We start from the raw sequence: 288,358 nt of genomic DNA, 5'->3' as shown, positions 1-288,358 counted from the left end.
ACAGAAAGTTCAGCAAGGAGTTTGGAAGTAAGACTTACAATGGACTGATTAAGTGAGTGGAAGGAGAAATGGAGGCCACATTTTGTGAGTGGCTTTAAAAAAATTGATTGTGAAAGGAAACAAAGAGACAGAAAGAGACAGAGAGACAGAGAAGAGAGAAAGAGAGAGACAGAGAGAATGGTAAAATGTAAAGGGGTTGGACTTGGCAAGAGAACTACCTCTTAGTCAGATATCCTAGCAAAGAAAGAGAAAATGCAATTGATGTCAAGGGGGCTAAGGTGTAGTATAAGGAAGAAGAAACTCACAATAGATGTCCTCTCTTGGTAAAGTAGGAAGTAAGTTCCCTACTGCCTACTAAATATAGTCCAAATCCTTTATCCTGGCATTCAGTGACTCCATAGTCTGGCCCTAACCTGTTATCTGGTAGCCTCTTACTTGCAAGCAGGATTGTTCACCATCCTCCAAGCTCAACTTCCTCATCCTTTCCCACCCTCAAGTCTTTGCCGAAGAAATTCTCTTGGATATCTCCAGATACTACCATTACAAGACAAATTTGCTTGGTTTGACTCTATATTACAAGGGACAGCTTTAATTTGAGGTAGGATAGTTGAGAAGTGAGGCAAAATAAGTAGATAGAAATAGTGATGCAAGAAAGGGAAAAAAGGAAAGAAAAAAGTATCAACAAAATATTTTTAAAAATACACAGGGGAGATGAGAGGTTTTAGAGGGAAGTATACAGAAGTAGGATGATACTGGTACTACCATGTTAAATTTAATGTATGTTAAAAGGAACTAGCTATATGTCACAAATTTGTGGTTTTTTGTACAATCTCTAAATTCTGGTCTTTGTCTATTGAAATGTTTATGTTTGTTGATGATTTTCTAGTATATAATTTTTAATTTAAAAAATCCCTCTGCCTCTTTTCTTTCCTACTCTTGAACCTCTGACTATCAAAATTCTACCCATCTTCCTAGGCCCAATCAACTGGGTCAGCTCAGATGCCACTTCCACCATGAAGTCTTCCATATTTGTGTTGAAAGTAATTTCTCTCCTCTTCACTTCTACTGCACTTTATTTGCACCATTTGTTTGGTTCTAGCTTATGTTTTCTTGTATGTAATTATTTGTATACATGTCTGTTCTTCTCTAGGAGACTGCAAGCTCCTTCAGAACAGGAAATATATCTTGCATAGTAAATGTTATCATAGAAAAGAAGACACAGATAATAGAGAAAGGGAAGTATTAATGTGTTAGATGAAGTGTAATGACAGATCTGTTCTCTTATCCCTTTAAGAAGTGTGAAGAAGATTCCCTGATGGCATTGGAAGGCCCTATGGCCAAATATTTTCCACATCTCTACTAGACTTTTTTTGGGAAAGGGGTAGGCAAGGGAATTGGGAGTAAGTGACTTGCCCAAGGTTACACAGCTAGTAAGTGTCAAATGCCTGAGGCTGGATTTGAACTCAGGTCTTCCTGACTCCAAGGTGAGTGCTCTATTCACTGAGCCACCTAGCTGCCCCTTTAGTAGGCTTTAAAAAGATGCCTGTCATCCTTGGAAGGAGTACAAGCAGGAACCAGCTTTGTGAAGTGTGACTCCTATATGCCCATCAGTAACAGGGGAGAATATTTCTGGTTACAGCTCTCAGAGCATCACATAGCACCCATCAGCCACAGCATCTCTCAACGGAAGGCACTGCATCCCACAGGGAGTATAGAAATAGACACCATTGATATAGAATAGGTGTCAGGAGGCAGCTTCAAGGAGTGTGACCCCTGGAAGCAGAGAAGAGAGCTACGTATTCCATAGAGAACTAGCCCTGGCAGTTGAGAATCGAGCTACAGAAAGAATCAGATTCAAGGAGCCCAGCTGAGCAACCCACCCTGTAGAGAGACTGTTCTCAGAGGAGAGCAGCATGTGTGCACCAGAAAAAAGAGAAAAAACTGCTAGGTCCTATAGTACCCACAGGCGTAATTTGCCTTGACCACATGTGTTCCCTACACGTATACCTGACCAATATATTCTAAGTTTATGTCCATTCTTCCCAATGACATTGTGCATTTGTGGAAGTGGATAGAACACTGGGTCGAGAGCATCAGGAATACTCATCTTCCTGAGTTCAAGTCTGGCTTCAGACACTTACTGGCTGGGTGACCCTGGGCAAATCACTTAACCTTGTTGCCTCAGTTTCCTCATCTGTAAAATGAGCTGGAGAAGGAAATGGCAAACTACTCCAGTATCTTTGCCAAGAAAACTCCTAATTGGATCACAAAGAGTCTGAAACAACTGAAAAATGATGGAACAACAAATGCCATGTATTTATGGTGGGAATATTGTATAGCTACTGTTCTTAAGATGCCATTTTAGTAAATGCCTTTTTCTGCTTTGAGTTCTTTGTGTCTGATGACTGACTGTTAAAGGTATATATACCAGTAAGGACTTCTGAGCTATAATTACAGTATAACCCCATGAAGTACCATCAAGCTTGTGAGAATAGATGAACTCTTGGGAACCCAACCTACAACCTGTAAGTGCCACGTTGGAAAGGGACAAAGTAGCTAAGAGTACCCTAAGGGTTACCAATTTTTATAAATCTTTGCTTCTCCTGTAGCACAAAGCAGGTTGCCTTCCATATAGTAGAACCAAAATAAATCTTTTTTCAATGACTAATGCAGAAATATGTTTAATATAATTGTACATGTATAACCTATATCAGATTGCTTGCCATCTTGGGGAGGGAGAGGAGAGGAAGAAAAAAATTTGGAACTCAAAATCTTATAAAAAGGTATGTTGAAAACTATCTTTACATGTCATTGGAAAAAATAAAATACTATGAAGTGGGAAAAATATTTGTTCAAAGAATGAATATATATATGCATAAAAAAACAGGAATTCTATCACCAAAATATACTAAACACTCATTATACACAGAAAATTACACAGGAGGGAGGAAGTTAGGAGGAAAACAGAACATTCAATTCCTGCCAACTATTGAAATATTCTAGACCTTCCCCGATTATGGCATTTTGAAGTGAAAAACCTTACTCCCCCTATTCATTTTACAGATGAAGAAACTCACTTCCAAAGTGGTTACTGTGACTTAAGCAAGATCACAAGGATAGTAATCAGCAAGTCAACTCAAGAAGTTAAGAAGCATTTGTTAAGCATTATGTTCAAGGCACTATACTAAGTGCTAGGAATATAAATATAAGGAAAAAGAGAGAAAAATCAAACTCCCGGTCCTCAGGAGCTTACATCCTAATGGGGATATAGCCTAATGTAGAGCCTGGAGGAATGAAGAGATGGCTGGCCTAGAGGGTCTAGGAGGAAATGGTCAATCAGAGGAAGGGGCCGCAGAGTACTTCCAGTGTGAGAAATCTAGGGGGGATTGAACTTCCAGGGTTATGAGGCCTCCATGGCACGGTAAAGAGGTGTCCAGAGTGTCAGAAGCAGAACCCCAAGGGGAAAATTCCCAAAGTCTTCAGTGTAGAAACCTGAGAATGGGGACATGATCAAAGTGCTGGCTCCTCTACATGTCAGCTTCTTCTTAGAGTCTTTGTTTCCCTTCAGGGACCTCTCTCTCCCTGAAGAGAATCTGGAACTGTGTTCTTTCTCTCTCCAGATCCAGGATTCAGAAGCAAATCCTCCAAATACAAATCCAAGATTTTCCCATTCATCGCATTGAATCTTCCCAAGACATTGACACGTATGAGAATTGGCTAACTGTGAATAACTGATTGGTGAAATGGACTGAGGTGTTTGTTGGGTTATTTTCAAGTCATATCCAACTCTTTGTGACCCCATTTGAAGTTGTCTTGGCAAAGATAATGGATTGGTTTGCCATTTCCTTCTCCAGTTCATTTCACAGATGAGGAAATTGAGGCAAATAGGATTAAGTGACTTGCATCACACATCTAGGAAATGTCTGAGGTTAGATTTGAATTCAGGACTTCAGGCCCATCACTCTATCCATTGAGCCACTTAGCTCCATCTATGAGTGAGAGGGTAAGGAAATGGTCTCTTGTGATCTCTAAAGTCCTCAGAACCACCAAAATTTCTCTGAATGCAATTAATTACCACCAGAGATTCTCCTCACTTTCAGACTATAAGCTCCATACTTTTAATGCAATCCTCACCTTCTCCCTAATGTCTCAGTTCTGCACCCAGTGAGTGCTTAGCAAACACTTGTCAAAGTGTTTCCAATTACAATTACATGTCAAAAAATATTTATTGCAGTCCTACTATGTGGAAGGCAACCTGCTTTGTGCTACAGGAGAAGCAAAGATTTATAAAAATTGGTAACGCTTAGGGTACTCTTAGTTACTTTGTTGGTTGGGTCCTAGACTGGTGTCTCTACTATTTCCAGGATTTTGTTAGGAATCTTGGTATCCCTGGTAAAAGAGAGATATAAAATTTCTCAGCCAACACAAAGGGCAAGGCATTTAGGGAGATCAAAATTCCTACTATATTTACATGCAAAATTTCAGATGAAAGGAAAGCAGAGAAAGAGTGAAAGGTCCAAGAAACTCAGCTTCCCCAAAACCTAGCCAGCCTGGTTTTGTGGAGCAGCTAGGACATGATGGTATTCCCCAGTCTTAATAATACAGTAATGGATGTAGCTAAAGAATGAAATAATATGGGCTTCAAGATTTATTTTTTTAAAAAAGACACAAAATTACAAGTTTTAATAATGATGCTTATTTAACACGTTATACTTGGGCACACATATTTTAAAATTCTGAGCATGTAAAGTGGCCACAAGTTGCAACTGCTACTTCCACAATTATTTATCACAGTTAGTAGCACCTACGTTCATTTTGACATCAAAATCCGCTGGTCATCCTTCCCAGTAGATGGAAAACATTGTATAGATGACCTGTCAGTAAATCACATCCATCTACAAGCTCCACCAGGCTCCTACCCTGTTAGGGAATTAAAGTCATTAATCTTTTTCATTCTCTCTCATTTTAAAGCACAAGGGCATTGCTGGAGTGGTGATTAACACATTTTATCCTCAAAAAGAATTTTGGCAGCACTGCGGAAGAAACAGATCTAGGGGACAGCTGGGTAGACCTATTTAATTTCTACTTTCCATTTGGTTGGCAAAACAAAATTCCCTTTCTCCAAGAATCTTCCCCTTCCCTAGTGCTGTACTCAGAGGTATCTTTTCCCCTCCCTTTCCCTTACATTTTAGGATTACCTCATGCCCTTTTTCCCTTCTGCTTTTTCTTTCTCTTCAATATTTATTTTTTCTCCTTTCTTGAAAATAGTTCTCATCATTGCCACCACTATTGGCCAAAAGCGTTCCTAGCACTCCCTTATTATACATGGTTCTCTCCTATGTAGCTATTATCAAAGAAAACACCTCAGAAGCTTGGCTTGTTCTTTATCCTTCTTGGTTTTTTTTTCTTTTCCTACCATCTCCATCCTCTTGAAATAAGCATAAAACCATGGAAACATAAGGCATTGATTTATCTATTGTAGCCTTCTGCGTAACTTGTTCCAGAGACAGTCACTTGCTGTGTGACTCTGGGCAATACACTTCACCTCTCTTTTCTACAACATTCTCACCCATAAAAGCCATGATAATACTTGGCAATAAGTGCCTGCCTCCACAGATTTCTGTGAGGAAACAATTTTGTAAACCTTCAATTGCCATGGAGATGCAACATTACTGTTCTTGCTTAATATTCACTATCTGAAGGTCCATCTTTGTGTTTAATATAGACCTTTCCTGCTCTATTTCAGCCCTATTTCTTTTGATATACATGAAAAAGAAAATTACCTGGTCACTAGGTGCTGTCCACATGCTGTTACTGCTACCTTTTACTCTCTTGTTTCACAATCTGAACTCCCCTCTGTTCAGTCTGCTCTGTTCTTGATTCATGTCTGCCTTTTCTGTCCTAATATAGCTGTTTTCCTGCTCTTCTAATTATTTCTCTTCCTTCCCTGGCCATATTAATTAACCAAGCTACCTCCCAGCAGAGTAAGCAGCTGCCAAAGGTTGGTTCTCAAATTTATAAGCTCAGTCATCAACATGAGGAAGAGCTCAAACTGCAGAATCAGACTTTCCACACCTAGAGGAAGGATGGTGATAGTAACACTAACATTTGGATAGCACTTCATGGTTTGTAAACATATATACATATGCATGTATGTGTATATATGTATGTCTATACACACACACATATACAAACATGCATGTATATATAATCGTAAAGTACTTTGCAAAATGTAAAGTACTATGTAAATATTATTATTACTTAACCTCTTTCAGCCCAGGTTTCTCATCTGTAATAGACAGGTATTTATATTTACATATATGTATATGTATGTATATACACACACATACACACTTTATTTGATCCTCACGACAACCCTTTGAGGTAAATGTTATTACTATCCCTATTTTACAGAGGAGAAACCTGGGCTGAAAGAGGTTAGCTAATAATGAAAATATTGCTAGTACTTTTACAAAGTTTGCAAAGTACCTTCCAAATATTTCATTTTATCCTCACAACAACCCCGGAAGATATATACTATTGCTAGCTCCATTGTACAGATGAGAAAACTGAGACTGAGCACTATAAGTGATTGTCCAGCATCATACAGCCACTAACTTTCTAAAGTGGGTTTGAACTCAGGTCCTCTCAACTCCACAGCCCATTGATCTCTACACCACACCAACGAAAGATGAATTTGATAGGCAACTGTAATGGCTGTCAAAAAAACTATTTAAGCATTTTTGTAAGGTCCAGAGAACAATTCAGGCTTCAGAAAAATGAAAACGGCCTTAGGGGAAAATTGCAAAGTCAGAGGGGATAGGAAGGTATTACATACAATTAATGTTGTTTTTCAGTTGTGTCCAACTTTTCATGACCCCATTTGGGGTCTTCTTGGCAAAGATACTGGAGTGGTTCTCCATTTCCTTCTCCAGTTCATTTTACAGATGAGGAAACTGAGGCAAACAAGGTGAAGTTGTTTGCTCAGGGTCACACATCTAGTAAGTGCCTGAGGCTAGATTTGAACTCAGGAAGATGAGTAATCCTGACTTCATGCCCAGCACTCTAACCACTGCACCACCTAGCTAACATTTTTACTGATAATAATCTGCATGCAACAAGTAGCATAGAAGCCATCCTCAGGTAACTGAACAGAGAAGGTGAGGAGTCCATTATATTGTAAGAGCAAGGGATAACAAACAGACAGCTCAAGTGCTATAGTGGTACCAAGGATTCCAGTGTTCTAGGTTGTTTATCCTTCATTTTTGAGGAAGGCCAATGATATCACCGGGTGTATGTGAATTGGATTTAAGTGAGGCAGAATTGTGCAGTCGTCAGCTTCACGCTCTTCCAGACATCAAAGTCTGGACAGGCAGAACAAAAGTCAAGATGACTGGTGATGGCCCAGGAAGCAATGATGACCTTGGAGTCTTCTACGTCTGACCAAGCTCTAAGCAATCCACAGTACCTGCTTCAGCCACCTTCATGGCTATTGGAACAAATTGTTCTCATTTACTCATTTCACTAGGGGATGTCTTCCCATGCTTGGGGTAGACCAACGAGTTTGAGGCCTATGGGTTACCCTGAAGCTGGTTTAGCCTTCTGCTGAGATAGTTTTACTGGGGTATGGCTGCTGCCCATGCTGCAGCTACAGCTACCAAGGACAACAGGGCTCTGAATAGATCCTTTATAGACGATTTATGGGAGGATATGGATATGAATCACATAGCAAGCAGAAAGCATAGAGTGATTAAAATCTATAACTTTAGAGGCAATGCCCATATTGATAAGATTATAGATCTTTTGAAGTATTTAAGTCACATGAACAAAGTAAAATGCTCTACTCAATTTCATGAGATTTCCCCCAAAGATTCTCTGGTATTTCTTATGTCAGAGGAGGAATTGATTCCAACACCCCTTCCATAGTCAATACAATTAGTTGATCAACAAATCAACAAGAATTTATTAAGTGCTTACTACGTGCCAGGCCTTGAACTAAAAACTGGGGATACAACTACAAACTAAAAGAAAGATAGTCCCTGCCCTCAAAGAATTTGCTTTCTAATGGAGGAAGACAACATATAAAACATGCTGAAAATCCAAGAAAGGGGGCATAGTGGCTATGTAGAAAGAATGAGGGATTGCTGGTCTAGGTCCCTCCTCAAAATGGAGATGTCACAAAGAATTCACTAATGGGAGAAGGGGCCAGGAGGATTCAGCCACAAAAGCAAGGAGTATACTATAGAAGTAAGTAGGTATTAGCATGTTAACAAGGTGTTAACTCTTGGTGAACCTTTTACAAATTGCGAATATCTTTGAGTGAATCAGAAAGGTCAGTGTGATTGTCTGGCTAAAAAAACAAGCCACTCCTTTAGGGGTTTTACATAGCTAAGTCCTGAATAGCATTCTGATTTTGGGGTGAGAACAGGACATTTACTTTGGAGTGGATTCCTGAAAATATATATGGAGGACAGGATTTCCCTCTCTTCTACCCCAGCAGCCATGGTTCCTAGCATCTGAGTTATTTTCCCAGAAGGAGACACTCCACTCAGCAGGTGGAGAATCAGTTGGAGAAATTTTGAAGCCCAGTTGAAAGAGCAGAGACACATATACCAGACAGTGACACATACAAAGAAGCAGGCCTTCAAGGGAAGAAGCAATACTTCTGGCAACAGAAAAGGGAGCAGATTATGGAAATAAGGACTGGCTATCCAGAGTTGAACTGTGCTGAAGAGCCTACTGTAGAAGCCCAGCTGAACAATCCATCAGCAGAGACCCTTTCTAGAAAAGGGAACTTTGTGAAGCCTCTACTGAGAAAGAAAATTGAGCCCCTAAAGTAACAAAATAGTAAATAGCCTTGATTTCATACATTCCCTACATGTGTATCTCACTGTAATTCTATTCTAAGTTTATGCTCACTCTTCTCATGTACACTGCATATTACTAGAAGAGTACACCCCAGGTTTTTTTTGGCGGGGGAGAATATTTTGTAGCTACTACTCTGACTATGCCATCTTAGTAAATAACTTTGCCTGAACAAAGGGCTAATCATGTATAGTGGCTGATTATAAATGGAAAACACAATGGTAGGGGCTCATGAGCCATACTATTAGGAATAACCAACCATAGTATACTCCTAGATCCTGAAGTAGCAGCTGTAGCCTGAAGAATAAACCTGATAGTGCTAAAGAAGATTGGCGGAATATCCCATAGGATATGCTATATCATCTATTTTTCTAATGGAAATAGGCTCCAATTATAGCAGTGCCCTATTATCTGTCTCTGTACAACTGGCTTACTCCTTTTCACCCCAGTTCTCAATCTATTTATCCCAGATTTTCATTTGTCACCATTTCGAGTTCTTCAGTGTCTTTTCGAAAGAAAGCTGTGAATCATAAATAATTTAGAAGAGCAAGAAAGAAATTACCTTTCCTATCCATGCATAGGGGAAAAGTTCATGACTAAACAAGTGATGGTATCATCTAAGATAAAATGGATGATCTTGATTATATAAAATTAAGATGTTTTTGCAAAAACCTAATATAGTAAAAATTAGAAAAGAAACAAGTTGTGCACAGCCACAGATATATGGATTCCATGAGGACCAACCCTGACATACTTCGCTCTTCTCAGCAACCTAAGGTGCAAGGACAACTCCAGGGGACTCACGATGGAGAATGCTATCTTCATCCAGAGAAAGAACTGTGAAGTTTGAATACAGATTGAGGCGCACTACATGCTCGCCTTTTTTGCTTCTCTTTTGTTTTTGTTTTTGGGTTTGTTTTTTTTTTTGGTTCTGTTTCTTCTTTCTCATGATTCATTCCATTGGTCATAATTCTTCTCCACAACTTGACTAGTATATAAATTAATTCAATGTGAAGTTATACATGGTAGTTATATGAGATTCCGTGCTGTCTTGGGAAGGGAGGGGGGAGGGAGGGGAGAAAATCTGGAACTCAAAATTATGTAGAACCGTGTGTGGTAAACTAAAAATAAATAAATGAATTTAAAAAAAAAAGAAAAGAAACAAGTAACTGCGAAAACAAATTTGCAACAAGTTTCTCTAGTAAAGGTCTCATTTAAGGAACTGATTCAAATTTATAAGACTAAAGTCCATTCCCCAAAAGATAAATTGTCAAAGGATATGAAGAAGGAGTTTTCAAAGAAAGAAAACCAAGTCATCAACAATCATATAAAAATGTTCCAAATCACTAATCGAGAAATACACATTAAAGCAACTTTGAGGTTTCACTTCATACTTACTAGATTAGCGAAAAAGAGAAAAGAGGAAAATGGCAAATGTTGGAGAGGCTATAATGAAATAGGTATACTAGTGCACTGTTGGTGGAGCGGTGAACTGGCCCAGCCATTCTGGAAAGCATTTGGAACTGTGCATACCCTGTGCTATACTGCTATACGATTAGGCTTATACCCCAAGAAAATCAAAGAAAAAGGAAAAGAATCCATATGTAGAAAAATATTTATACCAGCTCTTTTCTTAGCTGCCAAAAAATTGAAAGCTGTGTCTGTCCTGTTGGGAAATGACTAAACAAATTGTAGTATATGAATATAATGGAATATGATTTTGCCTTAAGAAATAATGAAATAGACAATTTCAGATGAAACTGGGAAGACTTTATAAACTGATGCAGAACTAAGTGAGCAGGACTAGGAGAATTATTTATCCATATTAACATTCCCCAACTGATGGATGACATCTTAGTTTCCAGTGCTTTGTTGCAACAAAAGGTGCTGTTGTGAATATTTTTTGTTCCTATGGGACCTTTCCTTCTATCTTTGATCTCTTTAGTGTATAGACCTACTAATGATGCCCAATTTGGTGAATTTTGGGGTGGGGTTAGCTCCGAATTGCTTTCCAGAATGGCTAGACCAGTTCATAACTTCACAGTGTTTCAGTGAGCCTATCCTCCCACTGCCGCTCCAACAATTGTTAGAGTTATATGAGGCACCTCCTTCCCCAAACTTCTATTAAGAAAAAAATTATGTAACCTTTTATGTCTTGGTCATGTATATATTGGAGCTTATCTTTGTGTATGGTGTGTTTTGTTGGTCTAAACCTGATTTCTTCCATGTGGTTTTCTAGTTTTCAGAGCAGTTTTTGTCATATAATATAATCCTTTCTCTAGTAATTGGGATCATTGGGTTTATCAAACACTGAACTGCTATGTTTGTCTGCTATTGGACCTTGTTTATCTAATCTGTGACTCTACAGACTTTCTATTTTTGAACAAGTGCCATTTGGCACTTCCTGCTTTGAAGAATAATTTGAGATCTGTTTCTCCAAAGCCCCCTTCCTTCACTCTTTTTTTTGCCCCGTCATTTCCCTGGAGATTCTTGACTTTTTTTTCCTCCAGATGGATTTTATTACCATTTTTTAAAAAATCTACTAAGTAACCCTTTGGTAGTTTGATTGGTAAAGTATTGAATAAGTAAATAACTTTAGGTAGTTATATTGGGATAACCCAACAATAAGAAATTAATATTTTCCCAATTTTAGGTCTGTTTTTATTTCAATAAGAAAGGCTTTGTTATGATCTATTCTAGAATTTCCCCATGAATGACAGCCAAACTCACTGACCTATAGTTTGAAGACTCAGTTTTCTTCCCTTTTAAAAAAATCAGGACAACATTTGCCCTTGTCCAATATTCTGTGTTTCTCCTGTTTTCCAAGACCTTTCAAGAATGATTAACAGTGGCTGAGCAATCACATCTGCCAGTTCTCTGTCCCAAAAGATACAGTTCATCTGAGACCGGTGATTTGAGTTCATCAAGGGCAGTCGGGTGCTCCTCTACGATCTCCTTATTTATTTGGAGTATCATCTCCCGGTTGGCTATTTTTGTTCTGTCATTTCCAGTTCAAAGATCATTTTCCTTAGTAGAGAAAACAGCAGCAAAATAAGACTTAAATCTAATGTAATAAACAGATAATAAATAAGAATCTGAAGTAACAAGTAAGAAGATTGGACTTCTTTAACAGTTGGCTGGGGAGCAGAATGAGTTTGAAGACCTGGGTTCTAGTCTTAGCTGAGACCTTGACTCTCTTTGTGAACTTTAGCAAACTACTCAACAGCTCAAGATTTCCTCATTGTAAAGTGAGGGAATTGGAATATGTGGTCCTTACCCAGTTCTAATGAACTCTATGATAATAAAAGGAGGTCGATTCCTTTCTACTTTGTAACCTCTGAGTGTCCAACTGTCAAGGAAGAAGATCACTTAGCTAGTAATTATTTATTATTACTTAGCTAGTCAATGATAAGTCACAATATGGAGTTTCATGGGCTGACATAAGATGTCCAGTTACTGTTGACCTAGAGAAGTCTTTTATTTTCCAGAATTGGTTTGGAAATATTGTGAATGCCTTCTCAAATCCAGGTTGCCTCTTATGAATGGACCATCTTCTCTCTTCATCTCAGCCTGTTGAAATCCTTCAAGGCCCAACACAAGAAGCCTCCCCTGATACATACAGATTTAAATGAGTTGTCCCTCCTCAACATTTCCCATAGCACTTTGGTTCTTTTTTTTTTTTGGTGCGTGCCCGCCCCCTTATAGTTCTTTTGTTCATTTGTTCATTCATTGTTTGTCATTCATTCTTGAGGAGGACCTTGACATTGGGAAGGTGATGTTATGACTTGTAATGACTTGTAAGTGAATTGTATTTAAGTGAGACAGGGCTATGCAAAGTCACCTTGCTCTGTCCTCTGGAGCCATCTGGGTCTAGTGGCAAGATATAGATCAGAATGACTGGAGATGGCCCCAGAAAGGCCTTCCCCTTATATTCTGTCTTGGAATATATTTATTTCTGTGGAAGTTATATCTCCCAACAGACTATAAATTCCTCAAGGGAAGGAACTGTCATATTTAATCTTTGTATCCCCATCGTCTAACACTGTACTTTTTACATAGCTGGTTTGTTGAATTGAACTGAAGAACTGGGTCTTGGTCTTTAACAGTGGGCAGGCATGCTTTGCCAAATAAGCTGGTGCCTTACATTTTGCATAGGGCAATCTGGTGCCCTGATACTTAGCTGTGGCCAAGACAGAGCTTGGTTCTATTTTTTCCCTCAGTCACTGTATCCTGACCTTGGTCTAAATGTGTTTGCCCACTCCACCCACCTTTCCCAGGAAACGCATCTAGGCCTGCAAAATGTCTCTTACCATGCTCTTGAGACTCTCACCCCTTGTTTCTCCTCAGCTTTGTGCGTCAAGGGGAAATTAGACTGCAAATGAGACATGTGTTTTCAGAAAAGGTCAATGTGATGATTTATTCTGTTCAACTATGCATATCTTGATACAAGTCTTCCACTATTTTTTTCGTTCAATTTGGAGGAGATTTTAGGGGAAGAAGAGGAGTTAGTGATAGAGTTACCAATTTTTTTTAAAGTAAGAAAAGTTGGTCATTGAAACATTTCTTAAAATGCACAGAAGAGAACAGAAGGAAGGTCAATAGGAAACACAGACAGGTAGGACAGTTTTGAAAATTATGTACTGAATTTGTTATATACTTGAAGTAAGCTCAGCATGGTACAGATTCATGAGCATATGTGAAATCTTTTTCTATTCTAGTTTGTATGTGGAAATGCTCATCTGATTTGGTGTTTGTTAAATTCAGTGTAAAAAATGAAATCTAAAAAAGGAAAACAGAGATAAATGATCCAGCAGAATAGAGACAGAATTTCTGTAGTGTAATATGATATTCTTCAAGTAAAAAGTAAATTGATCTCACCACCACTACTCAAAACATCTACTAATGAGAAAATGTGTCAGACCAAATCTTGATCAGGAAATCCAAGGGGAAAAAATTTATAGTGAATATTTTTCCAGCTCAGATCAGCATAGGGAGAAAGACAGAAAGGTCCATAGAGGCTAGGGATGGGGTCTATCCAGGAAGAGCTGTGTATAGCATTCCAGAAAAGAGAGAGGCTGTGCACCTGGAGAAGAAAAGATTCTGGATCCAGCATAGAAAGTGCAGATACAGGTACAAATTGGCAGCTCTGTTCTTTACTACTCAGTGCTGAAATAGAGATCTAAGGTGGACCGAGGAGGGGGGAGGTATGCAACTCCATGGAGAAGAGTTGTTGTAAGTATGAGGCTCTGGACTGAGCTAGGACCAACTTCAGAAGCAAGCAGATTTAGACATTTTTTGGATTTGGCCAATGTGGGACTTTGTTTTGCCTATGCTCATAAGAGGGGTTTTGTTTTTCTTGCTCTCTCATTTTGGATGGGAGGAAAAGCAGAAGAGGAACGATGGCAGACTTTTACAGAATAAAAAAAAGTATTAAAAGCAAAAAAACAAACAAGAAAAAAGAAGAGTATTACAGTACTCGGTGGTATCTGAACTTGGGTGGTGTCTGTGTGACCGGAGAGAAGGAAACAAATGCAAGAGATGACTGGGAAGTATAAACTACAAGATAATTATTAACATCTTTCATCTTTTAAAATCTTCTCTTTATAATCTTTATAATAAGAGTATGACGTTAAATTTTACTTCCTTGAGCTACAAAATCCCATAGCTAAAATAGCTCTCCTGAAATAATAACCCACATTGACATAGTATTTTATTATGGTTTATAAAAATACTTTCCCCACAGCAGTCTATGATGAAAGTAATAAAAATATTCTTATTCTCTCTTTATAGATGATGAAAATGAGGTCAAGTGCCATGCCCAGGACTGCAGCTGGAATTTGAACCCTGGTTATGTATATAACAAGATACCTTATAAAAATACTTAGATTCAAATAGAAGTGTATTGTTAGCTGTGCTTGCTAAACCTCAATACTTTTTTTGAGTGACATTCACAAATTATACAAAGGTTTTTGTTGAAATTGAGGTAGCAAATTTCCATTTTCCATTATATCAATCTATTATTCTTGGAAACTAATCAGGAGATACTGCATTTTTAATAAATAAGTTCAAAATCCACTGAAATTCTTTGTAAAATATTTTTAAAAAATGTTTCCATGTTTTTTAAGTATGATGAAAGTTTTATGTATCATCTTTGGCAACAGAAGTTTACATTTCTTGCTAATTATGACGGTTTCATATTATCACTAGCTAATTTCTCAAGGCACAATACACACTTAGGACAAGCCCCATAATTAACACTAATGGCTGTAAATGCATATTTCAAATATTCTTCTTGATAATTTTGGACTTCTTGGGTGATCTTGTGACATTTGATCTGACCAGTATTGTTACCTTGTAATGTAGATGATGAAGAGGTCATAGTGTGATATGTGTTAACTCTGCCATTTGTTCATTATTTACTTATTTAAATTTATTTTTCAATTAACTTGCATTTATTCTCTCTCTCATCCACTCTCCATTGGAGGGAAAAAAGGAAAACAAAATAATTGTAACAAACATGCATAGTCAAGCATCTTCTTTTCTGGTTCTTCTCATTTATTCTGCATCAGTTCAAACAAGTCTTCCAAGGTTAAAGAGAGATGAAAATATCTCTTATTATTTCATGTAATAGTATCCTATTCCATTTGCATACCGTAATTTGTTAAGCCATTTTCCCATTAATGAACATCCCTCTTGTTTCCAGTTCTTTGCTATTACAAAAAGAGCCGCTATAAATATTTTTGTACATGCAGGCCCTTTTGCTCCTTTTTTTTTTTTTAATCTTCCTGTGGCATAAGATTAGTAATGGTATTACTGTCTCCAGAGATATGCATAGTTTAGAGACTGTTGGGGCATAGTTTCAAATTGCTTTCAAGAAGGGCTGTTTTTCTCATAGTCTCTCTAATATTTGTCATTTTCTTTTTTTGTCCTCTTTGCCAATATGATAGGCATGAGGAAGAAACCCAGAAGTTATTTTTAATTTGCCTTTCTTCAAACATTAGTGATTTGGAGCAATGTTTTTTTCATATGACTATGGATATCTTAAATGTCTTCCTTTTGACCACTGCCTGTTCATATCCTTTGACTGTTTTCAATGGTGGAATGGCTCTTGTTCCTATACATTGGAATAAATTCTTTATCACAAGGTATTCCAAAAGTCGCAGTACATTTTTAAGCAATTGAAGCTATGTGTATATGTGCATGTTATTCCTTCCCCTGCCTCTATCACCCAAATAATATAAGCTGTTAAAGCTTATAACTGTATCAAGATTATTGAAACACCATGTATATTTGGGAAATGAGACCTTCATTAGAGAAACTTGGTGAAAAGATTTTTCCCAATTAACTGTTTCTCTTCTAATTTTTAGTTGCAGTGGTTTTGTTTTTGCAAAACATCTTGAATTTTCTGTAATTAAAATAATCTATTTTCTTTTGTGATTCTCTCTAAAAAGTTTGGTCATGAACTCTTCCCCATCTGTAGAGCTGAAATGAAATTTCTTTTTCATTTCTCTGTCTATGATTTGACATTTTATATCTAAATCGTTTATTTATTTAAAGCTAATTCTGGTAAATGGAATGAGGTGTTATTCTAAACCAAATTTCTATGAGACTGCCTTCCAGTTTTCCCAGCAATTTCTGTTGAATAGTTGGTCTTTATTCTAGTAGCTAGAATTTCTAAAACATTAAGCTACTATGTCTGTTTGCTTCTTTATATTGTGTGTTTAATCTGATCAACTGCTCCGTACTTTAATCAGTATCAAATCGTTTAGATGATTACTGATAAGTAATATAGTTTGAGATCTGGTACTTCTGGGTCCCTATCTTCTCTCTCTTTTTTTTTCATTATTACCCTGGAAATTCTCAACCTTTTGTTCTTTCAGATGAATTTCATTGTTATTTTTTTCCAGTTCTATAAAGAAATTCTTTGATAGTTTACTTAGTATCATTATTCACTTGTACTTTTATTATAGTTATGGGGAGGGGAGAGGGAAAGAATCAGCACTGAGATAGTGACTTCCATGTGCCAGGCACTGTGCTAAGTGCTTTATAAATGCTATCTCGTTTGATCCTTACAACAGTCTTGAGAGGTAGGTGCTATTATTATTCTCTTTTCAAAGTTGAAGAAAGTGAGGCCAATGGAGGGTAAGTGACTTGTTCAAGGTCACACAGCTAGTATGTGTCTGAAGCCAGATTTGAATTTAAGTCTTCCTGACTCCAGACTCAGCGCTCTAACCATTGCATCACCTAGCAGCCTCCTTTTATTTTGTATTTTATTTTATTATTTATTATTAATATTATTTTCAATCCTTGGTTTCATTTCAGGCATCATTTTAAGCCATTTTTCCATTTTCTGATTGTTAGTTTAGTTAAAACTAGATAACATAATTTGAAAGTGCATTTAACCAGAAACACATAAGTTCTAATACATCATAATAGGCTGAACATGAATAAACACAAAGGCTCCACAGTCAACCCCTCCATATTTCCAATTTCCACTCTTCCTTCAGGATGCCTAATGTACTAAACATGACATATCACTCACTGTCTGCTATAACGATTGAGTAAGGGTACCTTTTCCATCTATGTATTAAATAGTAATAAAGTTTATTTTTTAGATAAAAAAGAGATATAAATAGAGGTTCTAATGTTTTTATATTGCTCTTTAATGTTATATTATGTCATGTTATGCATTCTCTGATATTTTTGTACCCTCTCCACTTTGTATTATGTTCCCTCTCACCTTTATAGACCGTTGTTCTGTATCATAGTGCTTGTCATCTTATCCTCGTCTCTGTGGAACTTCTGAGGAGCAGAGGTGGTTCTGTATCTATAATAGAGGAAATTCTAACAAGCATGCAGCAATACTTCAAGATTTTTCTTAATGTACCCCCCAATACTAGAGGATCAAGCCCTACAAAGCATGCAAAGACACAATAGATTAGCCTTCCTTCTAATTTTCAATGATGTTACCATTTCTGTGGATGTCATGAAGGACCTTGGAAGGACCTCGGAAAGACCTCATGTCTTCATACCATCTAAGTAAGACCTTTTTGTCACTGACTTTACCTGGGATACTTCCTTCTCACTGTCTAATGATGTTCTCATTTACAAAGAATAGAAAATAGGCCAGTATGTTCACTGGGCGTCTAGCAGGTAGAATTTGGTATCATAGAGCTCCAAACCAAACATAAGATTTAGACGACAGCGATTCTCTTCAATTACTCAGAAAGCTGTGCAAGAAGCTGCATCTAGAAAAAATTCAGATCTGAATTTCTGAGTAGTTTCTTCATAGTCCCCTGTAAACTCTACTCAAGATTGAGTCCTGCAGTAACTGGGAGGGCAGGGCTATGTCTTATCAGCTCTCACCTAAGATACTAGATTCAATTGTTAAACCAGTTCTTTTGGTAAACTTTGTATATCCACACTTAGCATAGTTCTCTGCATACAGTAGTTGCTTAATAAATACTTGCTTCGTGAAGCTGCTAAATGAACAATATTAAAGTTATACTCAGAGGAGAATAGAGACATCTTGTAAATGATATGATAAGCATAGCTTCACAAGGTGACATGGCTTGAAACTACTTAGGGGGAAAGGGGATGGAGATCATAAATGGAGACTAATCAAAAAGCCAGCTTGTGACTACAAGGAATAGCATGGCTCTTTCTGAGTAAAGACATCTAATCGCTAAGGATAACAAGTAAGGATGAGCTTTTCAAATGAAACCTGCAAAATTAAACAGAACAGCACCTTTCACACCTGTGTGTGGGAAAGGACAATTGGTATTGATTTGGTCTTTTCAATCACACCTAAATCATAATCATCTTTGAAAACAAAGGATGTGATAGAATCTACTGTGCCTTGACTGACTGTAAAAAAGCAAAGGTAGCAATTAAGATTTTAGACAAAGCAACAGTAAAAAACAGACATGACTAAATGAGCTAAACAATGAAATTACGTTATGCTTAGAAGCACTATAAATAGGGAAACAAATATCAATAGTAAATATGTGTGTATGCAACAAATGGCATTTAAAGGAAAAAATACTATAGGAAAAAAATAAATAGTAAAACAATAATTACTAGACATTTCAGTGTACCTCTTTCAGACTTAGATAAATATAACACAAAGATAAACAAGAAAGTAAAGACAGATGGAATTTTAGAAAAATTAGATATACTAGAGCTCCAATATGTATTGAGTCAGAATCATAAGAAGTAGACATATTTTGGGGGTAGTTAGGTGGAGCAGTGGATAGCAAAGTGGATAGTGAAGTCAGGAAGACATCTTCCTAAGTTCAACTCTGGCCTCAGTCATTTACTTGCAAATAACTTAAGAATTCAATGAAATTTGAGATCACAATGAACTAAAGCAGACTGAAGGGGACCAAAAGACCAATTTACACAATAAACACAGTAATGTAAACAACAACCAAAAAAATACTGAAAGACTTCTGAACTCTGAACAAAGGAGTGGGTAGTCAAGAGCTCTGAGTACTTGATAGAAAGTATTCCTCTTGCAAATTGGCATAGAGATGGTAGACAACAGGTACAGAATGAAGCATACATTTTTGAACAAGGCCTATATTTTGATTTTTTTTTTGCTTGATTGTACTTTTTCCATCATAAGGAAGGTTCTATGGAGGCAGAGAGTCATTTGGAAGTGAAAGCTATTTTTAAAATAGAAAAGAATATCTTTAAAACATTTTTAAAGAAAAATGAAGCAAAAGATGATTCTATCTTTTTAATATCAATAGCCTGAAAGTGGTAATCTACAAAAGTAGATTACAAGATGGTAATAGGTGATTCAATCAAGAATGAAGGATAAGCAATTCACATGATTAACCACATTAATAACAAAAACAACAATAATCACATTATGCCAAAAAATACAATAAAAGCATTCAACAAAATATGACACTCATTAATGTCAAAATACTAAAAGACACTGGGATAAGAGGCACTTTCTTTAATGTTATCAAAAGTACTTAGCCAAAAACCAAGAGCTAGCATTATTTCTAATGAACACTAAAAGCTTTCACAGTAAGATTAGGGCTGAATCTCAAAATGTCTCCTATCTATGCCATTATTTGACAGAACTAGAAATGTTACATACTCCAAAAAGGCGAGCAAAAGGAATAAGCACAGGAATAAAGAAGGAAAATTACTCTATTTGCAGATGATGTAATGCTTTATTAGGAAAACACTAAAGATTAAACAAAAAATTAGTAGTTGAACAATGAATAAAACTAATTCATGATCAAACATTTATTTTAGGGAACATTATTTTAGGGAACAATTTATGCCATGGCCACAGTAATTTAAAGGAAAAGATTACTAAAGACTTCAAATACTAATCCATAAAGTAACCAATAATCATTAATCACTTTATTTAGCTTTAGAGAAGTAGCAAGACAGAAAATTAAATCCCCCAAATACCCAGAATTTCTATACTAACTAAACCTAGAAGGGAGGGATAGATACAGAAATTCCATGTAAAATAGAAACAAATATATTAAACAGATATGTCAGAATTTCAATATACACACATAGGATTATACAAGTGCAACTACAAAAAAAAATTTATAGGAATAATTAGAGATATGTTCATTGTTCATAACTAGGCTGTGCCAATATTATAAAAGTAATAGTACTAGTTAAATTATACTACAGATTTATTTTTTATACTCATTAAATTACCAAGGGGATACTTTAGAGAATCAGACAAAATAAAAACAAAATTCAGATAAAGGAAGAGAGGGTGAGTACATTTTACAACCATCTCCTCTATTATGCCTTCTTCATGGAATTACCCTGGACTCTGGCAAACTTTTCACCTGATTTTGCCCAGATCCAAGCATCTACTTTAATGCTGGGACATCTCGAAGCCATGCATTCACATGCTCCCTTCCCTCCCCCTTCTAGCTCTCTTTTATATATAGTCTTCTCCCATTAGAACATGTGCTCCTTGAGGTCAGGAGCTATCTTGCTTTCTTGAATTTGTATCCTGAAAATTTAGCACAACGTCTGGCGCATAATCAGTGCTCATTAACATTGGCTCTGCCTATTTATCTACCTACCTACCTATAAAATAGAGATAAGAAGATCTGTAGTTTCCTGTCTTCCAGGATTGCTGTGAGGATCAAGTGATTTTATATATAAAGCATCTTGGTGTTATATAACTGTCAGCCATTATTATTCAACAAGTAATTGTTAAATGCCTACTGTGTGATAGTTGCTTGATAATGTTCAATAAACCCAAGAACATAAACTACAGGAAACAAGATTTTATTCAAGAAGAATCACTGAAGAAAATGGAAAGTAATTCAGGAAAAAATCATTTTAAACCAAGGTCGTCTACCACATACCACATTTAATTCACTGAATTGAAAATGGATAATCTAAATATAAAAAGTCATAGCATAAAAGATTAGAGAATGAAAGGTTCAACCTTTCACATGTTAAAAAGGAGAAATTCATGACCAGAGGAAGTATAGAGGATATTATAAAAGAAAACAAGATAGACAATTCTAATGGTTATGTACAATTTTAAAGATTTGCACAAAGTCAAGAAAAAAAGATATATGTTAAGAAAACTATTTATGTTAAGCATTTCTAATAAAAGCCTGGCATACAAAATCATCAGGCAATTTAACGTAAATCTTTATGATGAACTCTTCACCAATAGATGAGTGGTCAAAAAATACAAACTAACCATTTTCAAAATAAATTTAAACTCTCAACCATCAGAAAATAATATAAAATCACTAATAATAATGTTCAATAAAACAACCATGAAATTTTACTTTATACCAATCAAATTGGCAAAGTTTGTAAGAGGTGGAAAAAATACCTATTAAAGAGAAAAATTGCCTATTAGAGAGAAAGATTACTTATTAAAGTGGCTATGGAATATAGGCACTCTCTAATTTGCTACTGTTAGAACTTTTAAGTGTCACGATCACTAGGAAACAATTTGAAACTCTGCAAGAAAAGTTATGGAATTGTTCCTACTCTAATAAACAATGGTCCTTCTAATGATTTTATACCTCAAATTCAATGACAGCAAGAAAAGATGTATACATTAAAAATATTAATAACAACATTGCTTGTAATAACAAAAGCCTGGGAAAAAATTTATGTGCCCAAGGATTGAGGAACAAATGAACAAGCTTGTGATATTCATGAATATAATAAAATACTTCATAAGGATTCAGACAAACATTGAAAGACTTGTATGTGGGCTGCTAGGTGGCACAGTGAGTAGAGCGCTGGCCCTAGGGGCAGGAAGACCAGAGTTCAAATTCGACCTCACACGCTTGACACTCTTATTAGCTGTGTGACCTTGGGCAAGTCACCTAACCCCAATTGCCTTGCCTTCCCTGCTCCAAAGAAAAAGAAAGAAAGAAAGACTTGTATGAAGTGGTACAGAATGAAAGAAAAGACCTAAAAGGGTTTACTACTTGTGTGACCTTGGGTAAGTCAATATTTCCTGGTGTGTAAAACAACAGGGCTGGACTAGACGGCCTTTGAGATGCCTTCCAGCTCTAGAGCTATGATCCCAAGAACAAGATACAAAATTATTACAGCCTCTAAATGAAGGCTATGCTAAAAGGCAGTAAAACTCAAATCAAATAAAAGACCATGTTGGTGCCAAATTGAAAAGCTAAAGCTTTAATTAACACTGTCTTCCTTTCTGTTAACAACTATAAACTCCAAAAAGCAGAAAGTGACATAGCTCCATATTGTTGAATTTGTGGGAGAATGCTGTAGGGGGAGGAGGGAGGGTTTGTTTTGGTGTTTGTTGGAATGGTGTCTGTTGTGTCAACACAAAATGTATCAACAATAATTTTTTTAAAAATCAAAGATGTCTATACTCTGTTAATGCTATGTGGCCCTCTGTGGGGAGGAACCTAGAAAATGAAGGCACTCCTATAACTATCACTAGTTAATTCTACCCAAAGGACAAAGTGCTGCCTCTAAAAAGAAGAATTTTAGAAATTGATAATTTTACACTGATTATATACAGCATAGTTATGCTAATTAAAAGGGCCAGAGAAATGTACGACACGAATGCTTCTTCAACTTTGTCCTTTCTCTTTTGAAAATTGCAAAATACATCGTTGACCCTTCTCCTGTCGAGTAATTCTTGTACTCTCAGAAATTATTTGCCTTGAATACATGTGTGGGCTCTATTTGAGATTCTCAAATGTCTCAGTTTTCAACAACTGTCCAGAACAAAGCTTTGATCCATACAGTTTACTTGCCTTTCCCTTTATTTAGCCTCCCCAGGCAGTAAGTCCTTCTGTCTTAAAGATCTAAAGGATAGGCAAATGTGGTAGCAGGAACCCAAAAGGGCGCTCTTACAAACACTTTTTCACTTCTGACAGGCGCCTGTAAGCAACAGCTGAGGGAGGCTTGGAGGGGGATGAGGATACAAGAGAATCTGAATTTTGTTTCCCCCTTCTGGAATCTAATGGTTTCAGGTCTATGCTGACTTTAACTGACTCCAAAAGTTTAAAAAAAAAATCCCCTAAGTAAATAAAAAAAGGCTAATGTGGGCTGAGGAAGAAGAGGAAGAAGGAAAAAGGGAGACAAGAAAAAGAAGCTAGGGTGAGGACTGAAAATCAGAAAAGGGCAAAGATTCTGAAGGCAAGAAAGAGACTTGAAAGACATCTCTGACTTTATTAAGTGGCAGATTTGAAAAAAAGACCTTGAAAGCTAATTTTATTGTTGTTGAGTCATTTCATTCCAATTCGTCCTCACCCAGACAGGCAATAAATAGAATATATCTGTATAAATGTGTCATAGATAAATATAGATATTTGCCTTTTTTAGTCACATTTTGTTATTATCTATATCAGCAATCCTCACTTTTCAGGATTTCAGGAGGCTATATATAGATCTTCTGGCATTATTAAGAGCCATAGGTATCTATGAAAAACATTTATTTAAAAGCAAATTTCCCTGACTTTACATATTTGTACCCCCTCTCAAATACCCCTCCATCCATTTCCAGAGCTTCCTTTTCTCATCTTTTGCATTTCCAGTATACACACCTATGTAACTCATTCCCAGTGCATTTTTCATTCTTTCTTATTTTTCTCTAAAAATGCAAACCACTTTTAAAAACATCAGTTTGTCCTATGACAAAATGAAAGTGGAAACCAACAATTACTAAGTTCCTAGGACATACAAGGAATATAGAGCCCCCACTTTTGGGGGGGGAGCGGATGGTAGAATACAGAGCTATATCAAGTACAAGGACTTTACAAATTCTGTAGGTAAAAGATGGCACAGAAGTCTAAAAAGCCGAATAAAAATAATTCAATAAGGAGTTGTAACTGATTTAAAATTCCTACTTTATTAATACAAATGTAACTTCGTTATCCTGGGGCAGTGGTCATTCCTTAGGGATCAGCCTACCAAATATAGTCAGTAATTCCAAAAAGAGAGGAAAAGAACAGTAAATATAACGTCAGTTTCACTGATTAAACATTATTAGGTTAAAGCAAGCCTTTTCACATTCTAATTCTAAAATCTAATTTCAATTCTATATTGCCCAAATAATTAAATCCTTCACTTTCTTACTAACCTGGTTGGAATTTCCTTTTAGGTCTTTTTGGGCTTGGCTAATCTTGGCTACTCCCAACTAAACAATTGTGCTCTTTACAAATGTTAATTTACTCACGGCTTTTCAAGGGCCTTACCACTTCCATTGTCTGAGTAACCAATAAACTTTTCTTAGGCCTCCCAGACAAAGTAGCTATTTCCACTATGGGGTGTGTTTATCTTACCTTTCCTAGGGCCCCTCCTCCCTTATAAATGCCTTCTGGGCCTCTTGGGGAAATTACTTTCTCTTCCTAAGAGTAATATCCTTTATTTCTAGCTTCAAGAAGCCCTCATATCAAAGTGACATTCCACAAGGTGGTTTAAAAGTTTCATTCAGAAAATCACCTCTAAAAATAAAGATTATTCTGTAAGTCCCATGGGGTTCTGGATTCCTAAACAACCAAGGAAGAGGGGCAAAGGAAGTCCCTATTCTATTTATAGTTTTAATAAAAATTGAATGGGATTTAGTTATTCTTGCTACGATATTGTTTCAGTTTCGTGATGTGTTGTGATGGAACTGTCTCAAAGAATTCAGAGTCAATCCAAGTATAGGCATTTATTGAGATTGACTCTCTCATGAAGCGGGCTAAGTTCCAAGAGGAACCAGCAGCTTCAGAGAAAGCAAGATGGATTTTTATATGATAAAGATGCAATTACATAACAGAAATTATGAATATTAAAAAGGCAGGAGGGGTTTGTTAAGGGATTAGGTAATAGGGGACGGGTCCCAATCACAGTGGAATTGTACATGTGATTACCTGCAATGCATACAGAAAAACCTATTTGGGGGGGGTATGTAGGTATGATAATGATATTATAATAAGCCTCTTTACATCATAAATTCACTCTAGGTCAGTTCTTTACTATTACAATGCAAGTATCTACTTAGGGAAAGTCCCTTCTATTGTTTTGGGGGTCCTGCTTGGGCATCCTGGTGGTGCTACTTTCTCATTGACTGAGTATTGTGGTCCTGTCTGAGACTAGATGGATGTGGTTGTGGTTGAGTGCATGGACACACCTGCTGGGAAATATGAGGAATGGGTCTGGGGGCAGTGGCTGGGATCCCATCACATGGACACACCTACTGTTCTGTGAGAAATTTGAGTTCATGGACACACCTGTTGTTCTAGTGAGCAGTGAGGCATATATGAAGTTATGATATTGAGTGGGGGCAAGGGTGAGCGACTAGGTAAAGGCAGTGGGCCTGTAGTTCAGTGGGGCCTATAAGGAAGTTAGAATATTGGGGCTGGAGGCAGCTTTATTAGGATTCCATCGGTATCTCTCTGATCTCTTTGATCTTTCAACACCTTTGAGATGACCAACACAAGAGATCACACTTGCTAGAAAACTCTTTCACTGGTTCTCTTTTATGGCAATGATTTCATTGAAAAATTATTTGAGGTGGGGCAGGGGGGACATAGCTGGATAGGAATTACTTCATTTCTTAATCATACTTCTTTCTCATAATGCTCAAACATGACCTTGTGCTGAAACCAAAAGTTTTAACCACAGTATCCCTTCTGACTAAAATGTGAAAAACACCATTGGGGCTTCTATCTGGTAGAGTCTGATAGGATAGGATCTAATATCTTTTGAGGGAATCATCTCCCAAAAAGAAGATACTAGGAAAATGCTTTTGGCTTACTTGGTGAGAATAAAAAATCCTTAGGACATAATATTTATCCTTGCATATTCAAGAGTCATTCAATACTCCTTGAATAATAAAGTTTTCACAGCATCTCTGACATCTGTGCATGTAGTATTAATATTTTCAATTCGGTCTACAAAATTCATGCAGATAAAGGCAAAGTTGGTATTATTAGCTATAATTAATCAGTTTTCAGATGCAGCACACTAAATAATTCAATAACTTAGGTAGAGACTAAATACACCAGCCAACCAGCATTTATTAAGCACCTGCTATGTTCCAGGCACCATGCCATAATAGCAGGGGCACATAGAAAAAGGCAAAGAGAAAAAAAAATCCCTGCCCTCAATGAGCTCACAAGCTAATGAGGGAACACATGGTATAAGCAAGATACACACAACAGAAGGAAGGCAAGTATCAAGGGGAATTAGGAAAGGCATCTTGCAGAAAGTGGGCTTTTAGCTGGGACTTAAAAAAAAAAAAGCCAGGAAGGCCAGGAAAGGAAGGTGAGAAGGAAGAGAATTCCAGACATGGGAGACAGCCATTGAAAATGCCCAGTCAAGAGATGGAGTGTCATGTGTGAGGAACAGCAAATAAGCATTTTTTTGAAATGTTTTCTATTCCAAGCATCAAAAAAATTTTTATTCTAAATATCAAAGTATCTATTCTCTGGTGAATAAATGATATGTGTTTTCATACATTGTCCCCATGGAAATTTTTCAGAGACCTTGATTATGAAGGATGCTTTCCTTCGTTCTTTATAGAGATGTCTGACAATAGATGCTGATTGAGGCGTATTTTTCAGACATGGTCAATGTGATCATTTGGTTTGCTTGACTGTTTGTTATGAAAGATTATTCTACTGGGGGAAAGAGCAGGAAGAATAATTGGGAAGTAAAAGTGAAGAAAAAGAACCTCAATGAAACATTTCAGAAAGAAAAGAAAATATTCCCTAGAAGCACAACCTCACACACAGTGTACGTACTAGAAGAAAAATGTATCAGACAAAGACCAAGTTGGTAATTCCAACAACAAAACATTCAGTTTTCTTTAAGTGTCATTTTACAAACATCATAGTGGAAGTAAGTCCTCTGTCATTTCCTAGTTATCTTACATACTGGTTGAGTGAGTTGAGACCCTAACTTTTTTTTTACACTAACATTTCTATTAGGAAAATAGTCCCCAAATATGAGAGTCTGCCCGTTCCAAATTGATCTCATCTCTTACTCAGGATCCCACAACTAGCTTGTAAAGATGAACAAACATGGCAAGCTCCACGAAAAACTGTATCTCATTTACGCAAACAGTTACCAACATAAGACTCTGCACACATCATACACACAATATTCCCCACTAAGGTACTCTAAATTCCAGCCCAACTGACCTGCATGTGGTCTTCCTATGAGACCCTCCACCTTCTAGACTTCGCATCTGTATGCAGTCTTTCCTCCATTCCTAGAATCCACATCTCACTGCCTCCTCTTGAAATTCCTAGTTTTTTTCAAATCTCAGCTCAAGCTCTGTTTCTTTCAAGGGGCCTTTCTTAATTGTTCCTCCTTCCACTTTCTTTCCCCACCACCTTAGTGCTCCCCTCCCCCCAAATTATATTTATTACATACTCTGTTGTTGTGTTTAGTAATTTTTCACTGGCGCCCAACTCTTCATGACCCCTTTTGGAATTTTCTTGGCAAAGATACTGGAATGGTTTACCATTTCCTTCTCCAGCTCATTTGACAGAGGAGGAAACCGAGGCAAGTGACTTGCCCAGGGTTACATAGCTATTAAGTGTCTGAGGCCAGATTTTAACTCATAAAGATGAATCTTTTTGGCTCTAGGACTGGCAGTCTATGCATTGTGTCACCTAGCTGTTATTATTACATAAACACAGTAGAATATAATAGTACTGAATTATCTATGTATCTGTGACTGTGATGTCTCCCCAGTACACTGTAAACTCCTGAAAGGCAAGTACTATTAAGTTTTTGTCTTTGAATTTCCAATGTTTGGTAAACAGCAGGCACTGAATAAATGCTTGTTAAATTGAACTGAGAATAGGCGTCCATGGAAAACATCACTTTTGATCAATTGTCTTGTGAATCAGTCAATCAACTAACATTTATTAAGTACCAACTTTATTTAGTGTCGGATACTGTGTTAAGAGTTGGGAATATATCAGACTGGTTAAGTACCAGCTTCTGTACTGGTGAATGATGGTATTTAGCTGTGGGAAAATGTCATAGCCAATTTGACAATTTATTAATCACAAAAAACAATAAACCTATAGTTAAATAAAAAAGAGTTGGGAATACAAGGGAAAGCAAAACCAATCCCTGCTTTTAAGGAGCTCACAGTCTAATGTGTGAGATAACAGGCAAACAATTGAGTACAAACAATTTACATACAAGATACATTGGACTAACAATGGAGGAAAGGCACTAGCATTAAGGAGGATCAAAAAAGGCTTCCTGGAGAAGTGGGACTTTGGTTGAGATGTGGAGGGAGGTAGGAAGCCATGAGGCAAAGATGAATTCAGGAAGAGAATTCACAGCATGATAGACAGCCAATGAAAATTCTGGGAGTTGGGAGATGTAGTGTCTTGTTCAGGGAACAGCAAGGAAGCCAATGGCACTGGATCACAGGTTATGTGGAGGGGAGAAAGACATGAGAAGACTAGGAAAGTGGGTGAAGGCTAGATTACGAAGGGCTTTGAAAACCAGAAGAGTTTATATTTGATTCTGGAAGTAATAGTTATGCCCTCAAGTTTGTTGAATATGGGATGGGAGTAGCTAGGTGGTGTAATGCATGGATAGAGTGCAGGCCCTAGAGTCAAGAAAATCTAAATTCAAATCTGACTGAACTAGCTGTGTGACCCTGGGCAAGTCACTTCACCTGGATTGCCTCAAAAAAAAAATGGAAGGGTGACCTGGTCAGACTCATGTTTTAGTAAGATCAGTGTAACATCTGAGTAGACTAGAGAGAGACACAGGGCAGAGAGACCAACCAGAAGGCTATTGAAATAGTCCGGGTTGAAGGTGAAGAAGACCTGTACCAGGATGGTGTCAGTGTCATAGAAAAAAAAAAAAGGGACATATGGAAGGAATGTTATTAAGGTAGAAACACCAGGACTTACGCACTTATGATAGGGGGGGTGAGAGAGAACAAAGGGTGACACTTAGGTTGTAGACTTGGGTGCCTGGGAGGATATGGGTGCCTTCAACTGTTGTTGTGTTTGTCCTTTGTTTTCAAAGAGGACCATGACATCAGGACAATGATGACACGACTGCAACTGACAGTAAGTTAGGATGAAGGGAACACTTAGGTGGTGGTGGTGGGGGGTGAGTTTATTTGGGGACATGCTGAGTTTAAGATGTCTAAAAGGTAATTGGAGATGCAAAACTGGAAGTCAGGAGAGAAGGGAAGACTAGACAAGTTGATCTGAGAATCGTTAGCATGCAGATGATAATTGAATCTATGGGAGCTCACGGAATCAACAAATGAAAGCAGATAGAGGGGGAAGAGGAGAGGATCCAGGACAAAACCTTGGGGTATGATATAGATGATGATCCAACAAAGGAGCCAGAGGAGGGGTCAGATAGATAGAAGGAGAACCAGGAGAAAGCAAAAAGGAGGAGAAATAGAGGATGAAAGCTAGTCTGAATGGAAGGAACAGGGAAGGATGTTTTGTGGGTCGGGGAGACAGGAGCATGTTTGTAAACAGTAGGGAAGCAACCAGGAGACTGGGAGTGACAATGAATGCCATTGTTAAGTAATCTGCTTCAGTATTTTTTTATTTATTCCCATCCTGGGCAGGAATGTCAAGGGGAAATGATTTGATAAGTGCTCTATATGGTGACTGTTTTCCAAACCAAAAAAACATAGAACCTATCGTTGGAAGGGACCTCAGAGATCATCTAATTAAATGCCCTCATTTACTACTGAAGAAATAAAGATAGGTTAAGTGACTTGTTTAAGATTATAAGGAAGACAGAGATCAAACTTGTGATTTCAATTATTCAATTTTAGTGAACTCCCAGTTGAGAAAAGTCCTTTTAAAGCAGGTCAGTAACTTCTGTGCAATTTAGGATTGCATAGACCACTGAGAGGTTAAATGTTTTGCCAAAGTTCACATAGTATATGTTAGAGGTCTTCCTGGTTCTGAGGCTCCCTTCTCTATCCTTTTCCCCTAAAGAAGTAGCAAAGCCAGGATTGTAACGTGGGCCCTCAGACTTCCCATTCAATACTCTTCTCATACTATGCAACACAGGAGCTACAGAAAGACTAGGCAATTAGCAAGGTTTGATGTTGGATGATCACTTTTATTGATATTTTTTATTGATATTATTTTATTGTTGAGGCTTAGGGGTGCTCGGACCCCAAAATTCAAGGACAAGTAATGCAGGTCCTGCCTCGAATAAATTTGAAGCAAGCCTTCTTTTAGCCAAAGACAAGGTTTATTAGAACACTGGCTAGAGTAGGAGAGATTTTAAGAGTCTTCACTAGTGGCCAGATTTTAAGAATTTGAGCATTGGCCAGATTCTTAAGGAATCTGGGCATTTGTATTGCTAATGCAAGCGGGCCAGACTCTTAAGGAATTTGAGCAATTTAATGGGGGGCAAGATGGACCTTATATACGGAAAGACTGTGGGAAGGATCTAGAAGTGTCTGGGATGACTGGGAGGTAATAGAGAAGGACCCAGAAGGGCCAGGTGCCCCAGGTGAATGCCAGGGACCTGAGCCATATGGAAAATTCCAGGGGCTTTTCCTTTTGGGGGTCCAGATCCCAAAAACATGGTCTTTTCCTTTTGGGGGTTCCAATCCCATCTCCATAATAAGAACTCTTTTTAAGAAAATCATGAAGGTGTGCTCACTAGATGGCCCAAACCAAACTAGGTTGGTGCATTCTACCTTTCCACCACTCAGCCCTTCACCACCATTGTCCGTGAGAAGACTCCCAGGATGCTGCTCAAACAGGTCCTTGGTCTGCTGCTTTTTGAGAGTCTGGGACTTGCAGAGCAGTTGAGTCAGACAGAAGTAACCAAAAAAGGGAGGCTTTGATGAGTTTCCCCAAGATATGCTCTATTGCTCTAATTGCCTGAAGAAAGCACAAGAGGAATAAGGAAAACAGAAGAAAGTTATTAGAGCATATTAAAATAAGGCTTGCAGTTTTTTATAAGGAATGTAGAGGCAGGAGAAAGAAGCCAGTGGATGGAAACCAGATAAGACCAAAAAGTGGATGGAGAAGGGAAGTTTTAAAAGAAGGTTAAATTTTTCTAAATTACATCTCCCCACCCCCTAAATTTCCTGAATTCTAAGTCCCTGGGGCTTAGAAGGGGAGTGACTTTCACTTTATTATCCTCCAGTTTTGAATTCTTTGGTGACAATACACTGAAAGGAAGTTGCTCTTACATCATTTGTGTTGAGAAAAACAGTATTATGTGTAAGGAATGGTATTTAAATAATAAAAGCATTCATTCTAAAACTCAATTGCTATTTTATTCAGACAAATGGCGAATTGGTCCCTCTGATAGACTCCAGGGGCTATTTCTTTTAAGCAGCGAAGAAAGTTCAGAGAGTCTTGCTCCCCTAGGCTGGCAAATATAGTATGTACATTTTAGGATCATAGGCTCATAATGATGATGATGATGATGATGGCGGCTAACATTTATATAGTGCTTACTATGTGCCAGGCACTCTGCTAAGTGCTTTGCAGTTATCTGATTTGATCCTTACAACAACCCTGGGAGGTAGGTGTTAGTATTATCCCCATTCTACGGATGAGAAAACCGAGGTTAAGTGACTTGCCCAGGCTCAAACAGCTAATAAGTGTTTGAATTTGGATTTGAACTCAGGTTTTCCTGGTCCTAGGCCTCGTACTGTACCACCTACCTAGAAGGAGAGCAGAGATATGGCAGAGCCATAGAAAACCCATCACTATCAAGTATTAATTCCAAAGGGTTAGCTGCATATGTATAAGTATATGTATACCTGTAAGTATATGTATGTATACACACATGTAGCTAGGGAGCACAGGCCTCAGCTCTTTCCCTCTTTTCATTTATTTTTCCTCCTCTTGGTTGAAGGACAATTGTTAGGCCGGCATCTATGCTAAGGACACAGCCAGCCAATTTGTCCTTGATGCCCTAAGTGGACAATGTTCTTTAGGATCTAGGCTAGTGATAGTCTATGTCCTATATTTGAATTCAAGCTGAGTGGGACAAAGACTATATAGAAATACGTTAAGCCTAAACCCACTCTGATGGGAGATTTATGTAGGGTGAGCCCCCATAGGTGTTAGGGGGGAAAGTTGATACTTCTGTTCTTTCCATAGCTTCGAAATAAGGACATCTTTGTAAAAGCTAATTGATATTAACAATTAAGAGTGAGGAGGCACCTCATTTGGAATGAGGTCTTGAAGCAATATTATTAGAGAAGAAAGATTCCAACCCCTCACATGTTCCTCTAAAAGGGAGGGTTCGGGGAAAAGATGAGCTCATTATGGGACATGTTGAGTTTAAGTTGTCTAAAAGGCAGTTGGAGATTCAAGACTGGAAGTCAGGAGAGAGGAAAGTACTAGACAAGTTGATCTGAGAATCATTACCATACAGATAATCATTGAATCTGTGGGAGCTGATGAGAACAACAAGTGAGACAAGATTGAAAGAGAAGGGAAAAGGTTCTGGAACAGAACTTTAGGGAGTGATAGGGATGGAGATCCAGCAAAGGAGGCAGGAGAAGGAGGGGTCAGATAGGTAGGAGGAGAACCAGGAGAAAGTGATGTCATGAAAACCCAAAACAAAGAGAGTATCAAGGAGTAGAAATGGACATGTAGCTGTGGGGGACATGTCATCATAGGGGGAATGAAGTCATAGTACGGATTATAAAAATAGAACATTTGAATTTGTCTTATTGATGCTTTTTATCTTTTTATCTCTCACAGAATAATAGAATTTTAGAGATGAAAGGAACTTCAGAAGTTATCTAGTCTAATCCATTCCTGAAAAGAAAACCCCATTGTAATAGTGGTCATCCAGCCTTGGCTTGAAGACCTCCAATGAAGGGAAACCCTCTATGTCTTGAGATAACCCATTCCTCTTTTGGACAACTCTAATTGTTAGGAAATTGGCCTCTTTGTAAATACCACCCATCATTCTTGGTTTTACTCTGTGGTGCTAAACAGGGGCAATTAGGTGGTACCATAATGCACAGAGAAGCCTAGAATCATAGAGTACTATGATACACAGGGCATAGAGTCAGGAAGACCTGAGTTCAAATTTGACTTCAGACGCTTAAGTAGCTGTGTGACCCTGAGCAAGTCACTTAACCATTGTCTGCCTCAGTCTCCTCATCTGTAAAATAGGGATAATAATAACACCTGCCTCCCAGGGTATTGGGAGGATCAAGTGAGATAATGATTGTAAGGCTCCTGGCACATAGTAAGCATTATATACATATTAGTTATTATTATTAGCTATTAAGCAAAACTAGCGTTATTCCTCTTTTGTATGACAGTTCTACAAGTACTTGAAGATGTTCCTACCTCGCAACCCCCCAGTCTTCCCTTCTCTAGGCTTTCAATCCATATCCCCACCAGACTGATCATGTGACAAGGAAAATCAAGCCAAAATATCATTAAAAGTAACATCAGACAACGTTGACCGCATTTTGTCCTTTTGTTTATTTACGTATTTTAAAGTCCACCATCGTAACATCTTTTGGAATAGTTGTAACCTTCCTGTCCTGGCAACACTTTTAGCTTCTCAGATGAAGATGGCTTGGAATTCTTAGACTCTGAGAAATCTATTTGCTGATAATAATAAACAGCAATAATAGCTAGCATTTATATAGCACTTTAAGGTTTGCAAGGTGCTTTATGTGTGTTATCTCATTCCAAACATCATTATCCTGGTGCCTAGTACATAGTGAGTACTATAAAAATGTTTGTTGAGTTGTTGACTTGATTATGGTGGGAGGGTGTGTGTGTGTTAATTACTACAGTACTGCTTTTGTCTATTCATCTTGAAAGTTCTCTGTCATGCAGTATGAATATGGAAAGGTTATGTAGAGCTAAATTCTATTCTACATCAAATATATACCGTATGAATGTTTTGTATTTTTCCATTCAGAAAATAGGAATCATGCTTAATTCAATGAAATGTTAACAGACAGACTGATTCTGACGGCTAATTTTTCTTGTAATTAAAATGGCTAAAGACCAATAGAGAAGGAAAAAAATAAAATCAAATATACTGTAATTTCTTTATTTGTTCCACCGTATCTAAAAACCATTCCATGATATTTCAGAGTTTCAATGTGTTTGTTTTTTAAATTGAAACTGAGCTCAGTATCATAGGAGAAAGTGATTATTTAGGAAACAAAGCAAGTATTCCTGAAAGAAATCTTCAATTGTGACCTTTCCCCTAACAGATCTGATCATCTTTCCCTACCACGATTAGATTTCTGGTGTGATAAAGGTTTCATTGATTTCCTTCCCACCATTAAAAAAAAAGCAAGAAAATCGAGAGGTCATGTCAGTTCAGAAGAGTATTGGGATTCCTTGTGCACAGAGAGCTTATTTATAAAACAACGCATATCTGTTATATATTATTATATAATTTTATGGGTTTTATAGTGTCTAAGCATTTCATGGTTAGGAAAGAAAAAAGGGACACGAAGTGCTTCACAATTTTATGAGCTTGCATCAAAGAATAGTTTGAACTGGGTAGAACCTCAGGATCTCAAATTTGTTCTTAAAATAGAGGTTTCATGTTTCAAGAAGCGTTTAAAATTGAAGGCTAACTATAACCTTTTATATTACAATTTAAAGTCCCATATTTAGCACTTCATCAGAAGATATTCACTAATTTACTGAAAGAAATATATTAGGTGTTTATTGTGTATCTAATACTATAATGATCGAGTTGGAAGAATGCAAAAGAAATTGAAGATTAGGTCTCCTCCACTCATACTCTAGCTAAGAAGTTTACTAATTTTATGAACAAGATTCCACTGCCTTTGGCTTGGCAAAAGTGTTTTTATGATTTTACTTTATTTTAAAAAGTATTTTACTTTATTTAAAAGCATTTTACTTTATTTTAAAAAGTAATATTCAGTATGTCTTATCATTTAGACGTATTTGAACTACCTACCTAGAAATCTGATGGCTAGCACATAGCATTTACTAAGTACCTAATACATGCTAAGTGCTGTGGTTGGCCAGATTCTAGAGGTATAAGAACAAAAATGAAATGGTCTCTGTTCTTAAGGACCTTTATATTCTATCAGAAGAACTAATACTCACACATCTAACTATGTCTAAAATATGTACAAAGAAAATATAAGGTAAGAAGAGACACTAGCATCTGTGGGTATTAGGAAAGGCTTCATGATAAAGAGGTGCAGGAGCTGTACTTTGAAGGAATTTAGGGATTCTAGTAGGCAGAGGTGAGGACGAAGGGCACTCCAGGCATGTGGCATAGCCTGGGCAGGGCAGCTAGGTGGTTCAGTACATAGAGTGTCAGGCCTGGAGTCAGGAAGACTCATCTTCCTGAGTTCAAATCTGGCCTCAGATACTTCCTAGTTATGTGACCATGGACAAGTCACTTATTCCTGTTTTCCTCAGTTTCCTCATCTGTAAAATGAGCTGGAGAAAGAAATGGCAAATCACTCTGTATCTTTGCCAAGAAAACCCTAAATGGGGCCAGGAAGAGTCAGACATGACTGAAAAATGATTGAACAATAATAAAAATATATACCAAGGAAATATAAGGTAAAATGAGACACTAGCATCTGTGGAGATTGGAAAGACTTCATGCAAGAAGTTGTATGTGCAAAGAATTGGAAATTGAGGGGATGACCATTAATAGGCGAATGGCTGAACAAGCTGTGGTATGTGAATGTAAAGAGATACAAGTGTGACATCAGAAATAATGAGCAGGTGGATTTCAGAAAGACCTGGAATGACTTACATAAACTGATGCTAAGTGAAATGAGCAGAACCAGGAGAACATTGTACATAGTAACAGCAACATTGAGCAATGACTGACTTTGATAGATGGCTCTTCTGAGCAATGCAATGATCTAAGACAATTCCAAAAGACTCATGATGGAAAATGCTATGCATATCCAAAGAAAGAACTATGGAGTCTGAATGCCAAAGCATACTATTTTCTCTTTTTTTTCCTTTCTCATGGCTTTTCCCTTTTGCTCTGATTCTTCTTTTACAATATGACTAATTCAGAAATATGTTTAATATGATTGTACTTGTCATTATTAGCTGAAATAATGGGGAGTTTTCCTGCATTAATACTTATGTCAGAAAATCCCATGTTTCTTGTTTATTTCATTATTGTGTTAATGAGAATCATTGGAGCATAAGAGAACTTTAGGGACCAAAGAGACAGACAATATCAGTTTAATTTTATTCCGAAGTTTCTAAATGTTATAATATAGCCCTTTGCTTTGTACTGCCCAGTGTCATCATCATTTATCGTAGCCTACTAAAAATGCTTTGGGTCATTATGTTGTTGTTGTTGTTCAGTTTTTTTAGTTATGTCTGACTCTTCATGACCCCGTTTGGATTTTTCTTGCCAAAGATACTGGAGTGGTTTGCCATTTCCTTCTCCAGCTCATTTGACAGATGAGAAAACTGAGGCAAAGAGGGTTAAGTGTCTTGCCCAGGGGTCACACAGTTAATAAGTATCTGAGGCCAGATTTGAACTCATGAAGATGAGTCTCAACTCCAGGTCGTATACTTTATCTATCCACTGTGCTACCTAGCTGCCCCAGGTCATTCATTATTATGTGTAATAGTAATGAATAAATCTTTTGATTGTTATCCTTGTATAACTGATGTTCACATAGAAAAAGTGGTAGTAACAGTAATCTTAACTAGTTCTATGGTGTTTACTCTCTTCCCAAAGGGCTATGAGCTCCAGCCTTTTTGTTGACGTCTTTATTTACCTTAGCCTAGGTCCATATCACATCTGCTGAGTAGTTAATGTGCTTTTAAAAATATAGATTGTTATCTTTTATGTTTATATCATCTTCATTTCTGAATATGATTCCCACCCACCTCCATACTCAGCCAGTCATTCCCTTTTAACAAAGAATAAAAAGAGGGAGAAAAAAGAGTTCAGCAAAATTTGCCAATATATTGACCATGTCTGACAGCATATGTAATATTTTCACCCATATTTCCTTGCCTTTGAAAAGAAGGGATATATATATATATATATATATATATATATATTCTCAAATTTTTTCCCTAGGGCCAAACTTCCATTTTTTTATTCTCATTTATATTGAAATAATTATGTATATTATTTTCCTTTTTCTCCTTCACTCTCTGTCAATTCATGTACGTTTTCTTTTGCTTCCCTGAATTCTTCGTACTTATCATTTCTTACTGTACTTCTTAGCCTATTTGGGTATGTGAATGTATTCATATAACAAATTTGTTTCACCATTCCCCAGTCAACGGACACCTACTTTGTTTCCAGTTTGTGTGACTTCCTTGCTACCACCGAAAGTGTCACAATGAGTAATTGGGAGTATATGAGACCTTTCTTTCTATTTTTGACCTTTTTGTGGTATATGTCTGTCAGAAGAATCTCAGGGTCAAAGGGCATGAACATTTTATTCACTTATTTAGCATAACTCTAAATTGTTTTCCAGAATGGTTTGATCAATTCATAGTTTCAGCAACAGTGAGTTAGTGTGTCTTGTCTTTCCTTGCAGCCCCTTCAGCATTGGCTATTTCCATCATTTGTCATTTTTGCAAGGTGCCTTTTTTAAAAGGTGCTTTAGGTCACTATAAAAATTAATTTTTAGGAAGCTGTCAACACTACTAACCTTGAAATCAGAAGTAAATTGATACCAGTGTCTCCTATAACTGTAGAGATTGTGTTTTCCAACCTAAAAATGCAGACATTCATTAGTCATTCAAAGCCACAGTTATATGTATGATTTTAATAGTGTAACTATCCCTTCTGCTAGTGTTAATCCACACTTCTAAATCCTGGGAGTTTCCATATATATGTATATAAATATATACACACATATGTATATATGTATGTATGTATGTGTGTGTATATATGTGTGTATATGTATGTATGTATATGAATACACATATATTTGATCACCTTACGTAAATTTCTGTTTCATGTGATTTTAAGTCCTTTAGACATTGAAACAGGTCAGGAATATGAGCAAAGGCTCAGAATGAGATACACGCTTTTTTAGCTCTAGAATAGAAAGTGTTTCTTTGAAGACTCGTATTTAAAGTCTCTGTTCACTCTTAGAATTTTCTGTAGCTTGCCAGAATATTTCCCAAAGAAAAACAAGTTTGCTTCCTTTATGCAGATAATTATTCCAGAAATCTGGAATAAGACAAGTACACTGATGGATTTGAGTTGGAGAGAGGTAAGTAGGATAGTATTTAAGGCCACTTTTAGTTTTCTGTACATTTAGCACAATGCCTGGAACATAGTAGGTGCTTAATAAATGCTTGTTGATTTGACTTGATTTGTAGCTTTCTTCCTGGTTTACTCCTAGGTTCCTCCTTTAGAAAATGCACAAAGAAGAGAAATCTATAAACCTCCCCTCCTCCACCATCCTCTTTCTTCTATAGGGTTATTGGCAGAAAGGCTGGAAATCCTTGGGAATATAAAATTTCCCCAGGATATCAATGAATCTTGGGTAGTTGATCTATCTCTGATTCTTATCACTCCCAGCAGGATTCTCAGAATATCTTTTCAATCTGCCAGAACTAGTAGATAAGGTATATCTATGTCTCTTCTCCAAAATTTCCTTTGTCCCTTTACACAGGCTAGTCAAGTATAAAAACTTTTACCTGGGTTCTTATAATTGATCAAGTCAATTCAAGAAATATTTAGTTGGCTCAGTGGATAGATCGGTGGGCCTGGAGTCTTTGGGCAACTAGGTGGTACAATGGACAGGACCCTGGGCTTAGAATCAGGAAGGCTTATCTTCATGAGTTCAAATCTTGTCTCAGAGGGCGGAACTAAGAACAATAAGTAGAAGTTGAAAAGATGTGATCTAGGCTTGATGTCAGGAAAAACTTCAATCAGAGCTTTCAAATTTGGAGTGGGATGTCTTCGGAAGTTTTGGATTCCTCCTCATTGAAGATCTCCACACAGAGTTTGAGTGTGTTATAGTTCGTATTCTTTTTCAGGTGTATTTAGATTAGCTGGCAGAGAGGTCTCTCCCAACTCTGAAATTCTATGATTCTGAAACTTCTTAAAACTCCTGAAGTTTTCATGTTATCACATGAACTTCAGAGGACTGTAGATTTAGGGTTGGAAGTGACCTTAGAGTCATCTGGTCCAACCTCTTTCATTTTAAAGATGCAAAAACTGTGACACAGAGAGGTCAAGTGACTGAGCCAAAGGTACCAGAGGTAGGATCCAGAGCTAGGTGCCCTGATTCCAAATGCAGAGCTCCTTACACCGCTCCACATGTCCTACCTTTATATGTACTCATATAAGCTGGCAGTCCTTACAACTCTCAAGGAGCTGCTGGCTTTGGGCTTGAGGATGAAGCCAGCTAAAGCAGCCCATGGAAGACTGGCTTGGTGCTACTGGTCAGCACCTCACTAAATTGTATTCCAGGCAGAGTAAAGAAAGTAAGCTTTCCTTTTGTACTTTCCTAGGGAGGCTTGGAGCCAATGTTTACACAGACTAATTTGATACCTTTTCACACTTTGAGCTATCCTTTACCACTTCTTTGTTCTCAGATCAGTCACTAAATAGGAAGTAATTAAAAGACAGCCTGCAATAACTTTAGTACCTTTTGCCTCCAAACAGTAGTTTTTCACCCACGTATGATCTTGGACAGAAGCTATGGCATATGATGTGTCTCACATAATGAGGAGAGAATTTCCTAAGCTACTATACAGAAGGGTTTGGTAAATTATCTGGTCTTTCAAATATGGGTCAAGTTATGGCCAATGATACTCAGGAGGGACAGATTTAAATTCCACATGGCATCTTTGAGGAAGTCTTGTTGTTCAGGTAAGCCTGCTGTTGGGACCCTTAGTAGCATTCCACATCCTTGTAAGGGCTTCCTAAGGCTAGAAGCATTAATTGGGCAAGGTACCATTGTCTTCCCTCACAACTAAAGATATTCAAGTCATGGATGGTGAGAACTTGAGAACTTTTATATGTAAAGTAGAAACCCTTTGATCTTGGGTTTCTTATGCCCTGTTTTTCCTATCCAAAGAAAAAGTGGTTAATAATGATTATTCTTTCAGCAAAAGAACTCTTTTCTTACTTCTATACCTGAAAATTCTCCGCTTCATCTCTTGGATCTCTCCTCCTTTTCATTGTTAAACTCCTAGAAAGAGTCATCTATAATTATTGCTGCCTCCACTTCCTTCCCACTGGCTCACTTCTTAACCCCTTGCAATCTGACTTCCAACCTACTACTCTACTGAAACTGCTCTCAGAGGTTATAGATGATCCCTTAACTGCTTAACTTGATAGTCTGCAAGTTCTCAACCTCCCTGACCTTTCCTCAGCTTCAATCAGATGAGACAATATTTGTAAAAAACAAAAACAAAAACCAAAACCCAAAATGTTTAACACTGTGTCTGGCACATAGTAGGTACTATATAAATGCATATTGCCTTCCCTTTGTCTAGCCTTTTGATAGTACTATCTACTCTTTTCTTCCTGGATATCCTTCTCCCTTGACTAAGATACGTATCTCTGGCCTGATGGGTCTTTCTCAGTTTCCAATGGAGGATTAGTACTAATTTTGCACACTTTTAAACATGGGCAGCTAGGTAGCACAGTGGATGGAACTCAGGGCCCAGAGTCAGGAAGACTCATCTTCCTGTGTCAAAATTTCACCTCAGATATTTTCTAGCTGTGTGACCCTGGGTAAGTTACTTAACCCTGTCTGTCTCGGTTTCCTCATCTGTAAAATGAGCTGGAGAAGAAAACGGCAAACCATTCCATTATCTTTGCCAAGAAAACCCCAAATGGTGTCACAAAGAGTCAGACACAACTGGAAACAATAACAAACATGAGTGTCCCTCATGGCTCTCTCCAGGGCCCTCTTTTCTTATCTGTGTATTCTCCCTATTCCTGATGAGATTCCACTTCCATGGTTTCAATTATCTTTATGCAGATAATTCCATATTCTATATATCCAGACTTATAGCCTCCTGATCTCCAGTCCTGTATCACCAATTGGTTGGAGAACATCTCCACTTGTGTATCTCAATAGGACCTAAAAATCAGCCTATCCACAATTAATTTTCCCTTCTCCAACTATTCCTTCTTCAAGTTCCCCTATCCTTGCTGAGAACATAGAATGACAGAATTTCTCAGCTGAAAAGGCCCTCAGAGGATCTATGATCCAACATCTTTCTGATCAGTAGCCCTCAAAGATCTCTACTACAATACACCTAACCTTTGCATAAAGACCTCCAATGAGAGGTAGCCTACCACCTCTGGAGGCAACCCTTTTCACTTCTGGATAGCTCTAATTGTTGGAAAGTTTTTCTGACATTAAGCTTAAATCCATGGATTTGTAATTTCCACCCCCTGTTACTAGTTTGGTTCTCTGGGGTCAAACAGAAGAAATTTCATTCCCTTTTCAAAAGATAGCCTTTCAAATACTTGAAGACAGCCATCATGTCTCCCCCTGAGTCTTCTTTTTTTTTCAAGCTAAACATTCCAAGTTCTGATTATTTAAAAAAATTTAACCTCCATATCACATCACACTTATCAGATTGGCTAACATGACAAAGCAGGAAAATGATAAATATTGGAGAAGGTGTGGGAAAGTTGGAACACTGATTCACTGTTGGTGGAGCTGTGAGCTGATCCAACCATTCTGCAGAGCAATTTGGAACTATGCCCAAAGGGCTATAAAAATGTGCATACCCTTTGAACCAGCAATATCACTTCTAGGCCTGTGTCCCAAAGAGATCATAAAAATGGGAAAAGGACCCACATGTACAAAAACATTTATAGCAGCTCTTTTTTGTGGTGGCCAAGAACTGGAAATTGAGGGAATGTCCATCAATTGGGGAATGGCTGAACAAGTTGTGGTATATGAATGTAGTAGAGTACTATTGTGCTATAGGAAACAATGAGCAGGTGGACTTCAGAAAAACCTGGAAAGATTTATATGAACTGAAGCTGAGTGAAGGCAGCAGAACCAGGAGAACATTGTATACAGTAACAGCCAAGGGGTGCGATGACTGATTTTGATAGACTTAGCCCTTGTCAGCAATTCAAGGACTTAAAACTTTTCTAAAGGACTCGTGATGGAAAATGCCATCCACATCCAGAGAAAGAGCTATGGAGTCAGAAGGCAGAGCCAAGCAGACTATTTTCTCTTTTGTTTCATTTTGTTTTTTATTTCTCATGGTTTCTCCCATTCGTTATAATAACACAACTAATGTGAAAATGTTTTTAACAGGAATGTATGTGTATTGGATTGAATGCTGTCTTGGGGAGGGAGGGTGGAGAGAGGGGGAGAAAATTTAAAACTTATGGAAGTGAATGTTGAAAACTAAAAAAAAAATAAATTAATAAATTGAGGGAAAAAAAGAAAAGAAAAAAAAAAGAATTTTTTTCCTGTCCGCAGTTGTGAAAAATACAATCTTCGGTTTACTATTTAAAAACATATATATATATTTAACCTCCATTAAGAGAGTCAGTATGATTTAGTGGAAAGGTTTGGACTTGGAGTTAGGAAGACCTGGATTCAAATCCTGCTTCTGAAACGCACTAGTCATGTGACCTAGGGCTAAAAACTTAACCTCTCAATGCCCAGGCAATCCTCTAAGATTATACATTTCAGATGAGTTTTTGATCGGCATCAGTGATGAGTTTCTATGCTATGGCAATTCAGGACCAAGCCTCCACTAATGTCTTCCTCCTCCTATGCTTTATTGTGGCATAAAGGTGATCCTGACTTCTGGAAGATTATGCCAATGGAGACCTAATTCTGACATCATGTCAAGTTGAGAAAACTTTCAGGTCCAAGTCCAGTGAAATCCTATTTTCCAAGGGCTAGTCCAGTAGGCTTCAGAGAAGCTTAACAACAGATGGGTGGCCACCAAGTGATAAATTTTGGCCACATTAACTCCTGAAGACTGTCCACTAAGTCATGCTCTCTCTAGTCACTTAAACCTCTTAGAGTACTTTCATGACTCCCTTCCAGTGTCACCTTCTTGTTAGGAAGCCTTTCCTAGTTGCTAGAACTTTCCAAAGTTCCCTTGTGTCTATCTCCTTTCCAAGTGTCTTGTATATACATACATGCGTACATACACACATATATACACATACATACATGCACAACACACACATATATACACATGCATACACACACCCTAGAAGATGGTCATCTATCTGAGAGCCAGTGTGGCTTCAGAAAGGGCCAAGGAACAGTTGATGTGGTGTTTGCTGCCCGACAATCCCAGGAGAAACGTCAGGAGTAGAACAGAGGTCTATATACAACATTTGTAGATCTGATCAAGGCCTCTGATACTGTTAGTTGGGAGGGCTTATGGAAAATTATGTCAAAGCTGGGTTGCCTGGAGAAGTTCATCAACACTGAACGTTAATTTCATGACAGCATGCTTGCCTGCGTTCTAGATAATGGACAAAGCTCTTGTGCCTTCCCAGTCACCAATGGAGTGAAACAAAGCTGTGTGCTTGCTCCCACGCTTTTTAGCATGATGTTTTCACCATGTTGTCAAATGCTTTCAATGAGGATGAATATGGCATCAAGGTCAGCTACTGCACTGATGGTAAATTCTTCAACTTCTAAAGGCTATAAGCCAAGACCAAAGTGGAAGGAATGTTGGTGTGTGATTTTCTGTTTGCAGATGATGGTGCACTCAGTGCAGTCTCTGAAGCTGAGATGCAACAAAGTATGGATCAGTTCTCTGCTGCTTGTGCTAATTTTGGCCTAACAATTAACACCAAGAAAACACAGGTGCTCCATCAGCCACCACCACACCATCGATATGTAGAACCATTGGTTACAGCAAATGGAGATGTTTTGACTGCTGCGGATGAGTTCACTTACCTTGGCAGTGTACTTTCCAGGGATGTACACATTGATAATGAGGTTGACGCTAGCATTGCCAGAGCTAGCTCAGTGTTTGGGAGGGCTCCCAAAGAAAAGTATGGGAAAGAAGAGATATTAGACTGATTACTAAACTAAAGGTCTACTGAGGCGTTGTGCGGACCTCACTGTCGTGTGCCTGTGAAACCTGGACAGTCTACCAGCGCTATGCCAGGAAACTGAATTGCTTCCATTTGAATTGTCTTAGGAAGATTCCGAAGATCACCTGGCAGGATAAGGTACCAAACACTGAGGTCTTTACTCGAACTAAACTGCCAAGCATTCAAACTCTACTTCAGAGAGCTCAACTCTGATGGGCTGGCCACATTATTCCAATGCCAAACACATATTTGCCCAAAGGACTATTTTATGAAGAACTCACACAGGGCAAGCATTGACATGGTGGTCAGAAGAAGCAATACAAGGACACTCTCAAGAACTTTGGAATCAATTGGCACATGGGAGACATTGGCACAGGACTGCTCAGCATGGCTTGCACACATTACAAAAGGTGCTGTGCTATATGAGCAAAGCAAATCGAAACAGCTCAAAGGAAACACAGGATATGCAAGTTTGGAGTATCCAGCCCAAATGTTTGCATGGACTATTTGTGGCCAACCTGTGGTAGAGCATTCCAAGCTCACATTGGTCTGATCAGCCACAGGTGGACACCTTGAATCTTGACTCTAGCATAGTGATGTCATTTTGGTCCTCTTCGACAATGAAAGACAACAACCATACATACACACACACATATATACATACATACTGCTTTTCATATGTGTGTGTGTGTGTGTTTAAACTGCTTTTCAAATACAAAGACTGCTTTGTTTTTGTCTTTGTATCCACAATGCCTTGTAAGATGTCTTGGCAAATAGTAGGCGCCTACTAACTTCTTGTTGATTTATTGATCTGCATTGTTAGAGGAATTGCTTGAATGCATAAAATCACAGACTCTTGAAATCTTGAATTATTAATATTTTTATGTGGACATTGATTCTGTTATGACTAACACTACCAACCTGATGATTCCTTTGGATTTAATGGATGTTTTGGTATGTGCACATGAGGTCCAGCCAATGACAACGAACACTGGATTTTCTTAGCAAATAAGAGTGAAACCTGTATTTCCCGATATCCTCCTTCTCTTGAGATAACAAGTTTTGCAAGCTATACTAGGAGGGCTTTTATTTTTATGAATTCTCAAATGCTGTTTGTGGGAAAGGATGAACCTGAAGGAACCTGACTTTCTGTACCCACTGTAGGAGAGGAAGAACATCAATATTTATTTGTGCCTTATTTTTTTAGGAAGATATTGTGAAGAAGAGACTGTTGCTACTTCTACAGAGGAATAACTTAAAGCATTGCACCAGAAGTTTAAAATAGTTTTTAGTGCTTTTGCCCTCTTTAAATTATGGTTGGCTATTTGTTTACATGCAGTATTCCCCAGTAGAATGTAAGATTCTTGAGGCCAGGGACTGTTTTTCATTTTTGACTTTGTATTCCCAGCACCTAGCATTGTGCTTGGCACATGGTTAAGTGTTTATTAAGTGCTTGTTGAATTGAAATGAAATCCATACAGTTCCTTTTCCTCCAGCACCAAACAATTCTGGAAATGTCTTCATTCATGTGGATTTCAAGAACCCAGCTACTCTCCTGTTTTTTCAAAGAAATAAATTTTGGTGGACTTGAGGTTCAGCATTCATTGCCTTACCTGCTCGATGAGGAAGGAGATTAGATCTAAATGACCTTAAAGGTCCCTTCTTGCCAGCTCTTAGGTTCCACGATCCTCTGCTTGGTTGGGAAGAACTGTGACTTTATAGTGCTTCCAAAGCAAAGGCCAGGAGATCCAAGAGAATGGAAAATCTTTTAGCCAAGGTGGATATAAAATGATTTTTACAGCAATTCTTTAAGAATCTTCAAAGTATTCCACTCATTTTTTTCCTTAAATCTATACAAAAGAGAAAAGAATATTCCAGAATGTCAAAATATAAGAGCTTATAGAGAAAACCTCTCTCTCTACTGTAAAGTTAACCAGTATCACTCCTAGAGCTGTTCACTAGTGCCAGCAAATTATTTTGTATTCCAGATTACAAAATAACTGATCTCACCAGAGTGCTATTAAGAATAAAGACTACTTGAGTTCACGAGCTTATTTAAATTACAATTTATTTTGGTAAGTATTCTACTATTTCACCAATTTGCATCATCTGCATATCAGATGCTGATAGAAGGAAGTATGGCCCTGGATATTTAAAAAGATCTTCATATATGGGCTGGATTTGGTGAATTGTACTTTGTTGGCATGCTGTGACAACTTTTTCAAATATAAATATAACTACACATGAGGAACTTTTAAAAGAATCTACTAAAGACTGGATTTGGAAGCTAAGTGCTCAATGGTTACGGCAGCCAGCCTAGAGCCAAGACTTTGTTTTTCAAGTCATTTCAGTGGTGTCCGACTCTTTGTGACCCCATTTGGGGTTTTCTTGGCAAAGATAGTGGAGTGATTTGCCATTTCCTTCTCCAGCTCATTTGACAGGTGTGGAAACCAAGGCTAACAGGGTTAAGTGACTTGCCCAAGGTCACAAAGCTAGCAAGTATCTGAGGCCAGATTTGAACATCCTCCTGATTCCAGGACCAGTCATACATAACTGAACAACAACAACAAAAGACTGGATTTAAGTGGCCATTGAATATCATAGGAAAGTTGTGGCAGCGGTTTTGTTATATGCTAAGGTATCAGGAATGATAATATTTAAATGTTGGAATTTAAATATTAAGATGAAGCATCAGTTAGTCTTTTCAATCTTTCTTCTCCAATCCCAATAAAACACTAGGATATAAATGCAAGTTGAGAAGAGAATTGTTTTAGAATGCTTTTCAATGTAATGTCATTATGGATTTCCAATTAGGATATGTAGAAATGGAATGAATAATGAGTTTACTAATCAGATAGTAATGATTGAAAATCAAAAATCAAAATGAACTGAATACATGGAAATCTTAACACCAAAAAAAAAAAAATCTTTCTCAAGGAATACATCCCAAAGGACTTTGTGCTTGTCCACTCCCTCAAAATAAACAAATTCTGATTCTGAAAACATGTTGAAAGTGGAACACACTAGGCACTGATACAACGATCTGTGTCCTTAACCAAATTGTTAAAAGGAATGATCTTCAGCATTTCCCTAAGATGCCTGCCACTACAATTAGTTTTGCCTGTCAGAACCTGGTGCCCTTAAAATACCACTTTCTTAAATGTTGTGGTCTGAGTAGGTCTAAATCTGGGTAATGATTAAACTGAAAAAGAAAATAGAAAAGAGGGTGCCACTTAAAAAAAGGAAATTGCTTGCACCAGGTGCTTCAAGTAATTCATTGAAATACAGAGTTTAGTTGTTGGGAGAGGCTCTGGAAAGGTGCTGGTGAAGAAAGGATGAGTGTTTTTCCTGGTTTTATCTGTCACACCATCATTTTGTCTGTGTATCAAGCAATATATCAATTACTTCAAATACGATAGCATCATATCTAAGAGTACAATGTAATAGAACAAGGCCAACTTAAATTGGAATTAACTGTACCCTGGGCTTAATTGACCATCATTTTATAAACACGAGGCTAAAAAAATTGGCCACAGTTTTTTCATTTTATTTGGAAGAGAGAAGGGAGATATGTAATTTTCAACATCATGGCATTAAAATAAAGAGGATAGGACCATGTTGTCACAGCTACATTTTTCTAATGTGTTCCCCCAAGAAAGAAGCGAGGCCGATTTAATTTATGAGATTAGATGCCATCACATCCTTTTGAATAGAGGGTATGTGAAAGTGAAATGGCACCAGTTGCAAGGCCTAGCCATAGTCTAAATGTATTGCTACTCCATTCGCTACTTCTCCCCTATTAAGCAATTTGATCAGGGTTGATGCTTCGGGATGGGGGAGAGCAGCAGCAAACCTCTTCTTCACCCTCCGCCCTCCCCGCCTTATCAAAGGGAAGGGAAAAACAAACGTTTAGCATAGAAAACAATTGAGGAGAGAAGGGGAGGCCTTTTGTTTGCTTGTTCGCGAACTGAAGGTCAGGCACCACACGGAAGACCTTTCCTTGGGCTATCAATCATTTAATAAAACCCAGTTAATCCAATTTCGGGTGTGTGGGGAGATTTGCCTTCTCCTTCCTTTCTTTTCCAGCAAATCTGAGGTGGATGTCCATGAAAGCCCTGGACTCCCTGGATGTACTGGAGATGTTCTAGGAGGTAACGACCAGATTACTGTAAAAGCAGGGGTTAAAGCTTTAACTAGGGGGTATCTCTGCTGGCTGTTGTAGTTCCTAATTGCTTGGGGTGGGAGATGCTGCTGCTGCTCCTGCTGCTGCTGCAAGGCGTGTCTGGGGCTGAGCTCATGTGATGAAGAGAGGGAAAAACAAGGGTGGGGGAGGAGGCATAGAGGTGGTGGCTTTTTTTTTTTTTAAAGGAGTTTGCAGAGAGCTTGTCGCCTTCATTCGCAGTCCGGGCTCATCCCGAGGAGGAGGAGGCAGGTGAATCCAAGTGGCTTGGGACATCGGTCCCTAAGGAGCCTGTCTTCCCTCGCTCCCCAGCCGACTGCCGGGAGCCTCCTTGAGATTGGTGGAAAGCAGATCGGTGCGGTGTGTGAGTGCGTGCGTGCGGTGTGTTGCGGCTGACCCGAGAAGAACCGCAGTGGAGCCATGGGCGCGGGGAGCTCAACAGTGACGGCGCCGCCGGGGTCGCCGCAGGATGCGGCTGAGCCCGGAGAGGCAGGGGCCCCGGTGCTGGAGGAGCAGGAGAACGGCAGCCCCTCTACTGAGGCTGCAGATGCAGCAGCTGCGCCGGAATCTCCGGGGGACCGCGCCACGAGCGCAGCCCCAGCATCCCCCAAGGTAAAGCGTCTTTCTCCCACCCCCACCACACTCCCTCGTTCTGCCCCTCTATCCACGAGGGCGGTGGGCGCTACCAGCTCTGGGATAGCAAGTCAGCTGCAGGGAGCTAGGGGATGAGACCCGTATATATTCTCGCCGCCTGCCTGGGAAAACTTTGTGGCCCTTTCAGCGGTCTCCCAGCGAGCTAGAGGCGAAACCTGGCTGGGTCCATACTGCTTGCCCCCGGGGCTGGACACCCCTTGGAGTGGGGAGCTGGGCTAGGGCGGGTGTCCCACGCTTGTCCTGGATTCGCGGGGGCTCTCTGCTACTGGGCCGGTGGCCTCCCCGAGCTGCTGCTGCCACCGCCTCTGCCCCCAGCCCCCTCGGCACTCAGAGTACCCCCAGCTGGAAGCTTTATTTCTTTTAAAACCCCAGGGACTAAAGGACCACCGGACGTTTAACTCCGCTCCTCCCCCACCCCCGCAGGGGAAATGGGGTCATTAGGTGAGATCGACCCCAGACTAGAAGTTCTCTCTCTGGTTCTGATGGGCGGGGGTTTGAGAGGACTGGGTCCTCCTCAACCTCATTTCACCTAGTATTTTTCGAGGGAATGTCTACGCCCGGAGCTCTTGCCTGCAGCCCAAGCCCACACTGGTGTTGGTACCCTGTCCTGCGACAGCTGCTCTGTGCTCTGCAGAAACCTCGCCTTCTTTATGCAGAGGATGCTTGCGGTGTGGTTGCTCCTTGCCAAGGAAAACCTGTGCAGGCTCGGTTTTCGCAAAGGGGGAAGAGCGGTTCTGGTTGACAAGTTGCCCAAAGTGGGCGGCACCCCACCCATTTTCTCTCAGTTCATTGTCTTTGGACCTAGTTGGATAAATAAATAGAGGCTTGGAAGTTCTCACAGGATGTGTTTGTAGATTAATAAATACGCAGTGTGTATACTTTTGTCCTGGGAAGATAACTTCGCTTTTGAACTACAATATTTGGTTACACTGCTCTGCTTGAAAGACAACATAATTAGCTGATTCTGGCCACTAGGGTTTTGATTTTTTTTTTTAAGGAATTGAACCTGCAAAAATTTCCTATTAAGTGTGAATATTTTAGCAAGACTGTTAGCACCCAGTTTTGAAGAGTGTATAAACTCATTTCTGAATATTTAAACAATTAAAATTAATTTTAATTTCAAAGGGAAAAAGCAAAGTTTTACTGTCTTGAAATTTCTCTAGACTAATGTGTTAGAGATTGAGATGCCCCTCCCCCCCATTCTAGGTTTCATTTGGTCTTAAATATGAGAATTAAGATTTTATTGCCTTGATCTCAAAAAAATTGAGCTTTTCCTTTAAGCTAGTTATTTGTTTCCTGATTATTTTGCTATCAGGGTGTTGACGTAACTCATTTTACCCTAATGCCTTAAAGAAATCCTGTTTATCATACCAGCTACTAGTATTTGCCTTCTGAAGCTGATTTCAAGTAGCTGACAGGCAATGATAATAAATGGTATATTAAGGTATGAAAAGGTTGGTTTTTTTTTTAAATAGGTGATAAGAGTGTGCTTTCAGAAAATGGCAATACAGCTCAGGTTATGATAAATGATAAAATGTCTTTATGCTTGACATTTTTAAAGCCTATACCCATGACTTTAGTTATGAGTCCAGTTTTCACAGTAAAAAGTAACTTAGGATTTTAATAACTTAAAATTTTAATAAAAGTGTTCAAAACTTGACTATTAACTTTCTGAAACCACCAAGCAGAATTCTGAGCTTGGAGATGACTTATGAATATGATTATATTCTTTTAAAGTCCTCCTACTCAAGAATGGCCTACTCAAGAAAGAGTGTCTCTTCTCCCTGCCCTCAAATCTTGAAACAGCAGAACTCTACAGATGGTTATATAGTATGTCCCAAAAGTCTTAGTGCATTCCTAAGCTTTAACTGCACTAAGACTTTGGGACACCCTGTATATTTTTTAAGTGGTTTCTTAAAATGAAAAACGATTCATAATTCATGAACTTGTTGGCATATTATTTGGACAGCAGTTTGAAAACCAATATAAAATTATCTCTTTGCTTATCTATATTATGGGAAAATTTGCAGGGATTTTTTTTTCATTTAAACGAGTCCTCCCAACTTTCACAAAGTGAATCTGTTTGGAGGCCCAGCCTAAGTGGGGAGAAGCACAGTCCCAGATTCCTGTCAGCTGATGGATGTTTTTTGACTGCAGCAGCTTTGAAAGACCTTGTACAAAAGCATGGGCTGGAGGATATGGGGGCTTGTCAATAGGAGTGTCAGTGATATAGAAGCACCCTTATCAATGCCGTGGTGAATGGTTTTGAAGTATTGGAGAGGTGCTATGAAGTATTAAATCTATTTTTAAAAGGAATCCAAGTTGAATGGCTTCAGGGTTCTTAATCCTGAGAACTTTAACACTACAATTAACATCAATCGAATCAAAAATTTGCTTGCTCCCTTGAGGTATTCTTAAAGTCTGGTCCTTTAATTTTATCTGGGTGCTAGTTAACCCAGTTTGGGAATTCCCATGGTCCTTTGCTTCTGCTTTTGGCCATTTAATTGCTCATTAGCACTTCTCTCTTTTTGATAAAAGACAGAAGAGATAAAATTCCAATTAGTTTATGTTCCATGTTGGCACATTTGCCTAATTTTCTTTGTAGAAGACTAACATTGGTTTGGGGTATTTTTCTTGATTATTATTCTTGACATTCATGTGTCTCATTTGTGTAGACAATATCCAGTTAGCCATACATAGCTATCGAAATGGATTAGTTATATCCATTAGTTGGGTTTCAAATCTCTTCATTATCCAAATGATCCAAATGATAATGTTTATAGGTTCACCTTGGCTTGAATTATGTTTTGTCCTGTAATGGGTGGAGAGATTTAAGGGTGTGGTTTGAGCTGAGCTTTTTCCTTGGTGATTTTCAATTTTAAAATCTTTATCTCATTATAATCTTATCCTTTTTGTACTCCATTTGTTCATTCTTAACTTCATTGATAGAATTAGACACAACCTATTAGATTGTCAATCACATTTTCCCATTCCTTTGTTTATCAGTGTGGCGTAATGGAAAGAACATTGAAATTTGGTATCAGTTGTGGTTATCCATTTATTAGCTCCTTAACCTTGAGCTTCACCTCTGGGTCTCACTTTGGGGCTGTTTCCTAAAATGAACATATAATACTTGTAATACCTATTTCAACAAGGTTGTTTTGAGGAAAGCAGCATATAGTACAAGTTATTTCTTTATAGCTGACAGAAATCGCATCATTCTCTCCTTTGTGATTTCTGGCTATCAAGGCAGCTTTGAAATAAAGCCAATGTGATTGATTACTTTGGACTGCAGGTGCTATCTGTGGTAAGGGAGAATTTCTGGAATTTTGTATACATGGACTTTTCTAAAATTCTTGCTCAGAGTAAGTGTAAATTTAGTTGGATTTGTGTTGCAATTGTATTTTTTTTTCAATTAGTCACTCATTGAAAGATATGCAAATTACTGCGTAGGCTATCAAAAGATGATACAGTAATTACATTATCTAGTCCAGTAGGTCAAAGGGAGTAAGGCTTAAATGATCAAATGATTTTGGTTGCCCCACCTTGGCACTTTAGTGCATACAAAGATTCTCTTATTACCTATTAGAATATTTGAATTGAACTGGAGGGAAAGAGTATCTTCTACACATGACTTGTTGCAAATTTTTTTCTTAAGGAAACTTAAGAATTCTTCCAAGAACCCACTAGTCTGGGACTGGTTTCTGGGTTTAGTACTCATATGTCTTGTATTAGGAATAAATGAAGTTCAGTAGCATCTTAATTTTCATTCATGTGACCTATAACTTAATTTTGGGTAACATTCAGCCTAAGAGTATGTTGGATTCTTTCAGTTACATCTTTGAAAGTGTCCTTATTTTTATGTTTTATTTGACAGTCACTAGTGATGGAGGGTCAGATTAACTACTTAAAGTAACCTTTCCTGCCACATTTTGCTTTCATATCCTTAATTACTCAAAATTTTGTCACTAAAACCCTTGACCTATCTCTCTCTCTCCCAGCCTGAAGATGTTTAAGGTTTGGAGTAAACTTAAAATAGACTAGTCCTTTGCATCAATGTGAGACATTATCTCCCCCAGCTGGGGGCAGGGAAGTAAGGGAAGAGGTTTGAGCAGGGGGCCAGCCTAGGGAAGCTGGTTATGTTTCCATTCCATTTTAGTAAAATGGCACCATTATTAGTTAGAAGTGTTAGGAAATAACCATGAGACCAGGCCGTGTTCATCATAGTGTCAGGAACATGGAATGTGCTTAGTAGATCCTTGATGGGTTCAAATCAAGGCATTGTCTCGGGGTGGTCCTCCAAGTCTGGGTTGGTTTGTATAATTTTGTTTTGAATTTACACCATGTTTATCAGTGAATGTGTAAATAAGGTCCTTGAGATAGGAAGTCATTTCATTTTTTCTTTGTATCCCCAGGACTGACTAATTATATTACTTATGTAGCAGGTTCTTGGAAAGGGTACCTGATCCTTAGAAGGTGGTGAATACATGTTTTGTGGACTTTTAAAGTACAAGCATATGTGGATAAAAATATGAACTAATTAGGAGTGGAGGTCATCTCCATGGTACAGATAATTGGTGATTAGGCTATAGTAGTCATACTAATTTTCCCCTGGGTTAATATTGGTGTCTGGGAATTTTTTTTTAACCCTACTAATGCTTCAGGAAGTACTGAATGTTTAATTTTGGATGTGTTGTGGCCACCAAAAGCCTGTAATTCTTCTCATTAGTCATGAACAGTTTTAAATAACATTTATTGATACCTAGATGGGCATGATTATGTGGCCAAGGCTTATACCAAATTCAGTTACGGAAAAGATCTGAATTCTATTACTCCTAATTAGTATTCTTAGAAAAGTAAATAGGATCAGCATCTCTCAGAGAACAAAACAAAATGAAAAATGAAGTACAATCCAGTTATTGGTGTGGTGGAAAGAGCACCTAATTTCGGGTTAAATCTAGTCCCTGTTACTCACTATGAATTTGTATATATTACTTAAACCTCTATTTCCTTTTCTCTAAAATGAGGGGTTTGATCTAAATGATTCTCTAAAGTTCCTTCCAGATCTTAATCTTTTGATCCTCTTTATCTAGAGATCAGACCTTTAGGGGGTTGTTAATCACTTCAGTTTTGGAAGCTCTGTCTTAGTGCTTGGGTATCCTGATTGATGAGTAACCACAAACTCCCATGGCCAGCCCCAGAAAAGATCATGTTTCATAACACAGCCAGTTGGCTACCCTAGCCATCTTCTTGCCATAAACTTCTTAGGAATACAAACTCCTCCTACTCCCTTGGTCTGGGAACTGTAATCAAATCAATACTACCATTTGTTTGTTTGTTTTCCCCCTGGAAAGGGTCAATCACTATTCTTGTGCCTTTCCAGATCAAAACAGCCTTCCCCTGGGCCATCCCTGCCCTAGCTTGTGTCATTCTTGTTTTTATATTTGTATCCCTAGCATTTAGAACACGTGATACATAGTGCTTAAGAATTGTTTCATTCATTCCTATGACAGGTCACCATTTTTAATAGCTAATTCATTTTAAAATATTAGGCAACCAAAAACTAACAGAAAAAAAACACTTCAAAAGATTTGTGATTTCAGTGGTGTGGGTACTCTCAGAACACAACCCCATCATGCTTTAATAGATGATCTTCATGGGTTGCTATGGACAAGAAGTATGATTGCCTGGTGGCCAACCTTCCGTTAATGAGCATTGCTAAATTTAGCCAGGCTGTTCCTCTGACCATCTGTCCACCAGGTCTTTACAGCTTGCTGGGATGTGCCATAACTTCCCCTCCACTGGCATAGTCAACAGAAACCAAGGATGAGGCATGAGAGGGATGAAACACAAACATTAGAGTAAAATTCATATTAGGGGGTGGAGTGGGGAATGGAGTCGTTTTGAGTCACATTAAAAAAATCATGTATCCATAAAATAAATTTACAAAGTATTATGAATTTTTAAATTGTTTTAAGGATGAAATAGTCATAGGCTTTTTCTTTCCAACTGAATACCTTTTGGCTGTTTAAGAACTGAAAGAGACAAGAAATAAAATTTTCTACTTTGTAGCAGATTTGTTGAAAGGTTTAAATAAGAGATAATATCATGGGTTTTTGTGGATTTCAGTTGATATTCCCCCTGTTTCCCTATGATCTTGAATGTTGAATGATATCCATAAGCTGTTGCAAATTTGTGTGTGTTCCATTGTGGGCTTGTGAGCCTGCCTCCTGGCTTCACTGATGTGTGTGTACGTGCCTCCGGGATTGACTATAGATATATGCATATAAGTATAGTTACAAAACAAATGATAATTTCATTTTGGATCTTTACCACTGTGGTATAGAATTTAAATACATTTTGATGAGGAAATTGAGGCTCAGAGAGTAAGTGCTTGCCCAAAGTCATGCAGCTAGTACATGGCAGACCTGGGCTTCTTCTGATTTCAAGTTCATGCTACCCTGTCAATGATACAACATATCGAGCTTGAGATAAGGACTTAAGAAAGATCTGACAAAGTATAATGTAAATAGTTCTTGTGTCTCCTTCAATAAAAGTGCCCTTCCTTCAAAATCATTGCTCCTTTTATATAGTGGATAGAATCCTGGAATTGGTATTGGGAAGACCTAATTTCAAATCCTGCCTTTAGACACTCACTAGATTGGTGGTCTTAGGCTAGTCCCTTAACTGCTGTTTGCCTCAGTTTCTTCGACTGTAAAATGGCAATAATAGCACCTATATCCTAGGGTCACTCTGAAGATAAAAGCGAGATAATACACTATACCTGCACACCTTAAAGTGCTGCATAAGGACTAGCTATTATCATTACCATCATTCTTATTTTTCTGTGTCATTATGTTTACTTTCTTAAAGTATAGTTTAAGCTTGTAAATTTTAAAAAAGGAGATGGTATTCTGGAATTATTACAGATTGGCAGATCCTTAAATCATTAAGGGGGAAAAGGATGGATTTTTCCCTTTTACAATTAAGGGATATTTTAAGTAGAGACCTATTTTTTTCTTTTTTGACTTTTCAAATAAAGATATTCTTAAATAGTATTCTACTGTAGTTCGATTCTTTAGTTATCTGAGCTGATTCTTGGAAGTGATTTCTTCCTAACCCTTGCCCTTTATGAGGAAGCAGATAGCCACAACCACCACTCCTTGAGAAAACAATATTCTGAAACTCCCTTGGAATCTTTCCTACTTACCAAGGATGGACTACACCTTTGAGCTCCCCCCAGCGCTGTCTCATTTTTACTTTAAAAAAGTGAGATGTGTTCTGTATTCTGACTATTGAAATGCTTCAGTTATTACCAATACATTACAGTTGAATGGTTATCATCCTGTTTCTATTTCCAAATTATGACAAATGTTTACTTTTTAAAGCAAAACAAAAACCTGAAGTTCTAATTCTAGCTAAGCCTAATTCACTTCTGCTATCATTTTCAGTCTTGTCTGATATGTAAATATGACTTCTTAATTCTGTTGTGCAGTTTAGTGGATAGCCTTCCCTTATTCTGTGCAGAAATGTGAAATTGCACTAATTCTGTGTAGGAAGATCTTTGGTAATCCATTTGTACAATCAAGTGCCTACTGAGTGCTAGACAATAGACTACAAATAGACATTAAAATGATTCTCTTGCTGTCTCCCTCATCCACTCCCCCCCCCCCCCCCCCCGCAATTTACAATTTCATTTTTAAACGTTGATGTCTACCAGCTAGGGAAAGATGATAGAAAGGGATACCCTCTTAGTTCTTTCTGTTCTAAGTAACGGGGTGATTGTGGCTGAGGAAAAAAACCCTAAACAAATGGATTTTTTCCTCCTGTTCCCCTCGTGAGAGGAACTGTGACCTCTTTAGGGACCTAGAAATGGAACCTGCCACTTAATAAGTATATCAGTTACCAATAACCTGGATGGTTTCTTTTCTATTGAGTCTATAAATCAAATCATAAAATCTAGTGAGATTGCTTATATATAAAGTACTGTGTTGGATGCTAAAGGAGATTAACAAACATTAATCCAGGCATCATACAGAGTGCTAGGGATACAAAAAGAAAGACCAAAAAAAAAACCTGCCATCCCCTGTTGCTCAAGGAACTCACATTCTAGCAGGGGCAACAACATACAAATAACTTTGTTCATACAAGATATATACAGCCTAAATAAATATAAGATAAACTGAGAAAGATGGGAGTTTAGGAGAGAAGAGAAAACCAGGAAAAATTTCCTATGGAAGATACGATTTGAGCCAAGTCTTAAATGAATCTGGGAAGTCAGGATGTGAGGGACAGAAGAGAGAACATTCCAGGCATGGGTTACAGCCAATGCAAAGGCATGTAGTTAGGAAATGAAGAATTGTGGGTAAGGATGTACAAGTAGGTCAGGGAAGTTGGATTATGGAGTATTTGGAATGGAGTAAAATGGAAGACTGGAAATATATGAGGAACACAGGCTGTAACTGTAATTGCCACAGGATTTTATTTCCTATCCTGCAGGGCAAAGAGCTACTTGAGTTAACTGAGTAGTAGGGTGGCATAGTTAGATTTGGGCTTTAGGAAAACCAATTTGTCAGCTGGGTGGAGGGGGATGGGTTGGAGGGAGAGATATGTGAGCATGCGTCGAAGAAGACTTTACAAAGTTGGATCTGAGTTAGATATTACAAGAAGAGAATTGAGATAAACATTCCATTTCAGGTGAGTAGGAGAGTATGAACAAAATGAAGTCCAGGCATATTTTCAGGGTAGTTTGGACAGTTCTGGTGGTGGTATGATTGAAAGTAGTTTGGTGTCAGATTGTAGAAGGCTTGGAAGCATTATCCTGGAATCAATGGTAAGTCATTGACTTTCTTTTCTTTTGTTATCTAGAGTAACTGGAATTCTTTAGGAAGATTAAAGTTGGAATTAGGAACAAATAGAGCAGGGATCTTAAGCTAGATTTCAAGGGATCCATGAACTTGGATGGAAAAAAAAATTGCTTCTTTATTTTCACTAACCTCTAATTGGAATTCAACATTTCTTTCAGTTATGAATGAGCGCAGTAAAAATTATTCTGAGAAGTGTTCTATAGGCTTCACCAGACTGCAAAAGGGGTCCATGACAAAAATAGGGTAGGAGCCTCTAGACTAGAAGAAGCAGGAAGGCTGTCATTATGAGTCAGGTGTGAGGTGTGCAGTTAGTTGCAGGTGCAAAATCCTTTTCTTATTCAATTCAGCTTGACTCCACTTTTCTATTTTTCAATTTTGTTTTTCTGAATTTAGAAAAAATATTTCAATATACAAAGCAGAACAGAGAAAGAGGTTGATATGTGAAACTACAAACCTATTATATACAACTTGCTCTTTCGAAAAGCATGTTTAACATATTACTTTGAAAAGTATCCTCATCTGTTTAATTCTGAACTTTTGTTTCTAATTTGCGTTTTTCTTTAAAAACCTCAATAACTTCCCTTTCTTTTTCTTCTTTTTCTTTTTGGCCACACTATCACTTCTTTCTCTTTCCCCACCCCTAATTACTACCCCTCCAAAACAAATTCATAAACAATCATTGTAACAAAGTCAAATGTCCAAACATATTTCATTATGCATCTTGTGTCCATCACCCTTCCTGCAGGCAGGAAATGGTTACAACTGCTCATTATTGGCCATGTGACCAATGCAAAGAACAACCAGGACTTCAGAGTTCTTAGACTTTCAAAGTTGTTTTTCTTTACAATGTTGTTATTATCAAATAGGCTGTTCTGGTTCTGTTCACTTCACCCTGGGTCAGTTTATACAAGTCTTTCAGGGTTTCTCTGAAACCATTCCTTTGGTTATTTCTTATGGCAAATAATCCATTATACTCATATGCTACAATGTATTCAGCCATTCCAGAAGACCTTCCTTCAATGGTCAGAACAATTTCCCTCAACTCCTTTGGTTCTTGGGAAGCAGACGCTTTTGTGTCTGATCTCCCTCTTTCTCATCAGCTTCTCCATTTAACCACTTGAACCCAAAGTCATAAGTGTTCCTGAACTCTGTCAGCAGATTTTCTGTTTGCTGGCTGAATAACATCTTATTTAGCTTTTAAATCATAAAAGTTATAGAAAATGTAGACTCTAGCCTCCTTTATCTCTAAGCCTTGTGGAAGAGAATGAGAAATAGTGGGAAAAGCTGGATTTGGAATCAAAAGACTTGATTTTACATCGTTCCTTTCTTTGTTGCCTCTTTGTGCCTCAGTTTCTGCAGGGCAGTTGGGGTTAAGTGACTTGCCCAAGGTCACACAGCTAGTAAATGTGTCAAGTGTCTGAGACCAAATTTGAACTCAGGTCCTCCTGACTCTTGGTGCTCTACTCACTGCGTCACCTAGCTGCCCCGTGCCTCAGTTTCTTTATCTGTAAAGTGAAGAGTTTGCCCTAGATGATCTCTCAGGTTTCTTCCAGCTTTAACATCCTGAAATCAGAATCGGTTTCTGTCCCACAGATCCTCACTAGGCTCCATGCTCTTTCAAAACTCTTTCTAGGTAACTAAATCCTTAAGTCAGCTAGCCAGTCAGCCAAGTTTCTTCTGGCCATTGTTACTTCTTTAGCAAGTATCGCCATAATCCTGAGTATTTTTTTTCTCCACCCATAGGATTGCTTTGATGCTACTGGTATTGATCCATACTTCTCTCACACAGCACTCCTCTCACACAGCCCTCCTCTCACCTCCCCACCCCTCTAATCTGAGTTACTTCAAAAATGTAGGGCAGAGAAGCTGGACCAAATGTGAGGCCAGGTCTGTTTGGAGGAAGATTCTCCTCCTGAAGTTCCATACTGAGGGCATTCTTCTTCCTTCTATAGTTTTTTGACAGCTTTTCTTTCCACCTGGGGCAAAGAGTAGGGTGATTCTTTGCTTTCAAAGGTGTTTCCTTCTGATAAGCAGTGTTTAAATGCAAGATTTAAATGTCACTCCTCTTTGATTTTTCCTGCCTGATTTTCTTTTGCAGTTATCACTTTAAGTTGTTTGTAGCTACTCCGGCCTCCTTGAAAATGCTCCTTTTATTGACTTGAGCTAGCTTAGTTTCTGATATCTGCCAACATGGTCAATATTTCCCTAATATTGGTGACCATGTTACATTTCTTTAGTGTGCCCTAAAATGAACTTCTTTCCATAGCTTGTGTGTAGAAGAGAATAGATGAAAATAGTTTATTCTACCTGGTAGCCATTGCCTTCTAGATTACCAGCAATTTTGATTCTTTAGAAATCTATGGTTTGTAATGATTGATATAATGGTTTAAAAGATGGTTTTTCTTTTCAGGAAGCAAATTGTAATTGTTGAAAATGCCGTAGTTTTCCAGATGTAGTCTAACCTCTCTCTGATTTAATTCTGGGCTCAGTTCATTGTATATCTGTAAGCCCTGTCCAAAATAGGTGTACTGATTGACTAATTCAGTGGGCTAGCCACACTGGCCCACACTGGCCTTCCACCCATGTGCCATGGTCTAGATAATCAGCGTTCTTTATTTGATTTCTACTCCCCACGCCCCAAAGATTGTTAACTCTAATTCCTTAAAATAATCTCAAGTGTAGCAGAATCAGCACAATGTCTTCCATAAACAAGAGACACTAAAGGATCCACTCTTCCATTTGGGTTATGCACAGGATATCTTCTTCCATTTGTTTCCTTATTTTATACCTCTGTTTATATTGATAATTAGAGTATTTTTGTATACTAGGTTGAAAGATGAAGAAGACGATGCTGGATGAGACACAATGTTGAAGATATAGAGGGAGCACTTTTTAAAAGAAATCTTAAGGGGGAAAGCAGTTAGTTATTAAGCAGTTAGAAAAAAATTATGGGCATTTTCATTCCTCCCGCCCCTAAAATTATCATAGAGACAAAACTATTACTGATCAAATCCGCCTTATCTCTCTCCCCTTTAGCCTCCCACCTCCATTGAGAAAGCAAGAAAAATAAAACTTCTGTTACAAATATGTATAGTTGTGCAAAATAAATTCTATATCCGATGTATATATGTATATACATACATATATATGTGTATGTGTGTGTATGTATACACGTGCCCAATCTGTATTGAGTTCATTTCTCTTTCAAGAGGTGAGTAGAATGTTTTGTCATGAATCCTCAGATATTTTGGTTGGTCATTGTTAATCAGTTTTTAAGTCTTTTAAAGTTGTTCATTAACTTTTTTTGGAGGCAATAAGAGTTAAGTGACTTGCACAGCTAGTGCCTGAAGTTGCGTTTGAACTCAGTTCCTCTTGGCTCCAGGGCTAGCCCTCTATCCACTGTGCCACCTAGCTGCCCCTAACATTGTTTTTTTGTTTGTGTTCTTTTAATAAATTGTGCTCCTGGTTCTACTCAATTCACAAGTCTTCCCAGGTTGAAACTATCCCCTTCACCATTTCTTGTTTTTGTTCAGTTAGTTTCAGTTATGTCTAACTCTTTGTGACCCAGTTTAGGGTTTTCTTGGCAACAGTGCTGGAGTGGTTTGCCATTTCCTTCTCCAGCTCATTTTACATAAGAGAAACTGAGGCAGACAGGGTTAAATGACTTGCCCAGAGTCACACAGATAGTAAGTATCTGAGGCCAGATTTGAACCCAGGAAGATTCCTCTTGGCTCCAGACCCAGTACACTATCTATTGTACCACCTAGCTGCCCATACTGTCTCATTACCTTCACCTAATAGAGTTGCCACTTATTGCATAATAATAGCATTCCTTCATTTATTTATTCATATTCTATAGCTTGTTTAGTCATTCCCCAATTAATAGGCATCCCTTCCTAATTTCCAATTCTTTGCCCACCACTAAATGAGCTGCTACAAGTATTTTTTGTACACATAGGCTATCTTTGATCTCTTAGTTACAGATCTGGTAGTAAACTGATTCAAAGGGTATGCACAGTTTTTTATCAGTTTTGTCAGTCTACTGGGTTTGAAGTGATGCCTTAGAGTTTTAATTTGCATTTCTCTTTTTAGCGATTTAAAGCATTTTTCATATGGTCAATTATAGCTTAGATTTCTTCTGAAAACTGCCTCCTTTGACCATTTATCATTTGGGGAATCAATCTTACTCTTATACTTTTGAATCAGTTCCCCATATATATTAGAAATGACATCTTTATCAAAGAACCTTGCTGCAAAGATTATAAAAATTCTAATTTTGGCTGCACTGATTTTGTTTCTTCACCAACATTCTAATTTTATGTAATTGAAATTGTCTGTTTTACCTTTTGTGATGCTCTGTCTCTTGTTTAGGTGTGAACTCTTTCCCTATCCGTAAGTCTGAAAGGCAATTTCTTCCCTGCTCCCCTAATTTGTTTTTAATGTCATCCTTTTGTCTGAGTCTTATACCCATCTTCTTTTATCTCTAGTTTCTGCCAGACAGCTTTCACAAATTACTAATAGCTATGGTAAACCATTGGATTTTATTAAATCAATTCATAGCTTTGGATTTACTTTTTTTTTTTTGGAAAGAGTTAAAGTTTACCTTTATGTAGCTTTTTAAAAAATTATTTTAATTTAATGGGTAAAGTTCCTTTTTGGTATGTTTGATTGGTATATTTTGGAGTTATTTTAAATGTTAATATTTTCCATAATTTACTTTCAATCCTACTAATGTAAGAGTATTGTATTTTGTCCTTGTTTTATTGTGCTTAGAATGATCACACTATGAACTTTGGGTGAAAATGTAGAGGTTTTATGTTTGGTACTAATTTATGAAGCACTTAATTTGTGACTCTACAAAGAATTTTCTGTCCTGGATACAGAAGTAAATAATATCCCTGCGATAGACAAAGGAGACCAACAATTTTATCTGAATTTGCAATAAAGTGTGGCCTGAGATTTCAGGCCATTTGTGGAGCTGTGCCTGATAAACAATCTCCCCATGATGGAGAGGAATGCAAAGAATGCTTAAGTGTTCATGGAAGTAGGTCATAGTTTAAAGTATTGCTTTTGTGGAAGAAAGTTTCTCAAGATATTCCTATGATCCCTGAGGCTGCTTATTATCCCTCACCTAGGATGCTGGATTATTAAGTTAATTAGGGTTGTTGAATTAACTTTTCTTGAGGTTCTGGGTATGTTTGACTAATAATTTTTAAACGAATCCTCCAACCTTCCCAGGAGAATAGTAGATTCTGTCCTTCTCCCCGCCACCCACCCTCCCCCTGCATTTTAGTAAACAGAATGCATCCTTCTTATTTTGAATTGTTTTAAAATGAGCATATATTATTTTCCAATGGATTGGACATGTTTATGTTCAGGAAAGTGATTCCTGTAAAGTTAAAAAAAATCTAACAAATCACTCTTTTATTCATGTAATTAATTCACTATTTACAATGTTTTGACATTTATTTTTTTATATCAAATTGGAAAAATAGCTTGAGCTTGCAATAACTGTTTTAAAAGATCTGAGAATTTCCCGTGATACAATGTTGTTATTAAAGTAATGTAAAATACTTATTTTAGTGTGCATTTTTAAAGCATACTTCATTCTGAATTGTATATATTTATTAGTTTTAATTTTTATCAAATCGGTAGAAATAAAATTGTCATGTCTTGTGTATAGTAAATGTGAAATAGAGAAGTGAGGAAATTATCTGAATAATTGAGAGGGGAAAAATCCTCTTTTGGAATAAAATTTCTAGGTAGTTGAAGGAAAAAGTATTTTCTTTGCTTAAATAATTCAGACAATCTCCTCACATCTATACTTGTTTGTGTCTGGAGACCCAGCCAAAGAGCTCTTTCTAGCACTTCATTATTTCATCTTGGAGCTAAACATACCAGCACAAACCATGTTGTGCCTTGAAAATCTTCATTTCACCATATTTTCTGGAGCAGAGGACAATTGGTCCGTTGTGGAGTTAAATGCTGTCAGTGAGCCGGTTCCTTCAATACTTTCCAGATCTCTCAACGAATACTGGTAGTATTGTCACTATATGTGAACTCTCCGGAAGATCAGGGGAAGGGCAGAAAGGGCTTTCTTGAATGGAGTTGTACATTCTTCCTTAGACCAATAGCAGTCAAAAGGAAATGTCACCCATTCGTGGCTTTTTATGGTCACAAAATAGGAAAAATCCCCACAGCTCATGATTTCTTTTCAGTGACCTGACCGGCTGGCTTCTCTCATTACTGGATAAAGACATGAAGAGGAGGAGTGATTTCTCTCCTAAAGTCAGATCTCTGAATCTGATTACTAGACAAGCTAAGACTGTTCTGTGTTGGGGAGTAAAAGGAGCTTTCATAGTGGGTTGCTTTACTTTGTGAACACACAAATCTAATAGAATTGGGGAGGGCTAGTAATCTGTAAAAGATCCAGAGGCACCAAGTTCTGTCAAGGGAAATGTACTTTGGAAATGTATCAAGGTATTTTGTATTTGGCAATAGACACTTAACTTGAGACATATATGGCTAATTTCTGATTCATAGCAAATATTCGTGGCTGATGGTTTTTAGCTTGTGAACAATTTCTATGGTATAATAATTCCAAAAGTTGCGTTCTTAGTTACAAAATCTTGAAAATAGTGATAGGCCAATGATTTAGGTCATTAGAGGCGACTAGGTGGCTCAGTGAAGAGAGTGCTGGGCCTAGAGGCAGTTCTTCCTGAGTTAAAATCTAGACTCAAAAAAAATTTAATTTAGACAGTTAGGTGGTGCAGTGCATAGAGCACTGGCCCTGGAGTCAGGAGAACCGGAGTTCAAATCCTGACTCAGACACTTGACACTTACTAGCTGTGTGACCTTGGGCAAGTCACTTAACCCCAATTGCCTTGCCTTCTCCGCCCCCCCCCCCCCCAAATCTAGACTCAAATGCTTACTAGCCATATGATTCTAGGCAAGTTACTTGACCTTTGCCTCAGTTTCCTCATCTGTAAAATGGGAGGGGGTAATGTCACATTTGCAAACTTGAAAACATTAAATAAATGCTAGTTTTTATTATTAAGTGGGAAGGTATACTGTGTTTTGCAAAAGTGAAAATTAGAATTCGTGTGTATTTATGTATGTATGTTTTCAAGACTATTACTACTGTATGTTGACACTCCAAATCCTGAGGTGTAAAAATGTTTTAGAAACCTCTAGTCCTCAATCACTCAGAAAAACTTCTTGGTGGTAGCCCTAGAACAATATCTAAGTTTCCTTTGTGCAAGACAGTACAGTAGGAATACAAAGATTTTGTAAAAAAATTTTAAAAACAAGCCTGAAAGATGACTATTTATTCAACAAATATTAAAGTGTCTTCTACATGCTAGTATTGTGCTAGGTCAGGGAGCCCAAATTTAGAGAGTGGCCAAGAACACTATGGTTTTCTTTCTCAGGGTAAACCAGCTAATATGCGTTGAGTCAGGACTGGAACTCAGGTTTTCCTGGCTTCAAGACCAGCTCTCTGTCCACTCCACTCCATGGTGACCTCTTTATAATCATGTATATATATACATATAAAGGCTGCCTGTGAGGCGGGGGTACAGTGGAAAAGTGGTCTTGGTTCTGGCATAGTACATAGCACTGCTGAGTTCTGAGTTCAGTCTTCCACTTGTACTTCCTTTATGTCCTATGCCTTAATTAGTACCCTGAGTGCTGAGTAAATAATCAGTAAGAATCAATGGTGTTTTTTTAAATACATATTTTTATTTTGTTAAATATTTCCCAATTACATTAAAATTTTTTTTAACATTTTAACGTTCATTGAAAAAATTTTAAGTTCCAAATTCTCTCCCTTCTTCCTACCACTCACCATGCTTTGAGAAGGCAAGTATTACAATAGCAATAGTATTTTAAAAAAATGTTCAATAAAGATAGGTGGAAGGTAAAGAAAAATGGTAGGGAAAACTGGCAGTTAGTTATGCTTTAATGGATATCATGGTTCTTTGTCTTTTCGAAGTAATTGACAAAAAGAATTCATTTTTTATTCAGAAAAGTTTGTAGCTTAAAGAAAATGCACTACTGTGCAAATGTTAACATAAAGTTATATATGTCCCCCACCAAAAAGTAAAAGCTCTTCCTTATAATAGGTACAGTCAAGCAAAACAGCTTCACATACTGAAAATGTATGTTTCTTTCTATACTTGAGTTCAAATGCAGTCTCAGGTACTTGACACTTACTAGCTTTGTGACCTTGGGCAAGTCACTTAACCCCAATTGCCTTGCCTTCCCCCCCTCCAAAAAAAAAAGTGGAAAGCATGTTAAACCTATACTTAATCTCTCTCTCTCTCCTCCCCCTCTCCCCCTCACTCTGTCTCCTTCTACCTCTTTTTCCCCTCCTCCCATCTCTTTCCTCTCTCTTCTCCTGACTCTTTCTGTCTCTGTTTCACACCATCTCTGTCTCTTTGTCTCTCCCTCTTTCAAGACAGCTAAATAGATGGTGAAATGGATAGAGTACTGGGCCTGGAGTCAGGAAGACTTATCTTCCTAAGTTCAAATCTGGCCTCAGACACTTCCCAGCTGTGTGACCCTGGGCAAATCACTTAACTTTGTTTGCCTCAATTTCCTCATCTGTACAAACCATTCCACTATCTTTGCCCAAAAAAACCCAAATGGGGTCACGAAGAGTCAGACATAACTCAACAACAACTCATTGGAAGGACACTATTCTCTCTTGCTCTCTGTGTTTTTCTTTATCTTTCCTTCTGTTTTTGTCTCTTTCTCTCTCATGAGTATGTGTGTTTGCACTCAAAGATTAGGTAAAGGCTTGCAAGAACCTTTATCCCATTACATAGAAATTTGCTCTTGATCTCAACCTTCAAGAGAATCCCCATGCCTTATACACAGAACCTACATTTACTTAATGCGTATGTCGAATTTAATTGTAAGGAACGTGTTTTTTTTTCTCTAAGAAAAAAATATGAATTAAAAAACCTCACTAGATTTCCAAAAGTACCAAGATTCAGGAGCGTTTCTGTGCAACTGGGACACTTGGTTTCAGAGCTCTGATCTAAGAGCAGCAGAAAAGCTGAGTAGGTTTCCCAAAGTAAAAGGAAATGTTTGCCCTGAGGGTTTGGGTAAAATTATCAATCTAAAATCGTTTGTAGATGTTTTTCTTTCTAGTCTTCCTACATGATTCTTTTTTCTCATTCAGCATGTATGACAGTTCAAAACAGTGATACCCCTCGTTTTTTGCTCTTAAAAGAAGAGAAATAGCCTTGCCTGCTTCAAAACCTAAATGTCCACATTTCTTAGTAGATTTCACATAGCTTGGGTATTATACTTTAGAGAATGTACATTTATGGCTTGAAATCTTTTCTTGATCTCAATTTATGTAAATACACAGTTTACATAATTTATAAATGCAATTTATAGAAATGCATCAATTTATATAAAATGCACAACTGCTAATTCTGGAAATCACATTTTATTTTTATTTACATCTTTTTGTTTTTAATTTCCCCAAATATTCCTTGCCCACACAGAGAGCCATTACTTAAAACAACAAATGGTGGTGAGGGAGGGGTAGTAGTTTAGAAAAACTACCCAACAAATTAAGAGTTCAACAATACACATTCAGTATTTTACACCTATAGTCCCACACTTCTGCAAAGGAGGGAGAGAGGTATATTCTTATGTCTTCTTCCAGGCCAAGCTTGCTTTCAGTTTTTTCCCCTTCTATCTACATTGTAGTAGTCATTGTGCGTATATTGTTTCCTTGGTTCTACTTACTTTACTTTTGCATCATTTCATATATTTTCCCATGACCCTCTGCAGTCTTCACATTCATTGTTGTATATATAGTTTGTTTAGCCATTTCCCTATCTATGATATTTCCTGTCCTTTTCAGCTACAAAATATTTTCGGTTCTTTCTCTGCTATAAATATTTTTATTGGGCAGCTTGGCTCAAGGTTGGGCTTTTTTTTCTCAAGGTTTTTCATTTTCCACAAAATAATGTAATAATAGCAAAAGCTATGATGAATAAGCACAAAAAGACCCTTGGAAAATCTCTATTAGAGTTATAGTCTGGTTTTTTTTTTTCTAGAATAATGGACATAGGCTTGAGAGAGATCTTTGAGTATCTCTAGTTTTTATTTTTTGAAAAGATTGAGATTGATTTCCTCACTTCTTTGTAATTCTTTAACAATGTACAAGGGCACAACTTCCCCTCTGTCGCCAAGGTTGGTCTATTTTCTTGTCTTAGTGAATGCAGAAAACCACTATCCACCTTTCTTTTATACTAGGCCCTGTTTTATTCTAAAAGAATCAAGTTGTGAGCTTATGCCTACTTGGTACCTATCTGGAACAATTTTTTTCTTTCTGTTTGAGTTTTACCAATTGACTTTATTCAAGGGAATCTTCATGTGAATCAAGACACAGTTTTGAAACTACATGGCTGTGATATCAGATATTAAATGAAGTCATCAACATTTTAGAAGCTTTTTCTGAAAGTTTCTAGGATTCTTACCCATTTAAAAATCCTTTGGGTTAGTGTACAAATTTTAATTTATAGAAAATTATAAAGAAACGCTTGCTTATTTGTTGTTTGGGGTTAATGACATTTGTCACCAACGAGCAGGTCGGGTTGAGATTCCAAGATGATGACTTGGAAAAACAACCCGAGAATACCATGAGGCAGAGTAGTACCTTGGAAAGAATGATGGATTTAGGGAAATGACCTGATTCTTCCACTTATTACCTGTGTCACTGCTATCAGTTTCTGTATCTCTAAAATGAAGCGGTTGAAGGAAATGATCATTTTTAGCTCCAAACCTGTGATCCCATGGGTAAAGTGAATGGTAGAGCTAAGGGGAAATGAGGGGCAAGTGAGACACAAAAGAGGTTGGACAGGACCTTTTGACAGCTAGCTAGGTAGAGGAGCTTCAGTTTGTCCTTTAAAAAGTTATTCTGAATTTAATGAACACCCCTCATCCCCAAAATAAAAAAAAAACATTTCCATATGTAAAGTTGAACAGAAAGAGATGGTGCCACAAGAGGAGGAAATTTATCTATCATGAAGAAAATGGTGATTTATGATAATTAATCTGCCTCAAGGAAGGTCCAGTATATTCTAAAAGTTTTCTGGATTCTGAAGATTTTGATAAGTCTGAAATGTCCCACTCCATATCTCCAAGGTGGTCTGGATTTCCACTTAGGTGTATTGGTAGTGGGAGGTCCAACATGGCTTCTCCTATCTTCAAGAACGTGGTATTAATCTAGAATAAGGTAATTGAAGTAAAGAGGTATGATTCTTTTTGGTAGGATTTAGGATTAACAGTTACTCTCAGTTTAATTCCAATTTTGCTTAGCCTTTCACCAAACCCTAAAGACAATTACAGACTCTGGCAACCATTTATCAACACAAGCAAGTTAAAAAAGCAACAATAGTAAAATGCCCTGAAGTCCAGTTCTATTTTGCCCCTCTGTCCCCCCGACTCTTAGAATCTCTAGGGCTCCTTCAAGGATAAACTAAATGGTCCCCTTACTAAATACTAAAGTCCCTCAGTGCTTTCCTGTTAGCATTCTCTGTCTCTCCTGAATTTTGTTGTTCTTGTTCGGTTCATTTCGGTCATGTCTGAGTCTTCATGACCCCCTTTTTTTCCCTTGTTTTTTTCTTACTTTTTGTTTTATTGGCAAAGGTACTGGAGTATGCCATTTCCTTCTCCAGCTCATTTTACAAATGAGGAACTGAGGCAAGGAAAGTTAAATGACTTGTCCAGGATCACACAGCTAGTACGCATCTGAGGCCTGATTTGAGCTGAATGAAGATGAGTCTTCCTGATTCCAAGCCTAGTGCTCTATCAACTATGCCTCCTAGCTGTACCTCCCCAGATTACTTTGCATTTTTTTATCTATATCCTGCTGTCCTACTCCTGCCCCGGGTAGACATTGAGTCACTTCAGACCATGACTATTCATCATCTTTGTCTCTTTCCTCAGTGAATAAATGCTCATTAATTGAATAAGCTACTGAAAATAAGTTTGTTTATATAGCACTGCAAACATTAATGGGCCTACTATGTGAAATGTGCTTTACATAAATTATCATTTGATCCTCAAGCAACTCTGTGGAATAATAGGAGTGAAAGCATTTGCAGTTGGGAAAACTAAGACCAAGAAATTGACTTCTCTGAGATCACACGAGTAGCAAGTGCCAGTCAGTATTCAAATCCAGGTTCTCACTATCAGTGCTCTTCCCACTAAATTAGAGGGCAACTATTAATTGATCTTCAACATATCGCAATAGCAAAGGACTACACACTGCAGTTAAAATCATTGGAGAAATTGGAAAAATTCAGCTAAATTATTTTGGTTTGGGGATTTTTTTTTCCTTGGGGTAGAGGAGAGAGCTGCTTAAAATATATGCATGCTGGCTAAATTGCTTTTTAATGTTATCTTACCCTTGATCAGTTAGAAAGAGATGTGTGTGTATGTTATGTTTTATACTTATTATTGAACTGGCTTGTTATGATTTTATTTGCTTCCCTTGGGTTATCATTGGAAGCTGGCTGTTCCTTTAAGATGTGTATTCTAAAACATAAAATGGAAGAAGCCAGCAGTTCCTTTAAGATGTATATTCTAAAACATAAAATGCAAGAAGCTCCTTCAAATTCAAATATCCAGAAGAGATGGTCACAGTTCCAATTTAGTGACCTAATAAAAAAGTGAATTAAACCAACTTCAATCTGATGGATTTAGAATATGGGTTCAAGGAAAACAAAATAAATGAGCCTGTTATTGTATAGTAAAATTGGAAAATTTGTTAACCTGAATATAAATCAGAAGAATTAGCTGACTTTTCCATGAAAGTAGATTTCAGTTTTGGTCATTGTGATAAGTAGATCCACAAGAGAGAATTTCCCCCCACATTCGCACTGACAGGTAGATAATAAACTCTCCAGGGAATGAATTGTTTCTCATTTGAACCCCAAAGCCTAACTGGGAATATTTTAGTCTGGAAACTAGTTTCAGTCCTGTATAGGGGCAGAAACAGACACTTCAGAATAAATGTACACCCAGGGGAAAAGAATGGGGAAAGATGGAGGTAAGGTTTATTCATGGCAGAAAGCATCAGTGTCTTTTTTAAAAAAGAGATATTGCAGAAAGACTTATGGGATTCTGAGTTGGAAGAGACCTTGGAAAATCATATTAGAAGAAAAGATAAAATAAATTGTAACCGTGTAGATTTAAGCCTGCCTTCCTTCCTCCTTCTCTTCCTTCCCTTCTTTCCTTGCTTTCCCTCCTTCCTCCCTTCTTTTTCTTTCCTTGCTTCCTTTTTTGTTTAAGTACTGTATTAAGTCTCAGCTGTATATGGGACATCTCCACTTGGATGTCTTATAAAAAAGTATGTTCTTCTATCCCACCTTATGTACCTGGCTTAATTCAATTGATCTGCATTTATTACCTTCTAAGATCCTGTTTTGACTCTGACTTGCCACCTTGACTCTTGACCAGTACCCTTTGATTAGCCATCCTTAGTACCAGATTCACTTACTCACCCTCACACCCAGATCTTTTTTTAAAATTATTTATTTATTTTTAGTTTTCAGCATTCACTTCCATAAGCTTTTGAGTTTTCAATTTTCTCCCCCTCTTCTCCTTCCCCTTCCCCATGATGGCATGCAGTCTTATATAGGCTCTACATATACATTCATATTAAGCATATTTTTTATATTAGTCATGTTATAAAGAGGTATTAGAGCCAATGGGAGGAACCAGAAGAAAGAAGAAACAAAAAAACAACAAAAGAAAAAAAGCAAATAGTATGCTTTCATCTGCATTCAGACTCCATACTCCTTTTCTCTGGATTTGGGCAACATTTTCTATCATGAGTCTTTTGGAGTTATCTTAGATCCTTGCATTGCTGAGAAGAGCCAAGTCTATGAAAGTTATCGCACAATGTGGCTGTTACTGTGTACAATGTTCTCCTGGTTCTGCTCATTTCACTCAGCATCAGTCCATATAAGTCTTTGCAGTTTTTCTGAAGTCCACCTGCTCATCTTTTCTTAGAACACAATAGTATTCTTTTTCATTCATACACCACAACTTGTTCAGCCATTCCCCAATTGATGGGCATCCCCTCAATTTCCATTTCTTGGCCACAAAAAGAGATGCTGTAAGTATTTTTGTACAGGTGGGTCAGACCCAGATCTTGGGAGTAATTCCCAATGACTCAAATGTGGGGCATGCCTGGATTTTAACCCTTGAGTGTTGCAATGAATTCAAACATGAGAAATTGTATCAGAAGGAATGATGGACAAAATTCAAGGCTTGAAGGAAAAAGAAGCAGTAAGAGAAGCGTGATATAGTTATCTTGAAGGTTTGGGAGGGTGTTATGTGAGAGATTAACTTTTTTGTTGCCATATAAGGCAGAGGTAGGACTGATGGAAGGAAGTGAAAGGGAGAAAGGTTTACTTGATATAGAGCGGGGCTTTTCATTATTTGAGGTGTCGAAAAGTAGAATGGGATGCCTCAGGATGTAGTGTCTATCTCCTGTTGAAGGAAGTGTTCAAATAGGCCAGATGACAGTCTCAGGTATTATGTTCTCCATTAGGAAGAAAGCTGGACTGGAGTAATCTAGAATATTTAATCTGCCAATACCTAGCATGTTAGAGTAGGAAGAGCATTGAATTTGGAGTCAGAGAATTTAGATGAGTGGAAACTTACCTGTGTGACCTTGAGCAATTGATTCCAGCTGTCTGGGTCTCAGTTCCCTTATTTGTAAAGAGAAGGTATAGATGATGTCTATCACACCCTCCAGCTCTGTTCTAAGATAGAATGGGCAGGTACAAATGTGCTCATTTTTTTCCTATTCATATAGATTGCATAGATAAGTAAGCTATTTTGACACCTGATTTAGGTGACTAGTTAAAATTCGGTCCTATATAGGATGCTATGGTAAGAACTTCAAGCTTTATATTAATCAACTTAACTGATAAGATGGAAGATGATATATACATGAGATAGTAGTCATTTCTTTATCACTACTAAGATCAGAATAAAGCTCAAATTGAATTATAAAAAAATTAATTACCAGCAAATTTTTCCTAATGGAACTGTTAAGAATTACAGTTGAAATCTTTGGGAAAGAATTTTTTTTTAATCTATTGATATGTTTTATTTCAACATTTCATAAACCCCAACTGGGAATCAACTCCACAATAATGCAATTTCATTTCATTTAACAAACATTAAGTTCCTACTGTGTGTGTAATGCACTATGTCAGGTATTAATTTACTAAATTAAAAGTCCCTTCTAAGAGCTTACATTCTCTAAAGAATGCATCTTCTAATACAGAAACAAAGACTGGATCTCTTGAGAAAGGAAGGAATGCTAGCAGTCCAGTAAAAGGAACATTGCAACTGATGGTTATGTGTAACCCTGTGTTTGCGCAGTATGTGTCAGGGAGAATTTGAACCTAAGGTCTTTCAGATTCCAAGGCAAATGCTTTATCCATCATGCAATGCTGCCTCTCCAAAGGATGGCACAGATGTTATCTTGGTTCTTTGCAGAGGTAGGGGCTAAAGATTATATACAGTCAGGTACAGGCAATGTGTTGGTTGGTCTTGCTGCTTTCTTTCTTTTGTAATCTGTTCCAAGAGATGACCAAGATGGGCAGCATACCTGGAAATGAAAATGATATAAAAACAAAAGTAGCAATGAGAGAAAAAAGCATTAAACGCTTAATAGAGCTTAGCATGGTGCTCAGCATGGTGATGGTGAGGATGAGGATGGTGAAGGATGGTGAGGAGAGCCATCAAGTAGTAGATTGGGTCCCCTTTCCAGTAAGAGTGGCAGTATTGACTTCAGTGTGGTGCCAGAATTATTTATTTATTTATTTAGGAGGGGGCAGTGGGGGCTCAGGAGATGGCCAAGGAATCAAATGATGGAAGCCTGGCTGGAGTAGTTGGTCTGATATGATGGGTTCCATGTGACATTCTGAGCCATGGTAACTCAAGGTGGAAATTTTGGCAATAAAAGGACACTCCTTGTCAGCAGACTGTTGTTGGCCTTTTTGTATGTCCTTAGAACTTAGTACAGTGCCTAGCACATAGTAATAATTTAATAAATGTTTGTTTATTGACTGACTAAAAGGGTTAAGATCCCCCAGGCAGCAGTGTCAAACTCAGAGGATGACTAATCCATACGTAACTATCTCTGCATATTGACCTAGTTTTAAAATGGAATGTTTTCTGTCTTATTGGGGTTTTTTTTAAAGTAAGTTTTTATTGATATTTTATCTTTCTTTTGGGGGGGACGGGGCAGTTGGGGTTAAGTGACTTACCCAAGGTCTCACAGCTAGTACATGTGTCAAGTGTCTGAGTTAGGATTTGAACTCAGGGCCTCCTGACTCCAGGGCTGGTGCTCTACTCACTACGCCACCTAGCTGCCTTGATATTTTATGTTTCTTACATCAGGATAGTTTTCCTGAGTATCCTTTTCCTTACCTAGAGAGCCATATCATAATAGTATTTTTTAGAGAGAACAAAAATAGCACAGTGATTGATACATTGATACATGTAACATGTAGCAGCTGTCAATCTCCCACCTTCACAAAAGGTGTCTATTGAGGGTGTCTTCTCATATCTCTTCATTTGAGTCTTGTTTCATATTTATAATTTTGTTACATTTGCTTTTGGATTTTGTGTGTGTGTGTAGTTCTATTTACATAGTTGTCATTTCTGTGTATATTATTTTCTTGGCTCTGCTTGCTTCATATCAGTTCATATAGGTTTTCCATGCTTCTCTGTATTCACCCACACATAATTTCTTATAGCACAGTAATAGTCCATTACATTCATGTACCATGATTTATTGAGCCATTTCCGGATTGATAGGCATCTACTTTGTTTCCAATTCTCAGCTATCACAAAATATGCTACTATAAATATTTTGAAGAACTTTCTTCTCATCATTGGTTTCCTTGGGGTATAAGCCAAGCAGTAGAGTCTCTGGTTCAAAGGGTATGAACACTTTAGTCACTTTATTTACATAATTCCAGATTGCTTTCCAAAAGTTTTATTGTGTTTTTATTTATTGTTAAATATTTCCCAATTACATTTTAATTTGCTTTGGGTACATTCTGGAACTCTGCAGTTGGCAGAATGTTTGATATCTCTGCTTTAGAAAATGGTATCTGGTCTTGGGCTAGGTATCCATAAAAATAAATAAAAACTAAGAAAAAATTTAGAAAACTATACTGGTGCTTTTTATCGCAAGGGTAATAAGATTCAGAACTTTTGTGTTTGCTTGAGAGTAGGAAGGAATATGATACAATCCAAAAGTATTTCAAATCAGGAAGGCAATGCCTGTCGCTAATAACCCTCATGACAAGTTTTTCTTCTCCTCTTCATCCCCAAATTTGACCCTACTTAGAGCCAGCTAAACTTAACCAGGCTGCTGCAATGATTTCTAGATACTGCAGAATTAAGTCTGCTGGTAGAAAGGAGCACCAGAGAGCCAAAGGCTCTCATTGTGGCAAAACAGACTGTAGAATTTGGGGGAGTCTGGTTACTTTGATTTCCCTCAAAAGCAGCAGGCTTTTGGGGGTGTTAAAGCACAGGAAGTAAGCAGCAGGGTGATAATCCTGTCTAGGTCACAAAGTGCATTACCTTTTCTCACTGAAGCCATGCTGGCCCTTTGATCATTGCTCCATACCTACCGTTTCCAGTTCTTTGCTATCACAAATTGCTACTATGAATATTTTGGTGTATATATGAGATCTTTTCTTTTTGTCTTTGACAGCCTTGGAGTATATACCTTAGCAGTCCCTTTTAATATGTTCAAATATTTAGCTAAGAATCAAAGTTAAGTTCACTGGTCTGTAGTTTAAAGTCTTCTCTTTTTTTGAAAATCAGACATTTGTCTTGCTCTTTGTGGAAACTTTCATCCTTTAACTTTTTTTTCAACTAACAAAAATCTAATTTTTCTTCCTCCATTGGGGAAAAAAGGAAAAGAAAAACACAGTCCTTGTAATGAATAAACATAGTCAAGCAAAACAAATTTTCATTTAAGACATGTTTGCAAAAAATATACCGTGCTCTTCACCTTGGGCCCATTACCTTTTTGTTGGAAGGGGGGTAGCATTATCATTCTCCATGACCTTTCAAAGATCATTTAAGGTGGCTCAGCAATCATATTTTCCAGGTTTTTTTTTCTAGTCATAACCTATGATGTGTAGTTGACTTAGGCCTCGTGTATTGAACTTATTCAGCTCGATGCTTGCTCTCTTTGATAGCTCCTTACTTTTGTTGGGTTGCTGCTTCCAAAAAGTCAGTTTTGTTCTATTGTTTCAAAGATCATTCACTTTAGGAGAGAGCCTTGGGTCTTTTCTGTGGATTCTGTGGAATCTTTTCCAGCGTTAATCTTTTTCTCTCAAAAGTTCTAAAACAGGCAATGGCCATGTCTCTTCAGAGTTCTCATCATTTCCACCCCAGCTTCATGCTGCTTCTTCTTAATGAGAATCAGATCTGGACTAGAGAGTTTCCTCTTTGATTCTTAACTTTTGATGGGTTAAATTATGATCAAAGCAAGTCATTGGATAGATCGTTGGATGTTTGGCTTCTTGCAGAGAGTCCAATCCAATTCAACAAGCATTTTGAAAGTACCTACTGTGTGTAAGTGGAGGCAACTAGTTGACTCCATGGATAGATTTGCTGGGCCCATAGTCAGTCAGGAAGACCTGAGTTCAAATCTAACCTTAGACACTTACTAGCTATGTGACCCTGGGCAAGTCATTTAACCTCTGTTTGCCTTAATCCACTTGAGAAGGAAATGGCAAATCACTCCACTGTCTTTGCCAAGAAAACCCCATGGCCAGTATTGGTGAGCTATGGTTCATGAAGAGTCAGACACGACTGAACAACACCTGTTTGTGCTTTGCATGTATTAGATGCTTTATTAACTGATTTATTGCTAGGTCTCAGATATAGAAAGTAAAACAGAATAGGCCTTTCCTTTTGTAGCTACTCTCTATGGTATCTGACTTGTTTTGCATATATGTCTCTCTCTCTCACTGTGTGTGTGTGTATGTGTGTACAAGTATATATATATATATATATATGTGTGTGTGTGTGTCTATGTGTATATGTATGTATATATTTGTGTGGGTATATATGTATGTATATGTGGGCGTGTGTGTGTGTGTGTTCGCATCTATGTGTGTGTATGTAATTTTCTTCTTTTCTCTCCCTTTTCAGTTCAAAGCCTTTTTAATTAATTTGACACTTCAGGCAAATACTGTAAATACTTTCTTTTTAGCCCTTGTTGGGGCTGTTGTGGCTATATGCCATTCTTGGCCTTTGTCATCCCAACATTCTTAAATTGTGAACCAAATATCCAAATCCTCTTCTCAGATGTTACCTTTTAACCATTTGTTTATTTCTCTGATCTTTCTCTTTTGAAGCTCTTCTGATATAATAATGAAGAAAATACTACCTAGGCAGTAGTTCTCAATGGGCACACAACAAAATTTTGAATGTTTGAATGTTGTTATTCCAGATGTAATTTATAGATATTGTTAATATTAAAATTTTTGCTTATCCAGCATGCACAATATGGTAGGTCCAGCATTCTCAAAACAAATAAAACTTGCATATTGTGCATAGACAGTAATCTCAAACATTCACAAAGAAGTCAGCAAAAATGGTTGCTCTTATTGTAAGGAAGCTACACATGTGCAAGACCCAACTCTCTTATGATGTTGCTACCTGTCAGTTCCTCATGGCAAAGAATGTTTGCTATGCATTGAAAAACAAAGTGTGAGAACCATTGTCTTGAGGTCTTGAGTTTCTTGCCCAAGGCTTGACAGTCTTGAACAGTGTTTTCTCTGTTGTTTCTAATAGGAGTAACATTTTTGCCCACATGAATCAGCAGAGTGGTGGATGATAGTCATTGTGTTTATAGGACATGGGAGTCTCTCGGTCATGTCTTTTGGATGCATGTTCCAGGGAGGATGGCAGACTTCTGTTGACAGGTGGACAAATAGCTGCTCCTGTAGGCCTCAGCACAGAAGCTACTAACTTAGGACTTTGCAGCAGTCTCTCACCTGACAAGAGCACATCCTCATTTTTGGAGTTTCTACATCCTCAAAAGTTCTGCTCCCTTCTCTTTGGAAAGAGCCACATATCTGGTTCTTTGCTCTATGTATTCAGTCGTGCTTTTTCCCTTTCTCATCATATTCTGCTACCCTGCAACCTCCTGACACAGATGTGTGACTTTCTCCCTACCTTTCAAATACTTTCTGTGTGCTTTCATGTTAAAGCACTTTTTATAAAAGGGAACATTCCATCCTTCTTAATAGCAGAGAAATATGCCTGAACTTTAAGCATGGGTAGCAGTAACTTGGCCAAGGCAGAAATACATGCATCTTTTAAAGTTTAGATTACTACAAAATTTATCGTGTTCTCTATATTTAATTTGTAGACTTTTCTCCTTCTTGCTTGTAAGTCCTCTGCAGAACTGACTAACATTGATGGTAGATAGGAATTCTTTGAGAATTGGATGAGGAAAAAGATGAATATCTTATTTTTATTTCCCGATCAAAATCATGTTCAAGCTCTGTGTCATGCAGATTTTTGAAAAAAATAAAGTTAGATATGGCTACATATAAGATCTCTAGGTCAAAGGCAGATTAATTCTAAATAAACAACTTAGAACTTTTCCTTAACTTTATTTTCCTTAAAGTAAAATCTCAATTTTAACCTTAAGATGATACAACTGGATTTTTGCCAGGAAGTCAGCATTTAGAAGGGGTGCTGTCATAGTATTTTCAGTCCCTCAACATTATAGAAAGAACTAAGTTTAACAGCAAATTAGCAAGAATACTTTAGTTAAAATAAGAAGCTACCAGATAGAGATTTCCTCTCTACCCTATAGGAGCTTTCCTATCAGGAATCTCAAATATCTTGGGTTTTTTTTTCCTCGCTCCTCCCCGTGTGAACGAAGACCTTACTTTGTGCAGCTTATTCTGGTTACAAAAAATGGTTGGTTCTGGCCCCAGTAACCTTATCCCATTCCAGTGACTTTAATAAACAAATGAAAAAAACGACATCAAACTTAAACTTAAGTAATATTAGCTGGATGTCTTCAAGAGCATATTGACCTATTTATCTCTAGCTTCCAAGAAATTTAGTGAAAACCCAGTTCACTTCCATCCTGTGAAGTCGCTTTCTAATATTGTGAATAATTAAAAACTGCATTGAGAGAGATGAACTCATCTCACAAATAGACCTGTAGGCAGTGCTACCCTTATTGCATACCTGCCTAGGGAAAAAGGCTTATCCTAATTGTGATGGTGTTGATGGTCGTTATCTAAAAAAAGCTGTGGTCCTGCTATTGTACAGATTTTAAACAAAAGTTAAGATGTAAAAGTTAGTAAATTTATTGGAATGTGTTTTATTAATTATTCAAATGAGGAGAATTATACCTGGGGCTATTTTGATGGCAGAATTTTTTTTTCTCTCCAAGGATGGGAGTGTGCTTTATTTTGAATTTAGTATATTTCTAATGGTTTGCTACTTTTACCATTTATTACTAAAATATTCTACAGGACTTGCTATATTAGAGATAAAAATCATAAAGACAGTCTAGCTAATTTGATAATACAAGATGACATGAGTATATTTGAGTTGATATCTTGAATAAGAATTCTTTACATCATTTTTATTGTCTGAAATTACATATTTTAAAAATATTTGCATAGTAAAAGTGAATTTATAAAAGTATATGTGTGTTTTCAGAAGTAAAGGAAAATGGGAAGCCAATTGTGCTGTTCTAAAATTGATAATGAAAATTTACTTTCCATACATATAATTTTTTTTATAAAAATAGCTACCCAAAACTTGATATAGGGACTAACCATATACTACACTCAAGGAGGAATGTATGCCTTAAGAGAAATTTCAGCAGGAGGCAATAACTTTCAGTTTGAATTAGCGTCGGTATAGGAATTCATAGCTTCCTTAATGGAAAACAATTTATGTAAGTTACAGACTGACTCTTGTTTTATAGAAAGACTTGGTAGAATCTTTTTTTTTTTTTAAAGATGTATCTTTGGGCACATACAGAAAGAATTTTTTGTAGAAAGACAATAGGATACTATCTTTTTGAAACCTTGATTATTTTCAATGATATTTTTGGTGGTGTTTTTTTTTTTTAACATCACCTTTGTTCCTGAATATATTCCTCCCTGTTTTCCTATTCCTCCAGCTTTCCTTCCACTTGTAATAAATATTTTAAAAGAAATAATTCAGCAAAACCAACCAACATATCAACCCTTTCTAAACATATATGCAATGTTTCATACCCATATTCCTTCCCCCTCTATAAGTAAGGGAAAGAGGTATTTTTTCAATGTTTAAATACTTTCTTTTTTTCTCTTTAATTTTTTATTAGTTTATTTATTTTTAGTTTTCAACATTCACTTCCACAAATTTTAAATTGTCTTCTTTTTCCTGTCCCCTCACTCCCAAGACAGCCTGCAATCTGACATAAGCTCTACATATACATTTCTATTAAACGTATTTTCACATTAGTCATGTTATAGAGAAGAATTATAACTAATGGGGAAACGATGAGAAAGAAAAAAACACACAAAACAAAAAAGAAAATAGTCTGCTTCACTCTGCATTCAGACTCCATAGTTCTTTCTCTGGATATGGATGGCATTTTCCATCATGAGTCCTTTGGAGCTGTTTTAGGTCCTTGCATTGCTGAGAAAGGCTACGTCTGTCAAAATTAGTCATTATATACTGTGGCTGTTACTGTTACAGTGTTCTCCTGGTTCTGCTCACTTAAGTCAGCATCAGTTCATATAAGTCTTTCCAGGTTTTTCTGAAGTTTGTCTGTTCATCATTTCTTAGAGCACAATAATACTCTATTACATTCACATACCACGGTTTGTTCAGTCATCCCCAGTTGATGGGCATCCCCTCAATTTCCAGTTCTTGGCTACCACAAAGAGCTGCTATAAATATTTTTGTGTATGTGGGTCCTTTTTTCCATCTTTATCATCTCTTTTGGACATAGCCCTAGAAGTGGTATTGCTGGGTCATAGGGTATGCACATTTTTATAGCCCTTTGGGTTTAGAGCATTTTTTCATATAACTATAGATAGCTTTAATTTCTTCCACTTAAAACTGACTGTTTATATAGTTTGATCATTTATCAATTGGGGAATGACTTGTATTCTTGTAAATTAGATTCAGTTCTCCATATATTTTACAAATGAGGCCTTTATCAGAGATACTAGTTATAATGTTTAAATACTTTCTAACCAAAAATATTGAAGTCTTTTTTGAAGTTGTTGTATAGTCGTATAGTGCAAATTATTTTCCAAAAGTTGCTTCCTCAGCTCTTTGGAAAGCCTATAGTTCTCAAGGGACTATGGATGCAAACATGAACTGACGTAGCCTCTTTTCTTACACGTATAATTATATAATACCAGACAACGCAGGAAGTTCAAACCGAGTAAGTACTGTTATAGAAGAGTATAAGTAGGGAGAGAGGGCTTCCAGTTCAGAAGATCAGAGAGTGTTTTCCTTAGAAAGTTAAGCCTGAGTTTGAAAAGAGAGGAAATTGGATTGGAGGTGGAGTTAGAGGGGTGGAGGGAGTGATGTACCAAAGAGTGCAGGATGACACAAAGAAGGGCTGGATGCTGGCAATTGGATAGGGTGGTAAGAACAATGGATTCTGTCTTGTCTTCATCATATAGTTACTTATGTGAGCTGGTCCTTCACTTCTCTGGGCATTGGGGGGAAAAAGGTGAACTGAGGAGGTTGGAACTAAAAGTCTTCTAGAAGTCTTTTCCAGATCTAACACCATGTGGCCAATATGAATATTAAAGTTGCACAGTAGCATTAGCTACTGCTGCATTAAATATAATATACTATAATTATATAATATAAATATAATATTGAATAAATATAACATCTTAAATTTAATCTTTAGGCAAATGTAGAAAATAAGGAGCTATTATCCTTTTTGTGATATGTCAATATTATATTAATGAAAAGGGTGAGTCTGTATTTAAGATGTTAAGGCATCAATCAAGGGTAATTGATTTCAGAGTCAGGCTTTTTTTTTTTTTTTTTACCCTTCTGTAGTTTGTTCTAATAGACGATGATAGGTAAAGGATCCTTTGCCATGCAGGGTATCACACTTCTAAATCTCTGCTTACGTAAGGATTCAAGTTGCACGATAAGATGTGTAATAACTATATATATTAAACCAGTTCCCCTAGTAGTTTCAATATAATTGTCTTGACATTTAAAGTATAAATCACTCAAATAAGACATTTATTAAGTTTCTACTGTCTATAGGGAACTGTTTGGCGCTGAAATGCGTACAAAAACAGTTCTCACCCTCAAGGAATTTACATTCCATCAAAGGAAACAGTATGTACATATGTTAGTAAATACAAAAAGTATTATTTTAAAAACTATATGCCAGATAGTTTCAGGGAGACACAAAGTCATCTGGGAAAATGAGAGACCTCATGCAGGAAGGAGGTGGTATGTATCACTTGAACTGAGTTTTGGAGAAAGCTAGGGATTCCAAAAGAGATTTAATTCCTCATGTAGGGACCAGCCTTTATAAAGGTGCACAGGGAAATAGCAAGTAAGTTTGGTTATAATTCTGATGTCCTAGAACAGGGCTGTCCAAAATGTGGCCCATGGGCCCCCAGTGTGATTTAATGAGGCAGAGCTCTCACTAAGATGGCAGATCAAAATATATTGTCTGTTGTTTCAATAAAAACCTATGGCTGGACAGCCCTGATCTAGGATACAGGCAGTTGTCTAGTATTAAAGCAATGTACGTTGTAACACAACTCTAGGGTAGGTCATGTAAATAATAGATGTTCCTGTCAATCCCAGGCAGTGGCTATGATAGGTTAACTGGAAAGTAATTGGAAAGTAATTCAAGGTGCAATGTAGCACAGATTTAAAGAAACAATCTTTAGAGAGAAATGGTGGTAGACCAACCAATCTGTCACTAAGCATTTGTTAAGTACCTACTATGTGCCAGGCACTGTGCTAAGGACTGAGGATACAAAAAGAGGCAAATGACAGTCCAAACCCTCAAGGAGGTCACAAATCCGGTGGGGCAGACAGTAATGTAAAAACAAGCTACAGTTGGGCGGAAAGGCTTCCTTTAGAAGATGGGATTTTTAGGACTTGAAGAAAGCCAGCTGATAATCAGAAATAGGGTAACGTTATGATCCAAGCCATCACAGAAGACAGTGGGTGGAAAAAAAAATCCTTCACCTTTCTGCTAGGAATGGGGCTACCAAACATCTCCCCCACTTAAACAGACTAGGCGGTTTATTGTATTCATAACAGTTTAGAGAAGTGGTTCTTAAAAGAGTGGTCTGCTTGCCCTTTCAGGAGATTGCTTTGCAGGGTCAAAACTGTTTTCTTGGAAATATTAGAATATTTGCCTATTAAAATATCGCTCTGTTTTTCAGCTACATATCTGTGTAAGGTCAGATCTTCTTCATCTGCTTTATCTAAAACAACACCACAACACATTGAATTCAGAAGTATATATGAGAATTCCACTGTCTTCTTTTGTCAGACATTAAAGAGATTGGGGGTGGAGGGTGAGAAGAACGTAAAATGATGTCACTCTTTCTAAATTCTTTTTCATAAAAAAAAATTATGTTATGTTAAACCCATGTAATGGCTAATTCTTGTTACTTTAAAATGAATTAATACATGACTAAGAAATTTATTTTAAATTTTAATATGGTAAATATTGATATATATGTGTACATATATAACATATATATGTGTACATATATATAACATATGTGTACATATATATAACATATATGTGTACATATATATATAACATATATATGTATATATAAAACAATCTCTTTAGGGTCCTCAATTTTTAATATTTTAAAAGCATCCTGAGACCAAAATTTGGGAACCGCTGACTTAGAGTGACCAGTACAATGCTTAGAATTACAGATTCTTTGAGAATCAGAAGGCTTTATTAAGCATCTTAGCCCATGCAGGAACATCTTCAAAAATATTCCTGGCTCAGATTATACCATTTCTGCTTCAACATTGCCAGTGATAGATAAAGGTTGGGGCCTCAAAAGACAGTCCACTAATTGATAGTTTCTCTTTTTTACTGAACAAAAATCTGCTTTTATGCCGTCTGATTTGTTCCTAATCCTAATTTCTGCAGCCGCCTTCTTCCATGCCAGTGATCTTCAGATATTGAACAAAGCGATCATGTTCTTCCTGGTAAATCTCAATTTTCTTAAACTATTATTCATATTGTGTGGCTTGCAGATCCTTCATGGGTTATCTAATTTGTCAGTCCCTTGAAATAGTATCCACAGTGCAACACAGTTCTCTGGGTTTCATTGTATTGTGAGAATTTCATCAAGCTTGATCTGCCTTTACTTGATCCCATGAATATTTCTCTGGAGTTTGAAATCCATTTTCCTTAAATCTAGCTTATATGGTTTTTTTTTTTTTTTAATACATGAGCACAGTGTTTCCTTGGTGGTTCTGTCTTCTTTCCCATCTGCTCCCACTTAAGTTGTCTCTTGCTCGATAGGATACTGTCACTTCACTTTTTCCTTTTCACTTGAATATTTGAACATCAGTTATGTGAAAGAGGGTTTAGATTTATTTGGCATAGCTGCAGAAGGAAAATCACTATTAATAAGACAAGTTAATTTCCCCAAAGTGGATCATCTTCAGTCATTTTTTTCCAGGACTTCTCCTTTGTTATTCCTTCAATATTACATTCTCCTTTTGCCCTTCTAAATACCCTCTACTTTGTTCCCATCTTCAGATGCATGAATTTCCATGTGTCTGTATGTCATAAATAGAATATTACTTCTGTATCTCTTCTATTAGAAAAGTGTAAAAAGTTATACAAAACCATAATCATAGTTTTTTATGAAGACAACAAACCACGAGTTGAGGTTTTCTATTGTAGATTTAGCTGTTATTCTCCATTTAATTCACTCACACATGCACAAAATATTTCTACAGATGATATGGGTTAACAGTTCTTAAAGTTCATACAGTAAAACAAGAAAGTTGAATATCTCAATTAAAAAGTAAAACCTCATTTGCCATGAGATGATAAAAGTTTCTCTACCAGAACAGGACATAACAGAAACAGAATGAAAAGGAATCATTTCATTAGCACTATATAGCTAAATTAAATTCAACATTAATGAGGTCAAATAGCATCCATAAATTAAGGTAACTCCAAAATAAACCTAGCTAAATAAAGATTAAGTAAAAGACTATATTGACAGGCACAATAAAGTGTTGTAATTGTGGTAGACACTGTTAATAGACCTGGGAGATTTTTTTTTTTTAATGAACAAGGAATCCTTACTCGTATCATGGGTCTTGTCTGGCCAAATCCTAGGTGATTCCTATGAGGTCATATTTTTTCCTTGTATTTATATCCAGATTTGTTACATCAAGGATAATGCCCATATATGAAGACATTTGAAGCCAAAAGTATCATCCTCAACCTTATTTTCTATTTGTTTTTTTCTCTTGGGAAGAATTTTATGATACTCTGTACTTTTATTGTAAAGCTTTCTAAGTATGTGACTTTATGCCTTCAAAGATGGATAGATGTTTTTGGAATGTCTAAATTTATTGCTAACAAAAAGTATCTTGCAGGCCTTTTAAAATATATTTTTGTTGAATCTACTTTTTAGAAGACACCACTCAATATATACTGAAACAGCAAAGAAACTGGTTTCCAAAAGAAATTTTTTAACTTGTGCTGTTCTACATAGACCTAATAATCATGATATGCTATACTAATGAATAATTTCCTGATGAAGAGTTCTTTTAAGAATTATCATAATATCCTGTTTTTATTTCTGTTTAGAATTTAATCTGACCAGCATTTATGGAAATCACTGTGGTTATACAATAGTTATTTTATCTCTACAATGTTAGCATTGGGATTTGGCTAAGCACCTGTATTTTTCAAATTCTTTTAGCTATTACATGTGTAAAATTGGCATTTTAATTTATATCAACCATTATAGGCTTAAAGAAGGAATTTTCTTTCCTTTTACTAAATGGTTTTGCACTGAACAAATCTGCAGAATTTCACCCTTGGGAGATGGGATGTTTAATTTTTTAAAAAATAATTATTGATAACTTTTACATCTCAGCTATCTCAACCCTTTAGCCCTTCGGATTTATCTAGGTTTAATTTAATCTGCACATCTAGTGCTTAATGGCACCCTTGGCCATCTTCAAGGCTTGCAGACAAAGATTCTGCATACATACAGAGGTAGAGTTAGATAGAATTGTTTTTGAGCTACTTCCCTCCAAACCTAATCAAATAACTAGGAATCTGGTGATAATTGGTCAATGAGAACATAAAAATTTCATCTGTAAAGACACAATCAAAGTTGGACTTAGAAAACAGCCAAAAAAAAAAAGATGTAGCAGTATCAATATTAAAATCAGTATAAAACTCTCCCCTCCCACCAATTTTATCCTCCCTGTTTTTCTCTTAGATTTCATAACCCTAAAAAATCAAATTAAATGCACTGTGTATTGCTCTGGAGTAGTCAGATAGAGATCAAGTGTATTAACTACTCTTGGCTGTATTTTTTTTAAAAAGGCAATATTAAAATATTGAGAGTATAGAGCTTATTAATTTTGCATGGGGGGAGGGGCGGCAGGATGCTTGACCCCTAATTTTATTGGTCAACAAAGAATAAGGAAACATAAACTTTTAGTGTTTTTTTTTAATAGGAGAAAACAATTAGTCTGGGAAATTTTTTTTCCCTATCCCTACTTTATCCCCACTGTAAAGATTTTTGCCTTGTCTCAAATAAAGAATTTTATTCTTATTTTTGACTAGTGCTTTAGAGCTGGCCTGTAAAAGATCCTGCAATTAAGCTCTGTCCTTAGTCAGCACTATTGGAGAGGGTGAAGGGATGCTGTTTCCACACTGATGCTTTGCTCTTTAATATGCCTTGCTGTGTCTGCAGTGCAACCTCCCAGTGGACATAGTCTATGCAGAACATCACACAAAGAAAAGGACAGTCTGGGAGTGGCTCCAGGAACGCAACGCACCAGAAGATCCAAGAATCTCAATAACTTTTTAGTCCTTTGTTTTGTTTTGTTTTTTCCCCCAGGAAAGTACAGTTGCAGTATCAGAAATTTCCTAAAGATCTTGTAGGAAAACTTAACATCTGCTTTTTTTGTTGTTGTTCTAAAAAGGTACCATCACCCAATGGGATTTAATTAATTTTTAAATGAAGCTATCTTTTCTCAGTCTTTCCATATTTAATTAAAGCTCTTTTTCTCTTGTTTTATTGGGGGGAGGGATGACCAAAGTGCCAGTTAATTTTTTTGGGTGATACTTCTCACAGGTATGCATTCTGAATTATTCTTTTAAAAATTTTATACATATCTTCATATATATAATATATACATATATATCTTTATGCATACGTACTGTTCTTAATTGCTTAGTTCCCAAAATTACCTTGAAAATATCTTGAAGAAAAAAGAAGAAAATGAATCCTTCCCTTCTTGGCGGCAGCTACTTCTGCAGTTGCGTAAAGGTGGGTTTCTTGCAATCAGAACGTAAGTGGCAGTAGTGGCAGACTGAACTAGTCTGGGAATATCTGGTCATGATTATCCATTGGTAGGACTGCGAGAAATTTATCAGGTCTCTTGTCAGTGTTGTGTGTCCTAGGAGCATGTCATCAAAGCATGTGTGCTTAATCATCAAAATATTACATAGACTTCTAAATAAATGTGAGATTGAATCTCATACTTTAGATCTTTTGTTTTATTCATAGCATATATCCTCCATTTTTTTGCTCCATTTTTCAATTAGATGGCTTTAGGTAGTCATTTGTCTTTAATGAGTTTGATTTTTTTTTCCATATTTTAACCTCATGAATAAATGGAAAAGTATTGAGCAAGTGCTTGCAATGCAGCCAGCTCTGTACTAAATATAATAGTGGGAACAAAATTTAGGAGTAAATGGCTTGTATTGTGTGAAGGCGGGGAATGGAGGCATTTAAATCATTCTTCACATTTATCAGGTATCCAGCAGTTAATACATAAATTAGTTATTAGTTTTTCATGGGATGGGGGACAAGAAGCCTGACCCCTCCTTTTATTGATCAACAAGGGATAAGGAAACATAAGTCAAAGTTTTGTTACAGGAGAAGATATTTAGCCTGGGGAAATCCTTTTTCCCTATTCCACTTTTATCTTATTTGAAGTGGACAGTTGCTGTTCTATGAATCAAGAAAAAAAATTATTTGTTAAATAGAGATTTCACACATTACAATGGACAACTTCCCTTTTGTACCCATTGTACACAAAGGGAAGGTACTCATTCCCTTCTCTAGTGACTTAGAATACTTGAGTTCTTTTTGTTCTAACTTTTTTTGACACTATTGTTTCATGTGGCTAAACAATATTAAGTTATTTTCCTTCTGTATGAAAACCCACGAATAGAATTCATATACCTTTAGATCCATCTCCTGGTTTTTTTGGTCTTTATTATAGTATCTGAAAAATATTTCTGTTGCCCTGTTAGGTTTAAGAAGCTACGGTGTTTACTATGTAAAGGAATCACACTTTACTTCCCTATGATGACTTTATGCCTTATAAAATAAGACACTAGCTTCAGCTTAATTGGTACCGAATCACCTAGATCAGTTACCTGAGTTAGTGTTATGGGACTTGTTTGAATTTTGAAATTCTGTGAACCATATATTCATATTCAGAAAAAAAAGCGATCTCTGAGATAACAGGAAGTCTGTTGGTATCCATGGGTCAAGAAATGAGAAACTTGGGGCAGGGAGGAGAAGGAGTGGTAACTAAGAGGGAATGAGGATCAGGGAAGCAATGAGGGGGGTTTACCATATTTCTATTTCTATCACTTCCTTTTGGGTCAGGGGTTGGGAAGGGAAAGGATGTTAAAGAGAAGCCTTCCTTCCCACAAAGGCAAGGGGGCTTGCTAAGGAGAGAAGCCATGTTGAGATAATATTTAGAAGGAATGGAAATCCTTAGCAGGGATTGGGGTGGAGAGAGGGTACGTTAGGATCTCAGGGGACAAGGTGCCAAGTAGAGTAAGAGGAAGTGTGAAGTCAAAGATAAAGACATCCAGTTATCACCTTTGGCCATTCATCCTCCTCCTTGCCTCTAGATCTCCCTGCTCCTATCAAGATGTTGGTCTTATTCTGCCCTTCTTTCTTCTGAATATGTCTATATCTTGTTTGTACATCGTTGCTTACGTGTTGTCTCCCCGGATTGTAAGCTCCTTGAGTAGGGATTATATTTTGCCTTTCTTGTCTATCATGATAGTAGGCCTTCAATAAATGCTTATTGACTTACTGAGACATTTTTGTGTAGCTCAAGAGAGCAGAAGTATGTCCCTTACCCCCACTCCCTGTACTGTTATGTACAAGGGATGGGGGGCAGGTTTCAAGTAAATTTAAAACCTTGTTGAGGGAGTGTGTGTGTGTGTGTGTGTGTGTGTGTGTGTGTCTCCCATCATAGGAAGGAGTCTGAGGAGGTGAAGAGGAGTTTATGATATCTAGTGTAACCTAGGGGAGTATTTCTTTGGGGTGATGTTAGACTAAGTGACCCTACTTTAAAATGAATAGAATATCCCGGAGAAAGAAAGTTCAAACAACTAAACCTAGAAGCAAGCTAGGTGATATAGTGGGGAACAAAGGGCTTGAAATCATTAAGACTTGTTTTCAAATCCTGGCTCAGACACTTAACCTGTGACTGTGGGCAAGCTACTTAACCTCTTCCAGCCTCAGTTTCTTCATCTGCAAAATGGGATAGCAATAACACCTGCCTCACAGGATTGTTTTATTAAATAAGGTAACATGTAAAGCACTTTGCAAACCATGGACATATAAATGGTAACTGTTATTAGGAGGCTGCTAGGTGGTCCAGTGAATAGAATGCTGGACCTGGTGTCAGGACCTGGTGAGTTCAGTTCTGGCTGCAGATACTTACTAGCTGTGTGATCCTGGGCAAGTCACTTAACCTGTTTGCCTTAATCCACTGGAGAAGGAAGTGGCAAATTACTTCAGTGTCTTTGCCAAGAAAACCCCATGAACAGTATGGTCCATGGGTCACAAAGAATCAGATACTGAACAACAACAAAACTATTATTAATTTTGTCAGCTTTAAGAAAAACAAAAGAGCAAAAAAGTAGGAATGTGATTCAAAGTGAGAGTCAATGTAGTGTTTAATGAACAATATTGGAGGGGCAGAACAGAGATTTGGAAATGGTGCCAAATGAATGAATAATAAGTTCTTTAGAAATTCAGAAGGGAGTATAAAAACATGGGCTGGATTAATGGGGAAAAAGCTTTCTGGATAGAGGTACGTTTGAGATGAGCCTCAGAGGATGGGTAGGAATACTTTTTGGCTTTTGTTTTTGTTTTCTTTTTTTCACTGAGTGGAAAGGGAATGAAAAAATAGATTTTTGTTTTTAAAAAATTAAATTTTAAAGAAGAAAACTGGGTAGAATTTAGACTAGCACCTTGATAGGGGTCGGGAAACATGGAAGGCAGTGGAAGGATGAATGACCAAAGGCAATAACAGGACCTTGTCTTTATCTTTGACCTGATACTGCCTCTGACCATCAGGTTACCCTGCTTGGCATCTCATATCAAGAGTTCACCTGTTCCAGCTGGCTGTACTAGCCTACGATTTTCTTCTATCTGAAACTCTAATATATTCCTTTCAGGGACAGGAGTTTCCTCATCGGTTTCTTATCTGTAGCCTGGTTTTCTAGCCCGTTGCGTCACCTTGGTTCTAGTATTTATTTTTCTCAGTTTTTTTCTCTTCCTCAATCCTCTTAACCCAGCTCTGTCTCAGTCTTTCTTGCTTCATATCTCATTTGCCAGTTCCCGGGTACGCTTGAGCCCATGTCAGATTTCCTGCTGTACCTGCCCCTTACCTCGTTCCTGGTTTTGCCTTCACAGATTCTAGCCCTCCATCCTGTTTTTGAACTCTTGATATTAAAGGTACGGTAAGGAATGCATGTAATCTGTTTTCTAGGACAGTGATTCAACTACTCTAGCTAAAGCAGAGGATTCATGCAGAAAAGTAGTGGAAGAAGACTCGAAAAATATATTGTGTTCAAGGAATTTAAGCCTGATTTTCTTTAGTCATTGTGGAGTCACTCAAAACTCTGAGTGGGGGAGTAGGGAGCTGATGTTGAAAGGGCTGTTCAGGGTGGTGTGCAGCATGGGTTCCTGGGAAAGACATGAGTTCAGGATGCTATTGTAGTGACCTATATGGAAGGTGTTAAAGGTTTTGACTCAAGTAGAAAGATGGTGGCAGTTTTGCCTTCTCAATGTTCTTCTAAAGGGACTTGTTATAAGGTGCCCCAAAGTAGTTTTAATCTATTAAAGTTTAACTTCCCCAAGACTCTGGGGACATCCTGTAAATATATATTATATATATGCTCATGTGTCTGTTATATATATATATATATATATATATATATATATATATATATAAAACATACGTCTCCTATTGAGTCCTTTAAGAAAAAAAATGTCCTATAAAAAAATAACAGACAAAAATGAGTCAAAGGTGCCTGATATCTGGAATCTGGATGTCTAGGAGAATAAAAACTGAAATATTATTTAGTCATTTTCGGGCAAGAGTGGGGAGAGATTGTAATTTAGGCATGTTTGTACTGTTGTTACTTCAAACCTAACACCCTGTAAGGTTGATGCTAGTATTATTATCCCCATTTTACAGATGAAACTGGGGTTAAGAGAGGTTTGAGGGTCACCAAATTAATTAATATCCAATCCAGAAGTCAAACTCAGGTCTTCCTGACCCCAAGTCCAGCATCCATCCACCCTTACATATCCCCATCTCTCTGCCAAAAGGAGGAGACTTCATTTCATCATCTGCTTTCCCAATAGACATTTGAAAACACTCAGCTCATTTTTAAGAGTTCAGAGTTAGATGCAGATTTGAGAGTTCAGAGTTGATACATTGAGAGTGGGTGAAATTTCTGAGAGGAAAATAAGTGAGAGCGGCAGCCAAGTGTTGGAAAGCACTCACAATTGTGGTTTAGTGAGGTGTATTAAAAGAGACAAAAACATAATACTGGAGCATCAAAGAAGCCAAAGGTAGAGAGGGAAAGTGGCTTTTTCTTAGATTTTCTGTATGTATAATATACCAGAGCAAAATATATTTTTAAAAGGGATACAATAACTGTTAAAAGTTTTCTGGTGTTAGATGGCATATCAGATAACGCGTAGGTTGTCATGTTATAGGTGGACAAGTATGGGGTGGGGGAGCCCCTGGTTTCAGATTTTGATACTTTTTAGTTAACAGTGCTTTTACAATAGAGTGGGAGAAGACACTTCCAGTTGGAGAAATCAAGAAGGGAATGGGTGGGTATAGACAGAGTTGCCATTTGTCAGTGAATTTAGGAAGGAGAGAAGTTAGCATCCTGAGAATTCAGTAGATTTTCCCCCTCAGGATTGTAGATGTCTTATATGTTGGAAAGAAAAAGAAAAAGACCTAAAGAATATCCAAAGATGCCAGTTTGAGGATAGTGGAAAAATGAGGTCCCAGATGAGGATGGTATGTAGGTAGGATTGAGCACAGAGGTTAAAAAGGTATGTCCCCACTTACTGGGACAAAGAAATCAAAATGAAGCCTTTAATTTAAGCCAGCCTAATAGAAATGTAGGGTATAAAAAGTTAATCACACTGTTCATCACACTATTTCATGGACTGTATTTCCAAAAAAGAGTATTATTAAAATGTGATAGTACATTTCCTAAGCTCTTAATAAAAACTCTCCGACCCTCTGGACTATTTCTCTGTATCATCAGATATGACTAGATACCATATGTTCATTGTGTGAGATGGCAGTAATTCACATAGAATTTAAGCTTTTTTCCCCTTCCCCCTTTCCTGGAAATTCTTGGAGAACAGCAATCCATATTATATATGGCTGTGTTCTAAAAGTCACTAAGTACCAAAGAGCTTGACATTCTTACAAGAGTGGTTTACAGAAAAGATAAGCTGTTTTTCTTGCGGGAAAAATGCTTACTGGCCCTTAAAATTGCTATCATCATTTCTTAACAGAAAAAAAAACATCATTGTCATGCAGAAATGAAGGATTAATTTGAAAATGAGAAAATAAAATTTGAGTAAGTTTGGATAAAGTATTTTGTCTAGTCTTTTATTAGCTGATGTAGCAAGCCAAAGAACTTGCTTTCTAGTTCTCTAAGATAACTTTGTGTGTGCAGTAAATAAAGCAAATCATTTCCTCTAAGTACTTGGCAAATATTCCCATACATATAAAGCCTCTCTCCTCATGCCAGTTGTGATCCAGAGAGGAAAAAGCTTTGTGATTCACTGTTTACTTCTATTATATTATCCTAATTCTAGCCTCCTGCTGAGATGAAAATCTTTTTTTTTTCCTCCTCTTCAGGCAGTTGACATTTTAAGAATGACTCACTGGTATGATATTCATTATGGGGATGGTGCTACAGACCATCTATAGTTTGCTTAAGGGATTGTGGTCCAGAGTGGCCAAGCCATTTGGCCAGTAACTAGTTAGTGGCAGAGAGGTTAGGATAGAACTCCTTACACCCATAGGAACATACACTTGAGAATTAGAAGAGACTTTAGAGTTAGTATGGTGAAGTATATAGTGTAGTATAGTTAGTATAGTATATGTTGCTGATGAGAAAAAGGAAGAGAGGTTACTCAGGTGGAGTCTGGGTATTATGATTTTTACCAAGTCATTTTGCCTTTTTCCTCAAAAGGTGCCATTTGAGTAATTACCATGACTTCCAGGCACTGTGCTTTCTATTATTTAGCGTGCCTGAAAATCTATTTTATGTTGGGTTTGAGATCAGGACTGATGAATCATGCTCTCTCTCTTTGATAGCCAGTTCAAAAGTAATGGTTTATGCAGAGTAAATTTCCCAGCTCTAAGATGTATTTGCTCCTTTTGGCAAATGAGAATCGGATTCTGTTGGTGTAGAGAACTGGGCATATTCTGCAATATTGCTGATGAAGCTAAAAAGGTAGAAGGTAGATTAGCCTTGACATCATCGCTACAAATTTACTAGAGTACTTGGTAGCACTAAAAGCTATTTTTGACGGTTGTAATTTATGATTTGTAGGCTGGGTTAATGGATTCTTGCTTTTAATGGAAAATTGGACTTTGAGTCAAATTAATTACTGAAAATTTGTTGCAAATGCTTTCTTCTTTCATTGGGGATGGGGGCATTCTGTGCTCTTTTTGTGCTCTATCTCAGAATTTTGATGCCCCAGAGGCATTTGAAAATATGTGATGAAACTACCATGAACCCAAACTCCATAATACTCAGAATCTTCTGTACTCTTAACTGTATATGAGAGACAAATGCCAAGTAAATGAGCCCCTAGCAGGACCTTATTAGGGTCGGGTATAAATTCTTCCTGGTCCCCTTGATTTTGTCCACCTTGGTATTTTTGAGAATAGATATTCAGAAAGCTGCTAACATTTAAAAACACATTTTGGAAATATCTTTAGCATTATACCTGGTCTTTAAAGAGTTAACCTGGGTTAGCTAGGTGTCATAGTGGATGAAGCACTGGCCCTGGAATCAGGAGGACCTGAGTTCAAACATGGCCTCAGACACTTACTAGCTGTGTGACCCTCAGCAAATCACTGATTGCCCCTCAAAAAAAGTAAGTTCTCATTTAACCAGAAAAATCAACCTGTTAGAACTTGCATTCCTGGAGCATGAGTAAAATTTTATGCTGTATAGGAATACAGTTTATTAACAATTGTGAATGTAATCTTTTCTTCTATAAATGTCTGTGACTTGGTTCTTTGTCATTTCTACAGTCACTTCATTTCTAAGATACACTTTCCTTGTCTGTAAAATAAAATAGATCAACAGGATGATAAAAAGGTCCCTTCCAGTTCTAAATACTCTGATGCTAGGAGTCTGTGTGTGGGAGGCACAACTCTAGTGTCTTTGGGGCATATAAAGATAAGTTTTCCATGGAATGTGGTATTGCAAACAATCTGAAAAGGGATTTTGTGAGAATTTCAATGCTAATCATAACTTTTAAAATATTAACTGAAGTGTGTATGGATTAATAATATTTTGGATATAGGGCCATTTTAGGAGTAAGATAATAGGCTTATTTTCTCCACCAAATCTTTTCCCCTGGGGAGTATGGTATATTCTCTTACACTCTTCCCATCCTAGAATTTCATCAAAGTGTTAAAGGCTATGAGACTTGGCCTCCGAAGTTGACCTTCATTACTCTAGTAATAGTTATTCCTATTAAAAATGTTCATTTTTGGCTTGGCTATAGGTGAAAGGAGAAACTTTGAGTTAATTAAGCACTAGAATTAATTAGCAGAGGCTGGCCAGTGGGGTAAATTAGATGGCCTTAATAGCCTCATCAAGCTCTGATATGACTAGAGATACAATAAACAAACATTATCATTATGACAATTTTTTATTTTTCTCTTTTGATAAAGGCTTATGTCTTGTACATGTCTGAATTCCTTTTTTTTGAGTCACCTTTCTCTTACAGTTAAAAGTTAGTGTATGTGTGTCTGTGTGTGTGTTTGTGTATGCCAGTTGGTTTTATGACTTTGTAATGAGAAAAAGGCTTATTTTTATTTCCATTAGTTTTGTAAACTTTGTAGTACTAGGTTAGATTTGAACCTAAGCAGTCTAAGGTGAGACTAATGGGAAAAAAGGATCAGTTTGCTAAATAAGGTTATGAAAAGGCATATTGCCCTAAGAGAATTTTTAATTTTTTGTGTGGGTTTGTCAGGGTTAGGGAGGAAAAGGAAGCCTCACAGATGGTCCTTGTCTCTCCCTTGTGAGGTTTTACTGATAGATGATGTTGAGTCTTGGCTCATGCTTGGAGGTGCTTAACTCACAAATATTTCTAGTGCGTAAGCAAGATTATTGTTTTTCTTAACCACTTAGCTAGAAAGATAACTAGCATATGTGTTTCTTAGTGGCTCGGATAAAACATCGGCTTAAGTTTGCACTTTTTCAAATAGGTCAGTCATTAAACATTTTTTTAATGCCTACTATGTGTCAGGCACTGTTAAGCTCAAAGGCAAAAGACAGTCCTTGTTCTCGAGGAGCTCAGAGTCTAATGAGAGAGATAACATGGAAACAACTATGTAGAAACTAGATATAGACAGGATAAATTGGATATAATCACCAGATCAAAGGTAGTATTATTAAGGGGAATTGGAAAAGGCTTCCTGTAGATAATGGGACCTGAAAGAAACCAGGAGGTAGATATAAAAAGGGAAAGATTTTCAGGCCCGGCAGATGGCCAGTGAAGGTGCCCAGAGGAGGGACTGTAAGGAAGCTAGTGTCACTGGATTGCCGAGTGCCCAGAGGGTGTTAGGTACAAGAAGACTGAAAAAGTGGAGGGGGGGAGGGGGGAGGGGAGAGGAGGGTTATAAGGGCTTTGATTGCCATAGGAATTTATATCTGATCCTGGAGGTGATAGAAAGCCATTGGAGTTTATTGAGGAAGGGGGAGGGGAGTTGACATGGTGAAATCCTGCTTGTTGGAAGAATCCTTTTGACAGCTAGGTAGAAGATGAGGTAGAATTGGGGAGAGAGATGTTACCAACATGTAATTAGTATCTCTTTAAAAGCAAAATTCCAAGATTATTCCCTAATGCTGCTTATAATAATACATACTACTAAATTGCCTTTCTCCCCCCAGATCTAGAAGCCATCCTTAGGTCTTTCATCAGCACAGGCATTTTATGGTTTCAAAGCAGAGCAGCTCCAGGGTAGCCACAAATCTAGCAGGCTATTCATCATTGCTGTGTTCACTGTAGCAGGAGGGACAGCTTCCCTTGCTGCACAGTTTAAAATGCCAGGGGAAATGCTACCCTGCCTTCTAGACATGATCGAGATGGTGCTGGGTGTAAGTTGCCATTCCTTTTGTTCCCTTCCATCCTGTCTCACAATTGAATAAGGTAACACCTACAGCTGATGCTGGTAAATGATGCTAGCCTGGTAAATTCTCATGGCAAGTTGTTTGGCTTAGTGCATGTCCAAAGGATGTTCAACTGTGGATAGTCTTCCATTTTTCCTATAATTCCCATCTTTCTTCTCTCTCTCTCTCTCTCTCTCTCTCTCTCTCTCTGTCTCTTTTCCTGGGCTCTCACTCTTATCAATTCAAATAAAGCTCTCCCTCCCAATTTGGATAGGTGAATGCTTGGGAGTTTTAGAAAGGCAATGTAAAGCAATAAGTGGGAATTACTGAGGAAGCACTATATTGTGGAAAGAGCTGTGAATTTAGGATTTTAGGATTTAGATTTTGAGCTGAAAGGGATGACAGAGGCCGTCAAGGTCGACCTTACTTTACAGCTGGCAAAACCCAAGGCCCAGAGAGAGGTTAAGTTGCTTGTTCAGAATCACAAGAACAGTGTCTGAAGTAGGTAGTACTTGAAAGTCATGGGGCCTAAATTCAAATTCTAGCTCTATGAATTACTGGCTATTTGGCCTTGAGAGAGTCACTTATCTTTTGGGGCCTCAGTTTCTATGTCTGTAAAATTAAAGGGATGGACCAAAAGGCTAATAATGCCCCCTATATAGGATTACATGCCAGTGTGAAATAGCTATAATCCTGGGGGATAAACAGCTATGGAAGCTATGGATCCAATGAGAATCTTAGAAAAATTTCCACTAATTAAAGGAAGAAAAGGTCTCCTGCCTCATTTCGTTCTCATTACCATGCCTCAGTCTTTCATTAGTGTGGGGTTAAGAATAGATTCAAGTTTGGTCAAAAACACCTTTATTGCAGATGATTTCAAAAGACTTTTGGGTTTTGGTGTGATAGTGACAGGATAACTAACAAAAAAACCAGCAAGCACACAAGTAAAAGCTATTTGGATTTATTTCAGTTTTTTCTATTAACCATTCATGAAGTATAAGTGGATTTTTTGAAATGGTTTCTTCAGTAGGTTCATTATGAGGGATACATTTGTAATAAACTTTATTAAATAACTCATACCATTGTATGAAGTGAAACTTTCTTGTTTAGGTTTTCTTGTAGGAAACATTAGAAGGCCTATAGCATCACTTAACATAATTCTACCAGTCTGACCCAGCCTTCTTTTCATGCTGAGTTCTCTCTGTTATCAAGATTGGAGTAGTGAGAGGGTCTAGGAATAAAAGACCTGCTTAACATGCATCAGAGTAGGCTGGCACAAAGCAGAGACATTTAATCAATTGTAAAAGCAGTTCAGGGCATGCGACCTACAAAGCAGTGGTGATTCTTCAGCAAATGTAGTACAAGTTTATTTGCTTCTTTCAGTGGGAAATTTGCTATCATCCCTGATTAAATTAGTAATGTTGTACATCTCTTCAGTTTTTAAATTCCAAACAGAATCAAACCATCAAAATTATCTCTGTTTGCTCTGAAGGATCTTCCTGTTCTGTCAAATTACAGGGAAACCCACCATTGGAAAGTGGAACAACACCTAATTAACAAATCCCCCAAGATCAAAGCTCCTTTATAACCTGTTGGATGTGTGTTTAGCTCCCTTCATAAATTAATTTGAAATAGTGTCAGTTGTCTTGCTGTTTCCCAGCAAATATGTGCCCCATTCAAAAATACCTTTCCTGAGTTCCTTACTTGTGAGTTCTTAAGGATAAACAAGGCTCACCCAGCTAAATCATGAAGGAGGCAGGTATACTGTCCTCTTTCTGCCTAAACTCTGCCCCCATCCAGTGTACTCAGTGTGGCTGACCAACCTGTTTGGTTTTAAGGCATTCTGTAACCTTCTATTCCCTCACCCTTTTTAAATAGGAAAGAATTAATTTTTATTTCTATTCAGCACTCTTCCCACCCCCCACCCCCAGTCTTTCCTTTCTGGAATCCTTTCCCTCTTTTTCCAACTCCAGGGAGTAAACCCAGCCAAGGTTGACTTGGTTGGTACTATTGGAGGCTTATTCCTAGGAGCTACAGAATATCAGAGGGTCACGGGGAGACTGACTACCAGGACATTTTTTTCTGGATCTTCTCCTTGTCCCTCCCTGCATTCCACTCTCTGCCTCATTACCCACTGAAAGACTATAGTTCATTTGCTGGGGCAATTATTTCATCTACTAAACACAGATTTCTTTGTATGGAGCAACTAGAGAGTAACAGCTTGAAGCTGTATACTTTTACTTAACCCACTGATAGCTATGAAAAGTAGTGTGAACACAAGGGCAGCTTACGAAAGTGATGCTGGCAGATTTTGAAGGTTTTTTTGTTTGTTTGTTTTTAAGCAAGTCAAATGCTACTACTGGATTAGTACTCTTAGTAGGACCTAGCTGGGGAACCATCCAGGGGCCCATGGACTGAACCCAAATTTCACCAAAACAAATCCCCTTAATAAAAGGATTAGATCTGTAAAACTTGGACTCAGTACTCCTGGCACCTAGGAGGCCACATAGGGCCTTGAGGCCCAAAGGTTCCCCACCCCTGTAATGTTAATCAGGGCAGGATTTTTTGCTGTTCTTAACTTAAGTGCCATTAATGAGTCTGGCATTTGTTTGAATGGTGCAGGTAAAGTGGGATCTTTTTTGTCTTGGTATATTTCTCAGCCCTAAATCAGAGTCATTGATTGGAAACAATGTATATGATGTGACACTGGTGATTTGAAGCTTTCCCACACCCTAAATGGTGAGCCTCGAGCCCTTAGGGTCCTGAACACAGAACATGTACTGGAAGGTTAGCTTTTCACCTTTGGGGGTACACTCATTGAAAGAATGTGGGTGAGGAGACTCTGGGCAAGCCGTTGGAAACCTCCCCCCCCCCACTTCCTCCACCCCTTTGTAACCCATACAGATAGAAGTTGGTGCTTCTCTGGTAACTATGTCGCTATGGATAGACTGGTTTGTGTTAGTTGATCTGTTTATAATATATGCCTGTAATTTCTGTTTGTATTTGCCCTTGAAGTTCACGGGGCTGATCTTTTCTCCCTGAACCAAGTGAATGATATATCTTATGTTTAATTAAACTGAGATTATTAATCCCTTAAAGTTGCTTTCCTTAGAAAAGCAGATCAAAGAATCTGTGTTAGCAGCCCTTCTGTGTGCTGGTTGTTGTTGTCTTTTATCTTCTCAGTAGCTGCTAGCAACATTGTTACAACCCCTTAGACCTATAACAAACTTTTTTTGCTTCCATGGGGCAAAGCAGCAGAAAAAGTGCCTAGATTAATTGGCATGAAGCACACCCTCAATCAAGTTTTAAGTAGTTTTGGAAATCCCAGGGCATTGATGGAGAAGCTGCCCCCTTCCTCTCTCACCCCTCCTCCCCAAGTCCTGGAGCTCACTTTGCCCACCCCAATAGCTTCCTTTTTTACTTAATTATTTTTGTTGACCTGGAGCAAGACTTACTCATTTCTGTACCTTGTGAAGGTGGCAAATACTATTAGCAGCCCCTCTAAATTTTGGGAAGAGCACTGATGAGCCTACTAGTTCCAGTTCTGCTGCAGGCTGCTAGTTGCCGTTTTTGTAACTCCTCCACCCATAAGTGTTTACGGAATCAGGATATATGGATTTCTGAAGGCATAGAGTATGGAGAAAGCACGCTCCTTGCCTTCCAAGAACCTAAAAATGGACAAGTTGTGAGGTTAGATTAGACATGCTGCTAATATAGATATACCTAGCTAATAACAATTGACATTTTATGTCACGCTTTAAGGATTCCAAAGTTGTCTCCTAATTAAGGTGGGCAGTATAAGAATTATCTTAATTTTAAAGATGAAGAGAAGACATTGAGGCTCACAAAAGTAAAATGACTTGTCCAATGTCATACTGCTAGTAAATTGTGGAGTCAGAATTTTAATGCTTGTTTCTTGACTCTAGGTCTGCTATGTGTGAGAGTTGTAGAATTTGTCTTATGTGCTAGGTATGGGACAGGCAGTTTCTGTGCATGGAGTCAAGAAGATGTGAATTCAAATCTCCCTTTGATAACTGCTGTCTGTGTGACCATGGACAAATTACCTAACTTCAGAGTCTTAGTTTCCCAATCCCCCCAATCCCCGGATAGACGTCTCACATAATTCTTGTGAGAGTCAGAGGAGAGAATAATCCTGTCAAACTTGAAAGCAATATAAAAATGTTCTCCTTTGTGAAGCAAAGGAATGAAGCTTGCCCGTCACTCAGGAAAGGATGTTGAGGGAGGTTTATACATAATTAGCAAAGAAAATATTTCCCACACATAGAATGGAGTTTTGATCCTCTTGATAAAATATGTTGTTTCAGTAGGTGATGCCATTTTGGTTTCTGTTTCCCTAACCTCAAGCAGGGACCTTTTGAAAATTCCCTTTGCATTAAATCAGCATGGTCCATCTCCCACCTAACCAGATTCAGAGCTTGTTTTCTTTCACATACTTTCTCAGAGTACCCAAGAGTTTTTAGTACGTTATTAAAGCATCCAGGAAATGAATGCAAGAGGATAGGGTAGGGCATGAAGTACAGTTTTAACCTCACTCACACTGGGGTGATCTTTTTGACTGAATAGACTCAAAATCTGTTCAACTTATGGTACATGAAACACTAATTAGTGCTATCCTCAATGTAGACCACAAAGCACCACTCCAAAAAAGAGCCCACGTATAATTAAGCATGCTCTGACTTTTGTCAGATTCTCTAGGGTTACATAAGAAACATGTATTTGATTACTTATTTTTTGTATGCATCTTTTCTAAGGGTGAACTTGAGATTATGTTTCCAAAATACAAGGTTTAAAAGAAATTAACTGTTCTCTGTAAATTCAGAACTATTTTGTATTTTGAATTCTGTTTTTCTCTTCTGTTCCCTTTCAGTTTGGGAGGACATATAATAATGTCAGACATAACAACACTTTTATTGATTCTTAAACCACCCCATTTCCTTCTGTATCCTTATTGTACCTCTTACCAGAGCACCATTCCTTATAACAAAGGGTAAAAAAAGAAGGAAAAAAACACATTTTAAAAAGTCTGACACTATATATCTCTTGGAGTAAATCTTTCACAACTTTCAGTTCCAATGGTTCTATCCTTTCCTTTTACGTTGTTGTCATAGACCTCTTTACCATAATCTAAGGCATGTTCTAGTTTTTCTCCTTCATGTGAAGAATTTATGAAGTAATTTTTCAAAAGTACTTTGTGAATAGTAGAATTTGTTAAAAACATTTTTGGTTGCATAATGGGACATTCATTAATGATTTGGCTAATAACTAGGGTATTAGAATTACAATTTAATTATCTTTTATCTGTCTGCTAGAAAAACCAGTGGCTGAATAAAAGACAATGGTTTTTTTTTATCAGTCCTCAATTGAGACAAACTCTTGGTCAATTTAATTAAATAAGCTATTTGTCTAATACTTTGCCACTGAATTGGTCCATCATTTGATTTGACCAGATTTCAGTTGTTTTCGCTATATAGATATAGTATTATTATGAATACTGGTATAGTGTGTATATATGCCTTGCATAAATATCTAGTGTCTGTAAAATAAGACCTTGAGCTGGAAGAAAAGACATCAGGTCTAAGTTATGACTTTAGGAATATTCATTCATACATCACCAACCAGTCATTACTTTACATATTGTCAATCCCAGGGTTAACAATGTTACTGGAAAAAATGTTTCTTTTTATATTATGTTGCATAATAGGACAATAAAGTGGAAAGAGCTAATTAAGAAAGGGTCCAAAAAAGAACAACAAAAACCAGACACTTAGAACTCATCCTGCCTTCCCTGATGTTGTACCTCCAGTTAAACTCCCAAGGTCCTATTTGTCCTGAGACTAACCAGAAAAATCCCTTTTCCCCCCCTGAGAAAAGGCTATTTGTTTTTTATTCAATTATATTTTTTCAATTAATGAGATTATATCCCCCATGGCTCCCATGGAGGGGAAAAGGAAAAATGGAAAAAAAAACTTGTGACAAATGCATTGTGAAGCATAACAGATCCCCCCATTATCTCTCTGCCGGTAGGTGTGTGGAATGATTCATCCTCAGTCCTCTGTGACGGTGGTTGGGCATTGCATTGAACAGAGTCCTTAAGCAAAAGGGACTTTTGGAGGTTATGTATCCCAACAGATAAGGAAACTGAGGCTGAGGGAAGTTAATCATATCAAAAATCACACAGATAAGTGATAATCTGGGGGTAAACCTAGTTCCTTTGACTTCAAATCCTGTGCTCAGTCCATTACACCATGCCTCTAAAACAGAGGATCTTAATCTGGGGTTTGTAAATTTGGCTTCCCCCTTTCCTTAATGTTTTGATAACTGTATGTCAATATAATTGGTTTCCTATGTAATTCTATGTATTTTATTTTATGCATTTAAAGACATTATACTGAGGTGGGTTCCATAGGCTTCACCAGATTACCACCTCAAGTATGAGGAGAATACATAGTTGTAAACAACTGCTTTGTTTCAGCCGAAGATAGGACAAGAAATAAGGGAAGAGAAGAGCCTGAGATATTTAATAAATATTTCCAAGTGCAAAAGATTATGCTGATTTCTTTAAGGCTCTTTTCAGCAATGATTATGCATGGTTATGTGTGTGTGTTCCTTCTACCCATGCTGGATTAACTTTTCCATCCTTAGGAGTCTAAGAACTAGGCTCCATTGAGCAAGTACTTATTTCAAATGATCTGTAACTTCATCTGACTCTTAGTAGATGACTTCATGAGGTTCTGTCACAGAAAAAAAAAATCACCTGGTGTCAAATCCCGGTGATGAACATCTTTGAACTTCAGCTGGTCCTCTGATGAAATATGATGCAAGTCCTGATATTTTTATAGTCTTGATCCTCCAAAAAGCATGCCAAGTATCCTAGTTTCAATTTAGCACTGGTCTCAAAGAATGGACATTTTCGGGGTAAGCATTTTAAATCATAGCTCTGTGATTTTGAAGCACTCACAATTAGGAGGGTGAGTGAAAAATTGTTTCGTAAGATTGCAATTGAAAATCACCTTCAAGAAAGTAGTGAGGTGACTCCAGGCACAATTCTGTTCCAGTGACTCTGGAAATAGTCTTAAAATGATTTAAATGATTTATGTTGTCATTAAGATTAACAAGCACAGGAGACTTTTACTTTGAAAGATTTAAAATCCCTTTCCTGCACCATTTCATAGTAAGACACATGATGCATATAAAAATTTTTCCTAGTAAAGATTTTCTACAATGCATACCGCTTTGCTTATACCCTACTTATTCAGTAGTGCTGATAGGATAAGATTTTGTTCATTTCAATAATCCATAAATTTGGGGTTTTAGATTCATTTGGACCCAGATTAGGCTGAATTCCAGTATTATTTATGAAAAATTAATAAAAATTATCATTTTATTAATAGATACTAAAATTATGGGTGTAGAAATCTTTCTCATAAAGTGAAAATGATGTTTACTGAAATTTTATCAAAACATTTGAAAAGATATTGTTTTCTTCTGGGGAAAAAATAATTGGTTAAGTAATACAATTAGGTAGATTCTGAATTGGTTAAATGTCTGGAACCAAAGAGCATAGACATTAAAAATCTTGATGTCAGCTTGGAAGGAGATCTCTAACACATTTTTATCATTGACTTTGATGAAGGCATAGATGGTACGTTTATTAAATTTTTAGATTGACGTGAAGAAGGATATCCTTGATGACAGTCTGGATAGCCAACACTTACATAGTGTTGTGGTGTTTTTAAAAAAATAATTTTTCTTTGTTTTTACATGATTTCTATTTCCCATTAACACCTGCCCCCAACCCCTGATGGAAAACTATCCTTTATTTTTAGCAGAGAAAAAAAAAAGTTCAGCAAAACTAACATTGAAAAGGTATGATATTATGTAGCAAAATTAACATATTAAAAAAGTATATCATCTATGCAGAATTCTCCCCCCCATCCCTCACCTTGGCGTAGAAGGGGAAGGTATCTTAATAATAATAATAATAGCATTATTAGCTAGTTAAGTTTTGCTAAGTGCTCTATACATATTAACCTTACAACACCCTGGGAAGCAGGTGCGATTAATTTCCACATTTTACAAATAAGTGCAGATAGTTGAAGGAGCAGTTTTTTTCCTCCCATCAAAAATGATTTGAAACCTGAAGCAGTGTCAGAGACAGCTGACCATAGCAGTATAGACTGGATGGGAGAAAACCAATATCCCTAGGACATATAATAGCTTGTGTTCACTTCCCAGATCAGGTAATCTGAGCTGTTTAAATGGTTGGGTCAAGTCTAGGAATTATAATGGGAAAGTTACAGGGTTCCATTCTTCCCATTTAGACTTATGTACTTCTTTGCACTGATTTTCTAAAAAAAAATTTTCAGTTACATATAAAAACAATTTGAACCTTCATTTTCCAAAATTTTGAGTTCCAGTTTTTCTCCCACCCTCCTTCCCCTCCCACCTTATTGAGAAGGCAAGCAATCTGATAAAGCTTATAATGCTTTGCACTGATTTAAAAAAAAATTAAACACAGACTTCTGTCCTAGGTGGCTAGAAGTGTTCCTTTTCTATGCTGTATTCTCCCACAGATTAGACAGTGGACTCTACTTTATGAATGTGTTAAGTATCTTGTAAGTATCTTGTACCTTGACTTCTCCACTCCCCCCACCCCACGCAAAAAGTAATTAGTTCACTTTATTTCATGCAAGTCTGTGCATGTTTTTTCTAAGATTGAGCTTATCATTTCTCATAGCCCAGTAGTATTCCATCATAATCACATACCACAACTAGCTCAGCCATTCCCCAGTTGATGGGCATCCCTGAAATTTTTAGTTCTTTGCCACCACAAAGAGAACTGCTCTAAATATTTACAACATAGGTTATTTTCCTTTTCCCCTAATCACCATATTAGAAATTAAAACTGATCATTTTAAATTACTTATTCATTGAAATGATGAACCCATTACATGTTAACTTAAATAACATTATATGAAACAAAAACTATTTCCCAAAATAAATGTAACAAGAAGAGTGGCACTGTTTTACATATTTTTCCAAATCTCTTTAATATCTGGCAACAGAAGGCAGCTGGATTCTGACATCTGTTCCCGAATTCAATATGTTGCAATATTCTTTTGGTTCTTTTCATTAAGTTTTTGAAGGGAATCTGGCTTCACACAGATATGTTGTTGGGATTATTTTAATAGGTAAATAATGTCTTAGTATTACGAAGATGGTTTGGCATAGTAGAGCCCCTAAAAAAGGTCTTGAGGGATCCCTGTGGGTCTGAACCACTCTTTGAGAACTATTGATGTAGACAGTGCAGATAGTGAAACTGAGGCTAATGTGATTTGCCCAGGATCAAAGAATGGGAAGCAGCAGAACCTAAAATATTTTAGAGAGAAGAGAATAAAGGAAGGGTGAAAAAGGTAATAGCTTTGGTCAAAGGCAGGTAAAACAAACTTTTAAGAGAATTGATAAGCTGTGTGTTACCAGAACCATGTCTTGATTTTCTCTGTATCTTTCCTAGCACCTTAGTGCTTTACATGTGTTAACTACTAATAAATAATGGTTAAAGGACTGAATTTAGTGACAAAATCAATGATTTAAACATTCAGTGAAAGATATAAATGTATGCTCATATTACATATTCTCTCATCACTTAGAACCTCATTCTGATGCCCACCCCCATAGCTCTTACCTTGGTGATAGTCTTGAGATTCATTGGAATAATTAGGAAGGAAATGCAACTTATCTTGATGAATTGCAGAAAATATTGCTTGTATTGTGGAAGGGAATAAGCATTTATAGAATGCCTGCTATATGCCAGTCACTGTGCTAAGCACTCGCTACAAATATCATTTGAGCCTCACAAGTACTATTAATTTTCATTTTACAGTTGAGAAAAATGAGGCAAATAGAGGTTAAGTGACTTGCCCAACGTCACACAGCTACGAAGTGGATGGGGCTGGATCTTCCTGACTCCAGGATCCTGTACTCTATGTTAGCACCAGCTGCCTATGTTCTGTTTAACAAAGAATTAAAGTTGATATTTCAGATGGAAAAGTGCCTGACTCATCTGAATAACTGCCTCTGTTATGAACTCCCATTCATTTAGTTTGTTTTCATTTTATATGTATATAAGTGATTCCTTCCAATATTTATAAGAGAAATAAAATATATGAATATATAGAAGAAATGTTATTGTTCAAAATTTAAAAGTCCACTTAGTTTTGGTTTACTCGTAAAACTAGTGAGATGTATTACGGATTTTAAGTCCCTTCCCTTCAGCAGAGTTTAGTCAACTTGAAATGTAAAAAGTGAGGAAACAGGACATGTAGTCTCTATAGGCCTTAATGTCAAAGAGCTAGCCTATGTTAATCAATAAACCATAATTTATTAGCTGCTTACCATATGACAGGAATTGTGCTAAAGGGCTGGAAATACAAAGGTAAAAGGAAAGCAGTTCCTGTCCTTAAAGAGCTTAGATTTTATATGAAAATTCTTGTGTATCTGAATCTAGTGTTCTGTCGCCTGTATTGTTTTACTTCACTGTGAACGTGATTAACCAAAATCCTTCAGACTTGATACCGAATCTATTCTTCCTGTTCTTAAGTTGTGAAAAGAATCAAGTCTATAGAATTTTTTTTTCTGTATTTAAAATGATTAAATGTTATCTGCCCCTCACCTTGCCAGTAGTTGGCTAAATCTATGACAGGCCTTTCTCCTGTAGTTAGTCGTGTTTCTTGGGGGGGGCCAAGGGATTAGGTCCGTTTCAGCTTAGGTTAAATGAATCCTGAAATACAGTTTAGCAGTTCAAGGATTTGTTTTTTGGCAATGTCCTTTTCTCATAAAAATTCATGCTGTGTGAATTTAGAACTTATGACACTGGTAACATTATCCTCTTAGACTAGAATTAGTGGTCTTACTTTTTGGGTATGAAACCTATTGCTGTGTGTTGCTATTTGTTTTTTTGAGCTTTCCCTTTTTTTCCCTCAAAGAATTTTTGTCATTTGAGATGACCTTAGCTGTAGGGGTTGAATCGATCCCACTTAGTTAATTAAAATCATGACTTTTTATAACTACTTATCTTCTCCTTCCTGCTCTGGCTCCTAAAGTGTTGAAATAGCTTCTCCTTTGATTAATTTGAAACCAGTGAAATGTCTATAGGTAATCATCTTATATGTATGGGAAATTACTTTTAAATTAATATTGCTCTTTCAAATTTCTACCTATGTCTTTTTAAAGATTAAGAGTTATTGGCGTCACTTTGTGAAATGGATGTCTTTTAAAAAAAATCTTTTATTATAAAACCTGTGCCTTGAAATGTTGGTCAACCAGCCTTCATTTAAAAGACCTATAGTGATAGGGAAGCTGATGGATGACTCCAGTCACGCTTGATTCCACAGCTTTTAAAGGACTTCTTATATTAAGCCTTCAATTGCATCTTAGCAGTTTCAACCTTTAAGTCTTAGTTTGCGTTCTGGGGCAGAGAAAGGGTAATCCCTCTCCCATGGGACACAGCCCTTAAGATACTTTCAGATGGCTGTTTGTGTCCTCATTTAGTTTTTCTTTCATTTATGTAAATTTCACAAGAAGTATACAGTATATGCTGAGGGCTTGAGGGCCAGATACTCATGGATATTCTTCAATGATCTCCCTTAGATATTGACTGACTGGGGCAGATTGAACTGGCACTGTTGCTTCTGTGTTGGATCTCTGTGGTCCTCATTGTAACTTAAGATCAAATTTGCTTTTTTGGTTGCCATGTCTCTGCTGACTCAATTTTTTACTTGTAATCCATTGCAAACTTGTTTTAGTAATGGTTAAGCAATTAACCCTTTGTTCCTTACTGTCCTTTTCCCTATTCAGATTGGAAAAAATACAGTGTTTTTTTCTGGGGTGGTGGAGCTGACTTTTGGACCTCTTTAGCATATGTCAATAGTATGGGGTGAGGTTTTAAAATTTATTCTGTAAAGTTTCTAATTATTGCCTTAAGAGTATCATCATGGTAGGTATGGTTTAAAGTCACCTTTAGATACTGTAGCTATTTTATGTGAACATTCCTCTGTCTCCCACCCATGTTTACTTACCTGCTGTCTTTCTTTGGAGTTTGCATTTATAAGATTACTTTAGTTTTATTGCAGAAGGTGAGGGCATAATAAATTCTCTGTGACCTGAGAGATGGAGATGTTTCCCATGCAAACTCATCAGCCTTTGGAGCCTTCTCATAGAAGGACCAGAGATTGATAGGTGCAGGAGTCCATCATATCCAGGTAGTCCATCCTTCTTATTTTACAGATGAAACTGAGAAGTGGAGAAGTCAAATGACTTGCCTAAGGTCACACAGGTAGTACCAAGCAGAGGTCAGATGTGTCTTCCTGAATCAGTCTAGCAGTCTTTATTATACCATGCTGCTGCTTCTATGTTGGAGGGGTCTTTCAGTATTCCTAATAAAATAATAATAAAGAGGGAGAGCAGGGAAGAACTCTCCCTGCAGTAAAACATTCATTACTAAACTCATTCCTTCTATGCTAATTCTCACAATCCTCTTCAGAATGTGAATGTGAATCAGGAAGTTACCTGAATATCCATTTAATGCAAAGAGCCACACGGTTCCAGAAATGATAAACAATATGAAGAAGAAAGGAAAGGAAAGGAAAAATATCTGTGTTGTCCTTTCAAGTTTGCTTGGAAAACAAAAACAAAAATTTTGGCTTTTAAGAGATATTTAGTGCCCTTTTAAAATAAATGTAATAGCTTATTCAGTTGTAATATGGTGATGTCTTGTTGGAATTGAACTTTGCATGACCCACCCAGAAGACATAATTCTGGGTGCTGTTGTATACAAATCCACATTTTGTCTGTATATATTCAGTCCCGTTGTAATGTAAATCATTGCTTCTGTCCATGTGTCATGATTTTCCATGGGATCCAGCCCTTGCTTTCATTCATGTAGGGAGTTTCCTTCACCTGTTTCATACTGTGACTTGCCTAGGATAGCACATCCAGGATGTGCCAGAGGTGAAGCTTGAACCAGTTTTCTGACTCCAAGGTCAGCCCTCCAGTCATGAATGCCATGTTGTCTTTTTTATGCTGTATATAAAAGGCAAGTATCTCAGTGCTCAGGAATGTTTCATATTAATTTCCTGATAGTTTCCTATTAGCCACTAATTCTTACTTGGGGCAAGAAGGTTTTGATTGGCTTAATCAGGTAACTGACCAAATTATTATTTTTTTTTAAATAGACATAGCAGAGGTAGATATGAATTAGGAAGTAAATAAGGATTTAACATACCAAGAAGAAACATTTAAAGATAAATTTTCAATAATAGACATTTTCCAATGTACTTCTTTTCTCTTCCTGAAAATTCTTATAGCAAAAGGATAAAAAAAAGACAGAAAAAAGTAAAACTAACATTAAAGCTTATCATTATATGTAGTATTCCATATACATAATCCCTTCACTTTTGCAAAAAAAAAAACAACGAAAGTACCTTTTCTTGTCTCTTCTTTGGGGCCAAAGTCACCAATGTAATTTCCAAAACATTCAGTGTCAAGTTTTGGTTGTGGTATTTTAAAAATTTACATTGTTATATTCATTGTGTACGTTTCTGTTTTTCTGCTTACCTTACTTTGGATCTGTTTATATGCTCACATGTCTCCCATGCTTCTCTGTATTCTTCCTGTGGCAACATTCCATTACATTTGTGTATTCACAACTTCTTTAGCCATTTCCAGTTTTTTTTCCTCTTGTGAATATTTAGGTGTGTATAGGGGCACGTGTTTTTGCCATTGACCTCCTTGGGGTATATTCCCAGAAGAGTGATCTCTGTATTAAAGTATATGGATGTTTAAGCAATTTCTTTGCCGAACAGTTGGACCACTTCACATGTCTACCAACCTTGTATTGGTGTGCTCATCTTCCCACAACTCCTTCAACATTGACTAGTCCAATTTTTTTTAGTCATCACTAAGAAAAACAGTTTAAAAACTGACACTTTATAAAACAAACATTTCTCATCTTTCATTCAAACGTCATAAATCACAGACTTGGAATTTCCCTAAAATGTTTACAGTGATTCCTATAAAGATAACATCAAAGCTGCAGGTATAATCATGTGTATAAAGGCGTACAAATTCTGTTGCACCAAATAGACATTAACATTTTGAAACTCCTTTAGTCTGTCTTCATCCCCTAAAACTCCTCCCCTACACTTCACTAGTGACATCTTAATTATTGGATCCAGTGGCCTTTTTCAGCTCTGACCCTCTTTGAGCTTTCTGTGGCATTTGATACTCTCTCCTAAGGAGGATCATGGCTTCGATGATCTTTCTTTCTCTTCTCACTGATCTTACTTTTCCAAAGATACATATTTCTCCCTCAACCCCTAAAATATAGTCTTCTCCAGGTTTTAGAGAGTTTTAAATGCCTAACAGAGAAGGCTATATTTGATCCTAGGGATCATATAATAGGGAACCACTGGAGTTTGTTGAGCAGAGGGTGAAATGGGATTTATGAAAATCACTTTGTCAGCTATATGGAGGATGCATAAGAGTGGGGGACAGACTTGAGGCAGAAGGAGATGTGGAATTGGAAGATTTGGCAAGTGATTGGATATTCAGGATGAGAGACTGAGAAGGTTATGGAAGTTGTGAACCTGGGTGACTAGAAGTATGTGGTGCCCTCTGGAGAAACAAAGCTCCACAAAGGGATAGGTTTGGTGGGAGCAATAATGAATTTCTTGAGACATTTAAATTTTAAGATGTAAATGTGACAGCCAATTTAAAATGTTCAACAGACTTGTGATGGCTGTAGCTCCTATCCTAATGTATATCCTAAGTCCAGACACATAGATTTGGGAGTCATCTTCAAAGAGATCATTAAACCCAGGAGACCTGAGGAAGCCACCAGATGAAAGAGTAAGGAGAGTAGAACTAGAGGATGATCCCCAAATAGCTTCAGTCTCTCACCTCAGTCTGAAGTACAAAGTGACTGGAAAGCAGTACATTTAAAAAAAATGGGATGTGGGGTGGTGGCCTCATAAAACTCAATAGGAGGGTGATATAGGAGTCCAGAGGCTCAATGTGATCTTAGGCTGCATCAAGAAAGAGAGAGGTTCAAGGAATAAAGGGGTGATAGTCCTGTTCAGACTACATCAATAGTATTTTCAGTTTTAGGGTAAGGACAAACATAATTGTTTAGTATTTAAGCCCTGTGCTTTAATAGAGCACTTGGGCCAGGAGGACCTGAGTTCAAATCCAGCCTCAAGACACTTGACACTTACTAGCTGCGTGATCCTGGGCCAATCACTTAACCCCAATTGCCTTGCAAAAAATAAAATAAAATAATTGTTGTGCAATAGGAGTAAGGTGACTCCTTACCTGACTCTAACTTACCTTTCCACCCATAGTTTATATTATTCCTTTTTTCGTAGAGTGGTCTAGCTAGATTTCTTGTTTGTCCTCATTCAAACCATTCCATCTCCGTAACTTTTCACAGGCTTTCCCACATGATTGGAATGCATTCCTTCTTCTCTGCCACCTCTTTAGAATCATTAATTTTTTTTTCAAAGCTCAACCTTCCACTTGAGGCACAGAGGATTAGAATCGTAACATTATTCAATTGTAACATTATTCAGTCTTCATGGAAAATTAAAAATGAGGCTTGTCCTAAGACTATGTACTAAGCTTATTTAATGGAGAGCAACCATATATCATCATTTTTTTCAGGAAAAGAATGTCCAAAATCCTTGGGAAGTGGTGTGGAAAGGATTATATTTTAATCAGTTTGAGGCTCTTTATTTTATATAGTAAAAGCCAAAAAAGAAAATTCAGGAGACAGGAAACTAGTAGGACTGAAAATTGTATATGTTTTACTATGTATTTTATGTGCCTTTTTTGTTTTTGTTGTTAAATACACACAACAAAAATAATACAGCAGTGTATAAAATATTTAATTAGCATGTTCAAATAGAACAATGTGTGTGAAAACACTTTGAAAGTTGTTGAAAAATCAATACAAATAATACTACTAGTGACTGTCAATATCAATTATGTCTGGATATTAGGTCATTTACTACAAGGCTGTTAATCCATTTTCCCTTTAAATATTAGAAATTTGAATGATGTCCACAAATTATCGCGGTGGTCCAGGAAGAAGAGCCTGAAATTTATCTGAAATGACTCTCAGGAGAGTTTTGGCTGACACAGTACCCCTGTGGGCTGGGGCATCCCACACTCTTATTGCCATTGCAGAAGTTATTATTATAATTATTTTGCGAGGCAATTGGGGTTAAGTGACTTGGACAGGGTCACACGGCTAATAAGTGTCAAGTGTCTGAGGGCAGATTTGAACTCCAGTCCTCCTGAGTCAAGCCAGTGCTTTATACATTGCACCACCTAGCTTCCCCTTAGAACAGTTATTAAGAGATGTATCATATGTCTCTGTGGATACAAGATTAAAATCAAGGTCAAAGCCCCAAAGGCAAGTTCCCTTAGCTCTCTAATTTTTCCTTTCTGTGATTCCTCTCCAACATGCTGCCTTTGCCCATAAGCTGCTTTTCCAAGGATCACTGAAAAGCACAGTGTGTGAAGAAAATATCAAATGAGATCAGTGAAAGATTTGTGGTTCTCTTTTCCCTCTGCTAAAGTGTTAATCTGATGCTTCATCATGGCATGGAGTTAAACCTGGGTGATATATAACGCCAGAGCCCAAGAACTTTTTTCTGCTTGGTGCAGAATGCAGGCAGACTCACCACCAGGTTGGCAGCAGGGTGATGCATTCATATCCCCCCAGCATCTCTCAAAGACAAGGTACTAAGTCGGAGGCATTTTATACGTGACTGGTGAAAGGAGTACCGACATACAAGTCCTGGAAGTATCATCCTTGGGATAACTCAAGAAATACATCATTCAGGACACAAAGGGCGAAAATTGGGGCAGCTAGGTGGCACAGGGAGTAGAGCACCAGCCCTGGAGTCAGGAGGACCTGAGTTCAAATCTGGCCTCAGGCACCTGACACATTTACTATCTGTGTAACCTTGGGCAAGTCACTTAACCCCAACTGCCCTGCCTTCCACCCTGAAAAAAAAATTATTAAAAAAAACCCCAAAGGCTGAAAATCGGGTTTTATGTTAGGGATATAGCTGATAGTTGGAACAATAGATAATAATAATAACAACAAACAATAATGATAATAGCTGATGTTTATATAGCCAGGTACTGTGCTAAGGGCTTTACAAATATTAGCTCATTTGATTCTCACAACCACCCTGCAAGGTGGAGGCTATTATTATCCTCATTTTAAGTATGAGGCAAATTGAGGTTAAGTGACTTGCCCAGGGCCACACAGCTAGTACTATACCTGTGTGTAAGCCACGTCAGTTGTTGCTCACTTTAGCAAGTGCTGTTTGAAAAAAAAAAAAAAAGGAAATCTGATAGTTCAACCAGTTTTGCCAAAACTTTAATTTTGAGGTATACACAATTCACTTTATACTCTGGCGTGATAGGAGTCCATGAAGATGTGAGCTCAAACATTTGCTAGCTGTGTGACCATTGGCACACTACTTAACCTTTACCAGGCCTCAGTTTTATCACCTTTAAAATGGGGATAAAAACATGTTGTTTATTAAGAAAATTACAGGAAATAATGTGCAGAAAGTTTTTTGAAAAGCCAAGTATATTATAACTTGAAGTGTAAGAGAAAGGCCCCTTGTAGGAGATGCCTGGAGCTGAACTCCAATAGACCATTCCCAAAACTCTGAACATTGTGGGATTTTTCCTTTTATCTTTAAACTTTGATTTAAAATGACCATCCTTCATATTTTTGGTAAGCAAAGTCTTTAAAGTGGGAATGTAATCTAAGAGTATTCAGCTCCTTAATATATGGACTCAGCATGTGAATATGTTGAAGCCAAGTTGTTCCATCTGTGATGTTACTATGAAAATACATCCATATCTTTTTCCATAAAATAGATTATATAGTTGAAGGACAACTTTGCATGGGAGGGGAATGCCTCCAGGTGGAATCAATTTAGTACAACTAAGGGCTTCTGCATAGACTACCTTGAACTTACTATCCATTTATGGAGAAGTAAAAGAAACACAAAGGTTATTTTGATCGAAGTCATTGGTTAGGCAACAAAGGTTTGTTGAACAACAAGTAACAGGCAATATATGTCCAAGCAGGATGCATCTAGCCCTGAGATTTCTTTATCTCAGCAGATCAGCTATTTGTTCATGAGAACAAGCCTCTTAGGTAAGCAAAAATGGAGTGACGTCATCTTCAAATGTTGTCTCCCATCTCATTTATGGATCATTTGATGCTTAAGTGTTGTTTGGAAATGATAGCTCAGCTGGTTTGGTACTGAAGTGTATTCCATGCTAACAGCTTCAGAGATGAACAGAAAGTGGCTAATTGCAGAGCTGATATAGAAAGAGAAAAGGAAGGCTTAAACCCATTTCAGAGGAATCTAATGTTTTAGGAAATGAGGCTTTAAAAGGCAAACATGATAGTGTTGATTACAGAAAGTACAGAAAGCTTGAGTTAACCACTGGGTAGCCACCGGGTTTTACAATCCTTCAACCTAGAATATAGGGTATTCCTTTTTCTTCCTTGCCCTCCCCCTCTGTCATTTTCTTAACATGAGGTAATGTTTATAACTTATTTAGCTGTGTTCCATAGCCAGAATTAAAATTGTTTTGTTTCTCTCCTCACATAGCTTCTACAGAAGAATGGACAGATAAGCAGCATTAATGGAATACCAGAAGGACAAGGAGGAGACCCAAATAAACAGCAGGAAGAAGCAGTTGTCTTAGATGGTAAGTGAAATTTACTAGTGTCTTAGGCTGATAACATCAGGGTGCTTTGAAACTCAACACACCTAAATCTAAGCCTTGGTCCAACACTACCCAGGGATGGTGATGGAAAAAGTAAACAAAATGCGTAAAGTGTTTCTTTGAATGTTCTTGGAAGCCGCTATTTCTTGGAAGTAGTACCATGCCATAATTTTACATATTTGTAAAGCTTTGTTTCCCATTCTCAGGCACTCTTTTCTGGTATGTTAGGCTGACATTTTGTTGATTTCTCTCCAATCACTTGGCTTATTATATTTAGTGAATGTGAATTCTTATAGAAACACTGAACTAGTTGCTTTGTAATAGTGAATACCTCTTTCATTAGTGATAGATTTGTTATGCTTGCACATTTTTTTTCCTGGTCGTATACATTTCATTTGAAAAGAATCCTCATTTTTGTTCAGACATCTATGTTCTGCATGCTATTATAGTTGCAAGAAAAGCTAGAATCAAACAGTGCCTTGGGAGTGGTAATTGGATATCAAGCCTTTCACCACTGGGTTGCTGGCTTAATTTTGGCCAAAATTGAACAGAGTAGAGCCTCAGTGTTATTACTTTTGAAAGTTTCTTAATCTTTTAGAAATGCGGGTATGGGGGAGGAACGTTTATAACAAATAGCCTGGCTTGGGGAAAAAAATCATATTGCCTTGATAAAAATTTGAGCTCTAACACCTTGATCAGTTGGCCTCATGAGAATGACCAGATGTTGAACCAGAGCAAACTAAACTACTCTTACCTTTGCAGATTATTCAAAATCAATTTGATTCCTGTTTTAAGGAAATTTTCCCTCTATACTATCTTCATATTGCATACATGTATCTTGGTACAGAGTCTTGTTTCAGTCTGGCATATTTTATAATGCATTTTAAAGGAATAGGATGAATGTCTTCCTTTTAAAAAAATTATGAAACTGAAATATTTTCCTTTTCTCTAAAGGAGATTAGTGATTGGCTCCTAATTCCTATTATGTATAAGAGCCTGTTTCTCATCTTCTTCAGTGCCCTGCAGAGCTGCTTCAGGCATGGAGCTCCTTTTGAAGTCAGTGGGAACTCTGAGCCTGCTCACCACCACAGGCAGGATTTAAAGTGAAAAATAGACGTAGCCCCATACATGTAATTATGTGTACAGCATAGATGGCCATAGACTCAAATTCCAGCAACTCAGAGTGCACTGGCCGAGCACATTCAGAAGTGCCAGTCTGTCTCCTTCCCAAATGCAATAAGTTGGAAGTTACTTAATATTTATTGCCTGTGGAGCTGTGCTAGGCCCTTTTTCAGGCGGTATGGGGGGAGAGAGGTATATTAAAAACCACTGTGGCTTTCTGCTAGACTCAGGAGAAACAAGATGTGAACACGGGGAAAGTTAAAAGACAATCAAAGATTTTAAGCACAGTTCCAAGACAACAGGAGAAGACAAGAAGCACATGATTAGCTGTCAAAGAAGCCTTGCTTAGGCTTAAAGCATAGGAATTTAGAGAAGGGAGAAATCTCTTCAAACTTGAGGACAGGAGGAAGTTGTATTTGAACTTGGTCTTAAGGAATGGGATGAATTTAGATTGGTGGAAAGGAAAAGATATAAACCCAAACTAGGTGAAAGGAGGTATAAACCAAAGCCAGGAGGCATGATTGAAAGGATAATTAAATTAAGCTAATTTGACTCCCAGAGAAGGGATTAGCATAAGGGTGAGATAATGCTGGGAAGGTCTGTGGCTGAATTATGGGTCCAACTAAACTCTGTAATTATAGCTATTCTCCTCCCTTCTAGTCTCCATCGAGGCTTTCCTCTAAATTAATCTCTCCCTTATAATGGAATTTAAATAGAAAATAGGGTGGAGCTAGAGGGAGCTAGGTGGCTCAGTGGATAGATTGCTGGGCCTAGAATGAGGAAGATCTGAGTTCTAGTCTTGCTTAGAACATTTACTAGCTGTGTGACTCTGGGCAAGTCACTTAACAGCTATTTGCCTCACTTTGCAAAAATGGGAATAATAATGACACATCTACCTCACCTGGTTGTAGATAATATTTAAATACAATTCCTGTCACATTGAGTGTTTTGTAAATTTTTGTTCCCTTCCCTTACCTCATTTGATAGTATATTTTTTTAAGAATACATCTACATCCCTACTGAATATAAAAGGACTTGTTAAAGTTTAATAAAAACTCTTAAAATAGAGATTTTTGTGTCTGGTTTCGTTTTATATGGTTAGTATTGTTTAGGCTAATTTTTTAAAATGGAGGGGTGGGGGTGGAGAACAGATTTTAAGGGAAGAGAAGGAGAATTTTCCTTGAATGTGGCATAATTTAAAATACTCAACTTTGGCACCAAATTTAATGAGCTTAAGATTTATTTCAAGGGAAAAAAGAGAGCTTTGGTTCTTTTTTTCAATTATCACCTACTCTGTAGAGGTATCTTCAGACATTTAAGAAGTTTGATCTAAGATGTTGGAAAAAAATTTTTCCGGTTTACTTTTGATACCTAACTTTTAAAAATAAAAAGCAATCAGAGACATGAAAAGACATTCGCCTTTGAGGAGGTGGAAAACTCACAGGTGTTACACATTGCACATGTTTTCACTTTTTGAATGTATCAGTTGTGCTGACTTTTCCTCTCTAAAAAGTTACTATTTGTCATAATGGGATGAGGGGTGGGGGGGCGGGGGCAAGGCAGAAAATGTGACATCATGGTGGTATAAGAAACAAAAATCAGTAAAAAAAAATTAAACAAAACAAAATTACCAACCAAATTAACTTGCTCAATTAACTAAAATACCATTTTCTATTAAGTCTTCCTTGAATCCTCCACCCCGCTGAAAGCTTCTTACTCCTCAGATCTTCCCTCCCGCAATGGATCCCTCTCATGTAACAAAGGAAAAATTGTGCAAAAATGACTGATACCATAACCAGCTTCAAACAATGCATATGGCATCCTGTCTAACTAGTAACCTACCCTCCTGTGGAGAGGAAGGAGAGATATATTCCATTATCTTTTGGGGTCCAGTTTTTTTTTCAATTGCTCAGAAAAAAATGATGATTTTTTTTTTAGTGATCTTTTCATTTACATTGCTATAGTATATATTTTAGATTCTGTGTCTTACTATGCACCAGTTCATGCAAATTTTTCAATGTTATTCCCTATTCATTATTTGTTTCACAAAAATATATTAATGCATCAGTGTATTAAGCCATTCTTCAATCAGTAGTCACATTTCTTGGTATGGAAATGGAAAATACAGAGGGACAAATAAAGAAAAATTCAAGCCTGTTTTCTTTTTTCCGGTACCAAATCCTTTATATCTATATCATGCATAAACTTTACCTTATTATTTTTATTTAAATTTTTTATTTTCATTTTTGAACTCTCTCTCCCTCTCTCTCTCATCTCTGCTCTTCTTCGTACCCCCAGTGAGAAAGCAAGAAAAACAAAAACCCTGTTTATAACATTTATAGTCAAGCAAAAGAAATTTCCACATTGGTCATATCCAAAAAAAGTATATATGCCTCAATACTGTACTCTTGAATCTGTTACCTCTATTAAGGGGTGGGTAGCATGTTCCATCTCAAGTCCTCTGGAATTGTGGTTGGTCATAGTATTGATCAGCGTTCCCAAGCCTTTCCATGTTGTTTGTTTTTACATTATTGCTGTTATGGTATAAATTGTTCTCCTGGTTTTCCCTACCTCACTCTCATGCACGCCCTTTGAATATAACCACCATATAGTAGTTTCAATGGTGAAGGCAATTGTGATAAATTTAAACTGCAGTAAGTAGGAATGTGGGCATTCTGCTTGAATTTACATCTAGGGATTCTTAAAATTATATTGTTGTTACAATGATAAATTTCTCTTGTTTTGATGTCAAGCTTAGTTTATTGTTTGTAGTTTCTTTCAGACACTAGTCTATCTTGGAGACAATGCTCATATTTTAGTTTTACGAACTTTTTAGTTTAAGCTCACCAACTTATGGTTCATTTGGGACTTGAAAAGTTCAAAGTACTATTGCCAAATAATCACAAGAGACTGCTGGATCATGTTACCCTTCAGAGACTGTGCTTCTTACCTAAGCGAAGTTCTCGAATTTTGAACACCAAATCACTTTTTGGCAGTATGGTTTGGGTCTTTGAGTTGTGCTTTCAAAGTATTCAGAATCTAGTCCTCTTTTCTTTTAGATGTCTTGTTCAGCCCCTTTTCAGCTGTGTCTCACTCTTTGTGACCTCCTTTGGGTTTTCTTGGCAAAGATACTGGAATGGTTTGCCATTTCCTTCTTCACATGGGGAAACTGATGTAAATGGCTAAATGACTTGCCCAGAGTCACATAGTTAGTAAATATCTGAACTCAGGTATTCCTAACTCTAAACCCAGTTCTCTATCCACTAAGCCATAAAAGCTGCCTGATGTCTTTACTTGGTAAAATGTAAATGACCAAGAAGTTGAATCCTACTTAGCATATATATGACCATTTTGTGTTTCAAGCAGATTACAATTGGGGGCTATACGATGAACATTTACCATGTCAGTGGCCATCATACCTTGTACAGTTCTCTGCACATGAAAGTTTATCACTTAGTCTTTCAAGCAAGTCATTCGTATAATCATTTATTTTGAGAAGAGAAACTATCTATTATCTCCTTAATGACTATATCCTTTAACTTGAATTTGTTTCATTTAACAAAGTGGTAATCACCTTCCAGATAATTAAATCACTTCATATATTTAACCACAGATTACTCTTTTTGATTTTTGTACTAGGTTAAAAAAAAACTAGATACTTTTCAGAATTTGGGGTTTTAATAGAAATTTACCAGGCATTGCTTGGAAACATGAAATCGGACACTGAACTTTGTGAAATTAAAGAAGGACTCCTAGTCACTTCTGTCACTATGATTGGTGGTTGGATAAGAAGCTGGGCTGGGGGTTGGGGGAGGGGGAAGAGAGAGGCAGGGGAGAGTGAGTGGTGAATTCTCCTTCACCTCCTCCCAGCCTTCCTCATACAAACATTTGATCTTTTAAAACACAGACCACGTTTCTTTTGCTGCATGGCACATTCTGAAGCTTTAGTCTGTTTTATAATGTTTTGGAAACTGGTTTGAACTCTAGGCAAAAATAATGAAGAGACATTTCTTGGAAATGGTTTTAATTCATTCTCCCTATCCTCCTACAGTATTTTTAGCATGGATGTTACGATGTCACTTATGTCATAGACAAATAACTAGTATGTATATTCATTGCTTTGATCTTCAGAAAAGTTCAGATTTATCTTTCGAGAACCAACAGGTTACCCTTGCTCGTAAAGGTCATGTCTTTTTTTTTTTTAAACAACATCAGAGTATAATCCAGCATTAATATATTCATTTTTCTTCCAACCAAGAAAAAAAATTAGAAAATTTCTTTTTCTAAATGGGACTTTAGTAAACCAGAGCAATATAGTTGGTAGATTATCTATAGATAGATGGTACCATAGTTTAGGAGATATGGGTTCCATTTCAAATTCTGTCACAGTATAACTATGTGTCCTTTGGTTCTTTTCCTTTATAGGGAGTGGTTTGGATAAGAGCAATAAATTGTAACATAGGACTGAGGCCCGTTGAACTTGCTATTCATACGAAGAGATAGTTTTCTTAAAGGGGGGGTTCAAAGACTGCCTGCAGGCAAAATTAGAATGGCCTCTTATATTGTCGGTACATGTCTTTAGCTTTGCTTAAAAGCTACGAACTAGAAACTTTAATTAAAGTGGAACCAGGGTCCTTAAAAAGTTTTACTCATAAAAATTCCAACCACTTAGCACTTCTGTGATAGAGTGAATAAGAGATCTATAAAACCTGGCCCAGAAGGCATAAAAATGTAATATGGCCCACATTATTAGAAGGAAAGGGTGCTATGCATATGGCAGCTAATATAACGAGGACAAAGACTTAAATAAAAGCCAAGTATATAGAGACTTAATGTCTCTCATGTTAAGGGACAACACCTCAAGGTATCAAAGAAGATACCAACCACTGACCTTAATCCCCACCCCCTTTATGTCAGTCTACACACATGTTCAGGGCATTCTTGAAGAGAACAGTAGAAGTAAACCAGCAATCCTTATGCAAATTGTAATCCTCATCCTTAACCATTAAATAATTTACTTAAAGATGTAGAAAATTCAAGTTTATACTCAGCTTCTTTTTTGTTGACTATTTTAAGTTAAAACCCTTTGGTAAAGCACAACATTGGCTTAAAGGCTTCCTCCAGTAAGGTAGAAGGTGTCTCACAAGAATATGCCAAAGTTATACAAAATTATGAAAGATTCTTGAAAGTTAAAAAACATTATGTCCAATAACTCTTTCTTTGATCATTAATGTTAAAAAAGAGATAAAACAGAAGGACAACAAATGGTTATTTTTTTCTCATGTTTATGTCAGGCCCAGGAGAATATCACAGAATTTCCTAAAAAATAGGGAGCACTTATGTAGAGCTTTAAGATTTGCAAAGTGATTTACACGTGCTATTGCATTTGATCATATGATTACCAATTTGATGAGTTCCATAACCACTCTGAGGAGTTTGGCCTTACCATCCTCAAAGGAAAAACCAAGTGGGTGAAAAATGCCTGTTTTCTAGACTATCTTGTAGTTGAATGAACTGCTTATAGTAGTCATCCATCACTATATAATCTTGGACAAACATTGTAAATGAACACTAACTTGGGCCCAGAATTGAACAGGAGAAGGTAATAATACATTTGGGAAATCACAGAGGCCTTTTAATGACCACAAACTTCTTATTGAAATGAAGGCTAATATTCTTCTGGTGATGTGATATATGGCCATGAGTCATGGAACACTATAGTCTCTGCTGAATTGTGGTTGCGGGTCCCCCACATTGCAATGTAGAGGCCGAGACTGAATTGTAATACATAGTAGAAAGGGGTGTGAAGGGCAACACCAAAGGAAAGTATTATCATAAGAAGGTGAGCTGGAGAGAAAGAGGAATGGATAATCTACAGTCTTCACCAGTGTCTTTGTGATGTCAAGAAAAATTAGAAAGTCATGCATTGATTGAACCCTTTGTGGCAAATTTATGGTAGGACATGGACATGGGATGGGGCAGGATGGTTTTGTAATTTGTGTTATTGGAGGGAATATCTACATTCTTAAGATCATAGTCAGTCAACAATACATTTATTAAGCACCTACTATATGCTAGGTATTGTACTAAGCATTGGGGATATGAAAAGCATCAAAAGACAGTCTCTTCCCTCTAGAAGCTTATAATATAGCCAGGGAGATAACAAGCAAATATATACAAAGAAGAATATATATGGGGTAAATATGAAATAATTAAGAGAGGGGTGAAGACACTAAAATTAAAAAGGTTTGGGAAAATCTCCAGGGATTTAGTTAGGACTTAAGGAAACCAGTCAGTAGAAATTCAGAGATGAGAAGGGAAAATATTCTAAGCATAAGGGATAGCAAGAGAAAATGCCTGGAGGTCAGTGTTGCTGGATTAAAGAGCCAAGTGGTATGTGGTGGAGGTAGATCCATTCATGTACACTGCCTTCAGAAAGTCACATCATTTGTCAAGAATATAGTTCTATAAAATGCTGTTTAGTTCAGGATTTTGTCTTTTCCTTTGGGGATGCTTTCAATATCAGATAAACTGGTTGTAAACATTTTCATTGTAGATAAATATCCCCTATTAATTTCATGCCACCATATTTGAGGAACATACTCTGCTTTCAAAACCAATTATAGACCCTGAAAGACCTTCCATGAGACTTGTTTGGTTTATGATTCAAATTCAATAGTAAGGGGTTTCTCGAAACTCCTTCCAAATGCCATAAAATTTAGGCACTATTACCTTAAGTATATATAGCAATTTATATTTATGTTTCATTAAAGGAGAATGTATCAGCATGTCCTATTGTAAGAACATGAGCCATATCTATTAGGCTGATTGTATTTGATTTATTAGGCACACCTGGACCTAAAAAACTTTAATCGTGGTGGGGGGGGGGGTGGGCAGCAAGGAAGTGACTTTCAGTTGAATTTTGAAAGTTTAATTATCATGGCACTTTGAGCTCACTTTAAGAACTGTGAAAAATGTTGTCTTTAAGAAGAGAATTCCAATTCACTTGGGTAAAGATTTATGTAAGCTTGTTAGCTTTTGTAGTATCATTTATCATGTTGATTGATGAAGAAGGTTAGCAAATACTATTCTTGCAAGTCAATCTGGTTTTTCCCCCTTTGCATTTATGTATGAAATTAATCTGTAAATGTTAGAGGGTTAACATAGTTATACCACTAGTTGTAATTTTTTTAAAAGATTTTATTATCCTGTTCTATGGGTAGGACCATGGGAAAAACAAATAGAAATTTCTTATCCTTTAAACTGTATCATTGTTGGCTTTGAAAAAGGTTTCAACAAACCTGGCAGGTAAAGATTGGTGCCTTTTTTCATATTTTTAAAAGACTTTTAAAAATAGATTTTGTTGTATCCTTTGGTTTTTACAATCTCCCAGGTTTCCCCTCTTTATCCATTCCTTCCCCTTTTCTTTAAAATGAAGAAGAGAAAAAATAGGCAATAAACCAATCAGCATATAAAAGAAATCTGGCATTATATGCCACATTCCATAATTATGCAAAAGATTTCACCTCTGCAGAAGACTGGAGGGGAAGTGTCTTTTCTTACCTCTTCTTTGGGTACTAAGCTTGTTCTTTGTAATTTGCAATATCCATTTCTGTTTTTGTAGTCCTTTTCATTTACACTGTTGTAGTCATTGTGTATATTGTTTTCTTGGTTTTTCTTTCTTTGCACCAGCCCGTGTAAGTCTTTTCCTGGCTTCTCTGGATTCCTCATCATCTTCACTGTTTCTTACATTTCATTTAGGCCTACAATTTGTTTAGACACTCCTTAATTGACATGCATCTACTTGTTTTCACTACTTTCCTGTCACAAAAAAAGTATAAGTGAATACCTATGAAAGTGCTTTACTTTTAAGTGGCCACAGCACATGCACAAAAAAAAGTTCTGAATTACAAAATAAATTGGTGCAAATTTCTCTGAGCAATACTGAAACCCTAAGAATCAGTCAGTTGTAGCCACAATTATATTGTTAGTAGCTCCTCTATTTTGGAAGCAACCAAATCTCAGTGACTCTTGTTGCTTACACCCCCAATTGCTTCCTGTTGATTTGTTTTTAGTTCGTCTTCGTGAGAAACTCCCATTTCATTTGGCAGTTGTCTCAATACTAATGTAGAATTCCCTGCAGCTGCTGTGGTAATGCACCTTCTCCTTCACGGACCCCACCCCCTCACCAGATGTACACATATACACACAGGACCTGAGGAGTTAGTTTGTATAAGTATGGCCAATTCAATTCCACGTCAACGAGCATTTTAAAAAAAATACTGGTGGTAGGCACTAGAGAAAAATAAGTATCTGCTTTGCTTCACAGCCTTGGAGTTATCCTCATTCCTTCTCTGTACTTTGTTTCTCACTTGCCCAGGTTAGTTAGTTTTATTCCAGAACATCTCTTCTCTTTGTCTCTTTCTCTGTACTCATCACCACCGTCCCGTCCCAGGTCAAGACATTGTCAGCCCTCATTTCTCACCCCTCCACTATTGCAATAATGTTCTAATTGGTGTCCCTGACTCTATTCTCTTCTTACCTATGCACTTTCCACACAACTGCCCCCAAAATAATCAGGTAAACTTGTTGAAAGTAGGGATTGTTTCAGTCTTTGCGTTTTTATCTTCAGCAGTTAACATAGTGCCTGGCTCATAGTAGCTGCTTAAAATGTTTTTGCTGATTGATAGATCATCCTACTCCCATGTTCCACTTCCATGTTTCTTAAGTCCAGTGGCTTCCTCTTGTCCCTTGTGTAAAGTATGGATCCCTGTGTTTTCAAGTCCTTAGAAATCTGGCTCTCGCCTACCCTTCCAGGTTTATTGCATTGTGTTCAGTTTCCAATCCCCCCAGCTGCCTCCCCTCTGAGATGATTTTCCAACGATTCTGCATATGCCATCTTTGTACTTTTTCAAAAGCTGGCTGGTATGGCTGGAATGTACTCTGTTCTACTCCTGAGCTAGCTTTTTCTTCAGAGCTCCACTCAAGTGCTACCTCTTCCAGGAAGCTGTTCCAGATTCCTTCCTGTTGCCTTGCCCTCTCCTCTCCCACTCACTTATGTACTTTATATCTATAGAATAGACACACATGCATACATACATAGAATAGACAGATACTCGTATATCTTTGAGGTCTGGATCAATTTTTTTGTTTTTATTTTATATCTATTTACACATTTGAGATCTAGGTCAAAATATTTTTGTTTTAACATATATATAATATATATTTATATATATTTTGTTTTTGTTTTATATCTATTTACATATTTGAGATCTAGGTCAAAATTTTTTGGTTTTTTAATATATACATTATATATATATTTACATATATATTTTTATTTATATATTTTAGATCTAGGTCAATTTTTTTATTCCAGAGCCTAGCATATTCCATAGCCTGGCACATAACTGATAATAAATACTTGTTGGATGAATGAATTAGCATTTATAGAACTTGTAAGTAAAGAGGAGACATTACATAGAGGTAAAAATTCAAGCGGGTGACCAAGGCAGGATTTCTTCTCCATCTGTGGATAGAAATACAGGTTGCTCACAACATTTTGTATAAGGTCAGGAAGCAGGAAAAATGGAATTGTGTATTGATTCTGGCATGCGAGGCACTTTTGTGCTGTGGAGCTATACATTTTGCTCATGTCTGATGGTACATAAAGTGGGAGTGAATTGAAGATATTAATATTTTTGTTAGTGATGCCATGATCCTAGCCTGGAGCATAATCATATTTTTTATTCCTTCTTCCCAGGCTGTTCCAGAAGTCAGTCAGTAGGCATTTATTAAGCACCTACTATATGCTAAGCACCTTACTAACTCCGGCAAAGATTCAACAAATAGTTTACACTGACAGTTTACCCCTAGTTTACCCCTACGTGGCCCAGTGTGTAGAATTCAGGGTCTGGAGTCAGGAAGACCTGAGTTCAAATTCAGCCTCAGACACTTACTAGCTGTGGGATTCCGGGCAAGTCACTTAAGAGCCAGACACAACTGAACAACATCATTCATAGGTAGATAGATGGATAGATAGATAGATAGATAGATAAAATCTATACCTTGCTTTTATTTTTCAGTAGTACAACTTTCTTAATGAAGACTAAATTTATTCCTAACCATGAAATTAAAGAAATAAGAGAAAAGTTGTGGGTGTGACCTTTTGTTTATGTGTTTTAATTTCATCAATAAGTGATAAGGGTGTTTTTTCATTGTAAACTTAGATATGCAGAAGCTCACAAGGAAGATGAATTACATGCCCCTTGCTTGATTTTTTAATAGTGGAGAGATCAAAGGAAGGCTATCTGTTAATTGAATTCGTGAGTTAACATCTTTTGCCTGCCTTGCTGCTTTGGCTTTTTTCATTAGGCTGATGACTGTTGACCCGTCTGACTTTACATTTAAAATGCTTACAATAAGCGATGCTTAAAAAAAAAATGAACCTGGGATGAGATAGAGCTAAGATCAATTACTACTCGCTTTAGCTCAGCAGAAGAGAGAGTAATTGCTTCAGTTCTTTCTATCCTATAAAGAGGAACTGTTGAGTTTGCTGCCCCTAGAGGTAACAATCCGATACAACAATTAATTCTACACATACGTACAGTATTTCAATAGGGGCTCTGAGCTGCCTGCAAATGCTGAGTGGGAGAAGCTGGATAGTCCTACTCCCAAACTGCACTTCAGGAATGTTGCTCTATGGCACAGGTGATTGGGGGGCTTTTAGTTCTCTAGGCTTAGAGGCCATAGTGTGTAGCAAGGAGGTGAATTTTAACCAAGGCAACTAGGCTTGAAGAAAAAAGAATGTATATTTTTAATGAATATATGCAAATGAAATCTTTTGTCATTTTAATCTGTGTATCCTGATGTATTTTTTCCATTCTGAATATTGGGTTATTGTACTCCTACTACAACATCAGTTTCAAATTTATCATCAATTATAATAAAATATAATAGCTAACATTCATATAGCACTTACTGTGCCTGGCATTGTGATAAGCTCTTTGCAATTATCATCTCATTTCATCCTATTTTACTATTATTATCCCTAGTTCATAGATGGGGAAACTGAAGCAGACAGAAGTTAAGTGACTTGCCTAGGGTCACACAGCTAATAAGTATGTGAGTGCAGATTTGACTATCCATCGTGCCACCCAGCTACACCAACTCAAAGAGACTAGGAAACAGAACTGGACTGGAATTCAGGAAATCAGATTAGATGATCTCAAAAATCAGCCGGAGCTGTTAATATTTTATGAATCTTTGATTCAGTTGTGATTGGTTTCAAGAGAAACAAGGGCTGGATTAAACATATCTCGTAGTACCGTTTTGCCATGTAGTAGTAACCAGCTTTTTTATTCCTCTTTCAGATTTGCAAAGTATTTTACATATATTATAGTATTTGATTCATACAACCCTGGGAGGGAGAGGCTGTTATTTTTCTCATTTCACAAATGAAGAAACTGAGGCACAGAAAGGTTTTTGTCTGGTCCCTATTGATCCTAATTAGTCATTCAAACCTCTCTCTGGTTCTCAGGTACTTCATCTCCATGTTGGTACTGAAATAAGTTTTGTTTCTTATAACTGGTTAAATATTTTCTGTAGTTCTTTAGCAGTTACAAATTGTTTTCCTTGTAATTATGCCGAGTTATATAGGTAGTGTAAGTGTAATTATAATTCCAGTTTTATAGGGAAGGAAACTGAGGTGCCTAGAAGTAAGCCCCATGGGCAAATCCTTTAGCCTAGGTAGTGTTGGAGTTGAGAGTTGAACAGAGATCTCCCAATTCTATCTCGTGCTTTTTCTTTCGAAGTAAAATGATGAGGAGGTCTTAAGAGCTGGGAAAGAACAGAAATGTAGCAATACCCATCCAGGGGAGGAAGGCACAGGAATTCTTCCATTTTGAGTTTTGTCGTGGAAAAATCTGTAGGAATATGTAAAGTCTGCAAGAAGCTGGAAGGTTGGAGGGTTGTTACATCTTTCTCTGAATGTCTTTATTGATACTCAATATTGACACAAGCCAAACATTAGTAAATCATTCTTGATGAAGGCCTACATCTGAATCCTGGGAATTGTAGTCGCTTCTTTTTAATTGATGTAGGACTAGAAAAACAAAGCTGTGTTAGGAATGAAATCACCATCTTGATAATAGGGTACTGACTCCAAACTTCTATGCATCCCAACACTAAAAACAACTGCTGTCTCTGCTTGGTCTTGCTGCAATAGGGGCAGGGGAAGGGGGGAGGGAGGGCTGTTTTCCTTTAACTGAACCACGTGACTGACTTGGTCATCCTGCCAAGTGAAGTAAGAGGTGCTTTAAAACTCTGCAGCCCAGGGAAGGGACAGACCACAACAGGATTTCTATTCTGTAATTAGGCTGATGAAATGCATCTTCAGTTTGCTTGTCATAGCAGTCACTGAAGGAGTGAGTGAACGTTGGTCAGTCCGCTCAGGCAGTGTGTGCTCTCCTTGGTCTGTCAGGGGGCTGCTGCATGCCTAGTTTTGCTTAAAAGAAGACTACACAGAATTAGAATAGCAGTTAGGAAGCTGCTTTGCCTGCAAAAGGAATCAAGGATTTCTGGAGTTGTGCTGTTTAATATGCTAGGGACCATAACAATCACAGGTAAGGAAAGTAGACTTGTAAATGTTTGGGGGCTCCAAGTCAGTTGGTCGAGTTGATATATTTATATTTGCAAACTTTATTCTATTGACCATGCTGAGTTCATGTTTGGGGTGTGGCAGGATACTAGAGTATTCTCAATTACTTGGATTTCCGATGATTTTATGGATTAGAAAATAACATAATGTCTTCATTCTGGGGGGAGATGGGTGGATGAATTTTTTGGAACACAAGGGTTCCCTCCTCCCTCAAGCTGGTAATCTATACCAAAATTATGTTTTTAAAATTCCTATATTACCTATTTAATATTCCCATCTTAACTTCACAGACAGTTTTTTTTAAAAGCAAAAAATGATGTTAAAGTTTAGTAATACATGTTGAACCAAACTGATTACACTGGAAAAGGTTTTTTTTGTTTGTTTTTGTTTTTTTTTTTTGAGAGGGACCCTCAGAATAGGTATAATTATGAGACACTTATTTTTGAGAACTTAGAGGCATTGTAAAGCTTGGTTTGGAATATGTCAAGCAATGTATGAAAGTTAAGATTTTGTCTGATATTTTTGATACAAAAGCTGTTATTTTCTATGATAACGTAAGTCTAATGATGCTTAGCACGTCAGTATACTCTTGAGTTTTTGCTTTCTAGGGAACTGCCAGTATGCATGTAATATTATTCCTTTATTTAACATCTCTTATAAGACGCCTGATTCTTAGTATAATTTTTTGGTTTCTGGAATGAATGTAGAGACCCTTGCTGAATCTAATAAGTTAACAGTTTCCCCTCTTAATCTCTGTACATACCACGCAACCTTCCCCAACTGTTCAATGACAGTTTTTAACCTCAGAATCTCTAGATCTCTTAAGTACAGATTCTTTTCATTCTGTTGCTAATAGCTGCATTTTCACTTGCAGGTTTTGCATGTGTTAATTTTCAAAGCATAAACATGTGTATGTATGTATAAATTGACATACACATATGGAAAGACCTTTACTTTGAGTGCCTAGAAAGTTCAGTACATTATATTTTTCCCCTCATGAAAACCAATTTGCAGGAACTTGTTTCTGCAAGACATCTTTTTTTTTTATTTCAGTTTTTCATTGTTTTAATGGAGCCTGAAAAAACCCTAAATCTTAATATGCTGGAGATTGTAATGTTTTTGCTTGTTTTGACTCACACAAAGTTGTACAAGTCTGCTAGAAAATCATAGAAAAATCACTTCAAGCTTTTTCTGTTCACACTTTTCCCCCCCCATGTAATATTTATAAACTGTAGGAGAAACCTATGAAACTCCAACCCTGCCTTCAAGGGATGGCATGTGGTGTAAAACAGCTGGCAGATGGGGGCAGGGTTTCATGCCTAGAAGTCTACTTGGCTGGTTTGTTTATGATTGGGTTTTCAATAAAGTAGTTACTTAACTTATTGCGTGCTGCGGCTCTTTATCCTTCTGGCTTTCTTTTGGTGGGAAGTAATTAAAGGTTAATTAAATTGCTTCACTTTTAAGGGAACTTTTTTTTTTGGTAGGGTCAGATACTATTGAGAATGACAGATGATGGAAAGAGGTTAATGTGTAAAAAAAAAATTAAAGCCCACCAGCAACTTAAATAAAATGCTTTCTGAATTAAAGAAGATTTGGGGGAGGGGGGCGGAGTAGAGAGGGAAGGTTATACTAGGCACTTATTTTCCAGAGTGAATAAAGTACCATAGGGAATGAATAAAATGCCATAAATATAATGCCGTATTGGGCAACACAAATCCAAATGTGGCACTTTTTTTTTAAGGGAATGAATAAAATGACATAGAAGTTTGGGGCAATACAAATAGTTAAAGAATATGTAATCAAATGAAATACTCAGTGTTGGTGGGGTTTTTATCTTGCCAAGGAGAACATTCTTATTCAAAAGTAAGATTTCACCAATATTTTTCAAATGATTTATGTTTTTGAAAAATTAGCAGACTTAATGGGGCAAATAGTTTTTAAAGCTGACAGTTTCCCATCTTGTTCTATGGCATTTATCTAAAATTGTTTTATTTTTAAAAATCTGACAAGGAGTTCATTTATTCCATTCTGAGAATACAAAGAATGACTAGAGTAGTAATATTTAAATTTCCTATGGAAGATGGTTTCATTTTTATTGTGAACTATACTTTAAGGGCATTATACAGAAATTAAAATCTAGAATTCTTGAATTTTCTTCAATCTCTTCTTTACACTGCCTGTCCCCCAGATCTGAAACGAGTTCTCTCCTCACCTCTACCTCAGAACCCCTCACTTCCTTCAAGATTCACTACACTGAGGCACCACCTTCAGTGCTTTCTCTTCTGATTACTTCCCCTCCCCACCAATTACTAATACCTTTCTTTTCCACTTTACATTTATTTTGTTAATTAACAGTCCCTTTAGTATGAGAATTATTTTTGTTCTCTTTCGCTTGGCACATAGTAAGATCAATAAATGGCTTGTTGAGCAATTTATATTCTAAATATTTATTCTGTATACATTTATTATTATACAACATAGGTCAGGTACCAATGCTATGCTAAGAGAAAATCTTCCTTAGAAGAACTAAAGTTAAACATGGATTAGAATTTCTTATGTTGAGCTTCTCATGAGAAGAGAGTATGCAGTTAATAAAATAAATCTTTTTAGGATCCAAAAATAGCATTCCCTTTGGGAATTTCTGAGGTAGGTAGAGGATTAATGAAGGCAAAAATCAGAGAGAGAGAGACAGAGACAGTGTTTTCAAACTACTGGTGTTTGAGTACTTAAAGACTTGAATGAAATGTCTTGAGGAAAAAAATCAGTAACATTTTTGCTTCTTTCTAGTTGATTCTCAAATTTCACTAGTCATTGTTGGTGAGTTTATTGATGAAAGACAAAAAGCAAAAATAGAGATAAGTGCATTTAAGTTGTGAATTATTAGGGAACATCAAAAATATGTTACTAAATATTTAAATATCTCCCATCCCTTTTCTTCCTTCCAAGATTGGGGATGTTCATTCCCTGAAAATCTTCCCTGACTCACACCCCACTTTCCTCCAGTTAATTGCAAGTTAAATATACTTGTTCTCTCAGCAAAATCTAAGCTCTTTGAAGAGAGACATTTTTTGCCTTTGTATACACAGTGCCATGTCCAAAAACGGCACTTAAATGCATTAGAGGGTAAAAGAACTAATTGTCATGGTCTAATTTATGAAGACCTCAAAGAAGGGACTCTTAGTCTTTTTTTTTTTTTTTGGTTCATGTATACCTTTGGGAGTATAGTGAAGCTTATGAATGGACCCCTCAATATTTCTAAATGCATAAAATAAAATACATAGGATTACATAGGAAACCAATTATAGTTTGTAGTTGAATAGACAATTTCATGGATACCAGGTTAAGGGTCCCTGACTTAAAGCCTATGCTATGGAGATGTCAATTTGTAAAATGTCAGAGAAAAACTGAAGTGTATCATGTATAATGTCTACATCACTTTAGGAGGCTTTAGTAATAACAGACAAACTTTTAATTGTCTATTAGCTATCTTTAATTCACCTTCCAGAATCCAATTAGGATATGATTTGTTCTGCAAAAGCCATTTAGAGATCTTCATCTTAAAACACTAAACCTGGCATCTTTATGGAATTTTTTTTTTTGTTTTTTGCAAATATTAGTTTGGGGAAACCTAAATTGAAGGGAGTTTCAGCCTTAATACGTTGATAATAGGCCTGGCTCATTAAAGGATCATTAGGCAGAAGAATATGACATGCAACAAAACCCAGACATGTTGGGGATGATTATTACTTTCCTTTGAGGTTTAAAAAATGGAGTTTTTTTAATGGTCAGTGGGTTTTGGAACATGGGGAGTTGGGTGTGTAGGACATAACGGATGGATTTAGAATGTGGAGAATTCTTGGAAAAATTCCAGAGCTGTGTTACAAATCTTTGGGGAAAAAGTCAACCAGCTCCAGATGTCGACATGGTTGACTGCAAGCCCATGAAGTGCTTTAGCTTTAACTGTTACAGTCCAAGCTATTACAATCCATCTCCAACCATTAGAGAGTTAGTTTAGCCTCTGCTTATCAAAAGTAAAGGTCAAATCAAGGAAATGGATCTTAATCTTCTCAAATAATGCATGTGTCAATAGTTTTCTTTTTTCTCATCATAAAAAACTATTAGATACACTTTACCAAACTTTAAAAACACTGTTGTCCCCTCACATTCCTTTTAAAATAGTATCCATTTGTATTTAAATAAAATTTGGCCACATCAACTGCGACCAGTAAATCTGCCTCATGTAGAATCCCGTTTCTGAAAGATTTTTTAAAATGAAATAGAATATTCTGCTGTCATCTCATCGACAAATCTGTTTATGAAATAGTGAGTTGGAGAAAGTACTTACTGAAAACAATAGCTTACGCCTTTAATAGTCACCAGGTGTTTGTGTAAAACCTTTCCATGGTGAGGATTTCTCCTTTACATTTCACTGTGGAATGTGAAGGAAACGTCATTTCAGTCATCTTTCAGAAGATTACCAGTGAGAGTTCAGAATAGGGGAGTGCCCAGCATTATCCATGTTTTGTTCACATTAATCTTTGGGATTCCTTGGCACATGTGAAAGATATTTTAGATATTGGGAATTAACCTGAGAGAAAAATAGTAAGTGAGATGGGAGGAAAATGGGAAATATTAGTATGTAAATGAAGAACCACAGAATTTTTTTTTAACCTGGAGACCTTAAAGATCAATTTGTAGATTGAGAAACTGAAGGCTGGTAAGTAACAACTCAAAGGCACAAAATCTTAGATTTAGAGCTGGAAGTGACTCTACAGGTCATAGTGTTAATTAATGTCAGAACCTGGACAGGAATCCGGGATACCTGACTCTCAGGCTCACTCCTTTATTTAAATGACAATACTTTTTCAAAAACACAATTAAAAGATGTGAGTGTGCGTGCGTGCGTGCGTGCGTGCGTGCGTGTGTGTGTGTGTGTGTGTGTGTGTTTGTCAGATAGAGGGGCATTAGGCCTTCATTTGTCCTGTTCTGCTTTTTTAGCTTTTCATTGTGTCATTTTGTCAAGTTAGAGATACCGTAACACACCTTCCGCTCACAGAGAACTAATAGAAAAATAATTTGCACTGTTCTGAAAAGCTCAGAAGAATTTTTTTTTTAAATTACATGTGAATTCATAAAATAATTATTCTTTTGAAGTTCAGTTTTCTTTTGTTTGTAAAGCTAGGTGGTACAGCGGATGGAGTCAGGCTAGCTATGTGACCCTGGGCAAGTCCCTTATCTACCTCAGTTTCCTCATCTGTAAAATGGGGATAATAATTACACCTACCTCCCCGGGGTGGTCTTGAGGATCAAATGAGATAATTGTATAGTGCTTTGCAAACGTTGAAGTGAAATATAAATACTACCTGTTATTGAAGAACGTAGCATTTAGTGATGTCTTTTAAGTCATTTGACTTTGTACTATAAAACTTTATGATTCCAGAATTCCATAAACTTTGAAAATGCTTGTCATCGTATGGCACATCAATCCCTCTCCCCACATACCCTTAAACCCCTTAAAGATCAAAGGAGCTAAGTAACTATCCAACAACAAATGGGAACCTAGGAAGATAGAAAATCTAAAATCACAAACTAGGAATCCGCATTCATACAGGAAAAGAGGAAGCATAGGGAAGTATATCGTCCTTAAGAAAATGGTAGTAGTAAGGGAAGTCATTTCCCTTTCTGTTGCATAATTCACATTTTAAGGACATGATTGTCTAGGTAAAGACAAGGGGGAAGCTTATGGTGGAGCTGTGGTGTTTCCAAATGACAAACTTGTAATCGTCATTTCCTCCCAAATGTTGCTGTTGCAAATGGGTCATTGTTATTGACTGGTATATACTTTCCAGGAAACCAGAAGGATGTCCGGATTGCTTAGTCAGTATGCTAGTTAGGATGTTGTAAATAATGAATGATAGGTAATGCCCTAGGGACTAGATAGAATAAGGATTCCTATCTACTCAAGGGACTTGTATCTGAAGATGTTGTCTTCAACAAACAAAATAAACAAAGGCCATTTTGCCTACATCCTAATCAACTTTTTTATGTGCTCTCAGGTTTGCCTTCCTTTTTTTAAAAAATATAGTAAAGGAGGAAATACTTCCTTCCTAGTAGAAATATTATTTGTGAAAAAGATATAGTAAGAAATGTTAAGTATATTGGTATTAACTTTTATATTCCAAGCAGGCACACATTTTGGAGCTTATTTTGTTGGTGGAAAGTGGATTTATATTGATGAGAAGTGTTTGATAGAGTGAGACTGCTACATTGGGAGTGTTTACTCCAGCAGCCTTGGTTATAATTTGGTTAATATTAGGCTAGTGTGACTTGGTAGAGAATTGACTTTGGACCAGGGAAGGCAGTTTAAGATCTGCTTTTTGCACATATTAATTGACCTTAGATAAGACATTTAACCTTCTCAGTGCGCTAGGCAACTTTCTATGACCAGAAGTTGTAAGGAGGGCTTTATTTGCTATATCAATGAAATCACAGGTGCAGTGCCTAATCCTAACAGGAAAATTTTAAAAAAGTGAAAAAAAGGGAGCAAAACAAGTGCATATGAGTGCACTTTAATCCCCATTTTGTTGGCCACCAGGCCTCCAAATTATTGGCTTCCAGATGCATTTGAACTGTCAAGTCTCTTTATATTCAGTGAAGTTTATTTTTCTTTTTTGTAGTTTGTAAGGAGTGGTAAATGGGGCTGTTTAAAAGCTGCCATAGTTGATGAGGGGCAGGCAGGTGACAGTGGATAGAACCCTGGGCCTGGAGTCAGGAAGACTGACCTGACCTCAGACGCTTACTAGCTGTATAACCCTGGGCAAGTCACTTAACCCTGTTTGCCTTAGTTTCCTGGTCTATAATATGAGCTGTCTACGGAAATGGCAAACCACTCCAGTATCTTTGCCAAGAAAACCCCAGTGGGGGCTCAAAGAGTCACACAGGACTAAAACGACTCAACAGCAAAATGGAGAGGTGAATTCACTTGCTTTTCTCAGCTAATAATCATATGCAATCCTAAAACCTAGTCCTCGACAATTCTCTTTCTACTCATTCCCCCAAGTACCTGGCCCTATTTCACTGTTGGAGGCATCCTCTTAGTACAGGTTTGACGTTGGAATGAAATGAGGCACTCTCAAGTCACTGAACATTTATAAAGGGAGATTTACTTTGCCCTAACACAGCAAGGACGTGGAAAAAGGATCCTATGGCACATTCCTGTTCTAGACTTCTTGGTAACTCATGATTTTGGGCACCCCTCAAGTCTGAGAGCCTTAACTCCATGTAGCTGGGACTTTTTATGCTCCTAGGTGACCAAGGAAGCTGAGGCCAGTTAGGTTCCAGGGACAGTTTTGTCCTAGATTTCCCCTGTTGGCTTGAGGGAGGTAGATGGAACAAGAACATATCTTAGGGAAGTTGAAGTCAGTTAGGTCCCTGGTATTGCTTTATCTTTCTAGGTAAAGAATCTCCATGTTATGAGTGGGAGGAAAGAAGTTGCATCAGGGAAATGCTGGTCTGGTCATACTCACAATTTCACCTTTATGCTAATGTGTCCCAATATAGTTAATTCTTGTTTCTTATTTGATTGACAGTCCACATCTTCAGCTGCCTAGTAGACATTTCTTTGAGGGTAGGTTTCTGTTCAACTTTACAAAGTCATTTACTTTCATTCCCAACTTCTCTGTCTCTAGATATCACCGTTTTTCTAGTTACCTAAGTTAAATATTTGGAATCACCTTGAATTATTCCCTAGCCTTAATCTTCAAATTAGTTTTTCCAAAATACTATTACCATTTCACTCCTGTGTTAAGACTCTCAAGTGGAGAGCACTCAAATTCCAAATTACTCCATAATCTGGCATCAACCTTTTCCTTTTTTTCTACCAGTTATTCTTTTCCAGAATGAATCTTCCATTCTAACCAGGGTCTTATGATCTCAAATACTCGTGCTATTCCCCTTATTGAAAGCTGCCTCATATGCCTATCCAAATAATAGTGAAGTTTCAGGCAGTAGTTTGGGATTTACTTTCTCAACCTCATCACCTTCATTTCTCACTTATTGGAAAACCCCATAACTCTTATTGTAAACACTTGTTTGCTAAATGTTTTCGTTTACCTGGTCCCTAATACTAATATAAGTTTTTGGTGGTCTAGGTTCTTCTTAGTGTCTAATGACCCAATGACTTTCAGTCTTCTTAACCTCTTTAATTTTTTACTTTGTTGACCCCATCCACGATACTATGCTCTCATTGTCCTTTGGATGACATTCATCTCATATCTCTGGCGTCATTGCCCCTACATTTAAAATTTCATCTGTTCCTATGTGTTTTGTTTCATCTCGGAGAAGATGATTCCCAAATCTATCCAATCCTAACCTCTCTCAGGAATTTTAATTCCTTTGGTCATCCCCTTTTAAATGTCCTGTAGCCATTGTAAGACTCAACATGACCAAAATGGAACATCTTATCATCCTCCCTATTTCACAGAATTGTATTCCTTTAGAATTGGACTCTATTGAGCCTTCCCCATTCCCTCCTTTCCTCAATTTGTTAGTATACTTTGCATCATTTTACCCAGGATTTTGTTTACGTTGTAACCATACTCCCTTCCCCTCCTCCAAAAGAATTTAAGTTCCTTGAGGGTAGGTTATTTTGTTCTGTATACTAAGTACCTATGGAAATGCCTTGAATATATGTGTCTGATTCCTGTTTGAATTGAAGAGCTCCTTCAGCCTCCTTCACTATTTGTCACAGGGGCTAGAAGGAGAAATTCTAAATAGCCAAGCTGCTTGGCTTATAAGATAAGAAATGTTGTGGCCTAAACTTTATCCTGTGTTTCTAACTTGTCCCTAGGTAGAAGCAGTAAGATAGACTGGAATTCTCAGGATTAAAACAATATAGGTGGTGGGAAGGAGGGGATTTCAGTATTATAGAATAATTTATATTTGGAAATCTATTTTACAGATAAACAAATTGAGGCCCAGAGAGAATAAGGGACTTAATTGCCTAGCAGGTAGTAGTTAGACTTAATTATGTAGGTTGGGGAGCCAGGTCCTTTGGCTCCAAATCTCTTTCCTCTCTCCATGCTCTAGATGTGGTTAACCTTGACAGTGGGCTGCCTTTCCTCTCCCATAATCATCCCTCTAAGCAGAAGGCAATGGAAGAATAGGCATCAATATACTAGATTTTGCTTTACAGGCAATTTTCCAGGAACACAACCACCATAAAGATATATAAGCCTACTATCGCTGTAAAATTGTGATTATTCTGATTTAGCATGACACTGCCATCTGCTGTCTTAAAGTATTCATTTGGCTAGAATTGTACACTAAGAAACTGGGTTTTTTGTTGGAGGAAACCTCAACTATTAGTATTATATACTAGTATTAGTACAATACTATTAATATTAACTATGCACTGTGGTTAAAGATATAAACCGAGTTGTTATTTTAAACTGTTTTAAATTGGTAGTGTTTTACCACTTGAATTTGGAATTAAGACTACTGTATCCTTAATACATATTAATAATAATTATAAAACATAGTTAATATTGCTTAAAGTCACATGCATCACATTATGTTACAAAGCATATAATTTGTAACTTGAACTTTTTTGGTATCTGATTTTTAAATCATTTTCATCAACAAATAGTTGCTTTGTTTTAAAGTTGAGATTGAGGGGGCAGCTAGGTGGCGCGGTGAGTAGAGTACCATCCCTGGAGTCAGGAGGACCTGAGTTCAAATCCAGCCTCAGACACTTGACACATGTACTAGCTGTGTGACCTCGGGCAAGTCACTTAACCCCAATTGCCCTGCCAACCTCCCCCCCACCCCAAAAGTTGAGATTGAAAGCCAAACTTAGTAAATTGACACATTTTGCCATTAAAACAGATTTTGTCTTTGTACTGGGGATTTTATAGCTATATAATCTATGGATATGTAATCTTCATTCATAAAAAGTTAAGTATACTGGCAATTTAAGGTTTTAAGAATTTTTCCTTTTGTATACTGAAATAGAGTTTGAATTTGAATTCAAACTTATGTATCTGTAAGGGAGAAGGCTATGTGTGTACATTTTTTCTCTGTAAAGTGCATTAAAATGTCGAAGGCCATGTCCATTAGTTGTGTGCTTATCCAAGCTTTATGAAGTTGAGATTTGAGGTGATGATGAGATCACAGAATTTTAGAACTGGAAGAGACCTTTAGAGACTGTCTAGTCCAGCCTCCTCATTTTACAGACAAGGAAATTGAGACCTAGAAACAATAATGGAGTGGAAGAGCTAGAACTGAGATGCTGACCTCCTGAATCCCCTTCCACTGAATGGTACTGCCTCATAAGCTGAAGAAACCATCTGTGGAGTCTGCTTCATTCATTGTTGATGACTCAGTGGTTAGTTTAAATGTATTCCTTCAAAATGTATATGGAATTATTAGTTGAAATATATTTTTAAAAACCCTTAGTATTTATTAGGCAAATTATTTTTTTTTTTAAAAAAGAGGAATTTAACCTCCTGTGGAAATTTGAATTCACTGGCAAGGTAAGGCACTGCACTGCATTGCAGACATTGAAATTGTTTGGAAAGTATGCTATTTATCTCGCCTTAGGGATTATTCTAACACTGTGTTAAGATGGAAGACGTGTATGAGGTGGCAAGTTGTCATCAATTGCTGCTACTTTATTCTAGCTTTTGTCTACTACTTGTATTGGTTCAGATCGGTGTCAAATGGATCTTTTGCTATGGAAAATAGAGTTGTGACAGGTAATATTTGGCATTAAGGGCATAGTTTTTCTTTTGCTAGTATGGATTCAAAATATTTTCATAATGACAGATCACACATATGTCCTTATAAAGAGCAACAAATAATTTCAGGGCTGCCCTGCTCTCTAGAGTTTTTAAAAAAGAAAAGAAAAGAAGATCCCTTAAAAAAATTGTTGCTGTAATTTTTCTTGGTTTATTCCCATCACTCCTTGTTGCTGGCCTTGCAGTTTTTATGGAGATTTAAAATCCTGTGTTTCGTTGCATCTTTCTTTTCTCCCTTTGGCAAAAAGCTTCATCATTCCCTGATAGTACCTATTTCTACTTTCTTTTGCCTCTGCTCAGTGGAAAGTTGTAAATGAACAGTAAATTAGCAAATATTTACTGTGTGTTACTGCAAAGTCGTGGGGGGATATTGTCATTTAAGGAGGACCATAGTATTCACTACTGCTCAAATGAGACCCTATGAATGTAGGAGGACTTCCAGGAGGAAGTGGTAAAGCTTGAAGGGTTAGTGTTAGGAATAGACACATAATGCCTTTGTTTGGATATGAATGTAAGAAGAAAAGACCAACTGGAAAATAAGGAGCTATTGGAGACCGTGGGAAAAGAAAATAGAGACATATTTAGTGATGAATGGGGGAAAGATGTGGCTCAAATGGATATATAAAGAAAATTCACTATGTGGAAGTGAATAATTTTACAATGATGATAATACTTATAAAACTTATACAATCAATTTTAGGAAACTACCTTAAACTTTTCACAACTAATCATAGTACATTAATAGCTTACATTTCTATAGTACTTCAAGTTTTGCAAGGCACTTTACATATATTACCTCATTTGATTTAGCAAATTGTGCTTAAGTGAGACCCACACTTTCTTCTCCAACTTTAATCAATTCTTGCTGCTTATCCAAATTGTTATGAGCGAAATCAGTTCCAGAGCAGTGTGCTTTTCTAACTCTGAAACATGTCTTCATTGATTTGAAGATAGCAAAACTGTGGGGGAGGCAGATTAACTTTCAGATTTTTCAAATTAAAAAAATGTTCTGGTCAGAAAAATCTTCAATTATCCTTTGGCCTTTTGACATTTAAGAACATTAGCTATGTTAAAATTAAATGGAAAAGAGGGATGATTTTCCTCCTTCCGTGGGGAGAAGGGAGAGAAACTCATTCAAAAGACTATGGGAAAAGTAAACATTCTATGTGAGATTTTTCCTGATCTGCCCTCAATTTAAGGTGTAATTTTTTTTCTATGTTTAGTGGGGAAGTCCATCCCTCCTCTTCTTGCCCTCTGCAAGTAAGTTCTTTGAGTGTTAAGAACTTTAAAATTTTATCTTTGTGTCTTCCCCAATACCTTGCAGATGATAGGAACTTTATAAATATTTGTTTGGTTTGAATTTTATTTCAAAATAGTTTAGAGACCCAGGCCTTACAAATTCCTGCTGTGTGAGGTGTTACAATGTTTTTGCTTCATGATTGTGTGCTTTTCAAAATTATCAGCAGTAATACTAGTTCTCTGTGAATTTGTGGGAGATAATCAAGAGTGTCACCCAAGAACTAGGTATAGAAACGATATTTTAGGGAGCCATTAAAAAGAGAGGTAGGGAGAGAGGTAGGGTTGGATACCAAGATGGCAAATACAAAAATGGAAAAATTTGTGAAAACTGTAGCTATGATGAGAAAGAATTCTATTTGGCCCTCACTTGTTTGAAAAGGCAAGCATACTTGAGGTGAAATTTTACACTTGAGGTGAGAAAGGAATTATAATTTCATATTAATCTATATGATATGTGTAATGAATATACTAATAATTTAGTTTTCTCAAGAGTTGCCTCTCTGGCTCAGGAGTCATAGCTCACAGTACAGCTTGAACTAATTAATCAAACCTTTGACAACACTCACAATCAGTGGCCCTAAGTAAAGCGAATCAAAGATTGTAAAACTCTGGTTCTGTACCCGAGGGGAGGTGGTCATGACCCCAAAGACTTGACTCTAGAATTGTTGTATTGTGGGATTTGTGGGTTTCTTGTGGGAAACCAATAAATGATTGTTTGTAATCCATCTTCCCTCCTTCTTCCCCACTTGTGATTTAAGTATATAACCTGTGCTTTTACTTCATCTAGGAGAACTTTCCTCACGCTGAAATTGATTAACCTACTTGATTACTACTACGGTCCTAGGCCTGCTTTGTGTAGCTCTGAGTATGCTCAGGTTGGAGGCTGGCTCAGTTAAAATCCTGTTAGCAGGGGATATACCTAGAACAGCTTCTAAGTTAGAAAAGGTTAGAGATGGGAGTGAGTTGCCACCAATTAAGGAAATCAAAGTTTTTGTGATCACGGAAGATCTAAGATGTGCTAGCTTTTAAAGGAGTCCCCTGAATGTCCCCTGATGACAGCATTCTTCTGGGAGCTCTGTATAGAGATTCAATTCAATAAATATTTATTAAGCATCTACTATGTGCCAGACACTGCAAGGTCTGAGAATACAAATAAGAAAAAGAAAGATAGTCCCTGGGGTGGGGAAGGAGATAACATAAAAGGAAACCAAGAAGAAGGAAACAGAAAAAGAATGAAATGACGAGTGAATTATAAAAGGATTGCCTTGCTGTAGTGAGGTCCCAGTTGAGCAGGATTTCATGATTTTCTCTAGCTCTGTTGTTAGCCTGCAAATAGAAGAAAAGATAGGAATAATACACAGCTGAGGCTTGGCAGATTTGGTGCTTGAGGACAAGCAGGCAAGGGACTGGAATGTGTAAAGGACGATGTTGATTTGATCTCGTTCATGAATGGACCAAGGTGGGGAAAAGATGATGGCCTGGCAAAGAACTGAAGGGATTGGAGGTGAGGGTTAAGGATTGTAAGGTAAAGGGGGAAAGATGGAATGACAAAAGATTATGCTTTGATAAAGGAATTTTAGAGTTCTGGAACATGGAAATAATTGCTCGTGAGTGATGTTAAGGGTATTAACCATCTCTGTGTGTAGCTGAGGTGGAGTGCAGTAGGTCATGGGAACTCAGACACTTGGAAGTTAGTGTATTTGACTGCTAATTTGAGGGCAGGAGCTGGAGTGGAGGGAAAGCCATGCACTGAACTCACTGAGGAAGAAAGGAGTGTCCTCGGGGTCAGTAGATGAAAGCTACCAGAATCTTGATTGGATGATAAATTTGAACTATATACATGAAGCAAAATATTATACTTGTTTCCACAATTTATAGCCTGAGAATTGCCTGGGGCACTGAGTGTTTGTGGAATAGCTAGTTTGTACCAGAACTGGGCCTGGACCCTAGGTTTTTCTGACAAAGAGGCCAGCTTTTATCCTGTAGGCTCCCTCATTCCCATCATCCTTCTGGCTTTGTTTCTTCAGTCCTCAATTTCTTTCAATCCCAGAATCATAGAATTGGAGAGTTGGACCTAGTGCAACGTACAAATGAAATGAATCCTCACTCTAACATATCTGACAAGTGGTCAACCAGTCTTTCTGCTTGTGCAATGAATCAGCAGAGATAGGTGCTAGGGGCTTCAAAGATTAGAAGACAGAAATGAAGCAGTCCCTCCCCAAGGAGCTCATTCTATATTAACAGCCTCCAAACAGGCGTTTTTTACCTGGGGTTTGTAAACCTGGGAATTTTTTTAATACTTTCAACGTTTCATTTAATAACTATTTCAACCTAATTGTGTTACTCTGTAGCGATGTATTTTATTATTTAAGGACCCCTGCCTAAAGGCTCAATCTCACACGCGCAAAGGTTAAACCCTGCTAAAGGGATCCCTCTCTCTGTGTCTCTCTTTTCTTTCTCTCTGTCTCTGTCTCTCTCGTTAACTCATACAGACACGGGTCAAGAACCCACTCTGACATGCTAGGAACACCTGCTAAGCCGTGAAAGCAGCCAGGACAATCCTGGACCCACATCTGCCCTGGGCATAGATATCTTTGTATCCAAGAGTCTTCTATAGCCGGAGGGGGGAGGGGAAGGGAGGGAAGGAGAGGGGAAGGAGAGAGGGGAGTGGAGGGGAGGGGAGGGGAGGGGGGGAAGGAGAGAGGGGAGGGGAGGGGAGAGAGGCGGAGGTGGAGGAGTGGCACCGAGGGAGTCTCCACCTAGCTGTGGAGCACATTCGGCCGAGCTTTCCTTTTGATCCTCCTGGGCTGCCATAGCGGAGCAGTCCCAGAAGAACCTGGCAGGCTTAACTGCACCATGCCGTGGTGGAGCAACTGCTGTGAGTGGAGAGTGGTCTTAACTGCCTTCTTTCTCAGCGGGGAGGACTTGGGGAAGCCTCGGCGTTCACGTTTTGGCCGAAATGGCCTTGATTGACCAAGCTTCTGGAAGGTTCCAGGGACCAGGAGATTGAGGATAATGGGTGGGGTGGAAATTGGAGGGAAACCACGGTCAGGCCTTAATTTTTTCTGTGCCTCCTTGAAGAGGGAGCAGGTGGGGTCTGGGTTTGGGGATGTCACCTGTGACCCCGGGAAGGCCTGGGGCCTTAAACTGATGGGAAAGGAGTGCAGGGCTGGGCGGGACCTCGTGTTGCCCCCCACGGCCTGGCCGGCGGCCCGGATGAGGCCTGCGGGCTCAGCCCAGAGCCATGTTCGGAGGGGCCTTCAAAGAAAGTGGCTGCCCTGGTCTCTCCTGTCTCGGGGAGTCGGAGGGGGGCCCTGGGCTCACCCACTCATTTCATGGGGGAGGGAAGGCTGGGGAGGCCCAAGTGTGGTCAGAGCTCCAGGTCCAGCTCCGAGATGCGATTCTATTTGGGATTTCCCGATCCAGAGCGGCCCCCCCCCCCATATAATTGGTTCCGTAAGAGTCCTTGAGGGATCTTCACCGTAAACACTTAGGGTGGATGTCTGTGAAGTTACTCCTTTATTCTCCTCTGTGTAATAGTTTTGGGAAAACCCAAATTGAATTCAGCCTTTCACACGTTGGTAATAGGCGTCGCTGATGATGTGATCGAAAAGCTGTAGACCATGATGTAATCCGACAAAACCGGGACTCTTGGGAGGAGTCACCATCTTGCTTCGCGGTTAACAAAATGGAATTGGTTTTTTCTTAATGTCCGTGGGTTTTGGATCTTAGGGGGTTGGGAAGGAAGGAAACAAGTATTTATTAAGTGCCTCCTATGTGCTAAGCGCTGTGGTAAGTGCTTTACAACGGCAATAATCCTTAAGTTATTGTTAACAACTAACATACAGCGTCAGGTGCTGTGCTTTGCAATTTTTATCCCATTTGATCCTCCCACCACAATCTAATAATAATAATAAATAGCTAGTATTTATATAGAGCTCACTGTGTGCCAAGCACTGTGCTAAGCACCTTGCAATTACCTCATTTGAGCCTCACAACAACCTATTAATAATAATAATGATAGTAATAGCAATTATTTATATAGAGCTTACCATGTGCCAAGTGTTGTGCTAAGCACCTTGCAATTACCTCATTTGAGCCTCACAACAACTCTGGAAAGTAGGTGTTGTTATCCCCATTTCAGGGGGTTAAGTGACTTGCCCAGGGTAATTCAGCTAGTAAGTGTCTGAGGCTGAATTTGAACTCCAGGCCCAGAACTGTAGCTGCCCTGCTCCCTCTAGTTGGGTGGGACGGTGGATTCAGAGATGGTATTTGAACCTAGGTCTTCTGACTTAAGGGTTCTCTATGCTGTTTTCCCAGCTGTGTGCAAATACATACTTGGAGAGGTGGCATGTAAAGACCTGGTCCCTTCCAGGCAGACAACATGAAAGTTGAATCAGAAGGCATGTGATCCCAGGAAGAGAGGGCTGGATTTGGAGTCAGAGGAGTCACCAGTTTGACCTTGGGGAAGTTACTTAACTTCTTGGCCTCATCTGTAAAAAGGGAGGAGGTTAAACTAGAGGCGTCTCATGCCCCTTCTACTTTTAAATGTGTGATCTTATGATGCCGTAATGTCAGATGTTGTTCATTTTAATGTTTTCCTACCACTGTGTGAAAGACAATTAGTGCTTTGGATGAGGACTTGGACTCTAACACTGGAGCAAAGATAAGCAGGTTGTGTTGGAATATGAAGAAGGAAATAAAGGATCTGGACAAGAATTAGGGAAGGCATTTCAAAGTGGAAAGAAGAGAGGCAGCTATGTGGTACAGTGGATAGAGCATCTCCTCAGAGTTAGGAAGACCTGAGTTCAAATTAGGCCTCAGACACTTGACAGTTAATAGCTGTGTGAACCTGGGTAAGTCACTTCACCCCAGTTGCCTCACCAAAAAAAAAAAGTTGAAAGAAGAGTGGGTGAAGAGAAAAGGTTTTTGGGAAAGCAGGAAGAATGCTTTGGTGGGGGACTGACATGATACTACTTTGGCAGAGCAAGGTAGGAGAGTAACACAAAAGTAAGGCTGAAAAGTTAGGTTGGGGCCAAAATACGGAGAAGTCTTAGGGTTTTTCCGCTAAGTAATAGGGACTCATCAAAAGTTTTTGAGTGTTGGAATGACATGAGGAAAAGTGTTTTTATAGTATGTTTAAAATAGCAGCAATGTATGAAATAGCTTAGAGGAGGGGTGAGAGCTTACTAATGTAATCAGGAAGCTGCAAATATTAGGTATGATGTTAATGATAATAATAATGACAGCTAACCTTTATATAGCACATGCTATGTGCCCTCCTCTCATTTAATGCTCGTAACAACCATGTGAGTTAGGTGTTATTAGACGAAGAAACCGAGGCAAATGGAGGTTGTAACTTGCAGCTAGTAAGTGTCTGAGGTTGTATTCAAACTCTGGTCTTTCTAACTCCAGGCTCAGCACTCTTATCTACTGCGCACCTTCGCTAGGTCGGACAAAAAATACTTTTTCTGGTTCTAATCCATGTAGTAGGAACTCTTGTTAGTGCAAATAGTATGCAGTTCCCTTTTCGTTCTTCCCTCAAGTCACCAACATTTAATTTCAACTGCTTTTCAACTACCCAAGCTAATTTACTAAAAACATCTCATCCATGTCTAATCAAAAAGCACACCTACATTTCCAAACTAAAACAAAAATCTGAGAGCTTTGATAATATAGTATATTCATGAAGTTGTTAATATCCCTTGGTTCAAGTCCTGGTTCTGCCACCAGCACACTGTGTAGCCTTAAGGCAAGTCACAGTCATTCTAAACTAGTTTCCTTATTTGTTGCAATGGGTAGAAATGCCACCTGCCCTACAAGGTTATTGAGAACCAAGTAAGAGAGAATGTGTATGTATTTCTTTATAATTACAAGGCATTATATGAATATAATCTTACTTAGAACATTACTTATTCTCTGACTAAAAGTAGAGTAGATGTACATTTGTTCTGTTTTATGGCTAGCTCCCAGTCTGGTAATGTGATTTCTAATAATGTATAAAGTTTGAGAGCTAAGCATTATAAAATTCTGCAGAAATCAGGAAAATTTTGTCCTGATAATTTATTACAATGCTAAATCATGTTTATTTAGTGCTTTTAAGTTTTGCAAAGCATTTTCATAAATTCGACCCTGTCGGGTAAGCGGTGCTTGTAAAATATCCATATTTTACAGATGAAAAAAGGTTAGAGGTTATCAGTCTAGCTAGGTGTGGATAGCTTTTATCATTACAAGTTTCACTACCAGGTGATCTTTTTTTGGTGTCTTGGTAGGGATGGTCTAAGCCTGATGTATTAGAGAATTTGATGCAAAGATTTTCCCCAGTTTATCTCGTCACTTTTAAAAAGTTATGTTTAATTTTTTTAAATCAGCAAAAATCTGTCTCCTCCTTTTGTTATAAATGTGTAGTATAAACATTTCCTTCTTCAAAAAAAGTATGTCTCATTCTACACTGAATCCTTCATTTCTCTATCAAAAGGGGATAACATGTTTCATTATTAGACCTCTGGAATCGTTGCACATGCTAATGACATGAGACAATTTCCCTTAATCTTCCTTTCTCTTCTCTTTTCCTCCCCCTTACACCTCTATGTCTTCTTCTTCCCCTCTTCATTCTTCTCTTACAGTCATCAGGAAACAACAGAACCATTCCCAGGCCTAGTCATATTAGGCTTCCTCTGTGACCCCAGATGATAGGGTTCAGAGAAGACTTATGTGTCATCTCATATTTGAATATAAGCATTTATTCTTGTTTAACCTCTGATAATTGATTTCTTCTTTCATGTTTACCTTCATATGTCTATTTTAACTTCTGTGTTTGAACTTAATTTCTATGCAGTGCTTGTATTTTCATCAGGAATGATTGAAAGTTCTCTTTTATTAATGATCTTTTTCAACTTACAGGATTATACTCAGTTTTGCTGGGTAAATTCTTCTTGGCTTGGAGCCTCAATCCTTTGGCTTCTGAAATATCTTGTTCCGTGTCTCTTCGCTTCTTAATTGTGTTAAATTTGTTTTGCAAAATAATTTCAATTAAAGTATTTTTTATTATTCTCTCAGCCCTTTACCGTGTCATAGCTGTGGAAAGGTAACTGGTTTTTTTTTCCTATTTTTTATATTATAACTTCTAATGTTCAGGGCATATATATTTTGAGCTTAGTGTGATCTATGGTTTAAGGAGATGACCACAATGTAATCTGTGTCAAGTTTTTCCCAGTAATTTTTGTCAGACAAGGAGTTTTAAACAGTTTTTGTTCTTGAGCTTATAGAACACTAGTTTATTGAGTTTAATAACTGCTTCTTCAGTTTTCCTGTTGAAGGTATTCCACTAATCTTTCCTATTTTTCAAACCAGTGCCAAATAAAATTTTTTAAAAGTAACAAATGCACGTGTTGATGTGTCTCAAAATGTAAGTTTCATTCTGTACCTACATTCAGCATAGCCAGGAGGTAGGAAATACGTATTATCTTCAGTCTTCTGGAATCATGACATATATTAGTTAATACATCAGTTCTTACTTTATTCAAAATTTTTTTCTTAGCATCATTGTATGAATTGTTCCCCGAGTACTTGTTCACTTCAGTCTGCATCAATTCATATACGTCTTTCTAGGTTTCTCTGAATATATTGTTTCATCATTTTTTATTTAAGGTACAATAATATTCCATTACATTTCTAGACAAATGGTACAGTTCCCCAATTGATAGACACTCTTGTCTTTTCAGGTTCTTTGCTGCAATAAATATTTTTGCACATATGAGTTGTTTTTCTCTGTCTTTTATCAATTTGAGGTGATGGATATAAATCTAACTGTGGCAAGTTTAGTGTCTTTTTGAGTATAGTCCCAAATTGTTTTCCAGAGTGGTTGGACCAATTCACCCCTCCCACCAGAAGTATGTTATTATATTTGGTTGCCTTTTTTTCTTTTTTGGCATCTTTGCCACATTGTGAGGTAGAACTTACTTTAATTTGTATTTCTTTTATTTGTTGTGATTTGGAACATTTTCTATACTGTTGAGTTTGCATTTCTTCTTTTGACACTGAATGCCAAGTAATTTCAATGATTAGTGTTGTCTAGTATAATTTCAAGTCTACAAGTATTTCCTTTTAATTCCTGTCCCCCCCCCATTATTTTCCTTAAAATATATTTTTCCAGAACAATTATAGACCCTTTAAGTAACTCTTTGGTAGTTTGGTATAGCACTAAATCTGAATCATTTTAGTATTACCATTTTTATTTTATTGTCTACTGATATCCTTCCAATATTTTGAAAATCAACAAATAATCAAAAAGAGGAAATTTTGAGAATAAGAGGAGAAATAGGTAAATTGGAAAGAAAAGACAATGTATTTAACAAAAATAATATCCGATTCTTGGAAAAGACAATTCTTTCTATATACCATCCCTTTAATAATTGTAGATTTTGAGGAATTATAAATTTACCAGCCTATAATTTGAAATATCCAGCATGATGCAGTGAAAAGACTGCTGCATATGGAGTCAGAGTAATTGGGTTAGATTCCTGACTCTTGTTACTTGTTACCTGGGTGGCCTTGGGCAAATCACATAACTCCTTTGACTTTCTGTTTCCTCACTTGTGAAAAGATGACTTGAATTGGATGAGATCAGCTAAACTGAGCAAGTTATGTCTTGTATTTGGATGTTTGTCTCCTTGTCTTCACCCTTCCTCCTCACCCTGAAATATGTTAATTTTGTTGTTGTTTCATTGTATGATGCTGACTCTTTGTGACCCCATTTGGGGTTTTCTTGGCAAAAATACTGGAGTGCTTTGCCATTTCCTTCTCCAGCTCATTTTACAGATGAGGAAACTGAGTCAAACAAGATAAAGTGATTTGTTCAGGGTCACACAGCTAGTAAGTATCTGAGGCTGAATTTGATCTCAAGTCTTTCTGACTCCAGGTCTGATACTCTATCCACTGTGCCAGCTAGCTGGCCCTAGAAATTGAATAGGGAAATGTTATATGGTTATTCCTGTCCTACATAGGATTCTGATAGTCATACTATGAAGTGGATGGTAGAAGGCCAGATCTTAGGATAAGGAGACCTTTGCAACATAACTGCCCTCCTCCTCCCCTACACCCCCTCTTCTTTTTAAGGTTAGTTCAGGTTCAACCTCCACCAGTAATGAATATTTTAATGCTTCTCTGTTCTAACCCTTTCCTATTCAGTCAGGTTCTAACTGATATTCCTCCATTTGCGTAGATTGTGAAAACCTCAATCAGGGAAGAGACTTTCATTTTAATCTTTGCATCTTCAGTACTTGCACTTAATAAACATTTGACAATGTTTTTGTCATTGAATCAAATACATTCCATTGCAGTTGAAGATAATTCCTTTTGATAGAAAAACAAGTTTATTAATTAACTTTCTATCCACGATGAGCAGTGTTGTTACTCCTTCTTTGATCTTCTTCTTCTCCAGCATAGTAAACCATTTTTGTTGCCTTGCATTTCTGTTTTCCTGACACTATTCTTAAAGAACCATGGCATTTTTTTTTCTGTTCATCATCATTTCCCTGAATTCTCTTCCAGCTCAATGTCTTGAAGTTAGTTGATGAGATCTCTCAAGCCATTATCAGACTCTCATATTAAATAAATCTATGATGATGGAGAATATATAAAGAAATATAGAGACATTTTGACAGCTTTTCCCCTAATAACTAAAGTGTTATCAGAACTGCTGGTAGGTAGTTCTTTGTGACCCCATTTGGGGTTTTCTTGGCAAAAATACTGGAGTGGTTTGCTATTTCGTTCTCCAGCTCATTTTACAGATGAGGAAACTGAGTCAAACAAGTTTAAGTGACCTGTCCACAGTCACATAGCTAATAAGTATCTGAGGCTGGATTTGATTTCATCTTAGTTTCATTTCCTTATTCTTGTCTTTTTTTCTGCTGTCTAGTAAAGCTAGAAAGAATCGGTAACATAGCCATGAAGGAAGTATAAAGAGCCTAGTTAATCAACACCTGAATCTGCAGTGTTGATGGCACATGACCATTTTCAAAAAAAAGAAAAAGAAAATTTCATCTGTTTAGAACTAGTGAGTAGTATGAGCATCAGACCTGAGTTTAAATCCAGGATCTTTTACTAAAAAGCTTTGTGTTCTTTTGCAAATCTCAATGTCTCAGGGAATTAATTCCCTCAAATTTAGGACTTGTGCTAAAATCTTCCCAGCTCAAATGTCAGTTCTGTAAAATAAAACCTGTCTATATCACCTGAAACTTTGAAGAAATCAATTTGCAAATAATATTTCAAAGGGAAGAAAGATATTGAAAAGTAAATTTACTTATATGTAGTCTTTTTTTTAAAAAGAGTTTTAGGATCACTGTGTGTTGAGGATCACTTTGGTTAATTTATAAATTTGAGAATCTGTATTTTATGCTATAATCACAGAATTTTGAGTTGTTTTTTTTTGTGACTTTTCCTTTAGGTTAGCGCATTTACTGAGTTTGCAAAAAAGACATTTTTAGACCCTGAATTCAGAATGTCTCTGGTGATTGTGATTAATACCTTGTGATTAATGATTAATTAAAATTAATACCAAACTGATAAAGTTTACTTTGTTTCCTATTCTTCCCACCCTCCTTCTTCCCAGTCCTCTGCTTCCAGAGCTGCCAGGCATATGCTGAAAAGGGAGACCCACAGTGGGGAATTTCAATATAGTTTTCAAATTTCAATATAGTTTTGGTTGGAAACAACATCTATTTCTGTACCTTCTGAATCTCCTGCTGGTCAGAAATGACTCGCCTAGATTAACAGATCACATTGTGTTTTACACTTCTAGATTGTCAAAGGTGTTGGAGAAGCTGTCAAGCTGCCTGGAAAGTTGAATCAGAGTACTAGCTTAGAAATTACCTTGGAGTGATCCATATGTAGAGTTCACTAAAATATACTACAGTGTGACTTAATTGTCAGTTATGTTTGCATCTTATAATGAACACATTATCTCCTGAATCTTATTTTAACCATTTTCTTTTCTTTTCTTTTTTCCAACAGTTGGACAGAGAGACTCCGAAAACATGATTGAAAAAGATGATGTGGATAATTCTCTGGTAGCTAGGTCAGCATCTAGTGTGCAGGATGTTCAGGAGACTGTTCATGAAATAATTGAGCAAATGCCTTTGTCAGAAGATAATATAGAAGAGTTGGAGCCACCTACAGAATCTCAATCTAATGATGTTGGATTTAAGAAGGTGTTTAAGTTTGTTGGCTTTAAATTTACTGTGAAAAAGGATAAGAATGATAAGTCTGATCCTGTTGAATTGCTCACAGTCAAAAAAGATGAAGATGATGGTGTGGAAACGAATGGAGCTGATGAGTGTCAAGATTCTGGTTCAGAAAATGAAGCATTACCTAAAGAGACTGAATCGACCCAGTTAGTTGGGACAGATGAAGAAAGTCAGAGAGAGAGTGCAGATCCTGAGGAAGGGAAGAGTTCTGAGGAAGAGAAACAAGAAAAAGGCAACAAATCTTCTGAACCTGAAAATATATCATCATTCAAAAAGTTTTTCAGTCTTGGTTGGGCTGGCTGGAGAAAAAAGACCAGTTTTAGGAAGTCTAAGGAGGAAGAGCCAGAGATTTCTGAGAAGAAAAAGGAGCAAGGGCTGGGGAAAGGAGATGTAGTTGAAATTTATGAAGGGAAGAAAGAGGACGCTACTGAACAGTTAACTGTTTCTGAACATCTACCCCCCCAGGAGGCCATTGACAGTATAAAAGATTCCAGTATGTCTGAGAATGAAAAAGTACATAGATCCCCTGAAGATCAAGTTCAAGAAGCACAGATATCTTATGAAGAGAAAGTTGCTCCTTTAGCCACAGAGGTGTTTGATGAGAAGGTAGAGACGGTAGCAGAAGTTCATGTCAGTACTGTGGAAGAGCAAGAACAAACAGATCAAAGCTCCAAGGTAGAACAGGCTGTTGGATCTTTGTTCATTGCAGCAGCTGAAATGAATGCAGATTTACAGAAAGTTGAAGTGACAGAGAAGCTGGTCAAGACCAGAGAACTGGTCTGTGCCTCCGGAGATGACTGTGTTAAACTAGTTGAACCAAGTCTTGAACAATCAGCTTTGTGTCAGCAACATGAGGGCATCACAAATGAGGTAGAAATATTGTCCTCACAAGAAAGAGGTAGATTGCAAGGAAGCCCATTAAAGAAACTTTTTACTGGTACTGGCTTAAAAAAACTGTCAGGAAAGAAACATAAGGGAAAAAGAGGAGATGATGAAATAAAGCCAGAGGAATCAGGGGAGTTTACACAAGTGTCAGAGGATTCTCCAGAAACTCCAGAGGAACAAAAGGGCGAAAGCTCTGCTTCATCCCCAGAAGAATTGGCTGAGGTTACCTCTGTAGAGAAGGATATTGTAGAAGCACCACAAGAGGTTGAGATTGAAGAAGAAGGTACTACTTCAGATGGAGAGAGAAAGAGAGAAGGTGTTACCCCCTGGGCATCTTTTAAAAAGATGGTGACACCCAAGAAACGTGTTAGAAGGCTTTCTGAAAGTGACAAAGAAGATGAAGTTGAGAAAGTAAAGAGTGCTACACTGTCTTCAACTGAAAGTGCAGTTTCTGATAATCAGGAAGAGATGAAAGGACATGGGGATGATCAGAAGACAGAAGAGCCAAAGCGTAAGGTTGATACTTCAGTATCCTGGGAAGCCTTAATTTGTGTAGGATCTTCCAAGAAAAGAGCAAGGAAGTCATCATCTTCTGATGAAGAAGGAGGGTCTAAAGTTGTTAGTGGAGATTCCCAGAAAACAGAAGATGTAGGAAAAAACAAAGAATCTGGGACAGAAATAACACATCTACATTCCCACGAAGGTGATCAAGGGCAGATAAATTCTTCCCCTGAGCTAGCTGGAAGCCCGCTTGAAGGTGAGGGAGTTTCCACATGGGTGTCATTTAAAAGATTAGTTACTCCAAGGAAAAAGTCAAAATCAAAAATGGAAGAGAGAAATGAGGAATCTGTAACTATTTCTGGCATAGAACATTCTGCTTCAGATATAGAACCTGTGAAAGAAGAATCCTGGGTTTCAATCAAGAAACTCATTCCTGGTCGAAGAAAGAAAAGGCTAGATGGGAAACAAGAACAAGTTACTGTTGAAGAAGACCATACAGGAGTTAATGAAGATGATTCCGATATCCCAGCTGTTGTTCCTTTATCTGAGTATGATGCAGCAGAACAAGAGAAAATTGAAGCCCAACAAGCAAAAACCGCCGAAGCAGCAAAAATTTCACCTCTGCAAGAGGTGAAATCTGGACAAGTAGAAGGTCCAGGAACAGAGGAGACTACTGAGGGACTGGTTCATGCAGTTGGTGTAACTGTCGTAGAGGGGGAAAGGGCGGTTACAAGTATTGAAGAAAGGTCACCATCTTGGATTTCTGCTAAAATTACAGAACCCGTTGAAGAAGCCACAGATCAACCGAAACAGCAGACTGAGGAGATATTTGAAAAAGAAGTACTTGTTGAAGTACCTGTTACTAAAACCTTGCCAGATATAAAGGACACTGGCAGTGACACGATTGTTAGTGAGCTAGAGTTAACTTCTGAAGCAGTGACAGCTCCAGAAGAGGCAGCAGAAATGACAGAAGCCTCTTGTGCGGAAGAGACCACTGAAATGGTTTCTGCAGTTTCACAGTTGACTGACTCTCCTGATACGACAGAAGAAGCCACACCTGTGCAGGAGGTAGAAGATGACACGCCGGATTTAGAAGCTCTTAAGCAACGAACTCAGGAAGTGATTGAGGCAGTTATAGAAAAAGTTAAGCAAGCAGGAGAATCTGAGGTTACTGAAACTCTTGTTTCAGGAGACACAGTTTTAACAGTTCAGAGTCTTGAAACTAAAATACCAGCGAAAGTGAACGTGAAAGAAGCTGAACAAAGTGGTGATCACCAAGAGATCAGCCTAGAAATTGGAGAAGCAACTGGGTTAGATGACAGTAAAGTGTTGCATGCTGAGGTGCAGGAACAGGTACAAGCAGCAAAATCTGAAGATGTAACTATTAATGATGGGCAAGAAATAATTGTACCTTCAGAAACCTTTAATAAGTTTAATGAAGTTGAAAGGAGTATAGAAGTGAAGGAATGTAAGTCATACAATGGTTTCACAACTTATCAAGCTGAGACTACAGGTATTGAAACGTCGCAAATTCCAATACAACAGATAACACCAGTTGAAATAAGTACAGATGAAGGTTCTCTTGTGATACATTTTGAAGAGACCAGTATAAAACAGCAAGAAGGCAGTGATGTTGATGACTCTGTACCTGCATTAGGATCTGAAATTGTAGAAACAACAGTGGTCGCTGTATCAACTGATAAGCCTCCAGAAAGTCCTGGTTTCCAGTCTTCACAGGGGAACAAGGAACAGTCTAAAGTGGAAGAAGTTCCAGTACCTACTGAGGAACAGATAGTTGGGCAAATGGGACAGAACCTTTCAGAGACTGAAGTGGTTCAAGATTCAAGTCCTTTTGTTGATCAGGAAGTGAAAGATAGAATAACTGCAAAAGAACAGGTCTCTTTAGACACAGAAGTGATGGAGTTACTTGATCAAACGAAGATAGACCAAGTTGAACTGAAAGATGAAAAAGTTACTGAAAAAGACAAATTAGAATATGAAAACAATTCTGAAAAGGTTGAACTTCAGATCAGTTCTCACTCAGCTTCAGTGGAGGAAGAAGTCTTGGTTCAGGAAGACTTAGTGTCCTCGGAAATGCTCAAAGTTCAGAGCTCTGAGGCTCAAGAAGCATCTTTACCATTAAGAGCGGCAGCAATAGCAGAGAAGGCTGTAGCAGAAGCTGTAAAACTTTCAGAAACAGCTGAAAATTTGGGTTCTGTAGCTGTTGAATTAGTAACTGAAAAAATACCCTCTGAAAGTATGCAAGATTCTGATAGTGGTGGGTCAGACCAAGCAGTACTCATGGAAAAGCAATCTCTTGCAGGGTCTATACTTCAAGAAAAAGCAAAAACAGTGGTATTATCTGCTATTACAGAGACTATCAAAAGCTCTGGCATCATGAAAAGACCAGAGGAAGAGTCCCAGAAACTGTCAGATGCAGCCAGTGTTGAAATTGTTTCTCAGGAAGTCAAACCAACTCTAACCGCAGTAGAACTTGGAAAGGATGAAGATGATATTTTGACCATCAGAACCCAGAGTACCAGAATTGTACAAAATGTTATTCAGACCGCCGTTGATCAACTTGTTAGTGCCAAAGATCTAAACTCTCAGACTTTTGCACTTGATGCAGAGGAGCAGGCTCAGATAAGAAAATCTGAAGAGGAGGGTACTCTACATGAATCTGAAAGAAATGAAAGTGAACTGATAGTACAGTGTGAAATGGAATCTGTTACAACTGAAGACTTAGGGCTAGCAGCTGTTGAACAAACTTCAGATGCACCTGTAATTTCTGGTATTTACAAAGAAGCCTCCATTTCTGAAAGTTCTGAAACGATAGTGGCCATTGAGGTACAGATACCTGAATTAAAGTTAGGTGAACAGCAGCATGAAGAAGCAGCACCACAGCTAGAAGAAAAAAAAGAAGCCATTGAAACAAAGACTGAGCCAAAAATTGACAGTGCAGCGTCAGGAGAAGTACCTGATAAGTCAAAACACATACCTAAAGGAGAAAATGAAGATGACATTGCGATTGACCGCTCAGATGATCCAAAATTAGTACCAGAGGAAAGTAATGACCTATGCAAAGGGTCCATAGATTCAAATGGACCAAAACGGAAGGAAACTGTTGAGGGTCTGGAATGTCAAGAAAGACTAGTACTTCAGGTAGAAAAAGAAATTTATAACCAGTCAGTAGAAGATACCAAAACACAGACACAAGAGGAGGTACATAAACATGATGAGCCTTGTGAGTCTCCACCAAAATCAGCACCTAAGGAGTCTTGAGGCAGAATGTAAGTACAATGCTTTTTTTTCTTGTAAAATAACATTCCATGTTTATCATATGTCTACAATTTTATGTATATTCTAATTCTTTCACAGTAATCATGTGAGGTTGACAGCATTGTGGAAGAGGGAGCTCAAAAAGTTCAGGTGACGATCATGGCTCACCTAGTCTAGGACATACATAGCCATGCGTCTATCAGAGTCTAATCGCATCTGAAACATTAAAAAAAAAAATTCCGGCTCATGTTTTTTGCGAAGGATCAATAGCAACAATAATCCCTATTGTGTAGTCCCAGTAATAACACAAAACTAAAAACTAATGAATGACTTTTTGACATTGGAATGTACAACTCTAAATCAGGCCTATTTAAATATGCAATCAAGCGCCTTGAGGCATTATAATAAATGAATTGGGCAGTGGACATGGCATGCCTCAGGTTTTCCCCCTAAGTGGTTCAGCCTGGTTCTGAGAAATAAAATTCATTTTTTGAATGAGCTGTGAAAAGAAATTATCTGACTTAGTTGGTATGGTTGGTAAATTTCTCTCATCCTTAAAATAGCATGTGAATGACAATAAGCTATCATTTCTGCTTCGTTTTTAATGGTTTATTGATGCTTTTTGTGTTTTGTATTAAAAATGGCCTTCCTGCCATTGAACCCTCCCCTGTGACAAAAGCAAAAAAATTAACATTTAACAAAAATGACTAAGAAAATAACATTTTCTAATGGTATGTGATTCCTGTCATTTCCCACTTGGTTTCTGAGGAGGGAAGTATAGTGTGTTCTCTGGAACCAAGGATGGCTACTACAATTAATATGTTAGGCTATCTTATAGTGTTTTTAAGTGGTTTGGAGTATTGTATTCCTGGTTCTGCTTATTCCACACTCTATCAGTGTTTATGTCTCAATTTTCTGAATTTCTTATTGGTCATTTATTATGATAGAATTGTGTCCCATTATGTGGGTATATCGTAATTTGTTCATCTTCTACTCTTTCAGCACCTGCTTTGCTTCCTATTTTTTTTCGTCTCCCACAAGTGTGGTTTTTGTGAATAGGTTTGTTTTCATGTTGCTCATTGAGAAGTTCGTGCCCATAGTGGGGAGTGTTGGTCTAGACTCCTGACAGCACTTCTTAACCCCATACGGGGTTGCTGAAGGGATTGCAGGTGGGAAAAGTTTTAAGAAGCCGTGGACTCTAGAGTAGTGGAAAACCACCTGAGTTTCAGTCTTGCCTCTGTCCCATGCTGCCTCTGTGATTTTGGGAAAGCTCCTTAATCTTTCAGAGCTGCAGGTGACACTTGCGAGTATGAGGGGCAGAGAAAGGAGCCTGTCTGCGTGGTAGAAATTCTTCACTGGGAACTCCTTGCATTGATGATGATCATGTGATTTCTTTTTAATGGTCTGGTATTCAGTTCATAAAAGGATTCTGATTTACAGTGCGTGCCCCAGATACTGTTATTCCCATTTTACTGATGAGGAAAATGCTACTGAGAAGGATCCCACAGATGTGCAGATGTGAGCCCAAGTCTCATAGAATCTCCCAATTTCAAAGTTGAAGGAACCCTTAAAAGTCATCTCAGCCAGCCTATAATTGAATCCTCTCTACGGCTCACTCAGTCAGCCTTGTCTTAAAGACCTCTCTATATAAGGGAAACGTATTACTTCCTGAGCCAGCACTCTCCCACTTTTGGTTGGTTCTAATTGTTTTTCATCAAGCCTAAATTTTCCTCTTTGTAACTTCCATATTACCTGGTTCTGTTCTCTGAAAGAAAAAAAAAAGTCAAATCTCTCTTCCACTTCTCACAGTCTTTCACATACTTAGAGATTGGCTCCTAGGTTCCTTGACCGTAGATGTAGATTTTTTCCCTGTATCTTCTCTTCCATAGATTATACATATCCAGGTTCCCCAGGTTCCAGGGTCTTCAGCCAGTACTGGTTTTGAGGCCCTTCAGCATCCTGGCTATCTTTCTCTTGGTTTTCCCCATCTCATCCATACCTTCAAATGTGGCAATACTAAAAACTAAATACAACAATCTAGATAGGATTCGAGCAGGGTGGTGTCCTAATAAAAATCACTTAACCTTTAGACAGTGCTTTAAAGGTTGTGAAACCCTTTGCACACGTGTGATATTGAACAACATCCCATACATGACATTATTTTTGCTTATTTAATTTTTTTTTAAATTTTCTAAACTTCAACACTAAAAAAACATTCCACATGCAAAGTAGTTTGTGTATGAAACTATGAACGTGGGCACAGTACTTGATTTCAAATGTATATAATAAATTCAACCTGTTTCAAAGCTGTTCTGTTTGTTTCCTTCTGAATTTCTGTTGTCTTCTGCATATTTAAAAGGATTTTCAGTGACCACCTTCTTGCTTTAATTTGTGGGGTGCTCTTTTTTCAGTTGCTCCAACCCTTTCCACCTGATGATACCTTTCTCAGATGGGAAAACAAAAATGACAGTCCATAGGCATAGGCAAGCAAAACAAATCCCCATATATAATATACCATAGTCAAAAATATATATCATTCTGCACCTTGATTTTATCATTCTCTTAGAAGGTAGGCAGAAGCATTCTTTGTTATAAGACTGGAATTATGTTTGATCATTGAATTGACCAAAGATCTTAAGTCTTTCGAAGGTTTTTCTTTACGAGGTATATACTATTATTATCCTCATTTATAAATGAAGTTACTCAGACCACAGATTAAATAAAGGACTTTCTCATGGTTGTCAGACCTGAGCCTCAGTCTCTGGACTCCCAACCTTGTACCTTTGCCACCCTACCATTCTGAATACAGTAGGCCTGTACACCCCCCAGTCCTTTGCCCTGTGCCGCTCATGAAGGTGCTCAAGCCTGTATTAGGTTCCTTTCCCTCGACCCCCCAATCTCCTCTCCTCCAGTTCTGTACCTTTTTCAGATAAACTTCTGTCCAGCTTTTTCTCTCACATACCTTGTATGTCTGTGCTTGATTTTTTTAACACAACTATATCATCCCTATTCATTTAATTAGATTTATCCTGATTTTCTAGTCTGTTGATATTCTTGACCCTGACTTGGTATCCAGTGTGTAGCTATCTCTCTGTCCTAGGTTTGTGTTTCTGAAAATTTTATAAAACATGGCAGCTATCCCTTTACCCAAGTCACTGATGATAAAAACTTAAACCCATTAATGATTTCTCTTTGGTTTGGCTGTTTTTGTGGGCCAGGAGACTTACTGGTGCAATTGAGGAAGGCCTATGATAATTTCCCACACTCCCACAATTCTAGCTGGGATTGTTATGAGCTAGGAAGTTGTGGTGTAGCCAGTCAACTTTACCCCCAAGGTGAATTGATCTGAATTGATTCCCTTTTGGGAAAGAATATAAAAGTTTTTTTTTAGAACTTTGGCTAGGGAGCTCCTGAGATGTCTCATTGACTGCTTTTAATCTCCTTGTCTCATGGGACATTTATTCACTGGTCTAACTCTACTACCATTTAGCCTATCTCTTAAGCCTGTCCATAGAATATCATGGAAGATCTTTATTAAATTCTTTGCTAGGAGCTAGTTAATTAAATTAAATCTATCTACAACACTCCCTTGACCTTGATCAAAAATGGAAATGAGGCTATTCTCACCCCATTTGTTCATTGCTTCTTTTTCAGACTTAAAGGTTGCCCTTTTCCTTTCGCATTACTTTAATAAATTCCAGGATTTTTCAAGGATTAGAGATCAGTGTTACTGATCTATAGTTTTCAGATTCCATTCTCTTAAACTGTAACCGTGTTTTACTACAGGGTGGAAATTGCCCCAAGGTTGGGAAATTACATTCCTCTTAGGAGGAAGGCAGGGGGTAGGGCCTGATGATGAGGTTGAATTCCAGTAATAGGGCATGGGTAGTTATTCCCAGGTTGGGTTGAGAGGGGGAGTTGGAGAAAGCCTGCCTCATTAAGTTCAGTAGCTTTTCTTGTGGAAGGAGCTGTGGGTGAGGTGATTAAGACCCGATGTGCACAGCCTCCAGGTAGGGAGGAAGAGGAATTGGGTAGAGACATAGGGTCTGTGCTGTATTTTGCTGAAAACAGCTGCCTCCCCAATACTGTGATCGCTTCCCTTTTCCCCTTCCAAAGTTTTGCCCTACCCAACTACTCAAGTTTTTCTGTGTTATAGAGCCCAGGGTGCAATTAAAAACATTGAGTAGAATCACCTGTGTGCTAAGATAACTGCCCCCTAAAATTTAGATATGGGGGGAGAGGCATTGTGTTTCAGTGGAAAGAATACTGGATTTGGATTTAGAGCAGCGCTTTTGGGGGAGGGGGCAGGGCAATTGGGGTTAAGTGACTTGCCCAAGGTCACACAGCTAGTACATTTGTCAAGTGTCTGAGGCCGGATTTGAACTCAGGTTGCCGGTGCTCTACTCACTGCGCCACCTAGCTGCCCCTAGAGCAGTGCTTCTTAAACTATGGTCTGAGACCCCATATAGGGTTGCTGAAGAGGTCAAGAGTGAAAAAAGTTTAAGAAGCCTTGATGGAGAGTGTCTGTGTGGCTTTGGGCAAATCATTTCCCAGACCTTTAGTTTAAAAATTTTGCAAATGAAGATGGCTTTAAGATGGGATGTTGTGGGTATGCTTCAAGGATTCAAGAAGTGCTTTTGTATGCACTTGGGGCCTAGAATTCTCTGCAGTCTCACAGAATGGTCAGGAAATGGGAAAGAGAATGGGGGATGGGGAGGAAGCACCAGGCTGTGCAAGCCATTTGAGGTCTCTGGTAGTGCCCCAAGTTTCTGCATTTGGATCTGTGCTGCTTTATTTTTCATTCACTTGGAATTGGATGACAGGATCCAAAAATATCTTGTCATGCCAGAGCTTTGGGGTGAATTGATTCAATAGGGATACATACATGTAAAGTCATAAATGAAAAATAAAATTCAAAAGTGCAGAAAGGGTAGGTGTGTCTGAAAAGAGATCCACTGGTTTTATTGGATTTCAGTAATGCACAAGAACAGTAATCTTGGTCTATATGGGAGAGGCATATAAAGATCATCTCCCAGGAATTAAGGAGGTTATAATTCTTATGTATTCTGTACTGGCTAGAACACATCTGCAGTATTAAACTTAGTTCTCTTGCCGTATTTTTAAAATTTCATCGATAAGATGGAGTATTCAGAGAAAGGCAACCTGAAAATGGCTATATCTTTGTGTCATTAGATGTCTGGCATCTAGAAAGACATTCCAGTTTTTATTGCCACAGTTCAAAAGAAAGTATAGCTTCATGCTTTGTGGTCACTACTCCAAATGGTCAGTACTTAAGTACAGTTCATAAAACTAAAAAGAAAAGAGTTTATCAATTGCTATTCAAAAAATAAGCGATAATCAAAAGCTTCATCAAAAACAAAAAGTTGTTAAATGCAAAGGATGATTTACATAATCATCCTGATTTGTCCAGTTTATTTCAAGTATGTTTTAAAGTACCTACCAAGGTATTCTTTTAGGTGCTAGAGAGGCAAGGCTAAGAAATACACAGTCAAACATTCTGTGTGGTCTCCTTCCACTTCTGTAGGGAAATGGGCAGAAGGTGCTAAGACTCGTTTTGTCTGCCAGCTGTTGGTATTTGAAGTATGATAGCCTTGTCCAGTGACTCAGCAGACATGCCGTTGGAGCAGAATCATATCAACAATCAGAATCTCCAGATGAAACTGTAGAAGACATAAGAAAGTGGAAGCTACAGGGAAGGCTACCTAAAAGGAGAGGCAGATCAAAGGGGTGTGGTGTTTGTTTGCTATGCACCCAAAGATAAAAAAAAATCACTCTTTGATGGGGTCCTTGGGAGTGTTTCACCTTGCAGTGCTCATGTTAAGCATCATGGAGTAAATTGTAGTTGATGTACTAACATCTCTGGACTAGAGCAAGTAAAAACATAGATTCTTGCTAGAGATGGCAACTATTTTCTGGCCTTGAGAGATCAGATTTCAGGATATTGGAAAGGGGGGGGGCAAGATAATCAAATGTTTGGGGGGGAAAATAATGAACTGCACTTTGACAGGGAGAAAACAAAAAGTAAAGGATAAAATTAACTTCCAGACCCTGTGTACCTACTCTTTACAAAATCAGAAGATGCTATATACCTGTTGAAGTTATCCTTTCTGAGGATGTAAAAACTTCTTGGTCTATATGGCAGAGGCATATAAAGATCATGTCCAAGGAATTAAGGAGGTGATAACTCTTATGTATTCTGTTTTGGCTAGAACACATCTGGAGTTTTAAACTTAGTTCTCTTGCCATTTTTTAAAAATTTCATCAATAAGATGGAGTACTTGGAGAAAGGCATACATATATATATATATATATATATATATATATATATATATATATATATATATATGAAGGAAATGGGCAGATTTTAACAATCAGTATGCTTCAGCAAGCCACATTTTTGCAGTTAATTGAAAATTTAGAGAATTCATGATTGATTAAACCAAAATATTGCTTTATAGATTCCTCCAACAAGGTATGTGAGTATGTGTACTCATATTTTCAGAGAGTTGTGGTGAGACTCCTAGGACACAGTAGTGCAATGTCAACTAGAAAGTGATAAATTTAGATGTCACCTGTTTTGCATACCAGGAGTTTTTATTTCAAAAACCCTCACTAATGGGAAGAGGGAGAAAAAAAGGTAAAAAGTGCACAGCAAAGAACAAAAGAAAACGTAGAAGGAAGCAAAGAAAAGCTGAATAGCTTTGAAAACAATGTAGTGTTTATTATATAGGTTTTCTTGAAATGGAAATTTATTGTTTTATGTTGAATCCTCTCTTACGGTCTGCTGTGTACATAGAAATGTTCTTTTTCCCCCTTGCTTTGTATTCAAATTTAAAATGAATAAACAATTTACACAAAAAAATTCACTAATGTTTGTTGGGAGGGTTTTAGTTATTTTGGGTCATTGTTTACAGTGCCTATATTAATGAGGACCCTCAGATACTGGTTTTTATCTTCTTTCATTGTCTTAATACAAAGAAGAACCTGCTGATGCTGTTTCTATTTTTTATTCTTTTTTTTCTCTGTAGTTAATTCAGAATGTGTGTCGTAGGACCAGAATGTGAAGAAAGGCGATGTAAGAAAGTGAAGGCTGCTGTTGATTAGATTCAAGACTAATGTTCCTGAACTGTGAGAACAGAAGATTAGGTCTTACTACCTGAAGCCATTCCAAGAGAGCCACTGACAACCCTGAGACATCAGGAGCTATACTCATCATTCTTTTATGTTTGGATGTCAACATTTCCTCTTTTTGAGACATTTCTCTTTTTTTCTCTTGATAACATGTGAGGTTTCTCATTTAATGACCTTAATTCTGAACCTTGAGAGGAGTTGGAAACATTTAGTTTCTCATATTCCAAATCTTAGTTTCAAATGCTTCCAAAACTGGAGTGTAATTCTTTGTGTATTTATATGTATATCTTAAATAAACCTTGTTCTGTTTTTATTGTACATTTTTCTTCACTTACTGGTTAAGGAGATATTCTGTCACATATTATATGGAGTACCAAGTACACATGACCATAGTAAAGCACTGTGGAGTTTGGAGCCACAAGAAGACAATAAGGGAGGCTTCATTTGCTGCTTTCATGAGAGTCCTTCCTGGTCCAAAGGTACAATTCCTACTGAAGACATCCATTCATGTTGAGATCCCCATTTGTATCATTACTCTGAAATAGGGGCTTTTTCTACTCAACACAGAGTGAAAATTTGTAGAACCATAGCTAGCTTATTGATGGATTTTGCTTTAAGTGCTAGTGAAAGTTGGCAGGAAGTCTCAACAATTTTCAAATTCTACATATTTTTAGGCCTTCCTTTGTTTCAGAATGGATGTTTAGACATGAGTGTGCTTAAGGACTGAGTAAAAAATTGTTTTTGATGTTACTGAGAAAAGAATGCATTGCTTTAAGTTTTTGGATTCTGTTGTTCTTGTATCCTGGGCCATATCCACATACACACAGCATGAAGTAAGACAAGTTCTTTAGAAAGTGGTTTTTGATAGATAACTACATTATGTCTTCTCCATATATATGCCCACTTGTCTTAACAGTGTTTCATTATGTTCATATACATTTGGTAAACTGTGACTTGACAAGTGATTTAAATAAAATATTTGCTTACACTTAGGTTTGTTGGTCTTATTAGAATGTAGGAAATCTGGGCTAACTTTGTAAAGCATTTGGATCATATTAATCAAAACAGGCTTGAACTACTAACCTCTGTATCAAAGGGGATCACACCACCACTTTAAAAGACAGCTGTCTTAGAGAAGGCTGGACTGCATATTAGAAACCTCTGTTCAGTGGCAGTTCTTTTTCTTTAGGAGGTCTTTAACATTGGCAAAGACTAGCCACATACTGAGCTGTCATTATTGGTGCAATTCTACCATCTGGTGGTGATTTCTTGAAAGTCAGTTTTCTGGGGCACAGTAACATCTTCACTTAAGAATTGCCTAATATTTAAAAACCAAATGGGTTATTCTGGGAAGGAATTTTAAGAAGCCTCATAAATAAAATGTCAGAATACTTCCAATTATGATTTTTCATGCAAATTAGCCTGAAAGCTTCAAACATGGGAGGCCTTTGTCATAATGTAATTGTCACATGTAATATCTTCCTATTTTTGTATCTGTGTAGTGTTTTCATTTTCCAAGTTACTGTCTAATATGAACATTAAATACTTAGTAGTTGGAGAGCTAAGACCTGCAAATCCATTGGGCCAAAAAGTCTCTCCTTATGGAATTTACTGCTAAAGTTTGTTACTTCTAAAACTGGAAGCTATTTTCTTCGCTGTTGTGAGCAAGCATGGCTACTCAAGAAAAATTAGCCACAAAATTTTGCTATTCACCCTAAGGCACTTCATACTAAACAATGTATAATGGCCTTTAATATATTCAAGGAGATATAACTTTGTAAGAAGCTGTATGGAATAGTGGGTAGAAGGTTGGCCTGGAGTTAAGAAGATCTGAGTTTCAGTCCTACCCTATATATTGCTTCTATGACCCTGGGTAAATCACTGTAACCTCTTAGTGCTTTAGCCACCCCTTTAAGATCATAAATTGCAGAGAAGGGACTTGCCCACATTGGTAGAGGGAATTTCCTAACTTAGGAATTTACTATACCAATGAAACAAAAAAAAATTCCATTTGCTTGCTTTTGTCAGAAAAAGACAATGTTATTAGAACTGGTATTATATCATAGTCCTAAATATTGACTATATGTATTCCTCCTTTCTAAAATAGAAGTAGAAGCTCTTTGCTCTACTCAAACATGAATATGGAATTGCCTAACTCATGCAAAATCGTAAAATAGTTTCATTTTTTAAGTAAACACCTTTGTTCCATGTTTTCTTCCTGATTGCCTCAACTTTGGAAGATTGCAGTCATCAAAACTCATTCTCCAGAAGTCATATTAATTGCTTTGTGTTTTTTTTGTACCAATATCTGAATGTGTCATGGGACGTTTTTTAAAATAAATATTGTATACCCATATCTGCTAAGCCATATTGTTAAAGCTACAGCAGGTAAAAATGAACATCAGTAGCATGAGCTGCAATTTTGATAGAATTTTTAAAGCTGCTGTTAATGTGTAAAATAAACCTTGTTTAGACCTCAATGCTAGCATTAGCTAATGTAAATTGTAGGAACTGGGGAGCAAGTGCCTAACCTTGCTTTTATATATACATATATATCAACACGAATACTTGTACATTAGAAAGTGCAACTAATTGTAAACTCGAGACATTTCTCGTTACTGAGGACTATGAAATAGTGTCCTGATATTATTTTATTAATGGTACAAATTAGATGACTCTGTAACAGATAGTTTGTTCCAATATATTGCCTTGATCTCTGGAACTACACCGTATTCAGTTGAGGGCTGTTAACTTTAACTTGGGTTTAAGCTTCAAGCTTTGCAGATTCCTCTATTCCAAGGCATTGGATTACAAAGTATTTGATTAGTTTTGTTTTTTAGGATAGATTTTCATTTATCAATAAAATACAATCAAATGGTATCTAACGGGTTTTCTTTCTGTATTCACAATTCGATTTTGAACGCTTTTCCCTTCACATAGTAATTGCAGATGGTGTATATTTAAGTTTTTCCTTCTTTTTCTCCAACTCAATTAGATTTTGATATTTTCCTCCCAAGTAATATATCGAGTCCATTTGGGCCTATGTTCAGATAAAATTACTAATAGATTGGTGGTTCTTAAGTCATAGATGAACATTTTTGATGGAGGAATTTTACTGGTCATTATTCCCGAAGCATCACTCTCTAGGTGATGAAATCTGGGCCCACTGAGGTTGTGATTTGCCCAAAGTAGCATAACTAGTACTTTTTAGTACTTATGTAAACTAATTCCATAACATTTTGCTGCAAATACTAGATTTATGTGTTGAAACTTCTACACCTGAGTTAAGTAATGGAAAGGACTTTTAAATGTGACAGTTTTTATGTTCCCCTCATTTCTAGACACAACTAGAACCATGGGATTGGATCATAGGTTCACAGAATTTGCAAGGGATTTGGGAGATAGAGAATCTAGTTCTATGATTACAGATTTGTAGCTAGAAGAGGCCTTAAACATCACTATCTAATGAATAAACTTAAGACCCAGGAAGAGTGAGATTTAACAATGTCTAAATATACTATAAAACCCTCACTTTGCAGATTGTCCAAGGTCACGCTGTAATGAGGAAAACCAGGTCTAGTTCCCAAATCATTGCTCTGATATTGCACTTCTGTTAAAAATACCACCTTGCACTTTATAGCACTTTATTTTCTTAGACCCATCTGGATTACTCTGGCTAGCTAGCTAGCTCTCATCCCCATTTTTAAAAGGAAACCTGCAGAGCAGGATTTAGGACACACCCAAAAATTATGCAGGAAGGTATTGACAGATCACAGATCTTCCGCTCCTCGCTCAGTGCTCTGGGGTGGTTGAAAAGCAAAGTAACAAAACGTCCTGAAGTAAAGGGGAAGAAAATCCCAACCTCATTTTTATTTTCTGTAAATAGATTCCTCTTTAACTTGAAAAACCAGTAAGCACTAGGGCTGATTTGCATAAAACCTTGATGCTTTGAAGGGTCAGCCAATACTTGGGGCTTCAAGCCTCTTCAAGGTGGATGTTTCTCTAGAGCAGGCTAACTTAAGAAAAGGAAAACATTACTAACTTGTGTAGTTTCTTCTCAAAAATCTCAGCCTCACTGGTTTTTGGTTCACTGTATATGATGTTACAGGGATGGCTAAGTGAAGTTCAAAATGTCCAAGATACACAGAACTAGCTCAGATATTTTTTGTCTCCAAATACAAAAATGAACAGGGTCTCATCAGGAATCAGAATTCTAAAAAATGTTAGAAACAGAGAGGTCATCTATTCTAGATGGTGAAGTATGTTGCCAAAGAGGAGGTATACCTAATTGCATGCCAACTTTAATCAACCCAACAAGAAAAAAGCATATACACAGGTGCACCTCATTTTGGCAGTCCATAGTAGCAAGTTGGATATAATTTTTTTTCCTCTTAAATAAGTCCTGTTGACCTAATTTGAGAGATGCTTTATCTTGATTTTCAGTTGCTCTTAACTGGCCCAAGACTTGTAACATGTGAGTTAATTCTTCCCCTTAAACTGGGGTGAGTTAAATGATATGGGTGAGGGGGAAAGATTAGAGATCTGTAAAGCAATATATCTGCCTGTGAGTACTGGGCAAATCTTTTGTAGAGGATGTCTTCACTGATTCCTCTTCTATTACGGAGGTTTTTTGGGGGGGGGTGGTGCAATTTAATTATCCCCTGAATTAAGCTTTTTATTTCTGAATTCAGGCATCAATATTTCTGTCTAAAAAAACTTGATGATGATTGTTTATATTAGGGTTTTGCACTTTTCAAAACACTTTAAACAAAACTAGTTAACTATGAGTTAGGTAGGGCAGGCATTTTAGGATTGGAAGGGATCTTAGATCATCTTCTAGTTCAACCACATTTTACATGTGATGAAATTGAGGCCAAAGAAGACTAAGTGACAACCATCTCCAAACAAAAATAGTATAGGTGACTTATCTGCCTTGATTCATGTCTAGGTGAAAACACTATCAGGTAAGGCTGTGCCCAGTTAATAACCAATGAATGAATATAAGGGCCCGGAGAAACCATTCATTAAAAAGTTTAAAAGACAGCAATTTCAATGCTCTACTGCAAAAAAAAAAAAAATTGCCAAATTTCTCAACTTCTTCCTTCCTCCTATTACCTGTAGATTTAACAGTGAAATTGCCCAAACAGAGCAGCACAAAATGGGAATTATTCTTGCCTTCACTCATCACATCCCCAATTTTTAAAACTAGGTAACTGGAATTGTACAGTGATTTAACCAAGACATTGGTGGTGAACAGCTGTTAAAATACTCAGATCTCTGCCTTTTACACACAGGCTAAATATTGGCTTTTTATGACCACTCAACTTGTGCTTCTTCTCAATAGGCAGGGCAGACCTACTTGATTTTAATCAAATTTCATTTAATCTGCATGAAAGGGGTGGTGCCAGATGGAAGGGAACAATAAGGACGAACACTGTTTTCCCCCACTGAATGAATGATACTTGCTATACATCACAGAGGTACTGGAGTTGGGAATTTGTAAAACTGGTCATGAAAATTACAAGACAAGTAAGGGTACACCTCCCCGACAGACCCTCCATTTGCACAGCAGTTTGACAATTTACAGATTCTAAAGGGCATTACCATAACGTTTATCTTATTTGGTCCTCACAACAACCCTGTGAGGTAGGAAGACTAGGTATTATCTCCATTTTTTTTATATGAAGAAACTGAAGGTTCAAGCTCTGATGTTCTCATGGTCAGTTTTTTCCCCTATCAAGTGCCTTTAAAGAACTAGCTATACATAACATTCCATTTAATTAAATCTTTATTCAATGAAATGATGTATAAAAACTTACAAATCTGAGAACTCAACTATACATGAAGGATGATGGGATTTTCAGTTTTAAACATATACACAGAGCAGAGCTATTAGATGTTATTCCTCTCCCCCTCCCCACTTTACCTCATTTTGGGTTCCTACTTTGTCCCGAGCCATTCCTATTATTGGCCAAAGGGAATAATGGATGTTATTTACTATTTTCAAGCCAATGAGAATTTCAGGCACAAAATTTAAAAAAAAAAAACCACAACTTGATAATGAACATCAAAGCCAAATGCTTATCCCAAAAAGCAGGTGCAGCCATTCACCCATCTTTCTGTATTCCATTTTGATGTTTAAATCTGATATTGACAAGATCTTGTGGACTAATTGCACTGTAGTTATCATATTCTATTTCTATCTTCTTCAGAAAAGGTGAGTATTCCAGAATACAAAGTCTTTTTTCCCCCCTTTGCATTTCTAGTGCTATAAAGGAATGTAACTTAATGGTACAAATGAATTCAGCAGGGTAACTGCTGAAACAGCACTGGGACAAGATGTGAAAACATGACATTTTCTCTACTTCCATGTCATTTGCTGTTCAGAAAGATAAGAAAATTCTGGGATAGTACTTTTAATCTGATTTTTAAAAACATATAACTAATTTATTTTTAAAAAAGTACTCTTAGATTTTATCTCAAATCAAGTTTTTTTGGCTCAACTTGGAAAGAGTTAGATACAATTAGATAAGGCGTGTGCATTTATTTACCTGTTTATATCAAACATACATACAAGTCTCTCTCAGAAACACACATACTCACGAACTTTCCACATTTTATCCAATATTTTAAAAAAGAAAAGATTGCCATCACATTATTATTTTCTCTTTCAATTTTGTTGTTGTTGAAGGAGATGCTGTAAATAATGATTTTCTTGAATGGACATAATCTCAATGATGCAACCTGAAATAAGACACCTTGAGAAAAATCAAGTACTATAAAAAATGTCTTGGGTCTGAAGTTTTCCCACACCACTTAGATTTTAAATAGTACACAGTTGTCTCAGTATGTTTGCAACTGTTATTTTCAAAAAGGAAGCCTTACTACTCGGAGAAAGTCATAATTGTACAATTTTAGCTTACCAAATTGAATTTTTATGTACCCTTCATTAGATCCAAGTATTCTTTTAAAATAATCTAACATTTCTCAAAATCTATTTCTTGAATTTGTAAACACTACTAACCATTATCTGTCCAATATTTCTTTGCATTAAAATCGATGTATTCCAGGTTCTAATGCACAAAGCCTTTTTTTCAGAGGGAGCGAGGGCTGAGAAAGTGAACGTGAGGGAAAAGGAGAATGGGGAGAGGAACTGTTTCTATCATGCCTCGGTGAACTTTATTTGTAGTTTTGGTTTGGGAAGGGAAAGTATAGTCTTTGTAAAAAATGAAAAATGTGAAGTAACACATTCAGTCTAATAACACTGTTTCTTGCTCTTTTTTGATGGAAGCTAACACTGAGTGATCAGGCTCTGTAACTTCTGAGTCCCCACTGCCCAGAAGGATAGATCTCCCTTCATCAAGGGCAAAAACATCAGAGTTTTGATTTTGGCATGAATGCTTAACCACCTCATTAGGCGTTGAAAAAGTTTTGTCACACAGATTGCATTTGTAGGGCTTGTTGGCATGTACTAACATGTTGTCCATCTGACTACCTTCCTCAAAGGTACACAGTTCCAGAGTTTGTTTGTCCACCATTGTGTAAGTGTCTATGCTCTGGTTCAGGCACACATGTCTGGCGGCCTGATTGGCTCTGCAGAAGCTTTTGTCACAAGTGCTGCATTTGAAAGGCTTGCCAGTGTGTATGTACATATGCTCCCTCCAGTGACTTTTCTGAATAAATTTACGCCCACATATTGTGCATTCATATTTCCGCCTTTTCACTTCCCTTTCTTGGTCTGCCTGCTCCAAATTGTCAATGTCTGCAATGTCTGATGGTGGTGGAGTTTCTGACTGCTGCTGCCCATCAATGATTGGAGAATCAGAAATATGCTGAAGCTCACTGTCACTTATCATGCCCGCTTCTGGCACTTCCATGGCATCTTTCCCTAGTTCAACTGCATTGGTACAGAGAGAGAGGGAAACACTACTTTCTCCAGGCTGATTTGATGTGAATGGTACCCCTGTGTGAATTTGGAGGTGCTCACGTAAGCTATTACGAAGAGTAAACCGACGCCCACACAGGTGGCAGGCATAGTACTTTGGAAAGCTTCCATTCCTTTTCATGATGCTTGGCTTGACATGGGCTATTGTAAGGGATGCAGGTTGCTCATCTGAAGAAGATGCTTCCATGTTTGTTTCCTCCCCTGGCGGAGGGGGAGGTACAGGTGTGGAAACAAGTTCTGGAGACAGTGAAGACTGTAGTGGGTCAGAGGGGGTCATATTTGTCCGACTGACTTGTGTCAGATTTGAATTTAACTGAGAAAGTTGTGATCCCTCGGATATCTGCTCTTGGCTCATTCTGGAAGTCTGTGGTCTTGGTTCCCGCCCAAGTTTGTCAGTTGCTGAGGTAATCTTGTTGGCTTGCCTTATTTGATGATCTGCAATTTGGATCCCATATAATGAAGAGGCTAATGGAAAAACTTGGTCCGGATGCGAAAAGGCTCCTTGGCTGGCAAGGCTGGCCTCCTGAATTAGTGGGTAGGCATGAAGAAACTTTATCCCCTGTTCTAGTCGAACTGGGTCAATAAGCTGAGGTGCCATCTTCCCAGTATACATCAAATGCAAAAGATAGCTGAAAATATCAGGTTGTATGTCAGTTGGTTTCAAACGGACACACTCACTGAAAGAGAAAAGCAAAAAATATTTCATTGGACAAGAGGTAAGATAAATATGGGGTGGCCCAGAAGTCTTAGTGCAGCTTTAAGCTCTTAAAGCTTAAGTTCAATTAGCTTAAGATTTAATAGTTTAAAGCTGCACTAAGACTTCTGGGCCACCCTGTGTAAGGAGTTATTTTTATAATCCTATATATCTCAGCATATTCATACTTTTCAAAGCACACACACACACATGCACGTGCTATAATTCTGTGCCCCTCAATATTGTGAAATAGGTAGACTAGGAATTCCTCTTCTCATTTGAGAGGTATTGAGTTAAAGATGAAAATGATACAGTGGAAAGACTCTAAGTTAGGAAATGTGAGTTCTGCTCCCCATTCTGTCACCCACTAAACCATGTAACTAGCTACCATCTCTTGGGGATCTCCATTTCTAAGACTGTAGATAAGGAAGCTGAGGCCTGGAGAGGTTAAATTACTTGCTCAAAGTTGTACCACCCAAGTAGGGAGCAGCAGCCAGGCCCATGACAGCGGTCTTCAGTACATGGCCAGGAGGATTAGATTTGTTCTGTCTGACACCAGAGGACAGAACTAGGACCGAAAGTAGACCTTGCTAGGAGGTGGATTTAAGATATCTGTCCAAATAATGACAACTACCAAGAGTAAAGGGGGAGGCCTGAAGGGGTGGCAGAAAGGCTAGATGACCACTTGCGGTGATTGGAGGACCACAGATTTAGAGCTGGAAAGGTGCTGGAAATAAGTAGTTCCTACTCAAATATACGGGAGATTAGGTGGCCTCCATCATTCCTTTTAACTCGGATTCTGGTCTTTTTTCTATTGGCTGATCTAGATGCTACTATATATCAGAAATATATTGAGCAGGTAGCCGTAACTGAGTGGGTCCTAAGAACCCACAGCTTTGCTAACTTTAGTTTTCATAACAATTTTAAGAGAAAACATAAGTGTTTTAAATAGACAAAGTTATTACACACGCCTTTAGTTGGAGCTTTGCAAGTCTTAAAGCATTATATAAATATACTATCTATTATTAATTTATATGTACTTTGCAATTACAAAGTGTTCTATAATAAACACAGATTACAAAATGCATTTAATCTCTGCGTTTAGAATTTTGTTTGCAGAGGGCTCTTAGAGGTCACCTACTTCAACATTATATTTTACAAATGAGAAAAATGACATTTAAAGTGGTTAAGTAATTTGCCCAATGTCACGTGGTCAGTAAATTGAAACTAGAGACCAAGATTCCCAACTCATAATCTAGTATTCTTTCCACCATACTATATTCTTCATAAATATTTTTGCTAGAGTAATCCATTCATTTATAGACATTTAAAAACATTATTAATGCTCAATGATACTAATATGCATGTTTATACTTTAAGCTTTGACCAGAAGATAAAAATGCTGAGTTAAACTAGATATGTCTGTGAAATAGAAGAATTTATTGAAATTGTCTTAAGATGAAATGTAAAGAAAGATATGTGAAAGTAAAAACAGTTAATCTGATGATAAAATGGCAATATTGAAACATTTTTCTACCAATTTTTTCTTCAAGAGGACACAGACTAGCATTGCTGTAATGTCACAAAATCTTTCTATGTTACTATTTTCTCACCTTAAAAATGGGAATAGCCTACAGGTGTTCTTCCTTTTATGTAACCTATACAGACTCATACATTCTAGAGCAGAAAAGGACTTTAGAGGCTCCTGAATCTACCTTCCTATGGTCACAAAGTTAGAAAGTACGTAAAGTGGATTCAAACCCAGGCCCTCCTGACACTAAGGCTAGCTCTTTATCTACTATATCATACTGCCCTATATGCTCCTAGAAAGATGTATGTAATAAGACTATTTTAAATGCACTAAAAGAGCCTACTGCTTCAAAGAACTCTGCTATGGTTCCTCATATATTGTGAAGGCTATTTTTTATAATGCAAATTATCAACCTCAAACTTAAATCTTTTGTACATAGATTTTATATTCCCAAGCCTGGGAAACAGACTTAAGAAACAAAGCCTGTGACTAATCTCCCAACTGTAGTATATCTTCTTTCTCCACTCCTTTCATTGCAAATGTGCCAAGTTACCTTAACTACCTACTGCACCACAGGCCAGATTCTGGTGACTTCCAACTGCATCTTTAACACTCAAGAAAAGTCAAAAAGCCCAAAGGCAGACTTGTCTGTAGTTTATATATGTTGTGGTTTGGCTTTTAGCTTACCATTTCATGTGAATCCTTTGGCTAGAACGAAAACTAATATAATTTGAAGTTACTGACAGAGATGAAAACTCTTGTGTGTAAATTTTCAAAGTAACTTCTGGTTTTACCTCAGTTCCTTCCTTGACCAATAAAAATAAAGAATGATTTTAAAGAAAGTTAAAAGTATAACTGCTGAATATTAAATTTTATCAGAGGGATGTGCTTAATCCACATAGTTCCCTTTTCTTGTTGCCCTCTTGACAATCCCAAATAAAAGTGGTACTCACTGGGCAAATTAACCTTAACTTTTACAAGACCAGAGACATCTAGTGGCAAAATTAAGACATAAGCCTACCAGGTAAATTGGAAGCAAGTGCTATTTTCAATCTCAGTATTTTTCACAAATGATCAGCTACATTTAGTGGATTATTCCCATTTATCTGGGTGGACTAGGGTTTTTTTTGTGGGGAGGAGGGGATTGTTTGTTTTTAAAGCAGCCACTGCCCTTACATTTCTGTCACTCTTGATAATCACTGATTTCTAATGCAATTGTGGAAAGGTGTAAAAGACATTAGCTACAATTCTGGTGTCAAATTAAGCTTTCTGGCTAACTGTGAATATATGAACACCCATGACTCAATTGAAATAAACATTTTGAATACCGCTATAACGTTTAATAAGTCTTTATGTAGTACCCTATAGTTTAAATGCTTTACCAGTAATCGGTTCTTAGGTATTCCTTAGACTTGTCACTAATTGGAATCCACTCTTATACTGTTATTAAAAATTCAAAATAAAAACTATGTTGTTTACAGCAACATCTTAATTTAGTGCATTAATTCTTATTAAATGAATATATTCCATAGTATTTATAAAATCAATAAAACATACAGATAACAGAATAAATGTTTTTAATGTTTCAGGTTAAAATAAACCATTCTCAGTGCTATTAATTCTATCATTCATTAATTCATGAAGTGTCAACCATATATGCAAGGTACCATTTTTGGAAATGTGTGTGATGAAAAAATAAGGTATTTAAGATGGGCTTCGTAGGGTATGTAGAATTTTGCCATGAGATATGTGTGAGTAGTATGGCCATTATGGGTTATGGTAACAGCAGAAACAAGAGATGAGAAAATGAAAGAATGTTCAGAGATCAGGGAGTAGTGAATAGCATGTATGTGTGTAGTAAGGTAGGCTGGGGTCAAATCATGGAGGGCCTTGGATGCTAGGTTAAGGAGTATCGATTTCATTCAGTAAGCAATTGCAAGCACTGCACTTTGAGAAAGATCGATTCGATCAAATCACTGCTTTAGGAAGATTAATTTGATAGGGGTAAATAGAATGGTTTGGGGAAGAAAATACTAGAGCCAAGAAGATGCAACAGGAAGTCATTACAGAAGTTCATCTATGACATAATAAGAGTCTGAACTATGATGGTACTATTAGGAATAGAAAGGATAGGATAAATGTCTGTCTGGTCATTTTGACAGTATTTGACATGAGATGGTAGAATTCTAGGGAGAAGAAACTGTCAGAGACAATTCGGAGAATCTGAGCCTGGCTAACTAAGACAATGACAAAATTAACCAAAACATAGAAGTCAAAAAGAGAAACTAAAGTTTAAGGGGTTAAAATGCTGAGTTCAGTTTTAGACATACTGAGCCTTGGTCAGTATTTCCTGGTTATATCAAAGAATTATTTTAAGGTATGTGGGTGGGACTAAGGTATCTGACATGCAGAAATTTGGTGATAGTGGGATATGTCTAAATGGAAATGTGTGACAACTGGAACTATAAGATCTAGGTTTTAAAGAGAGAACAGGACTGGAAGGAGAATTTGAGAGTCATCAACATGATTACTTTAATTATCAGATGTGATAATTAAGGCCACAGAGTAAGTAAGATTAACAAGGAATAAAATATAGAGAAGAGTGAAGAGGGCTCAGTGCAGAACCCAAAGGAATGCTTACATTTTGTATCAGGAATAAAGGAAGAAAAGCCAGCCAAGGAGACAGAGGGGAAACAGTTGGAAGGGTAGAACAACCATGATAGTACAAAGTCACAAAGGGAAAGAGAGAAGGGAGTTTCTAGAAGCAGAGTTTTATTAACAATGTCAACTCTTTTCAGAGAGATTTAGAACTGGAAAATAAAAAAGCCTCTGCCGAACCTGACAAGGAGGTGGACTCAGGACTTTATAGATAAAAGATACCTTGCCATCATCTAAGCTGGCTTGGGGAGCTGAAATGATTTGCCCAGACTCAAGGACCCTGGCTGGTTGCAAATGACCAAGTGGATTCAGGTGTTCTAACTCAGCTATCAGGCACTCCTTCCATTACACCACTGTGGTCACAACATTCAAAGAAGCTGTTTCAGCAGCGGTCAGGGCAGAAATTAGACTGAAAGAGGAGGGTGGGGAGTAAGGAAATGGAGGCAGAAGAGAAGACAACTCTGTACGAGTGTGACAATGAAAGGAAAGAGAAGACAGCAGCACAAGAGGGTAGAAATGTCATGGAAAACTCCTTTTAGGACAGGTGAGACCAAAATATCATTTATTATTAGGAGCCAGTGGAATGGGATAAAAGAAAAGGGAAGAGAAAAAGTGATAAGTGCTTGAGCAAGGTCCCAGAAGAAATCTTGTAAGTAAGAAATAATATTTCTCCATCCTAAAAGCTCTTCCAGACTTGCTTTACTCTCACTTCTCCCCCAAATTGGTTGAAGACAAAAGGCCTTTCTTAAGGAAATTAAAGGTAGAAACTAAAGTTGAAACATTTAATAACTCTGGTTAAGATCCTAACCCATCCTATAACCTGAAGGATCGTGACACTGACCATTGGGAGGATATCCTTGAGGGAAGTGGTCAAGTAAGAAACGGAGTATTGATTATTGTTCTAGGATATTAACCAGAAACTGTATTTTAACATTATTTTCTTTTCCTTGTTTAAGATTCCTATACATTACTTCAAATCTTGGGGAGAGAGGTATCTGATGGCCTAGGTAAACTATGCCACTTTGAACATCTTTTTCTCTAAGCTAGAAATGCCTGGACATAGAATGATGTCAAATTGAATTAAAATGTTTCTAGCAGGCTTATGCCTAAAATGCATAATATGGCAAATTAACATATTTCTTTGACACATGGAATAGTAAAAGCCCAGTTGAGATAAAATAGCATGAAACTTTAATAGAATCTGTCAACAGTTTTAAGAACTGATATACATAAAGAGTTTTTACTTATATAAAAAGTGCTCCGTAAAACTAAGGATGGAAGCAGAGAAAGCATATGATGAAAGCTATCCAGAACTGGAAAATGGCACAATGATCACTGAAGATGGTCAAGCAAGGTAAAGTAATTGTTTCATTGAAAGGGGTGATTATAAGATCCAGGCTGAATTAGAGACACAAATTAAGGGAACTCAAGAACTAGAACAAAAGTGAGTAGTAGATGTTAAGAAGGTTATAGTCATATTTATTATCAACCATTTCATTTACCTGGTCTGATGGACAAACAACATCTTAAAGTAATTGGAGAATGAAGCAAGGACTGATTTGTGTGCCTTGAAGTAAACATCACCAATAGCAACCGTGCAGTCACACAGGAAACCAAATTCCCGCTGAGCGTTTAACTGTTGCAGCAGAATAAGTCCATGGTTGGCCAAATCCATTTTTTAAATCTGCAAAGCAAATGATTTTCCTTAAGAAAAGTGATTTCCAAATTAGCATGTACCTTCAGAGTTATGAATCATTTTGCATTTACAACAGTAACAACATTTTGAATACATACTTTTCACTTTATTTATTTTACATACAAACACAATAACATCCCACCATTGGGACAGGTACAACTGATTTTAAGGGCTTGTGTGTGTGTATGTATACACACTCATACACACATATGCATTTAAATTAATTTTTTCACCTATACTGCTGGGACATAAAAGTGCTTAGAAAAGGTCTATGGCAAAGCAAGGTTCCCCACTCTCCCTCCAACTCTAGCTCTTGTTTGTTCCCTACTGGTGAACTACGACTACTAGAAACATTTTCCCTCAAAATTTACTCCCACGAATTCCTACCTTCCTTAAATCAGAAACCAAGAGCATATGAACTCCTAATTTTAATTTACTGGTAGTAGATAAGCTGCCATTTTTGCTGGCTTTATTTTCTTCTCTTTTTATTATTATAGTCATATGAACTCTTTTTCTATAGACCTACTATATACATTTCAGTCCTTAATCAATGAGCATGAATCTCCTGCTATATTTCTGTTCCAAGTATACCCTGGCAAATTTAAAAATTCACAAATGTGACTTACAATGGGCTGGGAGAGAAAATTTTAAGTGACTGAAAAACAGTCACAGGGCAAGAAGGAAATGTAGTAGCTGGTGTTTTCTACTGGATTTTCCCAGGGGCTACCTCCATCAACATCAGAAACAAATGGCAGTGAAGGTAAAAAGGCAGAGAGGCTAGGGAAACAAACAAGCTTAGGGCAGGGAGAAGCAAAAGGGAAATGGGGGATAACTGTAAAGGCTTTGCTAGGAAGCATACACCCTTGGTCATAATTTAGAGAAAACTGCTTCAACCTTTGCTCAACAATTAGGCCTTCAACAGACATACTTTGCCGATTCACAGAGCACTTTATGGCTCTAGTATAAGTCCTTCAAACTGAAAATAGAAGGTGTCTTTAAAGTTGTAGTGTACTTTTAAGTTTTAATAACTTCAAACATATTATTTGAAAGTTTAATTACTTCAATTTCTTTTATGTTTAGTTTTGCGAATTCTGAATAATACCTAAACATTTTTTAAAATTTAATTTTCTGGATGACACTTTCTCAATCTGGTGGATCAGTAAAGGAGGTCCTCTTGCTTGGTCACCTTAGTCAACTGATCTATTTCCATTAGACTTTTTCTTGTGGGGTAACATCAAACTATCATGCATGCCTCAAAACCTCATTTTTTTGGATGATCTCAATGCTAGGATTACAAATGAAATCCTTTTAGTCACTGAGTAGCTGCTGATGAAAGTTTTTACAAAGTTCAAAAAGTGACTACAGTGATATATAAGCACAAGATGATGGTTATGTTGAATTTTAATAAGAAACTTTAAAAAACCTGCACTAAGTTGGCACAACCTGTACTAAATGTACAACATAATCAATTAACCCGATACTTATTACCTAGATGTATAGCTAACTTTACCTCCCACTATATTATCACAACCTGGTCAATTTGCACTGAAGGTACCAGGAGGTAATAAAGTATGTTTCAACATGTTAGTGGTTCAATTTAAGTACAGTATATGAGTAAGTTTTTAGGTTCTAGCTTTCAATAGATATTTATTTACCTCTGGGTGTGACCTCACAAAATGCAAGGTTTTGGGTCTCATCCTTTCCTTTATCTCAAAGCAGACTAAGTTAAACATATATAGTAGAAAAATGAGTTCCCAAGAATACAATGAAGGATATAATTATTAATTGCTTTCCTTTAAGAGAGCCAAACAAGTATTTTAGATTTTCAATTTGGGAAAATCTCCTAAGAAGGCAAGAAATGAAATGGGGGAAAAATATAAACAGATAGAAATATGGGAAGGAAACTAACAGAAGTACAAAAGCCAAGTGAGAGGAGGAAATGAAAACAAAAAGGAAACAGGACTAAATTCTCATGGAAAGTGGGAATGAATAATTGATGTCTTATTTTTATAACAAAGAAAAATCTCAGTCATTACATGACTTGCTCAATATAAAGAAAAAAATCTCACATAGGCAGAATTGTTGTTATGGCATGACCGAATGGGGGCATCTGTCATTCCAATGTTTAGGAACTTGGCTTTACCTAAAATTGTAAGAAAGCAGCATATCGAAATGGCTAGCTGATACAGCCTTACTAAAGTGTATGTGTGTATGTTCCTTGTCTTTTGGAAGTATTGCTTCTTTTCTTTCTTGTGACTTCCCTTGATATTCATTGTAATGATATTTCTTTTGCACTTCTTATTTTTAAAGAAGAAACACAGGTCCTGGTGACTATCATGGCTTAACCTGATATCTGCACTGACAGCTAAAGAATGAACCTAAGAGATGAACTTACTTTACTGAATACATGCAAGGGATGGTAGAAAGATCACTGAAGACAATGGAATTCAGAAAAAAAAATTATTGATAAATAATAGCTGACTAGATGACCAATACCAGAAACACAGCTACCTTCTTTTGATAAAGACGTGATGGATCACAGATGTTGAATGTTTCAAAGGCAGGGTACTGTATTAGACAGTTTTAACAGTTGGATTTTTTTTCCTGTTATATAAGAGGGTTCTATGGAGAGAAGTCAGCATTTTGTAAATGGCAAAATATTTGATGATTATTTATCATAAGTATTTGATGAATTTTTAAAAATCACTAAACTGGGATACAGGATATCTGGGTTCTATCTCCAGCCTGATTATTTTATTATATAATTATATTCACTATTATAGCCTTGAGTGAATCTCTTAATTTCTTTATGTCACATTTTCTTCATCTATAAAATGAAAAAAGAACAATTCAAAAGCATTAAAAACATTTGCCGTGCACCCATCATGTGCAAGGCATTGTAGTAGACAATGGGGATGCAAAGATAAAAAAAAGAAACATTTCATTACCATCAAGTTTACAATTCAGCGGAGTAATGAGACATACAGAAAAAAACTTAGAAAATAATTAACTGTCTTTAAAAGGTCAGAGTGACCTGACCTGACAGAATAAAGAAAGGAAGAGTATTATTAGTGACAATATCTCATATTTAGAGAGCTTTACAATTTTTAAAGTGCTTTACACACATGCTCTGCCATTTCTGCCAGGAATTATTGAGGGCTACATGGATATAGTGGTCCTTGAGAAGGACCCTGAAATAGAAGGATGTCAATAAACGGGGAGATAGGGAAGATGGAGATAGTTTTTCCAAACATAAGGAATGTAAAAGCAGTACAAAACTGAGGAAGAACATAATCCAACTTCGCTACCTTGTAGAGTGTGTGAAAGGGAGAATACTATAAAATAAACCTAAAAAGGTTATAAAACATTGTGAACAGTTTTGAATGGCAAGTTAAGGAAACTTTTATTCACAGGTTGATGGGTATAATGGCCAAGATCATGCACTTTTTTTTTTTTTGGAGAGGGGGAAGGCAGGGCAATTGGGGTTAAGTGACTTGCCCAAGGTCACACAGCTAGTGTGTCAAGTGTTTGAGGCTGGATTCGAACTCAGGTTCTCCTGACTTCAGGGTCGGTGCTCTACTCACTGCACCACCTAGCTGCCCCTCAGATCACACACTTTTAAAACTCACATTTACTAATTCTAGTCTCAGTGTTCTGGCCAGAGTAAGTTTCTGAGTAGAGAGCAACCTGATCATATTAGGAAAATTAGTTTGTCAGTGAAGTGAAAATGGATTTGAGGTAAGAAACTGGAGACAAGGGAGACCAGTGGAGAAGTGCTAAGGACCTGACTACAATGGTAGCAGCAAGGGTGGGAATGAGGAGGTGGGGGAGGGTGGGAATAAGATGGAAGAGAAATCTCAGAGGTACAACTGATAGGATTTGTAAACTAACTGGAGGTGGGAGGTGAGGAAAATTAGAGAAGTCAAGAATGAACCAGGTTTCAGCTGAGTGGCTAGGACAATGATGTGGTGCCATGAGCAGAAGTAGTAAAGTTAGAAGGAACAAGTTTTGAAGGAAGGAGGATGAGTTAAGCTTCAGAAATGTTAAACTTTAGGTATTGCTAGTACAACTGGGGGTTGGAAATGAGAGACTAGAACTCAGAGCAACTGAGTCAGCTGGGGTTGGAGATTTGGGTATAATCTGCACGGTATGATAATTGAAGCTATGACAATTGATAAGACTGCCAAAGGAGAGAGACCAAGAACAAGTCTTGGGGGATGACCATAATTGGGGGCTCAGAGGACAAAGAGGAAGTAGTTAATGAGACTAAAAGAAGTGGTTTCAGAGGTAGAAAGAAAATTAGGAGAAAGCAGTATTAAGGACGTCAAGGGAAGAAAGTTTCAATTAAGAAGGATGTGGTTTATAATGGTGTTAGATGTTGCAGAGAGGTAAAGGAGGATGAGTGAAGATTGATATGTTGCTATTATACATGTTTTTAGGAGGTGACTGTTAAGGTTGGAGGGAGCACAATTTCTATTGAGGAGCAGGGTCAAAGGCCATTCTATACTGACACTGGAAGTGAATGAGGTCGTAAAAAAAGTGTAAGGTATAGACTTTAACATCTAGAAGGTTCCTTTTTGCTCTAACATTCTATGATGATTCTAAAGCACTTTCCAACCTGGAAAGTCCTCATCACAGAATCTCAATTTTGTTAGGCACCGTAATGGTCTAGCCTTGGCCTTAACAAGAATTTGGTCTGCAAACATATCCAAAAAGTGATCATTCAGTTTTTGCTTGAAGACCTGTGATGATTTCTGTGGTAGCAAAAAATTGGAAATAAAATAGGTGCTGATCAATTGGGGAATGAGCAGTGAACAGATAGAGGCATCATGGTACAGTGGAAAGAGTACTGCCTTCAGAGTTTGTAGACCTGAGTTCAAATCCTGCTTCTCTTGAGTAATACCTGTGTCACCAACAGCAAGTCATTTACTCTCTTTGTGCCTCATTTTCTTCATCTATAAAATGAAGGGATTGGACAAAATGATCTCTTAGTTCCCTTTTGGATCTAAATGTAATGAAATACTATTATGCTGTAAAAAAAACAACAAATAGGAGGAATTAAGAGAAATACAGCAAAATTTGTAGGAATCAATGCATACTGAAATAAGTAAAATGAAGACAACAATACAGACCAGTAGTTTCCAAAGTGGGGAGAAGGGAATGGCCCATGTTCAAGTAATTAGAGGGTAGAGAAGTGGGTTACAACCCTTCTCCCTGAAAATATCCAATCTTTACCATCTTCAACTATTATTGCCTAACAATTTGCTACTCTGAACTCTCCCACCAATGTACAAGATTTCACCTTTTGTACCAGGTGTTAGTGTCTCAGAGTAGTCATAATCTGAGATTCAGGCACTTACATTGGTTGGGCAAAAGCTGTTGATACGGTTCTCATCCTCTGCCCTGCTCCGCCCCACCTTCCTTCAAGAGGCTCTTGGCTCTAGGCCAATGAGTTTTCAGTCAGACAATGTTGCATAGTCAGCAGGCTTGGATCGGGTTATAAACTGAAATGCAAAACTCTTCCTCAAACATACCCCTCTTCCAAACTTCTCTATTTCTTTTGAGGGTACAACACTGTCCTTCCAGTCACCAAGGTTTGCAAACTTGATATCATTCTAAATTCCTTGCTTTCATTTTCCCATACATCCTTAAAACAGTTTCTGCTTCTGTCCCTTTCCCATACTTTATTTCTAGACCCACTTGCACTATCATAATGGCCTCCTAATTGGTCTCCCTGCCTCAAGTCTCTTTCCTCTCAGATCCATGCTCCATGTAGCTACCAAAGTGATTTTTGCCTAAAGCATAGGCCTATGTCACTCTCCTACACAATAAATTCTAGTGGCTCCCTTATTACCATTAGGATCAAACATATACAGTTATCCCTTACACATCATAGTGGTTAGGGGGATAGTGTCCCAACCCCCCCCCAAAAAAAAACCACAACCTGTACTTTCAATGTAAGGTAACCTTTTAAAATGTTTATTCATATTTTTATGCCACCTTTATTTCCCCAAATTTCCATCCAACCTCCACTACCTAGAGAGCTATCCTTTAGAACAAAGAATTCAAAAAGATAGAAAAAAGGCACTTGAGCAAAATTAGCTAATACGTCAAGTCCAACAGTATATGCAGTGTTCTATACTCATAGTTTCCCACCTCTCCAAAGAAGAGAGGGAGGTACATTCTGATATCTCTGGGCCCAAGCTTGGTCATTATAATTACAGAGCATTGCTTTTATTTTGCTGTTATTACTTTTTCCATTTACACTGTTGTAATCATTGTGTAAACTGTTTTACTGGTTCTAGTTACTTCACTTTGTGTCAGACTGTATGTTTTCCTATGTCTGTCTTCTTCATAGTCTCACCATCCGGCTAGCAGCTTCTGTGGGGGTGTAAGATCCATCCACATCCAGCACCCAGAAAGGTGCCAACAGCAGATTCTTTTGATCTGCCTCAATAAGGAAAGCAAGGTTAAAGTGGTTGACAAGCTTACTTTAATTCAGCACACAAATATCATTCACTTAGTTCAGGAAAAAAGCCAGCACCCTGAACTTCAGAGCAAATTACAAAGTACAAAATCAACAGACAGAACCAATACAGATTCATAGTTACCAACATCTAGGTTCAGCCCAGGAGCTCGGAACAAGGGCTGGCCCAGAGTCACATGACCCACCACTGCTGCAGATAGAGCTCCAAAGAACAGACAGCCAACCCCTGGTTTTTATATCTTTTTCAGTGTCAGGGGTGTGTCACACATGCGACCTACCCACGTGACCTAGAATCTTGTCACAAAGAGGGGACTTAAACCCACGTGGTCTAAGAGCCTCTGCTGTCCCAGACATGTAAACTAGGCCCTCCCTGGAGTTAGCCCCACCTTAGTTGCCAATCCACACCCACTAAGGTTTTACACCTAACAGGGGTTTGGGCCTGGGGCTTAGCACCTAGTAAGGATTACTCAAAGAAAACAAAGGCCATTTTGCTTACCAACACAACTGTACAGTAATATTCCATCACATTCACATAACATACAACTTATCTAGCCACTCCACAAATCACATTTGTTTTCAGTTTTTTAATATCATGGGAATTTTAGTGACTATTTGACTTCCCCCCTATCTTTGACCTTCTTGAGGTATATGTTAACGATCTCTGGATCAAAGGATACAGTCATTTTAGTTATTGTCTTACCATAAACCCAAATTGCTTTCCACAAGAGTCGTACCAATTATTAGCTGGCCTTTTAATATTCATTACAACACTGGCCAGGAATCTTATTTCATTTTACCCAATTTGCGGAGTATAAGGTGAAAACTTGTTTTGATTTTATTATTAGTCATTTGGAATACTCTTACACATAGATATTAATGGTTTGCAGTTCTTCATTTGAGAGCTATTCATATTCCTTGACTACTTATCAATTAGGGAAAAGCTTTTGGTCCTACATATCTGTATTTCATTCCTTACATACCTTGGATCCCAGATAAAAGTAATGTTTTGACAATGAGAAAGTGATTGTTTTTTTGAAAGAAACATGGTACCAAGAGAACATTTTGAATTCAGGTGTTTGGGAATGTCTTCATCATTATTTTGCAAAAAATGATGTAAAGCATGTCACCTGCAAAAACTCTGCACAATTAAAAAATTTGGAAATAGAATTTTAAAACTTCTTTAAATCTTCCAAAATAAAGAGTTTTAGTAGGTTTGAATTCATTTGTTAAAAATATAAAAATACAAGTTCCTTGTTTAATTTTGAGAACTAACTTTGACATTAAAGAAGATGGAAAATTACTAGCCAAATTACAATAAAAACTATTACATGGTTGAGACTGAAAAATGGCCATAATGATAATACAGCCAATGACATGCTTCTTCCATTTGGAGTTGTTATCTTTTTCAGTTATGATAGCCATTACAACCAAGTATGGAAACAAACTCAACTTTGAACCATGTACATGTGTATTATTTATTCTAAAAGATGTATGCTGGGAAAGCATGGCCAAATTTTTTTAAATTGTAATTTAAAAAAATTGAAGACCACTCATATAGATAATGACTACAATAACAAAAATTTAAAAAACACTATAAGATGGCACCAGTTTTTTGAGCCATCATTGAGCTAATCTATATACAGCCTACAGTTCCCTAAAACCACCAGATCCTTTTAGGCTGCATGCTTATCTAACCATACCTATACTATACTTGTGAAGCTGACTTGTCAAACCCAAGTGTAAAGTTAATATTTTATCTTATTAGATTTAACCCCAAATTCCATCCTGTGTATCCTTTTGGGTCCTGTCATTCATCTGTGTATATGTAAATATGGTAAGTTTGCCTAATTTAAAAGTTAGACAGCACAGGATCAAATATAGATCCTTAGAATATTCCTCTGGAAATTGAATTCCACATTGATTGAATTCTATATTGAATGACAAATTCACTCTTTGGGGCTGGCTATTCAACCAAATCTGGAGCCACCTAACTTCTTTTGTGTAGTGCATATCTCTATATCTTCTTTATAAGAATAGCATGAGAGTCTATGAAATGCTTTGCTAAGATATAAGCTATACTTCCATCATTCCTCTGACTAGGATTATCTAACACCACCACGAATATCTAACACCATAATTTCACTGACACAAATAAAAACCCACCTATAACTTATAGTCCTTAGAAGGTTGCCTAGGGCTCACAGATGGTAAGTGACTTGCCCATGCTCATACAACAAGTGTCAGAGAGGGGACTGGAACCTAGATTCATATATGAAGTGATGAAAAGTGAATTAAGCAGAACCAGGAAAACAATATACACAATGACAATATAAATGGAAAGATCAACAAGAAAACAATTGAAGTCAAATGCTGTGAAATTATAACGACCAAGTCTGGCCCCCAAGAAGAGACATCTAAAGAGACATATGACATCCAGCATTTATATATGATTTTCAAGTTTTTAAAACACTTTCTATGTTATCTTGGTTGGTCCTCACTGAGAGGCAGGTGCTATTATTATGTCCCTTTTACAGAGGAGGAAACTGAGGCTAAAACAGGTTAAACAATTTGCCCAGGGTGACACAAGTGAGCAAGGTAGGATCTGAACTTGGGTTTTCCTGACAAGTTCAATGCTTTATCCATTTTGCTACTTAGCAGCCTCCTTTCTTTGCTAGACTTGGGGTGTGGAATCCTGCATGTAATGTTAGACCTTTTATAGAATTGATTAACTTTTTTTTCTTTTTAAAAATTCTTTAAGGGATGGATCTCCCTGGGCGGAGGCAGGAGAAAGACATTAGAAACTGTAGATGATATAAAAACAAAAAGTATCAACAAAACTTTATTAGCATGATTTTAAAGTTATCTAATGTTTTACCTTATATCACATCATACCACCGTTCCACTTACATGAATAACTGAGGACTGACTACATTGTTAAATTATTTCTACTTCTATTAAGTGTAGCATTTCTTATTCTCCATAACCTTCAGTAAGTTACTCATTAGTTGTAGATGTGCCTGAATGAAGTTACATTCTATCTAAATGTAAAAACAAGGGACCAAACTGCTCAGGAAATTTACCAGTCTCATTAGGGAAGTTTTAAAACACTAGGAAATCCCTCAGATTATCTATTTGAAAGATACTCTGAATTTAAGAGTTTAAAGCACTAGTAAATTTGATTTTTTAAAAAAAATTTCATAGACGAAAAAAGGAATCTCATGGGAAATATATAGGATACCAGCAAACCTTCCTCCGACCCTCAACACTACCTAAATATCAGATTAATCGTTTCGAGTAGATTAGGGCATTCTTCTTCAATAAAACTATAGATTTAGAGATGGAAGAAGAGCCATAATCTAACCCCCATTTTTACGGATGAAGAAACAGGCTAAATGATTTGTCCAGGGCCACACTTTAGGTGGCTGAGGTGACTTTTGAACCCAAGTCTTCCTGATCCCCAAGTCTACTGCTTTATCTATTACACCATGTTGCCTCAGAACTTCAAAGAGAGCTGTTATTTCATTAGTGCGACCATTCCTTCCACCATCAGTTCCCAGTCCTTTCAAGCCTTAGTATGGACTGAGTTATTGTGGTGCAAAATTCGTTAACTTGTGGCCAGTCTTCTAGTGATTAATCTCTATGAACTGGGCAAGGTTACTCCTTACATAATGGCCTACCTATTGGACACATTTCTGAGGCCTTTCTAGACTGATAAACCTTGTATTGTGAAGCTTGTGTCCTGCTGGTATAAACTTTGAAAATTCAGGGTTAGATTATTTGATGGGATGAACTATTGCTTTGTTCACTATCAAGTCAGTAACTAGTAGCTGAATACTCATGATTTGAAAGAATGGAGATGGCAATTTTAAAATAAAAAAATATCTAAACATTCAAACTTTATTGAAACGTGGTAACAGCTTCATAGACTTTCCTTAAGATTTTCCTCTTTTTACGTCTATGTTCTAAGGGATGGCTCTGCGTGGAGGTAGGGTAGGGTATATTGGGAAAAGTAGGTAATTCAAAACAAAAGATATGAGCAAAACAAAATCAACTTTCTTTTACCCATATTAATAGACAGAAACAATGATGTAGTCAATAACAACTGACTTTGGAAAACAATGTTACTCTCTTTTGGTAGCAGATCTGTTCTATCCTATTTTAAATGTTTGGGTTTTTTTTTTTTTTGAGGAGAGAAGACAATGCAATTGGGGTTAAGAGACTTGCCCAAGGTCATACAGCTAGTAAATGTGTCGCATGTCTGAGGATGGATTTGAATTCAGGTCCTCCTGACTCTAGGGCCGGTGGTCTACTCACTGTGCCACCCAGCTGCCCCCAAATGTTTTTTTTTTTAACAGTATCAGTTAATATTTCTAGACAACAAAAATGACATTGACACTACTTAACTGCCACAACAAAAGACCAGGAGCCCAGAAAGTACCCTGGTTGGTAAACATCTGACTTATTTGCCAAATGGAGAGAGATGACTTTCAAAGGCAACAGTAGGCTAGAATATAAACTTGCTTATAAAATCTAACGAAGGATGATGGATGATTGTGATAACATTGCTGTATCATCTCATAACACAAAAAAGTAGAAGAAACTAAAACCATATTAAAGAAAGCTTGACAAAATATCCAGCTAAGTGAAGCCATCTCAAGGGCATTAAAGGATGAAAATCCAAGGAAGACTACAAATAGAAGAAAAACAGAAAATATTTGTAATGATTATTTTTAACAATTTTGTACATAAGGTACAGTGAGCACCACATTTGTATCCTAACATCTCAGGTAAGGTACTTACGGAAGAGGAATAAAGATGGGATAAGAAGCCAGACTGGACCAAGTATATAGAGATCTATGCTGCAGTTGACACAATTCTGAGGGCATTGAGGGAATGATACACAAATATCTGAAGGAGAGGAAGACATCAAAAGTGGAAAAGATCTAGACCTTAAAATACTGAAAAGGGTGCCTGAGAGGACTTATATGCCTACTTTCCCATTTACACAAAATCTTTATAATAAACACCTATAAAGATGAATCAAGAGAATCCTCAATGAGGGGTATCAGTAGGCAATAAGCATGCTTTTTGCAAGCAATATTCAACAATGGACTATAGTTTTACAATTTCACAATTAACTGAAAGATAGAGAGATTATAAGATCCTGTCACGTTTAATGATTGCTGATTATGAAAAAAATTTGACTTGGTAGAATAGAACGCTTTCTTACAGGCTCTTTTACAAGGTGTCTCTCCTACAAACCTCAAAATCATTTCATACTCATCGGATGATACAACAGAAATAACACTAATTGGCAACCCATTAGGGAGGCATAAAACAGGAATATGTATGCTTATCAAAGGTATTTGACACTGTCATGGAGGAGATTCAACAGAGTTCATTTTGAAGAGGGAGGCCCCATGGACGATGAGATACTTTAGATGCTCCTGTTTATGCCCATTGTACTGATTATATCAAGCTCCAGAACAATGTCAAGCTTCCTAAAAAAGATCTGTAATTACTGAGTTTGGCATGTCAACCCACATGGTAAAGACCAAATGGAAGAATGTTTATTGCTCAGATTTCAACATGCCTTTGGATAGACACCCTAGAAAACCTACTTATCAGTATGTATATTGGCAGGTTAGTCCAAAGTTGGGGGGAAAAAGGAAGAGAGTGCACTGGACTGCCTTCAGGAAACAGCAAAGTTCTTCTAATTAACCCCCCACCTCCACCCCCAAGCTTGCCATGAAAGCAAAGATGCATTTTTTAAAATTCCAACATTGTACTGGTGTTGCATCAAGACACAGAATACAACTGCTTCCAAAGAATTATAAATATCACACAGAGGGCAACAGCCACATAGTGGTGTGAGCAGGTTGTAACATATAACTAATGAACTCTGAAAGGCTAAAAGACATCCTTTGTGATAGAAAGAAAAGACGGGTTGATCATATGGCAAGAGCAGGGGATGACAGGTAGACAGCCAGAGTGCTCTACTGGTACCCTCTTAATGCAATGAAGACCATCTTTTGTGGTGAATTTATGGGAGAATGCGGAGGTTGATGGTGGATGAGTTGCACACTACATTACTGAAGGAAACTTCTGAAATGAGATCATGGGTCCAGGGAAAGTTTGATGTTTAAAAGAACCTTGCAAATACCTTTATAAATGGAAAATTGTTTTGTTTGAATAATCACTTTTAAAATTTTGTTTCCTATAAATTCAGTTTTTGGTAAATTTTATTTTTTTTAAAGTGGATTTCAAAGTCAAACAGACTACACATTCATAAATTCACAGAAGGTTAGAATATGAAGGGACTTCAGTGATTTTCTAGTTCAGTCTCCTCAGATGAAGAAATGGAATCTCTGGGGAAGCAGGTGGTATGAAAGCAGCAAAGTGGCATGAAAAAAACCCTCTTTTTTGAAAAAAGTGCCAAGAGCACTTTGGAGTTAAAGGAACTGGGCTCCAATCCTTAATTCAATTATCTACAATCCATGGGATCTTGGGCAAACTACTGTTATCTTTCTAGACCCAAGTTTTATCATCTGCAAATTGAAAATGTTGGAATAGATAATCTCTAAATTCCTTTTATAGTTCTAAAATTTAAGTGCCTATGATCCTGATTGCCTTGCTAAAGTGATAAGGCCAACTCTGGAATACAGATCTGATTCTGTATGGTGTTCTTTGTACTCTGATTTTTGGGATCATTCTGGCTATAATCTCCATTATTAGCAATAATAATCATGAGATTATTGAACACCAGGAATCAGTAATGTCATACGTTAGTTTTTTATTTTAAGAGTTGTTTAAAGAGGTTGGGGATTATATCAGCCCTTCCTCATGGAGAGGTGGTACTCTTTTTGTGAGTCTGACAGCAGAGATATGATAGAGAATACTGGGGAAAAACTTTCCAGAGTCCAAGTATTTTGGGGAAGAACAAGTGATAGGAAACATAGGGCAGAAGTATTTCATGAGGAGCAGATTCTTCTCTACCACCTGTCCTACCAACTTAGCTGCTGTGCCATAAAAAAATTTCTACTATCATTATCAACCCTGATATGTATCCTATCAACATATAAAAGGCTGAATTTTGTGCATTATCTGTAAGAACATTACCTCTTAAAATATATATGTATATATTTGTAAAGTGTCTGTTAAAATGTATAGCTAATGGAAATAACATAGTCTAAAGGATACATCCAGAGTTTCAAAATTTCAAGGAGTCAAAGTATTATTGTAGTTTTCTTGGAGAAGAACCATGGGAAATTTTTATTGCTGGGAAATTATGAGAAGTTTTCGGGACATGTTTTGGTAACAGCAATCAGGTAGCTGATTCCAAGTCATCATCACATAACAGCAGTCTCCTTATATCATGGGAAACTTGTAAATTACTGAGAACTCCAATGCCTAGATGTTGAACTTTTTTTCACCTATATTTACATCTTCCTTCTTTAGGAGAGAGGTAATCTCTGATGAAGAAGCAACTGGTTGGGTCAGCAAATATTTTGTGCTGATTTGTCAACCAAGGGAACTAAGGATGTCTGGTGTGGATTTAAAAAAAAATTATTTGGGGGAGTGGGCAGGGAGAAAATCTTTGTAGTATTGAGTGTTTCAAAGATAGGTTATCTAAAAAGTCTGACTTAAACTATCACCTTCTAGGCCTAGTACATGTGTTTTATTTCATGATGATAAAATTAGGTGAACAATGTAAATTAATTTTAGCAAAGCTCTGATTATCCTACTCCCTTATTCAAGAAGCTTCAGTGGCTCCAAATTAAAATATAGATTCCTCTCTTCAGCATTTAAAGTCCTTCACTGTCTGGCTCCCACCAACCTTTACCGATTGATTTCATTACTTCCCTTTAATTTACCTTCCCTCCCGTGCTCATCCACATAGAACTTTCTATTTCCTTTGGAGGGGGGAGATACTAAAGGCACCCATATTCCTCCTTCCTCATTTCAGTCTCTTGGAATTTCTATTTCTCAACTGCTTACCTGCCACCTCCTAGCTCTTACCATTTCCCCTTTCTCCAACCTCTTCCAAATTACTGTATTTACTTTGTATATATTTTGTATTTACTTATCTACCTACACGTAGTTCCTTCTCCTCCAGTAGAATGTAAGCTCCGGAAAGGCATGAATTTGTTTTCTGTGTGGCTTATAGTCTCAATCTTTTGGTGAGGGTGGGAGATCTGGGTTTACACTTGTGATTCCACTGGTTCGGGGAAACCCTCTCTACTAATGCAGAATGGCAACTGTTCTGCAACTTGATAGTATAAATTTAATAAATGCTTATTGAATTCAAAGAAACATCTTTAGTAAATCATCCAAAGGCTACCTTTTGGAAAATCATTGTAGACTTAAATTATATTTTAACAGCCTAAAACCAGATTGTGTGGAAATGGGAATTCATAATTAAAAGTAAGTTCCACTATTAAAATTGAACTTGATTTGTGATAAATAGCAGAAATGGGAATTACAAACATTTCCGTTGATATCCAACTCATTTCAATTAAACCAATTTCATGCTTCCAAAATTTAAATTTTGATTACATATGACTTTTGTCCCAGGTAGAGACCTGGGACAAAATGACTATCCTAACAGAGAAAAAGATAAATAATAAAATTACAGGTGATCCTTCAAAATCTTGTTTTTAACTTTGTGGCCTACGACTTTACTGATAAAGAGAAGATTTAAAACATTTAACTCTAGCCAAGTCCATCCTACGACAGATGTGCTGAACCACCAAAATGACCTACAGCCAAAGACCAGAAAAAAAACCTGTAATCCAGAAGAGAATTAGGAATTTACATTAATCCTGAGAACTTCTTATAATAATCAGAACTGCACTTTGAAAATGTTCAACGAAATACAATTCTTATTTGGGAAATGATAAGGAAGGCATCACTTGTTTCAGTTTCAGAGCCCCCTCTAATTTACAAGTATCTGTAAACCTCAATTACATAACATTGTACAGCAAAGTGTTTCTTTTGTATCCTCTCCTTCCCCCCTGGATGTCTAGTCAATCACGATACAGCGCTGGACTCCAAGGGATGGAAGAGGGATTTCCCTGGCTCTCGAAGGAGAAAAGCACCTCCATTCCCTGCTCCCCTAGCTCCCCCAGCTCCCCCAAAGACAGCGATTTTGCTCCCCCGCTTCTTCCCGGGAGCCTAAAAATGACAATTCCGGTTGAGCCCCGGGAGCGAGGCTCAGTCATCGCCTCACTCCCATAGGCAAAACCGCCTGAAAACTCGACCGAACGCGAGGCGTTCCAGTCTGATTATCGGAGGCACACATCTGGGGGACGGCGGAAGCTCAGGGGCCTCGACCAAGCGAGAAAAACCCCTGAGGGGCCCGAGCGAGAAACCGCCGCCTGCACGGAGCCTGAGGACGCGGAGGCAGCCGGTTAAACGCCCCGCCAGCTGTCTGCGGAGAGCGCCCATCGGCCCGGCCGGGCCCAGGGGAGCGTTAACGGTCGTTTCCCAAGGGCGGGAGGAAAGCATCTTCCCTAGCGCGGCGGACCGAGACCAGCCCCGAGGCAGAGGCAGGGGGATGCGAATTGGAGGCGGGGCCGGCGACAGCATCCCTCGGGCCGGGGAGGGGCAGGGGCGGGGGCGGAGGAAAAACATGCGACACTCCCAGTCTGCGCCGCTCGCTCCCGCGCGCGCTCTCCCAAGTCCCGCGGAGTTTAACACAATGCCGACGCCAACGCCACGCGCACCGCCCCAGAAAGCTCGATTAACCCGGCGCAGGAGAAAAGGGGAGGAGGAGGGGGAAAGAGTGAGAGCCAGAAGTGGGTAGGCCGGAAGCGCGCGCGAGAGCCGGAGACAGCGCGAGACCCGGGTAGGCCGGAAGCGCGCGTGCGCGCCCCCGCCCGCGAGCAGGGAGGAGGAGGCGGAGCCGTAGCACTAGCGGCAGGAGCTGGAGGAGTCGCTGCAGCTGGGAGAAGCGCCAGAGAGGCCGGGCCTGCTCCGGTCTGACCGGATCCCTCCCCTCCCCCTCCCTTCCAGCTCCCCTCCCCCCAAACCCACTTCCGCAGCTCGCGGCCTTGCCGCTGAAGCAGCAGCAGCAGCAGCAGCAGCCGCAGCGGGAGGAGGAGGCGGAGGCAGCGAAATGTCTGAAGGGGTAACGCACCAGACAGGCCCGTCTCTCCAGGCTCCAGCGCGGGACTCTCACCGGCCGCCGCCGATCGTGACAGACCTCGCGGTTGCGGCGGGAGGGGAGTGGAGAGAAGGGGAGGGGCCGGGGAAGGGGAACGGAACGCGGATTGCCCCCCCCTCCCCAGGTCCGCCGCCCGCCCTCTCGGCTTCCGTCCCCTCCCCCTCCCGAAAAGCCCCGGATGAAGCCGCCGCCGACTCGCCGCCGCCGCCTGGCTCCGGGGGATGGTTTTGTCAGGCGGCCAGAGTCCCGGCGCCAGGCGCAGCCACCACCACCCCCACGGGGCGCACCCACCTCCCGTTTTCCTGAACCGGGCCTCTTGGCTGCCCGGGTTCAGTCGCCTGATCATCACCTGGAGCCGGGCAGGGAGTAAAGGGGAGCAGGACACGACTTGTTCGTAGTCTCCTTTGTTGCCGCCGCCGGGATCGTTCACGAGCCCCGGCCCCTGCATTCTCCCCCACCTCCCCGTTTTCCGGGGACTGGGGGGCAGGGGTGGCACGTGGAAACCGGGGCCCTGGGACCATGTCGGTACCTGCTCACCTGGTGTTGCCGTCGCCGCTGCGAGGAGGAGTGTAGAGGGGGCGCCGCTGTGCAGCCCCAGCCGCGCTCTCCCGCTGCCGCCGCCGCCGCCGCCTTCTCTGGCTCTAGCTGCTGCTGCTGCCGCGGTCGGTGTCTCCGGCGCGGCGGCGGCGGCGGCGGGGCTTTTCCTGTCCGGTTACGTTAAGGTCACATGACCGAGAGCGGAGCGACTTGTGCAAAGAGGCTGAGAGCGGCTCCCGCCGGGGAGGGGGGGGGCGGAGAAGCGACGAGAGCTGTGGCGGCAAGAGCCCCCCCCCTCCCCCGCCCGCCTCCGCCTCCTGCTACTCTGCCGCCGCCGCGGCCGCCGCCACCAGCAGCAACTGCAGCAGCAGCAGCAACAGGGCTACTCCCACCCTATCCCCCGCTGCAGCCAAACTTCTGCAAACCATGTGGGGCTAAGGCATGGAAACTTAGAACATATGAAGGCGGATTGTTTTAGTGTCAACTCCTTGGTTTAGATAAGGAGTTTAGAAGGGGCACGTTTCTGATACTTTGGAGTCTGGAACATACCTAGCCTTTAACCTCTTTAACCACCAAGCATAGTGCATGTTTTTGTTTTTGACGCCTCTGGACCAGCACCTTTTTATCTTGGCTTGTCAGTTTCTCATAATTTCTCTTCTTTATAACTAGAAAGGGAATTCGATTTAGAACCGTGGAGAACGTAGACGACTTTTCTGGTTAGGTCACATAGGCGATAACAGAAATTTTGAAATTTTTGTTAAAGGAAAAGTAGGTTAGTGCTTATTAATATTGTGTTTGTTTAGGAGGCTGGATTAGTGACTTGTCTCTTTAGATGCCTAAAAAATGCGGTCTGGATTAGTGACTTGTTTCTTTAGATGCCTAAAAAATGTGGTCTAACAGTAGTTAAACTAACTTAGAAACTTTTGGTCTGAAAAGTATTATGGCTGCAAAACATATTTGCAATTCAAAATGCATCTGCTTTCCTGTTACAAGTTTGGTGTTTGTATTACACATAGTCTCCAGGTTCATTCTAAGTTTAGAAAGTAAATGGATTCTGAAACATTGTATCCACACAAGTTTTAAAAATGAATCTGATATGGTGGTAACCAACATTTATAGCCAGCTTCTCTCTTCCTTTGCTATTTTTTCTAGAGTTCTAATGTACACTTTTGGAACTACATTATTATTTGATGGAATACAGGGCTTTTTGCCTGTTTAAAGAGTAGATTTGGGATTCTAAATTTCAGGAAAGACTTTTCATCAGTGAGGAAACCCAGGAAGCAGTTAAGAATCCCCTTGCCAGTGATTCACATTTGACTTCTCTTTATACTTTGCCACTTTTATACTTTTGGTCAATCCTGAGGGTGGAGGGGGTGGGGAGGAGGGAAATGCTGATTTTAATCCAGGAAGAACTAAGAGTAGAAATTTTCCTGAAATCTAGGTTTGGTATAGCAACCCAGTATTTTATTCCAGTGCCTCTATGAACTTAATGTAACAAGACAGAGAGCTTTAGTAACCCAGTAGTAAATAATGCTTCTAGTATAGACCTGTCCTAAACTTTCTTTTCCTTTGGTAAACTGCCGAAATGACTGTACTGGGGGTTAAGTGTGCTGGTTTCAAAACAAAATTTAGGTTCATGTCCTGACTTAACCATCAAATTTCAATTGCTTCTTGAAACTGATAGAGACACTTCAGATTTTGCGCCAGTTAGGTTTTAATTTCAGTCTGAGGAATCAAAAAGTTTCTTAATGAATTGTTTGGTGATTTCAGTTTTCTCTTTAGAAAGTCATTTGACAGTAGGACCTTTACTTCTCTTAACTTTGCCCCCCTGCTCTCTTAGTAATGAACCTGGAATTTATTATGAGGCTTAGGTAGGGTTCCTGACTGATGTTTATCAATTGTGTGAACTTTGGCAAGTCAGCTCACTTTTCTGGGCCGTAATTTCTTCATCGGTAAAATTAGGGGGTGTGATTAGATTATCAGTAAAGGTCCTTCCAGCTTTAACTTTTTTTGAGTCTAGTTGTTTTTAAGATCTGTGAAGATTAAGCATTTTGGGTTGCATGGAAGACATGGTGGGGCATAGTAGGTGGGGCCCTGGACTCCTCAGGACAAACATCTCAGACATCCCCTCAGGAGAGTAATGCCAGATCAAGTCACTTATTAGCCTCAGTTTTCTCATCTGTAAAATGAAGATCTGGCCTGAATGGTGTCTAAGGTGACTTTCAGCTCTAAATCTAGGAGTCTTTAAAGAAAGGGAATCTAGGTTACATTACCAAGTGAAAAGTGGAGTTCCAGGAGCAGGTCCTGAAAACTGAATCCCAGTTATGGGGTAAAGATGCATGAGGCTTCTATAGTCATTTGTATCTATAGGATCATCCCTCATTCATCCTCAGTGGCAGCTTGTGTTGAATTAAGAGTTAGTGTTCTAGATTTTGAATCTATGTGTAGGCCCCAGTGCACTGGAAATTTGGAAAGGCATCCTCAAAGATTTTTTGAAGTAGTGTTGTGGGGGGGAAAATGCTTGGAGTCAGAAGACCCAGGTTCCAATTCTGACTGATGCTTATTACCTTGGGCAAATTATTTACTCTCCTAGGGCCTTAGTTTGCTTATCTGTAAATTGGGGCTGGACTAGATAGTTTTTGAGATCCTTTCCAATTCTACTTCTGTCATCCTATGACTTGCAGTAATCTTAAAAATGCACTTAGTAAGTGTTCAGATGTGCTATAATGAGTGCAGTGTGTATCAGTTTGAGAGGAGGGAGATGAATTAATAATTGAAATAGAGTTCTGTATTCAAATAATACCTTGGAGTAAAGCCAGTAGAATACTAAAAATGGACTTTTAATGAAAAGAGTAATAAATGTTCACTGAGGGTTAGTATAAAACTTTTATATTCAAACATACTTTGCTGCTCCACTGATCTCATTGATAGATTGGTACATTTTGCAATGGTATAGAGCACAGCTTCTTAACTCTTTATCTAATGTTATTCTTAACTATTACTATTAACAGGTAGGTCTATAGGAAATCTACCAAATGTACTAAAAGAGGGAATATAGATAGATATAGATATATTTTGGGGGGCAGATACTAGTGGAACATTTTGTCCACCTCATGTTCTTTTTTTGTATCATATTCCTGAAGCTGAAGCATAACGATGAAGATATACAACTGACTGGTGCAGTTTACAGAAAGCTTGGCACTTTTTAAGAATCAGAGATGAAGTATTTTAAAAAGTTAAATGTATAACAGTTTTACTTTAAAAATCTTGCTTTGGTTTTTCTGGTATCTTTTTTGTTGTAACATAAGCAAGCGTTTTCAGATTGATCCTTGTATTTCCTTTAACTTACTGATGTGAAAAGCATATGGAAATGGTAGAAGTCAGTGGCGTCATAAAGCATCTTGTATGTGCTAAATGGTTTAGTTTTTATTTTCTCTTCATTAATATAGGTAGCTCTATGCTAGTTGCTCTGTTAATTTTACGATTAAAAAAAATAAAATTTCATTGTGGTTGTACTGGGTAGAAGTAACAAACTTAGCATTTAATCCAGTAGATATTTAATTTGAAGAGTCTATACCAGGGGTGGGGAACCTGCAGTCTCAAGCCCACATGTGGCCCTCTAGGAGCCCTCAAGTGGAACACTTTGACTGAATCCAGACTTCACAGAACAAATCCCATTATTAAAAAGGTTTGTTCTGTAAAACTTGGACTCAGTCAAAAGGCCACACTGGAGGATCCAGAAGGTCACATGTGGCCTCAAAGCCACAGGTTCCCCACCCTGGACCATTTCTGAAAACACAGTGACTTTTTGAGTCAGTAAACCAATGGAAAATATTTCTATTTACAGGTACAAAGTAGTCACTGTGATCATATTTTCTCCCCCAAGGAGTTGATAGATATCCCCTATAGAACAGTGTTTGAAAACTACAGGTCTAGGCTGTATTTTTCCGGTTTAGTGATGTTTTGGGTAGAATATTAATAGCAAAAACTAACTGTAGATTTTTATATATCCACGGAATCTTCAAATAAATATTAGAATTTTATGGTTTGAAAAGAAAGTAGTTGTTACAGTTTAGCTTCCTATAGATGAGGAAACTGAGGCTGAGAGAACTTGTGGCTTGCCTATGGTTTTAAGATCCGTTCCCACTGACCGGGGAAATTATTCTAAAAGAATTTATTCATGTTTAGGTCCAGTGTGTAAATTCAAACTAATCCCCAAAATGACCTGCATGGTAATAAGAAATAGCTTGTAAAATAGCATCTTATACCTCAATATCAAGAGTATTTATAGACAAAATTAGGTAGGTGTCTTTTCTAAAGAGATTATCGACAAGAGGCCCTCCCCAAAATTTGTTTGTTTTCATGTAATGAGGGTAGTAATTTGCTGGTTCTTATTAATAATAGTTGACCTTTAATGTTTCAAAAGCTCCTGAGTGTATACATTTATATGCATTTTCATTTAATCCTCACAACAACCCTGTGAAATAGGGGCTATTGTTTACCCTATTTTACAGCTAAGGAAACTAAAGATTCAGAGAGTTTTTTTTTTTATTTATTTATAATTTTTTTTAAATGCAATTTATTAAGATTCAGAGAGTTTAATAAGGTTTATGGTGACGTACACTTAATTTGGCAGCAAAGAAAAAGAAAATGAAAATTTTTTTCTATCCTTCCATCAATTATGCACTGAAATTTGGTTATAGGAAGAGCAGGCCACCCAGTTTAGCACAGTGGTAAAGTGAGTAGAGTTAATTCAAACTCATATGACTGATTTGTTTTGGCAATCCATCCAGTTTTTATGAGACTTGTATCATTTTGATGGTGAGATTCTACAGAGTTGTATTACATTGACTGGAATGTTTCCTTCAGTGTTGAGGTGTAATGTTGATGAATTGAGAGTAGAACCAATTCTTTCGAATAAGCTGGCGAAGAAAATTTTCAAAAGGCTAGATACTAGCATGTTGTATCTGACTATGAGACTTAAAATGCCTGTCACTCTTTTAAATATCCTTGCCTTCAAGAGTTTATACTTGATTTTGAGTAACAATGAGATGAGTAAATGTGAAGTAGATACAAAGTGTTTAATGTATGGGAGAAGGATACTAGGAACTTGTGAGATCCGGATAGGTTTCTCATAGGTAGAAATATGTGAGCTGAGCTTTGAAAGAAGCTAGAGGTACTTGGAGACAGGAGTCGGTGAATAGGTACATTCCAGCAGGGGACAAGGGACAGCATTTGCAATACCATGACAAGAAGATATAATGCCCTATACAGGAAGTAGCAAGATAGTCCAGTCAGTTTGTATGGAACAGGATGTGAAAGAGAGTAGGTAAAATAAGCCTTTGGTGTATTTCATTCTAGAGGAAAGAGAGCCCTGAAACTTTTTGAACTGGTGAGTAATGTAGTCAGACCTGTGCTTTTAGAATTTGGTGGCTATATGGAGAATAGATTTGAGACTTTAGATAGGGATACCAATTAGAAGGCTACTGCAGTAGTCCAAGAAGGAGGTAGGTAACGGAGGCCTGAGAGTTCAGATGAGAGTCTTCTGACCTCATCATTCAACTGATATTCTTCCCTGCAAAGTTAACAGTGATTTCTTAGTCCTCGTACTTCTCAATCTTTCTACAGCTTTTGACACAAAATTGAGGAAGTGACCTCAGTGGCTAGCTAGTCCAACCCATCAGTGAAAGGAATTGTTACTATATAACACATCTGACAAGTGCTCTAACTTCTGCTTGAAAGACTTCAATGATGGAGAACCTTCCTATTCTCATGGCAGCTCATTCTACTTTTGGACAGCTTGAATTGTTAGGAAGTTTTTCCTCAGAGTCCCTCCCAGCATTGTGTCGTATGCAAATTTGATAAGCATAGTTCGTGCTTTAAATATTAGACAGTTTTTAAGGATGGTAGAGCATTTTTGTTGACACCAGGGAAGTGTCTGGTATATTCAGAAATGAGAGAGAGAGAAAGAGATCTTCCATCAATTCATCATGCTTCTATCACAGATTGGCTACCATACTCATCTCACACTCCTTGTACAGGTGTTCCATAGTGTATTTCAGTGATGGAAATTTCTATTTCTCCTTGACTTTTCATCAAATACTCTGTTATTCTGTCTTTCTCTGGTTCTTAATTGTGTTGTTGACTACCTTTCCTCTTGGAAACTCATGCCTCTGGGTTTTCATGACATTGCTCTCTTGATTCTCCTCTAACCTGACTTAAGCATTTCTCAGTACCCTTTGTCTGGGTCATCCTCTATGTCACAACTCCTAAATTTGGTTGAAAACCAAGGTTCTATCCTGGTTCCCTATCGTTTTCCTTCCTAGACTTACTTGGTGACATCATCAGCTTCCCTGGGTTTAATTATTGCTACACAGGCAATTCCAAGATTGAGATATACCGAGCCCTAATCTCTCCCTAGCTCCAGTCACCAAATGCCTACTGGACATTTTGAAGTGAATATACCATAGTGAATACCAAGTGAATATACCATACCATACCATATACCCTGATTTAACATGTCCTAAAGATGGAATTCATTCCCTAAAACCTTTTCTCTTCCAAACCAGTCCTATTTCTGTTGAGGGCACCACTATCTTATCTTTTCCAGTCACCCACGGATGCAGCATCATTTTGTCATTCTTGACCCTCACTCTATGGTATATTTAATCAATTGCCAAATTTCATTTCTACCTCAACATTTTCATCTAGAAAGAGAAATTCTATTCAGTATAACTACAGAGTGTATAAAATATTTGGGAGCCTACAAAGACACAGTTGAGATCTCTGTGAAACAAAAAAAATTCACTTTATAGAAATACAGATGTAAATAATTGGAGAAATATTAATTGTTCATGGGTAGGCTGTTCTAGTTTATTTAGCCAGTAACCTATCCAGGCCCTTATCACCTGTCACCAAGACTATTACTTTAGCCTCCTAAATAGTCTCCTTGTCTCAGATATCCCCTCACTTTTTTTTATCTGTTCTCCAAATAGCCTCCAAAGTGATTTTTCCTTTTATAGGTCTAACCATGTCATCCCATTACTCATTAAATTCCAGTGGCTTCATGTTAAAATGTTTTTCAACTTGACCCCATCCTACCTTTCCAACCATATTTCATATTAAGATCTTTTCCTTTAATCTAGTGTTTCTCACTTACTGCACTCCAACTTCCTTCTTTTTATCCTTGCACTGATTGTCACATGGGCCTGAAATGTATTCCTTCCTTTCTTATGGTTTATGAGATTTTTCATGATTACTCCTTGCTTTTGGTCCCTCCACCCATTCCATGTTACTTTGTATCAATTTTCTGTTGGGGGGAGGTGTATACCTATGGTGTTATTTTTGCTGGAAGAATGTAATTTCAGGGTAGGGACTGTATACTCATTGCCCACCTTGTACAGTACCTGCCTGAAGTGTAAAATTGCTTGTTGACTGATCAACAATTGATTAACTGCTTTCATCACTGAGACCCAGGACCTTGGAATCTTTCTCCACCCTTTCTTTTCCTTATGCTTAATATCCATTCAGTTGCCTTGTGCTGTTGATTTTTCCTTCACATTCTCTCTCTCATCTCCTTTCCCATTCACATAGCCACCACACTAGTTCAGTCCCTCATTACCCCTCACCTAGACTATTACAATAGCCTACTTTGATTTTCTAGTTCATGAGGTGTTCCATGATATCATAGCTGTCATTTTTTGTATGACCCTGGGTAAGTAACTTGTGAACTCCAGTGAAATGGAGACTATATTCATACCATCATACTTCACAAGGTTAGTGTGTTTTAAAAACAAAACATTTATATATTACTTTAAGGTTTATGAACCAAAAAGGCAGCATCCCAGCTGAACTTCCCAACAATCTCATGAAATGGGCACTATAGCTATCATTGCTGTTTTATATATGGGCTCAGATTAAGTGATTTGTCCAGGGTCATATAGTAATTTGTAGGAATTCAGGTCTTGCTGTGTTCAGGTATGGCACTTTGTCCACTATTCCAGGCTGCTTCTAAAAGCTGATATTAGTATGATCTTTTAAAGTTTTCATAATATTTGCTCTCAAAGCACTTATAATCAAAACACACACACTCCCAATAGCCCTTTGAGGTAGGTACAAACATTAGTATCCTCATTTTAGAGCTAAGAAAATAAATCTTCATAGAGATTGAGTCTTGTCAATAAACATTAAGTGCCTACTATGTGCTAGTTGCTGTGCTAAGTGCTGGGTATGCAAAAAGAGGCAGAAGATAGCAAACAAATACGTACAAACAAGCTATATACAGGGTAAATAGGAAGTAAATAAAACAGGGAGAGGCACTAGAATTAAGATGATTTGGGAAAAGCTTCCTGTTGCAAGATCAAGAGTATGAACATCTTTGCGTATGACTGAGGTGGGAGTGAGTAGGTTGAGGAACAGTGTGGGTAGGGTATTTGTGGGAGAGTTAATATGTATGTTGAAGTTCCCTAATGTAAGGGCAGGAGTTGGGAAAGAAAAATTGTGAACCATGTACTGAATTCATTGAGGAAGGAAGGGGAATGACTTGGAGGTCTGTATACAACAGCTTAGCAGGGTTTAGATTAAATGGTTGAGATGGATAGTATGACCCTTAAAGAAGGAGAGGTTACGGACTGACGTAGATAGGGAGCAAACTAGCAAGTGGAAATGGGGACGAGGAGTATTCCAACTTGACCTGGATCAGTGAGCAGAGGGGAATGAGTGAAGGTGAAGTCAATACTGGAAAGAGTGTCCAGGGAGGTTGTATCATCAGCAGGACTCAGGTTCCTGCAATAACTAAAAGCTGGAAGTAATGGGATAGGAAAGGATTTAAGATCATGGAAAGTTTTTGCCTATGTAACAGGCATTCCAGACGGCACAGTAGAAGGGGGAGGTGGTATTTGATTGAAACTTTAGGGTGGAAGGTGAAGGGGGGAATTGAATAAAGCAATCAGGTTGTAGAGGGTGGGGATAGGGTTTGGATGATGACTGTTTCAACAATCCGGCTAGCAGCTTCTGTGGGGGTGCAAGATCCACCCACAGCCAGCACCCAGAAAGCTGCCAGGTTCTTTTGATCTGCTTAACTAAGGAAAGCAAGGTGAAGGGGTTGACAAGCTTACTTTAATTCAGCATACAAATATCATTCACTTAGTTCAGAGGAAAAAGCCAGCATCCTGAACTTCAGAACAAAATGCAAACAAATTACAAACATCAACAGACAGACCTTGTCTGATTCAAATCCCAATACATAGTTACCAGAGTTCAACAAAGTCTCAGCATCTGGGTTTACAAGTTGGAGGGCTCCTTACCTACAACTGCCCGGGAGTCTCCTCATCACCACCATCTCAGGAGCCCTGTGCAAATGGCTCTGTCATCAAACGTCATCTAAATGACAAGAGCTTAGGCTCTTGTGATTGGTTCTTGAGTTGGCCCCTCTCCTTAGGACCCTGGGAGGTTCACATCCACATAGATTAGGTTAACACCTAATAGGGCATGGCTCTGGAGTTAGCACCCCACCTTGGGCCCCACCCTAGTCACCAATCCACACCCACATAGGCTTAGCACCTAATAGATAGGGGTTTGGGCCTGGGGCTTAGCACCTAGTAAGACTCAATCAAAGACACTGAATTAATCAAAGGAAACAAAGGCCAAACTCTTCAAGGGCACTTGTTGAACTAATTGCTAAGGAGCCCATTTTGCTTGCCAACACACTCCACCCCTTGTTCTAGGATACATAATCTAATCAGCCATGTATCCTAGAACATAACATTGTGATCCAGTTAAAAAGGAAACTAAAACATATCATTCGTAATAAAGCAAAACATATTCAGTGACATTCTCAAATATTGGTTTACAATACAAACATGACCCACCCCTAGGTCCCAGCAAGATAATCTTGTCAATCAATTATTCCCAAAATACTTGTTAACAATTCAAGTGCCCACCCCTAGATCAAAGCAAGTTAATCTCCTTAGCTAATACAAAGTGTCCAAATAAAGTACTTCAGCAGCACACTGCCCCTCCCCAAGCTGCCATTGCAGGCTTCCACTTGGCACCCAAAGTCCCAATTTCAAAGAAAGAGTCCAAAGTTCTTTTAGGGTCTGTTCTCCCCATTATGTTCCAGTCCCCGGTTCCAAGTCCTGAGGGGCAACTAGACAATAAAAGCCAATGGGGTGGGGTCTAAGACTAATGAAAGGGGCCTTGAGATTCAGATGATAGCATATTGAGATGTGATTGCTACAATATTTTTGACTTTTACCTATACTTCATTCCCTACCATTCTGAGATGAGGCTACAAGATTGATGTTGGGTGTGAATTCAGTCAAAATCATACTGCTGAGATTTCAGTCTTTACACCTTGAGGAAGTTGGCTATTGCTCTGAAGGTGACTCATTTTTGGAGATCCAGAGTCTCCTGTCAAAAGTATTAGAAAGTATGTGTTTCTGGATATTTGGAATTTGACTAGTGGATTGTCTTATTGATGAGCTTCATCTTCAAGGGGAAGTGTGAGTTCAGCCTATCTGGGAGATCAGAACATGAGGTGTTTACTGACTCAGATGTCTGCATAGAAATACTGCTGCTGCCTGTGTTTGAAGTTCCTGATACTACTCTCTAGATCAGCCATTTATGAATGGCCATGCTACTCTTTATCTCATCACCACCTGTATCTAGTCATCTTTTGTAATCTAGAACTCTCAAATTCTACCAATTATAATCTGTTTTCTATTTCTGCCCCTTTCCCTTCCCCATTAACATGAAAGGAAAAAAAAACACTGAGAAGGCAATTAAAATAGTCCCTTTTTGGTGAGTTGTCCTTCTGTCAAGATTCATCACCATTCCTACAAACTCACTGTCTAGTATTTCATCAATACACTTGTGGATTTTGGTGAAAGCACAGTGTTTCCTTGGAATTCACCTGCTGCACTCTCTGGTTGCCTTGTTGTTCTGGATACTTCAACTTTGTCTTCAGTTCTTTAGCTTCCTGCTTGGCTCTTTCTTAGCAGCATGGTTGCCCTCGGAAGGCTGGCTCCACGTTCCTTCTGGCCAGCTGGCCCTGTCACTTTTAGCAATGGTATGTTCTGGCCTCTCTTTTGTGTACCGTGGGTCAGTTTTTAAAAACATTTCCTTAATTATGAATTTAAACATTGACAAATTTGAACATTTCAATATACAAAGAACAAAGGATTATTTATGAAACTATCTGTTGATGTATCATCTAGATTTTATCCTAACCCTTTACCAGTCTTTATACTGTGGTTTGCCATTTCAACTATATCCTCTTCTCTCTACTCTTAACTCCTTTGCCCTATTGCCACTCATTTTGCCAAACACCAAGCTTGGAGTTAATCTCACCAGTTGACTCTTGCATAGTGACTCCTATTGGTGAAGAAAGTAATACAGCTTCCATCTAGGTTCACTATAGATTTGTTACTGATTCTTTCCTGGGCCTTAAATTGCACAGCAATTCTTTTATTCTCTTCTATGCCCTTTGAAAAGGTTATTCCAATATTTTTCTTGCCTCAAATTCCTTATACTATTATTATCTTCTTTCAGAACCAGAAAAGACCTTGCCTCCTCCAGAAGATCATGGTTATCTGTTTTAAGCTCTCTTCTCCCACTCTACACTTGAGAACTTTACCTCCCTTCCCCATTTTTAATTTGCTCCAAGTCTTTCAAGTGGTGGCCCTTCTTCCCAAGATCACCCCATTTACTTGTGCCCCTGCTACTTTCTCCCCATTCCCTCATCTATTGGTTCCTTTCCTGTTGCCTAAAAACACTCAAAGGTGTCTCTCTTATCCTTTAAAAAACAACAACAAACCTTGTCATGTCCCTTTAAGAATCACACTATCTTAGAAATACTTGATATCTCCATTTCCTGACCTCTAATTTCTAAACACCTTGGAATATGATGGCTTCCTGCATCATCACTGAAAACTGCTTTTTAAAGGTTCCAGCAAATAGAACTGCTTCTCTGATGGCCTTTTCTCAGGCTTTCATTCTTGACCTCTCATAGTTTTTGATATTTCTGACTTATGCTCTCTTTCTGAATACTATTTCTGTTTTAGATTTCCCCTCTTTGTCTGCCCATTCTTTCCTTCTCATTAAGTGAGTTATCTCTCAAAGATCTGTCCTGAGCCTTTTCTCTTAGAGGTATTTGTTCCTTTTCTTGCTGGACCTCTCTACTTGGATATCCTGTCAATCAGTGAGTTTCATTCCATACTTACTAATATGCCAGGCAATGTGTTAAGCTGGAAGGATACAAAGGCAAAAATGGTCCCTGCCTTCAAGGAGACCACAGTCTAATAGGAGAGACTATGCAAAAATTATGTATATAGGTGATGACTTTACTATTTACTTTTTTACATGTAGTATAAATAGAAGTTAATCTGGGCGGGGAAGCACTTGAGGGATTTGAGAGTGGGGGAGGGATGTGAGGATTGTAAAATCAAGTAATAAGACATCCCAAGCTCAACACATCTAAAACTTGTTGAGGACTCCACTTTCATTACATTGATTTGAAATACAGAGTTGTTCTTGACCCTTTACTCTTCACTCATATATCTAGATAGGTACCAGATCTTACTGGGTTTATAGCTACAACATCCCTTTCTCTCCACTCAGGTCCACTTTATAAACTCAGTCCCCTCCTAATCTTGTCATTACTATCTCCCAGATCTAATCCATTCTCCATAAAGCTATTGTGAATATTCTTAAAACACAGCTCTGAGCACTTCACTCCATTGCCCAAAAATCTGTGTCCTATTGCCCCTAGGGTAAAATCCAAACAACTTAGTATTTATAAACCTTTGTGTTCTACTTCTAGCTACTTTTTCCTGACACTGTTAATCCTTTTCATGCAATCTGTGTTCGAGCATAAGTGCCTATCTGAGCCGTTCACTGAATTCAACAAACCTTATGTCCACATGCATTTGAACAGACTGGACTTACTTGATATGCTTAGAATGCATTTCAGGTGTCAGCTCTTCCAAAAATTCTTTTCCAATTTTCCCTATTAGTGTTTTCTTTGTTCTGAAATGTCTTTGTATTTACTTATTTTTATAATAAGGATAGCATTTACATAGTTCTTTAAGGTTTGCAAAAGCACTTTGCAGACATCTCATATTATCCTCACAACCCTGGGAGGTAGTTGCTTATTATTCCCATTTTATAGATGAGAAGGAAGCAGAGAGGTACATGATTTACTCAGGGTCACACAGTAAGTGTGTGATGTCACACTTTGAACTCAAATCTTATTGACTCCAGGTCAAGCATTCTTTCCACAGTAGAATATAAGCTTCTTGAGGACTGAGAAAGGTTAAGGTTAGTTGTGTTTTTTTTTTTTACAGGGGTAGAGGATGGGGGGCGTGGAGAGGCTGTGCACTCCCTTTTGCACATAGTAGGCAAGTGTTGACTTGAACACTGGTAACGTTTGATCATTTGCCTCTTCCCTGGGTCCATTACAAGTTAGTGCTAGCTGGCCTCAACTTGGCACTTGCTGTTGGCACACAGTTCTTTTATTTATGTCTAATTGAATTCATATCACACATAACCTTAGCTGCTGTTCCAGACTTCTTGGTATCTGTAGTAGCAATTTAGATTTGAAGATCTTAGCAAACAAGCTTACTTATTTTTCTTAGAATTATAGTGAATAACAAAGTTCTCAGAATTTCCAAAAAGTGCTGTGTGTGTATCTTTTTATTTTTCTATCATCTCTTTTGATCTTCATCACAAACCTGAGGTAACTGCAATTATGCCCATTTTACATATAGGGAAACTGAAGTTGAGAAGTTAAGTGACACACAGCTAAGGAAGTGTTTGAGGCAGCATTTGAACTTAAGTCTATCTGACTCTTAATTCTAGCTTTTAGGAGCTTTATAATTTAAGACCAATCTTTTCACTCTATACTTTTCTTTCTTGCTAGTCCTTTAAGTTTTAGAAGGTGCCTTTTCACCAATGCTCATTCTTCCACTAGTTTTCTCCCATCCATCTCTCAGACCTTGCTCAATTGTCTATATTATAAGTTCTTGCTTAAGTTTTTCACTGGCTTCATTGGTAACTTTCATAGCATAGAAGTTTTCCACCTCTGCAATTTAATTACCTGTGTAACCTTGGCAAGTTACTTTACCTTGTTAGCACTGAGTATCCTCATTTGTGAAATCAAGAAACAAGCATTTCTTAAGTGCCTGCTAAATTTGAGGCATGGTAGAAAGAAATAGAAAATAGAAAAACTCCCTGAAATCTAAATTCTACTGAGGAAATAAAAGTTCACACGTAAGTAAATATAGGTTACATTTGAATAAGTAGGGTTATTTTTTTTAAGGGTGAATACTAACAAGTAGGGAAATCAGGTTGCATTAAGTGACCTCTTCATGGCTCCAAGGCCTTTGAACCTATGTTATTTGCTCAGGTATTCCATTTCCTTCAAATAAACAAAAAACTTACTTTTGATACTGAAGGTTATGGTATTTCCTCTTTACTGCTAAACTAATAAAAAGTTCACTTAACATTTGGTCCCTCCACTTTCTCACCATCCATGCCTTAGGTTCTTGCACCTTGACTTCTGCAGTTCTTTTCCAAATGCTTCTTCCCAGGTACAATTAACTGATTTCCAAATCCAATGGCCTTGATACTTCTGTAGTATTTCACAGTGGTAACATGCCTTCTTTTGGTTCTCCAACTTCTCTGGTTCTTTTTTCCTTTCTCCTTTGTCTTCTTTCTGTGGAAATTTCCTAAGGATAAGGATCTGTCCTCAGCTTTCTTCTATATGTTCTCTTTGGGCAAGTTAGTATAATCTGTGACTTTAATTGTGACTTACGTGCAAATGATACATTTCCAGGCCCCACCTTCCTACTGAGTTTTAGGACCACATTTCCAACCAGCTGCTGGACATCTGGCTATACTGTTGACATCCCAATATGTATCAAATTGAACTCATCACCACCTTCCAAAACCTGCCTCTTCTGACCTCATTTCTGTTGGTGCCATCATTTTCCCAGTCTTAAAACTTCTGAGTAGTTTTTTTCTTTTATTCTGTCATTTGCTATCAGTTGCCCTTTTGAAATCTCCTATCAGTCCTGTGCTTTCCATTCCTGTCTTTTCTCACCAGGACTGTGGTAACAGCCTTTTAACTACCTGCCTCCACTCTCTTTTTAAAAATAATTTTTAAAAAAATGTTAAGTAACAAGTTTTTTAAAAATTAGTTTGCCCACCCCCAATTAAGCAGTTTAAAAAAAAACAAAACCTTCAGAAAACATACCTCAGTGTGCATTGAGGTACTTGTTTTTGCCAGACTAGTCTGACAAGATAAACTCATGGATTAACCACATCAGAAATTTATGTCTTTCTGCATTTTAAGATCACCTCTGTGTCAAGACATAGGTAACATGTTTGATCTTCATTGTTTTTGAATTTGTAGTTTGTCATTGTGTTGATCAAAGTTTGAAAGTCTTCAAAGTTCATTTTCTTTATAATGTTAACATTTTATAAATTGTTCTAGTTCTGCTCAGTTTGCTCTGTGTCGGTTCATCAGGGTTTTCTCAGTTCCCTCTGAAATTGTTCATTTCCTAATTTCTTAAGGCACATTAATATACCATTACATTCATACACCACCATTTGTCTAGCCATTCCTCTGTATGGACAGCCCTTTAGTTTATAATCTTTGGCTACCATGAAAATAGTTGCTTTATATATAGGCCTTTGATTTCTTTGGGAGTATAGACCTAGCAGTGATACAGCAGGGTCAAAGGCAAAGAATATGCAGAGTTTGATAACTTCCTAGTTATAATTCCAAATTGTTTTCTAATTGGCAGCTCCACCAACAGTCCTGCTTTTTCACTGCATCTCCAACATTTGTCATTTTCCTTTTGTCATCTTTGCCAGTCTGATAGGTATGAGATGGAATCTCAAAGTTCCTTTAATTTGCATTTCTATACTAATTAGTGATTTAGTATTTTTATATGAGTGTTGACAACTTGGATTGCTTCCTTTGAAAACTGCAGTAGTTTGCAAACCCTTTTTATTTTATAAAGTAAGAATTGTCTTCATTTGCTTGTGTGATCTTAAACCTTATATAGCCATAAACTCTTTCTTTATCTGTAAATCTCAAAAGTAATTCCCTTGATCTTCTAATTTATGATGTCACTTTATATGTCATGTATTCATTTGGTGCTTATCTTGGTATAATAGTGTGAGTTGTTCACCTAAACTCATTTTCTGCCAGACTGCAGTCTTATTTTTTTCCCTAGTTTTTCTATTAAGATGGGTCTTTCTTCAAGCACTGTGCTACACTTTATTTATTTATGTATTATCTTCTGTGCCTAATCTGCTTCATTAATCTTTTTTTAAAATTTTTTTTCCCAATTGCATATAAAAACAACTTTTAACATGTTAAATAAAGTTTTGAGTTCCATTCTCTCTCCTTCCCTCCTCTCCCCCTTCCCTGAGACAGTAAGCAATTTGATATGGGTTATACAGGTGCAATCATGCAAAACATATTTCCATATTAATCATGTTGTGAAAGAAAACACAGACCAAAAAAAAACCCTATGAAAAAATAAAGTAAAAAAAAATAGCATGCTTCAATCTGCATTCAGACTCCATTAATTCTTTCTCTGGAGGTAGGTAACATTTTTCATACTGAGTCCTTTGGAATTGTTTTGGCACTGCTATTTTTTCAAACCGTTTATATCATTTTAATGAGCAACTTCTTTTGTAATCTTAACTCCTAAATGCAGGAGTCTGATCATGTTTCTCCTCCAAACACAAAAGTTAGAATGGCTTCCCTTTAGCCTACCATTCAACACCCTTTATAAGCTGGCTCATTTACCTTTATAGTATTCCATCCAGATTGGAGTAGCTGTATTCTGTTCCTTAAAGGTTTCTTTGCCTAGGAGGAGTCTTTCTACCCTCCTTCCCCACAAAGTCTCTAGCTTAGTGACTGACATTTTTCAAGGCCCAGTTTAGGTATTACTTTATTACCAGACTTCTACAACTGAAGAGTAGCCCTCCTTCCTTAAATATCTCAGGCCACCATAATGTATGTTAAGTACTAATATTATAATTGTTGTATTCTGGCTATTTGTATTTAGTTCCTCTGGACTATTCCATACATGATAATATACGTACTCATTGAGGGCAAAGGCTTTTTTTTCTCCAGAGGTACACAACTGTAGCAAGTTTATCAGAGATGAGAGTAGAATACTTACTTTGGATACAGAAAAAGCTACTCTGTAGCAATGGAAAAATCAGTTGAGACTGATGAGACTATGCCTTTATCATTAAGTCTTATTTCCTTGTTAGGTTTCTCTAATACTGACTCTGGGTAAAAGCACAATTTATATGCCTGTAAAAAGCCTTTTTAGAGTAAATTGGTAGGATGGAGTCTTCTCTCTGAAGCTTTGGAAACTTCCTTTCTAGAGACTTTTAAGTCCACCCTGCTTTTTCACATACCTCCTTCCCTCCCCCTTCAATCCCATCCCTACCTAATAACCACAAAACATTTGTTTTTATATGCTGACATACCATGTACATTTAAATTTCTGGAAGGCAGAGAGCCGAGTTATTTTTGTACTATGCCTAAACATCTCTACTCCTTTGCTTATTTTAACCATGTCTATAATTTTAGTTTATATTCTATTTATTCTAAGTTAAAGAATGGCAACTTTAATTATCTAGCTTACATTTTTAATAACAACAGCTTTTCCTTTAGAAAGGGGACTTAGCAAATATATCACATTTATTATCTAATCCCTACTTATCTATAGAATTGGGCTTGCAATACAAACGTTTTAGAATATTGGTTTCTACCTTTTGGGTATGAGCACCCCTTTTTGTTACCAAACTTCCATGGGGACCCCCCCCCCCACCTGATAATTGGCAGATATGACAGAAGCTTTGAGTTTAGTAACACTTTTAGATGAACTTTTATAAATCTCAACAGTATCAATATAAGTGAATAAAAATAATTGGACAAATCAAGGAATCTTCCTGAGGATATAAGGCGTGTTACTGAAAAATTACATCTTATGCATGAGAAAATTTAAACGTAAACAGCTAGTTATATGGATGTTTAGTTTTAAAGTACATTTGAAATTTTGCGTCCATTTAGTCATCTTAAATCAAGCCCAGTGAGTCTTAAAACATAGGTGCTGCCTATGTGTTCAGTAGTGTTTAGATCTTTTGAGGTTGGAAGTAGACACTCCATTTCGTTTTACATTTTGTTGGTCAGTTGTGTCCAATTTTTTGTGACCCATTTGCAGTTTTCTTGACAAAGACACTGGAATGGTTTACCATTTCCTCCTCTAGTTTATTTTACAGATGAGGAAACTGAAGCACATAGGGTTAAATGATTTGGCCAGGGTGACACAGCTAGTAAGTATCTGAGCCTACGTATGAACTCATTAAGAAGAGTCTTCCTGACTCCAGGCTTAGCACTCTATCCACTGACCCACCTAGCTGGGTGAGAAGGATACTGGGATAAAGGGGTTTTGGTTATCCAATTAGTAGTGATTCCTAAAAATTTTCATTCTACTTTTTGAAGCTGTAGTATGAAAACTTCAAATAAACTAATCTATTCTCACTACTGAGTTTTCCTCCAGTATTCAGTAAATGAAACTGAAACTTTATTTGTCCCATATGGAAGTGATAATTCGTAAGTTTAAAACACTTTTGAGGCAATTAGTTTTAGAAGATTTTATAAGAGAAACTTCATTGTGGAGCATTTTAATTAAATATTTTTGACAACAGGCTAGGGTAGAGAAGAAGGGGGGGAAGTATCACCAAGGGCCAGTCAGAACTCACTTTATTTTGTGCCATTATTAATAAAGTAAGAATCTACAGTAAGGAGAAGAATACTTCTTAAATAAAAATGTATTAAGTGGTACGTTAAGTTAAATTATTTTTAAGAATTGAATATAGATTCTAGTGAAAACAATCTGTAAGAAAATTATTTTTACATTTGTAAACCTCTTTAAGAAATACTAAACTTACATTTCCAAATTACCAATATTAGGTAGCCATGCAACAGAGAGAAGGACTGATTGATTATGTTCATTCCTCACCAAAGAAACAAAACACTTTAATAAAAGTATGTTTTAATTTACACACACACACACATCAGAGGATTTTAACTGAACAATTGTGGAGATTTCTTCTACCAAGGTATTGAATCAATTCTTGGTAGCCATAAAGAAGTATGTTCTACCTAGGAGTAGAATGCTACCCTAAGTTAGATATTTAGAAGGCTAGAGTATGCTCGCTTGTAATAGAAATTATATTGAAAAATATTACAAAGGAATAGAAATATGATTGGTAAAAAGTTCTTTGAAAAGGGCAAGGTAAGTATACTTTTAAGATCTATGGATAGGATCACATAAGACAAAATGAAAATTTCTTTATTGTATCTTGCATGTAGGAATACCAATACCTGAATTTCTTAGTTACTATTTTAAAAAAATTTAACTGAGTAGAGGGAGAGGCATGCAACTTGAGTATAGCAGTCATAATTATTTTTTTTTTGACCAGAAAAATATATACAAAGATTAGTAACACTATAAAAGTTCACGCAAAAAGGAATATTTGCTTCCTGTTATTTACACATCTGTCACTGATACTTTTCAGTATATTTTATACGTCAATTTTTCAGTTATCCGCATCTTTTTCACATAATTAGAATAATAGTCTGCCAAGTTCAAACATTACCTGTTGAAATAATAAAGAAAGTGATTACAAAATTCTACTCATTGATTACAAAGATTTATTGCAAAACATTCTAAAAATGAAAAGGATATTTCAAAAGACTATGATAGATGAACTTGTCTCTCAAGGCCTTTCTGTACAAGGTGGGTTTTGAGCTAGGAACAAGTACTCTCTGTTTCTTTTACTGTGTCAAATGTTTTTAAAAATATTAGGAATGTTTAAATATACCAAATGGTACATTAGCGGCATATACAAACCACTAAAGAGTTAAATCAAAAGGTTTTTTTTTTCTATATCAAAATACCTTTACAATTTTGGTCATACTTGCTTTGGTAAGACTCCTGAATGAAATTCAGAGAAACATGAAAAATAATGGTATAAAGGTCCATAACAGAAAAATCAAAATATGTGGAAACTTTAGTCCATTAACTAAAGTGTTATGGATGGATGATGAACTGAGGGTAGAATTGAACAGAAGGACAGAACTTTCATTTGAGCGTGTGGGTCCCTCAATGCTCATAAGCTATCCACTGCTGTAAAAAAAAACAAAACCCTAACATTTAACAATATGTGTTTCTCAATGAGACTATATTGTTCCAAATTAACAACACAATGATCTCAGAATAATTAAAATTACAAATAACCAATTGAGGAAATAATAGGTGTATGGTAGATATAAACAACAACGTCACTTGCAAATAAGCAGTGGAGTAAAGAGCTCTACTGAGGGAATATATGAACAGAAAAAAAAAGTAAACATATCAGCAAGAATCAGAGACAAAATAGTATCCTGGTATTCTTGAGAGATCAATCAAAAAGCATTCATTAAGTACTATACCCCAAAAATTCTTCTAGGCATTGGAAATAAGAGTAAAGACAGTCTCTAATGGGGGAAACAACATGTAAATGACTATACTTGATCTACCCAGGGTAGATAGAAGGCAAGCAGCTGGAACCCAGGAAGGCCTACAGAAGAACTGATTTAATCTGAGTCTTGAAAAAAGAGAAAACTAAGTTGCTAAGAGGCAAGGAAGGAAAACACTCCAGGCATGGGGAATAGTCAGTGCGAAGACATGGAGATAGGAGATGGAGTACCATGTATGAGGGGCAGTCAACAGGACAGTATAGTTGGATTATAGGATGCAATGGGGAAAGTAATCTAAAAAGACTGGAAAGGTAGGTAGTGGCTAGATCCTGATAGCTCCAAAGGACAAACAGGAGTTTTTGATTCTGGAGGTAATTTGAAGTAGTTTTTTTTGAGTAGGTGCTGGGACGATATGGTCAGACTTGGGCTTTAGGAAAATCAGTTTGGCAGCTAGGAGAGACTTGAGGCAAGGAGACCAATTAGAAGGCTTCAACAACTCAGGAAGTGATAAGGTCCTGAACTAGGGTGGTAGTTCTATAAAAGAGGACATATGACAGATACTATGAAGGGAGAAAGATCTGACAATGGATTGGATGTATGGGGTGAGAGTAGTGAATGAAGGATGACACTGAAGTTATGAGCCTGGGTGACTGGGAAAGTAGTAGTGTCTACCACACTAAGACCCAGAAGAGAAGATATTTGGGGGGAGCGGGTGGGAGATAGACTGAATTCTCTAACCAATTTAAGAAGCCTACCAGTTAAGTAGTTCAAGATGTCCCAAAGCCAACTGATGCAGGGCCCAAGAATTTTGCTTTCGAAAAACATTCTGGTTGGTTTTATGGGAAAATAGGGACAACCACCCTCAACAGAGAATACCTAATGCATGTGAAATTACAAATCCTTCAGATTATAAAGATGGTGAAAATAGTTGTCATCAAAATTTCCTGTTTACCTCTATAGTGATAAGTATAACAATCATCCATTCTAGGCGGAGTGCCCGCTTTTCGTTGAGGTGATTTCTCATCAGGTCTGTTAGTTCCATGCAGTGTTGAAGTTTCTCATTCATCACCTGTTGAAAGAAAAAAAATCTCTAGAGCTCAGACAGAAAAAATAAGAGAAACAGGTAACATACTGAAGTGCTTATCTTTTCGAAATCCCTACCAAAGGCCTAAAGATGAGGTTTAGGGGCTGAAACTGATTTACTAATATAAAAAACTCCCCGTACCAATGCAGATCAACACTTTCTATGACACTTACAGTTTTAGTTGTCTATCACTGCCAATGTATGTCATAGATAAGACTTAAAACTAGGTCTTCCTGGCTTTGAGGCTAGTTCTGTATCCACTATACCTTGCTGCCACTCATATGTATGCAGTTCTTTATGAAGCATTTTCTTCAACTGTCCAAGGCAGGTGGTATGATTAATATTCTCACTTTACAGAAGAGAAAACTAGCTCAGGCCTTCTGACCTTAAAATGCTGTTTTCTTTAGACCACTTTTCAAATATTTGTCTCTTGGTTAATTCTGATGTTCATCATGTACCTTCTTTTTAAGATTAAAAAAATCCTATAAACATGAAACATTACAAATATTTCCTCTAGCCACCTCATCTATTATTATGAAAAGGAACTTAAAGTATAAAAGAAAGGAAATCCTCTAGCCTCTATCTCTGTGTAGTCTATTAACTGAAGATCTGAACTGCTATAAATTCAACACTAGATGACACTACTTAAAATTCTAATGAGGAGCCCTTTTGAGTCCGAAATGGTGGTTTCCAAGAATGAAGAATTTGTGATCTCATCCAAAAAGGATAAACATTACATATTTCTTTGTTTCAAGTACTCTAGAAAGGGCCATATCTAAATTGTTACTTTTATTCTGCAAGATGTTACATGTAACTATAAAATGTCATTGTTTTCTTCTGCTTCCACCTTAATTTCAAATCTGTGGTATATCCTTTTATTAATCATGTCAAGGTGCAAAAATAAAAAGTATTATTTAAAACCAAAGATTTAAACTTAAGAATATCATTAAAAATTTGCTATTAGAGCCACATGATTCTGTATTAATATTTTATTGTAATAATATTGAGGTTACTGATAGATTGGTGTAACAAACTATTGGGAAGCTATGTTTAAATCTGCCTAAATACTACATTGTTACTGCTGCTACTACTGCAGAGGACCAAAGTGCATGTAAGAGAGTTAACAAGGTTCTTCACACCTACTGCTAAAACCTCGTTCCCCAATATTATGCCATATGGAGAACTGACATCCTGACTGAAGCATTTTTGGCTACAGTACTATAACAGGCAATTCAGACATGAATTTGTACAGCTCTCTCCTAGCTCTACTACCATTACCTGATATAAACATCTAAAGCAAAGGTTAGTTACTTCTTTAGCCTGAATGCCTGTGAGTACCACTTCAGGATTGCAGCACAGGAAGAGAAGAAAAAGGGAAGGAGCAAAAGAAGTGAAGAAGAAAAGATATGTCACAGGGAGTTATTGATATTTGTTTTAGTGCCAATATAAAGCCACAGGTTCTACATGCTTTTAAACACCTTATACATATGTGTATGTGCACACACACATATATATCTGCATAATATACATTGCTTATTATATATACATAACAAAGTGTGTATTACATATATGTATGATATGGCCAATATGGAAATTTGTTTTGACTACATATGTTTTACACGTGTTTGTAATAGGGGTTTTGTTTTTCTTTCTGTGGAGGTCAGGAAGGGGTGGGCAAATTTTTGCTGATTGAAGAAACAAAACAAAATATTTTTTAAAAGTTAGCATTTAGGAAATATTTCTAAGTATTCAGGAATAGAGTCTTTTAAATATTAGAAAAATAAACTCTACAGGTAGAAAGGAGAAGTCTGAGGGAGTGCTGGATGACAAAACAACATGGAAACCATTGTTTCATGCAGATTCCATAAGATAATACTGGATAAGTTCCATCAAAAAACACATATAAAATTCACAATAGTGTGGCCATTGTGTCTAAGGCAGGCCTTTATTTCTCATAGCTGAATATGCTCATAAGCCTTACCTGTTATTTCTTTCTAGTATACTTTTTGCTTTCCTGTCATTTTGAAAAAATATCTTAGGCCTATTATGAATTTTAAGGATGCATATCTCTTCTAGCTTATGTTTCTCATGAGTTTCCATATCTTGCATCTCTCAAACATTCCTACCTCTCTTTTAGTTATCCTTCCCAATTTCTAACACAGAATTGAGTAAATATTTGGCAGGATTAATTAGTAATTTTATTATTAGTAAAAGATGGTTTAAATCAATCTTGAGTATCTGTCTAATAAAAATCTGAAGAACTCTCAGATACTTCTTGAGCTTCTATTTCCCAGGCTTGTTGCAAGGATAAAATGAGATATTTGTAAAATTCTTTGCAAACTTTAAGGTGCTATATAAATGCTAGCTATTATTGTTATATAGCTTGATCAACCTAAATAACTTTTTGTGACAAGACAAAAATGTTTTCCTAATTAAAAAGAGACGAACACTTTTAGAATGTATAATATATTAAAATGGTTTTGCATATACAATGAACTTTTTAGACTGTTCCTTCACTGATGTTTCCCAAGGTTCTGTCTTTGGACCTCTTTTTTTTCCTTTGGACCTCTTTAATATTCTCTATAAACACTCTCACAATAATCATATTAGCTATTGCTCCTCACAAGTTTTTTTTTTTCAGTTGTTTCTCTTCCACCTTTCAGTCTTGCATCAATAATGGCCGCTGGATAGGTTTTACCTGGTACTCAACAAACACCTTAATTTCAATGTGTCTAGAAAATAAACTTATTTCTTCCCTATATCATGAAAGAGGGTTTCAAGGAAATGGAAGTGATAGAAGTATGGTGTAGCAAATTCAAAGAGAATAAGGAATGATTTAAAAAAAACTAGACTTGATAATAAACGAGGAGCCATCCTCCTGATTTTTCTATGCCTTAAAGTTATAGGCACTGCCAATTCTCCTAGTTACCAGGGCTCAAAACCTTGAGGTTATTGTTTTATCCTTCCTTTCATCCATCCCCCACTTTTGAAGCCAACTGATGAATCCTGCTGATTATTCCTTTGAATCATCTCCAGAATCTATCCCATTCTTACCATGTTAATCCAGACTCCTATTAACTTGAGAATGTTTTACTGCAATAGTCATTTAGCTTGTTTCCTTGTGTCTGCCCAGCAATTGATGTGGTATACAACTGCAAGATTTACAGGTTTACAGTATAATGGTGCAGTGGGCAGATCACTGGCCCTGGAGTTGGGAAAATCTGAGTTTGAACCCACGCTTAGATGCTTACTAGCTGGTAAGTGACTCTGGGCAAGTCACTTAATCTGTATTGGCCATGGAATTAATAGCATTTACTTCACTGTGTTGTGGTGAGGAAAAAAATGATATTTGTAAAGTGCTTTGCAAAACTTAAGGCAGTTTTTCTGCTTCTCTTTTGTTTTTGGTTTTTTTTTTTTTTTTTTTTTTTTTTGGTTCTGTTTCTTCTTTCTCATGAGTCATTCCATTGGTCAAGGTTCTTCTCCACAACTTGACTAGTGCATAAATTAATTCAATGCGAAGTTATACATGACAGTTATATGAGACTTCATGCCGTCTTGGGGAGGGAGGGGAGAAAGTCTGGAACTCAAGACTATGTAGAACCGTGTGTGGTAAACTAAAAATAAATAAAGAAATTTATAAAAAAAAAAAACAAAAAAAAAACTTAAGGCAGTATCTGAATGCTAGCTATTAGTCAAAAAAGTCAATAAACATTTATCAAGGGCCTATTCATGACAGGCACTATGCTAAGATCTGGAAATACAAAAAGAGGCAAAAGATAGTTTCTGCTCTCAGGGAACTTACAATCCAATGGAGGAGACAACAAGCAAACAAATATGCACAAACTACATATAGGGTCAGTAAGAATAAATTAAAAGAGAAAAGCCTCTGGAATTCAGTGGGGCTGAGAAAGTCTTCCTGTAGAAGTTGGAATTTAAGTTGGGACTTGAAGGAAACCAAGGTCAGGCAGAGATGAAAAGACAGGAACAGCCAAAGAAAATGCTTGGAGTGTCTTATTCATGGAACAGCTAGGAGGTCAGTCACTGGATCAAAGAATCTATGGTGGGGAGCAGGGAGTAAGAAGACAGAAAAGGAAGAAGGGAGTTAGGTTATGAAGGCCTTTGAATGCCAAACAAGAGGTTTTGAATTTGATCTTGTAGGTGATGGAAACCCTGGGATTTGAGGAGGGATGGGGGTGATACAGTTGGCCCTATGCCTTAGGAAAATCACTTTAGTAGCTAAACGGAGGATGAATTGGAGTGAAGAGAAATTTGTAGGAGGCAGGCCCACCAGCAAGCTATTGTAGTAAGTTCAGTTGTGAAGGGATGAGGGCTTGCACCACTGTGGTGGTAGCATCAAAAGAAGGCGCTGTATACTAGAGATTCTGCAAAAATTAAGTGGACAGACTCGGCCACAGGTTGGATATGGGGGTGAGAGACAATGAGGAGCTGAGGATGACACCTAAGTTGCAAGCTCAAGGGACTGGGATGGTGCTGCCTTCTACAATAATAGGGAAAATGGGTGGGGGTGGAGGGAGGCGTTATGCATTCTGTTTTAGAAAAATCTGAGTTTAAGTTGTCTACTGGCCACCCAAGATGTCTCAAAGGAGGCATTTGGAGATGCAAGACAGGAAGTTAGTAGGGAGGTTAGAGCAGGACAGGTAGATCTGCAAATCATTAGCATAGAGGTAGTAATTAAATCCATGGGAGCTGATGAGATCACCAAGTGAAGGAGTAGAGAGCAAGAAGAAAAAGAACAGAATCCTGTGGGACACCTATGCTTAGAGGGCATGATCTGGATGAGGACTAGGCAGAGTTGTCAGATATGTAGGAGGAGAACCAGGAGACAGTGGTGTTCTGAAAACCAGAGAGAAGACAGTATAAGGGAAGAGAAGCTGATCAACATCATGCAAGGCTGCAGATAGGTGGAGAATGAGAACTGAAAAATGGCTAAGGGATTTGGCAATTAAGAGATCAGATAACTTTGGAATGTAAGAGATTAAGATGAGAGTGAGAGGAGAAAAAGGGAAGGTACTCATTATAGACAAAAATGGAATCAGTCATATCACTGTTGTATCTTACTAGAGCACATAAGTCAAAGTTAATATAAGGGATAGGGAAGATTAGGCAGAAGTCAGAAAAAAATTTTTTTTAAACTGAACCTGTGATTTTGCTGGTGTCAGGAACTTTTGGTGAGAAAATTTCCTCTACTGAAGTGCAAACTGGTAACTTTTCTACAATTTATAGTCTTAAAAAGTTGCTTGAGACAAATCACATAGCAAATGTCAGAAATAAGACCAGAATACAAGTCGTTCTGATTCTAAGACCATCTCTATCCACTATATCATACTGCCTCTAATAAATAGCAATATCTACACCAAATGGACTTCCCTCTTTCATACTATTATAAATAGTTATAAACAAAAAAGTTGCTTCTATTCTTCTTTCTGGAAAGAATAGAAGACCTACCTTAACTCTGCGAGTAATGCTAAGGAATTGACAAGTTTTATCATAAAGTGCCTCTAAGTTTTCTCTATCCCAGTAGAAATCAGGGGTCATCAGGAAGTCTGAACTCAAATTTATACGGTGTCTGAAAAAAAAAGCAAAAATATAAATGTTTTTACTTCTATAGGTTAAACTTAAAATTTTAGTTAGATAATAAAATTGTATTAGAATGTAAGTGTTTTAGTAGTTGAATTAAAATCAATGTAAAAACCTCTGCTTGCACCATTATGCAAATATATTTCATAGTAACATTTTTATAAAAAAAATTTAATTTGCATAGGTCTTTTATTTTTACATCATTTTCATTTCCAAATATATTTCTTCCACCCTTTTCTATACTGAGCCAAAGCAGTTTAAGAAAATGAACTTACCAGGTGTGACAGTATGTGCAATGTAGTGGTAATATAATTTCTAACCCATTAAGTAGTTTCTCCATTTCAGTAAGAACTAGAACTAGAATAAGATTTTCTCATTTTGTTTACTCCACCTTTTATAGGATGGAATCATTAAAGTAAATCAAGAAATTATTAGCTGCTCTGCTACTGAAAAGCTCCAGATGATATCTAGATAACTGAAGTTCCCCATCACAATTGTATCATGTCTATGTACCAGGCTCACGATGTTCCCTGAATTCATATATATCATTTGTATGTTTAGGTGGTCTGTAGTATACATCAATGACAAAATTATTTTTTTCACCACTATACACTGATCTTCACACAAAAGGCCTCTATCATATTCCAACTCTCCTTCCTTCATCCTACCCTTCTTTCTGGTTTCTTGATTGCATCACATGAATGTACACACACACACACACGTATACACACATTTCTCTCTCCCTCTCTTCCTTCCTCCTTTCTATCTTCTTTTCCTCCTTTTTTACTTACCTATCTTGACAACATAAAAGACAAGAGTTTCCAAGGAATTAAAGTGAGGGCAATGGAGAGGCACATGAAGGGTATGAATAGGTTGCTACATATAACACCAATGAGAAATGCTGAAGATGAACAGGAGTGAAAGACATCAATGAGGAAATTGTATGATAGGAGGAGATGATAGTCTGGTCACATTTTAGGGCTGAAATATGACAGAATGACAGCCAGTGAACTCCACTAGTATCTTTCTGATGTCAGGAGAAAGCAATAGATATATTTAGTACATTAGGTGGATTTCCTATGAAAAACTTAGAGAAGCAGATGGACAATATTTGCAAAGGAAGGTTAAGTTACAATATGTATTATTGGAGGGAACTTCCTAATCAATGACATCAGAGATCCCTCTGAGTAGCAAGTATGTTTTACAAAATTAGGATTTCTTCTCCCAAAGCATGAAAGTTGACCTAATTGTCCTACATATTTACATTTCTGAGAAAGAAAGGATTTTTTGTTAATATTATGAAAATAGCTAGTTAATATAAATGTGGTATTTTAAAAAAACCTTTCATGTATTTTAGGAATATTTTCAACATAGATATTTTGGTCAATAGAAATCTTTACCTTAATGAGAATAGTTCTCCCATTTTCTGCATAACCTCTTCATGAGAAAGTTTCACTTTTTTCCCAGCTTTTAAAGCCTAGAGAAAAAGAGCAATTTGATAAATGATTTGGTTTGTGACTTTTATTTCTAAATTGAGCCCCACAAGACCATAAATGAAGTTGCAGAGTTCTGATTTACTATCATTAAGATGCTTCATACATGACTGTCTTTAGTTGTATATCACTATCCTCATAAGGCTTTAAAATCTTATTATGCAACACTTCTATGTTCATCTTCACCCCATCACTTCCTCTGAAACATTAGCTTCATCTCTTCTGGTAGAGACTATGGCTTCTTAACCTTATCTCTTAAGCATAACTGAAAAATCCTTTGACGTTGAAAATTATGATGGAGGTCAATAAATAAAAATAAAGTATTAATGAAATTAAAATATTCTATGAACCTTTCCTGTCATAGCTACTATGTAACTCTAATCATAGTTTGGCAAAATATTTGTACAACAGCAAACTAATTTCCAGCAGGCTAGGGATAACTATTTCCTTGGAGACAGGAAATATTTCCTCACTGTTTTCTGCCAAATTGTGCACTCTTAATTGCATCAAAATCTCAATAAAAAGTATTTGTCTCCATTTTAAGCTCAAGCTAAAAAAAAATTATGATGCTTATTTTCTATTTCTGCATCCTGTTCCACCAAGAGAGGGAAAGCTAGGAGATTGGGGTTTCTGTTTGTATAATTTTTGTGGTATTTATCACTGCTTTGTTTTAATACCAAACTGACTAGTCATTTAACTTTTTAAAGTGTCCTCTCAAAAAAGATTGACTCCTTTTTACTTTAAAAATAACATATAGAATTGACAAATTATTACCTCTGGAATGGACTGAATAGACTCAACAAAATCATCCAGTGATGCTTCCCAAATAGCCAGTTTCACTGAGGAAGACATTAAAAAGAATATTTTTATATCTTTAAAATTCAAATTCAACAAACATTTATCTAGTTCTTATTGTGTACATAAGACACAATCAACAAACATTTAAGGGTCTATTATGTGCAAAGAACTTGGAAAACAGTTCCTACTAATAGGGAGCTCTAGTAGGAAAGCAGAAGAAGAAGAGAGTTACAATCATTGCCTTATCCTCATGTAAGTTATAATCATTTAGAAGGACATAACATAGAAGGGCATTTTTTTTAAGGGAAAACATCATTACTGGGAAGGTTTCCTGACTGGGCCGGAATTTAACAAAGAGAGGAAGGATATTCCAAACAGAGGGTACAAAGTGAGCTAAGACACACAGGCAGGATGAGACTGCACATATATGAAGTACAACTGATTAGTAGGTATAGTTTATTTAGAGCATATAGCATATGCATGAGGATAGAATGAAATAATCCTGAAATGGTAAGGGGTACCAGATTGTGAAAGATATTGAATGCTAGGCTAGGGATGTTAGAATTTACTCAATTACTTTTATGGCCATGCTTTTAAAAATATCTAGATACCTAACTAGATATGGTATCTAATACCATCTATAAATATGGGCATTAGAAGATCAGTACTATCAACCTGAGGCCCTAATATCTGAACTCCAAGCAGGACATCCTTTTCTTGGTGAATATCCTAAGTGAGCATACGTCTCTCTGTTTTATGCTCCATTTGCTCTTAGTACTCAGTGAGTTCATGGAACCACAATATGGCCTAGTAACTAGACTAACTGACTTGGAATCAGCCTGGAGTGTGTTTACATCTTGCTTCTGATACTGTGTAACCATGGGAAAGTTATCCCTCTGAAATTTAGTTTCCTCATCTGTAAAATAGGAATAAAACTTGTAGTATGTATCTCAAAGGGTTGTTGTGAGGCTTTAGGTAATTGTAAAGCACTCTATAAACTTTAAAAGCACTACATAAAAGTCAGTTATTACTGCTGTTATAAAGCTTGTTTTATAGTCAAAGCTGTTTTGGATTTTTCCATATTCTAACATTTGTATATGCAACACTTTGTTGGAGGAGATCCTTTAAAGCTGTCTTGTTCAACCAAGCCTTATACTTGATTGAAAAAAAAAAAACCCGATGAGTGACATAATAGGCTTTTATATTCCTTATATCTTTTGGTCAGTTGTATGATTGCAAAAATGTGATTTGCTGTAGAAAATCATTTGTGAAAGACTGTCTATTCTGTTTCCCTATTTTCACCAAGAATAGTCTCAAGCATATAGGCCATTTTGCTCTAGATTTTTATAGAGATGATAAAGTAGATATATGGATTGAGAGTTACTGATGACTTGGTTGCTTTTCTAGGGAAAAGCACAATCTGACCTTTTGCCATTCTTTTGAAAATCTTCTCTCTGATATACTTTGGAAAGCTATCTCTGGGTGTCCATACAACTGTGCTGCCTCCAGCATGGATATCTTTGGTATATACTTACTAGGATCCAGGCAACTCTGCTTGACCTCATCTTAACCAGGCACTGCCACATTTTTATACAGTAGAGGTGAAAGATCTAAATTATCGACAATGATAATTGTTTACTGAAGGAATGCTAATGAACAGCCAAGTGACAGTAGCACAAAGAGTGTCTGGAAAGAAAGGCATGTGCAGACTCCTCCTCTAGGATCAGCATGTTGGGAGACACAACGGAAGTGGCAACCAGTATAGGAATAGATGGCTAGAGATAGAGTGTTTTCTGGAAGGAACCAGACTGTAGACAGAGTTGACTCTGAAGCCAGGAAGATATAGGCAGAGTAGTGACATGGTCAGACTTGTGCTTTAGAAATATCAATTTGGAGGGAGGAGAGACTGGATATAGGGAGATCCATTATGAGGCTACTATATTAGTCAAAGTGAGAAGTGAGGTTGTACTAGGATGATTGTAATAAGGGAGGGATGTGAAAGATATTTTAGAAGTAGAATCAACATTTGTTAAATGTTTGAATGTGGGACATGAGTGAGAGTAAAGAGCTCAGAATGACTCCTATGTTTCAAACCTTGATAAAGGAAGAAATAGTGAAGAAGAAGGATAAGATTAGGGAAAAAAGATAATGAATTCACTTTTGGATCTGTTGAGTTCAGGGCATCCAATGGTCAGTTGGTGATACAAAAGGAGAGGTTAAGAGAGAAACAAGGACTAGTCACAAGATTTGGGAGTCATCTCTATAAAGATGACAGCTGAATCCATGGAAGCTAATAAGATCTGAGTGTAGGGAGAAGAAATAACTCAGAACACAGCCCTGGGGTGCATACGTATTAAGAGGTGGGACATGGGTGACAGTCCTGTAAAGGAGACTGGGAAAGCCTGGTCCTACAGGCAGGAAGAGAACCACAACCAAACAATTTCATAAAAACCCAGTGCAACTATAGTTTCCAGAAGAAGGCGTGATCAATAGTGTCAAATGCTGAGTAGAAGTCAGATGTCTGAACTTAGCAATAAAGATGTCAATGGCAACCTTGGAGAGTGCAGTTTCAGTCACCTTTCAACTCTCTGACTCAACTCACTTACCTGGCTTTTTACCACCTTGTCTTAGCTCACCTGAACATCAGACATCTAGCCCTTACCTCTTCAACCCAACCCAGAAACTGTGCTCTCACACCTGAAAGGGAACCGATTCATTTTGATTCATTCCTTATGGCTAGCAAATCTCGATTACCTCTTACCTCTTCTGATTCCAGCAATACAGAATCCCCAATGTAAAAAACAGCTCTTTTCCTTGCCACTACTTTTTATTCCCTTTCTCCCAAACACTTCAACCTTAGTCCCAACCCCAATTGAGTTTTATTTGCCCTGTCCATCATGTTCCCTGGAATCTTCTATCATTAAAATTCCTTTCATTTTGGAACTTTCCTTCTCCTACTCCCTCAGTTTTCTAATGCCCAGAGACCTGGTTCTTTCTAGAAAGGCACTCCATCTGTAGCCATCTGTGCCCATACTGGTTGCTACTTCTGTTGTGTCCCCCAACATGCTGGTCCTAGAGGAGTCTGCATGTGCCTTTCTTTCCACTGCCACTTCCCAGACACTCCTTGTGTGACCATCTCTTACAATCTCTTCTCTCATAAAGTTCACTCTATTCATATATATCACCTTTATCTACTGTATCATTCTCCTTTCTTCAGTACTTGGCTTGCAGTCTTCCTCTACGTCCCAAAACTATGACTTTCTACTTAGGAACTTCAGTTTGTATGTTAATGTTCTCTAAAATACCTAGTCTCCCAGTTCTTTTCTCTTCAGCTCCCAAGACCTACTCCTGAACTCCATCTCAGCCACCAGGAGAATGGTCACATTCTTGATCTTTCCCACCACTCAGTTCTACTTCCATGATTATGAATTCTGAAATACCTTGATGTGATCACAATCTTTTATCAGATTTCCATCTCCCTATGCCTCATTCCTTCTAAACCTATTCATCCTCAACTTGACCTCCAGTCCCTCCAAATTCTTCCAGTATTATCTATGGTATTATCTAAATAATGTGAATCAAGAGAATATTGGACATTTAATAAATGATGTATACATTAAATGAACTGGAGAATTTCCTGAAGACCAAAAACCTAAGCAGAATGAAAGGTTTTTCATAACAAAAAATGGTATCACCAAAATTAAAAGAAATAAACTGGGAAAAAAGTATTTGTAATAAATATATCAACTAACGGTCTGACATCCAAAATCTGTAACACAGATATAATAAGTCTAATAATACACAGTCCCTAACAGAACAGCAGTTAAAGGAGCTCATAATTTGGAGTAAGGTTTTTTTTTCAGTTTTCCATTTTTAAGAACTACGAACTTTACAAGCATCAACAAAAATGACTACTGCCATATAAACAACAGAACAAAAAAGGAGGGTATACATGAAATGGCAAATCTATCTAGTTTACTTTTCTTTTTAAATACATATCATAAATTCAACATGTTACTTTCAGAGTTGTCCTGCTTGTTTGTGATTTCTCCTGGCCTCACTTCAGGAACACATTTTTCTTTGGAGGATATATAATTTTTTAAAAACCACATGAAAATATGCTTAAAGTCCTTCATAATATAATGAATTCAAATCAAGACTAACAGGAATTAACCTGGAATTAGATGCTGGTAGAGTTTAAGGGAAATAGGAATACTAGATCAAAGCTATCTATAGTCACATGAAAAAATGCTGTAACAAAAATATTTATAGCAGCTCTTTTTGTGGTGGCGAAGAACTGGAAATTGAGGGGCCTGCCCATCAACTGGGCAACTGCTGAACAAGTTGTGGTCTATTAACGTAATGGAATACTACTTACTGTTCCATAAGAAATGATGAGCAAGTGGACTTCAGAAACACCTGGACTTACATGAACTGATGCTGAATAAAGTGAGCAGAACCAGAAGAACACTGTACACAATAACATTGTGCGACTCAGCATTACAAGGATCTAAGACAATTCCAAAAGACTCATGATAGAAAATGCTATCCACATCCAGAGAAAGAACTATGGAGTCCGAATGCAGATTGAAGCATACTATTTTCTCTTTTTTTTGTTTCTTCTTTCTCGTGTTTTTTTTTTTCCTTTTGGTTCTAATTCTTCTTTACAATATAACAAATGTGGAAATACGTTTAATATGACTTTATGTGTATAGCCTGTATCATACTGCATACCATCTTGGAAAGGGGGGAGCAGAAAGAGAGGAGAAAATTTAGAACTCAAAAATCTTATATTAGTGAATGTCGAAAACTAAAAACAAAATTATATAAAAAAAGAAAAATTCTATAAATCATTATTGATTAGAGAAATGTGAACTAAAACAATTTTGAGGTACTACCTCACACCTATTAGAGTGGCTAATATGACAGAAAAGGAAAATGATAAATGTTGAAGGGAATGTGGAAAAATTGGGACACTAATGCACTATTGGTTGAGTTGTTAACTGATCCAACCATTCCAGAGAGCAATTTGGAACTATGCCCAAAGGGCTATAAGACTGCATACACTTTGATCTAGCAAAGCTGGTATTAGGTCTGTATCCCAAAGAGAGAAAAAAAATAAGGAAAAGGACCTATCTGTACAAAAATATTTACAGCAGCTCTTCTTGTGGTGGCAAAGAAGTGGACATTGAAGGGATGCTAATCAATTGGGGAATGGCTGAACAAGTTGTGTCCTATGAATGTAATAGGATATAATATAGAACAGAAGAAATGATGAGCAGGCAGACTTCAGAAAAAATCTGGAAAGACTTACATGAACTGATGCAAACTGAAGTGTGAAGTGAGCAGAACCAGGAGAACATTGTACATAGTAACAACAATACTGTAATGATGATCAACTGTGAATGATTTAGCTATTCTTAGCAATGTAGTGATCCAAGACAATTCCAAAGGACTCAAGATAAAAGATGCTATCCGCCTCCAGAGAAAAAACTGATGGGAGTCTGAATGCAGTTTGAAGCATGCTATTCACTTTTCATTTTTTTCTGGGGTGTGGTGGTGGTAATCTGTGTCTTCTTTCAAAACATAACTAATATGGAAATAAGTTGTTATATGATTGCACATGTATATCAAACTGCTTCCTGTCTCAAGGGAGGGGAAAGAGAATCCACAATTCAAAATTTTAAAAAATGAATGTTAAAAATTGTCTTTACATGTAATTGGGAAAAATAAAATATTATTAAAATAGGAATACTATTACATTGCTAGTAAGACAATAGTCTGGTATAGGCATTTTAGAAAGCAATAGGGCAATACTAGTCGTAAAACTGATCATATCTTTCCAAACAGTGCTTCAAGTCCAGATTTCCTCATCTCCTCCCACCCCGGCCAAAAAAGGAAAAGATCACCTAGTTGTACAAGAAATAGTAACAGTATTCCAGTATTGTATATTATGTATGTTACAGTATAACAGTATTTGCCGTAATAACAGCAAAAAATTAGTCTCTATGTCTAATAATCACAGAAGTCTGATAAACGGTATATTAATGTAATGAAATATAATGGTATTATAAAAATCAATAAATATGAAATAAAAGGGGAAATACTGCAAGAAGTGAGGGAAATCTAGATCATCAGTTATAAATATACACATTAAGAACAAAATTGGTAGCACAACAGTCAGACCTAGAAAAAGGCACAGAACAAAAGCCTTTGTTGATTATTAAAATTCATTTGGTTCTAACTTAAAAAACGCTAAAGGTTTTATGTAAGATTTGTGCTCCTAATTCTAGAAGCTTAATGTATTCTTTGTTTCTGTAGTTCAGTGTTTCTTAAATTCTGGGTCTCGACACCATATGACAATAGTAAAAGGTTTCTGAACATGCAACAACCAAAATTTAATTAAAAATCAAATGCATAATGAATCTAAGGTGTTTCTGGCAGCACTTGTTTGTGTTGCCTGCACTGCAGCCTAAGTTTGGAACACAAAACACAGGCACTTTGCACTGCACATGCCCTCAGGCCATGCAATGCCAATGCACACTGCCAAAACATGAAGCTCTGAGTTAAATTAATCTGTGAACATGTCAAACTCTTCTATTCATTTATAAACTCTTAATGACCACTAACAAGCTGTGAAAACACATTAAACTCTGTGAAATAACAGCTTACCTGAAAGGCAAAGGGCATTTGAAAAGGCAAATTTCTCCAATATGATTTCATCTAGGTCCAATTCTGAATTTAACCTGATTTCCCCCCCATGAAGCTTTGACTGGCCCCTATGAAAATGAAAATAAAAAAGAAACAAATCCTATATTAGAGATCACTTTACAAATTTTTCTTATATTTGGCACTATATAAATGCTTTTGTTGTCCTTTTGTCATGTCTGGCTTTGTGACCCCATAAGGGGTCTTCTTGGTACAGATACTGGCGTAGTTTGCCGTCTCCTTCTCCAGCTCATTTTACAGATGAGGAAACTGAGGCAAATAGGTTTAAGTGACTTTCCCAGGGTCACATAGCTAGTGTCTGAAGTTAGATTTGAACTCAGGTCCTCCTGACTCCAGGGCCAGTGTTCTATCCACTGAACCACCTAGCTGCCCTTATATAAATGCTACTTATGATTATCATTTGAATAAAGAATTGTCTACTTATCCAAGTACTAAAGTGAATAATAACTGAATTAAGATAGATTTAATAATATGTTTATAGTTTCTTAAATAAAGTAGAAATATGTAGTATAACATTAACTTTTTAAAATCTCTATAAAATAGTTTGGCATTTATTAAATGTCCAATATTCTCTTGATTCATATTATTTAGATAATACCATTTTTTATTAAATGGACTTTATTAATACTTAAGGACACTTCACCTATTAAAATCATTTTTAAAATCAAAAGAATTGTAAACTATTGGTGAGCATATGAAAGACTGCTCCAAATCACTGATAAGGAAAGATACAGAAATGAAAATAGCCCTAAAGTTTTATCTGCTATCCAGCAAATTGGCAAAAATTACAAGATAGTAGTTACTGTTAAAAGGGCTAAGGAACCACAAGCAAGCTAAATAGCTATTGGTGGAAATGCAGATTAGCTTAACGATTCTGGAATGCAATCTGACATTTAGCTAATTAAGTGGCTAAAATGTTCATACTCTTTAACCTAAGGATCCAATACTACACATATACCTTAGTGCGGTCAGTGACAGAATGATTGCATATACTGGAAACAAAGTAGATGCCAAATGACTACAGAGTAGCTAGAAAAAAATTGTGGTATGTGAATGTAATGATAGGCTATTGTGCCATGAAGAATATGAAGACTACAGAGAAGTGTGAGAAGACTTTCCTGGAAGAACCAGGAAAATTACACAAATACATGATTACAATAATGTAAACAGAGCAGAAAAAAAGCAACTGATCTGCTATGAGATTATAATGATGAAGCTTCTCCCTGAAAAAATGAGAAAACCCTTCTTTGTAGAGATGGAGGATTAAGGGTATGGAACAAGAAACATACTGTTAGGGTTGATTGATGTCTTTGTTAATTTTGCTGAATTGCTTTTTTTTTTTTTTCAGTAATAAAAGCTAGCTCTGTGAGAAACAGGAGGAAGGATATACATGAAAATTAATATAAAAACAGAAGGAATCAACACACTTTTTAAAAAAGAAAAGCACCCTAAAAATAACTCTAAGGTTTCACTTCACATTTGCAAATTGGCAAAGATAAAAAGGCCATTAGTCAACGGTGGAAAGAATATGGGAAGATGGGCACACTAATACACTGTTGGAAAAAAAAATGACTTTATGCAATGATTTCTGGATATCAATTTGGAATTATTTGTAAAGAAGTGACTAAAATGTCCATCCTTTGAACTCACCCATCAAATGGAAATGAACAGTAGAGTGGATTAAAAATCAGAATCGTAAAATATATTGTTTATAAGAAACATACCTGAAGCAGAGTTGAAGTAAAAAAAAAATGCAGGGGTAGCGATCATAATCGCAGACAAAGCCAAAGCAAAAATAGAACTAATTAAAAGAGATAAGCAAGAAAACTACATCTTGCTAAAAGGTACTGTAGACAATGAAATAAGATCAATACTCAACATATATGCATCAAATGGTATAATATCCAAATTCTTAAAAGAAAAATTAATTTTGCCCAATTATATGCCACTAAATATGAAAATCTAAGTGAGATTGATGAATATTTACAAAAAATTAATTGCCCATATTAACATTAGACAAAATAGAATACTTATATAACCCTATTTTACAAAAGGAAATTGAACAAGCCATCATCACTGAGTCCCTGAGAAAAAATCTCTAGGACCAGATAGATTCACAAATGAATTCTCTCAAATATTTAAAGAACAATTAATTCCAACACTATATAAGCTATTTGGAAAAACACAAAAAAGGGAGTCCTAGAAAATTCCTTTTATGACACAAATATAGTGCTAATACCTAAACCACGAAGAGCAAAAACAGAGAAAGAAAACTATAGGCCAATTATTGAATAGTGATGCAAAAATTTTAAATAAAATACTAGCAAGGAGATTACAGAAATATATCACAAAGATCATACAGTATGATCATGTGGGATTTATACCAGGAATGCAGGGCTGATTCAACATTAGGAAAACTTAGCATAATTGACCATATCAATAACAAAAACAACAAAAATCATGATCATCTTAATAAATGCAGAAAAAGTTTTAACAGAATACAACATTCATTCCTATTAAAAACACTAGACAATATAGGAATAAATGCAGCTTTCCTTAAAACGATAAATAACATTTATGTAAAAGCATCAGCAAGCATTATCTGTAATGGGGATAAGCTAGAAGCGATCCCAATAAGATCAGGGTTGAAGCATGGGTGCCCATTATCACCACTGTTGTTCAATACTGTACTAAAAATGCTAGATAAAGGAATAAGATAAGAAAAAGAAATTGAAGGAATTAGCATGGGCAATGAGGAAATAAAACTATTACTCTTTTCAGATGTTATGATGGTATAGTTGGAGAACCCTAAAAGAATCAACTAAAAAACTAGCTGAAATAATGAACAATGTTCAGCAAAGTTGCAGGATATAAGATAAATCCACATAAATTATCAGCATTTATATATATTACCAAAGAAGTTCATCAGAAAGAGATAGAAAAAAAATTCCATTTAAAATAACTCTAGACAATATAAAATACCTGCCAAGACAAACCCAGGAATTATATGAATATAGTTACAAAATACTTTTCACACCAATAGGGTCAGATCTGAACAACTGGAAAAATATTAATTCCTCATGGGTAGGCCCACCCAACGTATTAAAAATGACAATTCTACTCAGTGCTGTACCAATCAAACTACCAAAAAATTATAGAAAAAATCATAACATAATTTATCTGGAAGAACAAAAGGTCAAGAGTACCAAGGAAACCAATGAAAAAAAAAATGTGAAGGAATGTAGACTAGCCATTCCAGATATCAAACTGTATTATAAAGCAGTAATCATCAAAGCAGTCTGGTACTGGCTAAGAAATTGAGTGGTGGATCTGTGGCGTAGATTAGGTACATAATACACAGTAGGTAGAACATAGTAATCTATTATCTGATAAACACAAAGATCCCAGCTTTGGGAACAAAAACTGCTAGGAAACTGGAAAGCAGTTTGGCAAAAACTGGGTATAGACCAAAATGCCACAATGTGCTCCAAGATAAGGTCAAAAAGGGTACTTGATTTAGACATTAAAAGTGATAACATAAGCAAATTAGGGGAGTATGTAATAGTATACCTGTCAGATGTATGGGTAAGTGAAGAATTTATGACCAAACGAGATAGGACAAGATATAAAATGGATAATTCTGATTACATTAAAAAAATTTTTTTTTTTGGAAAAAAAAATGCAGCCAAGATTAGAAGGAAAGCAGAAAATTGGGGCAAAAAAATTTTACAGCAAGTTTCTCTGATAAAGGCCTCATTTCTCAAATATATAAATAACTGATTCAAATTTAAAATACAAGTCATTCCCCAAATGATAAATGGTCAAAGGATAAGAATAGGCAATTTTCAGACAAATCCAAGCTATCTACAATGATATGGGAAAATGCTCTAAATCACTACTGAAGAAAGAAATACAAATTAAAACAACTCTGAAGTACCTACCACCTTACACCTATCAGATTAGCCAATATGACAGAAAAGGAAAATGACAAATTTTGAAGGCAATGTGGGAAAATGGCGACACTAATGCACTGCTGGTGGAGTTGCGAACTGATGTCACCATTCTGGAGAGCAATTTGGAACTATGCCCAAAGGGTATAAAACTATGCATACCCTTTGACCCAGCAATACCACTACTAGGGCTATATCCCAAAGAGACACCCCACTAACCCTACCAAAAAAAAAAAAGAAGGAAAAGAATGTGTGTGTGTGTGTGTGTGTGTGTGTGTGTGTGTGTGTGTACACACAAATATTTATAGCAGTTCTTTTTGTGGTAGAAGGATTGGAAATAGAGGGGATGCCTATCAATTGGGGAACGGTTGAACAAGTTGTATTTTATGACTGTGATGGAATATTATTGTGCTATATGAAATGATGAACAGGATGCTTTCAGAAAAGAAAAGAAAAGAAAGACTTACATGAACTAATGCAAAGCGAAACAAGTAGAACATCGTACACAGTATAAGCAATACTGTACAATGATCAACTGAATGACTTGGCTATTCTTGGCAACACAAAGATCTAAGAGAATTCCAAAAGAGTTATAATGAAAAATGCTATCCATGTTCAGAGAAAGAACTGACAAGAGTCTGAATGCAGATCAGAGTATACTATTTTTTATTTTCTTCATTTTTGGTGTTATTTTTGGTCTGTGTTTTCTTTCACAAGATAACTAATACGGAAATATGTTTTACATGATGGTACGTGTAAAACCTATATTGAATTGTTTGCTGTCTCAGCGAGGAGGGAGGGGAAGGAGAGTGGGAAAGAATCTGTAACTCAAAATTTTAAAAAACAAATATTAAAATTTTTTTAAATGTAATTGGCAAAAATGTTAAAAAATAAAATAAAATGTCCAGTCCTTTAATTCAGCAATTTCAACAAACCTGCAATACAAATTTATAATATACCTCAAGGAGATCAGACAGAAACAAAGGTCCAATATAAACTAAAATATTCACAGTGGTACTCTTTGTGGGTATCTATCAACGGGGGCAATGGCCGAACAAAGTATGATATATACAAGAAATGGAATATTAACTAGGTATAAGAAATGACTTATGAAGAATTGAGAGAAACATGGAAGGCTTGTATGAATTCATGCAGAGAATGCAGTACCAAAAGGACAATATATGCAATGACTACAAATGCAAAAATCACTAAAGGAAGGCAAGTAACCAAAAATCTAATAATAGTCCTGGAGAATATATAATGAAGTATAATTTTTTTGCTTTGCTACCAATGTTAGTTTATTGCAAAATAAGTACTTAGAAAGTTGCAGCAAAATGAGGTATTTTGGCATCTCCCATTACAGTGCTCTTGGTAAATATTTACAAAAAAACCACGAAGAAAATAGCAGCAGTTTTTGTGCCAACATTTGTTGTAGAGGTTGTTAGGAAATTACATGAAGAATTTGATAAGATCCTTTAAATTAAATCAACATATGTTGGACACGTCCTGATCACGTAACTAGGATGGGAGGAACCAAGAGGCAGTGTGCCCGCGACAGCCCTGAGGAAGCCCCTAAAGGCTGAGGGATTTGTCCAGTCTGCAGCCAGTGCGAGGCAGAGCCAGAATTCACATCCAGGCCTGCTTATAATGTTCCCATCATTGTATCCATTAATCCTTTCCAGTTAACCTGTTTTTCCCATTTTTGTAAAGCCCTGGTTGTACTCTCATTTTAGTAGAACCACGAACTTGGGCGTTAGGAGACCTGGGTTCAAAATATGATTGCAGCACTAGGCCAAGCAAAAATCAAGGCCAGGGATCTTCATGGGAAGAAGAAGGAGGAGCTACTCAAACAGTGAGATGAGTTAAAGGTGGAAATTTCCCAATTGAGAGCGGCCAAGGTCACTGGAGGAGCTGCATCCAAGTTATCTAAGATCCGAGTTGTCCAAGTCCTAACTGTCATCAACCAGACACAGAAAGAGAACCTCAGGAAATACAAGCCCCTGGACCTTAGGCCCAAGAAGACCCAGGCCATGCGCCGCAGGCTTAATAAGGACGAGGAAAGCCTGAAGACCAAAAAACAGCAGAGGAAGGAACGCCTGTACCCCCTTCGGAAATTTGCTGTTAAGGCATGATTTGTTAAGGTGATCAATAAAAAGACAAATTATTATTAAAAAAAAAATCAACATGTTTTTAAAATTAGTATCCTGGGCAAGGCACTTAACTTCTTGGTGGTCTAGGCAACCCTCTATAACTGTAAGTATCAACCTGCATAGGTGGAAGAAGTTCCTCACTAGGAGGTCCTGATAAAATCATAGGTTTGATAAAGAAGAAACTTCCCAGCTATCTTTTGTTTTTATGCCACATTCATTTCCAAATATATCCTTCCTTTTCTCTACTCAGAGAGCAATCCTTTGTAATAGAAATGAAAAAAGAAAAAGTTAGCAGCAGTTGAGGAAAAGCACCACCTTCTAGACTCCTCTATCAAGGTGTTTCTCTTGCATATGCCAACATTTTTATCAGATTCCTTGAAAATAGAAGAGAGGGGCGGCTAGGTGGCACAGTGAGTACAGCACCAGCCCTGGAGTCAGGAGGACCCGAGTTCAAATGTGACCTCAGACACTTGACATACTTACTAGCTGTGTGACCCTGGGCAAGTCACTTAACCCCAATTGCCCTGCCTACCCCCCTCAAAAAAAAAACAACAAAATAAAATAGAAGAGAGAATCTTGTTTAATGACTCTGATCATTACTATCAGGCAACCCACAAAACAGGTAAATGTACGTTTACCAAAGGTGTTCTCCATTACCATGAGGGGAATTCAAGATAGAGTACACGCTAAAGAATGATTCCCTATGAATAATGAGTCCTTCAGATATTCTTTGTAGATGGCATTGTGCAGATACTACTAAGCTCTGGAACACTATAAAGCTACCAAATGAGATCCTCAAGAGTTTTGCCTAACTATTAACAAAGGAAAAGCTAAGTGAATAAAGAATACCCATTGTCTAGAATTATAGTATGTTGTAAAATGGACAACTTACAGAGCTCATCCATGTGCATGTAAATGTATGGTACACGGAGATGGAAAACCTACTGCTCAACTGTGGAGGGGGTATGTGTGTATAATATATCTGACAATGCAGGACAATGTTCTGCAAAGTGATAATGAATAAGACCCAGAATTGAACAGGAGGAGGAAAGTTGGGACTGCCTTTGGGAATTAGCAAAGTTCTTTTTATGGTTCCCTGGCTTCTCCTTAAAACAAAGGCACATATTTTTAATGCCAATGTTATTCCATGTTACTCCAGTGATCTCATAATAATACAGTGACTCATAAATTACCCCAGCCTTTGAATAATTCAAGTTTAATATAATTCAAAGGGTAAAAAAGGGGTGAATGATGAGCATGAATAGGTTGTAACATATTACAAGTAAGAAATCCAATAGGGAAATAGTAAAAAGGATGTTAAAGAAATCTATGATTATAAAAGAGGGATTGGTCACTTGGCAAGAAAAAGGAATAACCAATGGACAGTACATATCTGCACCAATGGTATCCTTGAACCGTCAAGGGGACTCAAGGAAGGCTCCTGCTGTATTGGGTGGATTCCCTGTGTTGAATTTATGGGAGGACACAGAGAAGATGGGATGGGCAGGGTTGGGTAGGCTGAAATCTGCACTGCTGGAGTAAGTGCTCACATTAATGAGATCACAGATGTACTGAAGTATTGGAGATATTCTTTTAGTGCAGCTGATAACAGGTTTCTTACTCTGCTTTCATGTAGTTAAGTTCTTCATTCTCCCAGTGAACCAGTGCCATTTCATAAGGCTGAACTTCATGTTTTTCCAAAATTTGCATCACATGTTTCATCTAGAGGAAAAATAAAAACCAATCCTAAATAAGAGATAATTTAAACTTCATGAGTATTCTTTGATGTTAATATTTGCATTTTTTCCATACTTGTTAACTTTTTTTGAATGCTTTAAGTTCATTTTTAAAGTTAAAGTTCAATTATTATAATAATAAATTAATCCTGATCTTGATACTGGTGGGGATAGTTCACAATGTTTAAATTTTTTAAAAATCTCTAGTAAACTAAGGTTTAGTTTGGCCTATTCTCAATGAACAATACATAAATTATCTACTTTGCAGATTATGCACTGCAAATGTTTAATCACAAGCAGGCTTTTGCTTGCAATGTACTCTCCCATCAATTACTATAATAACTCTATGTACATGATCTCATTTGAGCCTCCAATAATACGTGGCAGGAGCCACTGGTACTTTATTCCCCATGTTACACAGAAAATTGAAGTTCAAAGAATTTGTGACTTAAACCACAAATAAGTTAATTAATTAAATCATAAATCGGTGTCAGAGACACATTAGAACCCTAACTCTCTCCTAACTTCAAGTCCAGGTATTTCCACTATACTAAGCTAATTCATAAAACACAGAGAATCAAATATTTAAAGATAGAAGGGATCATAAAGCCAAATTCTCTCATTTTACAATTAAGGAAACTGAGGCACAGAGAGGTTAAATGACTTGCCCAGGATCACATGGACACTAAGTATGTGAAGAGTCTTCCTAAGTCTAATACTCTCTCCAACATACCATATTGCCTCTGGTTTCACATAAGAGAAAAGAAAACATAATTAAGAAGACAAATCTGCTTAGGAAAGTATGTAATAAAGAACAAACAGAAATACTGCTTAGATTTATCTTGCTTTTTAGATTATTTGCACCACTGCTTGACAAATAATTAAGAGCTATGTAAAAATTTTTAAAATATTCTTCCTAGAAGCTTCTAAGTTTTCAAGTTTATTTTCATACTTACAGTTTTATTCTCCACATTCCAAAATACAACAGCTCCTTCCCTGTATATGACAAATGAAAGAATCCATTCAGTTTAAGAGTTATATTATTTTGTTTAATATAGAAAAACATGTTCATATAAATCCTGGAATATTTCCAAATGTAAATACTATTAAAATGAATAAACTTTTTGAAAACATGTGAAATTTTAGTTTCTATCTGGACTAGTTAAAATAAAACTTATTTCATTAAAGTGTTTCTTGACTTTGTCAGGGGAAGGTGATGGATGTTTTTTTCCAATACAGATTGAAGGGACAAAATTTTTAAAAGGTCAAATCAAAATTATTTATTTTGCATGCTGAAACAAAGGTCATTCTTTCTAAGATCACTGGTTTTATAGTGTTTCCTTAATGCTCAAGTGATTGCTACTCTACTATTCTTTTGAATACTTAGATCAATTCGGACTAGGTATAACCAGGATATACAAAAATCTAGAGAGTCTAGAGACATTTGTTAGCCTCTTTCTTCAGCACTAACCCAAGAATCTCTCTATTACTAAGCAACAAGAAAGGAACTCCAGGAGAACATGCTCTGAAAGTATGCACAGCAAAATGACTGAAATAAGCAGAGTTCCAGATAGGTGTGGGGTAGAGATGAAGTTGTGCCACAAGAGAATTGTGATGATGCCTTAAACTGTTCAAAGTTGCTTAAGACTTTGCCAGAATGAAAAGCCTATATATAGCCATGAGTGAACTCGCCTAATTTGATGCTTATGAAAGGGATCAACATTAGTCTGGAAGTTGCTGAATGAAGTGTCTTGGATGAAATCCACCTCATCAGGCCTCTAAAGAGCTGGAAAGTAGTAAGTCAGGAGACCAGGTGAAATGGGCCATGAAATTACCAGAGAAACAGGGAGAGTGGGGAAAAAGAGAATTAGTCAATAAAGGCAACAACCACGATGGAGAACTTGGCCAGTGATATGCTAAAATTAGAACGTAAAGCTTTTATAGATGTATCTTATTAAATATATCCAATATAGGAAAAATTTAGATTAAAAAAGACAAATTGGGGAATGATGATTCACTTCTTGAAAGGAATCTTATAAAAGGATGCATTACAGGCTTCTTTTAAATAATAAGGTCCCTAGCACATCTGAAGTAGGACTAATTGTCCCATTTACTATACAAAATAAAGGAATTCAGTTTTTAGAATACAGACAGGATTACCTAGAATAGATTTTGGTTTTTGCATTACCTGAAGAAAAAGATTGTTCCAGGATCATATTCTTTTTCAGAATTTTGTACACCAATCACCAAAATATTTGCTGCATCTATAATTTAAAGTAAATGGAAAAGCTATGTAAAAAAGACAATTTTCTTTCCCCCCAATCAGTTATTTTAAAGCTAACTTTGTTGAAATTCTTAAGGCCACTGCTCCAAAATAAGTACTGTATGACATAATTGTCTACCCAAGGTTTCTCAAAAAAGAGTATCAGAAATGAGAAGAAGATAAGAAAAGATTTACTATGTAACAGCAATACTTGGCAGGATTTAAAATTGTCCAGTTAAAATTAATTTTGATTCTACAGGTTGCACCATTTAGTAACTATTGAAATTGTACTAGTTGCTATAATTCAAGCATTAAGTTACTTCAAAATCAGTGCTGAAAAAAAAATCTTAAAAGAACACTTATTTTTTTCCTTAACATATTTTGCTAACAACATAGTTTCAACAACAATAATAATAGTGATAATGATAGCTACCATTAATATAGCACTTATGTGCTAAGTGGTTTACAATTATTATCTTATTTGATCCTCATTACAACCCTGGATGGTAGGTACTATTATTATCATCCCCATATTACAGGTGAAGAAATTGAGGCAAACAGAGGTTAAGTGACTTGCCCAGGCTCATACAGCTAGCAGATGCCTGAAGTCACATTTGAACTCAGGTCTCCTTTGACTCTAGGCCCAGCACTCTATCTACTGTGCCACCTAGCTTTGATATTTTAAAATAGTACTATGAGGTCTGCAAGGGAAACATAAAAAGATAAGGTAACAAGGATATTGACAATTTCGGGATGAATATAACCTTAAAAGTTCTCCATGAGAATTACTACCTTATTTAATTAAAAAAAATAAAGCAGAATGAGACCTTCTAATTTAAAAAATTCTGTCCTCCAACCTTCCACCAAATTGTCCTGGAAGAAACCAAATCCTAAACTTCCCTTCTTTTTGAACTATAGTCACTTTAAATGCCTGTAGATGTGGGCAACTTAATTAGCATGGACAAGGGTGACAAGTAGGGACAAGATGCTTCCCAGAGAGTTAAGATGGTGGTTTGTCTAGAGCCCAAGTAATTGATCAAGTCTGGAGGCTAAGAAAGTGACACAGCTGACACACAATGTCAGGATAGTGGTTGCTGTTGTAGCTCTCTAGTGAAGATGGTCTGGACACAGCTTCATCACTCTAGATGAGCTATGTCTGTCTTAGCAAATGAGCAGCAGTGCAGGTATTCTCATCATAGGGTTGTCAAAATATAGTGGAGTCTCTAGTATGGTGTTCTCTACCTTGGGGTAAAGGGACAGCTAGGCACAATTGCTTTGTAAAATTTCCTCTAATCACAGTCTTCTAGTCTACATGTTTTTATTCAAATAACATTGTTCACTGAAAGGATCCTACCTGGGACCATTCTAAATTGTGACTAAAATGTGACTACCACCAACCACCACCTCTTTTTTTGGGACTCTTTCCTCTTATTTTGTCCTTAAAAGAATCTATCTGGTTACTACAGGATGAATTTTAAAGTATTTTAATGTATAAGACATGGGCAATTTACTCCAAAAGTTCTTAATATTCAGCATCCCTATGACTAGTAATTTTGTAGCAGTAGTATATAGTTTTAAATTTGACAAAAATAAGAGGAAATGGACCTTCCACCTTCAAAGTACTTAATAATGTAAAAAATTTTCTATTTTTGTCTGACAATTGACATATATAGATACATTGTTCTTTTCTCATATGAATATGTTATTTGTGTAAAATGACTTTAAGTGACAGCAGACAATGTGGATATGACAATTCTTCAAATAAAAAGGCGTAGACAATTGTTCCTTTAAAACTAATTCTATTTCTAATACCTTTTTAACATAGCTAGTTTTCATATTAAAAATATACCTCTAGGCAAGTTGGTTATTTCTATGTATCCATGAGATCCCAATTCATGGGACAGATTACCAAGATGATATTCATCTGCTGTTGCAAAGGCTGTGCAATGCATCAGGTCCTGTACCAATCAGAGCAACACAACACAGGTTACTAAAAGGTTCAAGTCACTGCAATTTATCACCTTATAAGTTTGGATTTGCAAAACTAGAACTCCAGATACACAAAGTTTTTGAAAATAAACAATGATTATCCAAAGAGAAAATACACTGTGAAGATATATTATATTTGTAACTAGATTTATTACTTTAAAGCAGTAAAAGTCAGCCCGGGATTCCAGTTTGACTAATATGAAACTGACAACTCCTTGACCTGGAAAGTGACCTCCCTGTTGATAAGGTTCTTTCTTCTACAAGGTCCTAGTACAATACAATCTATTTTTATATAAGGTAGTTGAAAAGGTGGGTAAAAAAATCCTCATCATTTCTAAACATTTTCAGATCCCCATGACTTTGTGGCTCATTCTACTTTCAGACAACTCGAACTGCTAGGAAGTTTTCCTTCCACCAATGCTTCAACCTGCTCCTCCAAGTTCTGCCTTCTGGACCCAGGTGGAAGAAACTGAATCCCTCTTCTTTATGATCCTCTCCAGATAACTGAAGAGCTCTCCCAAAGTTCCCATTGAGTCATTTCTTCTCCAAGATAAATATCCAAAGTTCCTTAAGCCAGTCCTCATATATTGTGATCTCAAGAGCCCTTCACAGCCCTGGTCACCCTCCACCCTTGTTAATGTCATTCTTATTATGACTTAAAAAAAATTCCAGATATGTCTGACCATGGCTGAATATAGCAGGTCTATCATCTCTCTTAATCTGTATTATTACACCTTTCTTAATGCAATCTAAGATCATATTGGTGTTTGGCTGCTATGCTGCACTTGTGGTCCACTAAAACCAACAGATATTTTTAGTATGATCTAGTGTCCAGCCATGTCCCTCCAATTCTATGGAATTATTTTAAACCCAAGTGTAAGATTAAGTAAAAAGCATTATTAAATGTCTTCTTAGATTTGGCCTACCATTTTATTTTGAGATCATTTAGGTTCTTGATTTTTGCCATCCAAAATGTTAGTTATCCTTTCCAAACTGATGTTATCTGCAAATCTGATAAGCGTAATATATATTCCTAAGACACTGATAAAAAAACAAAACAAAACAAACTCAACACCTTATGGCCAGGAACATATCCTACATGCACTCCAGTAGGGGTCCTTAAAGTTGATATCAACTCATGAGTGTTATAGTGATTCAACCAATCTTTAATCCATTTAACTATACTGTCATCAAAGCCTTAAATTTAACAGAATCACAGAATTTCAGAATTGAAACTAAGGATGATCTAGTCCAAATCATAACTGAAAGATTTCCCTCTGTAACATACCAAAGTGCCTTAAGTCTTCCAGTGTGGGACAATCCATTCCCTCCCACTGTACTTTTAGATGGCTGTAATTGTCAAGAAATTTTTCCTTATACAAAGCTTAAATGTGCTGCTTTGTAACTTCTATCACTTCTAAGACTTTGTCAAATGGTTTGTTAAGATTAAGTCTGTCTCCCTACAGCATTCTGCCAATGTAACTGCTTAGTGTCAAAATAGGAAACAAAAATAATCAGTTTTCCTTTCTTAAAGCTCACTGGCCTATAGTTTGGAGACTCCACCTTCTTTGCTTTTTTTTTTTTTTCTTTTATCAAAGTGGGATGGCTGCTCTCTTCTGGTCCTGCAGTATTTCTTCCATTTTCCTCAACTCTGAATCAGCAATCACTTCTGCCATCACTCATCTAGCCTTGGTAACATGAAGTTACTGAGGGGAGCCAGATGCTTTATTTTCACTTTCTCACCTATTTTAAATTCAAGTCCCTGTTGGTCATTTTTTCTCTAACCTTCCAATCCAAAGATCATTCTCCATGGCAGAAAAACAAAAACAACAAAAACAGCAGGAGTTAACTATTCCTGCCTTTTCTCTACCATCTGTTACCAGCAATCCCAAGAAGTGGTCCTAGATCTTTTCTGGTCATCCTTTTGCAAAACATGACTTATCCTTTAGTTTGCCATTTAAGACCCTCACCTCTGGCTCTGACCTTATCCTCCAGTCTTATTTTACATTACTCTCCAAGTACTCTAGGTCACAACCAGACTGTACTCTTAACTATTGCCTAAAGATGCCAGGCTATCTCATGCTTCTGTGACTCATAGAAGCTTTCTTCTATTCCTGGGAAGCATTTTTATCTTGGCCTTTCAGAATCTTTATCCTCCTTCAGAAGGCTCATCTTAGGTGCTAACTCCTTCATGATGCTCTCTCAATTCTCATCTTCAGTGTTTTTTCCTGCCTCAAACTGCTGCTGCAATCATATTAGCTATTATTTTAAAGGTTTGCAAAATATTTTACAACCACTATATCCTCACAATTGACCTTGGGAAGTAGGTGCTATTATCCTCATCATACAGATAAGGAAACTGAGTCAGAGAGAGGTTAAATGTCTTGCCCATGGCCACACAACTAGTATCTTAGGCCAAATTTGAATTCTGGTCTTCCTGATTCCAAGTGTACCAAGTTGCTTATAGAAAAATATCTTTACATCTCTCCTTTACCCCTTTCATTTCTTATGCTATATTATACTTACCTAAACCATGCTATGTTCTCCCAACTGGATATAAACTTCTTGAGAACAAGGTTTACTTTAATTTTTATATTCCCAGCACATGTATAGTGTCTTGAATGTAATAGGCTTGTTGAATTGAATTAAAGCAAATCATGTATCAGTAGAACGGAGTGGAGCAGAGCCCAGCCTGAGCGGCGTGGACGATCCAGACCGGAAGCCGGGCGGAGGGGGCCCTAGCGCCCTGAATATGTGAGCTGCGGCAGTTACCAGACCCCTCGACCCACAAACACCAAAGACTGCGGAGAAGGTTAGTGGGAAAAGCTGCGGGAGTGGAAGGAGTTCGCGGTTCGGCTTCCAGCCCCGGGGGCAGCGGAGGTGGGGCAGCTACAGCTGTTGTTACTTCCGGCTCCAGGCCCACCTGGTGGGGGGAATTAAGTGGCGGATCACAGCAGGGGTGCACAGCCTGCCGAAGATCTGAGCCCAGTCTGGACTGGGGGTCCTTGGGGAAGGAGGAGTGCGGCTCTGACAGAGCTGGCACCTCCCCCCCAAACGTAGAACATAGAACTCTGTAATCTACAAGCAGTCATACCCCACTGAAAAACTCAAGGGTCAAGTTAGTTGGTTGGGAATATGGCCAGGACGCGAAAACGCGCCCAGATTCAGTCTCAGACTTTGGATTCTTTCTTTGGTGACAAAGAAGACCAAAACATACAGCCTAAAGAAGACAGCAAAGTCATAGAGCCTACAACCAAAGCCTCCAAGAAAAACATGAACTGGTCCCAGACCATAGAAGAACTCAAAAAGGATTTGGAAAAGCAAGTTAGAGAAGTAGAGGAAAAATTGGGAAGAGAAATAAGAAGGATGCGAGAAAACCATGAAAAACAAGTCAATGACTTGCTAAAGGAGACCCAAAAAAATACTGAAAAATACACTGAAGAAAACAACACCTTAAAAAATAGACTAACTCAAATGGCAAAAGAGCTCCAAAAAGCCAATGAGGAGAAGAATTCCTTGAAAGGCAGAATTAGCCAAATGGAAAAGGAGGTCCAAAAGACCACTAAAGAAAATACTACTTTAAAAATTAGATTGGAGCAAGTGGAAGCTAGTGACTTTATGAGAAATCAGGATATTATAAAACAGAACCAGAGGAATGAAAAAATGGAAGACAATGTGAAATATCTCCTTGGAAAAACCACTGACCTGGAAAATAGATCCAGGAGAGATAATTTAAAAATTATTGGACTACCTGAAAGCCATGATCAAAAAAAGAGCCTAGATACCATCTTTCAGGAAATTATCAAGGAGAACTGCCCTGATATTCTAGAGCCACAGGGCAAAATAGAAATTGAAAGAATCCATTGATCGCCTCCGCAAATAGATCCCAAAAAGAAATCTCCTAGGAATATTGTTGCCAAATTCCAGAGCTCCCAGATCAAGGAGAAAATACTGCAAGCAGCCAGAAAGAAACAATTTGAATATTGTGGAAACCCAATCAGAATAACCCAAGACCTGGCAGCTTCTACATTAAGAGATCGAAGGGCGTGGAATGCGATATTCCGGAGGTCAATGGAGCTAGGATTAAAACCTAGAATCACCTACCCAGCAAAACTGAGTATCATGTTCCAAGGCAAAATATGGACTTTCAATAAAATGGAGGACTTTCAAGCTTTCTCAGTGAAAAGACCAGAACTGAATAGAAAATTTGACTTTCAAACACAAGAATCAAGAGAAGCATGAAAAGGTAATCAAGAAACGGAAATTGCAAGGGACTTACTAAAGTTGAACTGTTTTGTTTATATTCCTACATGGAAAGATGATGAGTATGATTCATGAGACCTCAGTATTAGGGTAGTTGAAGGGAATATGCATATATATATATGCATATATATGTTTATGTATATATATAAGTGAATGTGTATGTATGCATGTATCTATGTGTATATGTATGTATGTGTATATACATATATATGTAAAAGAAAGAGAGCAGACACAGGGTGAGTTGAGGATGAAGGGAAGATAGCTAAAAGAAATAAAATGAAATTAAGGGATGAGAGAGTAACTTACTGAGAGAGGGAGATAGGGAGAGATAGAATGGGGTGGATTATCTCCCATAAAGGTGGCAAGAGGAAGCAGTTCTAGGAGAGGAGGGGAGTGGGCAGGTGAGGGGGGAATGAGTGAACCTTGCTCTCATCAGATTTGGCCTGAGGGGGAATACCATACATACTCAGTTGGGTATCTTACCCCACAGGAAAGAAGAGGGAGGAAGATAAAAAAAAAATAAAAGGCAGGGGGATGATGGAGTGGAGGGCAGATGGGGGTGGAGGTAATCAAAACAAACACTTTGGAAAGGGGACAGGGTCAAGGAAGAAAATTCAATAAAGCGGGATGGGTTGGGAAGGAGCAAAATGTAGTTAGCCTTTCACAACATGAATATTGTGGAAGGGTTATACATAATAATACATGTGTGGCCTAGGTTGAATTGCTCAACTTCTTAGGGAGGGTGGGTGGGAAGGGAAGAGGGAAGGGAATTTGGAACTCAAAGTTTTAAAATCAGATGTCAAAAACAAAAAAAGTTTTTGTATGCAACTAAAAAATAAGATACACAGGCAAAGGGGCGTAGAAATTTATCTTGCCCTACAAGAAAGGAAGGGATAAGGGGATGAGAGGGGAGGGGGGTGATAGAGGGGAGGGCTGACTGGGGAACAGGGCAACCAGAATATACGCCATCTTGAAGTGGGGGGGAGGGCAGAAATGGGGAGAAAATTTGTAATTCAAACTGTTGTGAAAATCAATGCTGAAAACCAAATATGTTAAATAAATAAATTGCATTAAAAAAAAAATCATGTATCAGTAGCTTAGTTTTTAAATTGTTTTGCTTTCTGATCAATAATTTCTCTCTAATTCTGTTTCCATCCAGCTACCCAACCCCCCAAAAGCAACGAGAAATATTTGAGAAAAGGCAACCTGCCATATTCTGAATTTATTTGCCTATTCTTCATAACCTGTTCCCCTCCTAGGAAGGAAGAGTGTTTCCTCATCAGGTTTTCTGGACCAAGATTTACGAGGCTGCGTTAGCTCTACTATTGGCAAGGGTGGAATCCAAGAGGAAATTTCAATTGTTGAGATCCCACATCAGTTATTCAGCCAATGAATATTTGGGTGCCTGCTCTGAGCTAGGCCCTGTGCTAAGTGCTTCACATACATTATCTCATTTGATCCTCTCAACCCCCTTGGGAGTTAGGTCCTGTTATTATCCCCATTTTAAGGTTAAGGAAACTGAGACAGACAGCAGTTAAGAGACTTGCCCTGGATTACATAGCTAATAAGTATCTCAGAATGGTCTTCCTGACTCTAGTCCCACAGCTCTTATTCACTGAGCCATGCAGCTGTCATATCCCAGTCATAAGGCCTAACCTATAAAGTGCACATGAAACTTAAATTTGCCTCCCTGCATTAGGATCACTACTTCACCTACTGACTGTATTCTGTGGATCGTGATCAGAAGTCATTTCTTCATATTACCATATTTACTCTTAGATATTGTCTCCTGCGGATTATTAATCCTCTCCACTGCTGTTTTTCTTCCTAGGATGTACTTTCTACTATAAATTTCTAGCTATATTCAGATAGCTTTATCTTTTCCTCTTTGGTGTGGTCTTGTTCAGCTTTACAAGCCTCCCAGTAAATATACTTTAGGCCCTTTTTAGGTATACTCTATACCTGATCAAGAACTTGGTATGACTTTATATTAAGGTATGGTCCAGAAGTACAGATACCTTCTTTTCAATCTAATTGTTCACTTCCTAAATCCAACTGTTTTCTGAAGCCTTTACATTTAAATGCTAGCACTAATAAGAACACCATGTGTATACCTGAAATCACTTTCCTCCCCAGGATTTTATAGGCCTCAGTAATGACTTTTAGATTCCTTCTGGCAGTACTACCAAGAATAGTGGCGTTAGGTTTGATAAGTCTCAGGAGGCTTTTTTTTGTCATATCCCAAACACACGTACTAGGAAAGTAACAGGTCTCTATGATCAATGTCTAGCTGACAGTACACCTGAGGCAGGAATCACACATACAAAGGTCTCATTTTGTTCACTGATCCAAATCTTTATTTATTATAGTACAAGGTTCTGTTTTATATTTAGAGAATACAGTTTCTCCCTAAGATTAATCCCATACCTATCATTTAGCACCAAATGATGTTCGTCCATTCTTCCACCCTATGGACTCCTGATCGAGGTTAAGATTTCTCTCTGCCTCTTCAGGTACTGTTGCTTCCTTGTTACTATTTACACATTGTGAATGCAGAGCTGTTACTTAGCACTGGCAGAATTGCAATTTCTAAAGGGTTAAACACACAAGGTCACAGGTATAATACAAGGTGTACAAAGAACAGTCAGATAAAAAGGTAGGTGGGAATGAAGTACAAGGGGCTTTACTGAGAGTATGTTTGTAAAGCACTCAGTACTGTGACTAGCATATAGTAGGTACTTAATAAATGCTTTATACCTTCTCTCCCTCCCCAACTCAGCGTAGACCTGGGAATGTCCTGTATTTAGTGTCTTTTCCCTTATGACCTTGCAGGAATGAGAGGGCCTGGGTAAGACTAGGTCATGTAGGCTCTAATTTTTGGTGCTACACAGATTTGAGGAAGGTGTCCTTTATCTGCTATGGCTAACATTTGATTTATTCTGTACCTGCAATGGACCAGTGGACTGAAGGGTTGTTTCAGGAGACATTAACATAACTAGTTGGTCTTCAATAGCAGATAAGAAGTTTAAGTCCTATCTTCACAGGACAATTAAGTTTGAGAAATACTTGCTAAGTCATTAATATAATACTACTAACAAGGTGTTGTTAAAACAAAGATAAGTATTAAAGTCCCTTCCCCAAAGGAGCTTATATTTGCCTGGGGCAATACAAGATGAATACAGATAGGTATTATACAGGAAAGGGACTGAGGGTGGCAAAGAAGAGATCTGGTTCAGCAGTCACCATTATTAGAACTAAATGAGATAATCATAGTCCCTCTAACAGTTAGGTAATAGAGATTTACTTCATCATAGCAGGCAATGGTTATTCAACCAAAATATTTAGCAAGGACTCTGTGCTGATTCAGCTGAGTGCCTGAGATGACCATGGTGGTCTTGCCAATGAAGCATCAGGAAGAAGCTAGATCTCTTCATGGTTTTTATCTAGAAGACCAGGAATTAATGTCAATGGTCTGGACCTTTGGGCTCCCAAGTCAATTAAGTTTTGAGGATGGCTTCAATATCTTTTAAGAAAAAGAATTAACCCAGATCACATAGTGGGGGACGCTGGCAGATATTCCTCTTATCAGACCCTTTAGTGGCAAGGTCCTAAATACCTTCTAGTGAACTTTTTTCTACTTAAATGGTTTTAGGGTTCTAACTGGACAATGTTGACCTCAGGGATGTGAAAAGCCTGATACACAGCACCGGAGGAGAAAAAAGTAAACCTCAAAGACAACAAAAACAAAACAAAAAACAACAAGCAATGTAATGCCCTACTGGCTGACCAAATGTGGGAGAATGAAGACCTGAAGTGATAGGCTTGGTTCAATTCTCCCATTCAGAAGGAATGAAGCCTAAATTTAAACAAAGTGGTTCATGTTATGGGTGATGCCAACACTTTGCAGTTCATAATGACATAAAAAAATGACATTAAGAAGCAGCAGCAGCAATCAGAGCTCCAATGAAGAGGGTAACACCTGCTCAGTCACTGGTTCTCATGAGTCAGGGTCATCTGTTCTTAATGAGGCCTAGAGTCCATGAATTTTTATAAAAATATTTTGATAACTGTTTCAATAGAATTGTTTTCCTTGTAAATCTATATACTTTATTTTATGCATTTAAAATGTAATTCTAAAAATGGGTCCATGACACATGCAAAAAAAAGGTTAAGATTAAGAAGCCCTGATCTAGGGAATTCTTAATGATAGCAGCAAACACTCATGACAAATATAATACATATTTTCCTACTTTTATGCCTTGCATGACAATCACAAGGTCACTGAGCAGTCAGTTAACAAGAAATTGTATATGACCTTAGTATATACTTGAGAGATTCCTCATCAATGGAGAGCCTCAAAGGCTATAATTTGCTTTATTGAGAGAAAGGTCCTACCTTTTTTGTGATTAATTAACAAGAATTCAAGTCATCAGGGTTAGGTATTCATTATACCTCTTAGTGAGTTATGTAACTTTAAAGATGTAGTCTGTTGCATAAAACTTTATGAAGACCACCTATTCTCTTCTCATATTTTCACCAAATATGGCCTTGATATGTCTGAAAATAATTCTCCAAAAGATGAGCAAGTCACAATTGCCTTATATCACAAATTTTTATGGAAGATCATTAAAATCAAGGTCAATTTCTTTGTCTTTTCTCATTGCCTATTTTGATGCCTTGTTTTAATGGAGCAAATTGAAGCTGTTGCAATTATTTGCAATCATCTCATCTTTATCATTCCTCGTAATGTCATGTTGACTTTAGCCACTGCTAAAACTAGTTAATGTTCTGACTATACAAAGACGGCTCAGTTTGAAAGAACAGCTATATTCACCTCCAAAAAGTGACGAGTAATCCCACTTAAGATTTCAACCAGTGTCTGATCACTTCCATAACATCTTAACTTACACTTGCTTTTCCAAATACTTTTAGGTGATTATGATAAAACAGTAACTCTCAACCCATGTCATGGTTTTCCTATCATACATTAGCAAAGCATAAGCATGGACAAATTGGAAAAGCACAGGAAAGCAACAAGAATAGTATTAGGCATAGTCTGCTGTCTGAGGACCAGCCTAGTACAGAGATGCAGCATCAGAAGGTTGACCACCAGGTGATGAATGCTGGGGTCTTAGAAAGCTATGAAACAAAGAAAAATTTAAAACGACCCACGTCTTTGTGTGGCTTTTTTCCACTACTATAATCTGAGGGATGAGAGCTAAAAAAGCCAACTGACAGAGGGTGTTAAAAATAACCTATTTTTTAAAATAATGCCTATAAATATCAATTTATCTGTCAGTACTGCCAGTGTAAGATCCTTTTCCAACTATCATCAAGTTCACATGTCCCTGAAGGAACCGACCTATATCACTATTAATAGTCTCACTATAAACACAACCAAAAGAAATAAGAAAGTTGCATGTATATGCATGGATAGCTCTCAGATTCTCCTTGAAGCACCCAGGAGTTGGTTTTATCAAGTGCCCAAAGGTAATAAGAAACACTTCACAGGACATTTGGTCAACTCACCTTGCAGTGCTCATGAGCAGCTTAAGCAAAATAAAGTACCATTAGGGTAACTACAGCTATTGGAGATAAAGAGAAAATGGGTTATGTTACCAAAACTCAAAGTGGCCTATCATGGAAAAAAGGTAGCTACTATGGGTTTTGAAGTCTTCTGAGGGTGCTAACAACTTAGCATCCTTACCACAGTGGAAAAAGGAAGGAGAAAGTGTTACAGTTCAGTAATAAGCAATGAGTTTTACTCCTTAAATCTGACCCACTATCTATCCTGGAAAGAATGGTATACTTTCTGCTTAAAGAATAGAAAACATTTCTTCTTGTTTAAAATCACGAGTACATAATTAAGAGTCAAGAATGTTAGAGCTAGAAGGGAGCACTTCCACTGTTGGTTTACTAGAGAATGTGCTGGAACACACCCTCTTTGCAATATAACCTCTATTTACTACTTTTTTTGAATTGTACTTAATACTTCATTGGTGGAGATGAAATTAGCCTGTGAGTTCCTTGAGAGCAGTTACCGGTTTCTGCCTTTCTTTGTATCTCCAGTGTTTAACACAGGTGTCTGGCACATAGCAGGTGCTTAACAAATGCTTGCAGATTTGACTTGAGCACTCTCAATAAGGAACAAGGTGGTGATGTTTGATTTTCAATCTGAAGACAGTTGGAGGAGTGGAGGTGATAGTGGGGTGTGGTGCTGAAGTAAACACAGCAGCAACCGGGTAGAAGTGCCCAAAGGTAACCACTGGAAACCAGGCCAGCTCTGCCTCAAGACTTACTCCAATGGTGAGGGTATTATCTCATCAGATAAGTTCTCCTGGATAATTCTTAAGTTGGACTTAAGAACATCTTATCTCATGAAAAGGCACTTCCCTCTTTGCTTTTTTGTGGGGGGAGTTATGGGGGTAGGGTGGTGGATATGGGTATATAACACTTAAGATAATAGCAGATTTCTTCAATATTGGTTAGTGTTTCTAGATTTTTTTCCCCTCCTTTTTTTATTATAAAGGCTATCTCTCTGGGAGATGAGGGTGGGATAGATTGGGTAATGTAGGTGTTATAAAATATCAATAAAAAGTAATTTAAAAAATTTCTACTTGGGCAGCTAGGTGGTACAGTGAGTAGAGCACTGGCCCTGGAGTCAGGAGGACCTGAGTTCAAATCCAGCCTCAGACACTTGACACATGTACTAGCTGTGTGACCCTGGGCAAGTCACTTAACTCCAATTGCCCTGTCAAAACAAAAAAAAATTTCTACTCACAATATAATTTTTAAAAAAATTTCTAGTTTTAGTTAACTCTTTATCTTTAAACTTTCTCTTTGTGAAGCATCAAATTTACGAATCCCCTACAGTTTCGCGTAACTTTCTACTGTAAATTTGTATGGTGATTGTTTGGTTTTTGTTAAAAATTCAATGCAGGAATTAGGCATAAGGATGATTATTATAGATCATTATCTTGCTTCAAAATGGATGCGCCGAACCCATCGAGGAATGGTACTGGATAAGTCAAATAAGGTGCTATCAGTAATATTTTCTCTAAAAGACATATTCCACATGATTTTCTGGATAAAAAAAGATGTTCCAGTAGGTGGCACCAGACAGCTAAAGAAAATGTTAAGTATACTTTTTAAGTCCATAGGCTCTTCTGGTACAATAGAAGCATTACCCAAATGAAAACTTAAAACTCTAAGAAGCAATGTTCTATCGTTGGAAAAAACAGAGTGGAACGTATATTTCATTCCCCCATTATAAAAACATCACTAGAATTTTTCCTTTATTTTCTGTAATATATTACTGAAAGTTTTCAAGCACTGTACCTTGATGCTATTTATTTCAGTTGCAATTTTACTACTTACTGAACTCTAATTTTTCCTAGCATTTTATGGTATTCTGAAAGCTATCAGGCTAAAAAGGATGATAAGACATATCCAGCATACCATTCATTGCCTCCTCTTCTCCCTCATAGTTTCCACAAAGTGCCAGTTAAAATCTCACCTTCAACAGGAAGTCTTTCCCAATTCCCCTGAAATCTAATGCCTTCCTTCAGTTGATTATTTCCAACGATCCTGTAGATACAGTTTGTTCGTACATAGTTATTAGCATGTTGTTTCCTCCATTAGATTGTGGGCTCCTCACTATCACAAGAGCAGGGGCTATCTTTTACCTTTTTTTTTTTAATTCCCAATAAAGTTCATGGCAAATAGCAGGCACAATGTAGAAAGATTGGTTGGCCCATTATCCCTTTTTTGACAATTCTTGTGGCACTAACTTTTTCCTGTAGTATTCCACCTAATATTGTGGGTTTTTTCCTTTACTTTCTTTTCAGGTACAAGAAAGCCTGTGTTCAACCCACACAAAATGCAGAATGGTCATAAAGGACTTAGAGTATTCTATGAACAATTGACAGACTCTCCCCTTTTCTCATACCCTTTTCTGTGAGCAGTCTTTCCCTCAGGGATTTATATAGTACTCTAGACTCATTACACCTACAATTCTGTATCACTGTGCTCCAAAGAACCAAATTAATAACGGTAAGCAAGGTAAACCCGCAGTTCAATTCACAGGTCCATGAGTGTTTATCATGAATGAGAAGCATGGGTGTCCGTCATACTGAAGACTCATAATGGGCCTGTGAACTATGAGAATGTCTACATCTTTCTCACTTTACCTTCTCTATCACCCCCCATCTCTGAAGAGATCTTAGACATCAGTTAAACCTAAGCTTTAGGTAAATCTGGCCTGGCAATGCCAGAGTTGTGATAGTCATAAGGAGGCAAAGAGAATGAGAAAAACAACTTGACCTTATATTTCTCCAAACCACCTACAATTTAAATTTTATCCTTCCCTTTCCCCCTCCCCCTGCCCCAAACCTCCCTCTAAGACTATCTCCAATTTATCCTGTATATAATCTTGTTTGTACATAACTCCCCTATTAGATTATGGGCTCAGGAGAGTGTTTTTGCCTTTCTATCCTCATCACTTAGCACAATGCCTGGTACTTAATCAATGTTTTTTGATTTGATTTCTCCTAACTTTTCTATTTCTGTCAATGGAACTAGCACCTTACCCACCACCCACGTTCAAAACCTCAGAATTTTCTTTGACTTTCCTCCCTTCCTCACCCACCACGCACATCCAATTTTTCCATCAAGTCTTATAAATTCTACCTCCACAATATCTCCTGCAACTGTCTCTTCCTTTTCAATGACATAGACACTATTCCCAGTTCAGGATTCTTATCTCCTCTGAACCAATGTAATAATTTCTTAACTGCTTTTCTTGACTCTGGCCTCTCCCTTTTTCAGTATTCTCACTGTCTAGAATCCTCCTCACTGATTCCTGCTGGTCTGCCCTCTCTTCTCCCTCCTTCCCCTGGTGATCTTATCAAATCCCATAGATTTAATTACCAACCCTATGCTGATAATTCGCAAACCTACCTGTCCTGCCTTAAACTCTCTGGGGACTTTTTCAAACTTACATCTGCAGGTGCCTTTCAGACTACTTGAAATAGATGGCCAGTAGACATCTTAAACACAACATATTCAAAACCAAACTCACTGTCTTTCCCCCTAAATCTTCTCCCCATCCTGCTCCCTATTACTATAAAGGGTAACACCGATCTCCCAGTCCATCAGGCTCACAAGCTAGGGGTAATTCTTGATTCTACATTATTTCTCACTCTCCCATATCCATCTGCTGCCAAGGCCTGTCAGTTTCATCTTTCCAGTATCTCTTGAATACAGCCTCTTTTCCCCTCTGACACTGCCACTACCCTGATCCAGGCCCTCATTACCTCATACCTGGACTAATGAAGTAACTTGTTGGTGGAGTCTGCCTGCCACAAATCTTTTTCTACTCTAATTATCTTCTATTCAACCACCAAAGTAATTTTCCTAAAGCATGGGTCTGACCATATCATCCCCTCCACCCCGCTTAATAAATTCAAGTAGCTCCCTATAATTGCCAGGATCAAATTCAAAATGCTGTTTGGCAGTCAAAGTCCATCAGAACCCAGGCCCCTCCTACCTTCCCAGCTTTCTCACACTTTACTCCAAAACCATGCACTCTTCAATCCAGTGATACGGCTTCTTTGCTGTTCAACAAACCAAACACATACTCTCTCTCAGCTCTAGGTATTTTTTCTGGCTATCTCCCGTGCCTGGAACATTCTCTTTCCTCCCTTCTCCACCTAATGGCTTCCCTGGCTTCCTTTAAACATCAGCTAAAATTCTATATTTTATAGGAAGTCTTTCCCAACTCCTTTAAACTCTAATGCTTTCCTTCTTTTAATTATTCCTATTTGCCTGTATATAGTTTGTGGCAGCTAGGTGGCACAGTAGATAGACTACCAGGCCTGGAGTCAAGAAGACTTGAATTGAAGTCTGATCTCACACTCACTAGCTGTGTGACCCTGTGTCAAGTCATTTAACCCTATTTACCTCAGTTTCCTCATCTGAAAAATAAGCCGGAGAAGGAAATGGCAAATCACTCCAGTGTCTTTGCCAAGAAGACCCCAAACAGGGTCACAGAGTTGGACACAATTGGAAAATAACTGAACAACACCACCCATTACTTTCCCAGCTTGGATTGCCAGATTGCCCCCTACTTCATACAGATAAGGGAGCCATTATCCATATTTGCGGATGATGCCAAAATACAACATATACATTTTGACGGTGAAATTCTAAAATCAGATGAGCTGTTTCCATAAACCTGATGGCAGACTGGATTTTGTCATACAAATATCATTATTCTTACGAAAGGATACTATATTGACAGTCTAATGCCATTTCCCCAAACTGTGTTCCACAAAATCCTGATGTTCTACATGACCAAAATGGGTTTTGTGAGAACATTCTGATGTTATTAAATATTTTCTATCTAAAATGTTAAATATGAAGTTATGTCAATATCAAAAATATTACATGTAACATTGTGTTAGTGGGTAAATGCTCTTCATTTCCTCTCTGTTGTTTCAGAATTCCTTTGAATTTTGCCCTTTATATCTCTGGAATACACTTACACCAGGATCAGACTTAAAAAACTATAGATTTAGAGCTGGAAGGAGCCTCAGAGGCCATCAATTAAGAGTTCTATCAGCATGTTTCAAGCCCTGAAGTGTTCCATTGCTAATATCTAAGAAATTATTTACCTATGTATACTTAAGTATTCTTATGTATTATTAACAACAGTTAAAACATTAGGAATTGATTTCTCTTAGGCATGTCAAAGGTCTTAACCATGAAAACCAGTTATGTCAGTTTAATTTGCTGGTTCTTGAATACAAGAATATGGATGCATGTTACATTCACAGCTCTCTAGAATGCATGATTATTATTATTAAACAGAGAATTCAGCAACAACATGAATTTTACCTCATTCACAGGCGAAAGTGGAAGGTTAGCTCTGGATGGCTGTTTGGTCCTAGATGCTTTCAGTGGTCTCTTGATTTGTTGAACTTCTAGTTTTCCAGTTGGTATAGATGAATAATGCCTCTTTACTGTTTTAATAGGCCACTTAGTATACAATAGACTTAATTTGTGATTCATTTTCCAGGAAGTACCAAAAGATTTCAGGGATGGAACATTCCTTTTTTCAACTCTGCAGAACACAGTCTTCAACTGAGATACTATGTGTGCAGCTGACACTTTCCAGTTGATGTGTCCAGGGAATGAACATTTCAAATCACCAGCTGCTATTTCAGAACAGCATAAATCCAAGTTTCTACTTATTGTCACGGTCCTGCACGCTGTCTTTTCAAATTCCTTTAGTGGTTTTAGTGTTGGACGAAGAACTCTAGGGAGACTTTGGCACTGGCATATTTTTGCTAAAATGCAGGGAGATTTGGCCAGGTCTTGGAGGAGTTTAACTTGCATCATTGTGCTCAAAACTAAATAAGAAAAAATTTCAGAGTTTAACATTTAACGATAAAGAAAGGCAAAAACATTTTCCCTGCACTCAAGAAGCTCATATTCTAATGGGGACACTTATCTAAGGACATACAAGATATATACAGTGTAACAAGCTCCAAAGGAAATGTTCTTTTTTGAGTCAAGTAAAATTCTGAAGGCATAACAGAACACTTAAGAGGAATCCAAAAGATACATCTGTGAGCTCAAATGTGTTACTTTAGGTGTTCCAGCAAGCAACAAACATTTATTAAATACCAACTATGTACTAGGAACTGTGATAAGAACTGAGGAAACAAGGATAAAAATGAAACAGTTCCAGCCCTAAATGAGCTAACATTCTATCTTTGCTTAAGATTGTAGGCCAAGCCTCCAAGTTCAAAATACGATAAAGATTTTTGGAACATAAAACACAAAACCAGCTTTTGAAAAGTACAAATTAAAATTATCAATTAAAAATAACCTAAGAAGACTATGACATTACTTGACCCCTCCTGAACAATCAACACTGCAAACCATTCTTGGAAAGCTTTCGCCTAAAGGGCAGCTAGAGGGGAAAGTGAAGCATCTAACTTCAACTTTTTATGGGCTGGCACTCACATCACAGAGGGCAAGGAAGGGAAATGGCCTCAATGCACCTTTGAAGGAACAGCCCAGGAAGAGATGATTCCCTTCCCACAATACCAAACAGGTACTACTTCTTACCTCATCCTGCCCCCTGGTGGTGGGATCCCTAAAATTTCCTAGGTGAACTTCCACCACTAAAATATTCTTAAAACCATCTCAGCATAAGCAGCCCTTGAACAGCACAAACCAAAGTATAAAAGGTCTTCTCACAACAGTGGGGGGGAATGATGTCTTCTACAAATAAAACACCTGTGATGCAGGTCCACAGATTAGGTGATGATGACTCTTGTCAGGCTGTCTCTGGTCCCTACTATAGTCTGGATCATCTGAATTATAACAGCCAAGAGCTCATGGTGTCTTGCATGCAACTTCTCCTGGGATCTAAGGTGACACCAGGTTCACCTTGTACTGCTATACCTAATATTTCAGTGTTCCCTGATCATCAGTCAAAATAGAAGATGTAGTAGGGAAGAGCTAGAATCAAGTAGGACCATATCCAACCACAGTCTTGTTCAGGTAAGTTCTCCTGAAAACTAGATCCAAGAAACTGCTGCAATGGAGAACCTTCCGCCTGTCTTGGGAGTAGTGCTGATTTATGAAAGACAAAGGCTCTGCAAGATAGCACAGTCAACTTCTACAATCTGGGGTGTTGTGATGAAAAGCTGTTGTTTTAGAAGTAATTTGGGTGTTCCATGCATGATACCAGCTGTCTGGAGATGGTGTGGAAGATGAGAAACAGCAAATGGGAAGGCAACGTGCTCAGTCCTAGACCTTGTTCACAGTAAAATGGGTAGGTAACCTGAGCAGAGGCAATGGCAGAAGGGAGCCCGCAGGGAGAGAGGGAATAAGCATTTATATGGTACCTCCCACATGCCAGGCATGTGCTAAGTGCTTTACAAATATTATCTCATTTGATAGGCACAACTTTGCATGGTAGGTGCTGTTATTATCCCTATTTTACAGGTGAGGAAATAAGTGTCTGAGACTGAATTTGAACTCAGGTCTCCCTGTATCTAAGTCCAGAGCTCTACTCAATGCAACACCTATTTGTCATATTGAAGAAAGATGTATTCTTACAGGGCTGTGATTGGCTCCCTCAGCAACAGACTTAGCTGGCATTACAAGCTGTTATCCTGAATAAGTATTAACTGCAGTCTTGTCCTGCTGTGGGAGAGAACCAGTAAAATCAATATGCCAATTAAAGGTATGTAGACAACCACAGGGATCATGTAAGACTGATCCTTTAGAGTTATACACTATGGAACAAGGAGCTCATTTCTACCAAGCCTTCCAAAACTCCTCTCTCTGGCTGGAAGTTGGTTAGGTTTTAAAATGTTATGGTGAACTCTGTTTGCAATGTACTAAGAAACTATTGTGAAATATTCTGTCTGATGTTATGTAAGATCATGCAGGATGTGCACATGTGGCCATATCTTCAACCATGCAATCCTCTGGCTTGTTGTTAAGCTTTCCATAATACAAAAATTTTAAAGTTACTTGAAAAACAAAACCCTATATTATGGTTTGTTTGACAGGCATTAAGATTACAAACTTGCCTCTAGGACTTAATGTTTCCACACACACACGGTCCTCAAGGTATACAGCCACTCAAGAAAGTCACAACCATTCCCTGCTGGGAAGCCTACCACATTATCTGAGCAGTTACTAACTTGCTCAGATACTCTGCTCAAGCAACTGGCCAGTTTTCTATAATTCCTCTTTTGAGCTGCCTTTGTAAACTGTCATGACTCATTCTCCTGCCCATTTTCAGAGCTTGCAGCGACTCTGTCACTTATGCAGGCATACACAAATATTTGAGAGCAAGAAAGGTCCTTAGAGATAATCTAAAAATTATATCTTACTAAGAGTTACTAAGCGTTCTTGGTTTTATCACAAGCCAGAATGTTTTCAGCAAATAGGAAATTTTAAATACACAAAGAGAAAATTATAAAATAAGAACTTTTATCTGTCCTTAACCTCTGTTCCTATCTTTATACCTTTTCCCTTTAGGGATATCATTAACATCAAAGAGTTCAAAATGTTTCTATGTAGATCAGCGCTGTCCAACCTTAGGTTTTTCTTGAAACAATAGACAATATATTTTGATTTGCCATTTTAGTGAGGGCTCTGAGGTAGCTCAGCTTCATTTATTAAAGCATTTATGTAAATTTCTATGTTTGTAGGCAGGCCGCATAAATCACACTGTGGGCCCGCATGCGGTCCTGAGCCGCATTTTGGACAGCCCTGATGTAGACGATTCCCAAGTGTATCAATTATACACAGACACAGACATGATATTCCAAAACTCTGTAACAACAATGGTACTTGCAGCTACTTTGGCTGTGTAAGGCCCATAACACCAACACACAGGAGGACTGCTAGCACAGGTTCTTTGATGTGCTTTTCTAAGGAAAGCAACTTTAAGGGGTTTAGAATCTCACTTTAATTACACTTGCATATATCATTCACTTAACTCAGGGGGAAAAGCCAGCACCCTGGACTTCAGAGAGAATATAAACAGAAATTACAAAAAAAATTATAAACAGAGCAAAATAACACAAATCAACACATACATAGTTACTAGAGAGAGAGAGAAGCACCATCTGGGTTTTCAAAACTGAGGGGGAGTGGGGCTCCTTAACAGCCACCCAGAGTCTCCACACCAACACTCTTCCAATGAGTGAGCCCCCAAGTAAAATGCTAACCTCGGAGTATATATATACTTCTTCAGGGTCAGAGGGCATCACAACGTGGCTTAGGCTTTATTGTGACTTAAGCAGGTCATCAAAGACCTTTGATTCAATCAAAGACTCTTGACTGAAACAAAGGCAAGACTCAAAGGTGCTTGATTGCCTTGGTGCTGAGAAGCATTCCAAAAGAAAAAACAGCAAAAAGCCCCACCCTGCTTGCTATTACAAACTCAGTGCAGTTTTAAGCAACCAAAGCTCAAAATTACACTAAGACTTTCTTGGGACAGCTTATACATGTACACTTGGATAAATGTATACACACACACACACACACACACACACTCTCTTATCCAGCCCTAAATGGTTTTACTCACTCATATGACCTTTTCTCTCTGGGAATAAGGAAGGCCTCCTTTAACTTCAAATTCTGTGATTCTACTCTCTCAATTTTGAATTCCAGTCTTGAATCTTATATCTCCACCTACAGTGGAAAGTGTGCTAAAGTTTAGAGACCTTAGTGCCTTAGCTCTCCCATTTAATTCCCAAGTGACCTCTGGCAAGTCACTTGAAGTCTCTTAGACTCAAGTTCTCAACTGTACAACTAGGGGACTGCAGTAAATGGTCTCTGAGGTGTCTTTCAGCTCTAAATCTATGATCATATATCTAAAACTAAACTCATTATCTTCCTTCCTTAAACCCACATCTCTTCCAAATTTGATTATTTTTGTGAAGGCAACACAATCCTTCTAATCACTTAAGTTTGAAATCTGAATTTATCCTTGACTCTTCTCTTTCTCTTTCACCCCTCCTCCTCCCCACATCCAATTAGTTGGTAAGCCTTGCTGACTTCATCTCTACAAAACCTTTACCCTGTTCCCTGTGCTCACATACCAATACACTAACTGAGATCCTCCCTCATCACTTATTACAACATGCTCCTAGTCTCTTCCATCTCCAATCTATTCTCCACACAGCTAACAAATTAATATCCTTAAAACACAGGTCTTACCCTGTCAACACGCAGAAAACCTCAGTGACTTTTTATCCTTCTAGGATTAAGAAAAATCTAAACTTTTGATGATAACATTTAAAAGCCTTCCAAGGTCTAGCTCTCACTTATCTTTCCAAGTATATTTCATATTACTCAATTTCATTTAGTGTATGCTTTAGCCTTCTAGTAGAGCTGTTCCCTAGACTCAAGTTTCCATCTATCCTTTCTGTGCATTTGTCCGGGCTGTCCTATGCTGAGAGTGATCCCCTTCCTCCTTAGAAGGTTGGCTTCTTTCATTTTCAGCCCTTGTGACACCGTCAACAATACTTCTTTTCTGATTCCAGACTCCCCTCATTCCCTCCCATCCACTCCTCAAACCATCTGGGATTTAGTTACCTGTGCCTAAGTGATAATCTTAACCATCAGTGGAAACAGAAGTTCCTCGAGGGCAGGGAATGTTTTTTTTTTCTTCCTACAGGATCTTTCACGTAGACTTAACATTTGTAGAGCTGAAAAATTAGTGCACTTGCTAAGGGTGAGTTTCTAGGACAATTCTTAAAATAAATTTAATGAACATTCTTTTTTTGATACCTAGTTTGTTTTCCTGATTTTTAATTTTTTTTTATTAGAGCTTTGGGCCTCAAAAGCTGAAAGTGACTAGAGCAGCAGGCAGGTCCTTTTAAATAGGATATTATAAGCTTTATTCTTTAAGGTGGTATCATTTGGGCTCAGACTTTCTTGTATTATAACTTTCTTCCCAGTGAAGAGCGGCATCATAAAAAGAGCACAAAACTAGGAGTGAGGACCTTTGGGTTCAAATCTTTCTTTTGTTACATATTTGAGCTGTATAATTTTGGTCTAGAACCTTGACCTCTTTGGGTCTCAAATTTAATTAATTATCTGTACATGAGAGGGTCAGGCTAGGTGACCTCTAAGGCAAAGGGGTCCTTAACTGGTGGTGGGGCCATAGATAGATTTCAAAGGGTCTGTTGATCTTGGTAGGAAAAAATACATCTTTATTTTTACTAACTTTTAAATGTTACTGATCATTTCCTTCAAATACGAATTGAAAAAAAATATCTGAGAAGAGTTTCACTATAGGCTGCCAAAGGGGTCTGTTCCACATCGGCTAGCATTTATATATGGCTGTATGTTTTGCAAAATACATTACAAATATTATCTCATTTTATCCTTGCAACCTTGGGAGTTATGGCTGCTATTATTATAACCATTTTAGAGATGATGAAACTAAGGCAGACAGCAGTTGATTTGCTCAGGGTCACACGGCTAGTGAGTGTGTGAGGCTGGCTTTGAACTCTGTGGGTCTAAGGCTCTACCCAAATGACACCTGGCTGAATTTAACATAAAAGAGATCTTCCTACTCTGCGGTGAGAGGCAGGGGATAGAATACGGGGCCTGGAGTCAGGAACTCATCTTTCTGACTTAAAATCTGGCTTCAAACACTAACTGTGTGGCCCTGGGGAAATCACTTCACCCGTCTGCCTCAGTTTCCTCACTTGTAAGATGAGCTGGGGAAGGAAATGGCAAACCACTCCGGTACCTCTGCCAAGAAAACCCCAAACGGCGACTAATCATCACCCTCTGAGGCGATGATCCCATGACGCAGGTTTGAATCTCAGCTCCTCCACTTACTGGATGACCCTGGGCAAGTGACTTAACTCCTCGAACCTCAGCTCCAGCTGAGATTCCTTTAGACTAGATGACCTTTAAGTTCTCCCCCAAGACCCTATCTCTTACCTCCCCCAGCAGATCAGTCAATTCCACCCGCAGGGGAAGGGATCTATTTTATCTTTCTATCCCCAGGGGCTCCAGGCATAGCAGAAGGAGTCAACCATTAGCAGAATCAAGTAAATCAGCAGAAGAGGCGGCAGCCATGTGACCCAGGAGGAGGGGAAGGACAGGCGACCACCCCCACCTGGCGGTCCGGGGAGAAAAGACTCCTCCCAGCCCAGGAGAAGGGAGTGGCAAGCCAAGCCGGGGCTCGGCCGTTACTGACCTCCAGTAAAGGGAGAGAACACCGCGATGCCGGCGGCTACAACCTTCCGTTCGCCACGCCAGCGTTAACCCGGAACCTCCTATCTCTAAAGCAGAGACCCGACCCATCCCACCTCCACAGCAGGCTAGGTTCGCCGACCTTCACACCCGCGCACGCACGTAAGGTGCGTGCTGCTCACGTGACAGCTTCTCCCCTCACATTCCCCGGTCCCCTACGCGGACTCTGTTCGGGACCCCGAGCCTGCGCCTTGCAGGTGTCTGACTGTCTTATTAGGAGAGGTTGAATAAAGTTTGTCTATTCAAAACAAAGCGTGCTGTATATTTGTGGGCGGGGAGGAGGCGGGGTTTGGCGTCGCGGCCCGGTGGCTTATAACTCGTTACGGAGTTGGTCTCCTCCTCTTTTCTTCAGGATACCCAACTTGTTTCTAGTGGCGGAGGGAGAAGTTGAAAGGAGCTCAGTGGCGATGGACACGCTTCCACCTCAAATGTCTGCCAAAGACGAACGGTTCGTTTATCTTTTCTCCCTCTTTTTTACCCCCTCCCCCCACCGTTCCCCTCCTCTTGCCCATAAATAGGGTCGGGTCCTTGACCCCGAGCAGAGCCGAGCCCTGAAACGGAGCGAAGGAGAAAGGATGCTCTGGTTCCCAAGCCAAGATTGAGCCGGCACGAGCTGGCTCCAGCACAGCGCTGTGTGGCTTGACGCAAGTCACGATCTCTCTGGACCTCGATTTGAAGTGCCTCTCTTGAAAAGTTGTTTTTTTTTTTTTATCTCCTCCTCTGCCCCCTAGGGTTCTTAGGGTATAGTGTTTTAGAACTCCGTTATTTTACGAAACCACTTTTCTGAAGTTGTTCCCCTTAGTTGAAATTTCTGAGTTTCTAAGTTAAAAGTGCCATGTAGGGGAAAGAAAAATAGAGGGAAATTTAGGAGACCTGGATTCTAGTTCTGGCTCTACCACTCACATGGCTCTGATACCTTGGGCAAGTCGCAACCTAATCAGCACAAGCTTGGATTATTATTGCAATAGCCTGCTGATGGGTCTTCCTTCCTCGAGGCTCTTCCTATTCCAGTCCATTCTCCATACTACCACCCAAGTGATTTTCTTAAATCACAGATCCGACCACGTCATCCCCCTACTCTACGAACTGTAGTGGCTTCCTCCACCTGTGGGATCAGGTATGAGACCCTCAGGCATTCCAACCCTTCATAACCTTGTACTTCCAAGCTCCCCAGTTTTCAATCTAACTCTAGAACGCTTTTCTCCCCGACATTCCCATCTCTCTGGCCTGGACATTTTTTCAGACTGTATTCGGTGCTGGAATTCACTCCCTCCTCATTTCTGCCTACTGTTTTAACAAGTAAAATCTCATCTTCTTGAGGAAACCTTGCTCAACTCCTCTTAATTCTAGTGCCTTCCCTCTTTTAATTATTTCCTATTTATTTGTATATTTTTTATTCGTACATGTTTGCTTATAGATTGTCATTCCTTAGATTGTGAGCTTGAAGGTAAGGATGTTCTTTTGCCTCTTTTTGTATCCCCAGTGCTTAGCACACATAATTCATGCTTAATATTTATTGAGGGACATGAAAACCTATGCGGATTTCAGTTTGAAAATGAGATGAGGTTATATGTTCCTGTAAAAACAGTAATGGTGAACATTCATATAGTGTCTTAAACTCTTGCAAAGCATTTAAAATGATTTGATCCTATTTCCTCTGAAAAGTTGGATCAATCAATCATGCATATTCATTGTATTCATAACTTCTAGCTTTTAAAAAACTTTAAAAGGTTTTTTCAAATGATTATTAATAACCAATATTGGAGGAATCTTGTAGATTCAAAGCTTAAGTTCAGTTTCTCTTCTGAAGGACATTACTGATAATGAGATTTCATTGATCAGCCCCCACCCAAGCTTGCAAGTAATTTAATGTGAGGGAATACCAGCAGAACTCTACTCAAGTTTAGATGGAGACAGGTTCGTTTGTCTAGATAACCCAGTGCTGGGAGTGGCTCCCCTCCCTTCCCCTCCTCTCCCCTCCTCCCTACCCTCCCTGCCCCTCTCTTCCTTTCCCCTACCTTCCCACAAGCAAATTGTTGTCTATGATTGTGAAATGGAATACCACTGTGTTGTAAGAAATGAACAGGTGTATCTTAGGAAACCATGGAAAGACTTTCCTGAAATGAGCAAAATTAAGAGAATATTGGATCTAGTAACAACATTGCTTGAAGAATAGTTATAAATGACTAGGGCTATTCTAAATATTCTAAATATTCAAATCAACTACAAAGGACTTATGAAGAAAAATGCTCTCCACCTCCAGCAAAAAAAAAGTGATAAATAGAAGTATGCATAGTATGGTTTTATATATCTCTATGTTTGTATGTATGTATATACATTTGTGTCCTCTAGTTCAGAGAGGGGAGTGAGGGAGACAGCTTGGAACTTAAAATGTAACCAAAAAATTTAAATTAAATTTAAAAAAAGTGGTAGGTGGGGGAAAATAGTGGTCATCAAATAATGCCATAAAGAATAGAGTAGATTATATACCTTTAACAGAAAAGGAATGATTGATTTGGGCTTTATTCCAGAGTCAGGTCTCTGTGTACAGTCATGTCTTTGACTTATCAGACCCAGGTTCAGAATTTGTGAAGAACAAGGTGAAAAAAATAATGAAGAAAAGATGTATATAGTTGAAGCAGTCCTGAACCATTTAAATGAGCCTTTGAAAAAAATAAGGGAAAAGATGAAAAACTGTTAAGTCAGATGCCTGAATTTCAGAGAAAGAGAATGTCTCCAGGGTGGGAATGATGCAGTTTGGGGTTCTGGGAACCCCAAAATGTAAGGGCATGGGGCGGCAGGGGGGGGGGAAGGGGAGGTCTGCAAGAAAAGAATTCAAGCACTTCTTTCCATCACAGTAGCAAGATTTATTGTTTTAAAGCCATTGAGAATCTGCACCTTAACGGTGGTAAGACTGATACTTATATACAAAAAATAAAAGAACAGTGAAAAGATCTGAATGGTATGAAGGAGTGGTAGATAGCCTGAGCAAGGTGCATTAGTGAAAGGGGTCTTTAAGTGGTCTGGGATGGGCCTAGAGCCACTGTTGAAAGGACTGTCTACTATCTTGGTGGGCTGGGGTGGGCCAGGTGCCTTGGGCAACACACCAGTGATCTGGGTTACTGAGATGTATGGGAAAATTCAGGGACTGGGTGGCTTTCAAAAACATAGTCTTTTCTTTTTAGTGGTCTAGGTCCAATCACCCCATCAGGTAGATGAATAGCAGATCAGGAAGGATAGTATAGCCAGAATAAATTTCTACTGAAGAGATTTTAATAGAATCTTGAATTGTTGAATGATTTGAGTGAGGCTTGCAGAGGAAGAGTTTAGAATTTCTAGTGGAGAGTAAGAAGTATCCCAATTTTACCTGAAGTGAGGGATGGAAAGGAAGAAGATGGAGTGCCAGCATCTGGAGAATAGCAGAGATCTAGAGTCCTTGGGAAAGCCAGGTTTCAGTTAATGTAAGGAATGTAAAAGGAAGAGATTGAGCCTAAAGGGGAGTTTAATAGTGGAATGGGTGACCCAAGGGGCATAAAAGAAAAAGCAAGTAGGGAAAAATGGGGTTGTGTAGTGTTTTGGGGTAGGGAATTAGGGCTAAGTGAATAGGAGTAAAGTACTGGGGGACGGTATATAGAAGAAGGAATTTGCTTTTAGGTCAGTATCTCAGGATGATTGGGATTACATTTGGTAGGTATGCATGTTACCCATAAAGAAAAGGAAGTATCAAACACGACAGGTCGTTGGAGATTTAAGTCTCCTGTACACTTGCACAGTTAACTAAAATAGTATTAAGAAAATGATTACCTCTCCTACTAAATTCTAAACTCTTAAAACAGGGATTTTTTTCCATTTAAATTTTTGTATCCTTGATACCTTTTATATAACAGATATTTGATAAATGTTTGCTGAAATAAATTGAATAGCATATCATTTAGCTCCTACGTTTTACCACTGTATATCAAAATAGTATACTTTGGCATATTAATAATAGCATAGCAAGTATATGAATAATAACTGAAGTAGAGATATATTTTGTAAGTGAGGGATACTAGATCTATTACTGTTAATATTTTATTATCACTAAATAACATACTGATATGTATTACATTTCTTTTTTAGATCTTTTGCAAATTTTACGATGAAAAACAGAGCTCCACAGATCCTAACGAAAGTTATCAATGCATTGCAGAATCATAAAAATGGGTTCTTTGAGAAGCTTGGAGAGGTAAGGGTTTTATGTCTAATAATTATCTTTTAATTGGCCATTAAACAGGAACCTGGTAAATGTAGAATAAATATAAATATATAATATAAATAAGTATAAATGTAAAATAAATCTTTTGACTTCAGTCTTCTATTTTAGTAACAGTTGGATATGATGATACTGATGTATTTTTATTAAAATCTTACAAATGGTAGTTAGTTTCTAAGATTATGCTATAAAAGCCTGTTTATCCCATAATTTGGCTGTATGATATCTCTTAGGATTGATCTGAGCTCGTACTGGTAGGAACATCCTTCTGCCTCCTTTTTAATATCCTCTCATTGCCCTGTGTCTCTCTTCTCAGGCTCCAACTGCTTTCATGATTCACTAAATATGCCAAGGGTCATTGAGTTAGAACTGGAAGAGATCTTAGAGACCTAGTTAATTTTTCAGATGAGAAAGCAGTCTCTGAGAGGTTAAAGACTTTTCTAGGATCACACAGCTAATAGGTGCTTAAGAGGTCATCTTCCTACCCCTTCTAATATACTCACTGAAAATCCCTACTTGGGACTCCAAATTCTTTTTTTCCCCATAGAAACTACAACTGTTTTATGTGGTAGTTATATAGTGCTATTGGTAAAGTAAGTGTATGTATAGTGAGTGTTTCTCAAAGTTTCTCTGTCCAGGGCTGCCTTCTTTTCTCCCTCAGTATTTTTTTGGTAGCTTTATTAGCTCCCATGGGTTAAATGTGAATGACTCCCAAATCTAAAAATCCAGCCCCGTTTCTCCCTAAGCTTCAGTCCTAGTTCCCTAATTGCCATTTCAAATCTGAAACTCAACATATCTTTCCTCTTAAATTTTACCTCTTCCAACCTCTTCCAAACTTTCTTATTTCTGTTAAAGGTACTACCACCCTTCTAGTGTCTCAAGTTTGTAATCTTACTTATCCTGGACTCTTTTCCCACATGTCCACTCAGTTTTCCAAATTTTGCTTTTTTTTTTTTTACCTAAACAATATTTCCCATATCCAGTCCTCTCTTTCTCTACTTACACAACTGTCACCTTAGTTCAGATTCTAATCACCTCTCATCTAGATTACTTCAACAGCCTCCTCATTGGTTTCCCTGCCTCGGTCCTCCCTACCCCAAGCCATTTTACTCATTGCTTGCCAAAGTCATTTTCCTTTTCCTAAGTGAGAAGTGATCAAAGGATAGGTAGAGCAGTTTTCAAAGGAAGAAAGCCAAGTTATCAGCAATCCTGACCATGATTACTTGGTTCTTAACTTTTTTTTCCTGACTACTTTGAAAGAACTGTTTTTTTTTGTCCCGGAAGTTCTCTGTTCATTTTGAGGTTTCTTTCAGGAGGTGAGGTAATGGGTGGATTGATTCTATTTTCACTTTGCTCTCTTGTTCTAATAATTTTGGGCAGTCTCCTTTTATGATTTCTTGAAATATAGTATCTTGGCTCTTTTTTTTTTCTGGTTGTACCTTTCAGGTAGTCTGTGGATTCTTAAATAAGCTCTCCTTCGTGCTTTCCTTTTCAGTTTTTTTGAAAGACATCTTACATTTTCTTTTATTTTTTCAATCCTGACTTTTTAAAAAATATTAAGTCTCATGGAGACTTTAACTTCTGTTTGGTCCATTCTAATTTTCAAGGAGTCTTTTAATTGAGTAAGATTTTGTAACTCATACCAAGCTGTTAGTTTTCTTTATGAGCTTATCCTCTAAAATTATCATTTCTTTTCTAGTTCTCTCTGCTAACACTCATTTATTTTTAAAAATACTAATTGAACTTGTAGTGCTTGTAGGTGTTTTGGAGTTACTCCCTTCTGGGTTTGGGTCTTGGGTATCCCTAATGCCATAATATTTCTTTATGGTGGCAGTCTTTATTCATTTTTCATCCTTCCCAGATTGGGACTTTGGGTTGGGGCCAGGTTCTGTGTACAGCTGTCAGGACTGTCATGGCCTAGTTTGTCCCTGCCTCAGATTATCTGAGGACCTGCTACTTTTCTGGGAATTGAATGCCATGTTTTTTCAGGGGTTATGGGGGAGGGGGCTTGTACGGGAACTGGCAACTTTCATTGTCCTCTATGCAATCTGATTTAAGACATGGTCTAATCACCTCCTTAATCGACTTTCTTGGCTCCAGTTCTTGGTTTGGTTCTAGTCAACACACCTAGAGAGCTGCCTCTTGGAGTTCCAAGAGATGGTTGCTGCTGCCACCCACCATCCCTTCTTCCTCCCTCAGTTCTCCCTCAGCTAGCTAGTTAGAAGGGCCTGCTGGTTCAGAGCAACCCCACTGTCTGCTCATCCTGATGTGACCTTGTGGTCCTTTGCAGCTGTAATCCTGGTCTGAGCCTGGGACTGAATCTGCATTCCTGTCTTGGTCAGAGAATCTAGAAAGCCACTGTAGGCCTATTCCAGTTTTGACCTTGGAGGTCACTCCTCAGATTTCCAAAACACTACTTGGTTTGATACTCTTCTTAGATCTTCGTTGTAGTTGTAAGAGGAACTGGTCTGTACTTCCTTCTGCTCTGCCATCTTTTCTGGTTGGTACCTAATTTCAAGAGAGATTACACTTCTCCTGCTCTCATTGAGTCCCTCATATCTGTTTCTTTAAGGTCCTTTTTCAAAGATTTTTCCTTCTAGTTCTAAACTTTTAAAAAAATAAGCTGATCTCATTCTTAAAGCAGGTTAGCATTTAGTCATCCTTTATTCCTTACTTTTGTACTGTTCTAGTTTACCTTCTTTAAGATTCAGTTGCTTGGTCAATTTATATGTTGGATGTCCTCTCCAGTTCTATATTTCTAATCAGGAAAGAATTAAAATTTTTTTTAATTCCTTGTCCATATTGAACCTTTCACAATTTGAATTGATTGATTTTTGCTGATAATGTAAATTGCCTTCTCCTGGGTGCTTTTGAGTTCTTTCTTTGACATGGTAGTCTAGAATCAGCTCCATTTCTGAGTTAGTTAAATTAGGGTTCTATTTTCTTTTTGTCCTGAAGGCCCTCTCAGTTTGTGCTCTGCCTTATGTTTCTCTTACTTGTGTGTAATTTTCTTGGATGATTTCCCAGAATGTGATTTTCAGATTCTTTGTTTCTTCATTTTTTTTCCCTTGGAGAACTGTGATCTTTTGATTGTCTTGTTAAGCTCTGTCATCAAGTTCTCTTGCTTGGGTTTATATTTCCTCCAGTTTTACCATTTAAAAATTTTTATTCTTCATCTCTTCTTTTTTCGTTCTGTTTGAACCACTCTGCCCCTCAGAGAATCCACTACTTCTTTGAGATTTTCCCCTGTCCTTTCAACATTGTCAATTCTTATTTTCATATTCTTGCATTCTTCCTTTGGTAACTTTAGTTTAGTAACTACAGTCTTAAGAGCTACCAGATATTTCCTTATACCTCTTAGAGACATTGTAGCATGATGGACAGTGTTGGCCTTGGAGTCAGGGTTCAAATTCTGCCCTAGGTAAGTCACTTAAATGATTCTGAGCTATATTTTCCTCATCTGTAGAGAAGGTGGATAATACTTATGGTTCTCTTTCATCAAGTTGTTTTGAAGCCACAATGAGATAATTTATGTAAAATGTTTTTTATGTAATTTATGTAAAATGTAGACTTTAAAGTCCTATATAAAATCCTATGTTAATATAAGTTATTGGTGCAATTCTAAATCTCTGGAAGTTTCTAGCATATTTCATCCTCTCTTCTAGGGGTATAGTTGCTAATATTGTAGTTGTTATTTGCTTATGGTTATTTCTCTTTGCTTTTATCCCATAGTATCTGTTCATTGGATTTGGTTTTCTTTTCTGTTTATTTTGTACAGTCTTTCTGTTAATCTTCCAGTGATTTATTTCCTTTTGTTCTCTTATCTTATTTGTGGCATATATTTGAAATGGGGGTGGGGGAGCGGGTTTCGTCCCAAACATACAATTCACCGTCTTGGTTACTACCATCTGGTATTAGGTGTTCCTGGAGTATGTTTATGTACATTTATATGGAACTTGCATGAATAGGAAGTGATTTGGGACTTCGGAATTCTAGATTGAAACATGGTTCATTCTAAACAGCTTTCGGCAGCTGCAAAATCCAGGATTCTCAAAAAGTAATTTTGTTTTTTGAGCTTTAAGTGCCTAAAAATATAATTTTATGATGAATACAGTTTGTGAAAAACATTTTTTATTCTCTTTTCCAGGTAGGCACTGAAGCAGAAAAGAAGTTTATCTCTCTTCTTTCTAAGTTACTAAAGGAACTACAAACTGATGAGCCATTACTACCTTTGATGGATAACTGGGTTGATACTGATATATGGAACCAATACCTGGAATATCACCGTAGTCTTTTAAATGAAAATTATAAAAAAATAAGCTGGCTTCAATCTCCTTGGTTGTATGTAGAGTGTTACATGTACCGTAGAGTTCATGAAGCATTAATGCTAAGGTAAGTTAATAGCTTGTCAAATTCTGTGTTAATATATTTTAAGAGGCTCTGTTTGGGTTTTTGTTTTTTTTTTTTTGTAGAAAGAGAGCTAACCTGGAAGCCAGGGAGTCTTAACCCATTGTGTGACCCTAGGCATCTTAACTTCTCAGTGTTCTCAGTAAATCTCTAAGACTTACAAGTTGCAGAGAAAGTGCTGACTTGCACTGGTAGAAGAATTTCCTCATCATGGCAGTGAAATCACAGGTCCAGTCCCCAGCTTTATCTCTTATACTCTTAAAAACTGCTTAGACCTGTAACAGCTAGCTGCCTAGATTGTATTAGTGGGAACATAAATGAGTTTCAGAAAGTTTTCAGGTGGATGTTTCTTTAAAATTATATTATAAATTTGTTATTGTGCTAGGTTTCACTGGAATGTATATAGTTTGAGATTATGCCTGGCATTCCATTTTAAAATTCTTTTAAAAATTGATTACTTCGCTTATTTTATGTTAAGTGGTTATTTTCGCATAGTCCAAATTCATAACTTTTAGCCAAATGTCAATGCAAGACTTAGTGTATAGGCACAATCTGACTTTTTAAATAATTAAAACATGTAAAAGCAAAATGGTAAATTTTCTAACAGTAAAAAATAGGTAACATTTCAGCATTTGTTTCATAAAAGAAAACATCAGACCAGTATGTCATTTTCATTGTACTGTCTAAAATCCAGCAAGTCTAAAAAATGATACTGAAAGTCATGACATCTTTTACATATGTTCATTTTTCCCATTTCCCAGTATCCTGGTTCAAACCTTCTTCCTGCTTCCATTCTCTTTACCCTTCTAATCCATCTTTATTCCTTTCCAGAAAAATATCTCATGGAGATTCTGGCTAATCACTCCTTTGGTTGCATGTCTTCAGTGATGACTGCTCTTGCATTCTGAATAAAATTTTTTTGCTTACTCTTCGTGTTCTTTCCCACAACCTTGCAACAATTTTTCATTTTAAACCTTAGCAGAAAGGATTGTCTTTCATGTACTCTGTGCTCTAGCAGAACTGGACACCTTGCTGAGCTCCTCTGTGCCTTTGTCTCAGGCTGTTGCTGCAGCTTAGAATGTCCTTCCTCAATGTTGCAGAATGTCCTTCCTCAGTGTTGCAGAATGTCCTTCCTCAATGTTGCCTACTTCCCGTATTGTAAAGAGCCACTTGGTTTGGATTTCCTTTACCCTCATACTTAACATTGAATGTTTCGTAACTATTGTACTTATGTCATATTGTTTATTTTTATTTTTACTATGTTGGTATATTATCCCTCTACTAGAATCCAAGTTAGTTGAAAGCAGGAATGTAAATTTTTTATATATTGTATTTCCCCCACTGCTTAAGTATAGTACTCTGCATATAGTAGACAAATTATACAATACTTTATGGTTTACAAAGTCGTTAACATGTTATTTCATAACAACTCTGTAAGGTATGTCAATTTTACAGATGAGGAAACTGAGGCGGGAGAGCATTTTAAGTGACTTGCCCAGGATAACACAGCTAGTAAGTGTTCAGTTCTTCCTGGTTCCAAGCACAACACTATCTGTTATACCACCCTGTTGATCTAACTTTTTTTCCACACATCTAATCCCAATTCCTGCCATTGGTATTTGAATTTCCTTTTTTTTCTGTTGTTAAAGTGCTTTATTCATGGACTTCAAAGAATTTAGATGTTCAATGGAGTTTTACCCTTTCTCTATTATTAAAATTTGTTGGCTATGATTAATTTGTTCCTTAGCCTGCAAAGTTACTCCGTAAACCATTTTGTAAATGATAATATAGTTAGATTCATATGTTTACAATTGACATGATAATCTGTAATGTTGAGTGAACATGTAAAAAAATTTTAAAGGAATCTTGTGTTATTGATTCAGAGCTCTTTGAAGTAATTGGAACTAAAAGGACCTATCTTCATATTTCACCATAAGGTTTTGGTAATTATACAAATATTGTCAAATGGCTCCTTGGTTTCTCTTTTCTCCAAGTTGGGTTCAGATTAAGAAATTTTATAAGAAAGAGCCACAAGGACAGTTATGAGAGACATTGAATATTCATTCATAGCAATTGCTTTCATTTCTGTTGCCAACACAAAGTTATTAATGATGAACCTCAGAATAAAAGAAATGGCAACATAGCCTGTGGTACAGGATACACTTCCCTGGTGGTTGGTGGTTTCAGTTCCAAATTGGCTTTTTTTGGAGACAGTACACTTAGTGAAGCGGTAGGAGTTGAGGTTCTTAGAGTGGATTTCTTTATATTTTAACCCTATACTATTCAGGAGAAAAAAAATCTTTTAGCATTTCTGCAGGTCCTAATGGACCAACATTAATTTTGTAATAGTTATTTATCTGTAAGTCAGAGATAAGAATCAAAAATTTCTTAGTCATTTGATCTTTAATGTAAGAAGTACTTTTCAGATCCTCAAAAGTAACCACTGAATGATGTTATTTTGAATTATGGAAACAAATAGAGTGGAAGTTAAACACATAAATGGATGTTTTTCTTCAAAGTCGCTTTGGGAATTAATATACTTATTCCAATCATACTGTCATCACCAAATATATTGTGAAATTTCTCTTTTTGGAATTGCCTTCAGAAAATCTTGTGAGCCATACAAGAATAGTCTCACTATCTTAATGGTCATACCTTATTTATTTTTTTTTTTTTTTGCAGGGGGAAGGCAGGGCAATTGGGGTTAAGTGACTTGCCCAAGGTCACACAGCTAGTAAGTGTGTCTGAGGCCAGCTTTGAACTCAGGTCCTCCTGACTCCAGGGCCGGTGCTCTACTCACTGGCCACCTAGCTGCCCCTCATACCTTATTTTTGCATCAAGAAGGTAGTACTTAGTTTGATCCAACCCACCTTATTTACCAGACTTGGCTCCAAAGGACTTTGGCTGTTTCCAAGAATTAAATCTACCATCAAAAGATGAAGATTTGCCACCATTGAAAATATTCAAAAGACTGTGTCAAGTAGCGAAAGAGGAAGTCCAGAAATATTTTGAGCAATGATAACACCTTTGGAATAAGTATATATTTCTCTAATTTGACTCCTTTGAAGAGGAAAATACTCATTTAGATCTGGGATGGGAAGACCCTCAGGGCTTCTGGCCAAAGCAGAAACAATTGCTGTTTACATTCATTCTGAGCCAATCTTGGCCCAAACAATGACCTATTGTTGGCCAATCTATGAGAGCCTGATTGGTTGGGGGTTAAGGCTGATTTTTAAGAAAGCAAAAACAAAGGTTTTAGAGATTAGAATTTATTTTCCCTTTGGGCAGGGCCACTGGTAAGGGTGTGGACTATGTCCTTATGTGGACTGAGGGAAGGGAAAGAAAGGAAAGGGAAAGACATGTTGTCCAACTGGTCACTTCCAGTTTAGTCCCCAGTGGGCAGTTCCTTTTCTACTCACAGAGATTGTTATTTGTCCTTCCATTCTTGAAGAGGACCATGACATCAGGGAGGTGATGCCACGACATGCAAGTGAATTGGATTTAGGTGAGGGAGGGCTATGCAAAGTATATTTTTAAGTCCAATTTACTTGGCACATCACCTTCCTGATGTCATGGCCCTCTTCAAAGAGGGACAAACAACTCAAATCAGCCACATTAGTTCCTTGTCAAAACTTATGTACCATAAACTATCAATTTTTCATCTGAATATAAAGGGGGGCCTGTGGTATACATAATTTAGAATAAAAGATTATCCCTAAATCTTTCAAACTTGACTCTGAAATGTGTTACATTTTTTTTCTTCAGGTTTACCTTCCTATTTGTTTTCTTTGGTTAACATTAATCTTATTTTTCCACATTCTGTTATGAGATGGTCCAGGGAATAATTGATGTCAAGCATGGGGATAAGGAGATGAGAGAAACCAATGTGGAATTTTAAGTTTTACCAAAGATAACCTGCACATAGGTAATCAAGATTTGGGTAAACAAAACTTGACCATATAATGAAGTTAAGGCAGCTAGGTGCCCAAGTAGATAGTGTTGGATTTGGACTCGGGAAGACCTGAGTTTGAATTTCCCCCTGGAAGACTTAGTTTGCTGACCATGGGCAAGTCAGTTAATCCCTTTCTGCTTTAGTTTTCTCATCTGTAAAATTGGAATACCAGTGGCATCCACTCACAGGGTTGTGAGGATAAGTGCAAGAACATAAACCTTAAGTACTGTATAAATGCTTGGGTTTTTTTTATTTTCTTTCTTGCTTTTTATTATTTATTTAATATTTTTGGTTTTCTTTATAGATTTCCACAAGATTTTGAATTACAAATTTTCTCCCCATTTCCTTCCCCCACCCCACTCCAAGATGGCATATATTCTGATTGCCCCATTCCCTAGTTAGCCCTCCCTTGTGTCAACCCCCCCTCCCATCCCCTTACTTTCTTGTAGGGCAAGATAGATTTCTATACCCCATTGCCTGTATATCTTATTTCCCAGTTGGCATGCAAAAACAACCTTTTTTTTTTTTTTTTTGTACATCTGCTTTTAAAACTTTGAGTACCAAATTCTCTCCCCTCTTCCCTCCCCACCCACCCTCCCTAAGAAGGCAAGCAATTCAACATAGGCCACACATGTATCAATATGCAAAACACTTCCACAGTAATCATGTTGTGAAAGACTGACTGTATTTCCGTCCATCCTATCCTGTCCCCCTTTATTCAATTTTCTCCCTTGACCCTGTCCCTTTTCAAAAGTGTTTGCTTTTGATTACCTCCTCCCCCTATCTGCCCTCCCTTCTATCATCCCCCCTTTTGTATCCCCTCCTTCTTTCCTGTGGGGAAAGATACCAAATTGAGTGTATGTTATTCCCTCCTCAGGTCAAATCCGATGAAAACAAGATTCACTCATTCCCCCTCATCTGCCACCTCTTCCCTTCCTACAGAGCTGCTTTTTCTTGCCACTTTTATGTGAGACTATCTCCCTTTCTCCCTCTCATCCTTTAATTTGATTTTATTTTTTTAGATATCATCCCTTCATATTCAACTCACCTTGTGCCCTCTCTATCTATATGTATATTCCCTTCAACTACCATAATACTGAGAAAGGTCTCATGAATTACACACATCATCTTTCCACGTAGCAATGTAAACAAAACACTTAAACTTTAGTAAGTCCCTTATGATTTCTTTTTCTTGTTTACCTTTTCATGCTTCTCTTGATTCTTGTGTTTGAAAGTCAGATTTTCTATTCAGCTTTGGTCTTTTCACTGAGCTTGAAAGTCCTCTATTTTATTGAAAACCCATATTTTGCCATGGAGCATTATACTCAGTTTTGCTGGGTAGGTGATTCTTGGTTTTAATCCTAGCTCTTTTGACCTCCGGAATATCATATTCTAAGACCTTTGATCCCTTAATTTAGAAGCTGCTAGATTTTGTATTATCTTGATTGTGTTTCCACAGTACTCAAATTGTTTCTTGGCTGCTTGCAGTATTTTCTCCTTGATCTGGGAGCTCTGGAATTTGGTGACAATATTCCTAGGAGTTTTCTTTTTGGGATTTTTTCAAGAGGTCATCAGTGGATTCTTTCAATTTCTATTTTACCCTCTGGCTCTAGAATATCAGGGCAGTTCTCCTTGATAATTTCTTGAAAGATGATATCTAGGCTCTTTTTTCGATCATGGCTTTCAGGTAGTCCAATAATTTTTGAATTATCTCTCCTGGATCTATTTTCTAGGTCAGTGGTTTTCCCATGAGATTTTTTACATTGTCTTCCATTTTTTCATTCCTTTGGTTCTGTTTTATAATGTCTTGATTTCTTATCAACTCACTAGCCTCCACTTGCTCCAGTCTAATTTTTAAGGTGGTATTTTCTTCAATGGGCTTTTGGACCTCCTTTTCCAGTTGGCTAATTCTGCCTTTCAAGGCGTTCTCCTCATTGGCTTTTTGGAGCTCTTTTTGCCATTTGAGTTAGTCTATTTTTAAGGTGTTATTTTCTTCAGTATTTTTTTGGGTCTCCTTTAGCCAGTCATTGACTTGTTTTTCATGGTTTTCTTGCATCATTCATTCTCTTCCCAATTTTTCCTCTACTTCTCTTACTGGCTTTTGAAAATCCTTTTTGAGCTCTTCCATGGCCTGAGACCAATTCATATTTTTCTTGGAGGCTTTTGATGTAGGCTCTTTGACTTTGTTGACTTCTCCTGGGTATATGTTTTGATCTTCTTTGTCACCAAAAAAAAAAGATTCCAAAGTTTGAGTCTGAATCTGAGTCCGTTTTCGCTGCCTGTTCATGTTCCCAGCCACTTGACCCTTGAGCTTTTTGTCAGGGTATGACCGCTTGTAGAGGGTACTTTCTCCCAAGCTTGAGGGGCTGCGCTGCTGTTTTCAGAGCTACTTCTACACAGCAAGCTCTGCCACATCAGCCCTCCTTCTCCCCCAAGAACCGCCAACCAGGATAACAGCCCAGATCTAGACAGGGAAAAGCAAGCTTTGCACTCCTGCTCTAATCTACCACTTAATTCCTCCCACCAGGTTGGAAGCAGCCTCAGAGCTGCACCACCTCTACTGCCCTCTGGGTGGTATGTCGACCACCAACTCCTTTCACTCTGTCCCAACAGTGTTTCCCACTAACCTGCTCTGTTGTCTTTGGCATTTGTGGGTTGAGAAGTCTGGTAACTGCCACAGCTCACTGATTCAGGGCTCTATGGCGTGTTCTGCCCAGCTCCCGGTCTGGTTGGTCCTGGTTTGGCCCACACTGGGCTGAGCTGCACTCTGCTCCCAGCTCTGTGTGATAGACCCTTCCCAGTGACCATTCAGGCTGTCCTGGGCTGGAGCCCTGCTTCCCTCTGCTATTTCATGTGTTCTGCAGCTCTAGAATTTCTTCAGAGACATTTTTTATAGGTGTTTGGAGGGACCTGGGGGAGAGCTTAAGCAAGTCCTTGCTTTCCAGCCACCATCTTGGCTCCCCCCCCCACCCCACCCCGCCACCAGTGTTTGTTGTTTTTTCATTATCTTAAGACAGTAGTTTTTCCTTGTACCCTTTTGCTTCCCAACTTTTTATCCAAAGGATATGGCAAAAAAGGAGAAAACACCAAATTATTCAATATTGTATGTTGGGAAAGGGCTGTGATTTGTCAGAGTAAGCTTTTAAGATTATCTATAGAAGATTTCAGTTTTCAAGAAGTTTTATGTTTCGTTTAAGAATTGACTATTACTAGGATACTATTAACTAGGATATTTTACTAGGATAATATTAACAACTATTTAAAATATGGAATTTTATTTTTACACTTGTTTCTTTTGTCCCCTTTTTAGTTCACCAACCAGTGACTTTGATGTGTTTAAAGAACCGAAAGAACAGAATTTCTTGGAGTCACAGGAAGCTATTATGAGTTTATGTGGTTACCTACAGGGGTTAAATAGGATTGAAAACCTAGATGAAAATCAACTGAAGGATGAGTTTCTTAAACTCTTGCAGGTAAATGTTAGTCTGTCTCCTCCCACCCTGCCATGTCTGTGTGTGTACACACACACACACACACACACACACACACACACACACACACTCTTCTAGTTATAAAAAGTTAATGATTTCTTACATATTCATTAATATATTTAAATTTGCCAAGTCATTCATCAAGTCAATCATGCATACTTATAATACATTCCTTAAAACAAAAACAAGAGGTTCCTGACTTTAATTTCACAACTTAATAAATTTGCATCTTTCTCAAGTTTGTTTTCCCTTCTCTAATAATACTTAATCTGAAAGATGCTTCAGGAATTGAATCTTGTACATATGATAAGTTCAAAGGCTAATTTTAATTCTTGCTTGGGCCATGGAATAACTAAATTCAGGTGAAAACAGCAAGATCTTTCCCACCTGAACAGCTCATTACAGTAATATAGATCCTTTAGTGCATTGATCACTAGCCTTCAGTTTGTTGCTTCCATGGAGCTGCTGGCTCTGTTTCTCTGAAAGCACCCATTTAAGTCCTGTCCAAGGACACAACAAACCTAGGAATAAAACTTGGAAATTCACAGCAGGTTTGGACATAATTGTTATTAATGTCAACTTATTATAGCAATAAATTAGCTCGCAAATGAAAACAGACCACTCCCAGCCTTGTGCTGCCTAGATGAAAGAATCTGTCTCTACCCAAGTTTGAGTAGAATACAATTGTTTTCTCTACATTAAATTACTTACCAGCTTGGGTTGGGGAGTGACCAGGATTAGGAAAGTCAATGAAATCTCATTATCAGTAATATCTCAATATTGGCAGAATACATTTTACATTAACATGGAGTTCATTTTCCATTTTTACCTTCTCAGAGTAATATGCTTATATGTGTGAATGTGTGTATGGACACACAAATTCTTCAATAAATCTGATATCATCAGTGCAGATTATAACCTAGCTACATATTGTTATCACGTATATTTCTTACACATATCTTCTCATATATATATATATATCTTCTCATATATATATATACACACACACACATATATATTACCAGCACTGCATTTGAGCTTGTTCCTCTTTTATCTTTTACTTTTGTTTAATTAGTCCACCTGTATGTTCTAGAAGTTCAGCCTTGTAAATTAGTTATCCATTCCTGTTTCCAACAAAATATTTCACCTATGCAACCTAGGCAAGTTTTGCTTTGGAGATAGAAACTTAGGTTCTACAGATTGCAGGCTTTTATTTTGATCTATGGCCTATATTTGATATAACTCTAGGCAGCTATTTTGTTTTGTATGCCTCTAAATTCTAGAGATGTGGGGGGGCTGTGAAAGCAAGATAATCCAGCAATAACAAATCATTCTGCTGCTGAGAGTGTGAAGCTTGCCATCATAAATAAGTAATAACTTAATGGAATTGTCTTTCAGATACTGATTTGAGACTTTACCTAGACTAAATTTCCACTCTTGTTCATCAAACAGGTGTATAAGATTAATTAAAAGTGTAACGGAATGGTTATGGTTGGCAGGAATACTCCAGAATTTGTATAAAATTTTAGATAACTTTTTCCCCACCCTCTGAGCTGTACTTAGTGACCCCAGACTACAACCCTAGCCAATCATAGCCAAGGGGCAAAGGAGAGGGGAGTTTACATGAAACTTTTATTTTTAATGTCCAACAGAACCCTGAAAGACTAGTACGATAGTTTACATTGACTGTTGAGAGGCAGCTAGGTGGCGCAGTGGATAGAGAGCGCCAGCCCTGGAATCAGGAGAACCTGATCTGTCTCAGACAATTAGTAGCATTGCGACCCTGGACAAGTCACTTAACCATGATTGCCTCTAACAAAACAAATACATGGAATAAACTGGGCTTTTCCTTAAAAAAAAAAATTACTCAGTTCTAATTGAAATGGTCTATAATGATATAGTATTAATACCATTATGCATTATTTTTGTTGGAGGTAGGGTTAGGAATGAATAGAAATATTTTAAAATAATATTTTAAACAATTAGCCTTTTAAAAATTATTTTAATTAATTTTCAGTATTTTAACAATTGCTCAGAATGGGGAAAATTTTGCTTTTCCACGTATGGCAGTGAATTTTTTTCTCTTGTCTGTTTTTCTAATTTCAAAACAATTAGTTCTAAAGTGAAAAGTGCCATCAGTCGATATGAAATATTGTTGATAGCATAGCAAAATGATTTTTCATGTGAAGATTGGTTAATACATCACCTTTGAATTGTATGGGGGAACCATCATGACTTTTGCCACTAAAGATGTAGCCTTTGAAGTATTTGAGTTCTAGGTAATGAACAATAATTATTTTGTACTTTCAGGTTTCGTTATGGGGAAATAAGTGTGATCTGTCACTTTCAGGTGGTCAGAGCAGCTCTCAGACATGCAGTCCACTGACCACTTTGGAAGACCTGAAACGTTTCATTTTAGTGAATAATACGGATGATCTTTGGTCACTCCTTATAAACAGAAAGAAAATGAGGCAGAAATTTCCTTCTACTAGAGTGGATATTGTCCTGGATAATGCAGGGTTTGAACTTGTTGCAGATTTGGTAATGGCAGACTTCCTGCTAGCATCTAAGCTGGCTACTGAGATCCACTTCCATGGAAAAAGTATTCCCTGGTATGTTTCAGATACTAATAAAAAGGACATAAATTGGGTGATTGAAGAATTAAAATCTTCTAATACTAAGTGCATGTTTGAGTGTGGGATTAACTGGGAGCACTATTTTAAAAAGCATACATGGGTTTACCAAGATCATATGTTTTGGACTCTGCCTTATGAATATTGTGCTATGCCTCAGGTTGCTCCAGACTTGTATGCTGAACTACAGAAGTCACATTTAATTCTTTTCAAAGGTGATTTGAACTATAGGAAATTAGTAGCAGACAGAAAATGGGAGTTTACAGTTCCATTTCACCAGGCTTTGAATGGCTTCCATCCTGCACCTCTTTGCAGCATAAGAACAGTAAAAGCTGAAGTTCAAGTTGGTCTGGCACCTGGGCAAGGGGAACAGATTGCAGTTACTGATCCTCAGTGGATGACCATTGGAAAATATGGCATATTTCAATTTGATGGGGCACTTTGATATGGCTTAGGAGATAAACCTTTAAAGAGAAACTCTAACATAGCACATTTCCTTCCTAGAAAAGAAATTTTAAAATTTTACTAGGTTCTTTAGGTTCAGCAGCTTTGGGAGTCTTAAAGACATTTCATTTCTTATCATTCATTGGAGTTTTGTGTCTTATTCAATATTTCAAGTGGCTCAAAGAAGCTACTGAGAGAAATGTAAAAAATGTATTTTGCTTTTATAGCTAAATACACTTATATTTCCATTTAATTTTTGCCATTTGAAAGTATAGTATGTTTAATGGTGTTTAATATTTTGGGAAATACTAAAATTATTTTTACTTATTTTGTACTTCTGTACAAGACATGTCTGTCTTGTGGTGGCATAATTTTTAATTTATCTACCCTTAGGATGAATTTCTTAAAACCGTGATGTTCAAACCATGGGGAAGTAGAAAATTAACTTGATAGTGTTAATAATTCAGAGGAATCGCCTTTGGTACTTGAATTTCTTAATATAGTAGCCTGCATTCATATGCATTCGGAGTTGTTATGTATGCATTTAATTTTTTGAATGAAGTTTGTTGAACTACAAAATTAAATAGACTGGAAAGGTGTGTGTTATTGAAGAATGTGACATCTTTTTCATGTTTATGAATTATATCCATGGAACTAAAAGATTTTAATTAAATTGTCTTTAGAAATGGACAAATTGCTTTTCTGAAATTTATTTCTGTCTGCTAATTGGTTATAATTTACTTTGCCCCTGATTGAAATAGCATGTGTTCTTATGTTTTGAATTTGGAAGGATGTCTTAGTTACTGTTTTAGAAAGTATAATCACTTTGCCACCTTGGTTTGAAAAAAATATAACTGAATTTGTTTGCTGGGTTTGCTAATAAGATAAATTTCATTAAAATTTCATTTGGTTTTGTTTTCTATCACAGAGAGTTAAACATAGACAATTAAAAGACCAGGTCCACACAGGGAACTAAGTGCATCAGAAACACAAAAGCAGCCTTATACAATGCAATTTCCATGAGATTGGTTTAATTTCCTTTCTTCCTACTTAGCTGAAAAAAATTCTGTATCGATATTATATATGTAAAATAACAGCTAATTTTCTTGTGTATTTTCATTTCTGCATGGTTCTTTTCAAAGATAAGTTATTGTACAATATATTACACTTTGTTAGAATAAACACAACAGCAGCTATTAACAGTTCAGTTAAATGAAGTACAATACTTAGAAAGAACTTAAATTATGAAGTTTTTTTTTTCCAAGTTTTCTGAGTTTGGCAATTTCTAAACAATGTAAATTGGTATAATAAAATTTGCATTTGGAAACATTTTTAATTGTTTTCCTTTTTTGTTCATGAATTAGGTAGCATGTGGTATGACCCTTGGTTTTTTTTAAAAAATAATTTTAGTGATACTCTTTTCCTTTTTTTTTTTTAACAACACTGTCTTCCCATTTTACCGCGCTTCAGTTGGCACCCTCTTTTGTCAGTATCATCCAGCAAAACAAATCAATGCATTGCATGTATCTGGATATATATGCCTCATTCTATATGTACCTCTTATCAGGCTGGAGGCATGCTTCACCATCAATCTTCTGAAGTCATGGTTTGACCTGTTTTTCAAAAATGTTTTTAAACTTGACAAACATTAACAAACATGAATTTTTACATTAAAAAAAAACAGGAAAAAACATATATGAATTTGACAATACAGTTTTGGGTTCTATCAACACTGCCTTTTTTGTCTGTTTCCCTTTCTGAATTTCTTCTGTGTGTGTTTCATTGACAACCTTTTACATCATTGTCACCTAACCCTCCCCATGTTCTCTCTAGAACATCCTCCCCCCCACCTCACAGAAAACTGTCTCATAAAAAAAATAAGTTTGTGAACAAAACAAATACATATCTTGGCCAGAGCTGAAAATAGATTTGATTTTATACCTCTACTCCAATAAAATAGAAATTTTTTAAGCACTTTTTTTTTGGAGCAGGGAAGGCAGGGCATTTAAAATTTTGCAGAAATTAAAAGAATGAGATAAAAGATGAAAATATTTGCACTTATGTAGCAGGGAAGGCAGGGCATTTAAAATTTTGCAGAAATTAAAAGAATGAGATAAAAGATGAAAATATTTGCACTTATGTAGCAGGGAAGGCAGGGCATTTAAAATTTTGCAGAAATTAAAAGAATGAGATAAAAGATGAAAATATTTGCACTTACTTAT

At 37.5% G+C, this 288,358-nt stretch overlaps 4 protein-coding genes and 1 pseudogene across 8 annotated transcripts; 3 read left to right on the top strand and 2 right to left on the bottom strand.

Moving 5' to 3' along the window:
- The first annotated feature begins 48,596 nt into the window (after window positions 1-48,596).
- On the top strand, window positions 48,597-167,703 carry AKAP12 (A-kinase anchoring protein 12). Of its 2 annotated transcripts, XM_036766573.1 has the most exons (4): window positions 48,597-49,123; window positions 115,771-115,870; window positions 152,774-157,682; window positions 164,721-167,703. In XM_036766573.1, the coding sequence occupies exons 1-3, from the start codon at window positions 48,932-48,934 to the stop codon at window positions 157,672-157,674; spliced, it is 5,193 nt and encodes a 1,730-aa protein (XP_036622468.1). In that variant the 5' UTR covers window positions 48,597-48,931; the 3' UTR covers window positions 157,675-157,682; window positions 164,721-167,703. The 2 variants fall into 2 exon arrangements, with proteins under 2 accessions (XP_036622468.1, XP_036622469.1); XM_036766574.1 differs by lacking the exons at window positions 48,597-49,123; window positions 115,771-115,870 and adding an exon at window positions 129,352-129,630.
- A 2,890-nt stretch (window positions 167,704-170,593) lies between these two features.
- ZBTB2 (zinc finger and BTB domain containing 2) lies at window positions 170,594-196,721 on the bottom strand. The gene is made up of 3 exons (XM_036769234.1): window positions 196,537-196,721; window positions 179,154-179,335; window positions 170,594-173,445 (listed from the first exon to the last, which is right to left on the bottom strand). The coding sequence occupies exons 2-3, from the start codon at window positions 179,324-179,326 to the stop codon at window positions 172,074-172,076; spliced, it is 1,545 nt and encodes a 514-aa protein (XP_036625129.1). The 5' UTR covers window positions 179,327-179,335; window positions 196,537-196,721; the 3' UTR covers window positions 170,594-172,073.
- A 19,182-nt stretch (window positions 196,722-215,903) lies between these two features.
- On the bottom strand, window positions 215,904-267,059 carry RMND1 (required for meiotic nuclear division 1 homolog). Of its 4 annotated transcripts, XM_036767022.1 has the most exons (13): window positions 266,902-267,033; window positions 265,281-265,393; window positions 260,043-260,557; window positions 244,744-244,852; window positions 242,820-242,895; window positions 241,588-241,627; window positions 240,517-240,617; window positions 232,739-232,845; window positions 226,043-226,107; window positions 225,176-225,252; window positions 223,644-223,764; window positions 218,046-218,162; window positions 215,904-216,231 (listed from the first exon to the last, which is right to left on the bottom strand). In XM_036767022.1, the coding sequence occupies exons 3-13, from the start codon at window positions 260,544-260,546 to the stop codon at window positions 216,199-216,201; spliced, it is 1,350 nt and encodes a 449-aa protein (XP_036622917.1). In that variant the 5' UTR covers window positions 260,547-260,557; window positions 265,281-265,393; window positions 266,902-267,033; the 3' UTR covers window positions 215,904-216,198. The 4 variants fall into 4 exon arrangements, with proteins under 4 accessions (XP_036622917.1, XP_036622916.1, XP_036622918.1 ...); XM_036767021.1 differs by lacking the exon at window positions 265,281-265,393 and having other exon boundaries at window positions 266,902-267,059; XM_036767023.1 differs by lacking the exons at window positions 265,281-265,393; window positions 266,902-267,033 and adding an exon at window positions 266,643-266,747.
- On the top strand, window positions 238,473-238,905 carry LOC118856622 (annotated as a pseudogene).
- Window positions 267,060-267,164: 105 nt separating the features above from the next.
- Window positions 267,165-287,460, top strand: LOC118855865 (damage-control phosphatase ARMT1-like). The gene is made up of 5 exons (XM_036765899.1): window positions 267,165-267,405; window positions 271,077-271,182; window positions 275,357-275,601; window positions 282,879-283,041; window positions 285,370-287,460. The coding sequence occupies exons 1-5, from the start codon at window positions 267,365-267,367 to the stop codon at window positions 286,135-286,137; spliced, it is 1,323 nt and encodes a 440-aa protein (XP_036621794.1). The 5' UTR covers window positions 267,165-267,364; the 3' UTR covers window positions 286,138-287,460.
- The last annotated feature ends 898 nt before the right edge of the window (window positions 287,461-288,358 follow it).

Source organism: Trichosurus vulpecula, chromosome 7 (genome assembly GCF_011100635.1).
Source record: "Trichosurus vulpecula isolate mTriVul1 chromosome 7, mTriVul1.pri, whole genome shotgun sequence".
NCBI lineage: Eukaryota > Metazoa > Chordata > Mammalia > Diprotodontia > Phalangeridae > Trichosurus > Trichosurus vulpecula.
The sequence above is the reverse complement of the archived record's forward strand: the minus strand, read 5'-3'. Positions and strand labels throughout refer to the sequence as shown.

Bases quoted from the DNA above. Each gene is read 5' to 3' on its own strand.
- AKAP12 (XM_036766573.1), top strand. From the start codon at position 48,932: ATGGGCGCGGGGAGCTCAACAGTGACGGCGCCGCCGGGGTCGCCGCAG. The intron at 49,124-115,770 runs GTAAAGCGTCTT...CTCCTCACATAG, and splicing joins CAGCCCCAGCATCCCCCAAG to CTTCTACAGAAGAATGGACA. The intron at 115,871-152,773 runs GTAAGTGAAATT...TTTTTCCAACAG, and splicing joins AGAAGCAGTTGTCTTAGATG to TTGGACAGAGAGACTCCGAA.
- RMND1 (XM_036767020.1), bottom strand. The intron at 244,853-260,042 runs GTAAAATTCATG...TGATTGGTACAG, and splicing joins CACTTTCGCCTGTGAATGAG to GACCTGATGCATTGCACAGC. The intron at 241,628-242,819 runs GTAATGCAAAAA...TGTCATATACAG, and splicing joins GGAACAATCTTTTTCTTCAG to GGAAGGAGCTGTTGTATTTT.
- ZBTB2 (XM_036769234.1), bottom strand. From the start codon at position 179,326: ATGGATTTGGCCAACCATGGACTTATTCTGCTGCAACAGTTAAACGCT. The intron at 173,446-179,153 runs GTAAATGAAATG...TTTCTCTTTCAG, and splicing joins TTGTTTGTCCATCAGACCAG to TGAGTGTGTCCGTTTGAAAC.
- LOC118855865 (XM_036765899.1), top strand. From the start codon at position 267,365: ATGGACACGCTTCCACCTCAAATGTCTGCCAAAGACGAACG. The intron at 267,406-271,076 runs GTTCGTTTATCT...TTTCTTTTTTAG, and splicing joins ATGTCTGCCAAAGACGAACG to ATCTTTTGCAAATTTTACGA. The intron at 271,183-275,356 runs GTAAGGGTTTTA...TCTCTTTTCCAG, and splicing joins TCTTTGAGAAGCTTGGAGAG to GTAGGCACTGAAGCAGAAAA.